The 243,793-nt window shown below is 46.6% G+C and overlaps 1 protein-coding gene and 1 non-coding gene across 2 annotated transcripts; both read left to right on the top strand.

Annotated features, from left to right (window-relative positions):
• Positions 1 to 84,243: 84,243 nt before the first annotated feature.
• LOC114203550 (guanine nucleotide-binding protein G(o) subunit alpha) lies at positions 84,244 to 241,766 on the top strand. Its single transcript, XM_028096900.2, has 8 exons — positions 84,244 to 84,890; positions 85,116 to 85,158; positions 169,943 to 170,084; positions 227,923 to 228,083; positions 233,468 to 233,596; positions 235,453 to 235,582; positions 239,366 to 239,519; positions 241,579 to 241,766. Exons 1-8 carry the CDS (start codon positions 84,773 to 84,775, stop codon positions 241,764 to 241,766), a joined length of 1,065 nt encoding a protein of 354 aa, XP_027952701.1. The 5' UTR covers positions 84,244 to 84,772.
• LOC114204338 (U6 spliceosomal RNA) lies at positions 211,754 to 211,858 on the top strand. The gene has a single exon (XR_003608164.1). It is a non-coding gene; the product is annotated as a U6 spliceosomal RNA (small nuclear RNA).
• Positions 241,767 to 243,793: the final 2,027 nt, after the last annotated feature.

Consider the following 243,793-nt stretch of genomic DNA (forward strand, 5'->3'; position numbering starts at 1 on the left):
ACCTCCTCCAGTGCCTTTTTTCAACTGGAAAAAGGTACCTCTCCTCTAAGCAGACAAGGCTCCTCAGTGGGTCATATGATTTGGCTGGATGTAAGCCTCTTGTCCCCCCTGCCCTGGCCAGATGTCTTTGTGCAGTGCACACCATGCTCAGCCCATACAGGACAACAGTAAGAGGTATTATTCACAAGGAGGGGTCAAGAGAGGATGGGTGAAGCAGGGAATAGGTAGAATATGACTGGTTATGAGAAGGAGCACTGCAAGGAAGGCTAGAGGTATGTCCAGTGACAAATGAGGTTTGACTAAGGTGAAGGGTGTACCTGATGGAGTAAAGAAATGAGATTGAGAAGTTTGATTGGGGAGTGATTATGGAAGACCCCAAATACCAGGCTAAGAAGTTTATACTTGACCTTGGAGGGGCTGATCATGGCCTAGGGATCACCCCCATGCTGGTTATTTTTAGGTATCAATTTGAGTGGCCCCAAGGGTGCCCAGATTAAACATTGTTTCTGGGTGTATCTGTGAGAATGTTTCTGGATGAGATTAGCATTTGAATCAGTAGACCACCCTCCCCAATATCATCCAATCCACTGAGCACCTGAATAGAACAAAGGGTAAAGGAGGAATCTGCCCCTCTTTTTTCCTACCGCACTGCTTAAACTAGTACACTTTATTTCATCTTCCCTGCCCTCGGACTGGGACTTACATCATTGATTCCTCTGCTTCTCAGACCTTCAGACTCAGACTCAATTATGCCACTGGCTCTCCTGGGTGTCCAACTTGCAGATGGCAGATCATGGGACTTCTCAGCTTCCATTATCACATGAGCCAATTCCTCATAATGAGTCTCATTTTAGATAGATGGATAGATAGATAGATAGATAGATAGATAGATAGATAGATAGATAATCCTCTTGGTTCCTTTTCTCTGGAGAACCTTATTATACTCTCTTTTCCCCAAAGCAATGCCAGGGAGAGTAGGCTACCAGCATCAATGCTCACCAGAGTGCCTACCTGCACCATGAAAACCCATGAAGGATACCACTGGAGGAAAAAACAACTATCTTTGTGCTGACATGGAACCCCAAATGCTATCTAATCACTTGCATTTGTAGCCTGCCTAAAAATATATATTTTGTGACCAATATGTTTATTTTTACAATAGTCTCATTTGATTAGTAGGATGAAAAAACAGAGCAGGTAAGGGCCTTGGTGAAGGTCAAAGAGAAAATCCACAGTGGCCAGGCTGGGACTGGAACCCGGGTCTCTCATTCAGGATCCAGTGCTCAAGGGCACTGAACCTCTCTGCACTTGGCTTGGCAGGCTCCCTCTTTCACCAGTCACCACACTGACTACTTGAATCTGCCAGTCCTGGGTCCTTTCCAAGAAAAGACAAAGCTTCCAAACAAGCAGTAATGACATTGATTATGCCAAGCCAGAGGCAGGGGATTCTGGATCATTTCCTTAAAATACTTGCTCAGCAGCGCCCGTGCCCTCACCCCCACCACCCCTCATCCCAAGAAAGAAATGTATGGTACTTTGTTAACATGAAGAAGAAATAATTCCCTGTGGATTTCTGCAGTCTCATTTCCCTAGCTTGTCAAATGCCAGCAGCAAGCCAGTCTGGCTGCGTTGTTAGCTTGGCTCTATCTTATTTTGTAGTGGTTTGCAGATTGCAGCAGCTTTCCGCCACCACCACCACCCCACAAAACACACAACAGGACAAAAGCAAACCACCTTTGAGCTTCCTGGTATAACATTCAAAAGATTTCCCTGTTCAACTCGGACTTCATAATACAGTATTCTCTTCTTCTTTCACAAGCTGTATGTTTTTCTCCAAGAAAGAACACAGAAGTTATTTTTAACACCGTACTACAAGATATGTGATCAAAATATAATTTTAAAAAGTAAACAAATAAATGGAAGACTTTCCAATATGTCATGCAAAGCCTAAGAAGCATGTCGTTCAAAAGCTAGTTTTCAGTTATCCTATTTCCATCCCCCCTCTTTTTCCGCTTTACCCCTTCATTACTAAGGAGGTTGGGGTGAAAGGGTATTCATCTTTTTTCTCCAAGATGCATCTCTCATGGCCGAGTTTCTCCACACCTGAATTCACACATCTCCCATATCATGAGAATTACCTCCATGGTAAGCACTCATGACATCATAAACACAATGTGATAGCAGAAGAAACAAGAGCTACAGCGACCCTGTTGGAGGCAAATGCCTTGTGTGATCTAAGGAGCTCATGGGAACAAGGGGAATTTTGTCTTGAGATTTTAGCAAGAAAGTAATTCTTGAAATCTATTCTTGTACTTCGATATTTATTGAATTTCAAAGCCTCTTGCTGCACAGGAGCCTGTGAATACACACAAAGGGCCATGACATTTCTAGAATGGCACCACAGCACCTGCCCCTGAAAACAAACTAGTGAAACCAACAGACTTCAACCTAAAGACATCAATCCTTAACAACAGTTAGATCTCACAGGTATTTCTGATGGTCAAAATAGGGGTTCCTGGAATGGTTCCAGGGTTTTATACAAAACAATGTGTTCCTGGAAAGCCCTTTTTCTCTTTCTACCTTTTCTTACCCAAAATAAATGCCCAAAGCCTCAAGCCAAGGTTAGCAGCTATTAATAATTTTGCGGACAGCAGCCAAAAGAAGAGTGGACGCACCATGAGTGTGTGACACGCACACCACAACTTCCCAGAGAGGGGCGGCGCTTTGTTGTGAGACCCTGGTGAGATGTGAGGGGAATGTTAACATCCACTTTCCACAGGCATTTCTCACTGCAAACAGCCCCAGTTTTGAGACTTAGAATTTCATTCCAAATACTATTAGATACATCAGGGCTCTCAAAATACGGATTTCAAGTTGGAGACATCAAAGTGCATTATTTCCTAAAACCACCGTGGATCTCCCCACCTCTTCTTGCACAAGATGCTATTGTAAAACTCAGGCTGCTTTAATCTCTGTGATTCAGGAAAAAAAAAAAAAAGAAAGAAAGAAAAAAACAACAACAACAAAAAGTGCAGCTTGAAGAGGAACTGAACTCTCACAATCTGGAAGCTAAAAAGTAAACATCACCCAGTGGGCTCCTCAGTTTAATTACTGGCCTTAGCATTTCAATTTACATGTGTCTTCATTATCCACAGAAGGACTCACCTATTGTTCTCCGAATAAAAAATTTAAAACGCAAACAGAAAATGGGGGAGGAAAGGCTTATTGAAGGGCCTCCGAGGATTAATCTTTGCATTCTTCTCATTTTTTCTCCGAATTTGGGGATAAAATCTGTCACGGAATATTTGATCTTAGGGAAACACTGAGTTTGGTTTTGTGAACACAAACGCTTCTGACCATTATTTTAGCAAACAGAATTTCAGAGGCACAGGGCTCTTGGAGAGGGTTACATCGAATTTTGTATAAACAAAGTAACTCAACCGCGTTTCCTCCTGAGACGCAGGAAGTCCAGCTGTGTGAATACGCTCGCTGATTGAGTGTATGAGTGTGTGCATGAGCAGGAGTTTCAGGGCTCTTTTCAGGCATCACACCCTTTGATGCCCTCAAATTTTAACTTGCCTTTTCGAAGTATTTAATTTGGTTTGCTTGTCCATCTTGGATTGTCAGTTTCTGCCAACAAAAACAGGAAAGCAAAATTAATTTTAACTGACTTTAATTTTAAAAAAAGTGTCACTCCAGATTTCTAAAAAGTAGAATTCTCAAAACGACTGGGCATTGCCAAAACTTGAAGGAGACTTCGAATAGCTATAACTGACTTATCGTGGGCTTATTATGATACCCAGGGAGAAAGCACTTTTGATTTTGAAGGAATAACCTTTTTATTAAGGCTGGACACCATTACTCCAATCTCACTAGCCAGTTGACAATTGTTCAAGCAGGTCTAACTCAGCTTCCGCATTGGGCAAGGAATTCTGCTAAATGCTTTGGAGGATAAAAAGATGTCAATACACAGTTCCTAAAGAGCTTGTTAGGGGAGATAGGACCTTTATAGACATGTAGAAACCATTAGTTACAGTTAAGATGTGCTTTGAAAGCTCTAAGGAGCAGGGGACCACTTCTGAGTGGGGGGACCACGGTGGGCTTCACAGAAATGTAATAGTTAATCTGAGAAAATTCAGTGGGAATCAATGGAGAGACATAACATATGGAACAACCCAGAGCCGGAAACCTGAGATATATTTAGAATAATGAGCAGAGGACTGGCTTTGCTGAGTATCTGTTGTGGCTAGGATACAGAGCAGAAAGAGGATTTTGCAGGTCAAAGCCATGTACCCAAGAATGGATAATATGGTCAGCCTCTAATCCCAGGACCTGAGTGGGAGTCAGAAGAGAGAAGGAAAGGGATGCCTAGGGCCTCTAGTGAGAACTCAAAAGGAGACTTCCACAGCCTCAGATAGAGACAATCAATGCTGCATTTCTCCTACAGAAGCTGAGAAAGGGAAAGGAAACATATGGTCAACTATTAAGCTGTCGGCCTGGCATGAGTTTTCAGAGCCCTCCATAGTGCAGCAACTTTTGCCCAGTAGCACCTTAAAGGCATCACTCTGCTTCTGACAGACCAACCATGATGTAGAATGCCACAGCTGCTGCTTCTGGAACAACTACCTTCCAAAGACCGCTTTCCTGTTAGGAACCATTTGCCTGCCAACCCGGAAGTCCTCAGGTGTTCAACAAGGTTGGGAACACTTGGCGAGGTCTTCTGTCCCCAGAGTAACAACGGGAAGAGCTCTGGGCTGGAAGTCAAGGGAGTGGGTACTGGCCCATCCTGGCCTGGATATGAACTCCCTGTGGACTTTGGGTGAGCCTCTTCCTCTCTCAAGGTCCAATTTTACTCAGAAAATGAGCAGCTTGGACCAAATACCTGCTTCCATGTCTGGCATTCTGTGATTTGGGATCAAGGGTCCCAAGTTCATGCAGCTATGTAAGGGTAAGAGCCTGGACCACACCCTGTGTCTCCTGACCCCACTGAACCAGCGTTCTTTCCACAGCTCTGGCTTACTTGAGTGGGAGATGTTAACAGAAACCACCCACACCATGGAGTGGCTACTGCATGCCAGTGTGTCTCTACTCTCTCTAATTAGTCCTCATATCAATCATCGGACTGAGATCAAGCTATCCAATCAATGTACACATAGGAAACAAGCACAGGAAGATGGAGTCGTTTGCCCATAATCACAAAATTAGTAAATGAGAAACCAGAATTTCAAGTTAGACAGCCCTGTTCCAGGATGCATCATCCTCATCTCTACTCTCCATACTACACAGCAGAATAAGGAGCAGCAGAGCAACATAAGGGACATGGAACCTTAAAATAGAAACCATGGCAGTCTTCCAATGGTGAATTCACATTACAAGTATGAGAGCTTTCAGAAGAAATATTTTGGTCAGTGTTGCTTGCCTGCATAACCTCCCCTTTCCCTCCCCACAGATGACCACATGAACAGTCCCTGGGGGATCATTTACGATCCAGTGGTCTTAACTGTGGTCTGAATGGAGTACGGATAATGACCACATAGAAAATCAGGAGACAGTGGCCTCCTGGCTGACTCCCCCAGCTCATAAGACAAGGAAAACCAAAACCACCACAGATTTATTTTTACTACAAAATAAAACCCAAGAGGAGGTATCCTCTCAAAATCTTCAGGGATCCACGCTGATATCACCCCTAGGCTCACAGGTGCACCTGCAGACTTATCCAGTAGAACACATCTCAGACTCATGGTTTTGTCAAGCCGGACATTAATTTAAATAAAATAAAGGGAGAGGGTACTCAAAAACTTGAAAACTTCTTTCAGAGGACCATACTACACAATCTCTATATCCTCTTTTACCTATGACATGTAAGATCTCTATTCTAGGAGATTTAGGAGTTATTTTTGAGATTTTCCTATCGCTAATAAAAATGTGTTAGTGTGGGTGCAAGAATCCTGGATGAAAACTGGTAAGCCTCCTTCTAGTACAGTGCTTTCACCAATTGGCCAGTTGACCTTGGCCGGTCATTTGACTTTCCCAAGCTCTGGTTCCTCATCTGTAGTGAGAGGGCTGATCTTCTAGAATTCTGTGAGCCAACCAAGGACCAAGAGCCCTTGAATCGTGTGTTTTGCTAGATGGACCCACAGAACAAAATTGTGATCCAGGGGGATTAAATTCAAATAAGAAACAAGAGGCCGTGAATGCTCCTCTGAAAGAAGAATTAAGTTCAGATAGAAATCTGCGCCTCTGTCTGCTTCCGGAAGCTTGGCTTGGCACTGACCTGCTGCCAAGCCTTGGGGGCTCCTCAGTCTATCCACACAGCAGGGATAGTGAAGGCTCCTTCCCTGGGGGGATGTTGGCATGAAGCAAAGCGCTGCAATCCTCCGTGACCTCCCTGGAGGGAAGGTTTGCCTCCTTCCCAGAGAGAGCTTCAGCAGTGCTGATAGCAGAGTATCTGAGGTAGTGAGCAGGGCGGACATGGCTGAGCAGAAAGCCAGGTAGGCAACCACCAACCTTTCTGGGGTGGGGACAGGAACACCCCCCCATCACACTTCATGATTCTGCCTCGACAGACTATGGGTTTTCCCCTAGTTCTGCCAGAAAAACCTTCTCACAGTCTTGATGGCCACACACCTGCATGATCTCTGGCTGTTTCTCCTTACCCTTCTAATTCTGGATTGTATTTACCAAAATTTGTATTCCTCTGAATTTCTAGGATCTTTTTAATGCTGTTCCATGGAAGTAGATTAGCTTTGTTCAGAATTCAGTATTATTTTCAATGTGTAGGGTTATACTTAGGTACTTTAAAAAGAACTTCACGTTTCCAGCTGCCCAAGAGTGAAAGGCACTGCTCTCTCATTAGTTCATTACACGCTTTCCCTAGACACAAAAAAACAGAGAATAGAGAGCCAGCATTCAGTGCATTGTAGCAGGGTTCCTGCATGCGATAAAAGGGGGGACCAGATGGTCCACTTTCTGCCAATAAAATATAAAGTTCATGAGGGCAGTAATATTATAGACAATCCACAGAACCAGCAATTAGAATAGTTCTGGCACATGGTATGTGCTCAGTAAATCTTTATGGAATGGATGGGTGGAAGGATGGATGGGTGGAAGGATGGATGGGTGGATGGATGGGTGGATGGATGGATGGATGAATTCCACCTCCAAAACCCTGGGAGTCTCTGGTCCTTCAGCCTATGTCAATAATACTCTTACCTATCTGATTCTCACTAGTCACTATCTCCCATCTCCATATTTATCTGGTCCCAGGGGCCACCATACTGGTATAGTGGCTGCTTTGTTTCTTGATAAGATTAATTTTAAGATAATAATAAAAGCTATCATTTGTTGAATGCTTAAATATATTAATCGTTATGCTAGGGACTTTAAACGTATCAACTCTTTTCATCTACAAAACAACCCAAGGAGATCATGTTATTACTTCCATTCAACAGTTGGGGAAACTGAGGCAGAGAGCGTATATGTTTTGCCTAAGACTACCCACCTGGTAAGTGGGAGGGGGAGGCTTAGTTTCAAACTCAGGCAGTGTGGCTCCAGAGGTAATGCCCTTAAACCCCACATCTGCTGTGTAAGCTTCAGCTCTGCTCATTAACTAGAGCATCCATTATAGATCTCTCAACCAGAGGAAAGGATGCTCAAGGTCCATATGCCTTCAGAATTACCTAAAGCACTTCACACTCCACTAGTCTCAAGGCCCTACTGGCTTCCTGTGTTAGTTTTCATCTGAGTCCCTGAAGAGTATTCTTTAAGGTAGAAGAATTGCAAGTGACAGTGTAAAGTCTATTAAAGGCCAGGTACCAAACTTTGTACCTGGTAGAGACCAACAGGTAGAGAGAGCTCAGCCGGATTAGATATTTATATAAGCCTTTCATCACTACTGTATATCAGCACCTATTATGTTTGGTCTGTAATGGATGCTTAATGACTGTTGAGTTTACGAACAATTTGTTAATTATTAAGAAACTAATGGCTAACAGAAAACATAGAACTTTAAGAACTTTAGAGATAACTTAACCGAAAATTCAAATTAAAACCCTATTTTTTGTTAGACAACAAGATGTCATTATTCTTTCAAAATGTGTCTTCAGTGTCTGCCATGTTCCTGGCACTATGCTGGTCATGGTGGGGGACAAAGGGAAGCTATTACTAGGGACCCCACAGTCAGGAGTTATCCCTGAAGTGGGAAACGAGATTAAAAACTGGAAACAACTAGACTGCAATATATTCTAACTTCATAAAAGCCTTTGACACTATCCTGTGTCTCAGGATAATCAAATGTGTTCTAGATTTTTTTCCTATGCATTTACAATTACTTGAGTTATGTTAAAATGGTCAAATCCATTTTAGAGTTGAGAAAATGAAGCAAAGACAGGAAGGTCATTTGCCTATAATCATACATGTAGTAATGTCATGCCAGGATTTAAAGGCAGTCAGTCTGATACCAGAACCCATTTCCTAACCTGTACCATGCACAGTAGAATAAGAGTGGCATAGGAACATTAGGTGACATAGGGACATGATAACTTTACATACAAATATATTTGCATATATAGGTATGGTTTTTGTTTCATTTCTGTGTATGTGTTTTATCATAAAGGAGATCATACATTATGTGCTGCTTCATGAATTGCTTTTTCTTACAGCATATGTCTTGAAGATATTTCCATGCACTTGCAGAATACATCAACCTTATTTGTTTCTAGCAGTGTATCCCACAGTATAGATATTTAACTTTCTTCCTAATGATGGAAAATTAAGGTTATTTATAGTTTTTCAATTATAATGCTTCAGTTAAAATTTGTGGTTGCATTCACATATATGAATATTTCTTTTTTTAAGAAAGATTTTATTTATTTATTTGAGAGAGAGAAATAGAAAGCACGAGTGGGGAGGAGAGGGAGAAGCAGGCTCTCAGGGAGCCTGGTGCGGAACTCAATCCCAGGACCCTGGGATCATGACCTGAGCCGAAGGCAGACGCTTAAACAACTAGGCCACCCAGGTTCCCATGTATGAATATTTCTGATGTATATATTTAGAATAGTAAAATTGTTCAAGGTACATCAACATTTGTGCAGTGGATATGTCATAGGGTTTTGCCACCTTGGTCAAGGACATAGTTAAAGTTACTATGCTGATGTGGACTCCAGAGACAAGCATTATAGATGAGTATCCACATACCTCATAATTATATATAGTACCTCACACTTTCCACACATTATCTCATTTATCTTTATAATAGTTATGAGAGAATACTATTCTCATTTTACAGATAAGGAAACTGAGACATAGCAAAATTAAGAGATTTGTCCTGGGTCTTTCCATAAATTAAAATCAGAGCTGCAACTAGAAAAAGAAATCTCATTTGTAATTTAGGGCTGTTTCCTTTCAAACCACACTGGTACAATAAACTGTATATAATAAAATGGGTTTGTGCTCAGTTGTTAACAAACCCATGCATACAAGTTTTTAAAAGTGGGTAACATGAATATAGTTATGGATTACAAGTTTTGAGGACAGAAATGAGTAAGAGAGGATGGGAAGTATTTTCCAGCCCCAAAATACCACAATCTTCTGATCCTAGAGAAATAAAAATAAAATGAAGAGACGAGCTTGTTGCTGGAAAAAATGGAAATTAAAAGTAAAAAGAGTCCAGAAAGAGTGGTTGGAATGCGAGACTCCTACAAAAAGTGGTCCCGGGAGTCCCCATAAGGATTTGCAAAAAAGAAGCCCTCCAAACATACTCACTGTCTTGTGGCAGCTAGGGTAACCCAGACTCAACCTTCTCACCTAAGAATATTATTCAGCTTAGAAGTTTCTTCTCTAAACTGAAAGGTGGAAATGACAATTACTCGAGAATTCCAAGTTGAATTCTTCTCAAAGGTAATTTACTCCAAGCAAAAGATTCTACCGTTAAATAATACTTATGATTGAACAATAGGTATCATTAGGTAAGAGAATTCTGAAGAGGCATGAGTAAGCTTCTCGGCAGAAATGAATACAGAAATCTGTTCTTGATCATCTTGATCAGAGTAATGACAGAAGGAGGAGGAAACTTATAATAATGTTTTGATAAACTTGCTCAGTCAGATGCCCTAACATTTACATGTAAGTTTCAACTAAGGATTCTGCCAGGACTTGAGATATCCCCTCTCAACAGCTGTCAAAGACAGAAGGCCCCTGTCTCAGCTCCTTTCACTTGGCTAGTATGTAATTTATCTATAAATTGTTACTCTCCTCCAGTTCCAACTGTATAAATTACAAGATGAGAAAAAGTTGGACAGGAACTCATGCTGTATAGTCTTCGAAAATGGTTGTCTTGGAAGATGGCTTTTGAAAACATGTAAGCCTTCACTACCAGCCCACAGTTAGGAGGAAATTTTAAAAAACTGAAAGTGTCCCTTCAAGACACATATTTCTGAAAACTATATGGTTCTTGAGGAGAAGGTCTTGGACTATGAAAAATAGTTGGCAACAGACTGCACCCTATTATTGCCTGCCACCGGGAATTTGCACTAGAATTTACAATTTTGGCTTTAAGCAGGACACTGAGTGTCCTGGCAACCCTGTATAAAAGATTGGCTGTGAACTTTGCCAAGGACTTATTTACATTTCAGCTGACCAAGACTTTTAATAATCGTCTGACTTCCAAAGCACCTATTCTGAGGTCTTCTGCAGTAGCGCATGGGAAACAAAAAGCTTCATTCTCATTTAGAGTTCTCCTTGGGCTCCAGCAAAGTATCTCTCCTCTCTCTAGGGATTCTTGATAAATATGTAGCTCGTAAGGAGAGCAAGCAAGGGGTTCAATCTGTGATATAAAGGAGAGAAACTATGATACCTTCGTAGGACTCTAAACAGATGCTCAAAGCACAGAGGGCTTGAAGGAACTATGAGATTGTTGTTGCTGTGGCAACCATGCATGCCTAAATGAGCAACAAAATTAATAGTCCTAACAGGCAGTGGCGGCGTCAACAGGATGACAACGTGTCCCTTTACTGGGGAATGTACGCTCAATAGTGATCCTACTTAGATTTGGTTCTCACGTAAAGAAAAATAGTGTCTGATAATAGCAAACCAACAGAGTAACGGTCACATACTTGCCACATAAACTTCTCCAAGCCACGGTCAAGGGCCATGTTATTCTGCCTCCCTGCTGAAGTTAAGAGGCACCTTTCAAACTCCCAGGCCTTTTTGTGACATTCTATTTAATTTTATCATGCTATTGCTAGTCTCCTATTGAGCTTTTGTTGTAAGTAGATAAAGGTAAGGGGGAGCTGAGGCGAAGCAGAATGAGATACAAAAAGGAAAAACTAAAATTAGCTATAGCATATAATTGGACACTGCTCGGCCTTGAGGAAGGCACAATATGTGTTAATTAAGTAGATTAATATGTTGCTTGCTAAACGGGCTATTCTAGACAGTAGGAAGTAAGTTTAAAACAGGTAAGACCTTTTTTTTTTTCCCCTAGACTAAGGTTAGCTGAGCTATTGCTCTAAATAACTGGGTGAATTTTATCCTTGGATAGAGATAGGGAATAGGGGAGAAAAGCTTTCTTAGGATGTTAGATGTTATTAAAAATCCATTGGGCTAAGCAACTTTTGGATCATGAGAGATTTTCAAGAAATTGCCCAGTCACTGTCTATTAATTGAACTGTACAATGATAGTGTTCATGTGATATAATGGCCTTTCAGATAAGGGTAACATTTGGATCCAATTTTAGGCAGAAGTTTCATTCCCCAAATGTTTATTATAATTATGTGACAGTATTGGTTACTCGAGTAGTTGGAATGAAGAAAATATTTCAGGTTAAATAATTTGTCCAAAGTTCTGGGGCTACATTGGAAATAAAGTTGTTAGTCAGATAATATTGCATTGAATGTTTAAAGCCTGATGCTAATAAGCCCAGTCACATGCATGGGTCAGCTGGGAGAGTTAGGTCAGCCCTACAATCAGATGCCAGTCAGTTTGCTCAGAAATACATCCAAGTTAGCCAAAAAGAGTAAGCAAAAACACATAATGAGCTCCATGCAAATCCATCATGGCTCAGAGTATACACGTGGCTAATAAGAGATTCAAGATTTCTTCCTTTTTTTTAATTTCAGAGGCAGTGATTCATCTGTTGCATATAATACCCCGGTACTCATTCCATCAAGTGCCCTCCTTAATGCCCATCACCCAGTAACTCCATCCCCCCACCAGACAACCTACAGAATGGGAGGAGATATTTGCAAATGTCTTATCTTCTTCTTTTAAGAAGAAGGAAGCACAACTTGTGATGAGCACCAGGTGATAGATGGAATTGCTGAATCACTACACGGTACACCTAGAATGACTATAACACTCTATATTAACTCTACTGGAATTAAAATAAAATAAAATAAAATTCTTAATTAAAAAATAAAACAGACTAAGTTGGACAATACTCTTAGGAAAACATAAATATGGAAATTAATTTTCTGTTTAAAATATACAAGTTGTTCTAAAGTTAAATATTTAAAAATTTAAAATAAATATTTCTCTTAAAAAAAAAGAATGAAGCACACTTAACTATGCTTACAAATGCCAGGTAGTAAATCATTAAAAAAAAATGCTCTCAGTAGATATTTGAGCACTAGAGAATGTGAGTTAGATTCACAAGTATTGCTCTTTCTGACTCTACAATATCAGCATGAACACACATTAATTTTGCAAAGAGGTAAATAAATAAACTGTATCTTCATTACACAGAAACAAAGGAATATATGGTTTAAGTACTGTTTTATGAAGTTGTGAGAGTCACACATAAGGATAAACTGTCATCCTAAATGTTCCTTTCCCTCTCCGCCCATGACCCAGAAGGATGTCCTGTTGTTATAAGACTGAAATATTTTATAGAACATAGTTAGGTGACAACATAAAAGTAATAATATATTAATTATAGTAAAAATCTGCCATTGTTGATGTCCCATTTCTTGATCTGAGTGCTGTACATGGATGTATTCACTTTTATGAAAGTTCAGCAAGCTCTATACAATTTTCTGAACGTATATTAAATTTCAACAAAGTTTTCTGAAGGCCTTTTCTCGTGTCTGCACTGCTGAAGTCTCTACAAATAGTTATAGGCTGTTTTACAGCCAACACATTTATTCCTATAAAAGTGAAGGTAAGAAATTCTTTATAACATAATCCTATTTTAAGGGTACAAAATAAGTTCATTATTTAAATATTTAAAGAAAAGAAATGGATTATAGCTCTGGCTTGGCCACTAACTAGTGTTTGAATCTGAGCCTCTCTGTGCCTCCCTTTTTTCTCCCAATTAAAAAGGGCTGGATGAGCTACAGTCCAGTGTCTCTTCCAGCTTCAGTATTACTGGATACTGGGTAACAGGCCAAATGAGAAGTGAGAATTCTTTGGTGAATCTTTCTGTAAAGCAACAACCCACTTCCTGGTTTATGTCTTTTGTAAACAAGAATTTAATGGGGGGAGACAGCTGGAGTGAACAAAAACCCAATTGACCCATATGACTTGGCTATAAACCACAAGAAAGCCTTAGTCTAGTCACATCACGTTGGAGGCCCAAAGAAAGGAGAAGCTGCTAAGCATTTCCCCCATTAAAGTCTGAAAGCCAGTAAGAGGGGGATTAACTTCTTCCTGCCAAAAGAATCATGCAGGGTGTTCAGTGGAGCTAAGTTTAGTCAAAGGATCAGTCATTCCACAAACATTTATTGAGTGCCTGCTGAATGCCAAGCAGAACCCCCTTGTAGCTCCGGGAGATAAAATAGCAGAAGAGGGAGGCAGATGGAATTCAGCCCAATGGGTCTCAGGAGCTTGTGGGGGACACAGACAAGTAAACAATCAATTACAGGGGGATCTGTGTAATCGGTGCTGTAAAGGGAGATGTGGAAGATACAGTATGAGCAAGAACAGGAAGGGCACATAACCCGGTAGGGGCTGGGGTAGGGCCATATTAAGGAGGTTTTCTGGAGCAATAGATGTCTAAACAATGAATAGAGTTAGCCACATAACCATGTTTAGCTCACATGCTGGGAGCCAGGACAGCCTCAGACAGGCTCAGGAGCCAGACTATTTAGCTTCAACTCCACTTGAGCCTGGAAAAGACTCCTACAGTCTCACTAAGCCTCAGTTTCCTTATCTACAAAATGGGAATAATGCTAGTACTCATGGATTCTTAAAAGGATTGAGAGAATCCATGTAAGCCCTACTAAGCACAAAGCCTACCAGTGTCATTATTAATAGTGAGACAGATGTGGGGAGGGGACCACAGAACATCTCTGCACCAATTGGCCCAGAGGGGACAAAGAATATAGCCATTTGGTGTCCTGAGAGTAGTCCAGTCCAGCTGGAGAGAAGAAGGGAGGAGGTGAGGAGATCAGGCTGTAGCAGAAGGTAAAAGGCCCTGTACATTGTGTTAAGGTGTTTGGAATTCATCCTGAAGGGACGAGGAGCACTGAAGTGTTCTAAAAGGAGAGGCTTGTGATATCCACTAACCACATCTGTCAGGAGGGGAGAAGCATGCTGCCAATATAAAAAATATATTTATTTTACCCCAAAGCATTTAAGATTGCATCCGCTACCCGTTTTCCTCTACGGAGGATGAAGTCCGATTGGAATTCAATAGCTCACTAACATCCCGGGATTCCCTTCCCTTGGTGAGCTGGATACGCAGGATCTCAAATAACTGCGGTTAATTCAGGAGAGGCATTACAAAAATAATGTAATTCCACCTAAGAGACCCAGTTTAGAAAATTAACATAGTATATCTTTTCATGAGCCATGAGCTGCAATATACGGCAGGCCTCTCTTGAGTCATTAAACTTGCTCTATTAGATCACAGAAAATCCCAGACAACTAGCCCTGCTGTGGCTGGATTTTTGTAGAATGCAGACCTCTTTTTTCTAGCAGAATGAAAGTCAGCATAAAGCACAGCCACAGAGCCTTCTGTAACATGGGGTGCAAGATACTTCTGCACTTCCCATATCTTAAACCTGACTTCTAAGGAGAACTTCAATAAGAACAAACCAAAGCTTCTTAGGATGAGTAAGTATTAGAGTGGAGCCCATAATGGATGGATGTAAGGACTGACATGAGTCAACATTTACAAATGATCTGGAAGAAGAAGTAAGCAATAAGTCTCTGATGCAGACACCCTTATGTGCTTCTGGGTAGTTTAATGCCAAGGGGCCGAGGACCATTTGTAGGGGGAGTAGGCAAGAGGGTGGCAGATGTGATGCAAGGGTATTTGGAAGAGAACAATCCAAACCCTCCTTGTCAAAGTATGAACTATCAGTCAGAATCCAAAAATGACACCTGGAATTAGGGTGTAGCCCTGTTAGGCTATTGGAGCCAGAAAATGTGGGGTATCATCAAGAAGAGCACGGAAAGCAAAAGAGAAAGCAAATCACCATTCTTCAGCCCTGTCAATCAATATGGAGGCACATCTGCTCCTGAGATGCTGTAGGGCTTCATGGCTATGCACCAAGAAATAGAAAAGAGAACCTGCCCGCATGTTCATACATCTCCACCAGACTCCATTTGTCCACCAGACTCAGTGAAATCACATACAGTGTTTTGCACACAGCAGCAAGACTTCAGTATCAGTATCACACACCATTTTGTTCTTGCATTTACTGAGTATTCACTGCAAACTGGCTAAATGCAAGGCAGCATGCTAGCAACTGGGGGCTACATCAAGGATGAGACATGAACACTGACCTCAAGTGGCTTACTGTCTAGTAGATGAAATGAGATATGGACATTATCTACAATACAGGGCACAAAGTAATAAAAACCACAGATAAAGTGTTACAGAAACAGCCTGCACATACTTAAAGGATATTATTATGTCAATAAATCATATATATATACATATATACATATATATGATGTATTTTTATTAACCTCATTCATTTTAAGGCTTAACCTGGACAGTGATGGTCACTGATTTTACTGACAATTCCATTAATGCCCAGAACCAGCAGCTGATACTGATCAGCAGGTCATGGTGGCAATAGGAAGATGAGAAGTTTCTGAATGAAGCTGAACTCTGGGGCTCCTATTAATAGTGGATATTCAGAAGATGGGTTTCTTTTTTTTTCCTGATGCCAGAAGATAGGAGGGAACCTGAGATTTTGAACGAAATCTGCTGTTGCCTTTGCCCTCAGGGACTTGGTTTATCCTGCAAGACGCAAGAGCCGTGCCCTAAAATGCTCTTTAATGGAGGGGAATACAAATCAGGCTCATTGTCAGGATGAAGTAGCTAACATCCTGTTTCCAACTAAGTCAGCTTAGAGAAGCCATTTACTATATTACAACTCTGTCCCCCCCTGCCTTATCCCACACCAAAAGGTACACATTGGATTTAGGAGATTAATTCTGCTTATGGAACTGTTAGCTCTCGCCAACTCTCATAATCAGAGTTCAAGAGGGAAATCAGTGGTACTACAACAGGGCTTGAGAGAGAAACATGTTTGGGAGTATGAAGTTTCTGTTTCCTCAAAGTAAGATACTCCAAGGAAACTAGCTATGGAAGGAGTTTTTAATTTTGCTACTGAGATACAAAGCCCTCTCCCTCTTCTGTGTGTGCTCTGCGACAGGAAACGGACTTAGGCTACTGGCTACGTTTGTAGTCAGCAATGTCTACTTCTTTGTGGACTTCTTTAATCAGTGCAAATACACGGCCTTGCTCCCTTCTTCATCATTCCCACCATTACGTTTCCTTTCGCCTCTGTGTCTATTAGTGGGGGGGGCGGGGCATATTTACACAGGCATCTTAGTTAACATAATGCATTTAACTGGGAATTGAGTTCCTAAATGTAATGAAATCACAGAATGGAGCAAACATCTTTAGATCATATATTTAAAGGGAATGAAGATCTTCAAGCATATGACATTACTGAAAATATTAGCAGTGAAATCAATGAAGAAGTATCTATCTGTGGAGTTTCTAATGTATCAACGTATGCTACTAGATGATATGTGAGAGCTTTTTAAAAGTTGAATATATGGGGGCACCTGGGTGGCTCAGTCAGTTAAGCGTCCGACTCTTGATTTTGGCTCAGGTCATGATTTCAGGATCGTGAGATAGAGCCTGGCGTCAGGCTCCGTGCTCAGCCCAGAATCTGCTTGAGATTTTTCTCTCCCTTTCCCTCCCTCTACTATAAATAAACAAACAAACAAATAAATAATTTTTTTAAAAAGTTGAACATATAGCCCCTTTTTCCAAGAAGCTTATCATCTAGTTGAGAAGACGAGTTTAAAAGTACACAGAAATGAGATAGAAAATTTACTATTAGAGCAGTACCAACATGTCTGCTAACTTCAGAGAGTTTAAGGGATGGAGGAGAATGAGAATAAATGTTAAACTTCACTGCGAAAGAGCTTGGAGTTTTTGGAAAATCACCAAGGCTTTACGAATTCCTGCCTCTCAGAAAGAGAGACCCACCTTCTGAGACAGGGTGGAGCTGATGGCCCAACTGGCAGGAGTTTCAGTTTTTGTGTTCTGTTTTCGGTCTAATTTTATAATTTGTGCTAAAATATAGCATGACATTTAACCTTGTAAATATTGCCCCCCATCCAATCTCTAAATATGATTATTTTTAAAAAGAGTTTCAATTAATTACAAGGACACTTGCCTTATTCAAATCATATTCCATTTGGTTTTTTTATTTTAAGGATACTGGAGGTCAGTATTACCTTCTCTGGATCCTCTAAAATCTATAGTAGGAGCTACAGAATCACAAATGCATTCTCTGCTTTGTAAGATAGGAATGCTGTTTTAGAAAAGTACAGATTCCATGTTGTGGGTGTTTTCATAAACAATTGCACTTGTAACTTCAGCTCACATAAAACAGAAATCTTTTTTTTTTTTTTTAAGATTTTATTTATTTATTTGAGAGAGAGAGAAACAGCATGAGAGGGGAGCTGGTCAGGAGGAGCGGGCTCCCCGCTGAGCCGGGAGCCCGAAGTGGGACTTGATCCCAGGACTCCGGGATCATGACCTGAGCCCAAGGCAGTCGCTTAACCAACTGAGCCACCCAGGCACCCCAAAACAGAAATCTTAATTGTCGACCAAAATAACTCTTAAACTTGAGTTTTAAAATGTCATATTTTGGGATTCTTAGTTCTCTCTCTCTCTCTTCATCTGTAATATGCAGAGAGCCCGGAAAGGTGCAAAACTTAGAAGAGACATCAAAATCAAAGCTGAATATTTGGATTCAAACTGCAGAGGAAATAAAAAGGATGTTTTGGAGAATCACAAGGGCTATGTCTGTGGTTATTGCTTTAAATCAGTTTCAGCACACACTGCATTTTAAATAAGTTGTTTGCCTGGTTTGTGTTATTTTTAATAAATAAACATAAAGCTATAATCTTAAATGCATGGTGAGAATCTAGATAATTGCTTTTACTTTTATAATTGAGAGTCAGCTGTGTCTCAAAACATCATGAGTCTGAAAGCTGCTCTGGGAATGACACTGTACGCATTCAAAATACTAAGGGTGGAGGACTTCCTGAGTAAAACAACAGGGCACCTGTGGTCGCTGCATCTGTATTTCTAAGTTTTTATTTCATCCTTCTAGAATTCCCAGAAATATGGACCAAGATGTTCATATGTTTAGAAAAAGGTAGAATTAATTACTTTGTTGCTAAATTACAAACTAAAGCATCCCCAAACTATCCCGCTTCACATCCACACACAGAAATTCTAACAACACAGTTCAAAGCTTCTAAGTCTAATTACTGTGCCAGTATTAGGATTATAATGCACCCCATTCTTGATTATTCGAAGACTAATTATCTAGGCCAGGCACTTAAGCTTGTCCCTATTCCCTTGGTTTTCTGCCATTTGGTTATTTTAAGGTTCACTGGCCTCTTCACATGCCGGGCAGAGGAAACAGAAGATGAGACTCCAATCAGCAAATTTTAACTCCTCATAAGATCCACCCAAAACCTGGGGATAGCGGAGGAGGAGCTAACAGGACAACTGAGATTCTCCATGCATTTGATTTATTCACTGTGTTGTCTTTCTCCAATGATAAGCTGGCCAGATGTCTTGAATTAAGTAAAATAACACGTGATTTTAACTCCTTGACCTTCCTATTGTTTCATTTATTGGTTAGTTTTGTCTCTTGGATCCCGGTTCTTCCTCCCTTTGTCCTTCCTTCTCCCTTTCTCACTGTCAGCAGGATTTACATTTATTGACTAAATGACAGTCCTTTTATTTCTGACTTTTAAGGGGAATCCCTAGGATTTCCAGGCCTTTCCCATCACACTCTTAACTCTACTAGATTTGCTAAGCTAGACCCTCACTTCTGTATGCTTTCATGCTACCCCCAGCAGAGAACAAGGTGCAGTCCTGTAGCCCCTCCCTTGGCTACGAGTTTTATCATGTCTTGTCACTTTAGACACTCACAGATATTGAAGATGACCCACTATCCAGGCACATAGCTCTCTCTACTCCCACTATGTACCTTGGTAAGTGACAAAATCCTTAGCCAACAGAATATAAATCAAAGCATTACTTTTTTTCAATTCTGCCTCCCCATCATGCTTTGTTTGCCAGCCAAAGCCACAACAGTTTCCTGCAGCTCAAACTGCCAAGGATTCAATCAAAAGCTCAGGCCACAGGGAGGAACGATCCTCAGGGAAGAATATGCCTATGAATAAGACTCCCCATATTCAAAGGATTCATCTTCCATTAGCTCCATGGGGGTACCAAAACCCTTGTTAAGACTGTGATTTTCTGTCCAACAAGGGAAACCACAGGTCCTGTAAGCCCCAAATCTGAAGGGTAATGACCAGCTGTCCTCCATACTCCCAAAGCCTAAAAGGTGCATCATGGTTCCGGGATCATGAGGGAAGAGCAGAATTCAAGTTACAGGTCCCAGGCTCCTATTCTATTGCCTCCTAGTCTATTCTAGTCTGGTCTATGTTATGTGATGAGATGACTCACATACCTGTTTATCTATATACACCTCCACCTATATCCATACACCTGCATCTATACCTATGCGTATATCTACCTAACAGACACTAAGTGGTTTATGTACATCATATCTAATCTTCACAGAGACTATGACATAGGTACTATTAACATCTATCACACATGAGAAACTAAGGCTCAGCTTGCCAGAAAATGGCAGAGTTGGCTTGAAACCCAGATTGTCTGACTCCAGAGTCCATGCTCATTCTGTTACATTATTACACACCCCAGCCCTGTATCGAGTCTTATTACCCCATTTTTCCCAGATCTTAAGATGTCACCAACTAAAGCTTATTAGCCAGTCTACAAACGAGCCCTTGCTCCTATGACAACTGACCACTTAAGACCTCCCACTTAAGTGTTAGGAGTTAGACCACTCTAACTCCACCCCAGGTTGTAGATTATAGACCCTGTCCAGGATTCCCCAAACCAGGCCGGGATCCCCATTAAGAAGACTCTTTTCCAGGTGACCATTTTACAAAGTTGACCATCAATAGCTAAGGGACAGGGATATAAAATGGTATTAACTACAGATGTGTAAATGGCATATGGGAGCATAAATGACAAGAAATAGAAATAACCTAGAAAGTTGACACCAATAGAAAGATGCCAATGAGTAATAAAACACAGCAATAATTTATATAGTAATTGAAATAAATAAAATAAAATATTCTAGACATTCCTGAAAGATACAAGGTAGACTTGAACAAATGGAAAGTTTCCTCTATCCTTGGATGGTATGATTCAACATCATAAAAAATCGGCTCTTCCTAAATTTATTTATAAATTTAAATTCAATACCAATAAAAATGCCAACAAGATTTTCTGTGGTATTGGGCAAGTTGAAACTAAAGTTCATATGGAAAAACAAACATGCAAGAATAGTCAGGAAAATACGGAAAAAGAAAAACCATGAGGTTGTGGTTGGAGGGGGACTAGCCCTCACCAGACATTAAAACACACTAGAGGAAGCTTGCAAATTCCTACTTAGTCTACAGGTTAGAGAAAGGCTTTAAATCATGGTTTAAAACCCAGACAATTGAAAAAAAATTAATAAATTTAACTACATAAAAATAAAAATTTCTGTATGGCAAAAGAAAAAACACTATAAACAAAGTCAAAAGGCTTTGATAAGCTGGAAGAAAATATCTGCAACACATACCACATACCACAAGCAGCTAATATCCCTAATACATAAAGAACTCTTAAAAATCCAAAGACAGGGGCGCCTGGGTGGCTCAGCCGTTAAGTGTCTGCCTTCGGCTCAGGTCATGATCCCAGGGTCCTGGGATTGAGTGCCGCATCAGGCTCTCTGTTTGGTGGGAAGCCTGTTTCTTCCTCTCCCACTCCCCCTGCTTGTGTTCCCTCTCTCTCTGTCAAATAAATAAATAAAATCTTAAAAAAAAAAATCCAAAGACAATGACTTAAAATGGAAGAATGATATGAACACACACACACACACACACACACACACACACACACACACACAATCTAAAGTGACCCTTAAACAATCAAAAGTGATCAAATTTACTCGTAATTAGAGAAATGCAAACTTAAACACTGAGATGCCATTTCTCATTTATTAGACTGGTGAAAAATTTAAAGTATGACAACATAATCTCTTGGCAAGGCTGTAGGGAAACCAGCACTCACATACATTGCTGATGAGAAGGCATGACAGACCCTTCTGGAAGGGAATTTGGCCATATCTAACAAAAGTACATATGCACATAGCTTTTGACTCAGCAATTCCACTTCTAGGATTCTAGCCTAAAGATATATCACCAATAATACAAAAATACAGACTGACAAGATTACTTGTTGCAATAATGTAATTGTAAAATATCAGAGACAATCTAAATGCCCATATACAGGAGAGTTATTGAAAAAACTGGTTCATCCACACAATGGAGTACGGCATTACATGCAGTAGCAAACCAGAAAAAGGAAGTTCTCTATAAACTGATATGGAGGGATTTTCAGGACATATTGTTAAGTGAAAAAAAAAAGGCAAAGTACAAAGGGAGTATCCACAGTATGTTACCCTTCATGTATGAAAGACAGAAATGGAAAGAAATATGTATCTGCTCATTTGTGCAAAAGGGATACAGGAAGGAATAAAGCAGTGACCAATGAACATGGTTACTTTCTGGTTGTTGGTGGAATAGGGAGGAAAAAGGGGGTCATGGGAACAGGTAGTAAGGATAGAGGGGAGCAACATTTCTCTGAATATACCTTTTTATTTAACTTGGACTCTTAGAACCATGGTAAAGTTTCACAGTAATATATATTCTGTGGATACTGAGAACTAGGTTCTCTACTGTCAGAGAAAGAAGCTGCAACTCAGGAAAAGAGAAAGGCTAGAACAAACCCTGTGGTGTTAAACTGGAATCAGTGGCAACAGCATAAACCCTTGGATCTTAATATACATATAGATGGATACATACAGGAATAAATTATACACACACACACACACACACACACACACACATGAACACGTGTGTTAGTCTACGTACATACACTTCCTCGTTCCGTCCACTGAGAGAGCCTAGAAAAAAAATGACACTCGGTCATTTGGGCACAGACACATAGTACCCAGATCCTGGTTTCTAAGTAATGTTCTCCAATGAAAGGGACCTGCACTTCTTGGAGAATTGATCAGTTCTCCAGCTGGGAAAGAAAAAATACAAGATGAGCCTATAATGTCTTGTGTGTCAGAAAGTGAAGAAGTGCTCAGAAAAGCAATGGACCTGTTAAAAGGACATGGAAACCGACCCGTAGGAGCTCCTAACAACCAAAGCTGGGACCATCTGAGCAACAAAAGAACAGTAATATTAATAGTAATGGATTATAATCCACAGAATATACAACAAATACCCATGAGACCATATTAATCAAAACAAATAATCAAGCAGAGTTAAACAGGGAGTAAGCTCGTTACAAGAAGACAAACACCGTAATAGTCCTCTTCTGCGACATTTTTGGAGGAGTTAAATTCACAGGGACAGGAAGTAGAACGGTGGAGGCAGGAAGAGGGAATTAGTATTTAATGGGTATAGAGTTTCAGCTGGAGAAGATGAAAGAAGTTCTGGGGCTGGATGGTGGTGACGACAGCACAACAGTGTGAATGTCCTTACTGCTGCAGAAGTGTACACTTACCTATAGTTAAAATGGTAAATTTTATGTTATATATATATTTTACCACAATAACATTTTTCATGTATTTGAAAAGCAAAAATAAAAATAAATAATAAACAGAGGAGAACATCCAGCTCTCCCTTACAGTAGAACTTCAATAAATGCAGAAGGAATGAGGGAAAGTAAAGTCTCCAGTAAGCAAACACTAGTGGATTATAATTGCTGCTATTGATGGTTGTTAAAATTATTGAGCAATAGTATGATGAAGGGCGCTTGGGTGGCGCACCCGGTTGAGCATCTGACTCTTGGTTTCAGCTCAGGTCCTGATCTCAGGGTCATGAGATCAAGCCCTGAGTCCAGTTCTGCCCTGAGCAGGGAGGCTACTAGAGATTCTCTTTCCCTCTGCCCCTCCCCCCCATTCTCTCGCTCTTTATTTACAAATAAATAAACAAAACTTTTTAAAAATATGTATGATGAGAAACAGGATATTTGCATAGCCAGAGCATCTCCCCAAAAGATACTTATTAATTACAAAGGGGAAAATACTAACTTTAAAGTGGAGAAACTTGGCAGACACCATCCTAGCTATGTGATCAAAGGTACCACCTCCACTAATAAGACACATCAACCTAAGAGATATGGCATCATTTCTGTGACATTCTTGCCAAAAATGCAGAATCTAAACCCAATCACAAGGAAACATCAGACATATCTGAACTAAGGGACATTCTACAAGATAACTGGTCCCTAAATCTTCAGAAGAATCAAGATCTTTAACATCAAGGGAAGACTTTAACGTCAAGGGAGCAGCTGGAGAATGAAGGAAACTGAAGGGACATGACAGCTAAACATAACATGTTTCTGACCTGGAACCGTTTCCTATAAAGGACATTACTGGCAGAGCCAGAGAAAGTGGAACGGTGTTTGAGGATTATAAGGTAGTAATATATCATCAGTGTTAATTTCGCTATTTTGACAATTGCATTGCAGTTACATAGGAGACACCCTTATGTGTAGGAAATATACACTAAAGTATTCAGGGGTAACAGGACATCAGGTCAGCAACATATTCTCAAATTGGTGAAAAGGAAGTTACTTGTACTTAACTTGCACACATAAATTTGAGATCTTGTCAAAATAAAAAGAAAGAATGAAAGAATGGAAGAAACTCCAGCGTTTATCTCATGTAATTCCAAAAGAGAATTAAGAAAGGGGCAAAGAAGAGGCAAGGGGCAAAGGCACCACTGGAAGAAACAACAGCCAAGAACAGCTAAGAATTTTCCAAGCTGGGGAGTGAAGAAAGCCACCAGTCCTCATAGTGAATGTTTACATCAATTGCTGAGACAGAACAACAAAACTAAATCCACATCTAAGCATACCATAGTGAAAATTCTGAACAGCAGGGATAAAGAGAAAATCCTAAATGCTGCTAGGAGAGAAGACAGATTACCTACAAAAAAAGCAGTCATTACACTGAAAGCAGGCTTCTTATGGGTGAATTGACGCCAGCAGACAGTAGGGAAATAGCTTCCAAGCGATAAGCGAAAATAACGCAAAACCAGTGTTGTTCTGACGGCAGGAGGTCTTGAAAGGATAACCCTCAGCAAGAAGAAAACTGAACCCAGAAGGAAGGAGTGGGATCTAAGGAACACTTAGCAAAGAAATTAACAAAATGTATTGGTAAATCTATGTAAATATTGGTTGCTAGGGATAAACGCAACACCAACAACAACAATTAATTTTATACCTTGAAAAACTGGTAAAACAATAAAATGGCAGTTTGAAGAAAGGATTCTGTGGGTAATTAAAGCTTGATAAATTCCTTGTCTTGTTCAGAAGGAGAACAGAACAACTGAAGCATTACAGACTTTTGGTAGAGAGCTTAATGTGTATGTTAAAAACGTAAAAAAAATTATTAAAAAATAGAATCTAAAATTTTCAAACTGCGGGGGCAGAGGTTGAGGAAAGAATAATAAAAATGTACAAATCCAAAAGAGAGCAAGAAATTATTTTTTTAAGTAAGTAAAATCTTGGTAAATAAAAAATAACATAAAGTGGTAGGAATAAGTCCAGCTACGTCATTAATCACAATCAATGGAAACTGATTAAACTCAGCTAATCAAGAAAGCTACTATGTGGATAAAGAAATAAACATCAGCAATGAACTACTTTCAAGAGATATACCTAAAACAAATAAAGAAAATAAAGAGACAAGAAAAGATAACCCAGGCAAATACTAAGCAAAAGATTTTGAGTGAGCAATCCTGACAATAGATAAAATGGAATTTAAGGCTAAAGCATTAACATAGATAAAGAGCTTCATTCTCAAATGATTTAAGTCTAGAAAAAATTGTAACTATCATGAACTTGTATGCATCTACTAATACAGTGTACCTATCTATACATATTTCATAAAGATTTTATTTAATTTATATATATGAATTAAACATATATTTCATAATATACATTATATAAATATAAATCATATATAATTTATATAATATGTATTATCTATTTAATATATATTTCATAAAGATTTTATTTTTAAGTAATCTCCACACCCAATGTGGGGCTCGAACCCACAACCCTGTGATCAAGAGTCACGTGCTCCACTGACTGAGGCAGCCAGGTACCCCAATGTAGGTGTATATTAATGAAAAACAGAATTACAAAGAAAATTAGATAATCTACATTCATAGTAGGAGATTTTCACACAACTCTCTCAGACACTGATAGATAAATCTGACAAAGGATCAGACAACACAATTAACAAACATGATATACTGGACAGATGCATTAAGAGAACACTACACCCAAAAAAATAGAGAACATACATTTTTCTTTTTTTTTTTTAAAGATTTTATTTATTTATTTGAGAGAGAGAGCATGAGCAGAGGGGAGGAGCAGAAGGAGAAGCAGGCTTCTAGCTAAGTAGGGAGCCCGATGTGGGGCTCAATCCCTGGACCCTGGGCTCTTGATCTGAGCCAAAGGCAGACACTTAACTGACTGAGCCACCCAGGCGCTTCAGAACATCTATTTTTCATGGATATGTGGCATATTTACAAAAAAATCAATAGTCAATCACAGAGGAAGTTTCAATAAAATTTAAAAAAATCAATAGCATACAGTTTGCATACTCTGACCACAGTACAATTAAATTAGAATCAAGAAGAAAAGAGTAAAAATAAAAACACCCTTATACTATTTGGGAAATGAAAATTGCATTTTTAAATAATCAAAGGTTAAAGAAGAAATTACAATGGGAATTGTAAAAGATTTAGAACCAAAGGCAGTAAAAACATTTGTTCTTTGAAAGTGTTCTTTTGGGGAGCCTGGGTGGCTCAGTTAGTTAAGCATCTGACTCTTGATTTCATCTCAGGTCATGATCTCAAGGTTGTGGGATTGAGCCCCATGGCACTCAGCACAGAATCTGCTTGAGATTCTCTCCCTCTGCCCCTGTCCCCACTCACATGTGCACATGCTCTCTCTCTCCCTCTCTCATTCTCTAAAATAAATAAATAAAATAAATCTTTTTTTAAAAAAGTGTTCTCTGAAAACTTACAGAATGTAGCAATACCAACCCTAGGCCTTCTTCCCTCTTCTCCCCCAGCTCATTGACTGAGAGCCATGGCCTAGACAAACAAATTTCCTTCCTGCCTACCTTAAGAATGCATAAGGGGTGAGGTGTTTTCCAGTTTAATCACCGTATGGATCCTAGACTTATCCTGCAGGTCTTAAATCCAACTCCCCACCTTCCTGGGACCTCAGCTTTCTCTCCTATTCTCCATCAAGGGTCTATTAAAACTGAAGGTCAAAGGATGAAAACAACAAGGGAATCTAAGGATTTCCCTTACCTTTTTCCCAGTTTCAAAATTCATCTTGGGGCGCCTGGGTGGCTCAGTCGTTAAGCGTCTGCCTTTGGCTCAGGTCATGATCCCAGGGTCCTGGGATTGAGCCCCGCATCGGGCTCCCTGCTCAACGGGAAGCCTGCTTCTCCCTCTCCCAGTCCCCCTGCTTGTGTTCCCTCTCTCACTGTGTCTTTCTCTGTCAAATAAATAAATAAAATCTTTTAAAAAAAATTCATCTTAATATTAAAAAAATATATTCAGTATTTGTAGATGCTTGGATCAGGAGGGCTTCTTGGGATATCCAGTCTACCATTTTGCCCAAAATGGTGTGCCATCATTTATCAAATTACCTATCCCCTCTGTGTCTTAGTTTCGTCTTCTATAAAATGGGGATGATAATAGAATCTACCTTATAGATTTGGTATAGGGAGTCAGTGAGAGAGTAAGTACATGTTGAGCCCCTGGCACTGGCTAGTGCTCAATAAATGCTATTAGCAGCAGCAGTTGTCCTGTGAACTTGGTACCAACAGAGTACAAAAGAAATCAGTATCATAGAGCAATCTCATCTATGAATATACATGGAAAATTCCTAAGGGAAAAAAAAAAAAGTTAAGCATGAAATCCAGTAGGGGTTTAAAAGTACAAAATGGCTTTATCTCAGGTGGTTCCACATTTAAAATTTTGTTTAAAAAAATCAGTCAAAGTAGTTGACCTTACTGAAAAGATTAAATGGAGAAATGACATGATCATCCTAATGGATGTGGTCAAAGCCACAGAATTCAAGCTTCATTCATTGTAATCACCCTCAGCCAGTAGGGCTAGAAGAGCTTCCTCCATCTAACAAAGTAACTACAAAACACCAAGGGCAAACATCAGAAATAACAGTGAATCTTCAGAAGGATGATCACTGAAGTCACAAGTAAAACAAGGAAGTTTACTTTCACCACAATTATCAACACTATACTGGAGTTTCTACACCAGTGCTGACCAATAGGAATGTACTGAGAGCCATACATGCATTTTTAAACTTTCTTGGAGGCACGTTAAAAAAGTAAAAAGAAACAGAAGAAATTCACTTAAATAATACATTTCATTTAACCTGATACATCCAAATTATCATGTCAACACACAATCAATATAAAAAATTATCAATGATGTATTTTGCATTTTTTTCATATTAAATCTTCAAAATCTGGTGGGATTTTTTTACATGTATAGCATGATACAGACTAGCCACATTTCAGGTGCTCATTCGGCACACGTGAAAGGGTGCTAATCATGGAAACTGAGCCCAGGCTGACAAAAATTTTAAAGTCTGAAAATGATAAGTGTTGGCAAGGATATGGAGGAAGGACTCATATATTGCTAGTAGAAGCTCTCCTACCATTTGGAAAACAACATCTAATATTGGAAAATGTGTATAATATTCAGCCTATTAATTCCACTTCTAGACATAAACTTTAGGAAAATTCTCCCCTACGTGTATAAATAAATACTCTTCAGCATTGCTTGTGATAGGAAAAAAAAATAGAAAGACACTAAATAGCCATAGGTAGAGAAAGGAGAGACAATTGAGGTATTCTCACAGAAAGGAGTAATACACAATAGATAAAATAAGCTAGATGTAAATACAGTAAAATAGGCCAAGCTCAAGAATATATAAAGTATGAGAGCATTTATATGGAATTTACAAAACATAAAAAAATACTGCATATATTTTAGGCAAATTCTATATTTAGTAAAAATATAAACAATACAGGGGATGGCTACGGAGCAGAATCATAATAGTGGTGTCTCTGGGAAGGAAGAGAGGGAAGGAAATGAAAATGAGGAAAGAAGAGATCAAAGATTTATCAGTAAGGCATTACTTCTTGGATAAAAAAAAATCAGAAGCAAATATAATAAATGCCATTTGGAAATTCTGCTTGATGGCTAGTGGGCATTACCCAGTGTCACCCCAGGCAGTTTTCGGCTTTTTTGAAAGTTTTCATGACAGTAATCATCTAGTGGTTCTTGCTATCTATGTATCAAGGATGAAAAATGCTTACTAGATACACAGAGGCAGAATAGCTGCTACTAAAAGGAAATGAAGTTCTGCACGTGAGGATCCATGTGTACACCTACACAATGGATGCACACATGCAGCTGACAGAGGTCCAGTGGCCTGTGTCTAGAATGGTGTCTTGCACAAAGCAGGCGCTCCATCCACACTGGTTCAATGAATGCATGAAGTGTGTTGCACGGGTGGGTGGGACCGTCGAGAGGCAATTTGCCTGGAAGGAGGTTTGCCACGATTGTTGTGCTGTGATTGCTTAAGAATGGGGACTTGGTTTTGCAGGTAACATTTGAGGGTTCACGATGGGGAACAAAATATGGTACCTGACCTAGATATTGGTCTTCAGTCCAACTGAGGTCTCTTTGCTTTATAAAAAGAGGAAGCGGGGCACCTGGGTGGCTCAGTCATTAAGCATCTGTCTTCAGCTCAGGTCATGATCCCAGGATCCTGGGATCAAGCCCCACATCGGGCTCCCTGCTCAGCAGGAAGCCTGCTTCTCCCTCTCTCACTCCCCCTGCTTGTGTTCCCTCTCCTGCTGTCTCTCTTGGTCAAATAAATAAGTAAATATACAAAAATATAATTCAAAAAAATAAATAAAAAGAGGAAGAGTATCTAGGCTACTGGGGAAGTGACTTCCCCAGGTTACTCTGAACACAGTAATTTTACTTTGGTAGCCAGGTGACAAAGCACATCACACACTGGATGAGCATGAGAGAGGTGGAGGAAGGCTATTTTCCCTACTTCCTCAGAACCCAGTGTGGTTTGGGCTAAGCAAGGACTCCAGGAAACTCTGACTTACTTTGGAACCTCATGCCTTTGCCCCAGAAAGCTGTATGTATGTTCACTGATTAGAGCTTCATGGTAACTTGACCTACCATTACACAGTTTTCAGTATCTCTAGCTGAAACCACTTGCCCACATAAAATATTTATGTGACATAAAAGCCAACAACAACCAATAGAAAGATAGATGAATAAGGGAAAAGATATATGACAGAGATAACAGATAACTTTTCCCCTATTTGAGAAGATATCCACTCTACTAGATAAAATTTAGCTGCTAAAAGATGGAGCAAATATGCCAAACCCTTGAGACTACTGTCAAAAAAAAAAAAAGTAAGATCCTCAGAAATGTTTTGCAATTAACTATGCTCCATGCATAACAAACCTAAATATGAGAATTGGCAGTGAGACGTATAGACAGTGAAAGGAAGGGGATTTTGAGTGCTTCACGTTGTCTTTTTTGGCTCCAAGTTAAGAGAACCAGGATGTGGTTTCAATTTTGGATGTGCTAATTATGTTTGTCAATTGTGAGCTTTGCTTAATTAATTAGTCATGCAAATTTAACTTTAGTATTTTTTGCACATCTAAATCATTACTATGGCAATTAAAAAGCTGCTTTGATTAGCCCCTTTCATAGCGCATAGCAGGGCATACTTTCGTCAACTTCCTTTTGACAATCTAGCATTTGGATACTGTTTGGAGAAAATATATTCTGTATGTTTGGGGAAAAACAAAAACCAACTCAGGTGAAAAGAAAGGTGGCCTAATAGAAGAAGCTAAGTCAGCAATTGTTGGCAACATAAAGTCAGTGAATACAGACCAGAAATTATAACGGCACATGTTCAGGAGGAGTCCCCAGGGTGGACAGAAGTGGTGTGCTGAATAAACTGGGAACATGTTTCCTTTGGTAGATTAAGGTGGGAAGAAGATTTATATGTCTTTGGTCCGAAATCAATGTCAAAACCTATAAAAAACCACCATGGGAACCAAACCTGTCCCTGTCTTGGAGACCTAGCCTGACTCTCATAATCATTAATAAATACTGTGGCCAGGTGAAGACTGTGCCAAGTGAAGCTCTCCCCAGGGGCCATTTCATATTTTAACAAGCCCAACTGCCAGGAACATTTTATGATATTAGGTTAAACGTCCTCCTAATTGCTAAATAAGTGTTGCATTCCCCTATGAACCACCTGTGGATGCTGTATTACTCTCCTTTCTGCAGAGTGAGAACCTGACACATAGTGGGATTTAAGAGATTTCTCCCACTCCACAACAGAAATGAGCAGCAAATTCAAGAACAAATATAGGCTTTCAGGCATGCCCCCCCACACCTTTCAGACCTTTGTGTCCACCAAACCTTGCCATCCCTTCCCCTCAGCACCAGCCCTACAAGAAGGACGACAGCAAGTGACAGCTAATAGGTTATTATATATCCCTGATGTTTTTCAAGCACAGAACCAGTAGTAACTATTTAGAGAAGATAATGTCATTTCTCATTTTAAAGACATCTCCAAAGGCAAATAACTTCACACATCTGGTTTGACTCAGAGGGTCACCATCATCTCTGATAGAATCCAGCTGTGGAATAGAAAATAGTATTTCATCTAAGAAGTAGAAGACCCATAGGCAGCACATGAAAAACCACTATGGAATGCTATAAGGTATATTAACAGGGAGGGGGAAACAGCTTTGGGTGACTCATAGGAAACTTAGAGCCAACAAGAACAAAGGGATAGAATAAAGGTGAAAGAGGGAAGGGTTTCTTAAGGAGTCTCCAGTGACAACATAGGCCTTTCCTGAGCACTCCAGAACAAATCATTAAGCTATCAGTCAGGAGTCAACAAAGGTGGCCCTGCCATTCCGAAATTTGAATGTCCTAAATAGAGAAATTTAATAACTAAAAAGACATGATTCAGATTCCACAGTTCCTTGATACCCCAAATCTTCCAGTGCCCTGAAAAAACTGAAATTTATTTTCAAATTCTTCTCAATAAACTTGCCCCCGCCACAAATATCTCAAATATGTGAATATGCAGATATATGCACATAGGTGTGCTGAATATATTCTTATTAAATTTTCAGACACTTAGGGCTTCTCAGTAAAGATCTGTGCTGGAGACTAGTTCCCTCCCACCTGCTCAGGGACCTCCCTTAGCGATCACACACACACACACACACACACACACACACACACACACACACAGAGAGAGAGAGAGAGAGAGAGAGAGAGAGAGAGAGAGAGAGAGAGAGAGAGAAAGCATTATCTTCAATCTTCCACCCTTCTGGATTTCTCCACTGCGCATATTGATAAACTCCTACCTCCCACCCCGGCATTTTCTCTGGCAATCATGCTCTCTCTCCTTCTGCCTTCACAGCCATCCTCATGAAGATGTCTAGTATCACTGTCTCCGCTTCCCTGCCACTTACTCACTTCTCAGCCCACTGCAATCTGGTTTCCACTGAAACTGATCCCGTGGAAGTCTCCCAAGCTTCACCAGCTGACAAATCAAGAGAGAGTTTCTCAGTCTACCCCACAAGGTCTTCCTGAAGTCCTGAACACTGCCCATCTCTCCCTTCTTGAAGCTCTGCCTCCAAGGTTTCCCTGCGAGCACTCTTTCCTGGCTCAACGTTCTCTCAATCTCTCTCTCCCCACCTCCCTTCCCGGTCTCCTTCACTGGCCCTTCCAACATCTCCCTAGAAGTTGGAAGCCCCGTAGACTTTCCTCTGCCCTTCTCATTCTCCTAGTCTCTCTGTGGTAGACCCATTCATCTAAGTCAGAAGCCTGGGACTTACCCTGATACGCTGTCTTCTTCCTCCCCACTTTCAATGCACCTCCAGACCTACTGATTTTATGCCTTCATTTTCCTCCTGGTTTCTCTGCCTCTAACCTACTGTCCAAACTTCAACCAGAGTGAGATTTCCTTTTTTTTTTTTTTTTTTTTGAGAGACAGAGAAAGCAGGAGGGAGAGGGAGAGAGAGAATCTCAAGCAGGTTCCACCCCCAGCATGCAGTGGACTCAATCTCACAACCCACCTGAGCCAAAACCAAGAGTCGGATGCTTAACCAACTGAGCCACCCAGATGCTGCCAGAGTGAATTTCTAAGAAGCAAACCTGATCATATCACTCTGCTGTTTGATACTCTACAGTGGTTACCTACCAATTACAGCTGTGCATTTCTAACTTTTTTAAAGGAATTTTTTTTTACACTGGGAGGCCATGAATTGTGTATGTCAGCACAAGGCCTGGTGCTTAATATGTGCTCAGTAAATAATTGTTGAGAAAAATGAAGTCCAACTTCAAGCATGCACACATGTAAAGCTGCATGGTTCCTATCGAAGCAGGGGTAGGGGCAACTCCCACCTGCTTGCCCTGACCACATTCCCACCAATACCTCAGGCATCTCTACGAATCCCCTGGTGTCCTAGGCTATATCTGGAAAACCAGAGACCTGTGTGATAAAGTTCAAGATCCCTAGCTTGGCTACAGATGCTTGATAAACTGATTTCTACCCACCCTCTAACATCATTTCCAACTGCTCTCCATCTTCACCCTTCACTCTAGCCTTGCCAAACTGAATTACTTGCCATTCCTAGACATGCAAGGGCTTTGCACATGTAGTTCTCTCTGCCTAGAATACTCTTACTCTCCTTGATTAGCCTAGAAAACTCCAAATTATTCTTCCAAACCAGCAAAAAGATAAAGCCCTTTCTGATTCCATAAGCAGAATATATCATTTCTTTTGTGTACAAATATATCTCATACATATTTTATTATGAATCTTATTTTAATTTTTTAAGATTTATTTATTTATTTGAGAAAGAGTGTGAGCATGGGTGAGGGGGAGGGGCAGAGGGAAAGAATCTCAAGCAGACTCCCTGCTGAGCACAGAGGCTGATGCAGGACTCAATCTTAGGACCCCTGAGATCATGACCCGAGCTGAAATCAAGAGTAAGATGCTTAACTGACTGAGCCACCCAGGAGCCCCTCTTTAGTATAAATCCTATCACACTCTAAATCAGTTCTTATGTATAGGTGTATCTCTTCTAGTGGGGCTTTGAAGGCAAAGACTATTTCTGATCTATAAACGAGACCCTAGCAAAGTGCCTAGTACCCAGAAGGAACTCATTATATGTGTGTATAATGAACGAAATTCTACTGGAACAAATCATTCTTTTATCTCATATCCTTTTTGTAATGAGGTGGAGAACAAACAATTTTTAATCCTTTCCATCATTTTGCAAGTCACAAGGTGTCACATGTTAAAAATTGGCCAGCTAAACTTCTACTATCTAGCTTTCGGCAGAAATGAATTTGGATTAAGCCTTGTAGGTTCACCTGAATATTGAGAGAATGTTAGCCTTTTTAATTGAAATTGAGATATCTGAGATCTAATGGGTTATTATAGCTGTCCTTCTCTTGGACACTTTGAAATAATGTCTTGTGCCTTAGCTTTTATACAATGAGATAAATAAGAAAAGAAAAGCAAGGGGATCGTATTTGTTCAATGTGGACAAAACTGACAAAGCACAGAATCTGATCCATTAACAGATTCAGATGGAGGCCATCTCCTTAATGATATAAAATCAGAAATGAGAAACATCAAATGTAGATTAGTTAAAGAAAATTTGATGGCAAAATTTAACCCAAGCTATGTAAACGAGACTTTTCCCAGGCAATTATAAAGGATCCTCTAATTCTCCTCCAGGGGCCTCCAGAGTCAGTGTTTCTACATCAGTTGTTGCATCAGTTTCCTTATGATTCTGAACATTGTGCTGGTCTCCTGATAGATTATTTTGTCTCCACTTCTGGGACAGTTTTGCAAATATGTAGCAGAGAATCCTATTTATCTTTCACACACATCACTCAATCATGCTACAGTAACAAGTAGTTTATCTACCATCTTATTAACAAAACAAAACCATCTGGTATAACTCACTTCTGCACATACCAACATAATGTACTTGATGTTCACAAAGATGGCTTTGCAGGACCCTAAAGTATCCTCTGAATCATGGAAGAGAGATGAAATTAATCCCTTGAGTCTTGTTTCAGATCCAAGTGTATTTTATTGTATTCTAATTCCCTAAAAAACCATGATTCAGGTAGAACATATATGGAGTGTATATGTGTGGAATATTCCTTTTTTAAAATTTGTAACAGTGAGTTCACCAATCATGACCTGTAATAGGAAACTTACTTTAAATTAGGGATTCTCAAAGTATGCTCCAGGGATCTCAAGGAAACTGGATAATCTTTCAGAAGTTCCACAAGGTCAAAACTGTATTTATAGTAATACTACAACACGATTCATCTTTTTCATTCCCCTTCTCTCACAAGTTGGAGTTTTCCAGAGGCTACATGATATGTGATATTAAAACAGATTGAATGCAGAAGCAGATATGAGAATCTAGCCTTTTTCTATTAGGCCAGACATGAAAGATATTTGCAAAATGTAAAACAATCTCATAAATTTGGTCTTGGAAATTAGTTATATTTCATAAAAATATGTTATTTATGCTAAAATGAAGGGTGAGAATTAGGAATTTATTGTGCTTCCTGAATCTGACAAGTCATGTCTTTTACCTATTCTGGAAAATTCTCACCTATTATCTCTTCAAACATTTCCAATCTCCCCCCCCCATTCTCTTCTCCATCTAGAATGCCAATACAATGTATGTTTGTCCTTTTCACGCTCACATGTTCAACATTTTTCATATTTTCCATCCTTATAATTTTGTGCTATACTTTGGGTACCTCCTTGAGATCTTTCCAGTTTGCTAATTCTTTTCACAGCTGAGTCTAATCTTACATAGCCCTTCTAATTCCATTCTAAAATTCAATTATTGCATTTTTTATTTTTAGAAGTTTTACTTGGTTTTTAAAAATCTGTTGGGGGGCGCCTGGGTGGCTCAGTCATTAAGCATCTGCCTTCGGCTCGGGTCATGATCCCGGAGTCCCAGGATCGAGCCCCACATTGGGCTCCCTGCTTATTGGGGAGTCTGCTTCTCCCTCTCCCTTTGCCCCTCCCCCTGCTCATTTTCTTTCTCTCTCTCTCTCAAATAAATAAATAAAATCTTAAAAAAAATAAAAATAAAAATCTGTTAGGTCTTGTTTATGCTATGTGTGTGTTCTTAGTTCTGTCTTATTTCTGATATAATTTCCTTAAAACTTCTAAAAATATAAAACTCATTTGATAGTCACTTATCTGATGACTCGATTATTTCAAGATACTAAAGGTCTAATAACCACTGTTTTCTCCACTTGCAAGATACATGGAAATCTGTTTCTTCCTGTATGATGCAAGTTTGGCTTATCAGTTTATGTTCAGTCAAGCCTTATATCCATGGGAATTTTATGCAGCCTGGGTTGAAGACATGAGTCTTTACAGAAGATTTGCATTTGCTTCTGGTAGGCACCCAAGGTGCCCAAGATAACATATATTAGAACCCCTAATCAATTTGAGAAAAGGCCTCTGGTTATGAATTCTCAGGAGACACTATTACCTACTGTATTACTAGGCCAAGCCAGAGAATTTGTCTTATTATCTCCTTTTGCTGGTTATTTTTTTTCTAGTCCATCTTTTCATGACAGATGTAGTGTTCAAAGATTCCAGTTTCATGCGAGGGTCCTCGTTTCCCCTTGATTCTCCAAGTACTGGGCCCAAGGTCTAGTCTTTGTGTGGCTGTTAAACACTGAGCATCTTGGTTACCTGGAAGAGCAAATACCCTTGGGCATCAGTGGCTTCAATGACTTCTTCTTTCCTTGGTTTTCAGCTTCTTCATTTTTGGTCCCTGGGGATTTGATGTACTTTTTTTCAACCCTAGCTTTACAGATGAGATATTTGTTACATGTTGTTTAATATTTCAGGTGTTTTTTGGGGGGGAAGATATTCAGATTATCTAGTTTGTCATACTGTCCAGGAATATAAATTGGCACATTTCTGAAATATAAAATGCACACCACTTGATTTCAAGGAATTTATTCTTTGAATGAAAATTTGGCAATATCCATCAAAGTTCAAAATATACAAATTTTAATCCAGCAATTCTACTTCCTATGAATTTATCCTACATATATACTCACACTTGTAAAAAATGCCACATGAATAATGTTCATTGTTGTAGGCTTAGTGAAAGTTCGAGGATTATAATAACAATGTAAATGTTCATCATTAGGAGACTAGTTGAATAAAGTACTTCCCACAATATTTTGCAACAGTTAAAGGAATTTAAAAAGGAATTTAAAAGATCTATATGACCTGATATGGAAAAATGCTTATGATGCAAGTTACATGACTTTTTTATGTAAAAAATACAAGATATGCTTATATGTAGTTACATATTCATTAAAAGCTTCTGAAAAGATACACAATTAACTGTTAACAGTATTTTCCCCTACAAGTTGCAACTGAATCATCGTTACACAAATATTGTTTCTAAATGACAAATGTGCTAATTTGAAATGACTTTTTACCCATTTATTAACATCAGCTCCTTACTTCTTTATTATCATTAGTAGTGCCACTGGTAGCATTTACAAATCAATTTCTTCTCTACAAACTGTTCTACAACTCCTAACATCTACTACCTGTTATTCCTTATCTGTCAATTATTATCCCAAGTAATCTGGCTGCCCTCTGCTGACTTCACTAGGACACTCATTCCCTAATGCTCTAAATATAATGGCAGAGACTGAAATAGGTAGATTTCTCACCCTCATCTTCCCTGAGATTCCTAATGGTGTACAGTCTACACAAGTGCATATAAAGGAGCTGGAATTTAAATGCCATGCCACTCTAGAGGAAAGAAAGGGCTCGTTGAGAATTAAGTGAAGAAGCTAGGCCATAGCTTTGGCTGTGTCACAGCTGACCAGCAGGACATACTGATTTCAACATATGAGCCTGGGTGCAGCTTCTGACTGTTGACTTTTCAACAAGCCGCTTAATTTGTAAGGACTAGTAGCTGAATTTGGCATTTATGCATCTAGGAACATTTTCTGACATCAGCCTAAAGGTTTTCCTTGAATATCTTCATTCTTTCACATGATGAACTCCTAGTGATGACTGTGTGCAGCTACAGAATTACTTAATTTGCCCTTAGATTTAGATGCACAAATATGACAGACCCTCACATACATTTATGTAACCTTTCACAAACTTCCTTTTTCATTCTCTTTGAAATAGGTTCATGTTCATGCTATGGTGAAAGATGGCCCAGATACTTATTCTACATCTGGACTACAATTTTCACCATTTTGTGATGCTATGTCTTGAGTTATGTGTTTAAGATATTTTTGTGGAAACAGGGTGTTTTGATGATGAGTGGTGTTTGTTTTAGTTTGGGGGGGCTGTGGTTTTTATTTTGGTTTGTTTTGAGAAGAATGGAGAAAAAGATCAGAAGAAGAGAGAAGCTTTCCTTTTAGGAAGATGATTATTTCCATTTTGAGTTGTCCTTTTTTAATAGTATAATACCAATTATAGAGTATAAAAAGAATACTGTACATTGTCTCTGGATGCCTGCAAGCACATCAGTGACAAAACCACACCTGCATATAAACAGTATAAAATTGCAGGAGAGACATGTCTTAGACTGGGGTCCCCGCAGCAAAGCCTTAGACCAGGATTTGGGTGCAGGCCATTTATTGAGGGATGATCCAAGGGAACAGGAGTGAAGGATCAAGTAGCGTGAGACAAGAAAAAGAGAAAAGCAAGAAAGAGTGTGTTATTGAGGTCACTGGAACCTCAGAGAATTGTCTCTCCCTGAGGGCATTAAACAAGGCTCTGTCCCTTTGGTTGACGTGTCTCCTGAGGGTGTTATTTCTCTCATACCTTCTTTTTTTCCCCCAGGTAATAATTCCTGACACAACTTTCTTTTTTTCCCCTTTACTGAGGTATAGTTGAAAAATAAAATTGTAATATATTTAAAGTGTACAATGTGATGATTTGATACACGTATACATGAAAGAATTCCCACCATAAAGTTAATTATATCTATCACCTCATATATTTACTTTTTTTCCCCCTTTTCTGGTGAGAACATTTAGGTTCTATTCTCTTAGCAAATTTCGATTATATACTATCAATTATAGTCACTATGTTATGCATTAGATCCCAAGACCCTACTCATCTTTTTTTTTAAGATTTTATTTATTTAAGAGAGAGAGAGAGTACACGAGTGGGAGGAGGGGCAGAGGAAGAAGGAAGAGGGAGAAGCAGACATCCCACTGAGCAGGGAGCCTGACAGGGGCTCCATCCCAAGACCCTGACACCATGACTTGAGCCAAAGGCAACTGCTTAACTGACTGAGCCACCCAGGTGCCCAAGACCCTATTCATCTTATAACTGAAAGTTTGTACCCTTTTACCAGCATCTCCTAAATTTTCCCAATCTCTCATTTTTCTGACTACCACTCTGCCCTGTTTCTATGAGTTTGACTTTTTAAAAAATTTCACATATAAGTGGTACCAGGAAGGTTTTGTCTTATTCTGTCTAGCTTATGTCTCTTTCCAATAGTTCATTTAGTGTATAAAAACACAACTCATTTTTGTATGTTGATTCTGTATCCTACAACTTTACTGAATTCATTTATTAGTTCTAACAGTTTTGTGGTAAAGTATTTAGGTTTTCTACATATAATATCACACCATCTGCAAACAGAGACATTTTTTATGTCTTCCTTCCCTATTTGGATGCCTTTTATTTCCTTTTCTTGCCTAATTGCTCTGGCTAGGACCTCTAGTACTATAAAATAAAATAATAAAAGTGGCAAAAGTGAGCATCCTTGTCTAGTTTCTGATCTTAGAAGGAAGGCTTTCAGCTTTTCACCACTGAGTATAATGTTAGCTGTGGCCTTGTCATCTATGGTCTTATTATGTTGAGGTATGTTACCTCTATACCCAGCTTGTGAGAGTTTTTATAATAAACAAATGTTGAATTTTGTCAAATGCTTTTTCTTCATCTATTGAGAAGATCATATGATTTTTTTATTATTTATGTTAATCACCATACATTACATCATTAGTTTTTGATGTAGTGTTCCATGATTCATTATTTGCATATAACACCCAGTGCTCCACGCAGAATGTGCCCTCTTTAATACCCATCACCAGGCTAACCCATCCTCCCACCCCCCTCCCCGATCATATGACTTTTATCCTTCATTTTGTTAATGTGGTATACCTAATTTATTGATCTACATCTGTTGAACCATCCTTGCATCACTGGGGTAAATATCATTTGATCTTGGTGTATGATCTTTTTGATGTACTGTTGAATTTGGCTTGCAAATATTTTGTTGAGGATTTTTACATCTGTGTTTATCAGGGATAATGGCCTGTAGTTTTCTTTTCTTGTAGTGTCCATGTCTGTCTTTGGTACCAAATTAATGCTGGCCTTGTAATACAAATTTGGAAGTGTTCCCACCTCTTTTTTTTCCGTAAGAGTTTGAGAAGGATTGGTATTAATTATTCTTTAAATGTTTGGTAGAATTTACCAATGAAGGCATTTGGTCCTGGACTTTTCTTTGTTGAAAAATTTTTATTACAAATTGAATGTCCTTACTAGTAATTGGTGTTCAGATTTTCTATTTCATCATGATTCAGTCTTGGTAAGTTTTATGTTTCTAGGAATGTATTCATTTCTCCTGGGTTATCTAATTTGTTGGCATATAATTGTTCATAGTAGTCTCTTACAGTTTTTAGTATTTCTGTGTTATCAGTTGTAATGTCTCCTCTTTCATTTTCTGATTTTACTTATTTGAGTCTTTCTTTTTTTCTTAGTCTACCTAAAGGTTTGTCAATTTTATTTTTCCTAAAAACCAGCTTAGTTTCATTGATCTTTCCTATTGTCTTTTTAGTCTCTGTTTCATTTATTTCCTCTCTCTTCTTTGTTATCTCCTTTCTTTTACTAATTTGGGCTTAGTCTGTTCTTTTTCTAGTTCATTGAGGTGGAAAATTAGATTACTTATTGGAGATGTTTTTCTTAATGTTGGCATCTATTACTATAAACTTCACTCTTAGGATGGCTTCTGCAGTACTGCATAAGTGTTGGCATGTTGTGTTTCCATTTTCATTTGTCTCAAGATATTTTTTAAATTTCCCTTTTGATCTCTTCTTTAACCCGATGTCCAGCAACATGTTGTTTAATCTCCATGTATTTGAAGATTTTCCAATTTTCTTCTTGTAATTGATTTCTAGTCTCATGACATTGTGGTCAGAAAAGATACTTGATATGATTTCGGTCTTCTTAAATTTATTAAGACCTATTTTGTGGCCTAACATATGAGCTCTCCTGGAGAATATTCCATTATTTTTTTTGTAGTTCCTTTGTCCCCTTCTTCCTTTCTGGCTCTCTTCTGTTGTGATTTGACCACTTTCTGTAGTGGTATGTTTTGATTCCTTTCTCTTTATTTTGTGTCTTTGCTTTGTGGTTACCAAGAGGTTTACATAAAACATAGTTATAACAGTCTATTTTAAGCTGATAACTTAAATAAGCATTTAATTTCAAACGCACATAAAATGTTACATTTTTATACACCCCATTTTATGTTCTTGATGCCACAATGTACATCTTTTTATACTGTGTGTCCATTAACAAATTATTGTAGTTATATTATTTTTAATAATTTTGTCTAACTTTTAAACTAAAGTTATAAGTGATTTATCCATCACCATTGCAATATTAGATTATTCCAAATTTAACTATATATTTACCTTTACCAGTGAGTTTTATATTTTCATATAGAATACTTCATTTCAGCTTGAAAAACTCTCTTCAACATTTCTTATAAAGCTGCTCTAGTGGTAATGATCTCTTTCACCTTTTGTCTGGAAAACTCTCTCCTTAAATTCTTTATCTCTCCTTAAATTCTGAAGAACAATTTTCATAGGTAGAATAGTCTTGATTGGTAGTTCTTTCAGCACTTTGAATATATCGTCCTACTCCCTTCTGGCATGCAAAGTTTCTGCTGAAAAATTCTGCTGATAGTTTTATGGTAACTCCCCTGCATGTTGCTTTTATCATTCTACTTATAAGATTCTCTGTCTTTAACTTTTGACAGTTTAATAATATGTATTGGTGTGGGTGTCTTTAGGTTCATCTTATTTGGTATTATTTGTGCTTCCTGGATCTGGATGTTTGTTTCTCTTCCCAGCTTAGGAAAGTTTTCAGACTTTATTTCTTTAAATAAGCTTTCCACTCCTTTCTTTCTCTCTCCTCCTTTTGGGACTCCTATAATGCATATATTGGTCTGTTTCATGGTGTCTGACACGTACCTTAAGTTATCTTCGCTTTTTTTTTTCTTTTGCTCCCCTTATTGGATAAATTTGACTGCTCTGTCTTGAAGTTCACTAATTTTTTCTTCCACTTGTCTAGTATGTTGAACTCCTCTGTTGAATTTTCAGTTCAGTTATTGTACTCTTCAGCAATATGATTTCTGTTTGGTACTTTTTAATATTTTCTATCTCTTTGTTGAAATTCTCTTTGCTCATCCATTGCTTTCCAGTCCTCAGTAAGCATCTTTATGACTGCTATTTGGACTCTCTACCAGGTAAATCACTTATCGCCATTTTATTAAAATTGGTTTCTGGAGATTTATCTTGTTATGTTGTTTGTAACATATCCCCCTTTTTTCTTCATTTTCCTTAACTCTCTGTGTTGGTTTCCGCACATTAGATAAAACAGTCACTTCTCCTAGTCTTGGCAGACTGGTCTTATGTAGAAGATGAATGTTGTCAGTCAGCCTGGCCTGAGCTCCTGTTTGTCTCTAAAACTTTTATGATTTTTCAAGCTACTGTCTTTATTCTTGCTGGCTCCAGTAGCTGAGGGTGTGCCAAGACCTGTCGGTGTCCCAGAAGGAAGGATCACAATTGGCACATAAATGCAGGCTGATTAGAAGCCAGACCTTCAGGCGGCAGCTGGGAAAGTATGTAGTTAAACCCCTCCAGGGAGAATCTGGAAGATGGGCATTTTTGTCTCCTCCCTCTAAACTGAGCCTAGGTGTACAGCCATGAAGGGGTGCCCCTGTACTCACTTAAAAACTGCTGCTTCACTACAGTCCCATGCTATTCATAAATGCAAGCCCCATTAGTTATCAGAGCCAGGTAATTCAGGGGTCCAACTCTCAGGCTACACCTGCAAAAGCTGGAGTGACAGGCATGTGTACAAGCTCCTTCAAAAGAGATGTTGGTGACCTGATTTTATCATTGAAGTGATTGAGGCAGAAGGCAATGAAAGTGCTCACCAACTCTCTCCAGGCTCTCTGGAAGATTGCAGCAGCTAACCCTTCTATGTGTGCAAATTAGAAGCTAGAACCTCAGGCAGCAGATGGTGAGGTATGCTGTCAATCTTCTTCCATAGGAAAGACAGGAAGATGAGCATTTTTGCCTACTCCATATTTGCTGAGACGGTAGGGGACAGTCTTTCTGTCCCCTACAATAAGTGTTCACCCACCTGTTAAAAACTACTCCTTTGTTTTCCATAGTCCTGTGAGTCTTGTGAATGTAAGCCCTATTGGCTTTCAGAGCTAGGTGTTCGGGGGGCCCATCCCTTGAGGGGGAGCCTTAAAAGCTGGGGCACTAGATGTGCAATTCAAACCTGTGCTTCTGAGGGAGAAGCTGGGAGTTAAGTGTCCCACCCAATTATATGGCACTATGCTGGGGTGAGGTTTATGATGAGAGTGTGTCTTGGCCTTTCCTACTCATTTTGATACAGGTATTTTCTTAGTTATCTGATGTGTAGAAGTCATTCAACTATATTCTGGATTTATCTCAGAGGGAACTACTCCATGTACAGCGGTACATTGGGTGCATCTATGAGAAGAAAGATGTTTAGGAGCTTCCTATGTTGCTTTCTTGGTCCTGCCCCACTTTTCAGTTTTTATTTACATCAAAGTCCACGAGAGTTGACACTGAGCTCTTTAGGGGATGAGATATGTTTAAATAGAAATAGCAAAGACAGCAGTTTGTGAGGTCATGTGGTCTATGGGCACCAGAAGAGAATACTGGATTACTGGCCCCCAAAATATCTCTCACAATACCTTCTTCAATGCCAAAATCTACTCATTCTTTGTATTTCCCAGTCCTCTATTAAAACACAAGGGAGGTATTTAAAGGGAGATATTTGGGGGCCACAGCCAGTCATTTAACTCTATGTTCACCATATCACTTTTCAATGTGAGGAGCTGATGATTTAAAAACCATTCATGTAGTAAGAATGTAGTGGAAACATATGAAAGAGAGGGCCAAATAGGGGGTGGGGTAGGAAAAATTCCAGGCCATCAGCAAAAAAGTATCAATACCTGCACATTCAAAAGGTGTTTCACTTGCAACATGGAGAAAATAGTTAAAAAATAAGTGTCCAACTATTTAGTTTCTTAAATATGGCCAAAGATATAGTATAACTGAAAATCATATTAGAGATAAAAACATACATGTTTGGAAAAGAACTTTAGGATTCAACTCCTATGATCATGGTGGTCTAAATAGAAATAAAATTGTTTCTTATTCCAAACACATAGAATTTCTAGGTAAAATATTAGTAAAAAAAAAAAAATTAACACATAGCCAAGCTTAAAAGAAAGTGAGACTTCCCCCAAGTGACAGGAATACGGCAGGAATATAAGCCAGAGCAGCAGGAGACATTATGAAGAAGTGGTATTAAATCTAAGAATGGGTCCTAGAGCCTGGAAGCTGTAAGGCACAGAGGCAGGAAATAGAGCTTTGGGTAAAAAGCAGGAGAAAGGTGGCAGCTGTCCTTAAAGGACTGCTTTGACTGTGGCAACCGAACTGAGAAAACTCTATCCACCAGCTCAGCAAAGCAGTTAAGTTGTTATCTGTCCAGAACACTGAGTAGAGAAAATTCTCCTGGGAGACACCAAGTCATTCAGATACCCTTGCTGAAAGAACTACTTAAGGGTGTACTTTAAGAAAAAAGGAAATTGAACCTAAAAGGAAAGAATGGACTTAAAAGAAGCAACGAAGAGGTAAGAAACTGGTAAAACATCAACATCAACAATATTAACAATAATGTCACATTTCAGGATATTAAAACAAGAAGGAATTTCAATATTGGACATGTGAGATTCAGGTTGGATTTAAAAATAAAATCCAGTTATCTGTTGACTCTAAGAGCCACAGCTAAACCATAAGGACACAGAAAAGTTAAAAATAAATGACGGGAAAACATACCGGGCAAACGCTAACAAAAAGATATTTATATTAATATCAAGCAAAAAATAATATATGAAGAAAAACAGTATTACTAGAGATACATAAAAATAAAAAATTAAATCACTAAAAGACAAAATAATTCTGAACTTGTATAAACCTAACAACATAGCTTCAAAATATACAGGGAAAACAGTTATAATGATAAAGGAAAAGATCTATAATCATGATTGATTTTTTAATGTGCCTCTGTAATCAAAAGACAAAAAACATTGAGGCTGTAAATGATATGATGACACAATTAACAGACTTGCTCTAATGACAATAATTACATGAAATAACACATGCAACAATTAGAAAACTTACATTCTTTTTAACATAAAAATGGAATATTTATAAAAGCTGTCCACATATTAGGACAAAGGCAAACCTCAAAAATCACCAAGGAAAATATCACACAGACTACAATATCTATTCAAAATGTAGTAAGTTTAGAAATCAGTAACAAAAAAAAAAATCTAAAAATATTTCATGTATTTGGAAATTTTCAATGTACTCCTAAATAATTTATGAGTAAAAGAAGAACTTACAATGAAAATTATAAAATATTTAAAACTGATTCACAAAGAAAAGAGTGAATTTCAAAATGTGCGGGACACAGCTAAATGAACAAATTATAAAACAGAAACAATTAAAAAGTAATGACTCAAGAGATTAGGAGGAAGTTAGTGGAATGAAAAAATAAATATAAAAGCAGAAATTAATGAAATGGGAAACAAAGAAACAATAGAAACAAACCTTAAACTTGTTTTTTGAAAAGAAAAAAATAAATGAACTATTTTTTGATTAAGACTAATCATGGGGGAAAACACGAAGACATAAAACAGATATGAAAGTAAAGGGGGACACAAATACAATAGACATTTTTTTAAAAGATTTTATTTTATTTATTTGACAGCGAGAGACACAGCAAGAGAGGGAACATAAGCAGGGGGAGCGGGAGAGGAAACATAAGCAGGGGGAGCGGGAGAGGGAGAAGCAGGCTTCCCGCTGAGCAGGGAGCCCGATGCAGGGCTCGATCCCAGGACCCTGGGATCGTGACCTGAGCCGAAGGCAGACGTTTAACGAATGAGCCACCCAGGTGCCCCTACAATAGACATTTTTAAAAATCATAAGAAAATAGGTTGACTAGCTTGATGTCAGTAAATCTGGGAACATAACAAAATTTGAATTGTTCTCTAGAAAAAGATAACTTACCAAAACAGACTCACAGAAAATCAAAAGTTGAATAGATCTATATTAATTAAGGAAATGGAACTGATAATTAAAAATCTATACTCCCCCGCTAAAAAAAATCACACCAAGCCAGATGACTATAGGGGATCACAGTCAAACTTTCAATTATCATTATGTTAAAAATTTCCAGAGAATACAAGAAACATAGAAACGTTCCCAACCCATTTTAATGAGGATAGCATAACATGACACCAAAACTGAAAACATACAGTATTAGAAAGGAAATCTGTAACTCAGCTCATTCACGAACATATTTACAAAAATCCTAAAGAATGTATTAGTACACAAAAACCAATTATTTATACTTTATATACAAACATACAGAGACAGACACACATAGATATAACTATGAAGTAGAATTTATACCTAGAATTCAAGGCTGATTTGGGGCGCCTGGGTGGCTCAGTCATTAAACGCCTGCCTTTGGCTCAGGTCATGGTCCCAGGGTCCTGGGATTGAACCCCACATCAGGCTCCCGGGATCGAGCCCCGCATTGGGCTCCCTGCTCAGCAGGAAGCCTGCTTCTCCAGCTCCCACTCCCCCTGCTTGTGTTCCGTCTCTCACTGTGTCTCTCTGTCAAATAAATAAAATTTAAAAAAAAATTCAAGGCTGGTTTAATATTAGAAAATCTTTTCATGTATTTTAATACATTTGTACACTAAAGGAGAAAAAGTAATTACCTTACTATGTATAAAAAAGCATTGTTAAATTTAACAGATAGTTATTGTAAAAAGAAAAACCCTCAGAAAATCAGAAATAAAAGGAAATTTCTTAAACTTGACAAAGCATATTTTAAAACACTACAGAAAACATCATAATTAATAACACAACTTTAGAAGCATTTCTTTTAAGACAAAGAAGAGAAAAATGGATTGGTATTACCACAGCTGTTCAACACTCTTCTGATGGTCCTAGCCAGTGGAATAAGACAAATTAAAAAAAGAAGAGAAAGAAAGAAAGAAAGAAAGAAAGAAAGAAAGAAAGAAAGAAAGAAAGAAAGAAAGAAAGAAAGAAAGGAAGGAAGGAAGGAAACTTAAAATAATTACAACGCAATCATTGTTAAGTAGGCCTGTTCAAAATTTTTTGAAGGATTTTGGCTAATCTTGATATTTCTAAACATAGTAAGGGTACCTTCCTAAACTAGAATCCACAAAGCCACATTTCCCAGACTGCTTCACTGTTAGGTGCAGATCTGTTAAATTACAAATTTTCCTAATCATATTTTCCCAGTCAGAGGCAGTCACAAGAGGCTTTGATCCAAAATTGGGTGATGAGTAGGGTGTCATGTTATAATTATAATGTTCCCTTTCAGACTCAGAAGAGTCCTGAGTTAGATGATACATTATACAGTTATCTCAATTAGATGGCCAAAAAGGCAACATGTGGAAATATATTTGGCTAATACAAATCATGACAAAAATGGCATGGATCTGGAGCTCTTAGCTACGGAAGCCCGGACTTAGCAGGTTCTATATAATGATGGAGGGAATACAGTTCCAGAGTCAGGAATTTTTGTTTTAATAAGCAATTGAGGTGATTTTGATGCATGCCCAAGTTTGAGAGTCACTGCTTTGGAGAAACTCTTGTCCATGTGCACAAGGAGAAATGCATAAGGATGTTTACTATGACACTATTTGTAATAACAAAACAAGTGAAAACAATCTTGGTATCTTTGGTAAGGGAAGAGATAAATAACTGGCTTACAATAGATTCTATATCTCAGTTCAAATGAATGAACTATATCTCCATGGATAAATCTCAAAAACCTAATGCTAAATGGGAAATGCCAGTTGCAAAAGGATTTATATGGCATGATACCATTTATTTAACATTTTGAAACACATAAAACCATGGAATATATTATTTATGATATTTATGTAATTTTTTTTAAACACAAAAACATTGAATGACCCATACACACCAATTTCAGGACAGTGGTTATCTCTTAAGGAGAAGAAGAAGAAAATTAGGAGTATCTCAACATTTTATAAGAAAATATGACAGCATTTTAGTATTTATTAAATCTGATAATGGGTTCATTGGTTTTTGTTATATTCTCTATACTTCATATTTAAAAAAACCTTGGGGCACCTAGATGGGTCAGTTGGTTAAGCATCTGACTCCTGGTTTCATCTCAGGTCATGATCTCAGGGTTGTGAGATCGAGCCCCATGTCAGGCTCCATGCCAGTGCGGAGTCTGCTTGAGATTCTCTCTCTCTCTAAAATAAACAAATCTTAAAAAAAAAAAAAAAACTTCATTAAAATAAAAAAACCTGTTTGTTTTTCAAGTAAACTTTCATTTGATAAAATGGTTTTATAAAATATCCAGTAATGTTGCCATATTTCATTTCCTGGGACTTAACTGTCAGATAGAAGCTCAGTGCACAAAGGTAAAATTATAGAGCAACCACCTCAGTAAATACGTATTTTTAAACTCAGTGTGTATTCAACTTGATCCCTGGGACTGCTGGCAGTCAACAATTTAGGGAGGACAAAATATATCAATCCCAAAAGAAAACTACAGGAGTAATACATATACAGGACTGGTAAGCCTTACACATTACATGAGATCTAATGTTCCTTAAATAAGGACTCTGGGTAACTCTTTTTGTAAAATAAATAATCATTCTTGAATCTCTTTGTAAGTTCACATTTTCAAATGTTTTATATTCCTGAAATATTACATACCTATAAAATTGTATAAATTAGAGAACTCAGCTTTCTGGCATTGTTAGCCTTCCAGATCACTGAATGGGTAACTCAAGAACACTCTGGGGGAAGAAAGCCAAGACATCAGACTAATCTACGTATCCATCTATTTAGTTATCTCTCTACAATTTTTTCCCCAGCCAGGCAGTCAGCCATCTGAAAATCTGAGATGGCTTTCACATGCTCATTCCAGACTGTGCCAGCATTCCATAGTCAAGTGAAATTCCATGACTATTAATTTATAAATACTACATTGACAGGTAACGGGTAACTATAAGAATTGTGTACGTTCCTAGGATTTTATTTACTTAATCTGACAGAATCAGCTTAGAATTTTTACTAGGTAACATTAAATTTTAGCACCCCTAAACTAACAGAGTGCACAGAAGTATTTTTACTCCTCTTATGTGTATCAAAAATTTATGTATTGTTAATATTGAGCTACCTAATCAAATATTTAAAAATTCTGAAGAAATGCAAAAACTGCTAACATGGGAAGAACTCTGAGAAATTGTAGGGAAAATGCTAATGAGATATCAGAGAAGAGTTCACAAAGACTAGGAGACTGAAATGAAGTTCTCAGAAAAAAGAGAAGGCAGAGAAAGTTGACCAAAGGGAACTTCTGAAGATGACAAGAGTGAAGTGTTCTGGTAGGGATCTTCAAAGAGAAGTACCAGATACAAACCCTTAACTGGCTGTAAACAACAAGGACAAGCAAAACATGAAAGACGAGAGTGCTACTCTGCAGACGGCATTTCATGATACCGGTACAAAAGTTAAGTGCATCGAATAAATGTGGTCATGGTGCGATATTGCACTGAAACATCTACTCAGTGATGAGAGCTATTTTCATTGCAAACATGAGAAGCAAAAGAATCTAGTCAACAGATATACAAGAGGGCACTGAGGGGCGCCTGGGTGGCTCCGATGGTTAAGCATCTGCCTTCAGCTCAGGTCATGATCTCCAGATCGAGCCCCACATCGGGCTCCCTGCTCAGCAGGGAGTCTGCTTCTCCCTCTTCCTCAGTCTCTCCCCTCTGCTCCTGCTCTCTCTCTCTCTGTATCTCTCTGTCTCAAATGAATAAATAAAAAATTCTTAAAAAAAAAAGAGGGCACTGAGATGGAATCACTATATTTAGTCACAAACCATATGGCTTTCTCAAGTGCAACAATTATACCAATTAAGTATTATATCTAAGACAGTTAATTGTGTTTACCAGGCAATATAAGTAAATATGGATAAATAAGATTTGTTGCTATTTTATCATCTACAATTAGGAGCTGCTAGAACTACATATGTTCAGTAGTTTCTGTCATGAATCTTTGGAAATAGCAAGAATCATGATGCAGATTTCCACAAAGTGTCACAGGTTTGAGGTAAAAAGAGAAAGACCCGGGGTGCCTGGGTGGCTCAGTCAGTCAAGCGTCTGCCTCGGTTCAGGTCATGATCCCAGGGTCCTAGGATCGAGTCCCTCAGCAGGCAGTCTGCTTCTCCCTCTCCCTCTTCCTCTCTCCCCATTCTCATGCTCTCTCTCTCTCTCTCTCTCCCAAATGAAAGAAAGAAAGAAAGAAAGAAAGAAAGAAAGAAAGAAAGAAAGAAAGAAAGAAAGAAAAGAAAGAAAAAGAAAGAAAGAAAGAAAAAGAAAGAAAGAAAGAAAGAAAGAAAGAAAGAAAGAAAGAAAAAGAAAGAAAGAAACCTGAAAGCAGAAAGAAGGTGGAATCATCAGAAGCTTACAATCACTCTCTATCAGTTGTTGCTTGCAACCCTAGAAAGGTTGGCATATCAGTTTAACTGAGGGTGTTGATGATGGCACATGTGAAAACTTCATCTCCCCCAAGTTCTTCCAAGATTAGATGAGAAGTAGATCAGGGACCTTAAACCAAGTGAAAAATCGGGTTGGTTCAGGTGCAATTTCAAGTGTCTTGGTTTGTGTTTGTTTTTTGCTAGTTTAAGCTTTTAAACACACAATACACTGATCTCTAAACTGATTTGTTAGGTGGATTTTAGTTTTTGTTGGAGAGAGAGTATTATTGAAAAGAACCATAAAAAATTGGGGGTTATATTCTGTTTTCTAATAGCAAATATTTTCAAATATTTTATCTGTATCTCTTTGTTGTCATCTTCACATTTCCAACTAATGTGTTTAAATTCCTGTCTTGATTCATGGATTCTGGACACTAACCATCGACTTACCACACTATTTTGGTGATGATATAGCTCACTTACATCCACCTTCCTCTCCTTGTTTTTCTATCATAATTATATTCCATGTTTTCTTTTTTAATCAAAGCAAGACTCAGACTTTATTAAATATTTAAATATTGTTTATTGCTGAGTTACGCAGTTGACTACGATTACCTCTTTCTCTCTGTGCAACTTTTTTTCTCTGAAGTCAATAATTGTTCTTCCTTAGAATTGGTTAAGATTTTGTTGTTGTTGTGTTGTTCTAGTGGGCTAGATTTTCCCATACCCTTTAAGAGCAATTGAATTCAACTTTTCATTTGGTGATAGCAAGATGATGATCATTTTTCCCTGGAGCCCTCCACCCTCCCTTCCGGTCTGAACTGGTTGCTTTCTAGGCCTAAACACACAGCTGTCATCCTGGGATCTTCCTTCGGCACCATCCTGAGAATCCTTTACCCATTTCTGCTGCTTCCTGAATCCCAAACCTCCTCTTTCTTGGTTAGTCCCTCACTGTGGTAGAGCTCATGCTCCTGTAGCTTTCTGCGAGAATGTAAATGGATAAGGAAGGAGGCTGAGGGGTCTCATCAGTCAAAATGCACATTTTAACATAATTGCCCTGCTTTCAGCCCAGCACCTCACTCCCTGCCCCTCTTCAGTTTTTAATTTCTGGATTTCATGATAGGTTCTTAAATAAAGATTATTGCAGAGAAAGCAACTGTTAGAGCTACAGCTTTATTTCAAGAGCCAGAATTTGTTGTAAAAAGATTATTAGTAAGTCCAAAACATGGAATATTCAGAGTAAAGTGTTTTTACCATAAGTCACAGAGTAGGAAAGATATAATTTATAATGCAAGGGCATTTCCCAGTGCATAAGGTGGAAGGAAAAACCCCTTCTAGGCGGGGAGAAGGCATCAGGGCAATTGCGGGGGGCGGGGCGGGAAAGAAAGTGGAGACTCCGTGAAAGTCTATTTTCTGCCCTGCCATCTTGTAATCAAAACCCCAAAGGATGATGGAGACTCACAGACAGCCTTAGGAAACATGGGTAGGCACACTCACCCCTACTTCTCAGAGTATAGCCCAGGAAGCTACAATGTGAACAGAGGGGCAAGGCAAAATGTGCTGAGAGGAAGACCTTAATCTAAATCTGACTTCACTTCTATCAAGTTAGACAGATATGGAAGACAGTGAAATGCCTTGGTTTCTATTTTTCCTAGAAGTAGCCCTGGGTTCCACACTACCTTGGAATGGCAGACTTATAAGTGGTGTGGCCATGGTAATGTGGTTAAGCTGAACCAGGGCAGGAGGGTGTGTCTGCTTTGTCAGTCAGAATTCTGAAAGCCTGGGGAGCTTTTTCAGGTTGATGCACATGCTGATATGGCTGAGAATGTGGATGCTGAGCATGACCGAAGAACATCCACAAAGGGCCATTTTCCTATTCAAATGATCCTTTTTTACTCTAGCTGAAGTGAAAAGTTATTCTAGAACACAGTGAGCAAAGAGCAAACCTATCATCAGAACTTAGGTCAACAAACTTTTGGCAACCTCCTCAAGAAATCAGACATCCTTTCTCACTTTCCAGAGTCCACATGAAAAGTCTGTGGCATCCAATGATCATCTGACAGCAGAAACAACAACCTGAACAGGAGCTTGCAAGAGTGGCTTCTACCCTTGTGCACCACCAGTGGGAACGCAAACTGATGCAGCCACTCTGGAAAACAGTATGGAAGTTCCTCAAAAATGATCCAGTGATTCCACCTCTAGCAAATATTTTCAAAGAGAATGAAATCATTATCTCAAAGAGATATCTGCACTCCCCTGTTCAGTGTATCATTATTCACAATAGTCTATACATTGAAAACCTAAGTTATCTATCAACAGATAAACGGATAAAGAAAATGTTACACACACACACACACACACACACACACACACACAAATATTATTCAGCCTTAAAAAAGAAGGATATCCTACCATTTGCAACAATATGGATGAAGCTGGAGGACATTATACTAAGTGAAATTAGCCAAATACTGTATGATATGATTGAAGTAGTCCTATTCATAGAAGCAAGGAATAGAATGGTGGTTGTCAGGAGTTAAGGGGAGGGGGGAAATGGGAAGATGTTGGTCAAAGGGTACCAAGTTTCAGCTTTGCAAGATGACTAAGTTCTGGGGATGTAATGTATAGCATGGTGACTATAGTTAGCAACATTGTATTTATTACATACTTGAAGTTTGCTAAAAGGGTAAATCTTGAGTGTTCTTATCACACAAAAAAAGAGGGTAACTATGTGAGGTGATGGATATATTAATTCGCTTAATTGTGGTGATCATTTCACAATGTATACATATATCAAAACATCACGGGGGAGCCTGGCTGGCTCAGCTAGTGGAGCATGCGACTCTTGATCTCAGGGTTGTGAGTTCAAATTTGAACACAGAGATCACTTAAAAATAAAAATCTTTTAAAAAAATCACCTGCATACCTTAAATATATGCAATTTTTGTGACATACTTTAATAAAGCTAAAAAAAAAAAAAACAGTGGGTTCTAATCCATTCTCTTAGTAACTAGCTCTGCGACCTTGAATCAGTCACATCTCTTCTCTCAGCTTCAGTTAGCTCTTCTGTAATTGAAGGGGTTGAACTGTGCCTTTGTCCTATGGGTCATCTGAGTGCTTCAGCAGGCAAGGCAGCTGAATAATTTTAGGTGGCTGAAGTGAATAAAAATTAGATTTCAACCACACTGCTGTTATTATTAAATGGCTACCTAATCAGACCTCTCTTTCATCCCAAATTAATCTGTAATGATTTAAATTATAACTTACAGTTTTTGAAGAGCTTGCTTCTACATTTTCCCCTTTTTCTCCCTTCAACCCATTTGAGGTAAATAGGGCAGGCATTTATATCTCCATTATTTTCCTCCCATGAAATCATTATCTCAAAGAGATATCTGCACTCCCCTGTTCAGTGTATCATTATTCACAATAGTCTATACATTGAAAACCTAAGTTATCTATCAACAGATAAACGGATAAAGAAAATGTTACACACACACACACACACACACACACGAATATTATTCAGCCTTAAAAAAGAAGGATATCCTACCATTTGCAACAATATGGATGAAGCTGGAGGACATTATACTAAGTGAAATTAGCCAAATACTGTATGATATGACTGAAATAGTCTTATTCATAGAAGCAAGGAATAGAATGGTGGTTGTCATTCATTCCCATGGGGGGAATATACAACTCTCACCCTAGGATCCCCACAGTCTATAGCAGCAACCGTCATGTCAAGATCCCCAGAGGGTACCTATTACAAATTCTTATTCCTCAGCCCTGTTCTAAACCCACTAAATCAGAATCTCTGAGCCTGAGGTCCTGGGATTTTGTTTGCATTTCTGACAAAACACCTCGAGGTGATTTCTATACACCTTAAAAGTGAGAATCACAAGTTTACAGAACATTGGAAGCCTTATTATGTGTCAGGCACTGTACTGGCTGCTTTATACATATCCTTTCATTCAATCCTCGTAACTGCACAGTGAAGGGTATATTGTTTTCAAATAAACTTCTTATTTTGGAATAATTATAGATTTATGGAAAGGTTGCAAAGATAGCCATGACAGTGTAGCCTCACCAAGTTTCTGTGTCCCTCATTGTTATTATTCCCATCACTGTGGTTAGTTTGTCAAAATTAAGAAACCAACACTGGGAAATTAGTGTCAACTAAACTCTAAATTTTATTTGAATTTCACCAGTTTTGTCATTAATGTCTTTTTTTCTGCCCTAGGACCTAGTCCAGGAGACACTGCATTCAGTTGTCATGTGACTGGTCTGTGACAACTTCTCTGGTCTGTGACATTTCCTCAGTGTTTCTTTCCCTTTGGTGACCTTGGCAGTTTTGAGGAGTACTGGTCAGGTATTTTATAGAATGTTTCTCAAATGGAGTTTTTCTGATCATTTTTCTTGTTTTTTTTTTTTCCCAAATACCACAAATAGGAAGTGTCTTTCTCATCACATGATATCAGGGGGGTACAAGATATCTGTAGGACATCACTTGATGATATTAATAAAGCATATGTTTGCAATCCCAATTCAACCAATCAGGAATCAAAAGTTCATCAAGTCCAGTGTTCCATGGTTGCTAAGTGACAGAACTAGAGTAGTTTCATTTCCTTTTTCTGCCATTTTGGTTGCAAGGGACAATTCCTCCCCACCTAGAACTCTCCATTCAGCCTAACTTGCCATTCCTCTACATTGTTTTATGCTTTAGTCCGCACCTGAGTTTTCCAAGTCCTTCAATATTCAGCTCAAATCCAACCCCCTCTTTGAAACTCCTCATGACTCCCAACATATTCTTGTTTGATGAAATCCTGAAGCACTTACTGTCTGCCTCTAATTTTCCACTTTGCACACATTTTCTTAACCTTTGTCTTTCCAAGCTAACATGGAATGATAAAGGAGAGAGACCAACCTACATGGGAACCCATTTGCTCCTGAACTGAATGACCTTGGTATCTTAACCTCAATCCTCCACACTGTAGTCAGAGGAATGCCTCCAAACCACAAATCTAATTATACCATTACCTTGCTTAAAACTTTTCAATGTCTCCCCATTATCTGTAACGTAAAGTCCAAATATCTGATCCTCACACATAAGGCCTTTCATGATTTGATCCCTGTCTACTATTTCACCTCTAGCCATTGCCTCACTCTCCACTCCACAATACCCTGCATTTCAGTCACGATGAACTACTGGCAAATTCTAACTGCCCTGTGGCCTCTCTGAGCCCCATGCCTTTGCATCTCCTCTATTATCAGTGAGGATGCCAGTGCAGGAGACTCCAATTCAGACTGGCTGATAGAATAAGGACGGTTATAATATCATGTAACAGGAAGTTGAAAAGCAGGGACGGTTGTCCAGCAACTCAACAATGTCATCAAAGACCCTGGTCTTTTTCTCTCTTTGCTTTGCCATCCTCAGAAAATTCCATTTGCCCTCAAATCGGCTCCCTTCGTTGTCATAAAATGGCTGCAGTAGTTCGAAGCATCCCTTCTAAGCACAGTAACACCTAGAGACCAAAAAAAGGGCAATCTCTTCCAGTGTTTCCCTCTTAAGAGCAAGAAACTTTTCCTAAAGCCCTCCAAACAGATTTCCTTTTACATCTCATTGGCCCAGACTGGTTGGTACACCCACCCCTAAGCTAATCAAACAAGAGTAATGGACCTACTATAATTGGCTTAAACCAATCAGCACTTACCCTGAAGGTAGGGATAGGTCAAGTGTGGGGGAAAAGACACCTGAGCAAAATGTCAGCTCTTCCAGAAAGAAAGAAGGCGATGGGTGTTGACTGGGCTGCCAACAGTGTCTGCCACACTGTTATTGTTGCCTTATCTTCCTTATCTATGAGATGGACTCCTTCTCATCTTTTTAGACTCAACTCAAATGTTACCTCTTCCAGGAAGCCTTCTCTGATATCACCAAGCATAATGAAATGCCCCATCCTCTAAACTCCTATATTACTGGGTTCATACCTCTACTATAGCACTTATTATATATCTATGATTCTGCTACCTTCAGAAAGAGTGAAACCCTGGAAGAAAGGAGCTATTTTCTATTAACCTTTTGAGTTCAACCTTGTTGAAAGAAAGAGGGGGAAAAAAAAGAAGAAAGGAAGGGAGGGTGGGAGGGAAGAACTTAGCTTCTCTGAGTCTCAGGCTGTTCATCTGTAAAACAGGAATTGTTTTGATTCCTAATCATTGTTTTAAAGATTAAACGGGGGCGCCTGGGTGGCTCAGTTGGTTAAGCGACTGCCTTCGGCTCAGGTCATGATCCTGGAGTTCTGGGATCGAGTCCCGCATCGGGCTCCCTGCTCAGCGGGGAATCTGCTTCTCCCTCTGACCCTCCCCCCTCTCATGTGCTCTCTCTCTCTCTCTCTCTCTCATTCTCTCTCAAATAAATAAATAAAATCTTAAAAAAAAAAAAGATTAAACAGTATAAGATACAAAAAAAGCATGCAACAGTTTCTAACACATATCTTCGCCTATGTTTTTGGAGAACATGTACTCATCCTGTATTGTTTAAATACCCTCCTCCCACCCTTCCACTTCTGCATTTCCTAGCACAAGGCTTTGTATAAGTATACTTGCTCAATAAATGTGTTGATAGCTTGCTTCAATATTAAAAAAATACAGATTACTGAACAAATTAAACAACCAGTTCAGCTTGCCACGTCCTGATTTCCTTTATTAGACTGGCTAAGAGAACTTTTAATAACATTTCCCCAATTCTCTATTAACAGAACTCTTAATTGAGGTTTTCCTACAACCACCCAGAGCATGAGATCTGCACTCTCCGCTTCAGCGACCTTTCACTAGGCACTCTTTTGCTTTTCCACTCCACTCTCCTCAGTATTCTGGGCTTCATTTCAGATCTGTCCTTCTGAGGTATGCTTTCCTCCCCTTCCTAACACTTCTTTGTTGCTAAAAATAGGTGATGTCCCTTCGGAGCAAAAACACTTGGCAAATCAGTACAGCTTTATACTGATCCCTGCAAGACTGGGGGATGGATTAAGTAAAGGAAGAAGCTCACCAACATCTCTTTCCTTCTGTGTACCCCTCTGTGTTCCTCAAAGGAGTTTACAAAACGTATGTAAAAATGGTAATACCATACTCATCAAAAATGCACAGGCTTAAGGATGCTAAGTGAGACTTTGCAGAATGCTAAAGACTAAACAAAACGGCCAGCTCAGAAGATTGCCAGAAAGCATTTTGAGGAAACATTTCATTAGAGGGTCCCATGCTCAACCCAAAATACTGGGACTGGAGGCTGTTGGTGATTATGATTTAACAATATACTAAGGAAAACTGGAGCATGTAGTATAGCCAGTTTCCTTCCGATTATAATGGATATAGCTAGGAATTTTCTCACTTAGACTATCTCCTGGTATGACACTGTCAGCTTGGGTTCTGCCTGTACTCAGTTCCTATACATCCTGTGACGTTTTGTGACATTAACCCTGGTAGAGGCATCAATCAGCAGATTATGTAAAGTATTGTTCTCACCCGTTGGATATTTGCTTGAAAATACTCTATTTCTCTGCAAGTGAAAAAAAAATTTTTTTAAGATTTTATTTGTTTATTTGACAGAGAGAGACACAGTGAGAGAGGGAACACAAGCAGGGGGAATGGGAGAGGGAGAAGCAGGCTTCCCGCGGAGCAGGGAGCCGGATGCCCGGCTCAATCCCAGGACCTGGGATCATGACCTGAGCCGAAGGCAGACGCTTAACGACTGAGCCACCCAGGTGCCCCTGCAAGTGAAAATTTTCTATTTAATCTTCCTTACATCTGGTATATGTGTGAATTAATGGATTCACGTGAATAGATCCATATCCTCATGGGTATTGAGGCAAGAACATGTTATTGCACACATGTATATATTCATGCACAAATCTGTATAGGTACCTACTCGAAAATGAATGTGTTTTCACCACTGTGCACTTTTGAAACTCATCTCTGGAGTTGCATTGTCCTAATTTCTTTGAATGAAAGTAGCAAAATTACAGCACAAACTGAAATGGCTCAGAGGCCTAAATTTAAAGGTAACTAGCCCAATTTAGTATTCAATTAAATCCTATTCTGTTTAATCTATTAGCAACTGTGTCAACCTGCTTGTCAACTGCTCTCTTCTGATTCTTCCATCCTCAACTCAAAAATCATTCCACCTTCTCTTTATTTTCTAGAGATCATGTCAAGTTCCCTGCCTATTATTCAGTATTTCACACATATTCTTAGAGTCATAGTTCTCATAGCTTGATTTGTAGGCCTCTGGTTATCTATCAAAAAGATTCCTTAGGTATAAAAATAGTCCAATGAGTGAGTCATGCAAAAATGGATATGGGGGTCAGAAGGAAGTGTGAAGAATTAGAAGTATTCTCTAATGAAAATTGTTATCATCGCAGAATAGAGCAGAAAGAATAGATCAACATCCCAACAATATTATCACTGATGGGTTAGCCAGCTATTAACTGGCCATCTCCAGTGCTAGGGAACTGGAGAGCCATCACCAAGCATGTCTTCCAACCATGACAACACTTTCTTGTATATCAAGGTCATATCTGTCTTCAGTAGTTTCTATCATTCAAGTATTCATCTAAAGCCCATCAGAGTGATTATCCTCTAGTGGCTAGCCTTTGAGCCACTGACTGTCTTGAGAATCTAATGAAATGATAGACCCTCTGCACAGAACACTGCACATGCAAAAATAATTCTTGCAATTTCAAGGAGCTCACAAGTCCTATGAAGCCCATTCATCTGTGGATTCCTGGGTAAAGAATTCTTTACTACTGTTTTGTACTTAGTAGAGAAATGGAGGAAAAATAAGCCATGATTTCCTCCTTCAAGGAGCTTACCTTCCAATAACAAATGCTTGTGAAACATTTAATAGCAATAAAGCAGTATATGATAAAGTACTCATCATATATGGAGGGCCAGAATATTCCGCTCTTGCCTAGACAGCAGGATGAAAGTCCTTGTAAACTGCCACCATGCACTCACATTCCATAAAGGAAATAAAAGCTTTTTGCCGTGTTCTCAGAAGCATCATCTACTAGCACAGCACAAGGGGAACAGAGGAGGGTGCTAGTCATGGTCAGGTCCATGGTACTCAATAAATGTTTGGTGAATAAGTAAATGATCCAAGAATAAAATAATCCTTGATCCTCCAGAGGAGAAAGTTGAAAAGAACATAAAAATATTTCATTAGCCTCCAAGCCTCCTTAAGCCTCCGTCCACCTCACCACTTAATCCAAAAATGTCAAAGTATTTCTAAACCTCAACAAACCTCTAGGAGACATGCTTTAGATGAGTTTTAAAAGGGTAAGAAGATATGTTCAAGGTCACAACAGCCAAACTATAGAATAGAATGCAGAAGGTTCTTCGCGCCAATCACATGGAAGGGAGTACTGACAGTCTCATTTTAATTTCTTAATAATGACACCTTCTAACAGAGTAATCAGACAGCTTTCAGAAGAAGTGATTAATTTTCTTTGAAATCCAGATGTTACCTCTGCTATCTTTATATGAGGGCGACCTTGAAGGTACAGTAAAGAAACTTCATCAAATTTACCTGGAAAAAAACCTCTTGGCTGGTTCGCAAGCATTTCTGTTGCACTATAAAATCGCTCTGTAATGAAACACATAATGTTTCCTTTCAGGTTGGGGTGTTGCTATTTAGTTCTTCATTGGTACATCGGATACTGTAAGGTAAGACACATTTAAGGACTTGTTCCAAAGTCTGGTGGCAGAGTAAAAACTGTAAAAGGTTGACTGAATACACTGACTCCAGGGTGCCTGGCCTAATATATTATTCAATAGCTAATTAACAGCTACTAATGCATTCTAGAATATGTGTACATTTTTACCATAGCATTAATAGACAAACGGAGAAACAGTCCTTATTTTCTCAGTTAACATATACAGAGTCAGCATGTTCAGAGTGTGATCCTAAACAGATGGCTCCTCTCCACATGCTATCTCTGAAGGGGATTTTTTTTCCAAGGTAAATAGACACAAATGTTTTGGTGCATTGTGGACCAAAATATAGATCTCACAAGAAGCATTTTCCAGCAGGAAACGAGTTTCTTATTAATCACATTTTATGACAAAGACAAAAACTGGCCTGAGCTTAGTTTGAGGCATACACTGTCATTCTGTCATTAAATTACTCTTATCGATAGACACTATGTTCAGTTATTTCTAAGGTGTGTAAGTCATTTTAAATCTGCCCATTCTCTCTCCCTCTTTCCTATACCCGCCCCTGTCCCCGTAAGTTCCTAACATTAGCCACAAAGGCAGTATGTCTCTCCTTAAAATGTTCCTCTTCTAAAAACAACAACATTTTTTTAATTAAATGTTTCTTTTCTATCCAACAAAGCCTGTGTTTCGGAGAACACTATATATTGTTGTTTCATTAACTTGTTTTATTTATTCAACAAATTTATTTCAAGGAGCTACAATATGAAGGGGTAAAAGATAGAAGTCCCAATTCTGTCATTGATTATATGACATTAAAAACACCTTGTAACTCCTTGCCTCAGTTCCACCATCAATGATTATTTGACTTGCTCACGTGATAAGCCTTTGTATAAACATGTTCATTCATTCATTCATTCATTCATTCAACAAATTTTCATTGAGCCCCTGCTCTGTGTTGGGTACTGGCATGGTGCCTTGGATATGGTAGAAAAGCAAACAGACCTGAACCTGACCTCATGAGCTTAACCTGTAAGAATAAACAGAAGGAAACAAAAGTGAAAGGATGTATTCGAATAGAAAAGTGAGAGAAGGATATCCTAACTTGGGAGCTTCTGGACTGTGGCCTCCTTTTGCCCAGAGCTATAGGTAAGGCTCCAGAGAAATGGTATGGATTACAAGAGAAAAACATTATCAAATATGCAAAAAGGGACTACCTCATAACTACTTCATATCTCTATTGGCTCAAAATATGACTTCAAATACAATCCAAAGTGTTTCTTCTAGGTGTCCCCCCTCAACCCCACTTGCTCATGGTAGCTTTTTTGGTTTTGTTTTGGAAGCAAGCTGCTACAATATAAATGTATATATAGGACTTTAAACACAAATGCACAAACAAGAGCAGCATCCTCAACAACACTGGATGATGCAGTATCTTCTCTAGCCCAATAGTTCCCACAACATGGTTAAGTAGACCACTGAAAGACATGAAATTATTTTAGGTGGTACATAAGTATCATTTTCTTAATGGTTATGTGTTTACCTTAATGCGCATGAGAAAAAATATAACCAGCATGTAAAAACCATGATTTCACTGATTTGAAGCTAAAGTAGATAGCCACGTAAAAGTCCACTTTATGCTGCCCACATGAATCACAGGAGCAAGGCTCAGGTGTGCCCATGAATGTTTCCAACCTTCCATCATAACTTTAGAGCCACGGGAAGTACAAGTGTTATCACTAGCAACTGGATCTCCCACCCTGAATGACCAATCTGATCTTGCAGCAGTCTTGTCTTAGATAGGCCATACTGTAACTGAAAGTAGCCACAGCTCCAGAAACAGTCGTGGGGACATCTTAACTGGGCTCAGCTGAGTCACTGGCCCCCTTAAAGCAAACATTGTGGCCAGTGGGAGGAGGTTCTCAAATTAGTCAGTCCTAAGCTTTGCTGTCCCCTCTGGCGCCCAGGGCTAGAGCAATCCCACCTAAAACATATGGATTAACAATGGAGGAGATGGGGCTCCACAAAAGAAAACTGAGACTGTCCCCTTATACATAATGAGGAAAGCAACTCTTACATTATAGTATTGTAGTGAGGATTAAAATAAAGAATGTATTTTGCCTGACTGACCCAATGAATGGTTCAACAAATGGTGTTCAACAAGTGTTGGTACTAGCAGCAGTAATAATGTATCATGATTTGTTAACATGATGATTGTTGTTATAGTAGTGGCTCCTGGAACTGTTTTAGGGCCCCGTTTGTTAATTTAATTATTTTATCAATCCACAAATGAAGGATAATTATTTGAATATAACCTCTGGAGAGCCATTAAGTCAAGATAGCACGTCCCTCAATTATATCCTTAGTTTGTTTATCATCTTCATGCATAATCAAGGTACTTGGAATTACCACAATCAAATGTTCAGTGTCTCACCAAACAGATTTTGCTTCATTCTTAAGTGACGTGTAGTTTTACCATAACATAATTTTATCTAAATGATTATACACCAATAGCGTAAGTGTTTATGGTAATGCTACATTTACAATAGATTGTAATGTATTTTTCATACATTGATATGTATGATATTGTGAGATAATTTAGTGTTTAGAGTTTCAAAATTTAAAGTAGTGATAATAATGATAAAACAACGGTATTGGCAAGAGCTTAGAAACATTGCTAGAATCTTTGCTTTTTAAAAAACACATTATATGTTCAGGGAGAAGGGTTAAAACAAATGTGAAAATTGAAAAATAACAAAATAAAACCAGTTACACCTGTGTGGACCAAGGATAGTACTGTATACACCCGTTAAATAATCCAATCAATTGATAGATTGGCATTAATTCAAAAGTTAAACAACATATTTCTAGTAAAACAATATATGAATAAAACATATTTGGTTCATCATTTTATGAGAATTAGTTTCTTCAATATATTAGGCCATCAACAAAATATAAAAGTAAACTTTTAAAATATAGATACAGTAGGGGCGTCTGTGTGGCTCAGTCGTTAAGCATCTGCCTTCTGCTCAGGTCATGATCCCAGGATCCTGGGATCAAGCCCCGCATTGGGCTCCCTGCTTGGCGGGAAGCCTGCTTCTCCCTCTCCCACTTCCCCTGCTTGTGTTCCCTTTCTCTGTCTCTCTCTGTCAAATAAATAAAATCTTTAAATATATATATATACAGATACAGTATATTCACTTTACCTTTATTGCTGCAAACCTTAACAAAATTCAGGAGAAATTAGACAAGGGTGGGTGAAATTGTCTAAATATCATATATTCAAAATATTCTAGAATAAATTATAGTAATGAATTTTAAAATCTTGGAACTATGTGTGCTAATTACAGATGATTTTTTAAATGCAAAAATGATAGCCAAAACAAACAAAAAATAAGCTCACCTTAAATTCTATCTGGACTGTCAAATAAACGATATATAAGCAGAGGTGGCAAGTCTCCTACCTTTACTTAGTGAAAGCCACTATGAAGTTCTCCCAGGGGGCAAAACCATCGCTGTTTTTGGCTTTTTTTTTTTTTTCTAGTGCTTCTTCACACTGAATTAGTTTCTTAGGAACAGGAAATACCAAAATGTACATCTATTGTATATACTTTATTATAAATACAAATGCATGTGGCTGTCTACCAAAAACCTCAACTGAACTATGAGAGGCATCAGAGTTTTGCTTTTAGTAAAGAATTATAAGTTCCTTTTCCTTTAGAATGTTTGTATCTATGTTCATGACAGATACTGATCAGCAGTTTTCTCTTACTGTAATGTCTGCCTGGTTCTGTTATCAGGATAATGCTGGCCTCATAGAATGAGTTGGGAAGTATTCCCTTCTCTTTGATTTTTTGGAAGTCTGTGAGAATTAGTATTTTTCCTTCCTTAAAAGTTTAGCAGAATTCCCAAGTGAAACCATTTGGGCCTGCTATCTTCTTCATGGCAAATTCAATTTCAGTAACTTATAGGGTTATTCAGGGTATCTATTTCTTCTAGAGTAAGCTTTGGTAGTCTGTGTATTTCAGAATAAATTTGTCTATTTCACCTAAGTTGTTGAATTAATTGGCATCTAAGTTGTTTATAATATTCCCACATTATCCTTATTAATATCAGCATAATCTACGGACATCACTTCTCTCATTCTTGATATTAGTAATTTGTGTCCTGTATCTTTTTTTCCCCTTATCCGTCTGACTAGAGTTCTTTCAATTCTATCGATCTTTTCAAAGAACCAGTTTTTGGTTTTATCTCTTTTTTCTCTATTTTTTTGTCTTATATTCCATTGATCTTTGTTCTGATCTTTACTATTTCCTTTCCTTTGCATACTCTGGGCTTAATTTACTCTTCTACCTTCTTAAGGTGAAATGTTAGGTTATTGATTTGAAACTTTTCTTCTTTTCTCACTTAGGTATTTTGTGCTACAAGTTTCCCTCTAACGATTGCCTTAGCAGCATCCCATAATTTATGGTATGTTTTCATTTTCATTCAGTTCAAAATATTTTCTAAATTCCCTCTCGACGTCTTCTGACACACAGTGATTCAGAAGTACGGTGTTTAGTTTCCATATATTGGGGGATTTTTGAGACATCTTTCTGTTACTGATTTCTAATTTGATATCATTAGATATGGTTACAGAATATACTTTGCAGGGTTTGAATCTTTTTAAATGAATGAAAATGTATTTTATGGCGTAGAATATGTGCTTGAAAAGAATTTGTATTCAGTACTTGGGGAGGAAAGTGTTCTATAAATGCAATTTAGGTCAGGTTGGTTGATGGTGGTTGAAGAGTCATTTACATTTTTATTAATTTTCTATCTTATGAATAACTCAGAAAAAAGTGTTGAAAACTTCAACCATAATTGAGGATTTCTTCTTTAATTTCTGTCAGTTTTTGTCTCATATATTTTAAGGCTGTGTAATTATATGCATAAAAGTTTGATTTTTTTTGATGAATTATCCCTTTATCATTATGAAATGCCATTCTTTTCTCCCCGGTAATATTCTTTGCTCTGAAATCTACTTTGTTTAATATTAGGTAGACCCTCCAGCTTTCTTTTGATTAGCATTAGCATGGTATATATTTTTCCATCCTTTTAAACCTGTTTGTGTCTTTATATTTCAATCGTGTTTCTTATAAACAGCATATCTAATTTGGTCATGTCTCTTTTTAAATCTGATCTGACCATCTCTACCTTTTAACTGGGTGTTTAGGCCATTTACATTTAATGTGGTTACTAATATTGTTCAGTTTATCATCTTGCTGTTTATTTTCTATTTTTCCCAATTATTCTTTTTTTCACTTTTCCTTTTTCAGCGTATTTTTGAATTGAGTTTTTATTTTTCCACTTTATGTCCTTTGTTGGCTTATTTAGCTATAACTCTTAGTTTACATTTTAGCCGTTGCTTTAGAGTTTATAGTATATATCCTTTAACTAATCACAGTGTACCTTCCAGTAATATTGTATCAGTTTACATGGAAGAAAGAGCCTTATTGCTCTTTATATTGTATATTTGTATTTCTCCCCTCCTACCTTTTTTGCCATATATTTGACTTATACTATAAACCACACAACATGTTGTTAATATTTATGTTTAGGCAATAAATCCTTCCAAATAAATTTATATAATAAGAGTGAATCTTATATATTTACTCATATGGATACCAACTCTGATGTTAACTCTTTCTGTAGATCTTTATTTTCACTTGGTGCCATTTTCCTTCTGCCTGAACAACTTCATACTAGACTTCCTAGTAGTATGGGTCTACTGGTGATAAATACTTACACCTTTTGTATTTTTGAGAAAGTGATTTTCTTTGCCTCTATTTTTTAGAGACTTTTTTTCTCTGTAGGTATAGAATTTTATGTTAGCAGTATTTTTCTTTTACTATTTTAAAGATACCACTCCACTATCTTATTTCTCTCATTTCCAAAGAGAAATCACTCTCATCCTTATCTTTGTTCCTGTGCACATAATGCATCTTTATTCCCTGATTGCCTTTAAGCTTTTTCTTTAAACACTGATTTTGAGCAGTTTGATTATGACGAACCTTGGTATAGTTGTCTTAAAGTTTCTCATGAGTGGGGTTCACTGTGATCTTTGGACCTATGGGTTTGTAGTTCACATCAAAATTTGAATATTTTTGGTCATTATTTCTTCAAATATTTTTTCTGCCTTTCCTCTGGGAACTCAAATTATGAGTATATTGGCTCTCTTACTTCACTGATGCTTTTCTCTTTTTTAAGCAGTTTTACTGAGACATAATTCACATCCGTTAAAATTCATCTGTTTAAAGTGTACACATCAATAATTTTTAGCATATTCAGAAAATTGTCCAACCATCACCAGTACATAATTTTAAAACATTTTCATCATCCCCAAGGGATATCCATTATATTAGTTTTCTATGGCTGCTACAATAAGTTACCACAAATTTGGTAGCTTAAGCAATACGAATTTATTATCTTAGAGTTCTGGAGTCAGAAATCTGAAGTGGCCTCACTGAGCTAAAATTAAAATGTCGTCCGGCCTGCATTCCATTTTGGAGACTTTAGGGAAAGGTCCATTTCCTTGCTTTTTCCAGCTTCTAGAGGGCACCCACAATTCTTGCTTCATGGTCCCCTTCCTCCATCTAAAAAGCCAGCAACATTGCATATCTCAGACCATTCACATCTCCTCTCAAACATGGGAGAGGTTCTCCATTTTTAAAGATTCATGTGATTAGATATTTATGTGGGTAACTCAGGATAATCTTTCCATCTCAAAGTCTATATACTTACTTGATCACTTCTGCCAAGTCCCTTTTGTCATGTAAGGTAATATATTCACAAGTTCTAAAGACTAAAATATGGACATCTTTGGAGACCATTATTATGCTTAACAACCCATTAACAGTAATTCCCCATCCTCCCCCTCCCCCACACTAGACAACCACTAATTAACTTTCTGTCTTTATAGATTTGCCTATTCTGGACATTTCATATGAATGGAATTTTATGATATCCGGTCTTCTGTGCTTGATTTCTTTCACTTACCATAATGTTTTCAAGGTTCACCCATGTTGAAGATGTATAAGTACTTCATTTCTTTTTATGGTTTAATAATATTCCATTGTATGGATATGCTACTTTTTGTTTATCATTTCATCAAATGATTGACAATTGGCATGTTTCCACTTTGGGGCTACTATGAATAATGCAGCTATGAAAATTAAGTTTTGGGGTGCATGTATGTTTTCATTTTTCTTGGGAATAGGAATAGAATTGTTGGGTCATGAAGTGTATTTAATTTTTTGAGGAACTACCAAAGTGGCTGCAACATTTTACTTTCCCACCAGCAATGTATGAGGGTTCCAATTTTTCCACACCTTCATGGCACTTTATTGTCTTTTATTACAGCCATTTTAGTGAGTGTAAAGTGGTAGTTCATTATTGTTTTGATTTGCATTTCTCTGGTGGCTAATGATGTTGAATATCTTTTTATATGCTTATTGGCCATTTGTGTATCTTTTGGGGGGAAATCTTTCAGATCCTGTGATCATTTTTATATTGGGTTATTTGTCCTTCTTTATTATTGATTTGTAAGAGTTCTTTACATATTCTATTTTTTTTAAAGATTTTATTTATTTATTTGACAGACAGAGAGACAGTGAGAGAGGGAACACAATCAGGGGGAGTGGGAAAGGGAGAAGCAGGCTCCCCGCTGAGCAGGGAGCCCGATGTGGGGCTTGATCCCAGGACCCTGGGATCATGACCTGAGCCAAAGGCAGCCGCTTAACCAACTGAGCCACCAGGCGCCCCGAGTTCTTTACATATTCTAGATAGAAGTCCCTTAACACATATATGATTTGCAAATATTTTCACCCATCTTGGGTTGTCTTACATACTCTTGATGATGTCCTTGGAAGCATGAAAGGCTTTAATTTAGATGAAGTCCAACTTACCTATTTTCCTTTTGTGCTTGTACTTTTGGTGTTGTATCTAAGAAAGCATCTCCTCAATATTATGAAGATTTACTCCTATGGTTTCTTCTAAAAGTTTTATTATTTTAGCTCTTACATTTAGGTCTAGGGCCCATTTTGAGGTAATTTCTGTGTTTGGTGTGAGGTAGGGATCCAATTTTATTCTTTTTAACCTATCTAGACTGTTCTTTCTCTATTAGATTATCTCAGCACTCATGCTGAAAATCAATTCACCATAAATGTAAGAGTTTATTTTTGGATTCTTAATTCTTTTTTATTGATCTATATGTCTCTATATGTTTGTCCTTGTGCCAGTATTACACTGGCTTCTTTACTGCAGCTTTGTATTCAGTTTTAAAATCAAGGAGTATAAGTCCTCCAACTTTGTTCTTCCTTTTCAGAATTGTTTTAGCTATTCTGTGTCCCTTGCATTTCCACGTGAATTTTAGGATCAGCTTGACAATGTCTTCAAAATAAGCCAACTGAGAGTTTGATAGGGAGTATGTTGAATCTGTAGATCAATTTGGGCAGTATTTCTATCTTAATAATACTAAGTTTTCCAATCCATGAACATGGGATATCTTTCCATTTATTTGGATCTTCTTTAAATTCTCTCAACAGTACTATGTAGTTTTCAATGAGCAAGTCCTGTACGTATTTTTTAAAAATTTATTGCCAAGTATTTTTTTTTGTTTTTGATGCTATTGTAAATTAAATTTTCTTTTAAAGACTTTATTTACTTATTTGCCAGAGAAAGATACAGCGAGAGAGGGAACACAAGCAGGAGGAGTGGGAAAGGGAGAAGCAGGCTTCCCGCGGAGCAGGGAGCCCGATGAGGGGCTCGATCCCAGGACCCTGGGATCATGACCTGAGCCAAAGGCAGACGCTTAAAGACTGAGCCACCCAGGCACCCATAAATTAAATTTTCTTAATTTCATTTTCAGATTGTTTACTGTTAAGTGTATCGAAATACAACTGCCTTGTATATTGATCTTACATCCTGCAAACCTTCTAGATCCTGTCATTTACAATTAGAGTTTTACTTCTTGCTTTCCAATCTGGATGCCTTTTATTTCTTTTTCTCACCTAATTTCCCTGACCAGTACCTCCAGGAAAATATTAAATAGAATGACAGCTGACATCCTAACTCTGGGATGTTAGGAAGAAAGCATTCAGTCTTTCACCATTAAATATGTCATCTGAGGGGTTTTCACAGATGCCTTTTATCAGGTTGATGTAGTTCTCTTCTATTCCTACTTTGTGGACTGCTTTTATCATGAAAGAGTGCTGGAATTTGTCAAATGCCTTTTCTGTGTCAACTGAGATGATCATTTTTTTGTCCTTTATTCTATGAAGATGGTGTATTACATTGCTTTTCAGATATTAAAGCAACCTTGGGTATATTCCTGAGATAAGTCCTACTTTGTCATGGTGCATTTCTTTTGTATATGACTGGATTCAGTCTGCCAGTATTTTGTTAAAGATTTTTACCTCTATATCCACAATGGGTATTTAATTGAAGTTTTCTTGTGCTATCTTTGGTTTTTATATCACAGAAATACTGGTATCATAGATTGAGTTGAGAAGTGTTTCTTCCTCTTCTCTTTTTGAAAGAGTTTGTAAAATATTAGACCTCATCTTAAATGTTTGGTAGATTTCACCAGTGAGGCCATTCAGGCCGGGAGTTGTGGGAAATTTTATTTCATTTTGTTTTTTAAGATTTTATTTTTAAGTAACCTCTACACCCAATGTGGGGCTTGAACTCACAACCCCAAGATCAAGAGTCACATTCTCTACCCACTGAGCCAGCCAGGTGCCCCAGAAAATTTTAAATCATTAATCCAAACTCTATTTGTTATATGTCTACTCAGATCTTTTACTTCTTCTTGAGTCAGTTTCAGCAGTTTGTCCATTTCAACTATATCATTTAATTAGTTGGCATATAATCATAGCATTCCTTTGTAATCTTTTTTATTTCTCTAAGATTAGTGATAATTTCCTTCCTTTGTTTCTGATTTTAGTAATTTGAGTCTTTTTTCTTTTTTTTCTTGATCAGTCTAAGTAAAATGTTTGTATTCTGTTGATCTTTTCAGAGAAACAACTTTTGGCTTCATTGATGTTCTCTGTTTTTCTATTCTCTATTTCTTCTATTTCCACTCTTATTATTTCCTACTTCAGCTAGCTTTGGGTCATTTGCTCTTCTCTTTCAGTTTCTTATAGTGGAAGATCAGGATACTGATCTTAGATTTTCTTTTTTAATATAGGCATTTATCTTAGATTTTCTTTTTTAATATAAGCATTTATAGCTATAAATTCCCCTCTAAGCATTAGCTGAAGTATTGGCATGTTGTGTTTTCACATTCATTTATTTCAAAATATTTCCTAATTTCTCTTGTTATTTCTTCTTTGGCCTTTTGATTATTTAGAAATGTGTTATTTATTTTCCACATATTTGTTAATTTTCCAAATTTCTTTCTGTTATTGATTTCTAATTTAATTCCACTGTGGTCAGAGATGTTCTTTTTTATTCAATCTTCTTAAGTTTGAGGCTTGTTTCATGACCTAACATTGGTCTAGCCTGGAGAACATTCCAATGTGGGCTTGAGAAGAAAGTGAATCTTGCTATTTTGGGGTGAAGTATTCTATAGATGCCTATTAGGCCTGGTTGACTTATATGTTGTTCAAGTCTTCTATTTCCTTGCTGATCTTCTGCATAATTATTCATTCACTATTGAGAGTGGATAATGAAGCATCTAACCATCATTACTGAATTGTCTATTTTTCCCTTCAATTCTGTCCATTTTTGTTTATGTATTTTGAGGCATTAAGTGTATATATATATATTTGTAATTGTTTTATACCCAAATGTTTTAAATTGTTAATATCTTCCATTCATCATTATAAAATATCCCTCTTTGTTTCTAACAATTTTTGTCTTAAAGTCTATTTTGTCTGATATAAGTGCAGCTACTACAGCTCTCTTTTGGTTACTATTTGCATGGTATATCTTTTTTTTTTTCCATCCTCTTATTTGCAATGCATTTGTGTCTTTGAATCTAAAGTGTGTCTCTTGTAAACAGCATATAGTTGGGTCATATTTCTGCCTTTTACTTGAAGTATTTAGTCCATTTACATTTAATATAATTATTGATAAGGTATGATTTATGTCTGCCTCATATTTTAAAATTCTTTTTTCTTTGTGTGTTTCATTTGAACAGTTTGCATTTTATGTTATCAAGTTCATGAATCTTTTTTCTTTAACATCTAATATGCTGCACATCCCATCTAGTTTATTTGTCATCTAAGATATTATAATTTTCATCTCTAGACATTTAATTTATACATTTAAAAAAACATATTCTGGGTCTCTACTTCCAGATAAGACGCAGTTAAATAACTTTTATTGTCTTTGTCTGCCAATTCTGATATCTGTATCAGTTCTAATTTGGTTTTGCTTGATGGATTGTCCATATTATGGGTCAGATTTTCTTGCTTATTTGAATGCATGATAATATTTGTTTGGATGTCAGACATTCTGAGTATTACCTTGTTAGGTGCTGAATATTTCTGCATTTCCTTAAATATTCTTGAGTTTTATTTCATAACAATAAAGTTCCTTGGAAACTGTTTGATCATTTTGGATCTTGCTTGTTGGATAGGATCAATGTAACATTTAGTCTGAAACTAATTATTCCCCACTACTGAGGCAAGACCCTTCTGAGTACTCTCTCAAATACTCCATGAATTATGAGATGTTTGGTCTAGCTATAAAGAACAGACCCTATTATTGGACCTGTGTGAGTGCTGCCACTGTTCCTTCTAATTGTCTCTGATGGTTCTTTCCCAGTCTTAGGCAGTTTCCTCACATGCATGTGCCAATTAGCAATCTGGATATTCAAGAGGGACTCTGCATATATCCAGAGTTCTCTGTCTGCACAGATCTCTCCCCTCCAGAACTCTGCCATGAGAACTCTAACTTCCTTGGTTCTCCCGGATTCTCAACTCCATCTTCTCAACCCAAGGAGTCTGCTGAACTCCACTTGGATTCTCCCTCCCTGTACCACAGCCTGAAAATTCCCTCAAGGTAGTAAACTGTAGCAATCATAGGGTTACCTCATTTGTTTCATGTCTCTCAGGAATCAGTGGTCTTCACTGCCTGATGTCCAAGATCTTAAAATACATTCTCATGTATTTTGTCTGTTTTTTTCTAGTTGTTTCAGGTGGGAGGATACACATCCTCTTACTCCATCTTGACCAGAAACAGAACTCTTTCCCTAGGTTTCTTGATGTCCCCTGGGGGTCCCAAATGACTCAGAATAGTCTCTACACCACAGGGAGTGCCTTTTCACACACACGCTATAATGGAGTAGGAGGTACACAATATGCCCTTTGAAGTATTCTTCCCAAAAATGTTTAACATGAATCTGAGGAATATTGCATCTGGACCAGGGTGGGCTTCACATAAGCCACAACCCTACAACAGAGAAGTTCACTTGGGACTCCTTCTGTCTCCAGAGCTCCTGTGTCCAGGTCCTTTCTCTTTATGCCAATCTACACATGAATTTATGTTACTCCTATAATGTCATACATAGGTACATTGATGAGGGCAATATTTAAGCATGAATCCAAACCCAAGAAGAAGAAGACACATTCCTCCACTGCCCTAAAATGCGGGCTGCTGATGGAGACGTCGATTCACACATTTCTAAAACACTCATCTTTACACTCACAAACACACACACACTCTAAACACAAACACACTCTAAAACACTCATCTTTACCACAGAGAAGTCAGAGCCCAAAGTGTAAAGCAAAATCTGAACTCTTTAAATTGTAGTATGTTTAAATGACTTACTAGCCAGATTCAAGAGCTAGAAATTAGAGCCCCTGTAAAGTTTCCAGTAAGCAGAAAAATAGAAACAAAAATAATATTCTAAAATGTAACAATGATTATGATATTCAGAAAATCCTCATGGAAAAGTGATTTTCTCATGGTATGTCAACATCAGGTTTGGATGGTAATGGGATGAGCCTAAAGATCAAGTTCCAGAGACTAGACCTAGTTTGTCAAAGTGTAGTTTTTGTACTATCTATACCTCAAAATTATTTAGAGATAAATGTTTAAATGCAGGTTTCTAAGCCCTGTTTCAGAATAACTAAATCACAATTTCTAAGGATGAAGCCCCAGAACCTGCACTTTTAACAAGCACTCTTGGTGATCTTTATGCACATTAAAGTTTGAGAATGACAATAGACAACCCCAGTGGAAGTGGGCAGGATAACAGATCCACTCAACAGACATGAAGAGGAAAAACTCCAAATATGCAGGCAAGACATGGTGTTAAGGGAATTTGGCAGTAAGCAGGTAGTTCCTGTAGACCATTATGGGAGTGGGAGGACGGTCCTACAATGTCAACAGATGGAAACCAAACTGGAGAGATGTGTTAGGAGTTGGGGATTAGCAATAGGTAAAGTTTCAAAAAGACATGATGAACTCCAGAGATGTGGCAGCTTGTAGTAAGTCATGCAGACTTAGGTTTAAGAACTGGATTCTAATTTCTACAAAGTTGAAAGAAACAAAGTAGAACTCCAATCTCAAAGCAGGATCAGAAAGAACCTAAAAGAGCCCATTACTGGAACTAGTCACAAGGACCAAAGTGAGAGGCTATTCTGTAGGGTCAAGGTTAGCTCAAAGAAGGACAAGCACAGAGACAGAGACTGATTTGATGCTCAGCTACCAAGCAACACATCTAGGGGCTCTTAGATTTCCTTGCTCATGGACTGGATCAGTCCAGGACCCATTACAAGAGTTAGCTTGTCCAGGGAGCAAGAATGCAAAGGACCTATCTGACCCAACTTCCCATTCCCTACTTGAATTCTGTTCCAGATGTAAGCCTCAGGATGTTGTCACAGGGGTGATGGTGGTTCTTCTCAGCAGTTATAATGTAGGCAGCTAGCTGTAAAAGAGGTTGAGTCCTAAATAGAATAGCTCCCTAAGGGGGGCAAGGGGCAACTGGATCCCGGAGTCAACAGCAAGTTGTCCTCACCCCCAAGAAATTCTGAAATGTTGCAGCCTAGTTACTCTAGCATAGAGAACCCCGGTGTTCTCTGTTCAATCCACTTTTCTTTAAAATAGCAGATTACTTTTATAGTGAAAGAAAAAACTTTAATTTTTATCTCACTATTAGATGAACCCATAAATCCTTGGTTCTTGCAAGGTTAGAGCTTGGTATCTCTAAAGTTGTAAAAGCATATGCTGAATTCCTCTCTTCCCGCAGTGAAACTCAGCAAATAGGCAGGGAGCAACTAGTAGTCTCTAACAGAGTGCTCACTAATCTGGCAGATGTACTCTGGGGGTGTGGGAAGTAAGTGAAGCATTGGGAGAACTGTTAGAGCCAATCCCAGAGAAAATCACAATGGCAGTACTGAACAGATCTAGTGGAGGGTGTTGAGAGAAGGCTGATCCCTTGTCAAGCTTTTCTGCCCCTTTGGTTACTTACCACTTGCTGTCTCACTCCTGGATCTATGGGACTCCCTTGGCTATCCCTCTCCAGCCCTGTGGGATGTTCCCCACTCATCCCATTCACCCACAAAGAAATACTCTCAAAATCAATTGGGTGGTGATTATGAGCCATTATCTGCCTGCTGTGCTGAAAGGAATACGAGGAAATCTAGAGAAAACCTTTCATGATGGGCGATGGGCGTAAAAAAAAAAAATTCTAGTATATCTAGGAGTGGTGTCTCTTCTAAGTTGAAAAATCAAAGTCAAACTAAGGTCCCTTTATAATACTGGCTTGTTTTGTTTACAAAGGTGTTCTTTTCTAAAGCAAATGCCATAAGAGGTATGAAAGATTCATTCTTGATATGAAGGGAGGAAAAGAGAAAAGGGAACCATTTCAAAAGTGTAACAGGTGGATTCAGATTCAAGGACTGAATGGATTTATAACATTCTTTTGCTTTGCTCCGTTGGAGGGGCCTATTGATCTGCCTCCCCAATGTCACTCTCCAGGATCTCTGTCCACTTAACTCAGATTTAGAATTATGTATGTAGAATACAGTAGGCGCCTGAAATTCAATTCCTTGATTGGAGGAAATGAAGCCCTGGAAAAAGAACTGAATGTCCCAAAGTTGGCTGAACCAAGACCAAAAGTTCTCTTGATTCCCAGTCCAGTGTTCTTTCTACTCTGCTTTCTTGATGTCACTTCCTTTTAGTTTTCAAAATTACTTTCATTTATTATTAGTCTAAATCTATTGGAACTAAAGCTTTCTAATATCTTCCTTTAACAGCTATACATCATCTACTCCCGGTTTCTAGTTGTTATCTTTATGAGAGAGGGGGTGTCACAAAACATGGAGAGTATTCTATTAACTGTGTGCTACAAAAATAATTTATTCTGTATTAAGAGCTAGGAATCATTTATTGGAATAAATATCACGGGATCATGAATTGCTTGGATAAAGTCCATTTTTGGATCAATAATATCTGACAGTGCAGGAGAGGATTATTGAGTAAAGTAAAAACTAACTAAAATGTGAATAATACAATTGGTCTGGGTGCTATTTCAAAGAGCAACTTAGATATAATCTTTGAGCCTTGGATCTGAGGGAAGTAGCATGATATAACAGGAAGACCACTGTCTTGGAATGTAGAAAAATAGGGTAACCATCCTGATCACAAAATTTACCAGCTGGTCTTGGGTAAATCACTTGAACTTCTCTAAGCTTAACTTCGTTATGCATTAAAAGGGAACAGAAATCTTGGCTATTTCAAAGTTGTTAAAAGGATCAAATCAAATAACGTCCAAGAGATTGGTATAATTCAAAGATCAGACGATGTGTACCATGATGCCAGGGGACCATGTGTGTTATATTCCACAGTTTACTCCTGGCACGCAGCACAGAGTCTGTCTGGCACATGGTACGCACAAACTGAACATGTAGTAAATACAAAAAGGCAATGATGGGGAAAATGTCTTTCTTATCACTATTTTCTTGTTGGAGAAATGTTTGGGGGGGGGGGCGGATAAAGCCAAGTAGAGGAGTGGAGCAGAGGTGGGAGAGGCAAAAGAGAAGGAGAAATGATTAGTGTCCCTTCTTTTCTAGAACAGAAGCAGAGGTGGTAGAATCAAAAGAAAGGATGATCAAACTAACGAATTCTTTCCATGCCCCATTCATCTCACCTCTTAATCTGAGATCGCACTATTAATTTTTTTTTAAGATTGCTTTTGGGCATCCACCTCATTAATTTTGGTCATTTTACACTACTGCATTGTTTTTACTGAGATCTATATGTGTCCTCTCTTTGGTCATTAGGAACAGCACTGTTTTTAATTTATAATGGATATAACTAATTCAGAGTCCCCCTCTTCCTTTCTCTTTCTTCTCCTCTTAGCCCTCTCCGAAAGCTACAGTGGCCATGCGGAGAGGCAGCAGACGACAGGGACAGCTTGAGAGGAAAATCAGTTCAGTTCTTTTCTTTCTACGTCAAGCTCTGAATGATTCTAGCTAAAAGTCCTCTGGGATAGGTGTCTGCTTACAAATGTGTCTCTTTCTGAATTGCCCTTCTTCAATTTTATAGATGTGCCCCTATCACACACATAGGAATTTCATTAAAATGTTTCTTCTTTGTCACAGAGGTCAGGGTTTTTCAGGCCTTTGGGGAACAGACAGCATGCCCAAATGTCGGCTAAACTGAAGACGATGTTACCCCACTGGAACAGCATGTTCTTGGGATTTGGCAGGCTTTGGGAGCACCCCAAATCACATGTAGAGGATGGAGACAGGTCACAAAATTAAATCACTCTAGCCAACCTACTTCTACCCCCAACCCACTTCTAATAAATTTGAATTAATTAATGCCCCCCTCCCAACCCCCAAGTCATACTTGTTACAGCCAGTTCCAACTGGGATTAACTGGACTTAGTTAAAAATTCACCTACTTTTTCCTTTCACAAATACAACTGACAGGAACAAAGAAAAACATTTCTATTTGTAGAGAGCAATGTGATGATAATTCTTTGGACCTTGAAGCTTACAGAAGACTAATGAGATAATGTCTAAAATGTGTTGGAGTTGCATGCATGAAAGGTTCTATGGAGATAGAAAATATGATAAATAATGCAAGAAATCTTCGTGTCAGGAAATCTCCTGTCTTCTGGAGGACTTAGTAAGTATTAAATAAATACTTTACAAACACGTACCTGCTAATCTTATCTGTCAACTTCAGCCCAGGGAGGTTGAAAAGTACTATTATTCCCATCCTAACAAAGAAGAATCTTGATTTCTAAAGAAATATTTTTCCAAGAAAATTCTAACACAGACCATGGCTGGTAGGTGATGCCTTCATAATAAGCCAAGCTTCCAACTTCAATTTCAGCTCTTGGTCAATCTTCTCAGTGTGAAAGCACTAGTCCTAGCCCCTTAAACTTTCCACTCAGACTGAGCCAAATGCATCCCTGAGGGATTCTCTTGCTATCCTAAATTGAGAAAAAGCACAAAGCACACCCTCTTTGGCGTTCTTGAACCATCAAAGTACACTCAACAAATAATATTCTCAAGAGTGACCACATAATGGATTTCAATAACTTAAGAGCTCAATTCAGTTACCTACAAGCCTTAATCTGCTCCTTCATGCAAGTCCCTTCATTTAAAAATACAAAAAACCTTTATTTCTTCCCATGACATCTTTTATTTCTAACAATTATAAATAAAAAAACTACTTTTTTTCATGAACTCAACAAAATAACAAACAAGACACAAAATTTAGCTAAGAATTTTCTTTTTTTTTTATTTATTTATTTGAGAGAGAGAGAGAATGAGAGATAGAGAGCACGAGAGGGAAGAGGGTCAGAGGGAGAAGCAGACTCCTGCTGAGCATGAAGTCCGATGCGGGACTCGATCCCGGGACTCCAGGATCATGACCTGAGCCGAAGGCAGTCGCTTAACCAACTGAGCCACCCAGGCGTCCCTAGCTAAGAATTTTCTGATGGGGACTTCAAAAACATTTGGCATATGCTCTCTTCTTACCAGTTCCCAAATGCCAATAGATCTCCCATTTGTTTATTTAAAGTCAGTATCATTTCAGTTTTCAGAACCTGACTTGAAAAAAAAGCCACTATCTTTTTGAACTTACTCAATCTTAAAAATCTTCCCAAATCATCAAGTCACAAAATTTCTATTAAAAAAATCAAAAAGTCTCAGAGCTGGGGAGAACTTTGATAAATGATCTGATTTAACCCTTGCCTACAGATAGGTGAATGTAGTTTACAAGTATTAAGACTGATGACCTGTGGACAGTGGGCCATGCTTGGCCTTTTGGGACACACACAAAGTGATAGGACAACTCCCTTGCCTCAAAGGAGTTGATGTGTTTCCAGTGATGTGTTTCCCAAAGTGCATCAGTATCACTTGGGGGAGAAGGTATGATTGTAAAAATGAACATTCCAGGCCCCATCTCAGACTTACTGATTCAGAAAGTTTAGGGATGGGACCCAGGAATCCACATTTTTTAAAGCATCCCAGGTAATTCTTAACACCATTTAACATTTGAGAACCCCTGCTCCAGTAGGTCAGAGAGAGGTGCTCAACATAATATCAGATAAGTGTTGAATATGGACTAAATAGGGGGTCTGCCTTCTAGGGACACAAACAGAAATTTGAGGGGAAAAAAAGCATCTTCCTTCATTAATGCCAGATATCTATCAGAAAACACTAAGTCATCTCTTAGCCTGACCCAGACATTTTTCTAAATTATACTGACCACTAAGTTAGATTGTGAACTATCAATTTCATAATAGAAACCCTTAGTGGAGAAACTTAAAATCTCTAGTGATCCATGATTCTCCCTAAAATGCCTAATTCACTTGACATTTAGTATGGATTCATTTAGTTCATGAACCACACGTTTTAGCCTATTTTCTTCCCATGACAGTGGTGTTCTGAGGAATAGCAATTTTTTTAATATTTTCCTTTGACAAAAAATATAAAAAACTAGTAAACATAAAGTTGAATTCGGAAACATGTGAGATATTTGAACTTTAAAAAAGTAAGCTCCTAGCAGAATTAATTGGCACATACAGATTCTGTATAATGTATAATGTATAAGATCTAGCACTTTGTGTACAGAAAAATCATCTGGGGGTGCAGCTATCAATGCAGATTGCAGAGGAGTCTGACTCCATAGAAGTAAGATGGGTAACTGAATTTTTAAGTAGCACTCCAGCTAATTCTGATGTGAATGGTTTTGAAAAAACAGTCCTGGGGTTTCAAGAATCCAAGCTTATACCTACTTAAACTTTCCTTTGAATCTAAATCAATATATTAAACACAGTAGATTATCAATATATGTGCATTTATTTTTTTTTAACTTTTAGTTTTCTATTTTGTTTCAGACAGCTGGACGAGGCATCTACATTCCAGCACACCTTAACAATCACTAAACAAATGAAAGACGACTTACTTATATATAAAAATGCAAGGGAAAAGGTCATGAGTGTCAACAGGGAATTTGAATTCCCAAATAAATTATCTTACAAAAATATCAAACTTGCTTTTCCACACTTCTACTGTTAAAAATGAAGGAGAAAAATTCACATTAAAAAAAAATCTGTAGGCTGGTATAGCAAGTTAAGATAATCATTTTTACATACTAAGTAAGTCCTTCAAATAAATATCTTAAACAAATTTAAGTTTTTCAAAAAATAGGTAAAATATTTACCTTATATTTGTTTGGTCCACTAAAAGACCGTTTATAAAACTGACATTAAACTGGACTGAGGCTCATGCCCTGTGAGCAGGAACATGCACATCGCTGAGGCTGGCTATGCACGTGTGCATATTACATATATGTCAACAGCTACTGCTGTACATACTACTTTCACGAGTAGTTTCACCCTGTAAAAATCCTCTAGTCTATCATGAATCGAACTGCACAGAAAAAGAAAATACTCTGCGTAGTGTAGACATTTACTCAGTAATTTTTAACAATGCAAATATTACCAAGTTTCTGGGACTTTAAAGATTACTGAACACAAGATAAAATTCAATACTGCTTACAAATACCTGAATATGGAGAGCAATATATGCGTATTTAATTAAAGTAATCACAAATGGGAAGAAATAGGGAAATTCAGCTCATTTAATCAGAGCCCACATTCTGTTAAGTCAGAACTGGGGAATCTTGCATGTGTCATAAATTACTGACCTCCAGCATTAGGAGCCACATATAGTAAAAAGGCAACTTAATGTAGGCTTTTGCTGTTGCCTCTTTTAGAGAGTATATAGAACATTCTAATTACCTACTTTTAAAACGCAAGATATGCTGAACAGTGTGCATATATGGCAAGGGGGATAGTTGACCGAGGGTTGGGTAATGCGCATGATTCTCTGGCCAAAAGCAATAATCAGAGAAACATAATTCTGGTGATCATGCAAAACAAAAGCAAATGGAATCTGTCCTTGATCATTCCTGATGTTAGGACTGTAATTTCCCCATTCCCACAGGAATTAATTGTGGAAAAATTAAACATTTGCAGTATTATCTAATTACTGATAACTCACAGAGAACTGGGATGTTGTCATCTTCCTTTAGGGGGGCAGATATGTGTGGGTTCTGGGGCTATGAGCTTTCTCAGAGTCTAAAAAGTATGCTTTATATATTTATATAACATATTATTGCCCAAATAGTCCACGAACCTATAAAAGGAACTCTGGTTTATTACTTAATGATGGCCTAACCTTGAACAAGTTATTTGCCCCTTCAGAGGCTCAGTTTTCTCAACTGTAAAATGGATACCCAGGCTGATCTGGATTCATAGCCCTGGCTCTTTCCACTCCGCCATGACATTCCCCACAGCACAGTGCCTAACTGAGGTTTACATGGGAGGATCCTAAGAGATAAGTTTTACAAAAATGCTCCATGAGCTGTAAAGCACTATACAGATGAAGTGGATTATTATTAGTTGTTTTTTTTTAATTTTTTATTGTTATGTTAATCACCATACATCATTAGTTTTTGATGTAGTGTTCCATGATTCATTGTTTGTGCATAACACCCAGTGCTCCACGCAGAACGTGCCCTCTTTAATACCCATCACCAGGCTAACCCATCCCCCCACGCCCCTCCCCTCTAGAACCCTCAGTTTGTTTTTCAGAGTCCATCGTCTCTCATGGTTTGTCTCCCCCTCCCACTTACTCCCCTTCATTCTTCCCCTCCTGCTATCTTCTTTTTTTTTTCTTAACATATATTGCATTATTTGTTTCAGAAGTACTGATCTGTGATTCAACAGTCTTGCACAATTCACATATTAGTTGTTTTATAAAGCCCAGTTATAAAGATGCAAAGTGACCCAGAAAAAGAAAACAGGGTAGACAAACCTGAAATACAACATCTATAAGTGCCTAGAACTTTACCTGGTGCAAGGTAGATAGCTGCTTAGTAAGAACAGAGTAAATAAAACACACACACCAAAAAACAAAAACAAAAACAAAACCAGGTCTGTGCCTTCACCACACTAGATGTGATACCAAGAAGGAATAAATATAACTAAAAGCAAGGATAGTTTGATTTAACCATACAAGCCACAATTCCCCAACAGCCTAACATCTTAAAAACTACTTGATGTGAAAGAGTATTAAGATGTAAGACTGACCCATCATCTTTAAAGAAATGGTTACATTCTTACCTCTTTGGTCTTTCAGATGCAGCCTTGTAGGGACAGCAGAATCTGGGTGAAGTTGCTGAGTTTTTTCCCTGTATCAGATGGATATGCATAATCATCCTAGCAACCTGTAGAGGAAATAATAGATTCTATAGAATGTTGGGTACCTAAGCTGTTTTGGATTTGGAAGGCTGATTTTTAGTGACATACTGATTTTAAGCAAACCAGATTTGTCCCTTAAGCTCCCCTCCCCAGAGATACACCAAAGGAGGCTGGGGTCGAGGGTCCCAGTGGTTATAAAACAAATTCTTTAGGAGCCCTTTGTCAGTTTCCTAGAATACATAAAACGTGATTCAAATTTAAATATTCAAATTGCATTACACACAACTTTTGACATAGCTATTTATAGAAAAAGACAACACATTAAAAAATTCAAGGGAAAAAATGTTTTCTTCTGGGTGGGCCTTAACTGCGTTCCCCCCCAACCCCCATTGCAAATATATTTTTATGTTGGGTAACATTTCCAAAACAGGGATGCTTTTTTCTATTGTTGAAATGAAACAAACAAGTTTGCTTTCAGAGCCACAGAAGTGCCCAACTGTTAGAAAAAACGTTTTCTACTGGCCTCTTGCCTGTCGTATCCCCATGCAACCTTTCCTATTGGCCCCTTTCTCTAGGAGGGCCCCTGGGGCTGTCTGCTGGAACTGACTGTAAAACCATTTTGTGCAGGGAGAACTAGTTTCTTCAAAATCTCAGAGACCGACCACCCAGAACATGCCTGATTTTTGGCAAATGTGTACGTGTTTTCTCGGTATTTGATTAGCTGTATGCTAAATAACTGACCCGGTTTTCTGGGTCTTCATTTGAAAAAGAGATGGGGGTGGGGGGGAAAGCGTTTTAAAAACTGACGAAAGGAAGAAAATCTCTTCTCACCAAAAATCTGTTTAAAATCATTTTACGTATTTGTCTTTTGGGTAAGGGGCAGGACAAGGGAATTAAAAGCAAAGATTTCAACCAAGCTAAACCGTTCAAAATGAGCAAAAGCGTTTAAACTCTGTGTTGAACGTAAGCATGTGCTAGGAGCTCATGAAAACCTGCCCCTCCCAACCAGAAAGCTTCGCAGGGTGGACTTGTCTCCTGCGCTGATACCTATGGCCGGGAATCTCGGAGGAGGGTCCGCGACGGCACGGGGAAGCAGAGGCTCCTTGAGAACAGGCCCTGGCTTTGTCTCATCCTGCTGTGTTCCTCTCCTCACGGCTTCCTCCCTCACATACTAGGTGCTCAATTAATGTTCGTGGGTCTCAGGAAGCGGACAATCCGCAACTGCCCCCACGCCCCAAGCGAATTCTCGGGAACGCGAGTTTACTCAGACCCACTGTCTCCTCGCGTTCGCTGAGGTCACTTGGTCCCGGCTGCCACAGACCCGGCAGCTGGAGAGTAACCAAGCCGAGCTGCTGGAGCCAAGATGGAGCGGAAGCGGGAGAGCGAACGAAGCGGCACGGAGCTCTAGCTGGGGGGCCCACCTGACCGCCGCGCGGGCGGCCCAATCCCGCGCTCCCATTGACCAGGAGGTCCGCGCAGCCAGCGCGCCAGGCGGGGGCGGGGGCGGGGGCGGGGGCGGGGAGGGACGCCCCGGCGCGCGCCCAGCCCCAGGCTCCGCCCCCGTCAGGCCCGCACGCGCCCACCTCGGGGAGCCGCAGGCTGGGAGACGCTGGGGGAGGGGAAGCCGCGCCGCGCGCGCGCGCGCGCGCGCGCCGCCGCCAACTGTCGCGGGCCCCAGCGCGCGCGCCTCCCCCGTCCCCCGCCCCTCCCCGTCCCGGGGGCCCGGCGCGCGGCCCTGCTGACGTCAGCGGGCGGCTTGCGGTGCGGGGTGCGCAGAGCCGCTGGCGCACTCGCGCGCTGCGCTCGCCCCCTCCCCCGCCCGGGCTGTGGCGCGCGCGCTCGCTGGCTCTCCCTTCATTTTTTTCTCCCCTCCCTCCCAGCCTCTCTCTCTCCCTCGCTCTCTCTCTCTCTCTCTCCCCCTCGAGCTCCCGGCTGCCCGCGGCTCCCTCGCGCTCTCCCCTCTCCGGTAGGCTCCACCAAGCGATGCGAGCTTTGGGAAACAGCGACACCGCCTCCCGCTAGAGACCTGCCCCCGGCCCGGCCCGGCCCCCTGCCCAGCCCTGCCCTGCGCGCGGGGGTCGGCGAAGGCGCCGCGGACGCACCGACGGCTGAGGACCCGCGATGCACATGCACTAGCAGCACCCCCTCACTCATTCCCTCCACACCCCGCGCCGCCGCCGCCTCCTCCTCCTCCGGCAGCAGCGGCAGAAGGACCCACCCTGCCCCCCACCCCACCCTCCGCCGGCTCCGGCTCCTGCTTCAACTATTATTTTATTTATTTTGGGTCGTGCACAAGCCTCAGTGCCTGCAGCCCGCGCCTCCTCGGACCGCGGGCGCCTCCTCCCTCGGCCCCGGAGCCCCAGACCCCGGCCACCTTCGTCTCGACACCCCTAGAGCCCGCCAGCTGCCGCGAGTCTCCGCTGCTGGAATCTTGTTAGCGGCTGTCTTTTTGGGGGGTTCTGGTTTCCCGACATTTTTGTTTTCAGCCAAGGGAAGGATATCGTGGTTTTTTTCCCCTTTGAGCCCAGGCTCTGCTCTCTGGGGGGGTGGGGGGCGCGCCGAGCCGGGGAGCCGTGCCAGCCGAGTCGTGCGGGCTGTGGCAGGGAAGGGGCCACCATGGGATGTACTCTGAGCGCAGAGGAGCGAGCCGCCCTCGAGCGGAGCAAGGCGATTGAGAAAAACCTCAAAGAGGATGGCATCAGCGCCGCCAAAGACGTGAAATTACTCCTGCTGGGTAAGGACTGGGGCTGCCACCCCCACCTCCCGACCCCGGCCACTCCGCACCCACCTCCGCCCGCTCTCCCACCCTACTCGTGCCTGGGGAGACCTGGTCCCCGATTTGGCACCACTATGTGCCTAGGATCATCCACCCTCTCGCCTGCTTTACCCCCATGCCCCCCCCCCCCTCCGTTCCCCTAAGCTGACACTCACCAGTTTTTACCCCTGTCTGTCCCAACAGGGGCTGGAGAATCAGGAAAAAGCACCATTGTGAAGCAGATGAAGTAAGTCCCTGTGGCGTTGGGATTTGTACTTTTATTAATAATTTTTTGTCATTTGTATTATCTTGCTCATTCCACATTGCTCTCCAGGCCTGGTTTCTGATTCGCATACACACATGCACACACACACACACACACACACACACACACACACACCTACACCTGGATTTGACTCCCCTCCCCCACGCCCTACGTTGGTTCTGGGTCCTCCACCCCAACTCCCGGGTGGGTGTTTTTTTTTTTTTTTGCGGGGGCGGGGAGGGAAGTGAAGCGCCTGTAGTTGTATGAATGACAGTGTCCGCCATATTGATCAGAACATCACACTATTGGCATGATTATGATCATTACTCTTGCTCCTTGGGTGTATCACTACCTCCTTTTCTATCTCTGTGTCTCTTTCATTCTGTATTTCTCTCTCCTCCTCCCCCTCCCCCAATTCCACATCTTTAATCCCACTTGCCACTGCTCTTCTCCTGGGGCAGTGATTTTGAACTTGGCTAAAACATGGAGGGGACCCAGCCCTAGACTGGGGTGGAGGATCAGGTGTCTGCTGTTCAGGGGTTTGGTGCTGAATTGGAGGTTGTGGTTTCTGCCCCCCACCCCCGTCCCCCAGAAAAGGGGTTAGGGGAAGGGGTATGTGGTAGGGGAGGGGGTGGGTTTCCAAGCAGGTGTGACTGGCACAGCTGTATCCAAGGCAGAGGTGGAAGGGGGACGCTGGTTGAGGCTGAATGCCCGTCCCTTGCTCCCCCCCCCCACCCCCAGCGTTTGCTCTCCTCACAGGGGCAGTTTTCGTTCACTCTGTGGCCTTTATCAATGTATTTATTTACACTCTGCAAAGGCCATCTTCCTTGTAATCTACCCACAATGCGGATTTCAGGCCCCACTTGCCACCGCCCCCTTCTGCCTGAGATATCAGTTTCCCCTCCTAATTAACTGGGGGTGGATTTGAGTGATGGTTGAAAATTAAAACAAAATGGGATATTCCTTCCCTTCCACACTTTCTCAGTAAGGAGCCTCGCCCCTCCTTCCCACTCTCAAGCTTGCTTCTTGCCCCATCCACTTGGCAATTCCTGGTGAGCCCACAGGCGGCTTTACTTGGGAGGGGGTGACCTGCGGGGAAGGGGTGTGCGCCCTCAGGGCCTCCTGGCCCTGCTGCTTCCGTTGGCCTGTCAGTTCGGGACAGAGGAGTTCGTTAAGACCGTTTAGCGAGGATTCCACGTCGCTTTGCTGTGACACCTTCGTGCACACACAGCTCCTAATTAGGGGTTGCTGTGCAGTAAACAAAAATGATTATTTTTCAACTTGACAGAATAGCTGAAGTAATTGCGTCCCGTAGGAAAACAATGGAAAATAACCCCTTTCGCGGAAAGGTGGGTGGGAGACGAAGCATGCTTGCGGTTTCAGACCCAAGATGCAAAAATTCTTGCATGTGTAACAGGCATGACAAGCGGGTTCTAGGCGGCGCCATGATGGTAGGGAGTAGCGACTCGGAGACAATTTACCCACGTCTGCTTGACATATTCTTATTTTCGTTCGAGAGCTCCCTTGGGCTTTCTTTCCAGAGGCCCTCTTGGCTCTCCGCACCCCTCTGAGCCACGGGTAATTTGGCCTGGGGCTTCTCTGGAGCTTGTGCAGCCCAAATGGATGGGGAGGCGGGGCCTGGGGAATTGCTCTTTGCAACAAGGTGCATGTTGCATCTGCCTGGAGCCCTTGCAGGTCGGTAAATGCAAGCAGCGCCACCCCTCTCTCCCAGAGGGGGATGTTTTAGAACTTCAGAAGTCTGTAATCTGCAGTGGCGGCCTCAAAGCCAGGTAGAAGCCCCAGCCACCGAGGCTGGGTGAGGTTTCAGGCGTTGCGAGTGGTGGACAGCGCCCAGCTGAGGCCGGAAAAGTCGATGGGGCTCAGCTCGGTGGCGCTCGGCTCGGCTCGGCTCGGCTCGGTGCGGACTGGGCGCGGGGCTCGGAGGGACTCGGCAGTGTTCGGAACGGAGTCGGTGCCCCAGCGGAGAGAACCGAGCCGCTTCGGAGGGGGCCGAAGGCATTCGGAAAGGCTCGGGGAAGTGGGTGGAAAGAGTCTGCAAATTAACTTTGCATCCACCAAGGCAACTCCTTACCTGCTTTTCCCCGAACATGCCCCATAAATTAGGTTGATTTAATAAGAAGTTTAAAAATATATACTGAATCCCCCAAAGGTTACGTCGCCTTTTTTATTCAAAGAGAGCTGAGTTCTCCAAGGAAATAGGTGTGCCATTTTAGAATGAAAATTCCCAATTATGTACTGGGGTAGGAAATCTTAAATGAAGGCTATATGTAGACTTTTCCCGGGAAAGTCTTATGTGTCTCATATTTAGTTACACTGAGGAGGGGGAAAAAGTCAAGCCTTTGATGTTTGAGATGGTTAAATCAGATATCAGAGCATTTCTTCTCTTTTCCGTGTACGCTCCCCCCCCTCCACTTTTCTTACTCCCACAGGACACATTTTTGGAGAAAAATGTCAGGCAAAACAGATTTTGTAGGTAAAAGTATTAATATTTTTTTAAAAATACACCAGCTCTTTAGGAAATAGGCCAGGTTTGTTCAAAACGTCAGTGAAAAAGATTTCTGGCTGTGTAAATTTTGCACAAGGGACCCTGGCATCTTGTCCTCCTGAAGCATTCATGAATGGCAGCTTTTCCTGTGAGCCCTCCAGCTTGGCTTGAAATAAATCAGATCAGGGCCTTGTGCCAAGCTGGATGCAGGACTTGTTTTATTAACCACAAAATGTGGGATTGGTGTCACTGTATCCTAGTGACAAATTCTTTTGAGTCCTCCCTTGCAGAGATGATTTTCCCAATCGCCACTTGACTGAAAGTCACTTGAGTCAGGAGCCCTGTACTGTGGGTGGGGTGGAGCCCAAAAATCTGGGTGGCATTTAAGAAAGCAGTTTTGGACTTGCCTATGTAGTGTGATTGGTGACCAACCTATCAGGCCATATGTATGAATTAATTTGGATGCTGCGTTATTTCATCTGGATAGAAGAAATTAAGAGAATCCTCCATGAGTGATTGCCCTGTGAGAATTTGATGATTTCCTAATGGAGAATGGAGTTTAATTGCTCCTGTTGGATTGAAAGAATATTGATATTCAGATTATCACCAGACCCTTTTAAATCAGTGTTTCCAGAAGAGCAAAGAGCCATTCCGTTGAGCCCATATTCTCATTCGTGTGTTGTGGCATGCTGATTGGAAGGAATAAGCTTCCATATATGCCATAGTAAGTGAAGTTATATGACAAAGGACTGACTAGTAGATGCTGCTCAGAAAAAAGTATTAACACTGACATCAGGCTAGGAATGTTGCAGGGAGACTGACCTTTGAAATTCTTTTGCTTGATACGTGTTATAGTGGGAAACCTCCGTCCATTTAAGAGATGCCACAGATTAGACCGTCATTTAAAAGCCTGATTCTTAATACTTTATTAAAAGTTTCATTTGAACATAGCTTGCTGGGGTGTTTTTTTTTTCTTTGCATATGTGATCGTGAGTTAGCCTTTGGGAGCTCTGTGTCAGACAATCCAAAACATAATTTCAGTACTGAGAAATAAACAATTGATCACTGAAACAGCACAAATAAAATTTTACACACACCATGAGGATTCAGTGACCTTTTTTATTATGTGGTATTTAAATAATTCTGCTCATTAGGAGGCCATGACTTCACCTGTGATGTGGCCGCATCATTTTTGCAATCTGTGGAAATCTTTATTCAGACTAATCAAAATTTTAAAAGGAGGTGTTAATTTTATTTAATTAGCAAAACCCTTACAAAGAGCTCTCTTGAAGAATTATATTTTATGAAGTATGGAAGCAACAGAATATCATTTTAAGGGACTTCCCATTTTGAGCCGTGACAACTGTTAGGGCTACCTACCTGGTGAAAATGTAAAAGGAACTTGTGGAGTTGCTGTAGGCACCACAGTTCGCCCTCATTTGAGGTGTTGAGTTTTCTGTGATGTCACGTTCAGGCTATCTGTCTCTGAAGCAGTAAGTGGATTTTTAGAAAGATAAGAGTTGGAAGGTGGCAGTGAGGCGTGGCCTGCAAGCTGCTGGCTTTATATATAAATGGACACGGTAAAATGGAGCACTTTGGGTGTGAGCTCATTCCCAAGGTGCCTGCTCAGTTCCACTGTGAAACAAATTCCAGGATTTGCCTGGTGAAGACATCCTTTCTCACACAAATATCCCAGCCCTTACAACAGGTTATGATTCTGAGGACAGACCCCATCCTGTTGGGGCAGGGAGTCTTAAGACGTCACCTGCTACCAAAAGCTGGGGGTGTCCTCCCACCAGCTGACCCTGCCTTTGTAACTAGGGTGTCTCCTGTTTGGCTTAGGTTCATGGCAAGCCTGTGTTCATTCAGCACGCTGCTGTGCAGCACCTGCTAAGTGGAAGGGAATGGCCACTTGCAGCCATCACTCTGTGGAGTGCAGCCGTTTTAAAGGGCATTTCCTGCACATCCCGGAAGGGTCCCATGTGGAGGCAGCACTCTGGAGAGCTACTCTTCTAGATTTGTGGACTTGTTATTTCTGCAATCCTCTCTTTGGCTGCTTTGCCCTTACCCCTTCCTCCTGTCTCCATGTTTATTCAAATGGATGCACCTTGCTCTCTGGAGACCGCGTGAGCGCAAACAGAATGTCAGATCAAGTAGCAGATGAGTTCTCCTTTGCTGATGGATGGTGCTCTCTCCCTGCTTACTGTTCACTGAGCTGTAAATACCAGCAGACCTTCCTGCCAGAAGAGTAGCAAACAGTCCACCTGATCTCCTCAGGAATCAGCTTGGAACTCTTGAACCTCGGTTACCTGTTGGATTCTGAAGTAGAACCTGTCTGCTTGTTGAAAGGGTTGTTCCTGATTAGATTAAATGGATGAGGCTTCATTCAGGATCGACATGGCTCTAACAGAATCCGGAGTTTCTGTTCTCTCAGTATGGGACTAGATTAGATTTGCAGTGCTCAGAGTCAGAGTACTGTCTTGTTTCTCTAGCACTTGGAACTCCCTAGATTATAGTGTGCTCCGCAGCATGCCACACCTGCTAAAGATAGGGCAGGTCACTCATGTTTTTCAGCAGCTCACAGTACCCTATCTCTGTTAACACTGAAGATTTAATATGAGTAGAATACTGTCCTGTTTTTCTGACATGTGGTCAGTCCATCTGGATGCAGGGACTTGGTTCCCTGTCTCCCAGGGTGTCTTGAGGCTCTCATTTCTTACGAAGCTAGACAGACCATTATCACAAGAGCCACACCGTGATCTGAAAGACAATAGACACGCTGGGAAAGGGATGATTTCAAAATGGGAAAATATTTTAGAAAGGGTTACCCCAAGACTTGACACTGGCAAAGAACAACTTTTGATGTTGGCAAAAGAAAACTGTGTGTGTGTGTGTGTGTGTGTGTACACACATCCTACATGAATTTAAGAACAGCTATGTTCTTAAGTACCCAGTACTATGAGTAGGGCACTTTACCTTATGGATTGCATCACCGTAAACAGCTTAACGGTGCTCGGATGATCTCCATTCTTTTTTTTTTTTTAATATTTTATTTATTTATTTGACAGAGACACAGCAAGAGAGGGAACACAATCGGGGGAGTGGGAGAGGGAGAAGCAGGCTTCCCGAGGAGCAGGAAGCCCGATGCGGGGCTCGATCCCAGGACCCTGGGATCATGACCTGAGCCGGAGGCAGATGATCTCCATTCTAAGAATTTGTTTAAATTTGTATCACATTCTTACTTTATCCTGCACTTCCTGCTCATACACAATACCAGTCAGAAAAGAAACCAACAAATCTGGCATTAGCATAGAGGGGAGGGAGAGGAAGGAGCAGCGGCCTGTTACCTGTTCAAGCAAATAGCTAATTTCTTTTTTAGAGAAGCCGTTTAGCATGCGTCTCTAAAATTGAGAGTGATTAAGAGCATGGACTCTGTAACCAGACTACCTGGCTTCAGATCTTAGCTCTGCCACTAACTAGGTGTATGACCTTAAACAAGTTGCTTAACTTTTTGTACCTCAGTTTCTTTGCCTGTAAAATGGGGCTGATAATAAAAATACCTAATAGGGTTGTTGAGAACAGTAAATAATGTAGTATATGAAATACCCTTATAACCATGTTCTAGAAATCATTATAGAAATGTCAACTGTAGTTTTTATTCCTTTGACTGATTAGTGGGTGTTCCCTTCCCATATGGAGTTCTCTTCTGAAGTACGTGGGCCTTACCTTCCTTGAGAGCCAGAAGGGGAGTGCTGTGGTTCATGCTCATGGCTTCTTTCCCTTGCCTGCTCTGCAGCGCCAGTTATATAACACACTGTGTTGTCATAACTGATGTGACATTTTTGATGGTGCAGCTGCTTCAGCCCATGAGGCTGGAGTGATACTGCAAAGAGTGGGAAACAGCACTGGGCCAGGAGTCAAGACAAGTGGCCCTCCCCCTGCCTCTCTGGGGGTTCTGTTTCCCCCAGCTCCTTCCCTGTTCTAAGTGGTCCACGAAATTGGGAACTGCCTTCATTTTCAGGGCCTTGGCATCTTTGATGTGAGGTTCTAAACATAAAAGTATTGATTACAGTTCCATTCTGCAGGGGTAGGGGGTAAAAATGAAAGCTCTTTGAAGGCCAAGAGAATTGCAGAATAGCAACCTCAACCACAAAGCTTTGTCAGCCAAGAAAGTCATAGTCCTGAGAGGCATTTTGAGGAAACCACCTCTAACCAAACTTTCCTTGCAGATGTGGTTCTCAAACCAAAGAGGAGGATCTGAAAGTATCCTGTTAGTAAAAAACAGGATGTTTCTGGGAGAAGAGCCCCAGTGACATGTTGGAGGGAGAGGCGGTTTGTCTCTGGCTTCCAGGATTCTTAGAAATGGAGACAGCCTGGCTCCACTGGAGATGGCTACAGATGAAGGAACTTGCCTCGGGTCAGGTGCCTCAGATCCCAGGGGTTGGGAGATTTGCAGACCAGTAAAAGGGGAGGATCAGGAGAACTGTGTTTTAACTTTGACTCATTCTCTAATTTGACTTTGGGCAGGTCATTTAGCCCCTCTGAGCCTCGGTTTGTTCATCTCTTAATTAGAACGTGGGCTTTCACCACAGAATTTTTCAGGCCTCTTTCAGGTTTCTAGCTCTAAGATCCAGTAAATGCAAAGAGAAACCTAGAAGCCTGAAATGCAGGGGGAATAGTGGGAGTATTTACCGCCCACAGCTTTTATCTGCTGAGCCATCTTTAGTTCTAATTTTCTTTACAGAGAAGAGGAAAAACATTGTGCTTTTCATAGCACAAAAAAATTTAAGTAAAATAAAATCCTCCAAGGCTAATAGTCAGTGCCCTGAATTTGTCCCCCTACTCACTTAATTTCTCAACCAAGAAGGAGGAAAGAAAAAAGGGGAATAGCGTGTAAGGATAGTACTCCACGGCCAAGAACTTGCCCTGAATTCTCTATGTCATAGCCAACCGATAGGTTTTCTGTGGAAAATTGTTACTTTATAGGGATGGCTCCCCCATGCCATAAAATCAAACCCAGGTCACCTGCCTCCAGGGTCTCAGAGCATTAATGCTTATTACATATTGTCAGTTAATTGTGTGTGTAATGTATCTGTCTCCTTTGCTAGTCTTGGTGCCCCCTCCTTACTAGGGCTCCCTAAAGCAGGGATGGTGACTTATTTTTGCTCATAATACAGCACTGAGCCCAATGTCTGGCACACAGGAGGTACGTCATAAATGCTTGATAAATGAAGAAATGAGGTTCACAAGGACCTCAAACTCACTTGTACATAAGTCGGAATAATAATATTGGAAGCCTTTGAGGATCGTAGCATTCATCATATTCAGTGCAATCCGTTATCCTCATTTGTTTTTTTCATATCAACTGATGAGGAAAAACAGCCATCAGCTCCATCTTACAGATGAGGAAGAGAGGCTCAGAGAAGATGGGTGGCTTGCTCAAAGCCACATAGCTTCATAAGTGACAGTGATGTATTCAGACCATGATTTCTTTACTTCCAAAGCCTATGTCCTTTCCATTCTAACCCTACGGGGTTCTCACTAGACCACCACCAGTGTGGGCAGAGGAGAGCTGGCAGACTGGGACCCAGTACCCATCAGCAGATGAGATGGCACTAGCTTTGGTTGAGCACAGTGGCTGAGAGAATAGCAAGTGCTAGATTGGTGCTGGGTTCCTTTTGGAGGTGGAGGTGGTGGCCATCGTCGTGTTTGACATTGATTCTGACACCAGAATGTTCCCTAATCATCGTCTGGACAGCTCCTGAAATCATTTTCTGTTTCTGCCTCAGAAGTGTGGGCCGTTTGTGGGTGGCAACAGAGAGAAGCTGCCACTGAATACTTTGGCTTTGGTGGAAGCAGGTGGTTCAGAGGAGACTTGGGAAAGACAGAATAGTAGTGTATACATCCATTCAACTATCCATCCATCTATCCATCAATCAATCCATCTTTGCATCCATAAGCATTTACTGAGCATCTACTGTATGCTGGACATATACATGATGTCATGGAAGTAGAGAGGAACGTCTAGGTCCTTGCCCTTCAGGAACTTAGACTGAAGGGAGTGACATGTAAAGGATGCTTATTCTTCAGAGCAGGAAGCCCATGAGGCTGTGGGAGGATGGGGGGCACCATCTCTAGGCAGGAAGTTCAAGGAGAAATTGACCGATGGGCTGAGTCTTAAAAACAAGTGGTAGCTAGCCAGGTGGAAAAAAGGAATGCCAGGCAGAGGGACCAACATGTAAAAAAGCTCTAAGATATGTCAGCATATGGAGCAGGCTGGGAGTGTAAAATAACTCGGTTTGATTAGAGCACAGTCTGTAAGAGATCATCCAGAGATGAAGGAGGAAAGAGGAGACCAAGATAGATCATGAAAGGTCTTGTCTACGGTGCTGAGAACTTTAGATTTTATTCTGAATACAATAAGATGCCACCAAGAGGGCTTTTTTTACTGAGGTGTGATTGACATTATATTACTTTCAGGGTTTCAATGTAATGGTTTGATATTTGCATAAATTGCAAGATGATCACCACAATAAGCCCAGTTAACGTCCATCACCACACATAGTTACAGATTTTTTTTTTTTATGATGAGAACTTTCAAGAACCATAGGGTTCTAAGGAAATGGGTGGCAGGATCATTTTTTTGCACTTGAGAAAGATCACTTTTGTGGGCTAGAGAGAGCCATGCCTAGAGGCTAAAAGACCAGGTGGAAAGTTATTTTTGTGATCCAGGTGGGAAAAGATTAAGAAGTAACTTAAAGCAGTGGATTGGGAAAAGGAAACCAACTAAGAGATATGTGGGCAATAGAATAATTGAACTTATTTGATAATCAATTGGAAGGGTGTTAGGGAGGAACTTCATTTTATATATTTATTTATAAGATTTTATTTACTTCTTTGACAGAGAGCAAGGGAGCTCAAGTGGTGGGGAGGGGCAGGGGGAGAAGGAGAAGCTGAAGCAGACTCCCCACTGAGCAGGGAGCCTGATGCGGGGCTTGATCCCAGGACCCATGAGATCATGACCTGAGCCGAATGCAGACACTTAAACAACTGAGCCACCCAGACACCCTGAGGAACTTCATTTTAAAGGATGTAGACAAGGGAACTCTTGGCTGGCTCTGTCAGAAGAGCATGTGACTCGATCTTGGGGTCATGAGTTTGAACCCCACATTGGCTGAAGTGATTACTTAAAGAAATAAAATCTTTAAAAATAAATAAACAAGGGATATAGGCAAGAATGAGTCCAGGATTCCTAGTTTGGGCTACTGGTGGGGTGGTAGTGCCATTCCCTGAGATGGAGCAACACAGGAGGGAGAGGGAAGGCCTGCAGAGAAAAATAATGACTTGCTTTGTTCATGTTGGTTAATCTTATGGCTCATCTAAGTGAAGATCCCTGGCAGGCAGTCAGATATGTGGGATAGGATGTAGGACACACCTGTGGGGGAGGGTCAGTGTGGGATTCTGTGCTGCTGTGGGCAGTGGGAGCCATGAAAGTTGGTCACCTCACCAGGCCAAGTGAAAAGGCAGAGGATGCATCCCCCACCACACTCACATGCCCCATGTGACAGTCATTTAGGAAGAGGAGGCTGCGAGGGAAACCGAGAGGGGATGAGCTAAGGGATGGAAAGGAAACCAAGGTGGAGCAGCAGCATGTAAGCCAAGAAAGGAGGGAGGGAATTTCCAGAAGGAAGAGGTTGAGTCAGGTAACGGCAGTAGTCAAATAGGCTGAAAACTGACAGGTGCCCAGTGGATCTGGGAAGTTGTTGATGAACTTGGCAAGAGCAGTCCCAGTGGAGTGGCATGAAGAAAGCCAAATTGCAGTGGGCGTTAAGTAAGCAAGTGGGACTGAGCCAGCGGAGGCCATGAATGGAGACCCCTGGAAAAGAAACATGGGTTCTCAAAGGAAAGGGACAGAGGGAAGAAGGGAGGGAGTGAATAGGGTTGAGCAAGGGCTTTATTTTTATTGTTTGTTTGGCTAGCATGGTGGGACCTGATCCACTGAGAAGCAGAAAGGAAAGGGCCCAGGTGGTGGGAGATGTTGAAGGTATAGGAAAGAAGAAGTGGTGGAAGGAGCAGAGCCCCAAGAGAATGGGCAGAGACGGGGTGCAGAGTATGGTTGGGCAACCTGGTATTGGCACGAATGTGCATCACCTTCCCTGAGACTGCCAGAGGGCAGTGAGTATAGGGAGTGCATAGAGAAATTTGGAGGGAGGGATGATGGGGACAAAATACTGAGGGGGTTCCTGCCTTACCTTTAATTTTGCTGAAGTGAGAAGAGTTAAAAAGCAACTGTGCTCCTTTACCAGAACACCAAAGAACTGGTAACCTTTCTTCTACTCAAACCATTCATTTATTCATTTACCCAGTATTTATCTAGCACCTGTTATGTGTTAGGCACTGTTCTGGGTGCTTGGAGATTCAGTGGTGAACAAGTCAAGTCCCAGAGGACTCAGGCAATAATTTCATAAACAAATAATCAGGCATAGTAATTGCAGACCGTGAAAAATTTTCTGGAGTCACACCTTTGAGTAAGACCTTACACTGATCACCGAGGGATCCAATTCCTGCCCTCAGAGAGTTGAGTCCTTTGAAGGAGACAAATTGGTGCCATGAAGGCCCAGAAGAGGCAATGATGGAGTTTAATTTGGACAAGGGCTCAGGATCACACATGTCTCAAGACAGCTAGGTAGAGAAATGAGAGTTCAGTGGACACCAATTGTTTTACTCTTTCCAGGCTATTCCAGTGAGGCTGCCCATCACTGCCCCTTGCCACTTGAAGATAAGAAGTGGGTGTGTGACCCAGGCCTTGCCATTCACAAAATCCCATTTCCCTGGCCACAGTGACTGGGGGATGGGATAAGACTCAGTCCAGGCCAGTCAGAATCCTTTGGAATTTGATAGTCAGTACGAGAAAGAAGCTCTTCATCTGGGATCCCAGCAAGATCTTCACTGGGTTGGAATGATGAAAGCCAGGAGCTGTCTGGGGCCACTTTTCCATGTCTCCATTACTCTGCAAGGAGGAAGCTTGCTTATCATGGGAGAGACTGAGGCTGTGAGAGACTGGGACATGAGGGAGGGAATGAGGAGAAGACAGAGAGGAAGCCAGAAAGACATCTGACAGTAATTATTATAATCTCTGAAGCTGGCTCTGTGGACCTGAAAGTTATGTGAACCAATAAATCCCTTCTTTTACATAAACAATTTCAGCTGGAATTGTCTCGTCATCCAGGAAGAAGAAACAGTGTGAGCTAAGCACAGAAGCAGGACTCAAACATGCAGGGCACCATCAGGGAGCAGTGGGCAGTCTTATGTGACCAAAGGGCTTGTGGGAATATGAGGAGAAGTAGTTAGAAAGGAAGAGCAGAGCTAGATTGTGGGGTTCTCAGACTGCTTTGCTAAGGCGCATATACTTTGAAGATAGAGTAGGGTGCGCTACCCTCCATGGTAGGGTAGTAGGGTGCCAAGTCAGGAGAGCTTGAAGTGGAAGACCAGAAAAGATGCCTAAAAGCAGAGAGAGATTTTGTCTGAACTGGGAAATTGGAAGGAAAGGCAATGAGGAACTGGGTGGGGAAGAGATTTGGGGAGGCAGAATGGGTGAATCCTGGTGTCTAGTTGAGCATAGGGAGGAGAAGCAAGTTGATCAGACAAGTCCTCCCGGTTTTGAACCTGGGTGTCGGAGTTCAGTGATGCCATCAAGTTAGGAGGCATAGGAGCGGGGAGAGGGGTAGTAGACAGAAGAGGGCAAGTCAAAGTACAAGCACGAATTTTGGGTCCTTGCAGGATAACCTTTGTATTACACTCACATCATTCAGGGGTTGTCTTAGGAAGTCGTTCTGGCCTTTAGAAGAGAGGTTAGGGCTGGCAGGAGGATTGGGCTCAACCGCCCTGTGTGGTGAGGCCGTGAGAATGGATGCAGTTCCCCTGGGGTGTGTAATGCAGATGGAGAGGAGAAGCCCCCCCACCCCATTGTGGAGGTGAGCAGGGAAACCTGCCTTAGGTAGGCTCATATGTAGCTCCCCCTGCGAAAAGAGACTGGGAGTCAGAGGAGCACCCTGCTGAGAACCCCAGGGAGGGAATGTGCTTCCGGAAGTTCTGTGTGACAGCAGGGTTCTAGTCCATGGCACTGCCAAGCTAGATAAGGACTGAGAAAGGGCCATTGTATTTGGTGATTGAGGCTATTACTGGCCTTTGAAAGAGCAGTTTCAGATAGAAGCCAAACTCAAGAAATTAGGGTGGATAAGTCTGGACTAGGAGTAAAGAAACCTGAGTGCTGCCTAAGCTCTGTCCCTATTTAGCTTGATGGCCCCAGGCAAGTTCCATAACTTCTCTAGGCCTTAGTATCTTCACATATAAAATTAGGAAACTGGATCGAATGATCTGTAAGCTCCTGCTCAAGTCTTGAGGTCATAATTTAAATTTTGTTGTCCAGCAAAACAGATGTTTTCGTGGCAAAGGAATTCCCCACCTTCTCCCTTGGCCACCCCCAACTGAGATAATAAATTATAACAAAATTAAGCTTTTAGAAGTCTAGTGCTAATTAAGAAAGAAAACTGGGGCATCAGCTCAGGGAATTGTGGACACCAGTGCGTGTGCATCCACGCGTGCTCTCCACTGAGAGTGTGGAGCCCTGTGAGGTAGGAATTTGTCTCCGAATGCTACCACGGTTTACAAGAGCAGGATCCTGTGCTCCTCTTCCCTGGGGAGGAGTGCTCAGGATGGTTCCAGAGTTCAAATACAAAACCGCCTTGGGGGGCCCCTCTCTCTGAATTCACATGACTGGGAGAAGGAAGGTTTGTGAGCCTGAGCTGGCTGTGTGGGGGAGCTCCAACCAGGGTGGGCGAAGAAGAGCCAGAGGGACCCATGCCTCAGGAGAGAACCAAGCCTGAGGTCACCAGAAGGCAAGGGCAGGGGAGGCAACAGCTCTGTCTCTCAGGCACTCTGTGGCCCTGTCAGTGGGGGACTTTGGGGAAGGGATGATAGAATGGCATCTGGTTCTGAGTTATTGCTGGTCTTCCTACCCTTTTTTTCCCCTGTGTGCAAAAAGGCCTGTCATTTTTTAATCCTTTCCTAAAAGCTTCAATTACATGAACCTTACTATTCCCTAACTTCTCTGGCTCCTGTTTGTTCATTCTGTGAATACCAGTGGAAGACCAATCATGTGTTGGCGCTAAGTTTCTAGGAACAGAGCTCTTAATAAGACTGACAGGCTCCCTGCCCTCAAGGACCTTATAGTTTTAGAGAAGGGAGATAAACAGTAAACACGTAAATGAATGAATAAGGTCATTTCATACAGTGATATGTTCCAAAGGAGGAAGTAAGGCTGAAACAGAAGAGAGTGGTTGGCAGAAACGAGGGATAAGGAAGAGGGTCAAGAAAGATCTGAGGAAGGGGCGCCTGGGTGGCTCAGTCGGTTAAGTGTCTGACTCTTGATTTTGGCTCAGGTCATGACCTCAGGGTTGTGAGACCGAGCCCTGTGTCGCCTGCTTAAGATTCTCTCTCTCCCTCTGCTCCTCGCACCCTCCCGTGTGCACTTGTGCGCTCTCTCTCTCTCTCTCTCTCTCTCTCTCTCGCCTAAAAAAAAAAAAAAAAAAGGATCTGAGAAAGAGGGAATAGCAGATGCAAACACCCTGAAGCAGAAATGAGCAGAAAGAAGGATAGGGAGGCTGGACCTTAGGAAAGGGAAAGTGACACAAAATGGGATTAAAGAGGCCTGGTGGCCATGCAGAGAGAGGCATTTGGGTTTCATGCTGAACGCCATGGGTGGTTGAAATACAGGACAATTTGACCTGACTTATGTATCAAAAAGATCCCTCTGCATTCTGAAAAAAGCAAAACCATAGGGACAGAAATCACATCACTGGTTTCTGGGGATGGTGGGAAAGAGAAATTGACTACAAAGGAGCACAAGGAAACTTTCAGAGGTGATAGAACTATTCTGTCTCTTAATTATACGTGGTCATGCAACTATATATGTTCATCAAACCTCGTCAAACTGTATACCTAAAAAGGGTGAATTTACTGTAATTAAATTATAATTCAATAAATCTGACTTGTAAAATGTACACTATTTAATTAAAAAAGAAAAAGAAAAGAATTGCAGTAAGCCTTAACAAAATCCCTTCGGCTGTGTGTGGAAGACGGAGGGAGTGCACAAGCCTTGCATGCCCTAAGCTGTGCCCTCACTGCTGGTCTCACAGTTGAGCCTCTATTATATGCTTTTCCTGGTGGCTTTGTTAGGTCAGTTTATTGATGTGTGTTCCCAGTTTTCCCATTTACTTAGCTTTCCTTTACAACTGGCTTGAGAGCTCAGTGGGGGTAGAAGCCATCTGCTTCCTTCGTGTGGGCCCATGGTAGATACTTGCTACATATTATTGTCCTTACATTTGAACGGTGCTTGAGCGCTTACAAGCTGCTTCCACGTTCATTATCACCTCTGGGCCTTACAACAGTCCTGTCAGGCCACATACACAACGCCTGTATCCCCATTTTATAGACTGAGAAACTGAGGTGAAAAGAAGTCCGTGTAGCAAGATCAGAGAAGCATGAATCTTGGAGATCTTAGCTTTGCCATTTGTGGACTCTCAGTGTGATTTGGGGAACACTATTTAGTCTCTTGGAACCTCAATTTCTTAATCATGAAAAAGATGAAAAGGAAACACACCGCAGACACACTGTGAGGACTAAATGAAGTAATAGAGCTAAAAGCACTTAGCACGTAGTTGAAATTCACTAAATGTTAGCTGTTTGTATTATTTTTACTATCAGAAAAAAGAGATTTATTCAGGGCAATATGGTCAGTACGTGATGGAGCTAGATCCCAGTTTTTCTGGTTTCAGGTATGTCTCTCCTTCCATCACATCCCTGGTAGGCAGTTGATTGGTCCTTGACTAATTAATTACTTTTTACCAAGTTAGATCCTTCAATGCAGTCATTGATTAATTCAACAAATACTTAGTAAGCACTCACCGTGTGCTCAACACTGTGTAGGATATAATGGTGAGCCAAGACAGGCTCCACCTCTGCCCTTGAAGATGGAGATGCCCTTACAATAAGTAAGCACTATGGCCAGATAAGAGGTGGAAGATGCTGAGGGAACACCTGCATCAGTTTAGGGTGTGGGAAGACTTCCTGGAGGAGGTCACATTGAAAATGTCTTTTTTTTTAACAACAACAAAAAAAGCCTTTTTAGTTGTGACATAAATTAATATACATGCAAAATGTTCATTTGTTTTAAAAAGCAAGCATTCATGTAACCATCACTAGGTAAAAAAATAGGATGTTGCTAATGGCCAGGAAAGTTCCTTAAATATCCCTTCTTGATCACAGCTCTCTCCCTTATTCCCTAACTCCTGACTTTGATGGTGTTTCGTGATCTTTCTGTAGAGTTTACCACCCACATGTGTATCCTGTACTCATATAGTTCAGTTTTCCCTGGTTGGGATGTAACTGGAATCATACTCATATATTATTAAGTCTTATGTATTTCCTTCAGTATTGCATTTGTATTATTCATCCACATTGTACATAGCTGTATTTCATTTATTTTCATTGCTATAAGTACTCTATAGCATTCTCTTCTGAATATTTATCATTTTTCTGTGAATTATTTACAAATATTTGTGTATATTGATGAATATGCTATATATCATTGACTTCACTGCCATATAGTACACATCGTTATTTACCAGCTATGATTATACTATAATGTATTTATCCATTCTACTGTTGATATGCCTTTGGGTTATTTTGAGTTTCCTTTACAAAGGATGCTGCTATGATCACCCATGTGGACATATATCCTAAGGCACATGCCTCTGTGAAGCATTCTTTGGAGTGGAATTGCTGGGAATATTTACCTATATTAGATAATGCCACATTGTTTCCCAAAGTGGTTATTCCATTTCATACTTGTGCTAGCAGACAGAATTCCTGTTATTCCAAATTCTTGACAATATTTGGTATTGTCAGACTTTGACATTTTTGCCAAGTGTATAGGTGAGCAGTAGTCTCTCACTGTGCTTTCACTTTACGTATTCTTGTAAATCAGTACAGGTCACTGGTGAGATTGAGTAGCTTCTCACATACGTATTGGACATGGGATTCCTCCTTTTGTGAAGCACCTGTTCTTTTGTGACCGTGTAAATTAGGTTGTAATTTTATTATTAATCTGTAGGAGTTCTTTATATGTTCTGGATACTAGTCCTTTTCCAGTTTTATTCATTACAAATATTACCTCCCATTCTCTAGCTTTTTTCATTTTGTTAATGGTGAACCATGATAAAAAGATGTTCTTATTTTTAATGTAGCCAGATTTTTTAGTCTTCCCCTTTTTGGTTATTGTTTCTTGTGTCCTATTTAAGTAATCTTTCTTTATCTTCAAATGGTAAAAGCTACTCTCTTTTTTTGCCCTCTTCAAAAAGCTTTGAAGCTTTTTTCTTCCACATGTAGGTGTTTAATTCATAGTTCACCTGTAATTCTTGTATGTGGGGTAAGATAGGGACCTCGTTTTAATTTTTTCCCTAAATGATACCTATTTGTGCCAGCATTGCTTATCCAAACGGCCACTTTTTCAGGCACTGTTCTGTAGAACTCTATTTTAAGTCATGTGTTTATATACGCAGGGACCTGTTCCTTGTCTCTTTAGACCATTCCACTAGACTCTGTTCTTATGTCAGTACCACATTGTCTCGGTTACTGCAGCTTTGCAACATGTCTTGACGTTTAGTTTAGCAAATCCCTGCTCTCGGTCATCTTCATGAGTGTTTTGGCTGTTCCTGGCCCATTGTGTTTGCACATCAGTGTTAGACTCAGTTTATGACCCTAATCTGTTTGGATACAACTGACGTCTTTAGATTGGACCTCTTGAAATCTTAAGTTTTCCTGATCCATGAACATGTTACATTTTACCATTTATGTAGGTTATCATAATTTCTCTTAAATATATTTATAATGTTTCCCATAGAGGTCTTATATACTTTCTGTTAGATTTATAGCTAGATACTTGATATTTACAGGGTCTTGTAACTGCTTCTTTTTTTGATTTGCATTTTGTATCTATTGGTGGTATATGGAAATATGATAGATTTTTGTATATTGATTTTGTATTCATGAACCTTACTTTTTATATAAGTTCTAATGGTTACTCTGTAGATTGTGAGGCCCAGAGAAGGAAGTGACCTGTCTAGGTTCCCATAGCTAGCTACTAACAGCTAGCAAGAATGAGTGTGGTTCCATTTCTTCCATTTCTACTTCCCAGCAACTGTTCAGGAAGGGTTGGGATAAGCCAGCAGGGAGAAGGAAATAACATTTACTGAACACTTAACTATTTATGACGCTTACTACACATGATCAGCTTGACTCTCAGTGGAGGCTGATTTTTGGTTATCCCCATTTTATAGATGAAGGAAGTAAGATTCAGAGAGGTTATTCAAAAAATGTGTTGAGGGTCACACCTTGGTTCATCACTGAGAGGACATTCCAGAGTTGCAGGAGTCCTATTTCTCTTTCATACATATACCAGTCTGCACACCTTCTCATTCCAGTTTAGATACCCACAGAAGTCTTTGGGCCTCCTACCTTCAACCAGGCTATCTCCCAGGGCCCCTGCCCTGTGCAGATCTGGGGCGCCTCTAATAAAGCTATATTATCATCTTCAGACTCACACGGGCCTGCTTATTGTCAGCTCCTGGGTTGAGTTCCTACCCAAAGTCCTGAGATCACTTTCACCCTGCCCCCCCTCCATCGTTCCCTCCCAACCGAGAAAATTAGTTCACAACTTGTTGGGTTCTAGGAACCAAATTAGGAGTTGCCCTGGGCATCTTGTTTCAGTCCTCATTTGAAAATACGGTTGGGGTTTTATGACCCTATTTTGTTATACAGTGGACTAGAGAGAATTTATGGTTGCAGTCCTTCCTGGCACCCCTTCCTCCAGTCTGGCCGATTGGCGGGAGCTGCCTGCACGCAAAGAGGAGGTTTGCTGTTGCTGGCTGTGCAAAGAAATTGTGAAATGCTCTGTTTGTGAACACAGCCCAGCAGTGCTCTATTCAGTATGACAGCTTCCTACTCTGAAACACACGGCCCTTCACAGGCTGACTGTAAATTATGCAACCCCGGAGTTAAACAATGAGGACCAATGAGGGGAAGGAAGGGGCAAGCTGAGGATTGCGGCCTGGATCTACAGTGGTAGAGCGCAAACTTCAGTTATTTGGCGATTCGATGGGAGGAAGGTCTTTAGCAATTGAGAAAAGCCAGGAAGTCCTGTCACAGGGCTACTTGTGAGAGTGGGTTTTAACTTTTTTCAAAATGTAAATGTTCTTTTCAAACTCTGTTTATCAATTCAGGGAGAGTTTTAGAAACTAGGAGGGACATTTACAAAAGAAAGTAGTCATATGGCGTTACCGAAAGTAATTGAATGCTGTACACAGTATTTAACCTTTGTCCTGGTGGCCCCAAGTCATCACTTTTTTCTTACTGCTTTGTGCTAAAAGTCAGCAGTGCCCCTAAGGGCGGTTGACGTACAGACCATTTCCCACCCCCGCCCTCCCTGCCCTGCCCCCATGGTTTTGGAATGCAATTAACTCCATTTTGATATGCCTTCTGTAATTGTCCTGTCTCTTCACTTGCTGTCATCTGTCATGTCTTGATGCTTTCTGTGTTCCTGCCTCGAGCCTTATTTCCCTTCTCTGGTTCTACTCTGAATCTGGAATGGCCTGGAAAACTACATGACTGGGTGTGTCACAATAGTGTGTAGGGCAAGAACAAATAAGATATAAGCGAGGACCTCTTCTACGAGTAGGGTGCTTGTGCTTTAGTGCCCGGACCTTTCTGCACTTCTGCCTGTTAATGGCACAGCATTAAGTGTGTATAAACAAATTGGCAACCATGAACTGCTCTACAAATGTGCGTGATGGTGACACGGTTGGTGTTGTTGTGCACTCTGCTGCTCAGAGTTCTCCGTTGTCCTTCATGGCTCCTGGCAGGGTTTTGATTCACAGAAATTGCTGGACAAGTAGCTTCCCGATAAGGGTGGTGCATTGTCATTTGTTACAAAAGATTCTGGGCTGGCTTTAGCCTCAGGGAGGCTGGGATGTAGGATCTCTTTAGCGGAAGGGTTCTGCTGGGCCCTTTCTGTACAATGGCATGGGCACACATGGGTGCCACATGGGGTCAGGCCGTGTGATCGGCAGGGACATCCCCAGGAGCCCTCCACAGCGGTGGGCACCAGGACATCCCCGCACCTGCATGAGAACTGCAAGGTCACTCAGAGAAGCCAGGCCAGACCCAGTTGCTACTCTTTGGTCAAGACCTGCACTAGCGGTTCTTCCAGGGAAGAAGGAATGTGGACTTGGCCATTTTCAGATGTTCGTAGCCCTCATACTAAAGTGTTTAAAACCCCTTGGTCAAAATGCTCTCCACCAATATTGTTCATTCATTTTTTCACTCGCAGATAGTATTGAGTGCCTACTGTGGACGGAAGGGGAGTAGGGAATGTGTTACCATTTGTAACAGTGGTCTGGGAAGGCCACCCTGAGTAGCTGAAATTAGACCTGATGGAGACAAGGGAGCCTACCACGTACAGTTGGGGAAGAGGGAATGAAAAGGCGAAGGCTTGGAGTCTGTGAGGAACCACAGGGAGGTCTGCATAGCTAGAGTCACAAATGAACCGGGAAAAGGGGTCAGTGATTGTTTAGAGTGTGGGGTCAGAAAGAAAGGTCCATCACGAACTGCATAGACCTTTGTCTTGTGGGCGGGCATGTAGACCATTATTCGCTGCAAGGCCAGCAGCTTGGGGGTGAGGGGTGGGGTGTCCTGCGTGGGTATGTGTCCTGACAAAGGACATGGGAGGGAAGGAGCCCAGCCAGGAACAATGTGGGTTGACACTGCATGGCCTAGGGAGGACCAGTCATTTCTGGCTAGCCTTCAGGAGACAGCACTGAGAGTGTGGGCCACTCCGTCCTGCTCATCTCCTAGTCGAGGAGGCTCATCCCTGACTGCAGCTCGGCCGCCAGCTCTGCCACAGATCAGTTCCCAGACTGTGAGCACTGAGGCTTGAACAAAGACAGGGAGGCTGTCCTACAGACCCCATTCAGGGTTGCTGACCCAGGTGGCCTTGGTCCTGGACACACCCAGCAAGCAAACATGGTGTTGAGGTACAGATCCTAAGGAACCAGAGCCACAGGGCATATGTGAAGTATAACCAGAAGCTTCAGTGGTGTGCAATTGAACACATGTGTTAATATGTTCATTTTCATGTGCTTTAGGACAAAAGGTCTCTAACACATCAAAACCATAGTGTTAGTTATAGTGTGGTTTAGATTGAAGTTAAAGTAGCAGGACTTTTTTTAAAGGCCTAAAAACCATGAAGGTGGCAAAAAAAAAAAAAAATGTTTGGGTAGTGCTGTCCTCAAACCTACCATCAGCATGGCAGTACTGGTTCCGAGCAGGGGTTCCCGTCCCTCTAAGGGACAAGAGAGTGCCTTGGAAGAGCTCCCCCTTTGTCATCTTGGGGCGGGGGGAGCAGTATCTCTGTCCCAGCCGCAGGTGCATGAGCTGCCCCGCTCAGTCATCTTCTTCCCTACACTTGCCTGCCAGGTGCGTCTGTGCCTTTGCCTGGGCCTGGCCTGGCCCCCTCACTACCGCCTCAGCCTTTCCCTGGGTCTGGTGCATAGAGTCTCCTCAGCCGTTTCCAGAAATGCTGCTCTTGCCCTTGGCCGTCCTGCTCAACGACTTCACATGGTTTCCTTTCACCCTCTGCATTGGGTCTGAAACTGCCCTGAGCTTGGAGAACGTACCACAGTCCAGCTGACCACACTGATCTGGAGCTGCCTCTTGCTCTGTAGAATGCCTCTCGTTGGCAACCCCCCGCACCCCGCCTCCATGTCTGCCTCCATGCTGGATGCCTAGGCAGGCTTGCTGCCCTCTTCACGTGCGGGGCTGGCCTCCAAGGGCCGGCTCAGGGCTCATCTGCTCCGGGGGCGTTCCTCTGGATGCGGACTCACACCGGTATCTCCGTTCTCTAAATTACGTTGTATATGGTGCCTGCTCCACAGTGTTAGAGTTTTTTAATATGCTGTCGTGGGTCCTGAAAGATTGCCCCTTTGTTGATCTGGGCATCACAGATAGACACATGAGTGCACACGCGCGCACCAGTACTGGCACAGTCTTGCTCACCGCAAGCCTGCCCATGAGCTGTTTGGAGAGAAGCAGTTTGAGCATAGTGGTGTAGTGCACCAGCTTTGGTGTTTGCCCTGCCTGGTTTGAATCCTGCCTGGGCCTCCTTTGAGCTTTGTGACTTTGGGCAAGTAGGTTTGAGGACCATATGAAACAGAGTGGAGAGTGTCTAGCCCCATACTAGGAACATAATAATAACCATGGTTGTTAATGGTTCACCAATTGGCAAATATTTGGTACATGTAAGACTTGCTTCTTCATCTAGGTTGTAAACCTCCTGTGGAGGGAATCCCAATTCATAATCATTTCTACCTCATGAGCCAGATAGGTCTGAGGTACATTGTGAATATTCAGGGTGAATTTACATAATAAATCGAGGAGCCAGTTTACACTGTTGTGGGTTTTCTTGTAAATTGACTGTTGGGTATAGAAGAAGTTTTTGCAATGCTTATGTGAAACTTCAGTACATATACATGGTATGTAATATTTGTGTATTTGGGGCCCCAGTGGATTGAGAATTGCTGAGCCCGTCACACCACAGCTCTTTATGGAGCACTTACTGTCTGCAGGGAGAGGGAAGGGCTCTGCTGCCTGCCCGCCTGTGGAGGGAGCCTCCATCTCCGACTCCCCTGGCTCCCTTCTCACAGCCTAGACCTGTACCTCTGCTCCCTTGTCCTGCACATCGTCAGTTTTCAACTCCTTCCAGCAGGGGCTGGGGCCAGATGTGAGCAACAGAGGGGTTTGTGGTGGGGCCTTTCCTTCTTTATGCATCTCCTGCTAAGGGCAAACACCTAAAAGAAGTGACATCTTGATCGAAGCAGTGCTTCCACAGGTCATACAGCTATGCAAATCTGTTGAGCTGTACACCTAAAATGTATATGTCTTACTATATGTATTTTTCTATATGTGCCATTTCTCAGTCCTTTAAAGGGTGGTCATGGTATTTTTCGTTAAACCAAGGGCCTGGGAAATTAAGCAATGCCCCTCTGAATCTACCAGCCTCGGGAGAGTCTGAATCTGTGGGGAGCAGGGAGGGGTGCTCAAAAGAGGAGAGCATGCCCCAGACACCCCGGTTTTCCCTGCTCAACTGCTAGCATCAGCCATCTGTGAACTTCCTTCATACCCCATGTTTTAACCTGGGAATGGAGGACTGGAAGGAGATACCCCAGCACCCACTTTAGATACCCTGAACTGCCCAGCACCCAAGTTCATGGCCACAGCCCTCTCTGGCACAAACCTGCCTGCCACTGTTCTGAAGCCCTGCCTCTGCCATTTGTGGGCTAGGAATTAGCAAGTCCTTACCCTCTCTGAGCCTCAGGGGGGTTTTACCCCCTCTAAGATGGTAATAAGACCTACATTATTAGTCTAATATGGTTGCCAGGATTAGCAAATGAGATCAAGTATGTGAAAGTCTTATAGGGATGCAAAATATAAACTATCAACTAAGCCCGCCCCCAGGCTCAGCATAATTCCACCAGTGTCTGAGAGCCCAGGTTTTGAGAGGCTGTAATGCCCAGGGGTTCAGGGTGAAGGCGCTAGAGGCAGACTGCCCAGGTTCCTTGGTCCTGGCCCTGCCACTTGCTAGCTGTATGACCTTGGCAAGCTGCTCACAATCATGGTGCCTCAGTTTCCTCGGTTGTAAACTAGGGATAATGACAGCAGTTGCCCCACGGGGTTGTACTAAGGATTAGATGAGTTAATTCTGGTAAAAAAACTGTGCTCAGGGCCCAGTTATGCAGGTAATACTACCATGAGCAAGGATGTCTGCTAAGCGTTGAGAGGACATCTTTATTGAGCAGAAATGGGGATAAAAAAAATTTTTTTTTAAGTTCTCATTTGAATAGAACTGCTTCTTGCACTAGCTGTATTTTCCATGACTTGGGGCTTGAGATTGATTATTTGCTGTATTTGGTAAGTTTTTTCCATCTTGAAAACTTTAATCTTTCGAGTTTGCCTAATAAAGAAAGGCCCCCTGCGGCATCAATTGTGAGCTCTCTGATTTACAATTCAGCGAAAAAAGTGACAGACTGGGTCTTCTTGTTCAATTCAAGGTGATTGCTGCATAGTCATTTTTAACAGGACACGAGATTTAGCTAAATGCTTGCAGCGAGGTAGTGTGCACATTAAATTCAGGATGGTGGTTATACAGGCCGAGCCTCTGCAGCTTCCTCTTATGAGCCTGGATTCTAAAAAGTCCTATACAGCTGACATACTAGCTTCAGTGCTGCCCACGGTGGGCAGGAGACCCCTATAATTAAAGTCAAGTGATGACTCTTTCTTCAAGTGATGACTCTTTCTTCATCCAGCTTTTTGAAGGAGGACTTATGAAGCCCTTGGCTGGATACTGTAAGGAATGCAGAAAGTAAGAGAGCCAAATTTGTTGAAGGTCGGCCAGGTGCCAAATGTTTTACATGCATTAAGATGATTTAGTCATCAGACATTACACCATGAGTTAGGTATTATGACTCTCTTCTTACAGATGAGAAAACTAAAATAAGGGTAAGTCTGTTGTCCAAGTTCACCATTGTGGGGTGTGGCCAGGATGTGATCTCAAGAGCTTTCTTAGGACCCTGTGCTTCACTATTCCAGGATTACCATTCCTGTTGTGTTAATGTATTACAAATGAATGATCTTATTTCTGAGCAGCTTAAAATCAAGTAGGAGAGATAAAACACATCGGTAGATAAACTGTAATACACGGTAAAGTCCAGTAAGGGGCAGAGAATGCGCTGTGTATGTTCCAAGGAGGGAAGGGGCACTTACTCAGGTGGAGGCAGGGGAGGTGCCAAACAGCTTGTAATCTGAAATCAGTTCTATTGTGCTTCGCGTTGTGATCCAAATGTCCAGTGCGTATTTCTGATATTCTAAGGAATGCCAAAAACAGTTACGAAGCTGTGCCGAACCATACGTGGGCTAAGCAATCCTCTCAAATGGTCTGCCGTGGCTTCCCTCTTCTTTTCCTTACTTTCCTTTGCAGCAGATGGAAATGCCTCCTTGCTTTGAGTAAAGCTGTTCTCTCCCCAGGCTGGATGCTCTCCTGGTTCACACTGTCCCGAGTCAGGAGACGATTTGTATCTGGGCCTCAGATGTCTTCTCTGGTAGGTGGGAATGGACCATCATCCAGCCTTTCAGTTCTTGCCGGGGTGTGAGTCGTAGGGAGGAAGTAGGATGGGAGGTGCCAATGTCAGTGGAGAAGGCAGAGCATTCATGTTCTGCTGTGGTATGTTTGGCAAGAAAGATTTCCAGCATGAAATTCTCCTGTAAAATGTGAGATGGTGAGACCTGATGGTGAACTTGGGGCCCAACCAAGCCATCCACCATGCTAACTGGCTCCACAGGCCACTTGAGAACGGCGTTTGTCCTGCTCCCATGAGAGCTTGGCCACAACTTGCTGATGTCCTGTTGCCTGATTCCTTAGGACAGGCTCCAGGTCCCGGCTACTCTGGCCCTGCCTGCCTCTCCGACCTCTTCCCTCGCCAGTCACCTTGCCTCCTTGTACATTTGAACCGCACTCATCTTCCTTCAGTTTCTGACACAGACTCTGTGCTCCTGCCTGCATCTCCTGGCCTTGGTCCACATTGTGCCCTATTCCTGGCACCCTTTCTACCCTTCTCTGCCTGGGCCAAATCCTACTCCCCGTCCAGGCCTCAGCACAGACAGCACTTCACAGAAGCCTTCTCTGAACCCATAGGCTACTGGGGTTCCCATTGCACGGCGCTCAGACCTACCCACTGCTCCTTCTATGATCTTTTTATTGTGAGTGTACATCCACACCTTTTTGAAAATAGGAAAGACACCACTTTGAGGGACTGTGCTCAGTTGGAGTCATTCCTTGCCTCCCCCCCTGAGCTACACTTCTGAGTTGACCTATTCCAGAGGGAGGCCACTGCACCCTAGCGACATGTATTTTTTTTTTTTTGGAAATGTATTTATGTTTTTATTTCAGAACAGTCAAAAGTTTTGAAGTACCATTTCAGTCCATATCACACTGTATAAGCACTTTGGTCCTTCTCCCTCCCTTATCCAAATGCACAGATACAAAATGTAGGAAATGTGCAACGTGCATCTTAGAAATAGCAGCATCCCCACAGGGGACCTCGTGAGATCCTGAGGACTCAGCCCAAAATGGGCAGCCCACTCCTCCGCCTCAGCACAGCCATGGTCCAAAGGCGAGTTACATCTTTCTGTTAAAATGTCAAAGATATTAAATGTCCTAATGTCAAGGACTCAGTTGCTGGTGGAGATATTAGTGCACTCAGGAAGCAGACTGGTACCTGATTACCATGCCTTTTGCATCCCAGTGCGTCTTGGGTTGAAACCACCACACTGGTTAAGGTCTGCTCTGATTAACCCTCCCCTCTCTTGAAAACCCCAGCTTAGGGAGGAAGTTCCTGTGTGGTTGAAAAGTCAGCCAGGCTTGGAAAGCTAAGGTGTCCCGTAGCATCTTTGCTCTTGCTTGCGCCCTCTCAAAGCAAAAGACTTCTCAGGAGTCCCCTCAGTGGGTCAGACCATCATGATTGTAATTGTCTTCGAGAAAGCCAGAGGCCTTTAAAGACTTCTCTTTTGTAGCAGATAATTAGAGATCTTTCCTTCTCCTACCCTGTGCCCCATCCCCCAGGTAAAGATACTAACACACAAAGAGGAATTTTAACTTTTTCTAGGTTACACAGCAAACCAGAAGTCAAGACTTGAACCCACATCTCTTTGACCCTCGATGCAGGCCTTTGTCCATTGCCACGTTCTACTTTTTATGTGGCTCTGTCATGACTTCCTCTGTTCCCTGGAAGAATCCTAAAACTCCCAACCTACAAAATAGCCCCTGAGAGAGAAGCATCTGGAGGTGTGTGCTAAGGGTCCCAGAGCAGAGGGGAAACCTGCCTTGTGGCTCCCGTCAGTATAAGACCCTGATGCCTTGGGCTCGCCAAGGTCTGAGGTTCTAAATTTCTAGAACTAGAGAAGGCCCTCGTCAGTCCAAAAATCCAGCAAAGCAGAGGAAGATGGTCTATCTGCCTGATGCTGAGAAACTGTACGACTGGAATGGTAGCCGCAGAAACATGCCAAGAAGGGCAGGAGACGGAGGTGCTCGCTGACAGAGCTCTTCCACGCCTCCTGTTTTTGTGAAACCTTCCCACAGCTCCATGGACAGCTGTGTGGGACAGATGTCTCTGGCCTCTTTTTACAGGGAAAGAAGCAATTTGGAGACCAGGGACCTGGGATGGGGACTCAGACCTCATAGCCTGGGGGTCTGCCATTGTACCCACCTACCTGCAAAAATTCACCCCCACCTGCCCCGGGCACGCTTTCCTCTCCGCATGAACACAGCACCTTGGAGGATGCTTTCAGAAATCATTCTTTTAAAAATCATTTACTAAGAGCCTACTACAGCGAGATTCCATGATAAGTCCCAGGCTTCTGGAACAGAGGGGTGCTTGAAGTTTCTCCTGCAAGTGTCCGAGCCTCCTGGAGGAGGGTAGGTCCTAAAGCTGGGGTTCTTAATGTCCCTCGGGTCACAGACCTCTTTGAGAAACTGATGAAGCTACGAATCTCCTCAGAAAAATGCTCCTGTGTTTTTGAATGTGAAGAAACAGTGTTTGTGTATGGGGTTAACAGTGTCCCATATGCAGCCCCCTGACCCGCCACACCCTGCCTGGGGTGCTTCTGGATCACAGATAAAGAAACTCCGGGCCAGATAATGAGATCGTAGCCTCATACCTTGAGAATAGTTGTTAATTCTCCAAAGGCAGCTCGTCACAGCAAACAGAGGATGGGAGCATGGGTGTGTCTCTGTGGCCGTTGTTATCATTTGAGCAAAGTTGTACCCGTGCCAGCGTCCTGTAGTCTCTGATTTGTCATCCTAGGGTTGGGGAGGAAGTCAAGGCAGAGAGAAGGCTGACCAGCACCAGAGCCAGCAATGGCGCTTAGCAAGGTGGAGCTGTGGGACCCAAGCACTCTACTTCTGTGGGGGGATGGCAGGGGCCAGATGGGATGTAGGGGAGACTTAGGAAAAGAGCCAGGAGTCAAGCACCAAAGTTTTGCAATGGGATTTCACAGGGTTTTTAAGAGCTCAACTTTGAGATGAACAGGAGGTTTAGAAAGCCTTTATAAGGTCTTCCTAAGTGCTGCTGACAGCTAAGAGTGGCATGCCCCTGAGAGTCTATGATTATCTCACAGGAGAGATCTTTATGGGAGCCTTATTAAGAACAGAGCATGTCAGTGGGAGGGAGGGAGGGAGCAGCAACGTGTTCACAGCTCTGGAGGGCAAGTGAGGCAGCAGCCTCCTTGGTTTGCAACGTGCCTTGCAGTCCATTTCATTATCTCTGCAACAGACCCACGAGAGTGGTAGAGAACCCCCTGCACCCCAGAAGTTGCAGGACATGAGGGTTGTCGTAGCAGAAGGTAGTGGACTGCCCGCAGGAGGTAGCCTTAACAGAAACCCTTGAATGGGCCAGGGGTTTGCCCTTCGATAGCCAGGGTGACGTGACAGTCTCAGAATGTACCCCCAAAACCCTGGAGCCCTATGATTCCCTGGATTGGTGGCCTCCAAAAAAAGAGCATCAGAGCTGTTCCCCCAGTGAGCTCTTATCCCAGTCACGTGTGCTCCCAGGTGCAGGGAATTGCAGTCAGCCCCTCTGAAGACCTGAGGCTCACCCGGGAGCCTGGGAGCCTGAGCTCCCACCTCAGGGGGAAATGTAGGAAGGGAGCAAGCGAGGATAAACCCAGGACACAGATCCCAGGAGAGCATGCTGGCCAGCCCCTTCACCTGACACATGGGAAAGCAGTGTGACATCACTTTGCTGCTAGATGTATGAGAAGTGCTGATGAGGGCGATTATAGTAGCTAACATATTTTGAGTGCTTGCTGGGTGCCAAGCATGGTGAATTGGTATCCTCTTACACATTGTCTGTGAGGTGAGCATCATAGCATGGTCAAGTGTCTGTGTCATGCATGAACATGACCCTCAGCTCGAGCACCTTTTGGGTGGGTAGTAGCCGCATTAATTTCCTATTGCCACTATTCCATTACTACACATTTATTGTGTTAGAGTTCTGTAGATCAGAAGTCTGGTACAGGGCTCGCTAGACTAAAATCAAGGTGTCGATAGGCTTCCTTCCTTTCTGGAATCTCTAGGGGAGAATACGTTTCTTGCTCTTTTGTCTGTCAGAATTCAGTTCCTGGTGGTTAGAGGAGCCCCCCTTTTCTTCCTGGTTGTAAACTGAGGCCTGTTCCCAGTTTCTGGAGGCTACCACCTTCCTTGGCTTGTAGCCTCTTCCCTCCTCCATTGTCAGAGCCTGCAGTGGTGAGTGCAGTCCTCCCCCACTGCATCTCTCAGGTCCCTCCTGTCACTGTGTCTCTCTCTGACCCAATTGGGAAAGGATTCATGTGATTAGACCAGGCCTACCTGGATAATCCAGGATAATCTCCTCATCTCAATGTCCATAACCTTAATGACATCTGCAAAACCCCTTTTGCTGAGGGATTAGGGTGGGGACATCTTTGGGAGGCCATTCATTATTTTCTTATCACAGTGACCAGGGAAGTAGTGCTTAACTTCTTGATTTTGTTAAGTGAGGGAGATGATGGTTCCTGCCTCTGGGCTACGAGCATTGAATATAAAGGCCGGCATATAAAGGCCAGCAGCATGGGTCCTTGCACGGTGGTAAATGCTTACTCAGTGTTAGCTGTGGGAATTATTATCAAACTTGTTCTATAGTTGAAGAAACTAAGACTAAGAGACATTGTGTAACTTGTCCAAGGAATAACATTTAAAACTCCATGAGAGAAAGAGTACATTTCATTCATCTCTTTATCTCCATGGCACCTAATGCAGTGCCTGCCCAGGAGAGATGCTCAGAAATATACGGGGAATGAATGACTAAGAGCCAGAAAGAGTAAATGACCCTGTCTGAGCACCCTTAGACTCAGAGTGTCAGAGATGGAGAGAACCTCTTAGAGGTCAACAGCCCAAGCACCTCATCTTACAGCTGGAAATCAGCTCAGTGGAGAGGGGCCCTGCCTCAGGTGACCGGTAATGGCAGAGCCCCAGAATGTAGCCTCCACTTCCCTGGCCGGTACATCTTTCTCTGCACCAGGCTGTATTCACTTCTGGGCGGGGTGGGGGGGAAGGATCTTGACCCTGTTGTCATGGCCAAGCCAGAGGCAGTCCAGCGGGATAGAGGAGTTGGCCCTGGCCCTGGCCCCGGGCCCAGCCTTGGGGAGAGGAACTAACATAGAAGAAGAGAAAGCCCCCACCCCCTCTTCTTAGAGGTGGCCTTTGGCAAGGCCTATCTGTAGCTTGTTCTTCAGCTTCTGTGGCTTTCTAGACGCAGCTCCCTAGTAGAACAGCAACCAGATGCCTGATGCCCACTCATGCCTGCAGTCATGTTCCCTTGCTTTGACACAAGGCTGTGTGGCTGGCAGAGTCAGGACACCTGAGTGGAGTCTACCCATTTCACTTACAGCATTATGGGACCAGGGGCCATTTGGTTCCTTGGGACTCAGTTGCCCCTTTGCAACCCATCTGGTCATCTCCACGATCCCAGGTGACAACCCTGGACTTCAGGCCCATTTCAGAGGGGTGGTTTGAGAACATTCACATCAGCCTCAGGGACAGAGATATACTGTTGTCCCGAGGGCTCCCTGGCTCTGCTTAGACTGAACACAGCTTAGCAGCCAATGAGCTCTTTCTGGACAGCTGGTAGTGTCCCCTATCTCCATGAGAGCCAGCTAAGGCAGGACGGAGTGCAGCCCAGTGTCTGTGGTCCCTGAGGCTGTGCCAGGCTGCCCCTGACACAAGGCCGCCACAGGGAAACCCATTATGTCTCTGTAGAGCCGAATGGGTTTACCCTATCCTGTGGGAATTAGGGCCTCATCGTTGTGTCTGATTGTGTGAGGAGAGCTGAGGAAAGTCTGAATGTCCCATGTCACAATGACAGGGGTACCAGCTGACTTATGGGAGGAACAGAAGATGTAGTGGGGGTTGGGGGAGGCGGTACCGTGCAAGTGGAGCTAATGTGTGTTCCTCCTGTTTGGCAGCCCAGGGCCTGGCACTTGTGCATATTGCCTGCTTTGACACCAGGCCCTTGAGGCAGGTAGAATTTTTCCCAGTTTTACAGAGGAAGAAATGGAGGCTGGGGAGTTGTGACTCTCCCTGGTCACCCAGAGGGTAGTAGCGGGAATTATTTTTGCTCTCACTGGTTGAATCTGAGCTTCATTCAGAAGTCAGGTCAGCATCTGATGGAGCCGGAGCCTTCTTGCCTACCTTCTGCAGGGAGGATGGAGTTCATTCTAGCAGAGAGGGAATGGGTAAAACACTGGTGCACTAAAGGCAGCCCCATCTGTCAGTAAGACCATCAGGACCTACTGCGTGTCTGCTGCGTGCGCTGTTCCAGGCACTGGCCGTATGACTGTAAAGGAAAGAGAGCCCCTGCCCTCGGGGTGCAGCCATTCTGGTCTCAGGAAGACACACAAACACACATACCAGATGACATGCACAGAATGTCATGAAAAAAACAGGAGAGGGAAATGGGATAGAGGAGAGCTGGGGAGCTGCTTTAGCTAAGTGGTCAGGGCGGGGTGCAGGGGGGCTTCCTTACAGAAGGACATCTGAGCTTAGACCCCAGTCATGAGAAGGGGTAGTCCTAGGAAGACCTAGGAAAGAACTTTCCAAACTGGAGGAACAGGAAGAACACAAAGACAGAGACGGGTGAGCATGTAATGACCTGGCACCAGGAAGGATACCACGGTGGCTGAAGCCAAGTGGGGGGCGGAGGGGCCCTTTGGGCCCTCCAGAAAGTGTTGAGAAGCCTCTAGAGGGGGTGAATTAGAAAAGACATGTGATCCGATTTATACTTTGGCGGCTCGCTCTGGCTGCTAGGTGGAGGGCAGGCCGTGGAGGAGCGAGAGGGAGCAAGGAGACAGGGACAAGGCCTCCAAGTCCTCCAGGTGGGTGAGAGGTGGGGGAGACTGGGACCCGGGTTGTGGTCCTGGATGTGAGAAATTACTGGAATTGGGCAGTATTTGGAGAATGCGTAGGACAGTGGTGTGCCGGTAAGCCAGCCCGAGGTGGAAGGGGAGCCCTTATTTGTACCATGCCAGTTTCTGTGATGTCCTCTGCCCACCAGGGCTGCTTTCAGGCTACCAGTCTGACCGTGACAGTGAACGATGCACAGCTAGCCCTTGTGAGCCAGGGTGAGCCAGCTCCAGCACACTGCTGATTCTGCTGGGAGTGTGAGGAGGATCCCCATCCGCAAGAGGAACTGCGATCATTCCCAGGGACTTCAGTCTGAGCAGCTCAGTGGTAGTGCTGACACCTGGTGAGGTGGGGAGAGAGACTGGGGCAGTGGGGGGGGCAAATGTGGTTCTCTGTTGGCCACATTCATGTCCAGATGCATATGGGACATCTGCTTTCTAAGTCCTGGGCATGTGCATATGTCATCTCATTTAAATGCTAATCCTTCCAATACCAATGCCTTTGGTGGTTTCTTCTCCATTTACAGAAGAATAAAGTGCAGATAAAAGGGGCTAAGAACCTGAACCAAGACTGGACAGCCAGTAAATGGCAAAGCTGAGTTTGAACTCAGTTGGATTTGATGTCACCCCCAAGAGCCTAACCCTTGCACACACTGCCCATCTCCCCACCCCCACCTCCCACCCAGAAACCGTGCCATCTTCAGCTCTACCCTACATTTCTTAGGATTTTAAAAGTGGGTCTTGAGAAGATTTGGGAACAACCTTCAGACCAGAGATTGCAGTATGGTTGCCTCGACACCATACCCCACCCTCAGATGTGCTGTATGGGGTAAGGGGGTTTTTTTGATGAAGGGGAGCTTCTCATTTTGTTTTATTGGCCTCTATGGCATTTTTTAAAAAGAACAAAGAAAGAAATGCCATTGTTTTAGTGTCTGGCCACCGCCTCAGACTCCTCAGTCCCCCCGCGTCACCACCTGCCTGTTTGGCACACATGTGGCCCAGCAGGATTGATGGGAAGGTCTCACCCCGGAGTTGGCTTGGCCACGTGACCCTGAGCACTGCTCCAGAGTTGGTGGCACTTTCCAGAGCCAGGGGAGGAGTCCAGGCGGCCTCTGTCTGGACAGGTTCATATATTCCACCTGCCCCCAGAGAGGAAAGTTCCCCCAGGCCTAGTCTGGGCCCGACCAGGCTGGACTAGGTTAGGTGGAGCCCACCTCGGGGGACAGCAGGGCTCCCCAGACATTTTGGATTTTGCACCTCTTTAGTACGGAACCTTTGGGTCTGTATCCTTAATATATGTAATTATATCATGTATATTAAAATGCCTGAGGACAAATAGAAAAATTAAAAATTATCGTAACTAGAAATGTTCATGTTTCTTCCACGCCCTGTGGATCACAGCAGTGTGCTGCATCCAGTTCTGCCCCCATCCTCAAGCCGGGCCTGCCAGCCTAGAGCTGGTGCTATGGGAAGAGCCCTGGGGGGCTCCGAGTCCCAGGGCTGCTCATTAGTTTGCTGCGTGCTGTGCTGTGAGCACATCTCCTCGCCTCACTGCCTCAGGTCAACACACACGTCCCTTTCCCGACCACCTGCCCTGTGTCAACTAGCATCCCACCCCCCTGTTGCCACCCCATCCCTTTCCCTGCCTTTTATTTCCTAAAAGTACCTACTGCTCTCTGGCGTGTTTATATACATTTTTTGTTCATTGTCTGTCTTTCCCCTTGTGTGCTCCATGAAAGCAAGGATCAGCTGTTGCTCTCTGCTGTGTGCCTGGCACACAGGAGGAACTCAATAAATATTTGTTGATTGAATGAATTACCTCCCCTCTATATAACCTAATGCTGCTTAGTGAACCTTTGTGACGGAGGAGAAAGGAAAAATGACTTTAATGTTCGAAAGGACTATTTAGAGGGTAGAGGTAGAATCATTTTGAGGAGCATCTGCTTTGTTGGAAGACCCTACAGTTGTCTTACCTATTTTTGAGGGGACAGAAGCTATGAGTAACGAGGTCTTTGCTGATTACCAGGCACTGTTCTAGGAGGTGATAGACAGACAAAAAGAAAGACTTTAATCTTCACCATAACTGAGGTAAGTTTGTTATCTCGATTTTACAAAATAAAAACAAACAAATAAAAGAAACACATGAGGCCCAGAAACTCCAGTGTACCTAACCCCAAAGTGCCTAAGCCGTGGTGGGCACATGGCAGGCACCCAGGCAGTATCTGTGGAAAGACAGAAAGCCCAACCACTTATATACTCCGAAAGCTTCTCAGCTCTTCTACCAAGGAGCCCGCATGGAAGAGGAGTTTGTGCCCGGGGACATCACAGGGCAGCAGCTGGGGCAGTCCACCTCAGGCCCAGAGTTTCTGGAACATCTGGCCTTTTATTCTAAAAACTCACGTGAAATTCATATCATAAAAGAAACTCCTCTTGTTTGTCTTACTGTAGAAATGATGCTTCCGATTATTTAGCTACTTACATGACATAATTTTTTGGAAACTTCCGTTAGAGCTACAGCTCTGCATTGACCTCGTGGGTGGCATGCTCCTGGTGTGAGTTCCGTATACCAGGAGTCGTCCAGCCCAGCGGGCAGAGGCCACAGTGGAGCCTGGTGTGGGGCCCGGTCTCTCCCATCCCCTCAGCGGGATCTCGTGCTACTCGTCCCTGTGTAAACACGGCTTGTCCAGAGGAAACGGGATGTTCACTTGCGAGCCCGAGCCATCTGTTGTTTCAGACCTGGATGGTGGCTGCCCCCGGGGCGAATGCGGCCTTCAGCAAACAGTGCCTTGCGGGGCCCCCTGATAAGGGCTTGCCTCTCAAGCAGGTTTTATAGCTCTGCCCTTCATCCCCAGTCAGGGAGTGGGTGGGGAGAGGATGAAATAGCCCTGGAGCTGTTGGAATAACCTTTATGGTTTGTTTTCTATAAACCAGAGGTCCAGTGTGGTTTGTGAAATGGACCACAGAGACTCTGCCCACAAGACTTTGATGTCGGGAGAGCCCAGGGCCTTTGGGAAGGGACCTCTTTTCAGGTTAATGCCAGTGACGGAGTTTCCCATCACGTCTCTAAGGGGGGAGTGACGGTGCTCCACTGGCTCTCGGATGGGGTTTCTTTCCTCTGTGTGTCTTGGTTTTACCTCTTCCTGGAAACCCAGTCCGTGCGTGTTCAGAGTCATACAGTGGTTGACAACTGGAAGGGCTCTTAGATTCCATCCAGCCCACACGTTTCACAGACGGGAAACTGAGGCCCCACCCCACTGTGATCTATTGGTCTGCACACCCCTCTGTGATCTGTTGGACGGACTCCCTGTAGCAGTCCAGGGCTGTGTAGTTGGTGCCCGGGTTATCTGTCTCTGCTGGGAAAGAGCTGAGGTTTTGTTCCCTCTTCCCATCTGGTTAACCTCCACCCCATGGATATATCCTAAAGCGAGGACCCAAAGACACAGCAAGAGGCAAGGAGAATGAGGATGTCCAAGTCCAAAAGAGGATGCTGCCATTACTTGGGCACTTTGGCTTACTCTGTCTCTGACAGACTTGGTTGGTCCTTGTTCAGACCCAGCCCAGCCAGGTCCCAACCCCCTGAAGCCTAGGGTGGCTGGCTTGGTGAGAACAGACTCATTACACCCACCTCCGTTCAGGTCTCTAACCAAATGTCACCTCTTCCAGGAGGCCTTCTTTCAAAATGACACCCTGCCTTTTAAAATAGCACCCCTTGGGACTCCTGGTGGCTCAGTCAGTTAAGCATCTGACTCTTGGTTTCAGCTCAAGTCATGATCTTGCGGTTGTGGGATCGAGCCCCAAGTTGGGCTCGGGGCTCAGCGCAGAGTCTGCTACAGATTCTCTCTCCCTCTCACTCTCTCTCTCTCAAATAAACAAATAAAATCTTTTAAAAAATGTCACCCCTCATTGCTCACTGTGCCCTTATTCTGCTTAATTCTTCACTTACCACGACCTCTCATGTATTTATTTGTTCATTGTCTGTTTTCCATTTCCAGAACAGACATTCCCTGAAGGCCAGGGCCAGGTCTGCTGTGTTCACAGCCGTATCCCCAGAACCTAGAAGAGTACCTGGCATGTTCTGTGTGCTTACTACATATTTGTTGAATGAATAAAAGGAGGAATGGGGAGTTGTGGGGGACCGGAAGAACTGGGTACAGTGCTAAGGTACTGGGAGGAATTGGGCAGTTCTGGGAAGATCAAGAGATATGGAGTGGGCAAGAGGAAAGTGTGTAGACTGGAGGCCTCTGCAGGATATGGAGTACCCGGAGGTGCTTACAGACCGGTAGGTAGTAGTGGGAAGGAGAGGCACTGATAGGATAGGATTGGAGAGATAATAGTGTTGGGGGGAACACCTGGGAGGGACTGGATCAAGGAAAAGAGTGAATCCCCCCCAGATTTTTCATCCATTTACATAAATCTGAACACAGACTGTGATTCTTTCAAAACTCACCAAGCTTGATACCAGGCCCTGGCATCTGAAGTCAAGGGGTTTTGATTCCCCCAGCGGCCCAACCTGTATTTCCCTAGAGGTCTCTGGTCCTTTGAGGCTCAATACCCTTCCTCCCCCGCCCCCTACCCTCCCAGCAGGGCAGGGCCCTCAGCAAGGTGAGCCTGGTCCCTGGAGGCAGGTGTGTTTCAGTTACAGTGTCACCCCATGCTGCCCGCCACTGGCTGGCAGATCATAGTGAGAGAGAGACTGTGGGAACTGGAGGAGCCCCCAGGCCATCTAGTCCATCTCTTGCAGAAGGGTAAGTGGAGACTGATGCCCAGAGTGGGTAAAGGACTTATCTAAGGGCACGCAGCAAGACAATGGCAGAGCCCAGATTAGAACCTGCTCTTTTTTTTTTAATTCTTACTTTACTCTTGTTTCTCTTTTGATGTTTCCTTCCTCCTACAGCCTCCCCTACAAAAAAAAAAATCCCCAAAACCTTCACAAGGGCCTCCCGATGCCTGCTTTAACATGATTGGACACCCTCCCCCTTAAGCCTTATAACTCTGAGGTAGTTGCTGAGAAATGCATACATCTTCAGAAATGTACCCAGTGAGACAAATGATGTTTCAGGCTAAAGCAAGGAGTTCCAGTGAGTTGAGTGTTTCCCAAGTTCATAGTCCTTGGAATTCTGATTGCATGAGGGGTTTTTTTTGGTTTTTTTTTTTTTAAGATTTATTTATTTTAGAGAGAGAGAGAACACACACAGTGGGGAGGGGCCAGAGGGAGAGGGAGAGAGAAACTTTAGTAGACTGTGCTGCGCACAGAGCCTGATGCAAGGCTCGAGCTCATGATCCTGAGATCAAGACCTGAGCTGAAACCAAGACTCCGATGCTTAACTGACTGAGCCATGCAGGTGCCCCTGATTGCGTGAGCTTTTAACATGTGTTCTGTACCTCCCCACAAAATAGTTGTAAGGCATGGAAGTCTAGAAAATGCTGCTGATTAAATAAATCCCTGTCTTGGAAAAACACAGTAAGTGGTCTTTAGCATATTAAAGGCTCTGAGAAGTTCTGTAGTTAAAAAAAAAAAAAAAAACAGCGACTCTTTTTGTATAATTCAGCATTCCCCACACTTGTTTGACCTCAGAACTCTTTTTTGCATGAAAAGCTGTTGGCCTCTCAGACCTGGTCTCCTCCAACCACAGACCAACTACATCCCTCACTCAAGTGAGTACCCAACTTTTCTATTTTATACACTCCTGGGGTTTTTCTTTTTTTTACTTTAATAGTAAAATATGTTGGGGCAAAAAATAGTCCTCAAAGGGGGACTAGCCTTTTGATTCTTCTCACTAGAAGGACAGAAGAAAGACAGCTTCATGAGGACATCTCTTCTTTATATCTTTGTGATTCTGTTTTTGTCTTAAGACAGCGTATAGGCTCTTTCCGTTTTGTGAGAATAGCAAAACAACGTCTTCTACGCAAATGGCTTTCAAGACAAGCCGTCAGGAAGTGGCATCAGTGATGCTCACATAGCTTGGGAGGCAGAGTGTCATTGCAGTTAAGTGGGTTTGAATCCTGCCATATCCAGGGAATGTTACTTAATTTGGCTATAGTCTTAGTTCCCTTGCCTGTTAGATGGGGTGCTCACAGTATCTGCCTAAGGCTATTTTAGGACAACATGCGATCCATGTTTAGCATTGTGTGCCGTGCAACACCAGCATTTACTAAGCACTTGCCTGTTAGTATTATTATCCCTGGAATGAGAGCTCTATGTAGGCAGCAACTTTGTTTTGTTCACTCCTGTACCCCCAGTGTTTAGAACAGGGGCTGGCACATAGTAGATGCTTAGTAAAGATTTGTTGAATAAGTGGGAAAACGAATGGATGATCTCCTCTGTATGGACAGCAGAGCACATTTCTGAGAATCACATTCCAGCAGAGCAGGTACCAGGTTAAAAATGAGCTGCTTTCTGCAGGGTGAGGCTTTGGCTTCCTCTACCTTATCTTCTCTGTGCATAAATGGGGAGCCGGCACCCAAGAGGATGCAAGTCACGGTGTAGAACTCAGAAGCAAAGTGTGAGGTAATTTCCTGGAAGGTGACAGTGTCATCTGAACGTTTCGGGCCTTGAGGTTCTGAGCCTTGTGGATTTCTATTCCTGATTATTGCATGCAGGTCTGTGTTTGCCCCAGCTGGAGATTTGCCAGCATGAGAACCCTTTACCTTTGGAGTGTCGCAGGAAAGAGGCTGCCTCTGCCGCTGCTTTCCAGAAGGAGAAGTAGCCCTTGCTGTCAAAGTGGGACCAAGGACCTCTTGGCCAGCCACCATGCCATCCTCCCCACCAAAGGCTCCACATTCCTTCCTCTGGGGTTTGCACCACAAAATGGCATGTGAACCCTTGGTCTGCCGATGTTGATTTTATTTTCTCTTGAGGAAACAAAACCGAGGCACTAGACCAAAATAAGCAGCCCAGACGCTGTGCTGACCTGGCTCTGCTGGGAAGCTGTGATATTGATTTGCCCCTGGCCTCTCTTTGCCTTCGGTAACCTCAACTCTGCCTGGGCTACGTAAGCTGAGAGGTTAATTCCACTCTATTTCATGGCAGTGTGTTCCCACGTTGTTTTATTCCTAAAGGAGCCAGGGTTTACCCAGACTTAGGTATTTTTAAGGACTGTGAGTGGCCCAAACCCTCCCGATCTCTGGTGACACCCCAAGGGGAGTCTGTCTGTCCCACTCTCTATGGCTGGAGGACCTAGCAGCAACCAGTCTAAGGAGTGGCAAAGGTCTAAGCAACACTTGTGTGACCAGCCAGGCTCATGGCCTTGGCCCTCTGGCCCAGAATGTCCTTAGGCTGGGGACACTTATGGTTGGGGAGGGGTGCATATCAGACTGATCTCGGGGGAGGGGGTAGACAGAAATGCTTGAGTCCTGTAGCTGAATGCTGTCTTTCAGGAAGTGCAGCTGGAAAAAGAGGTTAACTGTGATTCAGCCGGGCCTGAGATTCCTCAGCTCTCCCATGGGGTTCTAACAGCCAATCTGGAGAGATCCCACCAAAGGCAAAAGCTTGGGTGAGCCTGTGAACTATTTCAGAGCTTACTCAGCTTCTCTCAGTTCTGCAGCTTCCATTTCCCCCAGTCCCTGGGTCATTTGCTTCTCGTATCTGGAGAGTCTCCTCTGAGAGCATGGGAGTTCTTGAGGGCACATGGTTCAGAATAGGACCAGCACCACCACCTCCCCCATCCCCACAACACTCATTCTAGTGACCACAGTGGGTGTGTAGATGGCCCTTTCCACCTCAAAGATTCCCCCAAGAGAGCATGTTCTAGCCCTGAGAATTGAAGAAACCAGTCTGCCTCTCTCCCCATGGTCAACGGTCTGGGTCAGAGATCTGTTTCACTAAGGGGGACGAGTGAATGGCCATCTACAGCTGCACTGTACCTGGCTTATGAAGGTTCAGCCACCAGCTTCCCCTGCAAACGTTATCCACATCTGTCTTACCCCAGGTCCCCGGGGAGCTTAAATGTGGGGCCAGGTGCTTGAGATCTACAGATAACACCCAATCTCTGACCAGGCAGAGATGCTTAGCCACAGCTCACGACTCTGAGGGTGTGGTTGGAGGCAGGGGAAAGGGTATCAGGTTTGTGCCCTCTTGAGGGCTGATGATTGAGATGAGTTATTTCTCCTAGCATGTGAAATTCCGGGATTTCCCTGTGACTGCATGTGCCATCAGGATGTTAACAAAAGGCTCAGTCCATGTAGCTCATCCAGAAACATGAAGTGGATTTAGAATCACAGAGAAGTCAGGAGCTTAAAGAAAGCATGTATCCCACCTGGCCCTTTTACATAGGAGGAAGCTGATGCCCACAGAGGCTACCAGAACACATGGCAGGTGAATGGCCTTCACTCTGGCAGCCTCTGCAATCTGTCATTTCCCCTCGGCTCCTGGGGTGTCCCCTTAGAGCACACACCAATCTAAAACTTGTCTCCAAAGGTAGTGCTCATGGTGGAATGCTTGCTAAGAAAGAACCTGCCACTTTCATGGGACTTTGACTGAGATGTGCAGCGTGCCCAAACTTCTTCAGGCCTCCCTGACTGCTCTGTTGTTCGGGCTACAGCCTCTGCATCCTTTTACCCTCTGACCGCATCACCTAGCTCTATCCTGGGACTAAGAAAGCATAATCGCACCTTGCAGCTAGCCTGTGGGACCAAGATGAATGTGCATTGATTCTGGCTGGAGGTAAGATATTGATCTTCACCATTGGACCTGTGTGCATCTCACAGCCGTGTGTCCAACAGGAAGGGAAATAGAGTGTTGCTTTATGTACACGATTTGGGTAGGTCTTTGTCATTTGAAATCATCACAAAGAGGGATCAGGACTCACCTGAGATGGTGAGTCTGGGTCATAGCACATTCTGACATGGGGAAGCTGAGCATTGGTCTTAAGATAAAGACTTCATCATTTGTCAACCCACTCTCCATTTGAGTCCAGGCAGTCATGCTTGATTTGACTTCTTAGCTAAAGAGGAAACTATGTTCTCCCATCATTGCTTCTCAGATCTTTCCTGGAGATGCTGAACTGGTTGATTTGCTGGCAAATCTACATTGATCTCCTCTGAAGAGAAGAAATGAGTGGTAGGGACAATTCTGGCTGTAGTTGATATTGGAAGACTCCAAACTTTCATAGAACTTGGAAAGAGGGAGCCTATGTTAGACTGTAGCTTTCCTGTTCCCTGCACAGTGTGTGCACATGCGCGCGTGCCCGCACACACACATACACACACACAGAGTGATCAGTTTGAATCTGTGGAATTAACTGTCAGAGGCAGACTGAAAGAGAGGAAGGGGAAGTAGAGGTACCCTTCTTAGGGACCTTAGAGATTCCTACATATAACTTCCAATAGGTCTGAACCTCACTGAGCCAGGCCAGCCCTGTCAGTTTAATTGGCCAGGTTCAGAAAGATGAACTACCAGTCTTTGGTCACCCTGCAAACAAAACTCCTGACTCCCAGTCCAGTGCTCTGTTTCGCTACACCACGTTGCTTCTCTCTTGGAGTGATCTTTCCCGGCTGGTCCATGACTTAGCAGAGCAAATTGGTCTCATGGCTTCATCATCACACCAGCACCTTTGTTCCCAAACTTCTGTGATCATCACATACCTTATGGCTTTGAATAACTTTGGTTTGTTTCACAAATTCAGACTCAGAGTCTGAAGACACTCAATAGAGAATGAGGTTTTACCACCATTAAATATTTTCAGATACCAGATACATTCTGGACGGGGTAGTCAGAAGTGCTTTCTCCAGTGGCAGACAGTGTTGGTGGACTGTATGGCTTGGCACATTTGGATGTCTGTGTTTAGTTCCACTACTAACTGCTGGGCAATCCTGGCTAAGTTTATTTCATTTATCTGTGCCTCACATACCTCATCCATAAGATGGGAATAATAATGGAACCTAATTTATAAAGTCGTGAGGATTGAGTGGAATGGAATGCTCTATATAAAGTGTTTAGCATGCCGGTGGCAGATAAAAAGCGTTCAGAGAGTATTTGTCATCATCATCCTAAATGTCACCATCACCATCATTTTATTCTTCTCTCTTGTTTTTGTTTGGATTAGTCTCTCTTACAGTTGTAGGTATTACCAACCAACACAAATAAATATGAAGAATCAAAGAACTAAATAGTAATAACATTAGTCTAGTGTGGTCTGTGCAGTCATCCAACAGATATTTATTTTAAGCACTTACTATGTGCAAGCTGTATTTTGGGGTGAATAAGATAGATATGGTGCTACCTCCATGAATCCCACCCTCGGAAGGGAGACTGGCCTCTACTGGGTCATTACCAGTGTTCAGAGTGTCACCACGTGGATGCCCTGTGTCCAACAGAGGAAGGAGAGAGAAGAAATCACATTCTGGTTCCAACCAGAAGAACACAACGATCTCCCTGGAAATCAGTCTGTGTAAATTTAACTCAAGGGGGAAAAACACAGCCGTTCCATTTCCAAACTGGAATTCTCCCCCCATGTGTTTTTGGGAAGCACAGATGCCTTGGCGTTTTCCCTCTAACAATAACAGAGATTGTTCACAATTATGAATGGTTTTGGTTGACTTCAGCTCCAACAAAACCATGAATCATTTCATAACTTCTGAAATTGCAAAGAAATAACAAACACTCTGGCTCCAGGAAAAAAAAATGGACAAGGTATGGAGCACAGAGTCATCTAAATTAAAACATGAGTCCTTCCTTGTTTGTTTAGCGGCCGCACGTTGCAAGGCCAGCCAGCAGTGGATGAGAAAGTTCGGTGTCTAGATACCTGGGGGGTTCCAATTGTACAGTCTCATCTGTGTAATCCATTACTGGCTACGATATAACCTCCTTTCTCAAGTTTTCTCAAAGCTTTGAGCCCAAAGCATTATTTCATACATTTTACCATGTTCTAAGGAATTGCTAGGAAAAGGAGGTGCATGGGCTGAAGTCTCAGGTGACAGAGGGTCTCCATCATGGATGCCCATCACGGACACCCACATGTGCCTACATAGGGAGGACCACTTTTCCCAGTGGACTTGTTGGATCCTTCTGCCACTTGGCCACAAGATGAGGTTTTTAAAAGGTGGGGCTAAGAGGGTCAGGCTTCTCTGATCTGTGACAGCCTGTGTCAGGGGTGCCAGCAGAGCCTGGGGTTTGAGATACAGGCCGAGATGCAGGTTGGCAGCTCCTTCTTTCCCTCTTAATCTAGAAGATGCATTATTTTTCTTTACAAAAAAGGTGCATCCTGGCCAAAGACACACCCAAATGTCCTTGCCTATGCATGCATTCAGAAGCCCAGCTGGGCTTTAACATCTCAGAGCTGAGACCAGGTTGAAAGGTAGGGGCAGACATATGATGACACTGCCATAGTCTCTGGATCTTGCTTTCTGGCCCAAGACGTTCTTTGTGAATGTTGGTAATGTCACTGCAGCTATAAAAATTTGTCGAAAAGGTCCTTCTTTTGGAAAACAGGTCCTGGAGAGCCCTTGTTGCCCCCAACTCTGCTTCTGCTCTTGGTCTGCCTCCACCGTGGAGAATGAGACAGACAGCAGTAGATTCAGACCCCTTGCTCTGGCATGCCCTCCCATACACACATTTATTTTTAATAACATGTTTGTTCACAATTAATACTTATTTATTGTAGATAAATTAGGATATAAAATTTAAAAATGGAAGAAAATAAATATCACCTGCATTTCCACTACTCAAGGAAACCACAGTTAGCATTTTGGTGTATATATTTCCAAACTTCTTTCAATACATGTGTGCGTGTTTTTAAACAAAAATTAATATCAAACTGAACACATACTTTTGTTAACCCTCCTTATACTTAATATGGACTCTGAACATTTTTCCATATCAAATAAATACAATTGCATATCAGTTTGCTGTGTGGACCTCTTGAAAGATCTTTTCGTTTTGGTTTTCTCTTCTTGCTGTTAGAGACAGAGACAATAGAAAATGCACTTTACCACTGCATCACAAACTCACCATCTTGAGCACCTTTGAAAGTTTTGCAGCGGCCAATCACAAACACGAGGCTGAGACCCTTCTCTCTGTGCGTTGTAATTATGAGTACACTCAGTGCATCAGCCATGAACCACAGCCAAGGTGAAGGCCAGCACTGTAAAATGCACCGCCAGCGTTGGCCCTATGGATACCATGGAAAGTTGCCTTGGTGCCACTCAGAAGCACTGAGTAGGTTGCCACAGCAAAGAAAATGTTTTAATAGAACCCTCTTTGGTAATTAGATGCTTTAATAAAAAGCAGCCAGGTCAGTGTTCCCTCCTCCAGTCTAGGCTCCCTGCAGCTGGAAAAAAACCCTCCAGGGACAGTGAAGGTCCTAGGGACATACTGGACTGGCCCTGTCCCCCCCCAGCTGCTGAGCCCACAAGAACTGGTAAGACACTACCAGATAATAATATCTGTCCCCCTTTGGAGCCTCTATCCGGAGGTACCGAGGCATCCTATTCTTCTGGTTTTAATGAAGAATTGTTTTAGTGATAAGTTCTAGAGATAATTGCTGAATGTTTATTATTGTGGGGGAAAAGTTAAGAATTTTTGTATTTAGAACAGATTGGCTAATGTGGGAGCCCACTATATATAATCCAGGTGCCACACCCTTCTGAATGTTATTGTTAATTATCACTGAAGCCTTTGGCCATGGATCTCTTTCCCAAGGTGGATAAATAAGATTGCTATTTATTCAATTTCTATTCAAAAGATAGAAACAGATAGCATACAACATCTTAGGGGTAGGCAACTTGGCAGAGGCTATGGTAGTGCCTTTGGAGGAGAAGGACCTCAGTAATTGCCCTTGGGCCATTCAGAAGAGGAGTCCTGTCTCCACAAAGGTAGATCAAGCTTTCAAATCAGAAGAACAACTTGTATTGTCCCCTGGGACTGCAGAAGATGAATGGGTGGCTGGTCTGCAAAGTGAAGCAGGAAGCCTCATATAACACGTGCTGGGTTCCGGACAGGGGCTCAGCCAGCTCCTGATGGTTGAGGAAGAGGTGGGACATGCACCTCAAAGTCTCCTGAGCAGCCTCTGTGGAAGTGGTCGCTCATTGGTTTCAGCTCAGTCTATGCTGGGATCAAGGAGGCTAAAGGGCAGGTGTGGAGACACTTTGTCTCATGAACACCATTCCCTGGACCCTTGCTTGTCCCTCTAGTTATGCCAAGTGTTTTGCTGTTCCCCATATCCAAATTTCATTTCGCCAAATTTAGTTTAGTTACCCCAGATCCAAATTTAGCGGGTGCCCGCTGCCTGTTGCCTTGCCTTCAGGTGTCTATGGAGGAGGCAGATGTGGACACTAGAGTAACTTCACTCCCCAGGGTAATAGCAGGTTTCCACTATTTCCCTAAAATGGCTTGTTTTTTGTCCCATCAGTCATGACCCTGTTTAATGCTTTCATTGGGTGCTGGGTCCCATATGTGTATATTTTTGAACATGTCAGTTGGATGGCATTTCTTCTGTTGTCTTGGACTTTCCTCTGAATCTTGTATCAGAATCTAATTTTTCCCGTTTCTGTAGACCTTTGCCAGTTCCTCCATGAAATGCCTACACAACATTCTAAGTGGAGCTTTGTGACTTAATCTTGGTTTAAGGTTGTGATTGCCTCTCTCTCTCCAGGCACAGGGTGCTGAGGGTAGTAACAAGGTTGTGAGCTGTGAAGCAGGCCAGGGTGTTCTCTAGTGGGGTCATCCTTCAGAACCCAGGTGCGGAAGGGGTATTTGGAAAACTGTAATAGGACAAGTTCTCTGTGGGCTCTGGTTTGATTTGTCTCCGCTCAGTATAGCCACCCTTGTGCAGAGGGAGAAGGCAGGGGACAGCCAACGCCAAGGTGTCTCCAGGGGGAAAAGCGCTCCCTCTGGGAAGGCTGCATCAGCACCATCCTGCTCTCTCTAGGGCTCTGTCCCCCTCACACTGTGTGTGCTTGGTGGCCCAGGCTCTCCTCACTGCATCACGGAGCAGGGGCAGCCCTTGAGAACAGAGCAGTTCTGCTCTGCAGCCCAAGAGCCACCATGCAGTGCTCTGCTCCCGACCGTGTAGCGCTCCTATGGGATTTTCCCTGCAGACTTCAGAACGCTTTGGGTGGGTAATGATGCCCAGAGCCTGTGTGGGAATTCCCACCATCAGGGAATGCCAGTATGATGGAGCAGCAAAGCTGGGGGGTGGGAAAGCCTCACTTCTCAAGTCCCTTTCTCAGCCTCGTGTGCAACATTGGATACCATTCGGCCACTAAGTGGGGGGAAGTGAGCCCCTCTTCTGTTCTCTTCCAGTCCTTCTGATCAAGTCGAGGACAGAGTTTCAGAAAGCTGGGCACTAAGATGTCTTTAACATCCCCCTCTACGGTTTGCTAATCTTTTAACAGAGAGCGTTTTATTACATGGTTTTGTTTCCATTATATTTATTTTCATGGTTATCTCCTATTTAAATCATGTGATACTGACTTCCATTTAAGGCAACATTATAAAATTTCTTTTTTTAAATAATAAGATATATTTGTTTCTAGTATATAGAATTATACTAAACTACTAAGCCAATCAAGTCTGGTGGTACACGGCTGTGAGCACATATCATGAGGGTGGTCCTTGAGTGACTGAAGTGTGAGAAATGCTAAATCAGGCCCGTTCTCTTCCTTACCATGCAGTCCTCGCATCCCTTCTTGCCAAGGCAGCTGAGAAGGCATTTTGATTGAGTGTGTGTGGATTATATCACTCACAGGAGCTTCTGATTACAGGCCTGTGGGAGCTGAAAAGGAGCTGAGGTCGTGCTATTGCTGGCAGAGACCCCGGCCTTGAGCCTCAGTGGGAAGCCACTCTTGGGAAAATGAAAAGCCCTGGACTTGGGAGTTCCCTGTACCATACCTGGGAACAGCCTGCCTTACAGGGTGGTCACCACCAGAATCAGGGTTGTGAAGGTCACTCAGCCCACTCTCCTGCCAGCATAGGACAGCCTCAGGGACTGCAAAAACACTAATAACAAACATGTATTGAGCTCTTACTACATGCGGGCACTTCGCATGGGTTCTCTTATTTACTTCTCATAGTGCTGAAAGGTAACAGTAGTAGTGGTGGTGGGAGGAGGAGGAGGCAGAAGATGGGAGAAAAGTTAATATTTATCCAATAATCTCCCTCAAATGATCTGCTGATTCATTGCAAGGCCTATCAGAATCCCAGATGCCTTCTTTGTAGAAATTGACAAGCTGATTCTTAAATTCATGTGGAATATCAGGGAACCCAGATAGCCAAAACAATCTTGAAAAAAGAAAATAGGACTTACACCTCCCAGTTTCAAAACTTACTACAAAGCAACAGTAATCAAACAGTGTGGTAGTGGCACAGGATAGACGTATAGATCAATGGAATAAAACTGAGAGTCCAGAAACAAACTCATTGTATATACAGCCAGCTGATTTTTTACAAGGATGCCAGAACCATTCAAGGAGGAAAGAACAGTCTTTTCAACAAATGGTACTGGGACAGCTGGATAGCCACATGCCAGAGAACGTTGTTGGACCCTTACCTCATACCATATATAAGATTTTTCTCAAAATGGATCAAAGAGCTAAATGTAGGAGCAAAAACTATAAAACACAAGGACAAATCTTCATGAGTTTAGCAAAGGATTCCTAGATATGACACCAAAAGCACAAGCAACGAAATTTAAAAATAAATAAATTGGGTTTCATGAAAATTAAAAGCTTTCGGGTTTCAAAGGACATCATCAAGAACGTGCGAAGACAACCCAAAGAATGGGAGAAAATATTTGCAATTCATATATCTGATAAGGGATTTGTATCTAGAATATATAAAGGATTCTTACAATTCAAAAGACAAATATCCTAATTTAAAAATGGGCAAAGGATCTAAATAGACGCTTCCCCAAAGATGATATACAAATAGCCAAGAAGTATATGAAAAGATGCTCAACATCATTAGCCATCAGAAAAATGCAAATAATAAAAACCACAAGATACCACTTAACACCCACTAGGATGGCTAGAATTAGAAAGTCAGAAAACTAGTGTGGGTCAACAATGGAGAAATCAGAACTCTCATACACTCCTGGTGGGAATGGAAAATTGGTACAGCTGCCGTGGAAAGCAATCTGGCAGCTCCTCAGACAATTAAACATAGAGTTACCTTATGACTCTGTGGTCTGACTTTATGACTTCATGGTTGGAAAACAACCCAAATAGACAAATAGGTAAACAAAATATGATACATCCATACAATGGAATATCATTTGACCATAAAAGGAAACGAAATACTGATGCATGCTATAACATGGATGAACCTTAAAACCATTGTACTAAGTAAGAAAAGCTAGTCATAAAAGACCACATACTGTAAGATTCCATTCATATGAAAGTCCAGAATAGGGAAATTGTTAGGGACAGAAAATAGATCACCGGTTGCTTAGGTATGAGAAGGGACGTGGGAGGGGAGGTGGGGAGTGGGGTGATAGCTAATGGTTACAGAGTTTCTTTTTGAGGTAACAAAAAAGGTCCAAAATTGAGTGTGCTGATGATTGCACATATCTGAATATACCAAAAACCATTGAATTGTACATTTTATTTTTTTTAATTCAAAGCATTTTATTTTTTTTATTATGTTATGTTAGTCACCATACAGTACATCATTAGTTTTTGATGTAGTGTTCCATGATTCATTGTTTGCATATAACACCCAGTGCTCCATGCCGTACGTGCCCTCCTTAATACCCATCACCGGAATTGTACGCTTTAAATAGGTGAATGGTATGGTATGTGAATTATATCCCAATAAAGCTATTAAAAATATTTATTGAGTACTTACTAAGTGCCAGACACAGTTCTAAGCATTTTATCTCTATTAACTGACTTTATTTGTACAGTCACCCAAGGAAGTACACCTTATATATGAATATCCCCCATTTTGCAGCTGAAGAAACAGGCAGAGTTGCCCCAGGTACTACCCTGACCTTAGCCCATAAGGAAAATGAGGCATAGAGCTTAAGTGCTGTGTCTGTGGTCATGTAGTAAGCACACAATGGAGGTAGAATTGTAGTCTGGTACCAGATCCCCCCACTCTTGGCCACTCATTGTGCTGTACTATATATAAAGGAAAGGGGTCCCTGTCCTTGGGGGGGGGTCACTGTCTACTTGGACATACGTACATAAAAGAGAAAGACACCCAAGAAACACTGTGTGGATGGCCATCTACACTAATTCACACAGACGTTAGTTAAGGTACAGCATTACTGGGCTTGTTTCCTCTTCTCTTAAACCATGTCTTAGGCCAGATGCAAGAGGGCCACATCCTGGGGTTTTGAAGGTAGTAATACAGGTCTGTAGACAACCTTTAGCATTAAAAAAAAAAAAATCTAGCAGTGATCCTATCTGTGAAAAGGCCTCGCAGTCTAATGAGACTGTGGAGTGTCTTTGCTCTGGGCTGGAATTACATCCAACCAGGGCAGTAGCCCTGGTTACCTCAGGCTGATGAGAAACTCTGATTAGCAGTTACATATCTGACTCTGCTTAGCAAGAATAAGAAATTGAATCCTTCATTGCTTGAGAAGGGCTGTGTGGTACAAGCCTTCATAGCCTATTTTCTGGGCCACTCGTTGGGGGAGGCCAGCACACGTCCGGAAGCCTCTGCCTCTCTGTCAGACTGGTGATCCTCCAAGGGCCTTTGACTCCCAGGGGACTTGCCCTGCCCTGGACTCTTGGCTTCCTCTGGTCACTCAGATCCCAGCTAGGGAGGCCTCTCCTCCTCACTCAGGAGTTCCCTGTGGAAGGCTGGAGCCAAGGTAATCAGCCAGTGGGCGACTGGCCACCACAGCCAGGCTGGCCCAGTAACGGTGCCGTCAGGAGAAGGGGCAGGACCCGCAGTGCTCTGGGCCACCACAGCTTTTTCTCTTTCAGCAGAAGGCCAGGCCCCAGGCCCACTCACTAACACCATCCTCCATCGTACCTAGGGAGCTCTGCAAATAAACCAGATTAGGAATAATTGAGGTATAGACTCCACTGATGGCCCCTCAGGCCTATTCAGCACTAGTGTTCTATGTCACTAATTTTCAAAACCTGTTTTACTAAAATGTTTCCATTGCGTAAAACAGTGCCTTTGGGATCAGCCTACAGTGGAGTCTAAAGACAACTGAGCCAAGAAGAAGCCACTAAACAACACTTATTTATTTTTATAGATGAGGAAACGCTTTTTGGCTTGTTTAAAAGGACACTTTTAGCCCAGGGAGATGTGGCCTTTCTCTTGGGCTGGGGCTACTCTGTTAATCAGGGTCATTTATCCATCCGTCGCAACTCATGACAGCTTCTGCTCTGTGCAGCTACTAAATTCAGTTTGTATGGATTTGTCTTGGAATCACAACCTCGATGCTGCATTTGATTCAGCTTGGGTGGGGTGATGCTCAGGTCTTTTGTAGAAGAGTTCATGGCCCTGACCAGTTAGAGAATGGCATGCCTTCGGGGAGCCAGGAAATCTTGCTCGCTGACTCATTAACGCACAAACATAGCAGGCCTTGCCCTCGGTATTTGCGAAACAGGTAGAAGTTGATGTGGATGTGTTCCTGACCCAGAAGGTAAATGTTTTGCAGGCGCATGCACTAATCACCCAAATGCGAAGGCAGAAGATGCGTGGGCCGGATGGAGGGCTGGGGCTCTTGTATATAAGGAGCAGCTATTGGATGCTGGGGGCCCAAGGGAGGTTTTCTGGAGGAGATAGCATTTCAGCTGGCCCCTAAGGAATCCGTAAGATTTGGGAACTGATACGGTGTACTTTCTCTGTCAAAACATGGCCCACGGAGAACAAGAAAAATAGCAGTTGAGACGCTCAGAGTACCAAGTCTGGAGGCTACAGCTGAGGGGGCAGAGGAAGGGCAGGTTCCTTCGGAAGATTGTCAGGGCAGATCACTTCCCCTCTCTGTGCAGAGCTCTCCATTCTCAAAATGGTGGGGCTAGTGCAACAGATGGTCATCTGCTTTCTGCTCTAACTTCTGAAAATCCAGTTCGAGCTCCTTGTTTTTTCAGAGGCACTAATGGGCAGCTACCATCCATTAGGTGGTTCTGATGGCCGCACAAGGTGCTGAGTGCTTCATGTGCACCAGAAACACCCAGGGAGGTCAAGGCATTTGCTCACCAGGGACATCTATTCACTTAGCAGGCGGTGAATAAATACTTCCGTGTACCAGGTCAGGTACTGCCCTCGGCACAAAATGATGAGCAATACAAGCATGGCCTGTGTCCTAATGGGGCTTAGAAAGTTTTATAGAGGAGAGCAACAATAAACACATGCACACAAAGCAATCTCATTACAAACTGTGGAAAATACGCGTTTGGGGAGAGAGGCTGGTGGGAGGGTTGTAGTTTGGTTTGGGTGTGTTGGCGGGAAGGGCAGCAGAATTCAGACCCAGACCTTCGAGTCCAGAGCCCAATTCGCAATGACTGCTTCTTCCCAGCTGAGATCTCTGTAGGGTCCCTGAGTGAGTCAGAGACAGAAGTTAGGTCTCCAAGGCCCCCAGGTTCGCCTCCTTTCCTCGCAGCCCAGCCACCCCTCAGGTTACGGCCTCAGGGCGCATACCTGTCTGCCTGACTTAGGGGGAAACATGACTCCTGCAGAGACACCTCTTTGAGGTGAAGTCAGAGAGCAGCCCTACCACCCAAACTCTCCTTTTCATCCAGCTCTTCAGGGCTCATGAGTTCAGGTCCTCGTAAGACAGTTGTTAAGCTTTCCTCAAAGGTCATGTTACGGAAAACCCCTGTTTAAATCTGCCAGTTGTAATCACAAAGGGCATCAGTGAGAGAAACCTCTTGCATGGAGTCTGTGTTCATGGTGACACCGCCAGGTCATAATCTGGGACACCGGAGCCCTGCACACAGAAGCGGGGATCCTGTTGCAGGCATCCCGGGGCCCTGCCACTGCCCATGGGTACCTGATCAAGTTCGGGGTCTCCCGGCTAAGTGCAGCTCTAGGGAACTTCAGGGCGGGGGCCCAGGACAGGGAGGGAGCCAGTGCGTTCATGCACCAGAGATGCTTCTCCTCTGCCCAGGATTTTCCTTTGGGAAGTGCTCACAGCACCACTGTCCCCCCAGCACTCTGCTGTGGGCCTTGTCTGTGCTCCTCATTCTCCCTCATGTGTCCCCCAAGCCCAACTGTCTTCCCTGCAGCCAGGCTGCTGGGTCCTTCCTCTCCCGCCTCTTCATCTTTCCTTTCCTACAACTCTTACCCCGGCTCCAGCCGTCCCAGCACAATTCCCTGGGTATCCGCCTCTTCACCAAGGTTTCGTAAAGAGCAAAAGTTTAATTTGTGTTTGTTCATTAAATAAATTGATCAACTAGGCCTTTTTATGATGTACTATTTTGTACATATAGAAAGAATGTATCGGGCGCCTGTGTGGCTCAGTTGTTAAGTGTCTGCCTTCCACTCAGGTCATGATCCCAGGGTCCTGGGATCGAGCCCCGCATCGGGCTCCCTGCTCAGCGGGAAGCCTGCTTCTCCCTCTCCCACCCCACCTGCTTGTGTTTCCTCTCTCGCTGTGGCTCTCTCTCTGTGTCAAATAAAATCTTTAAAAAAAAAAAAAAAAGAATATGTGACATCAGTACAAAGTGTTCATAAAAAGCCCGTTTTGCCAAGTTAAATCTCCTACGTGACCCACCCCTAGAGTGACAGCCTCTTTAACTGGTCATTTTTCTCCTTTCTCCCTGGTTTAATCCAAAGACCACATGCCTCCTGAAGCAGCCTTTGCCCAGTTCATCTCCCCTCCCAGTCTCTCTCTCTCTCTCTCTCTCTCTCTCTCTCTCTCTCTCTCTCTCTCACACACACACACACACACACACACACACCTCTGAACTCCCCAGAACATGCAGGCCAGGGCTGGCCGGCACCCTGCACTCTGCTGTCTCCCTCCCTGCCTTGGAGTGCACTTTCCTTTACCTGGAATAACCCCGCCCACATGTCCCACATCTCTGCCTGTCACACCCACCTGTCCTAGGCCGAGAAGTGTCATGGTTCTCCCAAAGCCACACCTGATTTCTCCGTCAGCTCTGTTTCCTCCTCCTCTGAGCCCCTTTAGAACATGGGTGGTTTTTCTTTTCTCTTGAGACATCTGACATTTTGCTACTTTTTATTAAGGTTAGTTTTTTTCTAGATCTTACCTCACATACGGGATTATAAGCCTCTTGTGGACCACCTCCTGTCTTTGGATTTGCAGGGCCTAAGCAGAGCACCGGGCACATAATAGATGCTCAATAAATAATTGGATTACAATGAGTTGGACAGTCCTCCAAAGCCCAACTCATATCTTCTTCCCTGAAACCCTGTGAAAAGAGGCACCCATTCATCCCCCTAGGGAGACCAGGGGCTCCTTGGGCAGGAATATGGTGGATTCTTGATGAATACTGCCTGGGTGAAGGAATATTTGCAAGTATTCTGCCCAAGATAGAGGGCTAGACCGAATGCTAAGGCAAAAAAAAAAAAAAAAAATTGTTAAGCTGTGCCGCTTCTTGGTAAATAATTTCCATGTTTGGAATTGCAAATTAAGTATCCTGTAAAGACAAAGCAGTTATGATATTGAATGTATATTTTTACAAATACCACTTAAGGATCACAGCTCTCAGAAAATTACTCATAAAGATTTGAAGTCCCTCTATAAGAGGGTTAGGGGTTCTGAGGGAAATTTTGTCTGCACAGTCTCACTTGTCCTTGCCTTGGCCACAGCACAAACTGCTTTGCTTTAAAGAACAATGCCGGGCGCCTGGGTGGCTCAGTTGGTTAAGTGTCTGCCTTCAGCTCAGGTCATGATCTCAGGGTCCTGGGATTAAGTCCCGCATCGGGCTCCCTGCTTGGTGGGAGTCTTTTTCTCCACCTCCTCCCCGCTCCTGCTCTCTCTCACTCTATGTCTCTCAAATAAATAAATAAAATCTTTTTTAAAAAATAAAGAACAATGCTAAGGGAGTGCCTGGGTGGCTCAGTCGGTTGAGCTGAGCATCTGCCTTCAGCTCAGGTCATGATCTCAGGGTCCTGGGATAGAGTTCTGCATCAGGCTCTCTGCTCAGCAGGGAGTCTGCTTGTCCCCTTCCTTCTGCTAGTACCCCCGCTTGTGTGCTCTCTCTCTCCCTCTCAAATAAATAAATAAAATCTTTAAAAAAAAAAAAGAACAATGCTAAGAAAAACATGCACAATTCTTTGAAATAATTTTTAACAGTGTATGTGTATGCCTTTCATTTTTGCTGTCCTAACAGTTAGAGAATTTATCATGCAAAAACGTCTGCCACCCTTAACTGTTATTTCTGTTTTTCTGTGATATTCTCCAGTCCTTGTCCATATGTAGGAAAGAAACTTTCATTTCTGCCAGAAATGAAATCAGGGTACTGATGTGAACATGAAATCATTATGAATGTGAAATCTAAGAAACAAACTTTGTGAGCTCCCACTATGTACAAAATCCCATGCTGAGAGCAGGGGGGTATACAAAGAGTTTGTCCACTGAACAGGCACCCACTCTGTGCCTAGAGCTGCTCTGGTCTTTGAGGTGCAGCGGTGAATGAGACAGAGCCACCAAAGAGAGAAAATTAGTATGTCAGGGGCAGGTAAGTTAAGAAGGAAAATAAAGCCCAGGAAAGGGGATGGAGGGAGCTGAGGGTGGTCAGAGACATCCCCTCCAAGGTAACTTTAAGCACAGATTTGAAGGAAGTGTGGGAGAGTGGGAAGAGTATCCCCAGCAGAGGGAACAGCAAAGGCCCTGACGTGGGGCCTCACGTGTTTAAGGGCTGGCGAATGGTGGGGTGGGGAAAGAGGAGGTCAGAAGAGGGCGCAGGAGGCTGGCATTAGCCATGTGTGAGGTTGTAGCAAGGACTTGCTTGAACTTCCATTCTGAGCGGGAGTCTCTGGAAAGTATTGATCTCACTGTGCAGAACAGCCTGGGAACAAGGACTAGAAGCAGGAAGATGCTTAGGGAACTGTTGGAGTTACTCAAGAGAGACACTGTGGTGACTTAGATCAGGACAATAGTGCTTTAGGGAGACAGTAGGGCAGTCAGGTTCTGGACCTGTTTTGAAGGCAAAGCCAACAGGATTTCCTTTCCTATTGATTGTTGAGTGTGAGAGAAAGAAGGAGTCAAGGGTGAGTCCAAGGTTTGGGGCCCGAGTAACTGATAAAATAGAGATGCTGCTCACTGAGAACACAGGAGGAACAGGTTTGGGTGGCAGAATCAGGAGTTTTGTTTGAACACATGAAGCTAGATATGCTTCCTTCTAAAGTCATGGCAGACACTGCCACAGCATTCTTCCCTGCTAAACTCAAACAGAACCCCAACATCTCAACACTGTGCTTCAGAAACTCACTCCTAGAATGAAAACTGTTCCACTTTCCTGGTACTGACAGAAAATCCAGTGAATGTGCTTTGGGGAGGGCGGTCTTGGGGAAGAGGCTATTCCTATGGACTGGCATGATCTGGGACAGTTCCAAGGAAGAGGGGATTTTGAGGTGAGCTTTCTAATCAGTTAGGGGGCTGTTGGTTTCAAATAACAGAGAACACAGCCCAAAGTGTCTTAAACCATATAGGAAATTATTAGCTCACAGACCAAAAAGCCTGGAAATTAAGTAGTCCCAGCATTGCCCAATGAAGCCATCATGGACCCAGGTCTTTCTGCCTTTGCATTCTGTCAGCCTCAGCACATTAGCTGGCTCCTTGCTGCAGCAGCCCTGGGTAGCATGGATTCACACACCTAAATCCAGGTGCAATAAAGGGACTTAACCCTTCCTTGTTTCAGAAGCCCCACTGGTAGACTTGCCCTTAAGTCTCATTGGACAGCTTTGGGTCACATATCTCTTCTTAAGGCAGTCACTGGCTAGGCAGGTGGAGTTACATGAGGAGCTTAGACCAGTCAGGAAGAGTTACAGACATTAGAACACAGCTGCTACTTGGCTGGCAAGGAAGAGAGGATGATGCCAAGTGGCTGGCTTGCCCACCTTCAGTGTCTGCCCAGCCTTGAATTGCTGGGCGGAATCGGTGCTGAGAAGTAGGGAGGGAAAGTGTTCTTGGTGGGATGAAAAACTTGAGCAGAGGCACAGAAGCATAAAATACAAGGTAGGTCCATCGGACAAACTGGCTGGGTTGGTGAATTGTGCACAGTGTGGCAGGAAGGCCAGGAAGAAACCATAACCACAAAGCTTGTGGATAATCTTGGATAATCAAGGGTCTTCAGAATAGTCCTTGGAAAACCACAGATCTCAAAGATCATTCCATCTCAAGGAAGGAATTCTTGAAGAACTTGGAGGCTTGGACAGTTAGAATAGGAAAGGCTACTCCTAAGTAATAAGTGATAAGTAATAATAAGTAATAAGTGATAATTCTCCTGAGCCGTTCTACTTTGTGCCCAAGATGGAATGGCCTCAGCTTAAGTCCTGGGCTGAGGCCAGGGTTAGTTGATGGCTCTTGGGTGGGAAGCAGAGCATGCGGGACAGAGTATTTCCATTTGGAAAACATAGCCAGAAACTGATTCTGAGTCTTGGTGATCCCTGCCCTGCTTTCATTCAGGCTGTGTATCAGACCCTTTCGGTTGCCAGTGAGAGAAATCCTGCCCACACTGGCTTAAATAAAAAAGAAACTTAACAACACCTGTCACTGAAAAGTCTGGATCCAAGGGCTCCAAAGACATCATCAGCACATGATGTGTCTCCTCTCTGCTTTCCTCTACCTTAATGTCACTCTCAGATGGGCTCACCCCTCAGGGCCGCCAGGTGGGCCGCCTCAGCCTCAGCTTTCAATCCCCTTAACAAAGTTTATGTTTCCTTCCTGTGTATCCCAGGGAAAGGCTTACTGCTTCTCACTGATTCTAATTGGCTGACATTCCTGTCCCTGAACTAACCGCCTGTGGCTTTGAAGAATGCAGTGTGCTCAGACCTCACCTTCATGACATTGACCCAGAGCCGGGGAGGGGGCGGCACTGCAAACTCCTGATAGAGGAGTTACGGAAACCAGAACGCAGCTGGCAAAAAGGTGAAACAATACTAGGATGTCCCAAGCCACAAACATCCAATCCAAGATTCTACCTCCACTTCCGAGGAATATCTAGCATCTTGTATTCCACCATGCCCTTATGTGCTTTCTACCCTATAACAAGCCATCACAGACATCTCATTTAATCCCCACAATATCCCTAAGAAGGTGGCTGGGTGGGAAGTCTCCCACCCCACAGATGAGGGTCAGAGAAATCAAATTATTTACTCAGGGTCATCCAGATAGGAATAGCAGGTCTGACCTTGGAATCCAGGTCTTGTGGCACTGAGACCAGTGTTCTAGCCTACTCTGCCAGGAAAATTGCCCATTACATTTATGACTCACTCCGAGTCTGCATGCATATTTGAAGAGAGAAGTTCTCAAAACTGCACAAATGAAATCAAGTTGAAGAGTCAGCTCAAAGAGTTACCATCACTTGAAGGCTTGCGATACGTAAATGGTAAAATAAAGAACATCATTAAGCTCGAGGGCATGTTTTAATAACAGTTAATTAACTTGTACAAAACAGTCAGCAAATATTTCCCCCTTCTGCTGAGATGGGTCCTAGGAAGGATTGTAGTAGAGAACCCCATGTGGCCAAGTGTGAGCTGGATTTTCCTAACAGCCTCCTTTATAAAGAAGAGTTTGCCTGTGGGTGAGTCTCCTCTCGCTCCCCACCCCACCCTCCCCTTGCCATCACACAAACCATCATCAGCTGATGGGCCTGCAGATCATGTGGCAGAATTCAGTCTGCTCCCAAGGTTGGTACCCTGAGCTATTCCCTGCAGGAGTCATTTCAGTACCAAGTAGGATTGTGTGCCCACCGCCCTTCTCATCTGAACTCCAACTCCAGTTGGCCAGCCGGAGTTGATCAGAGAGAGAGTTGATCACCGGTTCAGGAGGTGATCAGAGAGTTGATCACCAGTTCAGGAGGTGATCAGAGAAAATGGCAGCATGGATTCGAACGCACCTTGTGACATTTCTGGGTGTTTGGAAGTACTTTTTCTGGGGTCCAGATAGAACCAGAAGGCTCCAGGTGAGAAGGCACTAACTACTGTTTCCAGTTCTCAGAGGCCCTGTCATGAGGACAACAAATTAGGCTTGTTCCCTACAGAAGGAGCAAGGGCAGAAATTATAGGGAGTAGGAAATTATCCTCCACCCTCAAAGTAGGACCGCACCAAGGAGGAGAGCAGGAAGTCCCATGTCAAGTGAGTTGATCAGCCCAGAAACTTGAGTTTATAATTCACTAAGAATATACATGAAGGTTGCCAGGTAAATTGTAGGTACTGTACGATGTCCCCACTGGTTATTAGTCTCTGAGTAGCAGGGCAGTAACAGGACTGAGTGGGACAGTCAGAGGGACTCCAAGTCCCTCAGCTGGTTCCCCAGATGCCAGGATTCTGCCAGGAGCCTCTCAGGTGAAGGCTCAGGGAAGCAGTGAGCCCTGTGCTGTACTGCCCAGCCTCAGCAGGGGACCAGTGTGCAAGGAGAGCAGGGTCAGCCCAGGAGGGAGTCGGGATGAGCGGGGCCACTCTAGCACCTTGTTTAGACCACGGGCTTTGCAGTTAAAACAGAAGCCTGGCTCTGCCGCCTACCACCTGTGTAACCTTGAGCAAAGGAGTCCACTTCTGGCGTCCACGTCCTCCTCTACGACCTGGGGATAAGAAGAGTACCTTCCTCCAACAGTGAGGGTGAAATGAGATGGTGCATGCGAACCACTGAGCACGCTGTCCGGTGCAGAGCAGAGCAGTTCCTCGGCATGTTCCCCTTGGGCTGTCCACCTCTTCCGTCCCACCCTGGGGTCTGGGTCCTCCCCAGGGGCTCCACTGTTGCTTTGGTACCCACCCTCCCTGAGGACTGTTGCCTCACCGAGTTGTCAGATGGGGAGCAGCTCATCCAGTACCCTCACTGGGAACATTCAAGCAGACTCATGGGCGCCCTACACACCTACTCCTGGTGCCAGCCCAGTCTTGCTGTTCCTCAAGGGCAGTTGGGTGGGTCCTGTGTCAGAGGCTAGTGACACCCAGCTATTCTGGTAGGTTGCCTTCCTACCACTCACTGGGCCTTTCTGGCAGGCGGAGTCTGAGGCGCCCCGAGGAGGTGCCATGCCTGAGCCCGACTAAGGCTGCAATAGGGCTTATGGGTGATGGGCCGACACCCTTGCCTCCTTCTAGGAGTTCATCTGGGGAGCTGCTCTCTCCTGACCTCTGAGTGTCCGATAGCAGTGGCAACAGCCTCCTCTGGAGCCAAGTGCTTGAGCAGGAAACAGTGTCACCCTCCTCTGGGCCTCCCCTAGCCTGGCCCAGGGTCTGGCCAGCTCTCCCAAAAAGGCTCTCTCGGGGACCCTGGGTCTGTTGCCAGGACCGGTTCCCCCCCCCCCCACCCCGCAGCGGCGTGTGACTCGTCTTATCAGAGAGATTAGCAGGAAGGAAGCCTGGGATGTGGAGTCAGAAGACCGCAGTCAGAGTCCCGGCACGGCTGCTTGCCAGCTTGTGACCTTGAGCAAGTCACATTACCTTTCCAAACTTCTGCTCTTTCCCCTGGAAGACGGGAAGAAAGAGGATGGCTTTCCTTTCGCCTTCACGGAATACATGTGAATGTCAATAAGACAGCCGATAATGTAATGCCTAGGTGTTTGAGAAGCCTTTAAAGAAAGCCAGAGGTGAATTTGAGAAATGGAACCATTTTTTACCGTCCGGTGGGGCAGATGTTGACCACTCTTTCCATCCATTTGGTTTTGGTGGGCGGAAGCAGGTGCTCTGACTGGACTAACCAGCTTAGTTTCGACTCTGATCTTTATGTTACCTGCTGGGTCGCTCTCAGGTCCGACCCCCCATAAGAGGCAGGCGGAGCTCTGACCTAATGGGCTGCACACTTGCGTCGTCTTCTGGGAACAGCTGGGGGATGTGTGAGTGGCCGAGTGGGAGAGAGGAGCCAACACTGAGCCTCCACCTCCTCCACAGTCTAGCAGTGGGAGGGAGATGTCAAGTCTTGCTGGGATCAAGCTCCCAATTAAAAACAAAACAAAACAAAACAAAAACCTTGTTGAAATTCTAATTGAAATTTGTGGGGCTTTTTTAGTAATATTAAGTGCTCTCATTCAAGAACATACGTCTTTTCTTCAGATCCGTTTTATTGCCTTTAGTAAAATATCTTTTTTTTAAGTATAATGTATCTAGTAAAAATACACAAATCCTAATGTACAACTTGATGAATTTTCACAAAGTGAACACACCCAGGTACTCAACACCCAAGTCAAGACATAGAACATGGCTAGCATTGCTCCCTTCTCATCATCCCCCCGACCTGGGAAGCCATCCTCCTGACTTCCAACAGCACAGATCAGTTTTGCCTGTTTTGGTATTTTATATAAATAGAATCCTACAGTATTCCGTTGTCTTTCACTTAACATTCGGGTGTATCCACTCTGCTGTGTATATAGTTACAGTTGTTTCTCTGCATTGCTGTATAGTATCACATTGTGTGACTGACCACAATTCTATGTATTCCTTCCCCAAATGATGGAGGTGACTTCTGATTTTGAGTTATTATCAGTAGTATACTGCTAGGAACATTCTTGTTCATGGCTTTCGGTGAACACACATAAACATTTCTCTTGGGTATACACCAAAGAACGGAACTATTGGATAGTAAGTTTTTATAGTTTTCTTCATGTAGGTTCTATAGGTTTCTTGTATAATTTAGCCCGAGATATTTATCATCTTGTCACTGTTGTGAATGAGCTATTTGCTTTCCTTTCTTTCTTAGGTACTTATTGCTACGGGGAAAAAAACATTAATTTTTGAGTATTTATCTTAGATTCAGCCACCTTACCATTTCTCTTATTAATTATAGTAGACTTTAAAAAAAAACAATAGTCTCTTAATTTTTCTGGATATACAGATATCATCAAAAAGGCATTTTAGCTCTTGTCTTACATCACTGACACCATTTTCTTGCTTTACTACATTGGATGGTGGTAGTAGATCTTGATAAGTACTAATGGTGATTACTGCCATCCTTATCCAGCTCTAGATTTTAATGGAAATGATTTTAGAATGTCACTGTTTATAATCATATTTTCTGTTGGGCTTTGATAAAAAGTTTTTATTTTGTATAAGTAATTAGCTTCTGTTCCTGGTTTTTAATGAAGAATGATTTAAATGTTACCAAGTACATTTTCAGCATCTATTGATGTGAGCAAATAGCTTTTCCCTCTTTGTGGTTGCCATGGATAATACTGTTGAACTACTCACATTCCTAGAATGAACAGATCTCATTGTAACATGTTTTTTCTCATGAGACTTGGCTATATTCAATGTGATAATTTTCTAAAATAATTTTTTGCATCACTTTTAATAAATAGAATGGTCTGTAGTGTTCTTTCTTCTGCTAGCTTCTTCATGTTTTAGTAATTAAAGTTATGATGGCTTCATAGCACTAATTGGGGAATTCTCCATCTTTTAGTATGACCGAGGATCCTTGTAATAATGTTGGAATTGTCTGTTGCTAAAGGTTGGATAAAATTCACTAAATCTATCTGGCAGTAAATACCTCGTGCCATTTTCAGTAACAGATCTTTAATCACCTTTCCAACTTTTTCTATGGTAATTTTTTTTTTCAAATGTTCCTCTACTTATTTGGTCAAATTTAGGGATTTATATTTGGCTAGGGAATTACCAGATTTTCATGTTTGTGGCCATAGAGCTGCATGTAATGTTCTTTTATGATTTTGTCTTTCTCTTCTGCAGCTGTGGGTGGGTCTCCTTTCTCATTTCTGATCTTTGTATATTTGCTCTTCTCTTAATTGGTCTCATTAGGTTTTATTTTACTTATATTTATTTATATTATCTGCTATTCCACTATTTTTTAACCTTACGAATTCCAGCTTTTAACTTTACTAATTTACAATCATAGTTTCTTTTGTTTTGGTTCATTCTTTTTGTGATCTCTTAAGAAAAGGACTAAGTCCCTTTATTCTTCATCTTTCTTCTTTAATCATATGGGCTTTGAATTTCCTCTGAGCATGACTTTTTCTCTGTCCCATGAGAATTGGTATGAAATGTTCTCTTTTACTGCTTTCTAGATAATTTGTCATTTCCCTTTTGATTTCCTCTTTAATCCTAGATTTATCTAGGAGTGGGTTTCTTAATTTCTAGGTCAATATTTTTCTTCTTACCTTTTTTTAATTTCTAATTTTGTTGATTTGTGATCAGATACTATGGTCTATGAAAGCTTTCCTTTGTAAAATTTGTTAAGGTTTTATCTCTGAAACCCAATATACGATCAATTTTTGTAAATGATTCAGGTCCTTAAAAGTAGTCCATTCTGTATTCAAGGAATGTAAGGTCCTGCATATTTCTAATAATTCAAGTCATATGATTAGTTTCCTTTGTTATCTTAGTTAATATTTGCCGGATTGGGCTCCCTGCTCAGCAGGGAGTCTACTTCTCTCTCTCTCTCTCTCTCTCTCTCTCTGTCTCTCTCTGTCCCTCCCCACCACTCGTTCTCTCTCTTTCTTGCTCTCAAATAATTTTTTAAAAAGCATTCCTTTTACCATTACAGATATATTTATCCTCTGCAATTTTTTTAACTAAAATTCCCCTTTGTCTAATTAATTTTGACGCTCCTACTTTCTTTCCTTTTGCATGTGCCTGTTATCTATTTGTCTATGCACTTATTTTCAACATTTCTGTGTACTTTTATTTTAATTAGTTTTCTTATAAATATCATGTAGCTGGGTTTTATTTTTTGTTTTAATTTTTTAACCCAATCTGACGTCTGCTGTCTTTTAGTGAGAAATTTAGCCCATTGACTGATGTACTTGATTTTATTCCTTCCGTCTAATGGTATGTCTTTAATTTCCTTCCATCATTATTTCTTTGTTTTTCTTTCTTTTTGTTTGTGCTGGTTCAATGTAGTTGCTTTGCATTCCCTTCTTTTCCCATGTCAATCTGGAAGTTCTCTACTTTTCCATTGTATTAAAGGTTACATTCTTTTCCTCTTAATTCATAATCAAATACATATTGCTCCACTATTATTTGAAATCAAGATAACACAAAATAACTACTTCTCCCTCCAGGATGCTTCATTTTCTCCCTGCTTTTCTCTACTTCAGTGGGATGAGACCTTAGAATTATTTCCCTGTCCACTACTTAAGATGAGACCTTGGAAGACTTTTACTGTCTTCCTCTTCAACTCCTTGATTTTGTTAGGATGATTTAATATTTTTAGCTTTGGGCCGCTGTTGGAATTTTCCCTTGTAGTATGGCCCTTCTATTTTCAGAGTCCTCATTTACCAGTTCCATTTAGGTTTAGGAGAAAGGGGATGGAGCAAGTGTGCAAGCAAGTGTCTGTATTTGTCATAGTTTCCTGACCTCTTCATTTTCCCCCCACAGTAAGTTCTCTGTTCTGCTGCATCTGTTTTTTGTTGCTTTAAGTATTTTTCATGTGTCGGTGGTAAACTCTGTGAATTCTTGCATATCTGAAAATATCTTTTGCCTTGAAAAATGCTGGGCAAAGTATTTGAGGGGCTTTGGTTCTCTTTTCTGAGTAGTCTACAGATGGTATTCCATGCTCTTTTAGCTTCTAGTGTTTCAGATGAGAAGTCTGATGTCACTCTGATTCTTTGTTTTCTTGTAGGCAATTTGTTCTTTCTGTTTGGAAGCTTTTTTTTTTTTAAGAATTTATTTTATTTGAGAGAGAGAGAAAAAAAACGTGCAGGGGGAAGGGCAGAGGGAGAGGGAGAGAATCTCAAGCAGATTCTGCACTAAGCACGGAGCCCAGTGCAGGGCTCAATCCCACGACCCTGAGATTATGACTTGAGCTGAAACCAAGAGTCGGACACTTAACTGACTGTCTGGAAGCTTTTAAAGTTTTGTGTTCATCCTCAAAGTTGAAGAACTTTACAGGGATAACCTTTGTGTATGTTTCTTCTTGTCATCTTTCCTGGAACTTTGTAAACTCTTGCAGTCTGCAGACTCAGATCTTTTTTCAACACAGGGGAGTTGTCTTCTATTTGTCATTTAATTACTGGCTCTCCTCCATCAGTTCCTTTTTCTTCTTCTAGAACTCCCGGTATTCTCAGGTTAGATCTCCCTGGGTCTGTCCTCCAGGCCTTTTATCTTTTCTCTCACGAATTCTGTCTCTATATTTTTGCTCTAGACTTGGAGAATTTTTCCATTTGGTCTTCCAGGCCGCTAACTGACATCTCAACAGGGATTCACCTACTATAGTTGGGAAGACTTTTTTTTTTTTTTTTAATATGCAGTAAGTCTTTCATGTCTGCCCTGAATTGCTTTAGGGCACATGTGATTTTCTGTTTGACTTGTCATTTGTCTCTTGGAGAAGCCCTACTTCAGCAGGCATGTGCTGCAGTGCTTGTCCTGACTGATCTTCTGCTAGTGGGACTTGGAATCATGTTGGGAGTGGTCTTTGTTCTTCGTTGGTGCCTCTGGTTGTGGAGTCCAGAGCAGCAGCACTCCACTGTGGAGTGGAGTTACCCTTGCCCTCGGGCCCAGTTCTGGCAAAGCAGGTGAGCCACCAGCATGCTCTTGGGTGATCTGGAGGAGCCCTTTCCCCTTGGCCTCCCTGTTCTCCTTCAGCTCCAGAGGCAGAGGGTCGGGTGATGTGCAGCCCCTGTGATCAGCTGCTTCTTGGCCCCCTGGGGTCGAGGGATACCTGGGCCAGTCAAGCAAAGATCCCCTCCTCTTCCCGCCTCCCCAGACTCCCACAAACATACTGGGGTCCACAGGTCTCTCTTGGCCAGGCTCTTCCCAGCATCCGCAGCTTTTGCTCCTTGCTCTGAAGTGGGTCTTCATATAAAAGGGAGAGATCCCCACACCAGTTTTTCAGTCTTATCTCCCATATGTACCCCCACCTGTCCAAAAGCCTCAGCAGTTAGATCGGAGGTGCTAATCTCCTTCAGGTTGCTCTGTTCCGAGTCACTGTAATCTTCTCTCCATTTCCAGTGGGTCAGCTGAGACTGGGTAACCCCCTGCCCTTCCCTTCCTAGGGCAGGCTGTCATAATGCCCAGGCACTCTATCACCCCACCCCCACCCCCTAAAACCCCCTCCACTACTTATCTGCTGGAATCAAATTAGACACTGAACTAGATTCCAGAATCATATGTTCCAGGGTCCCTTGCATTGTGGGCTGGGAGCTGTTGATGACTCTTGAGATTATTTGCTCTAGTAACCGGGACACAGTGTTCAATAACAGTGAAGCCCATGGTGGGAAAGTTTTTGGGGTTTTTGTTTTGTTTTGTTTTGTTTTCAATTCTCTTTCCATTCTTCTGATTATGAGAAACAGAAAGTCTTGAGTTTGGTGTTACTATGTCTTTGACACCTCTTTAACACTTATTAATCTCCCTTTTAACAAAAAAGAGAGCAGGTGTCATGCTCAGAGTCTTTGGTAGGCAACACTATTTGCCTTTGGCTGGGGTGGGGAAGGCTGACAGGGGAGGAAGTTTAGAAGGAAAATCAGTAGTTCAGTGAGGGACCTCTTTGGTCTGCAGTGCCTGGTGCATATCTAAGTGGATATGATGAGTAGGCAGTCCAAAGTCTGAGCCCTGGGGCATTCCAGTGTTTAGAGATTGGATTCCTTCCTCATTGTCAACCAGTGCATAGGTACCTTTCCCACTTGTTGGCTAAGTGCCTTTGCACTGGCTAACTCAAGAGGCTTGCTTCCCATCACTTCTGGACCACTTCTCGGCAGCCGAGGCCACGTGATTGTCATTAGTGTTCCATGTGTCTAACCCAGCAGCACTTACTTAAGTGCAAACATGGACTGTGGCCAAACTTCCAGCTGTGTAGAGCCTTCTGGTTGGCCGTGCATCTTGTCAGATCCATGGGGTGTGTGGTATCCTCCAACAAGGCTGCCTGAAAAAATGGAAGCAAGCTAGACCTGTTTCACAAGTTTGAACATGGTTCATACTAAAGTTCCAGATTCACTGGACCTGTCAAATTTCTGGCTACTACCCATATGTATTAGGGCAACAAAAAAAAAAAAAAAAAAGAGAAGAAATCTGCCATTAGTTTAGCACTTTTCCTTCCTACCAACATGCTGGAAATGTTTATTCTGCCAGCAACATGTGGCTGATGTCACTTAACCAGCTCTTTGAAGGGGTGACAGTGCCAACAGGATTGGTGGGGCCTGTTCGGTTGCCAGAGCACCCCTGGCCCTGCCCACAGTAGGCAGCCAGACTCAGGTCCCACCCGACAAGGAGCATCAGCCCGTCCAGTTTTTTTCAGAAGCCAGAAATCAGTATCTTTTTGTGAGAATTCTCCTGATTTATAAACATTTGCTACAATAAAAAACAAAACTCAAACAAAAAAACAAAACAAAACAAAAAACTCAAAACCGCTGCAAGCCAGACAAAACACATCTCCTTCTCTCTGGCCCAGGTCCAGGCTACAGATGGCCAATTTGAGGCCTCTGCTCTGGGACAGTGGGCCAGCCAGTTACTCTGATTCTTGTACCTTCCCCCATTACTGTAAAATGGGGCCACCACCAGGGGCATTGGGATGGAGGTAATAGAGGGAACCCTGTTTCAATCCCCAGTTCTACCGTTTACCAGCTCTGTGACACTGGCCAAACAGTTGGTCAACCTCCCTAAGCCTCAGTGTCCTTATCTGTAAAATGGGAAGAACTGTGTTACTCATCCCTGAGATCTGTTGTGAGGATTCCATGAGATAATATACGTGAATACCTAGTCCAAAGTTAGTGTTTAATCAGTAGGAGCTGTTATTCTTCAAATAATACCTGTAGAAATGCTGGGAGAACTTAAAAGGAAGCGTTGGTTATTCATCGCTGTGAGGGGCAGTGACACTAGCCAGACCACGAAGCTCCTTGCTGTGTCTGCAGCACTGGGAGGCAGCAGGCCTGTTCCACGAATGGCCTCACTCAGCTGTCTCACCTTTATTTTGTGCATGAAAGCGATGGCAGGGATAATATTCCTGATGTCCTGGGACTTGCTGTGCAGGACAACCCGGTGCTGCGACCCCGCAGCCCCACCGTGAGCTGGTGTCAGAGGCTGGCTGCCCTCCCACACGCGGGCCCTGCCACACTCAGCCTTGGGCAGCCCTCCCCATCCAGGAGTGAGGGGCGCTAGGGAAACAGAGGGAGAGTTTCTGTCATCTCCTTCGAGAGCAGTGAGGGTTGGGTGCGTGCCGTGCCTCCTGCCTGAGAGCAGGTGTTATTGAATTGAATTCCATTCTCGGCAGCCCTATTTGTGTCCAGTGCTGGCAACTTGTGTGTATTCTCCGCCCCTCCCACCAGCCTTCCCAGTCCCTAACCAACCCTGCTCGCAGACCATCCTGATCAGCATGCTTGTTGGAACTCAAAGCACAGAGGATGCAAAAGTGCCCTAGGGCAGTTGTCTCAGCAGTCGGCTGTGGTGATACTAAGCAAAAATGAATGTGGTGGAGCCACGTGGCAGTGGCAAGGATCTCCCCGGACATACTCCACCCGTTCATTTGTTGTTCACGCCTCCTGCAACCATGTGTCTGGCTCTGGGGCTTTCAGCCCAGGGAGAGAGCCGCGACGCACCACAAGGAATCAAGTAGAGGGCGTTGAGCAGAGCGGATACAGGGCTGGGAGGGGTCAGCAGAAGAGCCAGGACAGGGGCGCCTGGGTGGCTCTGTCGGTTAAGCATCAACTCTTGGTTTCGGCTCAGGTCATGATCTCAGGGTTGTGGGATCAAGCCCCACTTCGGGCTCCGTGCTCAGCGGGGAGTCTGCTTGTCTGTCTCCCTCTGCTCCTCGCCCCCACTCGCGTACTCTCTTTCTCTCTCTCTCTCTCAAATAAATAAATGAAATATTTTCAAAAAAAAAAAAAAAAAGTAGAGCCAGGACACAGGTTCATCTGATGAGGATTTAGTGATGACTGGATGTTTAACGAGGACTAAGAGTTTCCGATTCAGTGTTGGGACCCCTTCTTAATGTGGAAATTCCTTTCCCCATCCTTTCCAGTTGGCCAGCACTCTTGCCCCTCATCAGTCCCATCTCCAACCCCTGACGGTGCTGGAGGATCATCAATGTTTCTTGGAAATTGTGGTCCACGGGCTGTCCATAGAGTGGTTAGGAGCTTGGGCTCTTGGGAAGACCTGCCTTTCCTGACCCTGAGAAAGCTCATTAACTTCTCCGTTAGCCAGTTTCCTTGAGGGAACTAAACCTTTCCCTAAGGCTGGATGCCAGGAGGTGAGGTCCGAGGATTTGTTGGAAGGAGTAGAGGTGTGACTGTCTGTGAAGCCCTCAGTACATTCTGGTAGCCTGTGGGGGTCCAACAGATGCTGGCCACCATTGTTCTTCCCCATGAACCAGCCTCACTACCCCATGTGTGCCAAGTGGTGTGCTTTCGGGAGAGCTCAGACAGTAGGCAGTAGGCATGTCTCTTTTGTCTTTACCTGAAATCCTAATGAGCATCTGACTGAGTGGACAGATTCCCAGGATGGCATCTTGTGCGGCCCATCCTCCTTGGAACGCTTGATTTCATCTGAGCCAATTTCAGACTTGACTCACATTCACAGCCCCTCAGCTGCTAGCCACTGGCCCAGAAGCAGGTCCCCTCAGCATGGGCTCAGAGACCGTGAGCGACCAGGATCTACTTACCCTCCTGTTGGCCTCACAGATGAGCAACAGAGCCATCGATGGAGCCCCAATTCCATTGCGTGTCAAGCCTAGCCAAGGCAAAAATTGGCCAGGAGGGCACAGCTAGGCTCCCAGCAGTATCTGCTCCACCTGCAGCCTGAGCGGATGCCTTCGGCTACAAGAGCAGGACATGCTGCCCCACCCCAGCATCCCAAGAGAGGGGAATGGATGTAGAAGCCCGCAGAGTGATTTCTGTGGACTCTCTCTTTGGGGCTGCAACCATACCTTAGTGGTTATTAATGAGGAGCTTCCATCTGTTTGAGAAAGGCTGGGGTGGGAAGCACCGGAGGCCACGGCAGGGCCATTTCAATCCACCGCACAGGGTAGCAGCTTGTCTGGGCCACATCCGTGGGCAGGGAAGGAAGGCCGGCTGGGTTGGGGTTGGCTCTGTTTTTCTGCGACTGTATTTCTCTTGGTCTGGCCAGACAGGCCCTCACCTGGAATTTTCCCTCACCTCCTTTCAAAGACTCAATAAAGGGATGACACAGAGGGAACCAGAAGAATGTAGTACAGAAAAGCTCAGAGACCTGAGTGCAGACATGGCCCTCTTTGTCCAGTGAAAGTTGGCATGACAACTGACCACTGCTGTTTGCTTTGAGGGAGACGTGAGTTACCTTGGAGAGGAATGTGGATTCAGACTTACTCTTGGCAGACTTTACCACAGGTGTTGCCCCCAGCAGGCATGAGAAATGTGACTTCCCCCCAAGGAGCCCTGTTTCGGTGATCTGTACCGTTTGCCTTGAACTCTCCTTGGCAGAGATCTGAGAAGGGTGCTTTTTGATTGCCTCTTTGCTTCAGAACGAACACTCATCTAGCATTGTCTGCCATCTGGGGCAATGCTTGTGGGGCTCCATGGCGGATCTCAGAGTAGTCCCCTGATTGCATGCCAAGTCGTCTGAAGTGGAGAACGGGGGATTCTTTTCATGTCCCTTTGTCTCTGCAAGTTGGTGGTGGTGTTTTGGTGGCCTTCCTCCCAATCACATGGTAAGAAGCGGAAGAAAAACAAGCCCTCATTTAAAAAGAACAGTAAGGGGAAATCCTTTTCCAGGCTGCCTAGGTCTGGAATCTAGAAGAGAAGCAAGAGGAATGGAGTTCCTGACACTGTTTTGGGCTTGCGGGGCAGTGGGCAGTGCTTGGGGATCCGCTGGCCCCTGAAAATGCCTACAGGAGAAAGTGACCGGCAGCCTGACTTGGCCGCTGTAAAGCGGGGTTGGGGCAGATGCTTTCCTGCAGTGTCGGAGCCCTCAGAGCCCCGAGAAGCTAAGTGGGAACCAGACACCCCCTTTTGGGTCAGGAAGTCTGGATGGCTAGTCCCGTGTCCTGTCGCCGTCCTTCCTTCCAAACAAACTCCCGGGGGCTCTGCGGTCATCATCTTTTCAGTGTGGCTGAAGCACCAAAGGAAACACGGTAGCTCGTGTCACTGAGTAGCCTGGGTGTGGCTGGATCCAGGTATGTGCTACCTGACTGGGCAGGTGGGGAGCAGGGGCTCACCCCAGGAACTTGGGCTAGAGATCAGAAGAGTCCCCATGGTAGGAGGAAGGACGGTTCTCTCCAAAGGAGGGGAGAATACAAGTTGGGCAAACAAACACAGCAGATGTCCGCTACAACCCTCATTTGCCATTTACAAAGCTCATCTTTGCTCATAGGCGGACTCTGCAGTGAGTCACCGCTGCACCCCACAGCGAGGGGCAAGGGAGCCATAAGGAACCCAGATAGGAGCCCTCCCACAGATTGTCAGAGTCCCACCTGGTCTGCTTAGGTGACAGAGCCTGTCATCTTGGGGTTGGAAAAGGAGAATCTGTAGATGGCTCAAGTTGGTGAATGTCTTGTCTGTGAGCTGTCTGCCAGAGACAGTGGGCTCTACTGGTCTTATCTCGCTTTCCTGTGGTTCATGAGACCGCACCCAGGGAGTAATGAACAGGGATCATAAATAATGAACAAACATACTGTAGACAGCAGGGGAAAGGGTTGTTGTTGTTTTTTTCCCAAGGATTGAACAAGATGAGCAAAGCTCTGCAGCCTCAGTTGTGCATTCTCCACAAAATATAATTAAAAAGCTGTGCACACTGCCCCCCAATGTATAATATTATTCCTATATCAAACATCATGTACTAATAAGAATACTTCATTATGTCAGCAGAAGAAACGGTAATCTAGCATCTGCCCTAGTCAGGCAGATGGGATACCAGAAATGTTACTTAGATTTAGGCAGTAAAATCGACATTGAACCAATTTGCCTCACTCACAGGCTTTTACTGTGTTTAATGAAAACTCATGTCTTTACATAAGGCATTATAGAAAGGGCTCATAAGTGACAAAGCTCTCTGTCATGTCTTCACAACATAACCAATGAATTTAACACAATGGCTTTGGATTTTCCCAGAAGTGAGCATAGAGTGGGCAACATAAGGTGTCTGTGTCCTGAGCCTCAGAAAACCCATGAGAGGGGCGCCTGGGTGGCTCAGTCGTTAAGCGTCTGCCTTTAGCTCAGGTCATGGTCCCAGGGTCCTGGGATCGAGCTCTGCGTCGGGCTCCCTGCTCAGCGGGCAGTCTGCTTCTCCCCCTCCCTCTGCTTCTCCCCCTGCTCATGCTCTCTCTCTCTCTCTCTCTCTCTCTCTCTCTCGCACACACACACTCTCTCTGTATCTCTGTGTCTTGAATGAATAAATGAAAAAAATCTTTAAAAAATAGAGGCACCTGGGTGGCTCAGACGGTTAGGTGTCTGCCTTCGGCTCAGGTCATGATCCCAGGGTCCTGGGATCGAGCCCCACATCGGGCTCCCTGCTCAGCAGGGAGCCTGCTTCTCCCTCTCCCTCTGGCTGCCGCTCCCCCTGCTTGTGCTCTGTCTCTCTGTGTCAAATAAAAAAATAAAAAATCTTAAAAAAAAATATAAGAAAACCCATGAGAACCAAGGTTAGGGGTAAAAGGGAGTGAACTCATGCCGGTGAGTGAGGGAGTAATTCTAATTAACATCAGTAGGAAAAGGGCCACAGATTCTGGCCCCTAAGGAGGAAGACCAGTCAGCACCCAAGGTTGGGAGACAGGATTTACAGCCAGGGGTTGAGATGGCGGGGTGGGTTGGGGAAGCCCATTCATCCTGGCCCACAATTTAAAGGCCCCCTACCTTCACAGGAAGGAGTCATGTGTAGAGCCGCCATTTTAGAGCTGGAGTTCCTAAACAATCACGTTTCTTTCAGCCACCCAGCCAACATTAACTGATCATTCACGATGTCTAAGCACTGCTTGGGGCACTGTGGTCAGTGAACAAGACAGACAAGGTCCTTGCCCTCATAAAGCTCATTGGAATGTGGGGAGACAGTATACAAGTAAATATATATATCAGGTGTTGGTACATGCTATCAAGGAAGAGAAGGCAGGAGAAGGGGAATGATAGAAGGAGCAGGCTTTTTTAGCCAGAGTGGTCTGAGGAGGTGACGTTTGAGCAGAACTGGAATTTAGCGAGGTATGCAGGTCTCTATTTCAGAGCTTCTCAATCTTTTGTCCATCAAGGGCCCCTTCAATTTTTTGCACCCATGTTTTATGAACTGTGAGATTCCAAAAGGACTATATTTGGCAAAGACGGAGCTATGACCATGGAACTGGGTTAACCTGAGTGAAGCAGGGTCACCACAGGAAATTGACACAACCCAAGTCCAAAGCCGGGGCAACACATATAGGACATGTCCAAGCTCACTGTAGCTGGTCAGTGGTAGAGCTAAGGCCAGGCCCCAGATCTCCTGAGTAACTAAACTGGGGTCTAAGCCGTCACAGTAAATGGAGCATTTCCTAAAAACACTGACATGGATTAGGAGGCCAAGGCTATCCTCATAGGAGGATGCACGTCTAATACTAAGGTGGAGCCCCAGGCCAAGGTGATAACGCTGACCAAAGAGGGGTGGGCAGACTCCCCAGCTCTCTGGGGACTTCTTCTGCCCACTCGACCTGGGGTTGTGGTGCTTGTTAGTGGCCACACTGCATAAGAACCTGGGTCTTCTGGCTCCAAGTCCAAGACATGATGTATGCCTCTAATGCAAGGCCAGGGTCCCAGGATTCAGACCAGCCACACTGCCATGAAGAGAAAAAGGGACAGAGCTCTAGAAGGCAGTGCTCTGAGCATCACACCCTCCTGGAATGAGAGCTGGCATGTGGCCCCCCTCACCCCCACCACCAAGAGTCTTGGGAAAGGGCAAGGTCCACGCTGTTTTCCAGATAATGGCAGCAGAGGCTCTGTCCTGGAATCACAACAAGTCCTGGCCTTGCCCCTGGCTCCGTCTGGTGACAATTGGCAGCTGACATCATTGCTTCTGGCCCGAGTTACCCCTTATTAAAAATGGCATCTTTATAACAGATTTCTGCAAGTCACTGTCAACAGGACATATCCCTTATTTTGTACCAGTCATTCCCCTGGGGGACTGATTTGTTTAATACTATTATTTTAAATAACCCTTCTATTCTATGTTATTCTTAGAATATCAAGTTTTAAATATAGTCTTAATTACTAAGGGATCTTATCTATTTTTTTAAATAATTTTTCTCAAACCATACAACTTCATCCCACTGTGAAATAGCTGGATTTTAAGTTGGATCTTTCTTCTCTTCTTTTCAAATAGCTGAAAGATCCCATTTGTGCTCACACGCTTCACTCGAGCCCAGCCTGTAAGGCCAGGGGTCACCCAGCCTCTGGCTTGTCCCGTCCAGGTTTTGTAGCTTTCTGCCTTTATTAGGAGAAATGTGCTCATGGTCAGGCAGCCTCCCCAACAGCTGACTTTGAAGCTGGGACGAGCTCCCATCCACAAGCAACCCAAGTGTCCACTGATCGGGGCATGGCTGAATGACTCAGGCCCCACTCAGACGAGGGGACACTAAGCAGCCAGTGACAACTCCTGGATGATAGGCACACTGTGTGATTCCGTTTCAGGAAAGACAGTATGCACACAGGCTCTCAGATAATAGGACTGAAATATATACTAACATGTGGTTGGTGCTTCCCTCCAGGTGGTGGGATGATGGCTGACTTTTTTTTTTTCCTTCTTTTTTGCTTAGCTGTGTAAGTTGGAATGCCCCCTAAGTGTTCCAGCAACAGGCCTTTCCGTCAGAGCTGGAGAAGTCAGGGAAGGAGGAAAGAGAGCTGCCATTTAAAAGTGATGCACGCTTAGAGTAGAACGAATGGCAGAAGTCACAGTGGTTTATGGGGGACACATTTTTTTAAAATTTTAATAGGTGGCTGTTTGTTTTAATGCCTATTATGAAAAAATATAAGTTGTACAATAACCCTATGTGATCAGCTCCCCGCTGGCCTCTCTGACCTCATCCCCTCCCTCTTCCTCGTACTTACTCCATTCCAGCCCTACTGGCTCTTCACCATTCTTCTAATACACAGGGTACCCCAGGGCCTTTGCACTTGCTGTTCTCTCTATTTGAAATGTCTTCCTCACATATATGCAGGGTTCGGTCCTCATCATTCAGGCCTCAGTTTCACACACCACCTCCTTCCCTGGCTCCTAACTCCGCACCCCAACCCCCATCACTCTACCCTTCTTGTGTTCATCACTCTGTAATATTTATTCATTTAGTTCTTTATTTTCTGTCTTCCCCAGCTACACAGTGAGTCATTTGAAGTCAAGGGCTATGTCTGTCCTGTTCACCACTGCCTGTACGAACAGCACCTGACATGTCATAGTCAGTTCTGTGGATGAGAGGAAGAGGCAGCCATCCCCGTCAAGATAGCTCTGGCTCTGCCAGTCAAGGAAGCTTAGACCAGAGTGAAACTTCTGACCTCCCATCAGGGCCTCCGGGTCCCACTGCCTCTGCTCTCTTGGAACTCTGGGAAATCAGAAATCAGGGTCTCAGCATAGTTACCTTGTAAACACACACATCTTACCTCTGCCCAGCCAGTGGTCTCTGAGCCAGTCATTCAGAACATGGATATCCTCTGACCCCCCCCCAACACCTCATTCATTTAGGTCAAGACACTGCTGCCCTGGGTAGGAGGGGGACCCAGACCCAGGAGACAAGACTAGAAGCTTAGCCCTGCTTTGGCACTGATCGGTTTGTGACTTTTATACTTTTCTTTTTAAGATTTTATTTATTTATTTGCGGGGGGTGGGCAGTGCACAAGCAGGGGGAGCATCAGGCAGAGGGAGAAGGAGAACAGGCTCCCCGCTGAGCAGGGAGCACGATGCAGAGCTCGATCCCAAGACCCTGGGATCATGACCTGAGCCTAAAGCAGATGCTTAAGTAACTGAGCCACCCAGGCGCCCCCTGGTCTGTGACTTTTTAAATAATACCAGCAGTTGGCCATTAATGGGCCTGACTGTGTGCCAGGTCCTCCCCACACGTTCTTTAATACTGCTGACAGCCCTGGGAGGGACAGTCATTATCCCCATTTGACAGAGTGGTGAGGTTGACAACCTGCCCACAGTCCACACTGTTAGCAAATAGGAGAGTCAGGGTGTGTCCGGCTCCTAACAGGTGCTCATTATATGTTTGTGGAATGAAGGGAGGGAAGGAAGGAAGGAGGGAGGGAGGGAGGGAGGGAGTCCTCTAGGGAACTGGGGCTGCTGCAGGCCGGAAACACCCACCTCCCATCCACCCCTGGCCCTGCCCACACAGTACCTTCTGGACCACTGTTGACTGCTCTGCTTTGTCCTCACTCTTGGCGGCATCCACCGAATCAGGGGCCAGGGTCTCTCCTGCAGGTCACACCCCACTAGGCAGGACACTTTGACCCTCTGTCAAGTGTAAGTAAATATGAGAACTGTTGGTGGGAGCTTCCACAGGGAAGAGGAGAGGTAGGGCCTTCAACAAGGCCCTCTCTCCGCCTGCGATCCTTGGGTGCCTCCCCTCAAGCTGGTCTGCTGTTCCTGCCAGCATTCTCAGGCTGGCCGGTGTTTGTGACGTCTCCCACGCTGGGTCTAGCTTCCTGTTGACACGTTTTCCAGGAGGTTGGGTGGAACCCTCCATCGGGAGGAATCATCAGACCCACGCCCGCGCCAGACTCAGAGCAGCTCTCCTGACTGGGATCTCTGGCTTCCAGTCCCACCTGCCGGCCCAGGAAGTGCCTTCTGTTCCTTCAGTACACATTTCCCCAGCACCCCGTGTGCCTGCCGGGGAGGGGGGGCTCTGGAAGATACAAAGAGCCCGCTTAGAGAGTGCCACCTTGGCATGTTCTAGTCCCCTCTCTGGAGTCCTGTCTCTCTCCCTGTCTGTGCAGCCGGCTCATGCACCACCATCCATGCTACTCCCAAGCCCATACTGTAGGTCCTCCTCTTGTATCTCTCACCACTAGTATTCTTCTTGGTGTCATTTACTCCAATTATAATTTAATTAATCATTTGTGAAACTGCTTATTCAGTATCTACCTTCTGCCATAGAATTCAGGCTCCATTGTGTCTGCCAGCTCACTCTTAGATCCCCAGCACCTGACACAGTGCCTGGTACATAGTAGCTACCCAAACAATGTGTGAAAAGTGCATTAGGGCATGAGAGAATGAATGAACAGAGATGTTTACAGAATACCCTCAAAGAACCCTCCAAATTATTGGGAACTAGAGATTTTAAGACAGAAGGGGGAAAAAAAATCTTTCTGCTTTGCAATTGATAGACGTTTTTCTCACCTGGTGTCACCCACCAGTCCCCCACCTCAGGGGAGCACTAAGGGAATTCAGAGGCCTGTGGCACAATGGAGAAGCTCCGGGAATTCTGTCCTTGCTCTGCCACAAGCTAACCATGTGCCTGTAGGCAAGTCTTTTCTCTCTAAGTTAATGGTTCCCACCTGGAAAATGACTTATTTCTATGTTGGCTCCAAGGAGGACCATTTCCCTCTCCCAGGCAGAAGGCATCATGGTAGGAACATGTCCTCTGTTATCAGATGGCCCCAGGGTTGATTTGGCAGTTCAGCAGTGTCACTGGGAAGCCCCTGTACCCCTTTGATCTGCCATCCTCAGGGTGGTGGCATTTAACCTCACGGTCACAAGATGGCTGCCATGGCGCCAGTGTCACTTTCTCACACAATCACATATAGAGGCAAGAAGCTAGGGAATGCCTGGTGGAGGGACAGCCATGGGCAGGGGAGCAGTGGAGTAGGGAGACAGGAAAGCTGTTCTCAAAAGACCTCTCTCTTTGGACCAAGAAGGAAAACCATTTCTCAGAGGCACTTCTAGCCAATTCCCCTTCAGTCTTACTTGAACTGGATCACACAGTCACTCTTAGCTGCAAGGGAAGCCGGGAGAAGACCTCACCGTGGGGAGAAGGGAGTGGCTGTTGGGTGGCAGCCAAAGCTTCTGACACACAAACCCTTCAGTTGGCCCTTGGCAGATACCACTTTATATCGTTAGCTTTCGTGTTCTCAACACTCAGCTTATTGTCCAGAAGGAGGACCCCAGGGAGGAAGGGACCAGGCCTCAAGGGCTTCGAAGTCTGATAAGATCTTACCTCAGGCTGAACCCAAGTGAAACATGTCAGGAAATTCCTCTTGATTAATGACTCTCCCCCTTTTTACTCTAGTCCTCTCTCCTAGCCAAAATGGTCCCCCCGTTAGACATGGAGTGCCTGTCTCCCACTGAGAAATATGTGTTGTTCTTTCAAATAACCAATGCACACTTTTTTAATGAAACAAAACAAACGTGAAGAAAAGAGGAAAAAAGTCACTGAATGCCACCGCCCAAAAATGATTATTGATGATAATTTGTTAAGCATCCTCCCCCCTCCCCCGTACTCCCTCCACACCCCTTCCTCCTACCAACACCATCACACACAAATGTAGTTTTATAAAAGTGGCTGCGCAGGACACACATTATACTCTCACTGGTGTTTCCATGTTACAATCCTGTCCAGGCCCCGTGCTGTCTGACGGGTTCTGTGGGGCCCCTCATTGCTGGCGTGTGAGTCATTAACTCACGGGCATCTCACTGGTCACTGTTGGATTGAAAACGTGTTCTGTGCGTCCAGGGAGGTCCTAAGCCACCACTGCAAGGCAAGGGTGTGGCTCCAGGGCCATATCCCCATGGCTGACCGCATCTCCCTGACAATGGGGAACCGTTGTCAGCTGTCACACAAGTGAGGCGCTCAGCATTGACGCTAACCTAGAAACAGCTTATGAATCCCCGGCTGTGATCAGAAACACATTTTATAACGTCACTAAGCAGCCCCCAAATCAGGAAATTCAGCTTTTCAACACAGCTCCTGTGATGTCCGTTAGGTAAATGAGCAGATGCTCTGCTCCAGTTCCGGGAACACCCCCCCCTCCCTGCCCCACCTTCCTTTCTGTGGCTGCAGCTGTGGCTTCCTCCTGGCAGGCGGTGGTCCTCCCGCGGCCTCCTGGCTGTCCTGCCCTGTGGCCCCAGGTTACGTCCTCGCCTCAAGAGGACAGACGCACGGGGCGGTCAGCCAGCTGCACCTCCCCCTCACCAAATACAACAACAACAATAATAATAACAACAGGACTGATTGAGTGCTTACCATGCCTGGCACTTGTCTTTATATAGCACAATTGGACAGGAGAATTAGTATTACCAGGCCCATCTCCATGGAAAGCTGAGGGAGCTAAAGCGCTAAGCAGTTAAAGAAATTGCTCAGTCCCACAACTCAAGTCTGGCTCCCAAAGCACCCCCTTAATCTAGATCCCTAACAGGACTATGGTGGGGGACAGAGAGACAGCCCCAGTGCAGGAGAAAGGGAGGCAGAGGAGGGGCATTTAGTCCAGCCTGGGGATGACGTGAAAAATCGTGTCTTCCAGCAACTTTGGGCCCTGAAGTTCCTGAGCCTCCGGAAACTGGGAGTAAAACTGTGTGTTGGTGTATTTGTCACAATCTCAGAAGCATCTGTGTTTCAAAGAAAGAGAATGGCTGCTGGGTCGGACTATCCTCCACGGTCCCTTCCAGCTCCTGAGCCTGTGGTTCTGTGACCATATAAGGGCAGTGTGCCCATGGAGTCTTACTGCAGTGCAGTGCTGTCCTGCACTGAGAGGGGGAAGCAGAGAGCGAAGAGAGCCCAAATCCAGGCCTCCTGCAAGGTCCCCAAGGCCTCAAAGACAAGGAGCCGAGGCAGGGGAGGCTGCGAGTCCCTCCTTGTTTGCCTCTCCCCAGAAATCTCAGACTTGCTTTGGAGAGGGGAGGGGCTTGGGTGCCACCCTCCCTCCCTCTCCCCGTTTCCACCTGAGATCTCCTCCCGCAGTTGCGTTGCCAGGTTTCCCGAGTCCAGCTGGTGACTCCTGTCCAAGGTCAAACACTCAGGGCTGGAGAGTCAGCCCTTGCTTGCTCGCCATGTTTCTTCCGGTTTGCTAGCTTGTTCCGCCCCTCAGAGTCCCTGAGTTTGGGGTGGGTGCCATTGCAGCATCTAGCTTGGCTTCCCTTTGCTACCCTGGCTCTGTAGGCGTAAGAAACCTGGTGGATTCCCACCCCACCCCAACACTCACACACACACACACACACACACACACACACACACACACACACACACACACACCGCCTCCGTTAGCGAGCTCCTTGGAGAGGGGTGGGGCTTGCGCATCTGTCTACTCCTGGCTCACATAGTTATGTCCCACTCTCTCAGAGTACTGTCCAGAGCCCAGCGTTGTGCCAAATAACATGGAGAAGAGGAAGTGAGATGGGTGGGATGTGGTACCTGACCTCCAGGGGCTGACAGGCTGGTGGTAAAGACAGAAAATTAATAAACAAGTCTAGCAGGAGCTGATCTCAGATTATTGTGGTTCTCAAGGAGCAAAGCACGTTTTAGTCACGACTCTATTAGTTGTAAGTGACAGAAACCCAAGTCAAATTAGCTTAGGCAAAAGTAAGAGGGAATTATTGGGCGTAGAGATAAGATTAGCTTCAGGTATGACTGGATCCAGGGGCTCAAATGATGTCTCTGGGACTTGATTGACACTCAGATGAAGATCAGTTTATAGGGCTATTGCAGTATGATGACAGAGACGCCACCAACTGTCGCTAAGTTGTCGCAAGCAGCCTCACTCCTGCTTTCCAAATTCTGGTGTCATGTCCTCCAGGGCTCAGACCTGAGCTGTCACAAGAGTCCAGATTCCCCTGGGCTACCTCTCCACCCCCTGGCCGGGGACAACTGGCTGGCTTAGTCAGTAGAGCATGTGACTCTCAATCTCAGGGTCGTGAGTTCAAGCCCCACGTCGAGAATGGAGCCTCCTTAAAAAAAATAAATAAATAAAAATAACCTTGACTAGACACCTCTTTTCCTTGCCCCACCCTCCTTGGGCTGATACTGTAGGACATGTTCTGATGCTCACTTTGTGTGTGAGATCTCTGGATCCTCTGGGAGCCTGGACATAGGGATCTAGGGCAGAAACAGCCCTGCCTCTCAGCATCTGTCTGGTCGTCATGAATAGGGTCTCGAATGCCTCTCTGATACCAGCTGTGTTGACCTCAGGTAAGTGGCTTAATTTCTCTGAGCTTCGGTTCTCTCATCTGTAAAGAGGTGATAATAGTTTTTATCTCTTAGGATTGTTTTGAAGATTAAATGAGAGAGTATATGTAAGGCACTGAAGGCAGAGTAAACCCTCCAACATCCACTGCTGTTATTTATTTTGTTCCTTGATACCAAAGAAGGAAATTCTGTCTGGGGGGTTTTGGCTTTAGAATGTGGATATTACTACTCATAGCTACCATTTATTATGTACTTACAATGGGATGGGCACTTTGCATGTATTACTCACAACAGCTCCTCGCAGAGGAGAAACCCAAGACCTGAGGGCTTAAATCCTTTACCAGTGACACCCAGCTCATCAGTGATAAAGCTGGGGTTGTCCACATCTGTCTGACTCCTGAGCCCAAGGAGTCAGCCTCCCACTGCTCTACTCTCTCCTGATGACATGGGGAAATAGAAAATAAAGGGGCCTTAAGTGATACTTTAAAGGATATATGACTCAAATCACTGCCAGGGGAGTGGGGGGCAGGCGGAGAAGATGAGGAAGGAGGCATGAAAGCAATACTAGAAGGACTGACACTAAAAATGTCAGTGTTTTTTTCCTGAGCCGTGAGATTACTAAGAGTATATTTTGTTTTGTTTTGTTTTGTTTTCGCTGTTGCTTTATATGGTCCAACTTTTCTTACTTGGTAGTAAGGCCAATATACTTACTACTTGGTAGAGGCCAGTGTAAAATTCTACCCTGAAACAGGAAGCCCAATTTTAAGCTACTATAAGCCCATCTGAACAAGTAGTGGAACTAATAATCATGACTGGAGCAAGTTTTCCCCATATTGCATCATTTCTGCAAACCTCCCCTAAAGCCAGGATGAGACCTTCCAAGCGGTTTTCTACCCAGTCCAGCCTGAGGACTGAGGTGGGGAAGAAGAGTGAAGTGTACTGGGGGACCCATGCTCTACTCCTGGGCTGAGAAGACATTAGGCCAATTACTTAATCTCTGTTGGGCTCACTTCCTCTTCTGTCAAATAGGTATAATAAAAACCTACCCTCCCTGCCTTATTAGGTGCTGTAATGACTGATACTAATGGGTATGAAAAATTATAGTTCCGTCCCTAGTGGGGGCAAATCCTGAAGGCAGCCAAGGTCTAGAGAGTATTCCCAGGAGAGTGGTAAGGCCTGCTGGTCCAGAATGAAGAATGAGAAACACTGCACTGGCTTCTTGGGAGAGTGTATCATGGGGACTCGCAGGTCCCAGCTGCCCCCCTCAGGTCACCCAGCGGGTCCCACCCTCGGAGGGGAGTCTGGTCATGGAGCCTGGGTAACAGCGGGCTTTTTTTTTTTTTTTTAATAATTCTCAAAATGTCTTTATTCATCTTAAATCTAGAAGACACCGCTGCTTGCTAAGAGAAAAATTTGGAAGGCATTAAGAAAATAACTATTTTATCAACACTATAAAACCATTCAGGAGGTGTAGATTGTGATCATAAATCTATTCAGAAAAAAAATTGCAGAAGTCTTGATTTGATATTTCCCCCTTTTCCTCCCTGGATTTCTCATGCCATTTCTCAGTTTGCAATGTAAGAAGAAACCTTTGACCATATCCATGGCCCTGCCTGCATCCTTCACTAGGGGAAAGGTGTTAGAGCTTTTCTCTGAGTTGTTCATTCACAAAAGGGTCTGGATGCTTTAATTTGGAGCATTTCTTTTTGAGCTGTAGTGTCAGATGGCTTAGAATGCCCTGACACAATTTGATTGCTGGCCACTTTATCCTTAGTCTTTCCCATAGAGAGGTGGGTAAGCAGATTGTCGGAGTGTGTCTGCAGACCCCAGAGCTCTGCTCTTTGGTAGATGTACCTATATTTTATACAGTATTTGTAGGTGATTATGTTAAAATTGGGGAAGAACTTCTGTGGCTGTCCCTTTTGTAGTAGAGGCACAGATGCCCTTGGTGGTTATGGGATGGAGGATGCGCAGCAGCCCGTACTCCAGTCATCATCCATGCAGAGGAAATCTGGAGATGTCTGTAGTTCCTTGCTTGACCAGCAATTACAACAGAACAGCGGGGTTTTTTATATAGAAGTTGTCTAAAATTTACAGTATATGTCTTAACTTACCATGCTTTACCGTTACGTGCTTCATGTATATGAATTTTTCAACAGTATATTTCCATTTTATCCCTCCCATCCTTTGTGCTATTGTTGCGTAAGTTTTAGTTTTATATATGTTATAAATATCACAGTACCTTTTGTTTAGCCTTTTTTCCTCTCATTGCTTCAGTTTGGATAGTTTCCATTGCTTATTGTTCAAGGTCACTAATCTTCTATGAGTTAATCCCATACGGTGGAATTTTTATCTCTGATATTGTATTTTCATTCTCTAGCTGTTCCATTCTGTTCTTTTTTATGTCTTCCATTTCTCTACTCATTATGTCCATGTTTTTCTTTAATTCCTTGAAAATATTTTAAATAGGTGTTTTTAAAGCCTTGATGTTAATTCCATCATCTCTGTCACTTCTGAGTCTGCTTCTATTGACTGACTTTTCTCCTAGCTGTGGGTCACACTTTGCTCCTTTGCATAGCTAGGAATTTTGTATTGGATGCTATGTATTAAAAATACTATACTGTTAAGTGTCTCATTTTGTTGTCCTCATTTAAACAGTGTTGGACTTTATTCTATCAGGCAATTAAGTTACTTGTGGGTCAGCTTGATGTTTTTGAGTCTAATTTTTAAGCTTTGTCGGGGCAGGTCTAAAGGAGCTTTTACTCTAGGGCCAGTTTAGCCCTACTACTATGGCATGAGCCTTCTAGAGTCTCTGCTGAGTGTCCTCGGTGCTCCACAAGGGCTCTTCACTCTGCCTGGTCAAACTTGCACATCTCCCAGCCTTGGGCGAGATGGAAGTGTTCAGCTTATAAGCTCCATGATGCTTGCTCCTTGCTGAGCTCAGGCAGTCCCACCCTATTCAGCCCAAGACTCAGGGAGATGCCTGTCCATGCATGGGGAGCTTCCTGTCTCTCTCTCTAGTTTTCTCTCTCTGGTGCTTTGCCTCCGGAATCCCAGCTACCTCAGCCTTACTGAACTTCGATCTTTACCTCATCAACTCAGTAAGACTGCTGTGCTCCACTTGGGCTCTCCCTCCCTGCATTGAGGGCTGGTAAATGCCTCCAGGTGGAAAGCCGTGCCAATCACAGAACTCACCATATTTGTTTCCCTTGTCTCTGGGATCACAGTCTTGTACTGTGTCTGAAACTGCTTGTTTCATACATTTTCTCTAATTTTCTAGTGGAAGGTAGCAATTTCCTTTAAGATCTCTCTGGGGTAGTGCACCAGTGATCCAGACTGAGTGTATCCTCCCTCCAGAAACTTGTGCAGAAATGGATTTAGGGTTAAAGAAGTCCACGAAAAGTCAGAAGGGTCATTCTGATCTGCTTCTTAGAGAAACCCAGGATAAAGACTCACCACCCAGTATCAAGTCAAATTTTAAAACAAGGATTGTTAGTGTCCATCAACTAGGGGTTGGATAAATAAAATGTGGTATATCCATACAATGGAATATAATTGGGCAATAAAAAGAAATGGAGTACTGAAAAATGCTGTAACACAATGACTCTTGAAAACATGATGCTAAGTGGAAGAAGCTAGTTATGAAAGACCACATATTGTATGATTCCATTTATATGATATGTCCAGAATAGGTAAATCTATAGAAATAGAACACAGATTAGTGGTTGCTTACTGAGTGTGGGGGTGGGGTGGGGAGTGACTACTAATAGGTAGAGGGTTTCTCTTAAGGGAGGACAAAATGTTCTAAAATTAGACTGTGGTGATCACTGCCCAAGCTCGTGAATGGACTGAAAAACATTGACTTGCACACTTTAAGTGGGTGGATTGTATGGTATGTGAATTATATCTCAGTAAACTGTTTTAAAAAAAGAATTGTGAGCCATTTCCTTCTGTGCTGAAGGTAATGAAGGGATGGAAAGGTGCTGTGGTGGGGTGGAAGAGAAGCCTCAGCTCTTAGATGGATGTATGTATATACTGTAAGTAGTATTCAATCCTGAACTGAAAAAATGTGACCCGTGAGGAGTGTGCACGGTTTTCTTGGGGGAGGCGGTGGCTCTCATTGGACGTTAGTCTTCAGACCCATTCGCTCCTTAATTACTTCAACCGGAAGAGAATTCTTGCCAAGTTTTCATTTTATCACCTTTTCCCAGCCTTCTCTCCTCTCTGGAACCTGGTCAGCAGTGAGCATGTATTGAGTGACGACTGTCTGCAGGGAGAAGGGACTTTAGGGCACATGGAGCCTTACCCCTGACCTCAGAGGAACCTGAGAACAGGAGAGCAGAGAGTGTCACATGGCCTCTGGGAACCGTGATGTCACCTTTATGTCCTCTGTGTCACTGTTCAGAACCAGCAGAATAAGGGTGACATGGTAGTCAAATCCCAGCCGAGGATGCAAGAGTAGGCACACTCCTTCTGTGGAGTCTACGGTTCATTTTAAATGAGGCCTCTTACCTTCAAGCAATGTGAGTTTTTTGCGAAAGAAAAATTATTATTCATTTGCAGCCTTCTTGTGGGGGTCTTTTTTTTTTAAGATCTTATTTATTTGTTTGAGAGATAGAGCAAGAGAAAGAGAAGAGGGAGAAACAGGCTCCCCGCCGACCCCAGGTCATGACCTGAGCCAAAGGCAAATGCTTCACTGACTGAGCCACCCAGGCGCCCCGCAGGCGTCTTCATCCATGTAACTCTAAGTGGAAATTTAGGTTAAGACCCTGAGCTTTGCTTAAAAATACTAACAGCTAACATTTATTGAGTGCTTACTGTGTGCCCCTCCTGTTCGAAGCACTTTAAAGTATAATCACCTTGCCGACTGATATTTCTCTCACTATATATAAGGAATGTAAAAAGACTATGTTCCTTTTTGCCACTATTCTGTTTTTCTGCTAAATTTTCAGTAATTCGGTAGACTCTTCCTTCAGCTCAGGAATTCAGCATCCAGGTCGGACCCAGCCCTCAGCTAGCTAAGCCAGGAGGTCGGCCCCAGAGCCTTCACAGGCCTGGTGCTCTTGGTGCCACGTGAGGACAGTGCACTCATCAGATGTGGTGTGTGTGCTTTTTCTCTAGGATCATCCACGAAGATGGCTTCTCTGGAGAAGACGTGAAACAGTACAAGCCTGTTGTCTACAGCAACACCATCCAGTCCCTGGCAGCTATCGTCCGGGCCATGGACACTTTGGGCATCGAATACGGTGACAAGGAGAGAAAGGTAGGCTGCTGAGCCCATGGGTACCATAAGGAGAGGGCCTGTCCTCTTTAAAATGTCGGCTGCCTTACGGAAGGCTAGTCACCAACCTGAGCCAGGGCACCAGTCAGCCTGGCAGATTCAGTCAAACGGGCGTAGGTCATGGGCACACCTCCAAAGCAAAGTTGCCAACAAAGACAACAGCCACCAAATGTCAGGGTTTATTTTGCGTATGACAAAGGGTTGGTGATATCCTAAATTGGGACTCCCACGGCATTGTACAAGGACTTGCCTTTGGGCAATTAACTTGAACAGAAGTATTTCTCAAACCAAACGAGCACTACCTGAGCACCATCTCCCCTCCTTAGGAGAGGGTTCCTTGCCTTCTTGGGAGCGGGGTGTAGCCGTTTGATTGTGACTCTTTCCTCCTTTACACCAAGGAATGTGTTGTCTGCCTCTCCCAGGTGGGTCTGAGGACCTAAGGGGCTCTCCTTCCTGCAGGAAGTTGATCTTCTAGAACAGAAACTGTTTTACTTTTTTTTTTTTTTAAGTTTTTCTTTAAATTCCAGTGAGTTAACATACACCATTAATACTCGTTTCAGGTGTACAATTTAGTGATTCAACACTTACATACGAGGGACTGTTTTTCAGTTGGGATCCCAGGTGTCTGATAAATGGTGAATGGAGTAAGTGTATAAAAGCCTCTTATTTGCAAACATTTGCATTAACTGTAAGACGGAAGCATATACAGCTACGCTTGGCAAAGCTAAATAAAAGAGAGAGGGAAAGAAGGAAAAACAAACTTAGAGAATTCTATCCAGAAGTGGCTCTTTGTCCCCTGGAGGGACTGTGAAACCCAGCAACCCTTTCCCTCTGTCCTGGACGGCAGAAAAGGGGAGCAGACGGGGAGGTCTTTGAGCTCCTGGGCCCCCTCATTGGAGCCTTTGGATAGAGAGAGTTCATCTCTGATTACTGTGTGATTCAGTTCTGCGTTGTATACATAGCCTGTCTTTGCTAAAAAAAATCATCTCCCTCACAGAGAAAAACTATCCTTGCCTCTGGGTCTGATGAGGAACCTGTGACCGATAGCTTTAAATGTAAAATTCAATATTTTATACCCAACATTCTAATGCTATGGGGCAGAGTCATCCCAGCTCTGGCATGGGCTGCTTCTCCCCTGAGGGATTTGTTGACGGAGGGTGTGTCCGAGGCCAGCCTGGGCCAGGGAAGCCAGGGCCCCATCATCCACTGCTCCTCTGGGAGGCCAAGTCCAGCAGCTGGTTCTACAGAGGAAGCTCTTCCCACCCGGGGGACAGGCTTTGGTTTCGGTCACAGAGCCAGGGCCCATGGAAAGAGGGGTACTGCAAGTGCCTGTCTTATTTCCATTAAGTAGAAACTGATGGCTTCTAGCGGGCCAGGCATTGTGCTGGCTGTTGGGGATCCAGGAATGAATGCAGCGGGGGTGGCGCCCCGAGAAACCAGGCATTCAGCACATACCTACTTACATCATCAGAATCAGCCAAGGTGGTTACAGGGCTCCATTCATTTTAATAATAATAATTCTGGTAACAGGGAGGGCTGTCATTTACTGAGCACCTCCTCACTGCCAGGCACTGTGCTAAGCATTTTACATATGTTAAGTCATTTTAATTAACCCTCAGGCATGAAAGCCCAGAGCAGGAAATGGGCCTGGGGCTGTCTTTAGACAAGGACAGACCATGGGCCTCTTGGCCAGAGAGAGAGCACGGTGCCTGGATCTCGGTTCCCCAAATGACAACTACCGTACACAAGGCATGTGTCCACAGCACGTACCCTCCACACTTACACACACATACATAGATACATGGCCTATGAGATCTGCCAGGCGTATATGTGTTCACTGCCATGCCTGCCTCCCAACCATTTCCTTCCTGAAAACTTCCTGCCCTGATTAAAACCCAGAAAAGTCATTATGACTTTGGAATGCTTTCTCCTTCAGTTCTGAAAGCACTGCTGCTTCCTGTGGGATTTCTACCCCCGCCCCCCCCCCCCATACACATTTGATTATCCTGAACAGAGAGGTGATTGCTTGGGAATGGCAAGGAATGTGATATATCAAGGACTGTGCTGGGGGCCCCTGGGGCCTCTGTGGCTGTTTCTCTTCTATGAGGTTTCCCCCCTCAAGACAGTCATCAAGTAGGAGGCCAGGGAGGGTAGCAATACAGAGAGAGACCAGGAACAGAGTGGAGATGCCCGGGAGAGTCCACTGGACATGGTAGCGTTGGAGCCCAGTCCTGTTACAGTGGGTGGCACCATGGCAGGTGTCTGACCCATCCCCGGGGCAGCACAGGCTCCTCAGGCACAATCCTCCTGGCTGACAAAGGCCTCCAGGCCCTTGGGCACCTCCTCCCTCTTTTATGTCACCTGTGAGGAGCAGAAACGTTGACCCAAGACTCAGGCCAAAGTGAGCCAGACAGCTGGGGAAAGTATTTTCTGGAAGCGCACTGGCATGGATTTGCAGTCTGGAAGCTGAGTGCAGGGACCCCTATATTAATCTGGGTGGGGGTATAGAGGCAACTACTTCAGACTGAAAGCTTCCCCTGGACCTGGAAGGGACATTTGTGATGAAACTTGACTATGAGAAGGAGCCAGCCATGGGAGCAGATGGTGGACAAAGTTTCCAAATAAGCACCAAGGGCCTGAGAGAGGAGTGAGGCTGGCATGTTAGAAGAGAGAAAGCCTGAACCACACCCTGGGAGAGGGGTGGGGCCCTGGGGTACTGGATGCCTTCCAGTCAGGTCTAATGACAGCCAGCCAGATGGTGCCCAGATGCCCTAACCCCAGGGCTGGGTCTCCAATCTCTTTCTCTTTCCTCTCTCAGGAGTCCAGGAGGGGCCCACATGGAGGATCTGCTGTTTAGATGTTGTAAAAACTGCCCCATGCAGAGCATATCCAGATTTGTGTTTTGGCCTTGAAAGACCTCCTTTACTCTCTTGGCTTCTCCACCTCTGCCCTCCTCCCCCAACCCATTATGAAATATCTAGAGGAAGACAACCCCACATCCAGAGTCTGCTTGGGCCAGCCAGCTTTGCAATCTCCTTACAAAGAAGCATCTAGAGGCTTCCTTGCTGTACCTCATTAGAACAGGGGTCCCTGACTTCTCTTGGTAGCTGGCTCATCACCCATCCTGGCCCCCCAGTGGAAGGAAGAGTGACTGGTTTCCCCTTCAGCCTCTCTGGGCATGAGCCCAAGGCTGAAGAAGCCGCTACATGAGGCAAGCAACAGGGATCCCCTTACATCAGTCTGGGGTTTCCACGTCCCGTGCCCCAGCCACACCAGACCACAGACCCTCTCCCCAAAGACACCACACGCTCCGATGCCTCCAGGCCTTGGCTCAGGCCATACCCTCTGCCTCCAGTGCCCTTCTCCCCTTCTCTTCCTCCTGGAATTCCTCCTGTTGAGTGAAGCCCAGCCTAGCTCCCTTCTCTTCCATGAAGGCTTTCTCTTCCAGCCCCTTGACAGCAAAACTCACCTCAGAGCTTTCCCTCCATTGAGCACTTACTCATGCACTGGTATGAATATTGGTTATGTTACTCTTTCCTTAAAGCAGCGACCCTTGCGCTCTAGGGTGATCAAAACCCATTTGAGCAGCTAATGAAAGCAGAGAGCCTTCTCTCCAGAATGGTGCATACATGCACACATCTGGGAAATTTTGCATACAATTTCAGGGGGCTCTGGCACTCATTAAGCCTGGAATAAGAACTCTTTTGTGATTTCAGGTCCTTCTGCACAAGGCCTGTGTCATTCATCTTTTGGTCCCCTCCTCACCCAAACAACCTGCACAGGGCTCAGAATATAGTAGGCCTTCAAAAAAAGTCCCTTGAATGGAATGACATGTCTAACTTCCTTAGCTGTCAGAGAAAAAAGGAAAAGTATCTGTAATCCATCACTAAATGAGCAGATGTTGATTGAATACCTACTATGGCTAGGCTTTGTGCTAAGTATTCAGAGGTATGTGACACAGAGCCTTTAAGGAGTTGATCTTGTTAAAACAGATGAACATATGGGAAGGGGGAAAAAAGAGACAGAGAAGGAAACAAGGCCTAAGAGACTCTTAACGACAGGGAACAAACTGAGGGTTGATGGAGGGAGGTGGGTGGGGGATGGGCTAGATAGATGATGGGTATTAAGGAGGGCACTTGTTGGGATGAGCACTGGGTGTTGTATGTCAGTGATGAATCACTAAATTCTACTCCTTAAACCAATATTACACTATATGTTAACGGACTAGAATTTGGAAAAAAAGGAGTTGATCTCCTTGGGTAGACAGTGCTCACAAGCTGAAGGCGCTCAGCCCTCACAAGGTGGTCACTGACCTTGAGGCAGGGGTGTGGCTTGACAAGGGCAGATGTGGGTAAGGAAAAGGACTTGAAGCAGGAAGAACAGGAGAAAAGGCAGTGGGTTGATCGCGACCAAAACAGATCTGAAGGACAGAGGAGGCCAGTGGCCAGAACAGAGGGTTAGGATATGGTAAGGTGTGGGAGAGTTAGAAGGTGCAGTGAGGTCCAGATGGGGTGGGCCTTGGAGGGTGCACTGAGGAGGTTGGGTTTGATCCTGCTGGCAGCAGGCGGCCATTGATAGATTTTTGAGCTGGGGAGGGGTGGGATGAAAGTGAGTTTTTTAGGAGATTCTCATGATGGGCCGTGTAGGGGTGGGGGGCTAGTGGAAGGAGGGCTGCAGGTGGGGAGGCAGGCTGGGAGCTACAGTGAATGACAGGCACGCAGAGCGCAGTTCTCCAGGGAGGTTGGAAAGGAAGGGTGGCAAAGTGACGTGTGGTGATGAGAGGGGGGTGAGGGCGTGGGATTGATGGGCTGCTGGGGCAGAAGGGCGAGGATCAGGAGACTGGCCGACTGAGAGCCGGTGAAACCTGGGGCAGCAAGCACGAGGTGGGGCTGGCCTGGGCCCAGGGTGCTGAGTCTGCTTGCAACCTAGTGGGCTGCCCGGTGGGAGTGATCAAGCAGATGGATCAGAGAACTGAGGTTTTAGGAACTAAAGGTAATGATAGTAGTGACTTACAGTCTGTATGTTTCAGGGCCCGGTTTAAACAACTGACGTTATTTACTTAATCCTAACAACCACCTGTGCAGTGGGTGCTATGGTTGTCCCTTACAAGTGAAAAAAAACGAGGCCAGGAGGCTCAGTGACTTGCCCAAGGTCATGCAGGCAAAATATATACGTATATGATCTAGATGGGACTCCTGTCGAAGCTACCATCCATATGATTCAGATCCTGAGCAGAGTCCCGTTTAAATAGGCACTGCAAAATCAGGCACAACAGGTCTTTAAAAGAATCTCCTTCTCTATCCTAAGTTTCTCTAAAAATATAAGAAGAGACCCAAAGGACAGCTCCCGCTGCTTTTCTCGCGTGTCCTTTCTGTCGTCTTCCCCTTGGCTGCCCCACCCCTACGGTCTTGTGCGCTGTCCCCCCAGATCCTGCATACACCCCCTCTCTACCCTCAGCTTGCCAGTCTTTCCCTCCTTTGGCTTCTTTCTCCTCTCTGCCCCCCCTTTCCTCTCCCTCTTCCTTCCTCTCCTCTCGGCCTGTAAGAGGGGTTCCCTCTCTTGCTCTCCTCTCTCCCTTTCCGCGTCTGTTCCTCTCCTTCCATCTCTCCTTCCCCCTCCCACCCCCTTTCTCCCACCCTCTCCTCCCCCTCCTTCTCTTCCTCTCTCCCCCTGCTTCCCTCTGCTCTCTCGCTCCTCGCAGCCCCCCTCATTCTCATGTAAATCGTCTTAACCTTTGGAGCTGAGTCTCTCCCCCTCCTGCTTCCTGGGTTCTCAGCCCAGGGCCTGCATCTGCATCACAAAAGCAGAGAAACTTGTCTGGCAGAACTGGCCCGAACTCAGACATTAGAAGAAAGAAAGGCTGGGGGACACCAGACAATTACAGGATTAGAAGGTTCACTTGGACCCATGGGGGGATGGGGAAACCACCCCATGTTAACAGATTTTATTACGTACATATAAACATACATAACATTGATGTGCATGTCTGTAGTGTACTTCCGTATGTAACATACATTGTAAACTAGCGGGGCAGTAGGCAGAAGTAATGCCTTGAACTTGTAGGAGGCTTTATTCAGTTGAAAATACTCTCGTTTTCATTTGTTCACCATCTGTACCGGTGCTTATTTCTCTCATTAAAATAAACCTCTCGAGGACAGACTATAGGTCTTCAGTGCAATGCCTGACACAGGAAATATACCGTGTTCGTAGCCCAGCTGTACCACCATCTCTATGGCCCTGGGAAAATTATTGAACCTCCTCAATGCTCAGTGTTTGTGTCTTTAAAATGGGCATAATCCTAACACCTTCTTCATTCTTCTGCTATAAGATTAAATGAGATAATGCATGCAAAGTGCTTAGGATAGTGCCTGACACAGAGACAGTTCTCAGCATGTATTAACTCTTGTTCTTTTGTTACTGTTGTTTAAAATTATTGATAAGATCTTGATGAATTATCCTCACAGGGGCTTAGTGAGGAGTGGGTACAGTTTTATCTGCATTTTGCATGTTAGAAACAGAGGCACAAGGCACTTAATTGGCTGCACAGGGTCACTGACCTAAACAGGACTGAAGATGGGTAGTGGCTGGTGTGGCTGCCTGGTTCTCCTCTGTCCCCCCAAGGAGCTTCGTTAGAACTGCCCATCCCCCCCCTACACACCCCCCCGAGATAATGGTAGCTCTTTGGGGAGGTAGAATCACGTTTCACACTTGGTTTCCAGAATGTCATTGGATCTCCTCTGGTAAAAGAAATCTTGACATTTAAGTCACACAGTAGAGCTCAGAACCCTATCTTTTTTTTTAATCGGAAATATTGTGGCATCTCTACGGCACGTTCACCCTGTAGTTTGCATGAATTCTGAAATGGGCAGAAACAAGGATGCTGTCTCGCCTGTGTCTGCCTGAGTTCCCTGGGGCCTGGAGAAACCTCAGGTTGTCAGATCTAATGGGGGCTGGGGGAGGCGACCGATGAAGGCCTCAGTGCACCCGTGCCCAAACCTGAGGCCGGGAAGAGGCTTCCGCCAGGCGGCAGCATGCACACCTGCCACGCGCTGCACACCTAGGCTCTCCACAGCTACACCAGCCCAGGCTGGGTCCTGCTCTGACCCTCTGCCTGGCCAGATGGGTAGAGTTGAAAACTCCTCCATTCAAGACCATCTAATTCTACTGCTCCATTTTGCAGTTGGGGCAAAATAGACCCCATCTGGCCCAAACAGGAAAGGGACTTACTCAAGGGATGATGTGGCAGCCCCAGGACTAGAATGTCAGGTTTCTGGAATCACGGTTCACTTCTCTTTCCATCCGACCAGTCTGCCTCAAATTACCCAGCCAACGTGGGGCCTCATTTTCTTTCATTCGGTTTGTCAGTCATTTCACAAATACTTTCCAAGCACTCACTTCCTGGCAGACCACACATAGGACAGCAGGGTTGGATACCAAGATAAAAAGATGTAGGGGCTCCCAAGCTTGGGCAGAGATCGTGTTCCTAGGATGAGAAGGTAGACTTTGTGATTTCTAAGGCCTCAAGCAGCTCTGACATTCCAGCTCTGCAGGACTCTATGCAGCCAGGTCAGCTCCCTCCCTGCGGTCCAAAGCCAGGTCAGGCCCCAGGCTCCAGCTCTGGGACTGACGCCCGTTGTCTAAGCCCTGCCGTAAGGAGCCCCAGATCCAGCCACTGAAACCTCGGCCCAGGGTTGCAGCACCAGCCTTGTCGGCCTGCATGTTCTCCACATCACTGTGTTCAGTGCAGAGCAGGGGGTCAGTGGATTGACAAGTTCATGAGTGACTCCATTCATCCAGCAGGTGTGTGTCCCCTCGGGCCAAGTGCTGGGCTAGGTGCTAGCGGCATTCCAGTGAACAGGACAGACACAGCCCCTGCCCTGAACAGACACATCTGTGGAGGAGGGAGTGAAAGATACAGAACACACTTGTTTTCATGCCTTCTCGACGTCCTCAGGGTTGAGAGCAGAGTTGGCTGGAGCGGCCTCCTGCGATCCCCCGTGGATTCGTCCGTGCAGTTGTGCGTGCAGTGGCGGGTCAGACCCAGGCCCTGCCCCCAAGGGGCACAGGCAGGGAGGGCAGACACTTCAATAGACGGCGCTTTTTATTTCCGTGGAAGGGCGGCGATACGAGCCCTGAGGCGGGTGATGATGACGGACGTAGTAATAATGTCCTACCTCCGTGGCTGTCTGAAGATGACATGAGTCGAGAGGCACAAGCTCCTGGAGCAGGGCCTAGCACACAGTAGGTGCTCAGGAGAGGTGAGCTAGTATTCGGGTCATGTGCCTTGAAGCAAGGTGACAACTACTCTATTTTTAAAAGGTTGCTTGGGCATGGCAGCTGAAGGGAAGGAGGGAGGCGGGCCTTCTGGGCAGAGGGTGTCAGGAGCTGAGAACACGGAGCGGAACGCTGCTTTGGCTTCGGTTCTGCCCTGTCGTCGGCTGTTCATCCTAGAGAAACGGTGGGGAAGCCAGAGCAGGCCCGAACAAGCCACTTCACGCATGATTGGCATTTAATGACGAGAAGAGATGCTGCTGAGGGGACGAGGAGGTCTCTCAGGCGAGCGCTGGAGTTTGCTAAGGGCTTTGTCTAAAACCTTTTCCTGAATGCTGATAAAATGCTAAGCCATCCCCTGCCTTAGTAGTCTAGTGTTGAGAACACACCACGGGTCTGGCTTGTTGACAGAGGATCACCCTGGACCCTGGGATCCTCTCTGTGGACGTGGGGGACTGTGGTGCAGGCCCAGAGATGGAAGACATTCTTCTGGGAGCCTGGGCTCTATATGCTGCCCTAGGGTCTTCTGAAGAAGTTGCTTTTGGGACGGAGTTTTTGGAAAACAGTTTACCTTGGAGAAAGCCCACATTCTTCCTGCCCTGAGGCCCTTGACCCAGAGACACCAGGCCAAGTCTGAACACAATCCCTGAGCTTGTTCTTCAAGAAGGAGGGGGCAGACTGCCATCACAGTTAGGGAGGCATTTGATGTTTTGGATTTCAGGTAGTTGTGTTCTTAACTTGAGCCGGTCACTCCAAGTTTCACTGTGTATTTGGCTGCGAGGAAAAAAAACACCCACCCAACAGTGTCCTAAACTGTAGGGACAGCCGTCGTCTCGTGGATAGGGAGGCCTGAGCATCAGCACTCCCAGGACATAGCACCGGAGCCCAGCCCCTTGGGGGCTTTCTGGGTGCTGTCAGTTCCAAGATGGCAGGGAACACCTCCTCACGAGGAGTCCAGAGGCAGATGGAAGAAGCAGAGCCACCTTTCTTACTCCGCATTGGCCTAGCAGTAAGGGAGCCATAGAAAGCAAAACTGTGGCCCTTTCTGCCTTTCTGGTGGGACAGAGAGCAGTTCGGGGATAGCACGGGGTACCACCCACCACCCTCCCTGCGGACGGCCGTGAGAAGCAGACAGGCCCGTGAAAGTGGCACACCGAGGTGGTGGGAAGCTGTGTGCAAAGCCCGGGGGGGGGGGGGGGCAGTGGATGATCTGGGGGATGGGGACTCCAAGGTAAACTGTCCTTCCAGGCCATGGCAGCGGCGGGGTGGCGTGGGTACTAGTTTCTTGTCTGGTTTTTGCCTCTCTCTTAGTCCCACTGTCTTAGTCTCCTCAGGCTGATATAACAAAACCATAGCCTTAAACAATAAAAATATGTTTCTCACCATTCTGGAGGTTGGAAAGTCCGAGATCAGCAGATCAGACCCACCTCCTGGTTCCTGGACAGATGTCTCCTCATTGGGCCTGCACATGGCAAAAGGGTTGGGGGAGCTCTGTGGGCTCACTTGTGTAAGGGCCCTCATCCCATCCATGGGGGCTCTGCCCTTATGACCTCCTCAGCTCTCACAGACCTTCCTCCTACTGTCATTACACTGGGGATTAGGTCTCAACACAGGAATTTGCAGGGCGGCAGGGACACAAACATCCATCTATAGCACCCATGGAGGCTCAGAAAGTCAATGTTGTCCCCAGGGGCACCAGAGACAAGAAAACTGCTGATACCAGGTGAATCCTGGCAGCCTAAAGCTGGTGGCAGAAGTCCGGGGAAAGAACGTCCGTCCGGAGGATCCTGGGGCAGGGCTCCCTGGGTCAAGCACAGGAGTCAGGCACTCTCGGCCCCACCCTTCCCCAGCACCCCAGCTTCTGTGGCTCATCAGGTGTGGCCAAGGCTACAGCCAGCCCCGGCCCCCATCGGGCCCCAACGTCCCTTCCAAGGCATGTCAAGTAGACAGGTGTTAAGGCTGGGCCGCTGTGGCCTTTGCACGTTCACATGTTCATTGCCGGTGGAAAGGGGCATGGGATTTTTAAAAAGAAAAGGCAAAGGAAGCGTAAATGGGAGAGCCCACAGGAAGAAAACGCAGTGAGCCGTCAATGAAAGCCACCGGCAATGATGCCTTGCACTTGCACGCGTACTCTCTGTCTCTCTCTGTGTCTCCCTCACGCTAGCTTACTCCCCGTTCCCTGCAAGCCCCTAATTACTCTGCTCTGCCGGTGGGAGAATGTTACAACTATGCAAATAAACATTCCGGAGCATCAGGATTGATGCGAGTCCCCACTAATGGCCCTGCCTATGGGTGCCCGGGAGGCCCCGTACGTTGCAGCCCTTCCCGTGTCTGCCTGGCCACCCCACAGCCAGAGCCGTCAGCCTCCTCTTGGCAGAGCCATCCTTGTGGATACCTCCTTCGGGCTCAGCGTAGTCATTTTAAGGGAGCAGGCGAGCTACCAAGGAGACCTCCCAGCCTTGGAAGATGGCAGAGAACGGCTAAGAGAGGCCACTGCCTGGCTAGTGCCATTTTTGTGGGGTTCCTGGCATATTGAAAAATAAAGAATTCCCAAGTCAAGGTCACAAAAGTGTGGTATAATTTAAATGTCTATGCTTAACAATTAATACCTTGGACCCACAGCAAACACAATGCAATATAGCCGTGCTACCTAAAAATCAGCTACAGGACTTCTAGATTAATTCACAGGGCAGTGCCGGCTGTGTGGTCCTGTGGTGGATCACAGGGGAAAGCTTTGTGACGAGCATTGTCACCTTTTACTACCGAGGTCTCTCCCTGACTATGTCTATTACTTCACTTGCTCCAAGCCCCAAATTTGAGCACTTTGTGAATGTGGGGTCCCTTCCCGGTGACCCAGTACACCACAGAGGAGCGTGTTTGCTAAAATCCAGCTCATTGGTGGGTGGCAGGGACTGAGAAAGGGGTTAGGCTTGTTGAGGCAGGAGCACCATGTGGGTGATCATAGGCCAGGTGGGGATGGCCATGTGGTATCTAGGTCTCTCCCCAGCTCAGAGGCCCTGCTCATTTGGAGGTGGGGGATGGGGGCAGGAGGTGCGAAGGTAGTACCACACACGTGGGGGTGGGGGTGGCTTCCCTGCAAAATCCGGACCCCGTCTGCCCCTTGGACCCCCGCATACACATTCACCCTGTGCTTGACTCTGTTTCCTCCTCCTTCGTATTACTTGCAAGGCAACCTACAGTGGTCTGGTATCACTGCCAAAAACCCTTCTCCAGACATGTGGGCACTCTTTTGGTCGCGAGTATAGAAGGCACCATCAAACTGGCTTATGAAAAAAAGTCTCTTGGCCCAGGGATCAAGAAGTCTAGAGGTACAGCTGCAGATGAGGCTTGATTCAGCAGCTCCCATGACATCCCTGGCTTCTCCTCATTTCTCCACTCTGTCCCACTGTGTAGTCTTCACGTTAGGCTCCACAAAATCGCTCTCACCTTGCCTCTCACTGGCTACAGCAGTTAAGTCACTACCTCTTCACACCACACCTGACCTGTGAGCGAGCGTCCTGGGACATACAGAGACAGGGTGCACCTTGCAGGCTCTTCCCTGAACAGCTCCCCACATCCTGGGAGTCCCTCTCTCTCAGTGGCCCTGTTGGATCACATGCCCATCCCTTTAACCACTCCCTGTGACCAGAGTTCACCAGGGGCCGGGGCCGGACTTTGGAGTCAGAGAGACATGACCTTGAATCCAGGCCCTGCCTTTCACTGCATTGGACTTCAGGCTGGTCACCTGGCTCAGGGCACCTCAGATTCCTCATCTGAAAAGTGAGGATAATAGCACCACCTGCTTACAAAGTTGTTCTGGTTAGAAGAAATAACGCAGATTCAGAGCTAAGCAAGGTGCCTGGCACCTGGTAAGTGCTCCATAAACAACTGTTGTTTTCATCGTTCTCCTACCCCACTTCACTGCCTGTCTGGTGAAGAGCCAGGACCAGAAGCCTGGACATGACAGGTGTTGCAAAATTGGGGTGAAGAGTTAGTGCCAAGGCCTCTGAACTACTGCAGGTCAAAGAGGGGGCCTCACCGCCCCCGCCTTCCCGGCCCTGAAGTGACTGGTTAGTTCAGGTTCTGGCTTCAGACTGGGAGACAGGCGCCTCAGGTCCTGGTCTTGCTGGCTTTGCATGAGTGGAGCTGAGGAGCACAGCTCCTGAACCAGAGCCCGGCAAGGCCTGAAGGAAGCCAGAAGAGGGAGAGACAAGGAGAGCAGAGGCAGGGCCACAGAGAGAAGGAGAGGCAGACGGTTCTGGGTGACACTTGCCTGGGAAGTGTCTGGGAAGCACGTGAGGTGGTTCTTCATGAGTGGAAGGGTTACCCCATCGGGTGTCCCCGAGTCAGTGGGGGGGTTAGCACAGTGCCTGGCAGCTGCTTATACTTTTGTGTTAGGGCTGCCTGTGGCCCTGTGAACGCCATTCCCACTTGAGCCCATCCTCAGGCCCTGCAGGTGCAAATGTCTCCTCCCTCTCCAGTGTGCCCACGTCTGTCTCTCTTTCCTTCACTCGTCCATTTGTTTGAGAAACGCGTTCTGGCCATGTCTGCACTGGCAGTGTGCCGAGCCCTGGGTGAGCAGAACAGGCAGGGGTGCTGCTGTCCCGGAGCTCAGTCTGGGAAAAGATGGACACCCCTTGGAAACTCTAGAGAGCTGAGCGCATCCTGGCTGCAGGCCCGGCCTGGCCTGTGCTAGAGGACAAGCTGTCTGACAAAGAGCAGCAGGGACTGGCATGAGTGAGGCAAACAAGAGCGGGAGAGAAGAGGCAGGACTTTGCAGGCAGGTGGAACAGCATGTGCAAAGGCCCTGAGGTGAGGAGTCCTGGCCAAGTGTAAGGGTCTTGAAAAAGGCCAGTGTGGCTGGTGCCCAAAGGTCGAGGGGACAGAGGGGTAAGAGATGAGGCTGAAGAAGGTGCCAGGGGGCCGGCCGGACGAGAGGAGATTCTCAGCCATGGGAGGAATTTTGGCTTTGTTCCTAGCTCAGAAGGAAGCCCTGAAGGTTTTTCCCTGTGGCTGCCAAATGGAGAATGGCTAGGTGGCAGCAAGAATGGCACCAGGGAGAGGAGTGGAGAGGCTACCATAGGCATCCAGGGAGAGAGAGGGACACAGTCTGTCCCAAGAAAGGACTGGGCCTCACTCTGGGTCTGCCTACCATCCACCTGACATGAGACCCTGTGCCATATTGCCCCACCGGACCATGGACTCCTCCAGGCACAGCACCTGACACGGAGCCTACTAGAGCCTACAGGTGTCTGTTGGGTGAGTGGAGGGAGTTCCGCTCCACCCCTGCGTTCAACTGATGCAGATGGGACCCTGGGCCCTGAGCACAAGGACAGCCCTGGCCTCCTTGCTCTGGGTATCCAGGAAGTCCTTAGGAGGACCTCCTTCAGGCTCTGTGCATCTGGAGAGCTGTGGCCTCCCCACCTCAGCCCCTGACTTCAGTCCCTTCTGGATGTTCTGGCCTCCCTTCCCTCAAACCCCTATCCTTGGCCTCAGTTTCCTCATTGGTAAACTAGAGATAATTCCATAACTATGCTAACAAATAACCACAGACAGGGGGCCCTTGCACTGCATTGTGCTCCTTCAAACCCAGCATGAGCATGTTACTTCCACTGACGCCCACAGGCCCTTCTGGATCAGACAGCAAGCTCATGTCACCCAGCACAAGTGCTAGCAGACCGTGTTCCCTCCTTCCTCTCTCCCGAAGCAGCCCAGGAGCGGTGGATGACTTCTTGAGGAGCCGCGGACCAAGAGCGTTCACACACCCAGACTGCCCCCCTCCGGTGTCTCTGGTCCGAGGTCCCCAGGGCACAGTCCAGAAATAGTTCACTGCCAAATTAGGTCCAGCGTTTCCAGCTCTGTGGGCGCCTCCCCTCCTTTCCCAGCCCTCTGTCTTCCTTCCTTTCTCCTTCCTGCCACACTTCCCTGCATCTTGCCCAGACCAGCTGGTTCCCCCAATGACAACTGGCCAAGGAAAGGAAGGCGCTCTCTGAGCCTGGGGAGCCTGTTGGGGGCTCACCACCATTTGCAGGCTCTGCGCCTGGGTGCCTGAGTGGTGGAATACCTGGCCTCCCAGATCCTGCTCTCCCCAGGACTGGGCCCAAGGCTTCTGCCCTGCAGCAAGAAGCCTGGGCGGAGGGGGGGCCTGACTCTTGTATCCTCCTGTGGAGAATGACCTGCCCCTCCTCAACGTGACGCTCCAGGTGTGGTGGGCAAAGAGCACAGGTTAGGAGTCAGACAGCTACAGGGTCAAAACTGGATCCTCCTTTTTTGGCTCTGTGACGTCAGGCAGGTTCCTCGTGTACCCTAAACCTCAGTTTTCTCATCTGTAGAAAGGAAATAATACCAGTGTCTTTCAGGGGCACCTGGCTGGCTCAGCTGGTGGAACGTGTAACTCTTGATCTGAGGATTGGGCATTCGAGCCCCAGGTTGAGTGTAGAGATTACTTAAAAATAAAATCTTCAAACAAACAAACAAAAAACAGTGTATTTCAGTCAGGATACAGGCTTACCTGCTGTAACCAAAACCCCTAAATAACAGTGGCATGGTTAAGAGAAAGGTGTTTCTCTCTTGCCTCAGTCGCCCAGATGTGCCCCGGGATCAGACCCCTCTGTCCACAACTGAGAGGCTCTGTCACCTTCAGGGTCACTGCTTCCATTTCAGGTCTGAGAGGCTGCTCCAGCCACCCCTTGTAGCCAGCAGCAGGGGGAGAAAAGGAGAGGGGTTGGATTGTTGAAGGCCTTGAGTGCCAGGCCAAGGAGGATAACTTCTCCGTGGCGTGGGCCCAGAGGTGTCGAGTGAGGAAGAGCCCCTGCCAAGCGGAGTTTCCTCAGCTCTGCATGGTGGGCAGGACGGCACACGTCCTCGCTGGAACTTGTTGTTTCGTGTCGGCTTGCTTCAGATTCACTTTTCATCCACAGCCCAGCAGTTCTCCCCTGACCCCGAGCATCAGGGTCTCAGAGCCCTGTCCACCAGCCGCCGTGGGGCCAGTCTCCCTCCACAGTGCAGCTCTCTGCCTTGCCCAGCGCCTCCGGCCCCTCCTCAGGGAAGCATCTCGGACCACGTGGCTCTTCCCAGTGCTTCCCTTCATTGGGCCTCCGTGTCCCTTGTGGACGGTGATCACAGCTTTCCTAGTGAACACTTGCCGTGAACGTACAGTTCTGTGCTGGAAGACCCGTTGACGCTCTGCTAGCCTAGGACTCCTCGGGCATCAGTCCCGTGATGTGATCGAGCAAAACATGCTTGTCTTGGCGCGTAAGTTTGGGAACCTGGACTGCATCTCCCCTCGGGGAAGCAGTGCACATGGCAATGTCAAAGACACTCCGAGCCCTCCAGAAAGGAAGCTTGTTGCTGTGTGTCTCATCCTGAATTTCCCACTGCCTTTTTTTTTTCCCTTTTTTGAGTCATCCGATAAAGTTATATAAGCATTGCCTGCGACCTGCATTCTCGATCAGGTCCTTCCTTTTACATAAGGGGAGATGGAGGCACGGTGGGAAGAGAGGCTTGCACAAGGTCACATCATGGGTCACAGGACGCAAGAGTCACGCTCCCACCTACCAGTAACTGTTCCAGATCTTCCTTCCCTGCCCCAGAGTCCCTGTCCCACGCCCCCCTTCATACCTGGTCTCCCCCAACACTGGGAGGGCAGGGCCACTGCTGCTTCTGTGGGTGGCACAAGGGATCCCTGTGACTAAGAGTGAAACAGCGAACACTGGCCCAGGGATCTCGCTCTTGCCATCCCTGAATTAGAGTGGGTCCGAGGTTATCCCTCTAAGGCCTCCCCGCTCACCTGCCTTCTGCTTGGGCCCAGAAGCACAGAGAAGGGCAGCCCTGGGCACCTCTGTAAGCTGGTAACACTCCCCCCCGTGCCCACACTGTTCTAAGCACCAGTCTCCACGTGAACGCATGTGGTCCTCATCTTGCCCCTTGGAGGGCATCCTGTTTCTTGGTGGGACCCTGGTTGACACAGAGCTTCCGTTACTGTCCTCTTTCTACAGATGAGAAAACAAGTTCGGAGCGAGGAACTAACAGTGAAGCCCAAGGTCACACTGCCGTGGAGCAGGGACAAACTCAGGCAGTCTGGACCGCAGTGTGGGCTTTTAACTAGTGTAACGAGGATGCAGGCCCACGTTCTCCATCTGGGCTTCCCCACTGGGGAGATCACTGGGAGCCATGGTCTGGGACCAGGCACTGAGCCGTGTACATAGTGATAACCAATGAGTCCTGGAAAACCCGGGGAAGGACCAGCCTCAGGTAGCCGTTGACCGATGCCATGCCATGGTCACCCAGCCTGCTGGCAGATGAGGCCGAGGTGCTGACAGAGCAACTCTTCTGCCCCCTTTACTGGTTCCTGGGCCTTGCCAGCCACAGGGGTGAGTGGGTGGAAAGACTGCTCCCGTGTCACCATCTGAAGCATGCCAGGAAGCAAGCCCAGAGCACATCCTTGGGCTCCAAGTCCTAGTTTTCAAGCTGGAAAGGGAAAGGAGAATCAGGCCTCCTCCCTGCAAGGAAAAGCGGGGGAGGTGGGAAAACGCAGCCCCAGTCCTAATCCCGCCAGCCACCTAGCTCCATAGGGAGAACAGCTGGTGTGGGGTCAGTCTTCCTCACTGTGACCTTACATCCGAAGGAGCAGGAGCACAGTCTGCCAGGGATCCCCAGCAGCTCAGCAGAGAGGGCCTGGGGTCTTAATCACGTGAGGGTCCTTCTCAAGCCAGAGGCATGCCTCAGCTCACGGCAGAAAAGCCGGGTTCCTGGCCCAGCCCCACTCCCGGCTGCATGTGTGACCTCAGGCAAGTCCCTTATCCTGCAAGGCCCTACAGAAGAACCAGATGGCCTCTAAGATCTCCCCTCCACCTCCTCCCCCATGTGAGTTCTATAAATTCTAAACAGTTCTATAAATTCTCCTGGCAGAGCTTAATTGCTAAGGTTAGGTGATTGCCGCACAAGGCTCTTCCCTTGTACCCAAAAGAGAAAGAACCGCAGAGTTTCAAAAGCAGGACATGTGTGGAAGTTGAAGACTGCTCTCCAGGTGGGAGTTGCTGTTTGCGGCAGACAGAGGCAGCCCCACCCTGGTGGGGGCTCTCCACAAGCACCCAGGGCCTACAGCTTGGGGTGGGGACCAGGGTGGGGCTGTAAGGATGGGCGAGGTCCCAGCCACATGGGAGCCCCAGTGTGGACTGGCACGTATAAGGCACTGAGCCGTGGGGATGAAGCCACTAAGCCAGGCAGAAAACACTGTCAGGTGTTACCACTGCTGCGTCTGTGTCAAGGGCAACCATGTTGCGGGGTGGCAGGCGCCAACGAGTGGCCGGGTGAAGCTGTCAGTTTCGGTTTGATCAATCTGGAAGGCTCCCTGGGTCGTGGGGAGAGGGAAGGTAGATTTCAGGAGCTGCTTGCTTGACAAGAAGGAGGTGGCAGAGCATACAGCGCAGGTTCAGGGTGAGGGTGTGACACTAGGGACGCCTCTGGGCATTGTCACAAATACTTTGCACACATGTCATTGACGGACCCACACGCCCAAACCCAGAGCACGTGGGCAGATGTCCCTGGGTGCCATCAGGGCACCTGGAGCTCAGAGCTGTGGGCAGTGCTGCTGCTGAATATCCCTCAGACCCATTTAGTGCCCTGCCTGCCCTGCTCAAGCCCCCAAGAGTCTCCCCACCAGCACTCAGCTGCCCCTGCCCCCCCCAGAGTCTGTGCTCCAAGCCACAGCCATCGGGAGCTTTTACACATGCATAGCTGATCTCTGCTTCACAGCCTTCCGTGGCCCTCAAAATAGAGCCCAGCAGCCTTGGGTCTGTGCTCCTGCCACAGGGTCTGCTTCTCATGCCTTAAGCGCTGCAACTTCATGGCCCCAGAACCTCTGCAGGAGACGTTCTCTCCCACGCCTGTCCGCCCCCACTCGTTCCCGCCACCTGTGCCCCACCTCCCTGGACCTGGGCTCTCCTGTCACCTCTGGGAATCCTTGTCTGACCCCCCGGCCCAGCCCAGGCCTTTTGTCCGGATGCTCTCAGAGCCCTCAGAGCTTACTTCATGGGCTTGTCACATTTGTAAATGTATGTGTGTAGAATATTTGATCCCCTGCTAGGCCATAGGGAAGGGACAGTGCCTATATGACTCCAAGTGGAGTCAGTACCCAGCACGTAGCACAGCCCCTGGCCCGGAGCAGGTAAGTGCTTAGTTAAACTCTACTCCGTATACAGAGTTACTCGCCCGTGGTGTGTGGGGTGTCTGCTGGGGTCAGAATGTACATATCTCTGGGGTACCCCACCTTCCAAGACTGAAAGGTCCCTCTTGCCAGTGTCTCTCTTGAGCCCAGGAAACAGCTACAGGCAGGCTCTCCCCTACCCAGCCCTCTTGGTGCTCCAGCCTCCAGAAGCAACCCCGCAGAGTCAAGAGTCCGTGCAGATACCTTGCACCATGAGCTCCGCAGGCTTGGTGGAGTCAGGGTGTCAGGCACCCAGCCCATTCCTCCTCCCCAAGCCTTGGCCTGAGAAGAGTCTCAGGATGGTGTGAGTTCTGGGTTTTAGACCCAGCTTTTCTAGTTGCTTAGCTGTGTGGTCCTTTGAAAACCCCAGAATATATGCTCTCACTAGGTCTCGTAGCCAGCTGACTGTGTAGATCCTGAGGCCCTCGGGGCCATGGCATCTTCAGATGCGCAGGGAGATGGCTTCCCACGATGTAGTAGAGAGAGCCACCAAAAGAACCACCCAGAATTTAACTTTGAGAAGCACAGTCTCCTGACCTGGATTCCCCATAGCACTCATAGGTCCTGAATGGGGGCTTAAAGAACCCCCCAGGATATTGGGTGAGAGTATGGAGACTGTGCTGTGTGGGAGCCAGAGGCCCCAGTGGCCTTGGAACTCCCTATTGTCACAGCCTAGGCCCTGGCATCTCTCCATGGGGGGCTCACAGACTTGTCACCTCTGTCCCAGCACCAAGCACAGTGCAGCCAGCCTGCCTCCTCACAGAGCCTGGTACTTGCCAGCAGTGTGGCTGGGGGGGGGCGGGAGGGGGGGACTGCCAATCCGCTCTGTCCTTCTTTTTCTTTAGCTATCTACTGGGGGTAAAAGTGGTGCTTCCCTTGTGCTTGGGACAATGTGAAGGGCTTGACCAGTTGCCCAGTGCATTAGTATGTGTAAGCTTATTCGTCTGCTCGGGCTGCCATAATGAAGCATACACTGGGTAGGTTAAAAAACAGAAGTTTATTTTCTCACCGTCCTGGAGGCAGGAAGTCTGAGGTCAAGGTTCTGGCCCGTTCAGTTTCTGGTGAGAGTTGGCTCCCTAACCTGCAGATGGCCACCTTCTCATTATGTCCCCACATGGTCTTTCCTAGGTACCTGCTCACAGAGAGGAAGGGAAGGCGAGAGAGAGGGAGAGAAAGCTCTCTGATGTCTCTTTTTATAAGGACACTAATCCTGTCAGATCAGAGCCCCACCTTTATGACTTCATTTAACCTTAATTACTCCTTCACTCCAATACAGCCACACTGAGAGTTAGGGCTTCAACCCATAGGAATTTTGGGTGGACTACAGACTTTTATTAAGAAGACTTAGCCTTTCTGATCTCTACCCTGATTTGGCTCTTGGTGATAAACTTACCTGACATGTATATAGCCTCTACCAACTGCACAGCTCCATGGTGAGCCCCCTCTAAGGGTGGGAATCCTGTGTTTCCAAGCTCCACGCTCTGGGCTTGGCACAAAAGTAAATATCTGCCAGTTCTGACATCTTTTCCCTAATGACTAAGGATGTTGAGTATCTTGTTATATATTTTTGGCCATTTGTATATGTTCTTTGGAGAAATTGTCTCTTCAAATCTTGGCCCATTTTTCAGTTAGATTATCTTCTTGTTGATTTGTAAGCATTCTTTATGTATTTTCGATACTAGTCCCTTCTCAGATATATGATTTGCAGATATTTTCTTCCATTCTGTGGGTTGTCTTTCCTCTTCCTTGATGGTGTCCTTTAGACGTCCCACCCACCACTGCCCTTGTCCTCTCACTTGGGCCTCCCTCTCCTTTCTGGGCCTGCTCCTCTTTCTTGCCTGTTCTCCTCTGGAAACATGCACTTTTCTGGGGTTATAGGAACTGGCTCTTTCCTGCTTTGAGGACATTCTCTCCCAGTGCTGCCAACAGATTCTCACCCAGCCAGCAGACTGACCTGCACCCAGACTGTGGTTGTCCCTGGGTTTGGGGGGTTCTGAAGCTGTGTGCTGAGCTGTGCCCACAGCCCCACGGCATGAGTGTGGGCAAGGGGAGGGGAGACCACCATACGCTGGGCGCCCACTGCGTCCTCGGTGCTTTGCATGCACTATCCCATCACATCCCCAGAACAGTGTCAAAAGACACTAGTATTTTCTCTACCCTGTGCATAAAATGGAGCCAGAATTTGCCGTCCAGTGCTGCACCGCAATGTGCCTGGCTCAGGGACAACAAGTCTCCTATCCTATTTGGTTAATGTCTACTGTGGGAGGGGCCCAGGGTTATTCAGAAATACTAGAGAAAGTGTTGGTACCTCCCCAGGACAAAGTCCCAGTACAGTAGCTACAGAAGTTCTTTGACACTTCAGAAAATGCTCGACTTCACCTGCTAGAACAAACCAGTCCATGATCTCAATGGCTAAACACAGTAAAGGATTGGTTCTCGTTCACATCACGGTCTGAGGTCAAAGCTGCTGGGGGATGCTGGTCCATGCGGTCAGGAGCCAGCTCCTTCTCTCTGATCTGTGGCTTTGCCAGGCCCTCAGCGTCTTCTGCTGGACACATTGAAGGTTGAAGGGAAGGTTTGGGGGGCCAGGCCACTCTTCATCGGCCAGAACTTGGTCGTTTGGTCACATCTAACTGCCCCGAGGTCTGGGAAATGTCTGGCAATGATCTCAGGAAGAAAAGTCAAAATGCTCTTGACCATAGGGAGCCAGTGTCTGGCCCAGGGCTCAGCTGTGAATTTTAGCCAAATGGCTTCCAGCTCCTCAAAGCACCGCCTCCAGGGTGGCGAGAGATCCATTTCTGTGGCTCCTTTGGCCCCGTTTCCTGCCCCACGCTGGGACCCGGCTGAGAGGTTAAAGAGCATTGATTGTCTGGGACATGGTGGAGCAAAGCTTCGAGCTCATTTGGTGGCAGTTGGGGTGGAGTGTCCCCTTCTCTCCTGGCTCCTTTATCCCGGCGATGTAAACATGGGCTGGCCTGGTGCTGGCGTGCATGACAGCCCCGGGGCCTGGGCCCCATATGTTGTGAGCCAGTGTTTGAGGAACTTCTTTTATATCAGTGCTTCTCTGGCATGACACACATACTTTGGTGGCTATGAGATTAAATGAGATAGACAAACCTTTTATTTTTGCTTTTGAGGTTATATATTTATGATAATGTGTATTAGAAAGAAATCACTAAGACATAAAACCCATAATTTTGCATAAATTATCACTCAATATGAAGCTAATTTGGGGGCTCTGCTGATATGGGGATAAAAGTGGCACATGAGTGATTGAGTTTGGGAACATTACATGGGATGAAAAGGCTCAGTTGCCAGTCTGCCTTGATGAACTGTGGTTCCAGTGTTCACCAGCTATATGGCCCGTCTGTACCTCTTTCCCTCCTCTGTAGTATGTCCCCATAATATATATATTGGGGAGAGAGCGATTAGGGTGTCAAATGATGCATATTATCTGCTCACTAGGTACTAGTTACTAATGTTGTTAGTTACTAGGAAAAACCGCATCATATCATTTAACTGTGCCAATAGTCCTGTGAGAGGTATTATTAATGCCATTTTATAGATGAGCAAAGAAAGCCTAAGTCACTTGTCCAGCTAGCAGCAGAGCCAGGCTCTGAGCTCGATGTGCCTGACTCCAAAGCTGGGCTCTCCAAGCAGAGTCCAGTTACAGTCCTGGCTCTGGGGCTTACTAGGAGCAGGCCACATCCCTCTCTGAGCCCCAGGCTTCCCATGTGCCTGTGGCTTAGTGCTTTGTGCAGGACCCAGCCTACAGAACTTAAGGACTACTGTCCTCACATCAATCACTGCAGAAGCCTTTGCTCTTTTTTTTTTTTTAAGATTTTATTTATTTATTTGACAAAGAGACAGCGAGAGAGGGAATACAAGCAGGGGGAGTGGGAGAGGGAGAAGCAGGCTTCCCGCTGAGCAGGGAGCCCAATGCGGGGCTCTATCCCAGGACCCTGGGATCATAACCTGAGCCAAAGGCAGACATGTAACGACTGAGCCACCCAGGTGCCCCAGAAGCCTTTGCTTTAAAAAAAACAAACCAAAAAAACAAACAAACAAACAAAACTAGACAGAATGTGATCTAGGTGCCTGCAATCTTTGGCCCTCCCAGATCCTCTGCCTGGCTCAGGAATCTCACTGCTGTCTTTCTCCATAACACCTGAGTACTTCATTGTGACCAGGCTTCAGACTAACCCAGGAACAGACCACCATTTGTTTATCTATTCATCTGTCGATGGACATCTGAGTTATTTCCTTTCTGGGGCTAATAGGAATAATGCTGCCAAAATATTGATGTAAAGTTTTTGCGTGCACATGTTTTTACTTCTCTTGGTAAATATCTAGGAGTGGAATTGCTAGGTCATATGTCAGGGGTATGTGAACCCTATACGAAGCTTCCAAACTCAGTCCAAAGTGGTTGTACTATTTAAAACTCCATGAGCGATGTGGGAGAGTTCCTGCTTGCGCTGCCCTGTCATTGACACTTGGAACTGTCAGCCCTTTTCATCTGAGCTCTTCCAGTTTGTACGCAGTGGTATTTCAGATTTTCATTTGCATTTCCTGATGACTAATGGTATTTAGCACCTTTTAATGTGCTTTTTGGCCATTCATATACCCTGTTTTGTAAAGGATCCGTTCACATCTTTTATTCTTTCCCTTTAATGGGATGTCTTCTTATTATTGACTTGTAAGAGTTTTTTAAAAAATGTATCCTGGATCCAAGTTCTTTGTCAGATATATGTATTGTGAATATTTTCTCCAGGCTGTGGCTTGCCTTTGCAATGAACATTTTTAATCAGATGAGTGAATGTTGATGTGTAGACTCTCAAGCTTCCCAGCCTAGCCCGTACCTCCCTTTGGAGTGTTGGGAACCCCTTTACAAATTATTTCTGTCCGGCTGTGGAACAGCTTTATCTGCAGGTAAAGAGGTGGAATGGCGTCAGGGCTTGCACTTGTGACTCTGGGATCAGAAGTTCTTGGGTTCTAGTCCCACCTCTGCTCTCTCTGAGCCTTGCTCTTCTGGCTTGGAAAGTGGCAACAGTGAATCCATTCTCCTCGGGCCGGTGTGAAGATGAAAAGACACGATGGCTGTAAAGCACCTAGCGAGAGCACATGAAAGCCCCGTTGTGCCTGTCAGCCCCCCTGTCGCTAAGACCACTCAGCACCCGACCCCAGCCACCCCAGCCAGTGCAAAACTGGCTGCACAGAGCAGCTTTCTTCTACCTTCTTTTGTTCTTTGACATAAAACATGATGTTGGTTTCAGGTGTACAACATAATGATTCAATATATGTGTGTATTGTTACTCTCCTTCTTTGTACTGAAAACACCGCCTCCCTCCCAGTTTCTCAGGCCAAAAACCTTGGACCCCCCCCCTTCCCCTCACTTCCTGTTCCAGAATGGCTCCTGAATCATCTTTGTCTCTCTGTGCAGGCCCCTGCCCCAGTCAGGCCTCCTCCTGCTCTCCAGCGCTCTTGGAATAACTCCTTACCAGGATGGTACCCCGTGCCTTCGGCCAACCCCATCTTGTGCTCCGTGCACCACGGCCACCATTGCCAAAGACTTCCTTTCTGAGCCAGAAACCCGGGGCTCCTGGGGTGGCTATTTGGGGGAGACCACTTTGTAAGGGCAAGGCTCAGCTGTCACTAGCTTCTTCTCTGGTTATAAATAACAGGCTCTATTCTTAGCCCACCAGCCGTTAGCTCTCCTCCTCTACCTTCCAGAGCCTCCGTCAGGGACCTTGGCTGTCCTTCTTGGAGATAGGCCATTCCTTGGCCTTTGGCAGGACCCATGCCTCTGATACGTGATCAGAAAATTCAATTATAAAACCAATTACCAATTTCCTGAGCTTTACAAGGGAGACATGAAAGTTTGATTAAGTTTGAATTCCTGTTTGGCCGATTGCCAGCCAAGGCCAAATGGACTTGTGGGAGATTTTTGTTGTTGTTGATCCTGTTTTGTTTTGCAGGGCCGCACTCTTGGGGTGGGGGGTAGGTGCATGGGTTTTGTGTTGTGGGTTCCCCCACCACTTGCTGAATGGCTGCTCCCTGTTGTGATGCAGGAGATGTAAATCCCCCAAAGACCCGTTGCCAGGGCGACAGGCTCCAGGGAATCGAGCTCAGCTAAACAAAGTCCTTCAGCTTTGAAGGGAGCAGCAAGTTTCCCATGGGGAGTCCAGTTATAGTGGCCTCAACAAAGCTGCGTTCAAGGGCACCTGCGTGAACAGGGATCCAGAAATGGCTCACTGGTCACTGTAGCGTAGCTTCAGCAGTGTGCCTGCTTCCAGCGCCTACCCAGGGGACACACAGATGCTGAGGCCTAGGTCCAAAGGTCAAAAGGCCGTGCCTCTGCCCAGGTGGTCACCTGTCCCCAGAACCTGCTGGCTGTCTGGCAACTACAGCTTGCGGGGCCCAGGCGGCAAGGACCCGGGGCAGGGAGGGACTGGAAAGCAAACCTTTGTGTCTAGTCAAAGTGCTTGGTTTTTCAGGGACTTCTGGAAAACTGTACAGAGCCTGTGGTGGGAGCTGGCCAAGGCTCCAGGTCAGAGTTTGAGTTGGTGCGGGGACCCAAGTTCCTTCGCTAGGAACAATACAAGAGGCTCCTATTTCTCTGGAAGCTGTAATCATCCCAGAACTCTTCCTACAAGAGGCATATTATCCAAAAAGTGGTGATGGAGCCCCACTCAACAGTGTCTCCCCCACGCCTTAAATGCCCCAGTTAGAGATGGAACCCTTTGGGTTTTAAAGGCTTTTAGGTCTCTAGGAATCCTGGTTAAAGTACTAAAACCCCTGGATGGAGAATCATCTTCCAGTGATGATTAGCCATCGACCAACTGAGAAAGCAGCCCTTTGGGCATAGGATATGGGATTCCTTGTGCCCAGGGTGGGGGTCAGATAAATTCTCCCTGCCTCCCAGCTCAAACAAGGCCAGGCCCAAAAGTCAGCCCTTACACCAGAAAACAGCCACACCTCTACTGTGGTGCCCCACACCTCACAAGGCACTCACACCCTGCCCCGCATCCCTACCACAGCCTCACCAGCCAGCCCACCTTGACCCCCATTGCAGATGAGGCAGCGAGGCTCAGAGAGGCCAGGGGCCTTGCCCAGCATCACACCGATGGTGAGTCCAGATCCTGAACTTGGACCTGGGACTTCTGAGTCCTACCCAACCCTGTTTCTTCCGCACACACAGCCTTCAGCTGCACTGAGGCCACGGGCACAGTGTACCTACTATGTTTGATTGGTTGGTTGGTTGGTTGGTTTTTACAAGGTGAGAATTTTTGCTAAGGTTTGAATTTGAGGGTGGTTTTTTTTTTCTTCTCTTTTTTTAATGAAACTGTTACAGCTTCCTGGTGGAGTTGTAATTAGGAAATTCTGGGTTAGTGAGCTAGGCAGAACTGACAAATAACCAGGCAGTGCTGGATGGAGTACTTTTTCCCTCCTTAGAATTCCAGGTTTTACCAAACTGGGGGGAAGGAATTGTGAAGACGAGGAAAATGTGTGCAGCTGTGCTGGGCCAGGGAGGGCAGATGCCCTCCTTTATGTACAACTAGACAATAAAAATGTGGTTATCTTTGTGTGGGGTGATTTTCCATATGCGTAGACATCAAGTAGTATGTGAGAGGTGGGAAGAAACAGGTAGGAGCCCAAGTTGGGATCCAGGCTTTGGCAGGAAGGGTATTAGGAGCCCAGATGTACCTGGGCAGGCGCCACTGTCAGCCTGCACTTCTGAGTGACAGTGCAGGAAGGAACTGGGGTCCCAGCACCAACTCAGACTGCAGGGCGCTGTCACGGCAGGGCAGCGACCAACTACCCCATAACGGGAGCTTTGTGCCAGACCCTGTTGTTTCCGGTGTTACTGTAACTGACATGCTCCATTTTAATAGTAATAAACAGTATCTGTTTTAATATGACTCCAAAAGTACGTAACCCATTCAGCTCACGACCACCAAGATATTAGAAGGCCAAAGTTGGGACTTAACTTTTTTCAGAAGTGAGTCAATTAGAACAAAACAAAACACCGTGCACAGACGGACAGGTTAGTTACAGGGATCAGGCAGGACTTCGGAAAGCAGGAGAGGACTGAAGTCTGGGAGTGCTCACCCGCCCAGAGGAGCGCGCTCAGTCTGTGATGCTGCTAACTTTACAGATAAGGAGACCGAGGCTCAGAAAGGGTGAGTGACTTGCCCGTGGTCATGCAGCTGAGAGATGACAGAGACCAGGACCAAGCCCCAGGCCGGCCTGATTCTAAAGGCAGGTCAGTGGCCCCAGGGTGGCTCAGAGCACACAGCCCAGGTGAATGTTCTCGTCTTTGCTCCCGAGGTGAAGCCCCTTTCTGGGGCTCTCTGCTGGAGAAAGAGGGCTTTTCTGGCTTTTTACAGAAAGGTTAGTGGAGGTGAATCCCACTCTGGGGAAGTGGGGCCCTGGGCCTTCTTCCTCCAGTCGGCGTCTAATTCTTTCAAATAAAAGCCTTTTCAGAAAGGGCCTGGTGCGGCGCTGCATGTGACTGGCGGAGCTGCAAGTGCCAAGCAGTCATCGTGCTGCCTGTGCCGGCTCCGCCCCCACCGGGGCCCCCCTTTCCTCCCTTCCTCTTCTTCCCTGTCCCCTCCCAGCTCTTCCTTTTCTTCTTTCGTTCTTGCCTCTGAATCACTTTTTCCAATAAGCCGTCTACTCAGTCTATCAAATAATTCCCTGAATGATTTCTGAAAGCCTCCTCCTGATAACTGAAGCCTCAGAGTTGGAAACACATTTCTATTTATGTGGGACCAAGACTTCAGCACATTATTAAATTTGCATGGGGCGCCGGCAGAGGATGGTGAGGGCCCAGCATCTTCAGCCGGATGGGGAGAGTCACACTGGCAACTTGGGCAGCCTTCCTGCTCCACTGGGAGAGATCAGCCCTGTTTCCCTGGGCCCCAGACCATCAGAACAACTCTTGTGGCTTAGAAACCATTTGGGTACCTGTGTTTTATGATTGACCAGGTTCCTAACCAGAGATTCTGGGGCTGTAACCCCCAAAAAGAAAAGGAAAATTGGTGTGTGTGTGTGTGTGTGTGTGTGTGTGTGTGTGCACGCGCACACACGCACACACATGTGCATTTGGATGTATAGTTCTGGGTGGGGTTTTGTGTATGTTTGGCTGTGTGCTTTCTCTAAGGAGAGAGCCTCTAGCTTTCTCAAAGCCCCCTCAAAGAGGCGACCTATAATCCTGAAAAGGTTCCATTAAAGACCTACTATGTACCAACCTGTAAGCTGCTAGCTGAAGCCTTTGAGAAGAGTAATTCTCATGGAAATTCGAGCTGAGAGAAGAACAACTAAGGAAAACAGCCAGACTGTGGTCTCACAATGGAAAGGATTTAAAGAAGCAGGTGCAGTTAAGTGGGTGGCTGCTTGAAGTCAAGGTGGGAACCACCTGGCTTTTGCCACAGCTCAGCCTTGGCCAGCCACGTGGCACTTAACGGCTGACATCCACTGGCTGCCCACCGTGTGTCCCGCGCTGTCCTAAAAGGCTTATATTCATCCCTGGCATCCTTATGACACTGCAAGAAATTGGAACTATTTAGCAGATTGGATTGCTCGGGCTTGGGGAGGTCACACAGAAAGTTAGCGCCAGGACCAAACTGTAGGGTTACCCACCTCCAGATGTCTCACTGGGTAAAATACTCGCCTCTCCAAACTTCAGCTTTCTTATGTGTAAAATGGGATAATTCCCTATTTGGCCTATCCCAGAGAAGCAAAAAGAATATCTTTTAGGGGCACCTGGCTGGCTCAGTCAGTAGAGCACGCGACTCTTGATCTTGGGGTTGTGAGTTCAAGCCCCAGATTGGGTGGGTGTAGAGATTACTTAAAGAAATAAACCTAAAAAAAAATTACTTTCCTAGGCAACTAAGCAAAAAAATAAATATATATATATATATTTCAAAGAATATTTTTTAAAACATAAACTTTTATGCAAATAGGTCTGAAAGTCATACAAATAGGTCTGAAAGTCACCGCCCTGCTTTTGGCCCAGCAGCCCTTGATGGAGCTGATGGTGTGTCTGTGGCAGGACCATAGGCGTTCCTGAGTTTTCGTGGACTGCTTCAGGGCTACCAGATGAACCACCAATGAGAGGAATTCTACTTAAACCTCATTTTACAAATTAGGGTCTGACCCGTCTCCCACCAACTTGTCAGGGTTCCCAGCGAACTGCCGTGTCAGTTCCAGAAGCCTGACCCCTGCACCTACGTCCGGGATGCTAGTTCTCACCAGCCCACTCGCCGTCCAAGTAGCTCTGTCTCAGTGGAGTGCAAGGCCACACCCCTGGACTTCCAAGAGCTCTGAGGCCAGCCTCTCTGGCCATAGGAGCACAGGCCAGCTGATGCCGCCCGTGATCAATACTGGCCAGTGTTGGCAATGCTAACACTGTCAGAGCTACGGTGGTCTAGAAGACCGAGCTTTGGCCCCCGTGAGCAATACAGTTGATTGAGGGTTTTCCATTTTAAGCCCCCGGGAATATTACTGGACTGTGTAACACACTTCATGAAGGCCATTGGGGTGACTTGGATGTGCCTTTGAAGATCAAGATGTGTGGTAGAGCCGGAAGCACAGGCTTTGGGGATCGGGAAGATCTAGACACACCCCAGTGCTAGCTTCTGGCTCAGGGAACCTCTTAGACTCCATTTTCCTTGGCCTTGCTCTCCGGTGCTTATCCAGGGGATGAAGAGGCCACAGGAGGCAGGGCCGTGTTTCTATTGACCTTTCTATCCCAGAAGCCGGTGATTTTTTTTTCATTGTTGTTATGTGTGTGTCTATGTGTAAAGAGAGATTAGCAGTTTTGTTGTTTTTTTTTTAATTTGGCTGTTGTGATTTTTTTTGTCTTGTTTCGGTGAGTTATTTTTAGCTAGATTCCTGACTTAAACTTTTTTTACCGTTCATTTCTTCCAAGCGGAACACAGCTCAGCCATCGCACTTGATTGAAGGGTTCAGTCAGAGCAGCTCTAGACAAACGTAATTAATAAACCACAGTGGCCATTATGTTGAGTTCTTACTATGTATCATGCGGAGCACTTGACTACACTAACTCATTTCAAACTCACAGCACGCGATGAGGTGCATGCTATTCTCATCCCCATTTTACAGATGAAGACAGACTCAGAGAGGCTAAGAAGGCCTGGTCCCCAAGTCCAATTACTGCTCACAATGTTGGCTGTCTGGAAGCGTGGGTGTGGGCCGAAAATCCTGGGGCCCTGAGTGCCCGCACCCGCAGGTCCCGCCAGCTTCATCCGGACAGTGGCCCCTGTGTCCTGTCTCACTCGGATGTGAGCAGTCTTCTCAATCTGCACAGCCCCACCGACACCCCCCTCCACCTGCAGTCCTCAGTTCTCAGGGACACCAGCGCCAGCCCCGGCAGGCTGAGGTTCTCCGGGCCCCGGCTACTTGGCAGTGCAAACTGTGGCCTCTCCCCCGGGGGTTTCCATGACCACCTGCTCCTTCCCTCACTGCCAAGCCCCACTTCCCGCTTCCCCGCTAGCCTGAGCTTGCTCCCACCTCCATGCTGGGAGCCACCCGATGGGCCACCATTGACCCTGTAGCCTTGAGCCAACCCCTTCCTCCCCGTGCCTCACTTTCCCAACTTGTATGATGAGGGAGCAGAGACAGCATCATGTCTAAGGGCGCTTCCAGTTCCAACATCCCCGCAAACCTCTGCCACCTCTCATCTGGTGACTGCAGTAAACTCCTTGGTGTTCTCTCTGTGGTCACCCTTCTGGCTCTCCCACTGCCCTCCCGTGGCTTCCCACCACACCCAAAACAGAAGTCTAGCTCCTTTCCATGGTCAGCAGGGTCCTGCGTGTTGGGGGGTCCCACGCAAGCTGCTGCTCAGAAGGGGTCTCGAGCACAGCCCACCGCCGCCTGCCCTGCCCGATAACCTTCACTGTGTGTACCCATTCCTCCCCTAAGCTGTGTCCTTAACTTTAGATGTATGTCTTGCCCTGACATTTCCCTTTTCTTCCAGGCCCCCAAATTATTAAAAACAGCTGCTTCTAATTAATTGAGTGAATCATGGAAAAACACTTTTTTTCTGTCTATAAATAATGCCACCTAAAATTTTTCTGGGAGGATAAAATGCTGTGGCCAGCATCCATCCGGCACACACCCAGTGCACGTCATCTAGCTTTCCCAGCCTCAGCTCATGTAGCTCCCAGCACCATCTCTGGAACACCCCTGGCCTGAAACAGGACCGCTGAGGGCCAATCAAGGTGAAATCCGTGGGAAAGGGCCACAGGCTCCGTAAGCAGCCTTCAACCACTAATTCTGCCACTTCGGACAGTTTCACATGATCACATTCAGAGGGAGGCGGAGATGTGGCGTGTGGGCTACTATTGACCACCAGCCCTTGACTCTGGCAGTCCCTGCTTATCAATCACAGCACTGAACCTCGCCTGACTCCTCTTGGGTAACCAGTGCCCCAGGGAGCCAACACCACGATCAGAGTTGGTCCTTAATTTGAAGCCAGCTTCCCACCTCTGGTCTACCCAGGACAGCTCCCTTACTTTACAGAGTAGAGCAGGGGAAAGCAACCTGGAAGGCCGCAGTAGGGAGAACACTTATTTACACCCCAAATCTTCTAGCCCCCCTGGTATACATTGGTTTTTGGCTCTTTCCCTTCCAAGTTCATTTGTTCAGCAAATGTTTACTGAGCCCCTGCTGTGTGCCCAGCTCAGTGGTAGATCCTAAATGCAAGGAGTCTGATGTAGGAGTTAAGGGTCCAGGGAAACGCATACCCTAGAAGGTGGTAAGAGCTACACTCAGTGCCACCCTTATTCGGGGGCGGGGGGAAAGCAGGCAGAGATCCTGCAACCCCAGACTTCAATGAGCCCCTTGTCTCTGCCTCACTTATTTCTCAGGGGCTTGGCCCACCAACTGGACACCTGTGCTCTGTTCACTCCTTGCTAAAGTCCTTGCCCCCAGTTCCAGTCTTGTCTCTAGGGGTGGCCAAGACCCGTAGCCATCCCAGACATACCAGGTGCCTCCCCCTCATCCTCAGGAGGCCCAGCAGCACAAGAAGGAGCTGAAGGTGCCCTCGAGGTGTTTGTCATTTACTCAGTGGATCCAGGGAGGTACCCTCGAGGTGTTTGTCATTTACTCAGTGGATCCAGGGAGATACAAATTTTCTATTAATGAAAATGTGTTTCTTTACTGTTCAAAATAAGGGATATATTAGATGCACTGAACATAACATCACGTTTTGCTTTTTAATTAACATTAACTTTTTTGGAGCTGAGGCTCTCATGTCCATCAACTGTAATGAGAGAAGACTGGTTCCCCACAGTTCCTGAGGGGGGAAGAAGCCCATGTGGACATAATTACAGATTTGGGCTCAAAAGTCGGTTTACAAGTTCCTTTTCTCTCCCTCCCTCTCTCTCTCTGTCTCTCTCTCTCTCTTTCTTTAATGTTGGCAAGCATTCTCCACTTTTCTAAAGTTCATGTTATGTCTTCAGTTTTCATTTGCAGGACAGGTCTCCCCCACTACCCAAAAGCAGAGTGTTCCTATGAAAACTTTTGTAAGCCAAAAAGACGTAAAGCAAAGGAGCAATTACTATTAATTTATATGGAAAAAATTTTGAGCATTGCCAGACCCCCAAAATAACCTTATTTTTAGGCTTTTCTGATACCTTGAAACACATCTTGCTAACGAGTGCACAAAATAAATGGCGATAAAGCACAGAGGCTCAGAGACACATTTGAAAGCTATGGTGGCTGAGATGCTGGGTGTAGTGTCCAGGGAGGGAGCTTGGTGGGGCCCCTCTCGCTCGCTGCTCAGGTATGGGCTGCCTCTGTCACAGCTCCCTGCAAAGGAAATACTGAATGCTGCTTTTGCTTGGCGCCTTTTGTTTGTTTCTGTAAAAGCGAAAATCCTCTTTGGGTGACTTCTGGCTAGTGAAAACAAGTACTAACATGGGTCTTTGTAGAAGAGAAGTGGCGTAACGCGAATTTCAAAAAGCAGAGGAACTTTCGAAAAGCCAGACAGTCTCTTAAGAGGAATATCAGAGGGTTTGGAATTGAGATAAAAGAACAAACCCCTTCACCCTGCAAACAGCCCTGGCCTGGGCATGACTCAGTTGCAGAATTTCTCTGAGCACCCATCTCAGACTGGCTGCGAGTCGGTGCGTGTGCATTCCACCCAGATGTGGTTGTGTCAGTGTCCAGCTGACAGAGGGAGGCCCCTCTGCTGGAGTAGGGCCAGAACACTTGCCTGCAGTCACTCGCGCCCAGGACATGTGGGGGGGGGGTGGTCATCCGGCACCATATTTCCATTCATACCTGTGGCGTGTTGGCGTCTCTCGTGACCGGTCTGCCCTGTAACCTCGCTTCCCCACATTTCCTGTTGAGGTGAGCAGACTCTGGGTGGTCCTTTCTCTGCTTTCTTGCCCCACCTTCAGCTCCTTCTTGTGCTGCTGGGCCTCCTGAGGATGAGGGGGAGGCACCTGGTATCCATCTCAGCTTACGGCCTAGAATTCGTGCATTCCACAAGTAGCACCTTGTGAATGAACCAAATGGGCAACAGAGTAGATGCAGGCCCTACCTTCATGGAGCTCACCATCTTTCTAGGAAGAGAAAGAGTCACTGAGGAAACAAACATATATAATTACACGCTGTGGTAAGTACTAGTCAAGAAAAGAAGGCTGGCAAGGGAACAGCAAGGAACACCTGCTTTAGACGGGGAGGGGCATGGTCAGGAAGAGCTTTCTCTGGGAGTTATATTTAAACTGAGATTGGAAGAAGAAATAACAAGGAGCCAGTATTGCAGACTTGAGGTAGTAGGAGGAGCCGTGCAAAGGCCCTGAGGTGGAAATGAACTTGCATGTGTGTTGCAAAGCCTAGAAAGGGGGCAGGGTAGCTGGCAGGTGGTTAAGTGAGGGCAAGGGTGCCTCAGGATGAGGTTCAAGGGGAAGCAGGACCCAGACCTTGCACTGCATTGTGGGTAGAGTTCGGAATGATGGAGAGAGAACCCCTGCTCCCAGCCGGAAGGAGAGCCCAATCTTGGGAGCTGTGTCAATTTGCTAGGGTTGTGTCAACAAAGTACCATAAGAACCGTAAGTACCATGGGTAGCATGAAAAGCAGGACTTTATTTGGAGGCTAGAAATCTGAGATTGAGGTGTCATCAGAGTTGGTTTCCTCTGAGTCCCCTCTCCCTGGCTTGTAGATGTCCATCTTCTCCCTGTGTCCCCTCTGTGTGTGTCCTAATCTCCTCCTAAGGACGCCAGCCATAATAGATTAAGGCCCAATCTGAAGACCTCACTGTAACTTAATTACCCCTATAAAGACCCTCCCTCCAAGTACAGTCACATTCTGAGGTACTAGGTGGTTAGGGCTTTAATATATGAATGGAGGGGGCACAATTCAGCCCATAATGGGAGCCTTCCCTGACATACTCCCCTAGAGTAGGCTGGGGTTGTGGATCAGCCATTGTAAAATGCCTCGGGAGCCCAGAGGAGACCCATCCTAAGCAGCCCGCCCTCTCTTTGTCGAAGGAGATGATTAGCATGTTCAGGGGAGTCAAAGACTTAATGGCACCAAACTGAAACTTTCTTACCCACGATTAGTCAGAATTCTTGAAAGAGAATTGGAAACTTCCCAGGTGTAACTCAGTGGTATTAATACAGGGTCCCCAGTGGCCCCGCACTTTGCGGACCTCCTTCAAGCCCGCCCGCCGGGCAAGGCAGCCAGCAGGGTCTCGGCAGGAAAGCGAGTGACAGGCTGAGTGAGGAAGGGGCTGGGCCCCCGGGTGAGTGGCCGGGTGAACACTGACTGGGGACAGTGCTGGCCAAGCCAGCCAGCCTCCGCAGTGCTCCCTCCCGACCCCTAGCAGAGCCCCTTGCCAGCGAGAGAGGTCCGGAAGGTGTTGTGCTGCATTAAACGGCGGAAGAACCCTCAACAGACATCCTAGGAGAGCTCCCAGATCAGTGTTTTCAGCCTCCCGGGGAGCCTGGGGGGGGGGGGGTGGCAGCTGCCCCCAATGGCTGGAGGATGGAGGTGTATGCAGACCGGCAGATGAGCCTCACATTGCCCCCTGCCCCCAACTTATGCTGAAGGTAAAAATAACTACAAGGGGAGAAATGTCCTAGAGAAATTACCTTGAAATTCGGAAAACATGAAGCCTGGCTCCATCTAATTAAGATGACATTTTGCAAAGGGGGGGTCAGGGAGAGGCCTGGTGGCATTTTAAATTGCAAGCTGATTGTGCAGCCTCTCTAATTTTGGTTCTGAACAAAGTTTCCAGTTGGAACAGAGGACCGACTTCAAAAGCATCGCCTACTGCTGGCCAGGCAAAGGGAGTGAAAAGAGCAGCATGGGGCCTCTGGGCACAATGTGGCTGGGACTGGAGCAAAGGCTTGGGGCCTCAGGGGGCCCCAGCCCTCGGGAGCCTGCTGTGCCTTTTAGGGGATCAGTGGACCCGCTCCTGGGAGGAGAGCTAATTGAAGCAAGGGCCTTGCCCTTGAAGAATGAGCTTTTGTCCAGCCTGGGCCATCTTGGGGGCACTTACTGGGCAGAGCTCTGGCCTGGGCTGACTGTAGACATCGCCCCACCCCAGTCTCCCCCTGTGCTATAGAAACAGGCCTGGTTCTTGTATAATATCCCCCAGCATCCTCTTGGGGAGGGGCCACTCCCTCCTGGGGACTCCTCCCTGCCAGCCTCTACAGCCCAAAAGGTGGAGAAGGCCCACCCCCCTTCCCTCCCAGACTCCTGGAAGAGGCAACCCCAGTCCCTTTCAACTTGGAAGGTGGAGGATGGGCCTCCGAGTGGGAGGTACAGGGGCCACCTGGCCCAGGGAGCCACCCAAAGCGCAAGGTACTATTCTGCTCTCTGGACAGAGCACTCCAGGTGTGATGAGCCAGCTTCCCTCAGAGGCTCCTTCGTGTCCCTCCTTTTGTGCACCCTGTATTAGCTCACAAAGACGGCTTGACCAGGCCGACTTTCGTTCCCGCAACTGTTACTCATACTACCGATGCTGATCTCCATGCACGCACGCGCGCGCCTGCGCAGCATACTTCAAGCAGTGCACAGTTCAGAGAGCACGTCCATCCAGACCCTGGCTTCTCACTCACCCTGGGACGAGAACACAGCGTGGAGAATGCCACCATTTATAGTTGAGGAAACTAAGTCACAGAGTTGAAATGTTGTGCGCTTGGAGGCCAGACCCTGGCATTTCCCACAAATCCAGGGGCCTCATGTCACTCTCTCCCACTTGCTTCCCCTGACTTGCCCCCCCACCCTCCTCCTGGCCCACCGAGGTCTCTGTGCCATTCATTCCCTCCGCTCTCCTTGTCTCCACCCAATTCCTCCGAAGGGAGGGCGGCAGGGTGGTGAGGTGGCTGAGGAGCATGGGGTAACAGAATGAGTTCTAGTAGGTGGTGGGCAGCGTGGCCTCGGTTCCAAAATATGGGAGCCATTGAGGGCTGGGGTGTGAATTAAGTGCTTTCTTGACAGATTAAAGGGACAGAGCCTGGAGGCCAGGAGACTGGTTGGGCTAGACCCCCGCTGTTATCCCTGGAGGAGAGGCCAGAGTGACCTTGCAGGGAGACTGAAGTGGTCAGAGTTCAGACCTTTCTGGGGGCAAATGACAGTTCTTGGGAATCAGACTGGCTGGAGGGACAGAGGAAGGGAAGAGAGTGGAGCTGGTCTCGGGGTCTCCGGCTTTCGTGACCAGAAGCACAGAATTACCATTGCAGAGGGGCCATGTGTCCCCAAAGAGTGGTGCAGGCATTCCTGGGGGCACACATGACCTGGCCGTTCACACAGACCAACAGCTTTTGTTGGAGAACTTTTATGTATTTCAGTGTATATTAGAAAAATTAGCACACAGGCCCCTGATTTCATAGATGTTATTGTTTAGGATAAGCTGATTATTTAAAATGAGTCCATTTGAGGTCATTTTTAAAAATTAAGGGAACAGCAGCAGTCATTAGCTGCTTTGGCGGCAATCCTTCCTTTGGGAGGGAAGGCGGTGTTGGAGACTGTGGCCCAGGAACCCAGGTGCAGGGGAGAGGGTGGGATTGACCAGGAACATGCCGAGCCTAGTGGAGGAGCCAGTAAACCAACCAGAGGTCAGGTGGGGTCACTCGGCAGCCCCCTGCACGGAGGAGGATCTGCTGACATCCTGCCCAGAGAGAAGGTGGCTTACAAAAGCAAGAAGGGGTCTGAGGACTGAGCCCTCGGCAACTTAAATGTTGGGTGGAGGGACAGGGGCCCACACGAGAGAGAGCCCGCAGTGGACTGACGTGACCTGGGAGACAGCACCCTGGCCAGGAAGCGGCATCCACAGGGCCCGGCACCCCGAGAGAGAAGTGAGCAGACAGCAGTGGGGGATGGGGAGGGCAGTGAAAGCCCCCGCCGGAAGTGGGCAGAGAGGCGGCAGGACAAAAGGAAGAAGCAGAGAGGACAGTGGCTTGGGGGGGCATCGGTGTCGGGGACGGACTTAGGTTGGGAGGCCAGAGCATGAGTGTAGGTGGAAGCCAAGGGGAGAAAGAAGGCCCCAGGGGAGGGGTGGAGGGGGTGGGTGTCAGGGTGAGGATGGAGGGTCAACAGAGGTGGAGTCAGGACCACACTGCCCATCCCCACCTTTTCAGAAGGTCAAGTCTTAACATGGAATGAAGCGCACAGTGGTTTTCCTTTGGGGGGTTTTGCTGAAGTTCATTTGGTGGCTGGGTGAGGGCTCAGAGGCTGGGGAGGGGGCAGTTCTGGATTTGGATTTGGTGGCTCCCAGGAAGTTGTTCTCCCCCTCCCCAACCCAGTCCCCATCGGCACAGAGAGAAGGGTCCTACAGCCCCTGCTTGGAGGGCACCCACCTCACTGGAGGGCAAGGGCCCACTTAGCCATAAGGCTGCTGGGGACAGGTGGGTAGGACAGGTGTCCCCCCTCCTAACTTCCGTCTCCCCTGCTGGCGTTGGTGCTGGGCACTTACCATCGCGCTCCCTTTTCAGAGGACATTGGCAGCTAGGAGAGCGGAAGTATCCATGACAACAACGCTCCTTAGCAGGCCAGAGCCCCTGGTTCTCCTGCACCTGTGTCCGAGCAGTTTGGGGCAGTCATCTCAACAAAGTTGAGGCCTCAAGTTGGCTGCTGGGGGTGGGGAGATGGGGGGTCGGTCAGGACAGATTCCCTATTGCCATCGCCCCGCCCAAGTAAAGGAAGGCACAGGGGCCCCGTCCCTTCTGGTGAGAATTTAACACACTCCTTGGGAACTGCAACCACCAGGGACCCATTCCCTCTTGGCACCAAAACCAGGGAACAAGGAGGGAGGCACCGACAGAGAAGGAAACGGGAAGTCTGTGGCCAAGGAAACCTGGAGCCCACGGCCTGCCCCCATCCTGTGCTGCCCCCAGCAAGCGAGTGTACACTCCCAGGAAGTCTGGGTGGTGCTCCAAGCCTCCCAGAACCCCAAGCCAAGGCCCTGCCGGTGGGAGAGGGTCAGAGCCAGGCAGAATGGGGAGGATGTTCCCAGCCCATCGCCTAGGGGCTGGAGCCAGATTCATTGCTCCTGGGCATGCTTCTTCTGTTCCGCCCCGTGCCTGCCTATGCTGCTCACCGCGGGAAGATGCTTCCCAATTGGAGGAAGTGGGCAGATTTTAGCTAGCATGATGGATGCACGTGTTGATTTTTATCTCAGTAGTTCTTAACTTTAATGCATATTAGAAAAAGATAAAAACTGGGGTGCATGGGTGGCTCAGTCAGTTAAGTGTCCAACTCTCAATTTCGGCTCAGGTCATGATCTCGGGGTCGTGAGATGGAACCCTGCGTCGGGCTGTGCACTCAGAGTAGAGTCTATTTGAGATTCTCTCCCTCTCTCTCTCCCTCTGCCTCCCACTGCTCGAGCGCCCGCACATGCACTCTGTCTCTATTTCTAAAATAAATAACCAATCAAATATCCTTTTGCATATATTATTGTTAGTGAAACTTCATTTCCTTTCTCTTAAAATAAGTTTAAGTAGATGCAAGTCTAAAGAAAAACATGAAGTCAGTTGTGGCACAGGTGGTACCCAAACCCAGCCGAATTTCAGCATCATTTTTTGAGCACCTGCTTTGCACCCTGCAGCATTCTCCAGATTCAGCGGTGAACAAAAGTCATGGCTGTGGCAGGCATGTGAGTGGCTGAGACACAGGAGGTGCTGCTGTGGGGCCCCCTTTCCTGTTCACAGGGGACTGGAGCAGGATCACAGATTCTTTGATATTCCAGAAAACTGGCCTCTACCTTTCTCCGGCTTACTGAGAGGGCAATCTGTTTCCTGTCCAGGAAGCAGGAGAGGAGGAACCCTAGCAGGACACGGACAGGGGCACCCCCCGCTACTACCATGAACATCGCCGGCGTTTCCTGGCTCAAACGCAACAGAAGGTTCTTTCCTGCCCATCTGATAGTCTGGGGCAGGTGCTCTGGGTGGGTGGCTCTCCTCCACACAGTGATTCATGGGCCAGCTCCTTCCATCTTATGGCACCACCACCGCCCAGGACTTTGTCATCACATGCATTCAGGAGACACACTTATATCTTAGGAGCCTTGGCCCACAAGCGGCGCACCTCACATTCATACTCCATCAATTCCAGCTCAGTTACAGGGCAGGTGGTGGCCTGCGGAAGGGTCTCTAAGCCAGAGGCCACGAGAGGGCTGAAACTAAGCTCACCTTCCCCTTGCCAGGTCGTGTAGCCCGGAGGAAAGAACTCCTTTTTCCTAACCCCAACAAAGGTGCTGTGGGGCTGGCTTCTCCCTGGCTGGGACCGGGGCAGAGGACGTGGGAAAGGAGAGAGAGGAGACAGAAGGACAGAGTAAAGCAAGAATGGCCTTGGAGGGGAGAGGAACCTGAGCCCAGGGGACACCTGGTGGCTTCCCTTGTGGTCCTGCATTTTCAGATGGTGAGGGCTGGCCTGAGCCCCTGCACACCTTGCCCCGCCTCTCTCCTCAGTGAGCCCCGTGCAGCAGGGGCTGTGCAGCTAGGGCCTTGTCCTTACCCCATGCCCTTGATCACCCAGAGTCAATGTCAGGGAGATGAGGATGGTGGGGTCTTAAGTGGGGAAGGGAGGCCATGCACCCTGGTCCCGGGCCTTGGAGAGAGCTGCTGAGGCGGTTGCACCCAGGCCGGAGCAGCTCCCATCCCCCTGGCCTGAGCTGCCTGCAGACTCCAGGGGGTGCGGCTCTCCATCCTCCCCCCACTGCTGACCTCACGTGAGAGACGGGCCCCCAGAGGCTTCGCCCAATTCCCAGCCTCCCCCTGCCCTGTATTCCTGTCTCCTGGCCAGGCACTGGGGGCCAGCGGAGCCAGCATCCAGCCTGGTCCCTCCATGCCTTCTGCCTCCTGTCACCCCCAGGGTGGCCCACTGGCGCTCTGCCTGGCCCAGCTGGGGTACAGCCATGGCTGCCACTCCGCCTCGCCAGTGTTTTGGTTGACAAGACTATTTGTCACCCTTGTTTTTCACACCTGTCTCCATCCCACCTGCCTCATGTGTAAACAGCACCAGCATCAACACACTAACCCCCAGAGTGGGCACCAGCTGGGAGCACCATCCCCTTAGCAGCAGGGCTCAGGGAAGCCAGGGGTGGCAGGCGGAGAGTGTCCCAGGTACCAGCTTTCCCAGACCCCGCCCTCAAGGAGAACCTGGAAGACCAGGGCTCTGGCCTGGTGCCACCCCCAGGCTTGCTAGGTGACCTTGAACAAGGTCCCACCTGCTTTACACAGGCCTTGGTTTTCCCCTCAGAGCATGAGGTGGGAAGCAGTGCTGTGTGAGCTCCGGGGCCAGACAGCTGGTGTTCAAATCCCCGCTGTACCACCTACTAGCTGAGTGACCTTGGGCCAGCCTCACAAGCCATCCGAACTCTGGTTTCTCTCTTCATAAAAGCGTGAAATGGTAATACTCATGAACATTCATGAACTAAAGTCCACAGGAAGTGCTCGCTAAATACAGGCTCCTGTGACTCTGTCTTAGGGCCCCTCCTTGGCAGCCAGAGTTCTGAACAGGCATGTCCATTCATGTGTCTCTGTGTGGGGGGGGTCTGTGTTCCCAGCTCCAAGGCTCACAGTGGCCACATTAGGAGCCTGGACTTGCTGATCCTCTGGACCCGGTTGGTTTGGCCTGCCCTGGGCCCTCACCCCAGAGGCTCCTCCTGAACCCCAACCCTGGCAGCCTTCCACTGGCAAAAACTTGCAATTCTCGATTTTCTAACCGAGGGATGTTGGCTGTGGCTCTGTGTCCCACCTCTCAGCCCATGAGGGATGTGAGTCAGCCACACTTCAGCAGGGGGAGCCCTCATCAGCTGGCCCTTACCTGTCTGGCAGCAGGGGCGGGGGGAGGGTGGATCTTGAGAGACCATCTGCTCACCACCCCCCAAGGGGAGGTGCATGCTACCCTTCTGTGCAATGAGACAGCATGAGTGCTGAGAGGAGATGGTGAACAGAGTCACCACATCGACTACCATGGCTTCACCACATCGGAAAGTGATTCCTTCCTCTCTGTCATCCTCAGAAGCTCAAGAAGAAGGTCTCAGGCTGGCGCTAGTATCTCCTTAACACCTCTGAACTCTCCCCCTTGTTAACAAAGAGAAAACAGGTCCTGCTAGAATTTAACATGTCTGCTTTCATTGTCATTATTCTTATGTGTATCTTCCATTTAGAATACTTCACGCAGGTTTTCCCTTTACTGTAAGGATGTGAAGTTTATAAAGTACAAAGATGTGTCTAAGAAAATTAATAACTGGTAGTCACCAGGTGAAACAGGACTTTTGTTGAAGTTTTAAAGATGCTAGGGGAGAATGTTTGAGAAAGAATGATCTGTCTAGTGGTTCTCAAACGTTGTGGTTTGGGGACTGGTTTAAACTCTTAAAAAATTATTGAGGACCCCAATTTTGTTTATGTATGTTACAGCTATCAATTTTTATTGCATTAGAAATTAAAACCAAGAGTGCTCGCTTTCAGCAGCACCTATACTAAAAATTGGAACAATACAGGGCACCTGGGTGGCTCAGTTGGTTAAGCGACTGCCTTCGGCTCAGGTCATGATCCTGGAGTCCAGGGATCGAGTCCTGCATCAGGCTCCCTGCTCGGCAGGGAGTCTGCTTCTCCCTCTGACCCTCTTCCCTCTCGTGCTCTCTATCTCTCATTCTCTCTCAAATAAATAAATAAAATCTTTAAAAAAAATAAAATAAAATGAATTTTAAAAATAAAAATTGGAACAATACAGAGAAGATTAGTATGCCCCTGGCACGAAGATGACACACAAATTTGTGAAGCATTCCATATTTTATTTTCTGCTTCTATCTCGTTTTGGTTTTTTATCCTTTGGTTGAGGGGGAGGGGTGTTCCTAGAACAGCGCCTGGCACATAATAGGTGCTCAATAAATATTTGTTGTTTTGCTGGGGGGAAAAAAGAAATTAAAACCAAGAAAAATTTTAAATCTTCATTCATTTAAAAATAACAATGATAAACCTATTACACATTAGTATAAATAACATTTTCTGATTACTGAAAATGTTTCGGTAAGAAGAACGTCATTGTTTTACATTTTTGCAAAGCTCTTTAATGGCTGGCTTAATAGAAGACAGCTTGGTTCTCATATGTGCCTCCGCATCCAGTCTGTCATGATGTGTTGTTTTGGTTGAAGAAGAGGACTGAAATTGGGCCCCACATAAACACATAGTTGGAAAAAGAAGGAATGTTTTACTAGCCTTTTCAGATAGTTCTTGTGTGAAACTCACCCAGACTGGACAAGTGGCGGTTTCCTAAAGGATGGCTGCAATCTGAAACTGTATCAGCGACCCTTTCCTGTGCTGTTACATTAAAACCCATCAGTCTCTCTCCAGCAGGTGGTTCTGGAACAACTGGGAGAGCAAGTGCAGAGGAAAGAGCAAAATCCAGATACAGGTTTTCCACTTGTCACAAAAGTTAACTTGAAATGGATCACAGATCTAAATGTAAAAAGCAAAACTATAAAACTCCTCAAAGGGGATAGAGGAGGAAACCAAGATGACCGTGGGTCTGACAATGACTCCTAGAGACAACGCCAAAGTCACGATCCATGAAAGAAGTAGTTAAACTGCTCTTCATAGAAATTCAAAACTGCTCTGTGAAGGCCACCGTCAAAGAGAAGAAGAAGAAAAGCCATGGGCCGAGACAAAATATTTGCTAAAGCACGTTTAATAGAAGACTGGGGTCCAAGATATACAAAGACCTCTTACAACTCAACAATAAGAAAACAACCCAACTTGAAAATGGGCCAAAGATCCTAACAGACACAGCACAAAAGAAGATGTACAGATGGCAAAAAGCATATGGAATGATGCTCCACATCATATGTTATCAGGGAAATGCAAATTAAAACAACAAGCTACCACTACACACCTAGTAGAATGGCCAAAATCCGGAACACTGGCAACTCCAAGTACTGACAAGGACATGGAGCAACAGGACTCTCACTCATTGCTGGGGAAAATCAAAATGGCGCCACACTTGGGAAGACAGTTTGGCACTTTCTTACAAAATGAAACATACTCCGACCACAGGATCCAGCAATCAGGCTCTTCCATATTGACTCAAAAGATGTGAAAACTTTTGTCCCCACAAAACCTGCACACAGGTGTTCGTAGCAACTTTATTCATAATTGCCAAAACTTGGAAGCAACCAAGCTATCCTTCAGTCGGTGAGTGGATAAGTAAACTGGTCCATACACACAATGGAATACTATTCCACACTAAAAGGAAATGAGCTATCAAGCAATGAGAAGACATGGAGGAAACTTCAATGCATATTACTAGGTGAAAGAAGCCAATCTGAAAAGGCTGCATACTGTATAATTCCAACTGTGTGAATTTCTGGAAAAGGCAAAACAGTGGGGACAGTAAGAAGATCAGAGTGGTTGCCAGGAGTGGGGTGAGGGCAAGGGATGAATAGGTAGAACATGGAGGATTTTTAGGGCAGTGGAAATACTCTTCACGATACCATAATTGTGGATACACAGCATTATAAATTTGTCCAAATCCATAGAATGTACAACACCGAGACTGAACCCTGAGGTTAACTATAGACTTTGGATGATTATGATGTGTTCGTGTAGGGTCATCCTTGGCAACAAATGGACCACTCTGGTGAGGGATGTGGATAGTGGGGGAGGCTGTCCACGGATGGAGGCGGGGGTTATATGGGAAATTTCTACCTTCCTCTCGCTTTTGTTATAAACCCAAAACTGCTCTTAAAAAAATAAAGTCTCTTGAAAACACGCATTGATCTACTTTGCACTTTGAATGGGTCCCTTAACCATGCATGATTTTTAACACCATTTTGGTCATTTGGAAAATATTAGTTCAGAGTTACGTGGCTCTTCCAAATGTTGACACGTTTCCGCATACAGTATTAAAAACTCACATTTGATAACATCGATACCGATCTCATCAGAAGAGTCTTTAGGTAATGGGAAGCTGTCAAGCTCATGATGGTAAACACAAGTTTTCCAAAATTCTTTCACTTGAAAGCTGGAATTTTTTTTTATTTTGGTGATAGATATGTTCGTTGTTTTCCTTGAAATGATGGGCTCGCTTGGTTCGTTTTTAGAAAATGTCTTCCAGAGACCAAATCCGAATTACCGTTGTCTGTCAGGCATTCTTTTAAGTAAAAGTGGTGTCCCATGAATAAAGGGACTATTTTTGCTGGCAGCTCAGTCTTACAAGCGCCTTTCCTCCAGAAAACCATCATCCTTTGGTTTGCAGAAGTGTTTTATGCATACTTCCCATTTCATTGCACAGAATATGGAAAAAAATGGGTACTCGGGGTAGATTGTCTTTTAATTTGTGGTTTTTACTACTTCATCAAGGGCATTCTTAAGTAAAAGTGGCATCTTCTGTGACCCACCGTGTGAATGCAGTCTGGTGGTCCTGCTTCCTGCTCAGGGGCTAGCGTTTTATATCCTATGGCTTTTGCACCATCAGTACAAGCAGGTAACACTGTTAGAAAGGCAAAAAATAGCGTCTTAGTATTGTCCTGAACACAGTTTTGATCTTGTGGACCCCCTGCAAGGACCTCAGAGACCCCCAGGGGTGCAGACCACACTTTGAGAACTACTGGCGTAGCCAATCCCTTCCTCGTGATTTTGGGGACCCTCGGACCCTGAGAGAAGCTGAGGCTTGCCCAGGGTCCCAGAGCCGGTTGGAGGCAGGGCCAAGTCTTCTGACACCTGATGCACTGCTCCGGGCCATGTCCCTGAGATCCTGGAAGCAGGGTGACAGGCTCCTTTTTGAACCAAGGCAGTATCTGATCAAGCTGACGCTGAATGGATGCCTCCAGTGAGGGGACAAGGAGGCAGGAAGGGGTATCAACGAATAAGCCTGGGGAGAGGCACCAGTCAGCCAGACCTGCCCTCTTCCAGATTTACCTGCCTCCCCCCAACCCCTGCCATGTGTGTGGTGGTCCGACTTCCATCTTCCCTCTTCCATAATTTTGTTGCTAGTATCTCCCAGCCAAGGCGGCTCTAATTAAACTATTCACCATCGTCACTTCATGTTCTGAAGAGACGAGGTTGGCCATTATCACTTTTCTTTCCCTTTGACTGAGCTCTGTGTGGGTAATTTTATTCTGCCCTTGTTCGTTTCTTAGAAATTTAGCCTCTCCAATTTTAGTTCTTTTCTCCTATCTTAGAACATTGTGCTCAGGAGAAAGGCGGCAGAGGGCGAGGGTATCACAGATTTGGAAATTTCTGTCCTGTTCACCTGAAAGTGTATTTTTGACTGAACAGTGCCTGCGTGGTGGTTCAGCTGTCCCCCGCACCCCTGTCTAGGAGAGACATCCAGGAGGTAAAGACTGGCAGGTTCTGGACCCGCCCAGGGGAGAAAGGCACCAAGAGAAAGTGGTTGACATGTCAGGCTGTCCCAAATTGGGTGATGGTGGGAGCTTTGGACAAGGGTGAGTCTCCACTTCATCCTTGGGGATCTGAGGTGATCAGAAGCCTTGGTGATGTAAACATACCATTGCCTCCCCCCCCACCCGCCCCCGAGGGCCCCAGCAAGCCTCCATCCTGCGTCCCCGTCTCTGCCAGTCACCAGCGTGGCCCACCCGTCTGTGCGCTGGCCGGCCTCCTCTGCAGGCCCTCACTCCATTCGGCACCAGCCTCAGCACCTCCCCCCTCGGAAGCTGTGGACTGACTACTGCCCTTCACCCTCCAGTCTCCCTCCGCAGCCTTGCACTGGACGCCCTGCCAGGGTGGCCTTGGGAGACAGACGAAACAAAGCAGCTCCATCTGAGAATGGCAGAGCTGGGGCCGGGAGGTGGGGATGGGCACTGAGAGCCCAGCACACAAATGCGGACGCTCCCTGAGGAGGGCCAGGAGCCGGGGGAGGCAGAGGGAAAGAGAGTGTCCCAGGCCCCACACTCAGAGAGCATCAGTGTTCGCTCTGTGGGACTCCGACTATCAGAGCTGTCCCACCGTGGGACCGAGGCTGCCTTCAACCCTCTCCGTGGAGGTGCACACGTTCACACTCAGTGGCCCGGGACCGAAGCCCCACCAAGATGCAGTCTGTGTGGGCGCCCCTTGGGCCACCTGTGCAGGCAAGGTAGCTATTCCTAGTTTGTTTATGTTTTTTAAAGATTTTATTTATTCATTTGACAGAGACACAGTGAGAGAGGTTACACAAGCAGGGGGAGTGGGAGAGGTGCAGGAGCGGGGAGCCCGATGCGGGGCTCGATCCCAGGACCCTGGGATCATGACCTGAGCCGAAGGCAGACGCTTAACGACTGAGCCACCCAGGCGCCCCGCTATTCCTAGTTTAATGACTAAGGGTCACATGGACCGCCAAGCCCCACCATTGTCCTCAGACCCTGCCAATGGCCGGAGGGGCCCCTGACGCCCTTGAGGACCCTTCCATTAGGGTCTCTGCCCTTCCCCCTTTATTCCCCCCTCAGGGAAGACCTGTCTCTGGACTGTGCCCTGCTTTCTGGGCACGGCTGACCCCTGACTGCCCATCTCCCGGACATACCTCTCTCACATCCCCCCCACCTACCCCAGTGTCTCCACCACGCCCAGTGCTCACTCAGTTTCTGCCTCCCAGGGGGCAGTTCGGTTGATGTGTCTGATGCCCCCACTGACTGCAGGCTTGGGTAGGCAGGGTCCAGGTCCTGCTGGCTGCTGGGTCCGCAGCTCCCAGCCATGGGCTCAGCACGGGAAGACATCTGGCCAGCCGGTGGTGAAGGAACCGTCACTGGACTAGCTCCGGCTCCTTCTGCTTCCTTGGGGCCGGGGCCAGGAGTAAGACACCACGACCCACTGGAAGGGCTGGCAAATAGTTTCCGAGTGGGAACTTTTAGGTGTCAAGTGTGGGATCCAGTGAAGGGGTCTCAGAGGACTCAGGCCACAGTCTCCCCCATAAGCCCCAGTTCTTGAAGATAGATAGTGAGCCAGCAGAAAGAGCTGCTTCTAAATAATTGGAAGATCCAAGAATTTTGAGGCTGGAAAGAGTGTGATCCTTCAGAAAACCCCAGCCTTCTCCACCTCCCCAGGAGGCAGCCTGGGCCTCAAACAGAGAAGGGTCTCAGAAGGGCTTAAGACAAATCCCTGAAGATTGCAGGCCGCCGACAAAGATGGGGCCCCAGGCAGAGGGAGGGCGAGCCAAGGGGGCAGTTCTCCCCTGCTGGGTTTGAGGCACCAGCTAACCGGCTGGGGAGATTCAGGCAGTGTGTTCTTTTTTGCCAAACGTGAAAGTTCTTAAGGCCAAGACTGTACTCATTAGTGGGTGTATGATGGATAAATGAGTAAATGGGTGGATGAATGGGTGGGTAGCTAGATAGATCAAGGAGGAGTGAAAGGAATGGGCATGCCAATGAGTAATTACGGGACAGACAGGTGCTGTTGTGGGAAAGAAGGGAGGCAAAGGGACGGATAGGTGGGTGTGTAAGTGACTGGATGGATGGATGAACGAGGGTAGCTGATGGGTAGATGATGAAACGGATGGGTGGATGGCTGAGGGGGTGGACGGATGATGTTTGATGGGTAGGCACCCTCGATAGGTAGTATAGGGATGGATGGATGGGCAGATTTGATAGGAGGCAAGATTAGAAACCACCAAATCCTTGGTTCTGCTTCAGAATCTTTATGGGGACCAGGAAGGTTCCCTTCCCTAGGGCAAGTGGGTAGACCTAGGACGTCCCCCAGCTTCCCCCAACGGCCCTGTGAACTGACAGCGTGCTATAGGCACAGGCCTTGCTAAGACACTTAAGCCCAAGTAAGAAAGAGCCCCAAGGATATTTGGCCCTCAGCCATTAAATGCCCAACTGTCACCACTCACAAACACGCCCCACAAATGGCCAAACTGCCCCTGGTGGGGCACCCCATCCCTGAAGGGCACAGTGAGAGAGCCGTCTGCCAGCCCAGGGCCAGGAGGTCCGGCCCCTGCCAGGGGGGTGAGGGCATGGCCCCGCTCTCCACCTCTGCCCGCACGGTCCCGAGGCCCCGCCGCAGACAGGAAGGGAGGGCTCTCCCTTGGGTGTGTGTGTGTGAACACGACTGTCGTGCTGCCTCAGGGCTAAAGGCCTGGGTGCGCTGGGCTGACAGCTACTGAGTGCCTGGCATGCCGCCCTGCCCACCATTCTCCACCTGCTGGGATTGTAGTCGGAGGCCAGCCCTCCAGCGGCTGGGCTCTTTGTGCCTCTTCCCCTTGAGGAACGGGGGGGGGGGGGCAGCCCCACAGCTGGAGGAAGGCCCTGCCTGGCCCTGCCCTGCCTGGTCTTCTGTGCTCAAACTGTCCCCTGAGCTCCCACTCCCGTTGTCCTGCGTGCTTCTGCCCCCTGGCGGGGGCCAAGGTAACTGCAACACACGGGGCGGGGCGGGGCGGGGTCAGGTGGAGGCTTTCCTTGCAACTAGAGGACAGGGTGCGTGCGTGCGTGCGTGTGTGTGTGTGTGTGTGTGTGTGTGTGTGTGTGTACACGCATGTGTTCACACTTCACTTAGCCTGGGAGATTAGAGATGGAGCAAAACTCTGAAGGATCCAAGGCAGCTCCTCGGAATGGAAGGGGTGATTATTATAATTACTATGATTATTGTTATCAAGATGATCATCCTTGCCTGAAAAGTCTTGTACAAAAGCAGGCTTATTTTATGTCAGCTTGTTGTTTGTGTCTGAGGGACTTCATCTTTGCTTATAATAACTAACATTTGCAGGGCTCTTTATGTTGCAAAGCTGCGTCACATCCCTAGCCTGTTTCATCTGCACAGACAGCCCCGGGAGGTGGGAACTAATCAGGGAACAGAGGCTCAGAGAGGTGACATGGGTTGTCCAAGGTCGCAGGGCGAGAAAGCTGCAGAGCCAGCATGTGAACCCAGATCACCTGACCTAGGAGTCCTGCTCACTTCCCCCACCACATCCTTTGCATCTCATCTCTCGTGAGGGGAGAGGCTCTTTATTGTACCTGAGCTCCAAGCCTTTTTGCTGCTGTCTCTTGAAAAGTGCACAGTGCCCTGGAGAGAAGAGAAAGGTTTGGAAGAACCCAAGCATTCAAATGAAAGTGCAAGTAGCCACCCCGATTTCAGCTGATGAATACATCCAGGCACTTCCAAGCTCCTGGCAGCGTCCGGCAGGTGAATGGAAGTGTGTGGTGTTGGTTCCAGCTGTCTCTGGTCAGCACTCACTAGCACCGCCCCCCCCCCGCAGCGTGGCCCAGCACAGACACGCACCAGCCGCGTCTGTGGGAGGGGTGCGCCTGAGAGGCCAGCGCAGGGGCTGTCTGTGGGGGGTGGCAGCTTGAAGTCGGGGTGGGCAGATGGGCCAGGCCCCGATGACCCTGGCAGCCCTCGCCCCCTCCTTGTGGCATCGGTTCCGGCTCCTGAACCAGCTGGCTGATTGCAGATGGCTTTCAGGAAGGGGATCCCCTCACTCCTGGACACCAGTGGGCAGTCGCACCGATGACCCTGACGATGCCCTGATTGTCCCCTGAGTCTTGGGTGCTGCTTCCCAAGCATACTCATGGCTGGTCCCGAGCAGCCCAGGTCCTCCGGGGAGACCCCTGGCCTATAGGTCCCAGTGAGAGACCCCTGTATGCTGTCAGCTCGGGCATAGCCACTCTGCCCCACCCCACCGGCACCCTGTTCTCTGGCAGTGGCCCAAGGCAGCCCAGCTCTGGGAAGCACCCTGTGCTGAGCTCCCCACCCCACCAGACGATGGAGATGTCCCCTCGGCCCTGTCTCCACATGCCCCTCCCCCACCCCACCCCTTTCTCCAAACAGTTTTCTCAAGGGGTTCCTCAGAATTGTGGGGGTTCCCAGGAGGACCTCACCTCCACCTAGAGCAGCTTCAGGCCATTTACACATCAACACATGAGCAATTTAAATCACTGATGTGGTAAAAAGGAGTCCTGCAGGTTTCCTTGAGAAGTCACAGCACCTCCAGAGCCTCCTGATCCTAAAGTGCTAAGAATGGCATCTGGCCCGCATTCACATTCCGAACACACTGTGTGGCTGTGCCCCAGAATGTTCCACCCTTTTACACACACGCGCGCACACACACACACACGCATCACAAGAGCGGGCAGGTTGGCCTCCTCGTCTCTCCGTGCCCCCCAGGCCGACAGGTCGGGGGGTAGGGCAGTGGCACAGCCCACCCTCAGTCCTACCCGTGTGCTGGTGCTGTCTATTTGTTCCCACCACAGCCCTGCGAAGAGCATGATGGTTCGGTCATTCCCTCGTCTCGGGAGGACACTGAGTCTCACAAAGATGAAAGCCCTGCTCTGGGAGCCCAGACTGGAGCCCGGGTCTGGGTGGCTCCTGAGCCCCCAGAAGGCTGCCCGGAGCAAGGCTGGAAGCCCGAGACGGGAGTGACCAAAGGGGATCCTCAGAGGGTGGGTGGCGTGGGAGCTGGACATTCGATCAGTCCCAGCAGGTGGAGATTGATGGGCAGGGCGGCATGCCAGGCACTCAGTAGCTGTCAGCCCAGCGCACCCAGGTCTGTACCCCTGAGGCAGCACGACAGTCATGTTCTCACACACACCCAAGGGAGAGCCCTCCCTTCCTGTCTGCGGCGGGGCCTCGGGACCGTGGGGGCAGAGGTGGAGAGCGGGGCCGTGCCCTCACCCCCCTGGCAGGGGCCGGTCCTCCTGGCCCTGGGCTGGCAGACGGCTCTCTCACTGTGCCCCTCAGGGACAGGGTGCCCCACCAGGAGCAGTTTGGCCATTTGTGGGGTGTGTTTGTGAGTGGTGACAGTTGGGGCACTACAGGCATTTAGTGGTTGGGGCCAGGCACGCTGGTGCATGAGGGAGTCACAAGGCGAAGAATGTCTTGTACCGAACTCAGCTGCGTGGGGCCCTGCCAGACACACAGTCAGTGAGCAGCCTCATTAAGCTCCTCCCAGAGCTGTGTGCAGCATCCCACCAGACTCCCTCGAGGGTCCGGCATGGGGCCAGTGCCCACACCACACCTACTGCCGCACACACAGGAGACATGTGGGCCCAGACGCTAAGGGCAGAGGGGAGTCAGAGGAACTGTGAGGGTCCCAGCGATGGGGGATAGGCCTGACAGTCTCAGCAGACCAGGAGGTGGAATCGTCAGGACTATTTGGGGTACAAATGCAAAAGTAAAACAGACCAACAAAACATCACCTCAACTGGATTCGGAAGAAAATCAAGGGATCGACTCCAGGAACTGGAAAGCCAGAGGTAGATGTGACTGCAGGCACAGCTAGGTCCAGGTGTTGACATGTTATCGTGTCTCGGGATGTCCCCCTCTCTCACCTCTGCTTTCCCCAGTGTTGGCTCCACAATCAGGTGGGCCCTCCCTTTGAGAGTGTCTCTTTCCTAAGTTTCTACAAATGTCCTGGGACTGTTTGGGCCACGGGGGGCTGCTTGTAGTCTAATTTAACAAATACGGATTCTTCGTCTATCCCAAACCGTTCACTGAGGCCGGCGGGATGATTGGCCGGGGCCAGACCATGTGTCCACTGCTGGAACCGGGGGACAGAGTCAGCCCCACCCCAACTGCTCAGGCTGGATCCTAGGAAGTGCTCTCCTTCAGAGAAGCTGGGACTCTGGGACCAGGAAGTGAGGGAATGGAAGGCATCTCAGCGGTGAGGGAATGAGACTGGGAGGGGGGGCCATCCTCACTACTGGCCCAGGAGGAGACCTGGATGGGAAGGTCAGGCCCAGGGTGAGCACCTTCCCCTGGGTCCCCGACGCAGGCAGACAAAGGCACAAGGGACCCTCTGGCTCTATTAACTGCTTGTTAAGCTTGGCACCCACAGGCCCGGGCCCAGCCTAGCACCCTCCACAGTGCCCCAGAGCAAATTGGCAAGGTCCCTCCTTCTCTTCCAAGCCTGACCCTTTGTACCCTTCCTTCCGACCTTCTGTTCAGGGGGCTGGGCTGGGACCTGTGCGTCCTCCACTCTGGCCTCAGGGACAAGTCAGGGACCCTTGACTAGAGGACAGTAGAGAAGGTTGCCCTTGGCTCCAGGCTGTCCTACTTACTAGCTGTGTGGTCTTGGGCAAGTTCCCTCACCTCAGAGCCTCAGTCTCTCCATCTGTTAAACAGGATGGCTGCCTGTAGACTCACTGTGATGACTAAATTAGCTACGGATACTGTTGAAATCAGCCAGATGAGGAGAGTCAAGGGACGGATAGGATGGAGTGAGAAACCGGGGCCAGGCCTGATATTTAAGTGCCGAAGGCCCGCTCGTCCCATTAACGTTGCTGAGCACCGGCTATGTACAAAGCACTGTGTGAGACCTGGGGAACTGTGAAAAATCAGGAAACCATCCCCGCCCTGAGGAACAGGCTCACATGACGCCAGCTGTGACGTGTGGTCCGTGTGCTGTCGGGACAGACTCTGCTTGGGGCCATCCAGGAGGCCTTCCCCAAGGAAGTGACATTTGAGATGGGCAAGAGCCCAGACACAGATCATCTGGGCAGCAGAGCACCCTGAGGTGGGATAACCCTGGTTGGCCTGGGCAGCAGGAAGAAGGGCTGTGTGTTTGGAGCCCCATGAGAGGGGAAAGGTGGGAGGGGATTGGGACAGAGGGCTGGGTGGGGGCCTGGAGGCCAAGGTAATGAGTTGGGAGTTTAGGTATGATGAGAGGCTCTTGAAAGAGTTTAAACAGAGAGTTATTGTACCCGTTAGGATTAGGTTTGACTATGAATATCTGAGTCTGAAAAATAATGATTTCCATAACAAGTTTATTTTAAACGTTTTAAAAACTGTCCAGAAGGTATGCGGTATCCACATATCGCAAAGCTCTCAAGGACCTAGGGCTGTTTTCTACTATCTCTAGGGTATGGACCTTGTCTTCATGATCCAAGTTGGCTGCTAGAGCTCCAGCCATTACATCCAAGTGTGACGGAAGGAACGAGGAAGTGAGAGAAAAGGGTGCGACTTCCACTCTACTTTGGTTGACCTCTCATTGGGTGGAACTTGTCACTTGGCCACACCCAGCAGCAAGCAAAGCTAGGAATTGCAGTCTTTTATGTGGATGTCAGTGTGCTCAGTTCTTTTTCTAAGGGAGAATTGATGTCACACTCACAGTCTCCTGCTGGCTACCGTGCGAGCAACAGACGAGAGAGAAGCAAGGGAGGGAGGGAGCCCTTGGGAGGGGGACTGAGGGCAGCCAGGAGAAAGACGGTGCTGGCTTGGCCCCGGGGAGACGTGTGAGAAGATGGGGAGAAGTGGTCTGACTGCAAACAGCTTTGACAGAAAATCCAGCAGGACCCCGGACATGGAAGGGAAGCAGCCGAACCAAGGACAACGCCTAGTCTGCGTCTGAGCCTCTGGGCTAGTGGGGGTGCCAGACGCTGGGCTGGGGGAGACCGGACAGGAACAGCCAGGGCAGCTGGGGGCGGCGGAGCGGGGAGTCGCTGTCGGCACAGGACCCCCAGCACCGCTGCACCTTGGGGGTTAGGGGAAGCTGGGAGGACAGCTCCAGCCCCTGGGCTGTCCCCTGGAGAATTCCCAGCAGGAGAGCTCTTCCAGCCTTCCCCACGCTGTGCAGTCATCCTGCTGGAATTCCGGGACACAGGTGGGGAGACCAACAAAGGAGGTGAGAGTGGCTGTGGTTTGTAAACCACCCCTGGCTGGGAGGCGTGGTATGGCTCCAAGGCACTCAGATGAGAGGGCGTCTCCCACCCTCACCCCCTTCCCGACTCCCTTCTGACAGACCTGGCAGAAACCGGGAAGGTGGGGCCCAAAGGAGGAAGTTGGGAAAGCTCTGGCCAGGTTCACCAGCCGCAGGCCACAGATAGGACAGATAGCAGGCCCACGGAGGGAGAGCTGAGGAAGACCGAGGTCTCCCAAGGTCACCCAGGCACTCGAGAGCAGCGTCAGCATGTAGGCCCCTGATTCATAGGCCTGTTTTTAGCCCCAGGTGGAGGCAGCACCCCTGCTCACCCACCCTGCCTGAGTCACTGCCTGCCTAGGGCACCCATCACCCAGGCCCCGGGGCCAGCTTTCCAGGCCCGTGGCCCAGGGGAGGCTCAGATGCTGCAGAAACTCATCTCCAGCACGTTTCAGAAGCTGGGAAGCCATCCTGTCTTGGTGGGCAGCCCTCCGTGTCAGCTGTGGGTGGCTCGGGATCTTTGGGACAGTACCCCGAGGGAGGTGGATCTGGGCTGGCCGGCATTGTGGGCTTGGCCTGCTAGCCTCCAAACCCATTGTAGCTCTCTGCCCCAGGTAGATAGCCGCCAAACTTGCCCACCCACTTTCCGCAGTAGACGGGCCTCTGACGCGTAAATAGCTACCTAGCTGGACAGCTCAATTCTGGGAAGTCTCCACGGAAGGCTTTGGCCCCACTTACCTTTTGTAGAGAATCTTTTGTCAGCCACAGAGTGCCCAGGTGCTAAACCTCATTTCCGTTGTGTCTCTCCCCACCCAAGGAACACCTGCAGATTTCCAGCAATTTCCCTCACTTCTTGAATCACCTGACATGGGTGAAGTAGTCTGTGTTTCCTCTAGCTCAGTCAGAGGACTGGGGGTTGGAAGGGCTTGAGGGTAGAGTGATCAACTAGTGATGAAGACCCGACACCAGAGGACCCGAGAGGTCAGGGATATGGCAGGCCTGGGGCACCCCACTCCCAACCCCCAGCAAGGGCTCAGCCCCACGGTGGGCTCCAACCCGTGCACGCTGAAAATGGGGGAAAGGCAGCTGGAGGGGTCCCCGGAATGCTGACACCAACTGCTCAGCCCAGGTGGATGCCGCAGGGCCCACTCTGCCCTGCACCCACTCAGCTCCCTGGACCTGCCTCTCCCAGTGCCCCGTGTCTTGTCGGGGGCCTGAACACGATAGTGCTTTCCTGCTGCTTTCTGGTAGCTTCATTCTTAGGGGCTTCCCCAGGAGTGGGACATGGGTCTTAGTGATACCGCTGACTCTGGGGCACATCCTCTCAGGCTGACCCTACTGAAGAATCCCAAGGGAAGCACATAGCCGGCCCAGAGTAGGGCGTTTGCCTGCCGGCCACCTCACGGCTTCCTTACCTTAGCTTCGCACACCTGCCCCCCACCCCAGACCCCTGCCCTGCACTGGAAGCTGGGCTGGGCCCCGCGGGACTGTGCGCTTGTGAACACAAAGGGGCCAGCGTGCCGCCGGTTCCTTGCCTGGCCCCGCACTCCCAGCCACACCTCTTGCCCTGCCACTGGGACGTCCCCCTGGGGCCACGAGGCAGACCTGTTCTTCAGAGCCCTCCAGGGTATTGTGCTGAGGGGCCGCATGGGGGGGTCAGGAGAGTGATCTGAGGCAGGCCCTGTCACGGGAGAAACGTGTGAAGACTCGGCAGGTAAGCTTTGCCTGGGGCTTGGGCTCAGACGGGCACCTTCTTGTCCTGATTTGGATTCCTCGAGAAGTTGACCCTGAGCACAGGAGTTTATTGGGGAGGTCATCTCAGGGGAAGTGACACAGGGAAGAGAGGGAAACAGGGAGAGAGGATGTCGTGCGGGTCAGGGGGCAGGGATGGGGGCTTGAGGCAGCCAGGGCTCGGGACCCCGGGCATCCTCTGAAAGCCTGGCAGACGCATCTCAGAATCACCTCCCTGTGAGGGCGAGGAAGCCCGGCTGTGTGCCCGCCGACTCCTGTCAGTCCCGAACGCTAACTTCCAAACCACGCAGCCTGCCGCCTGGGAGCAGAGTGCCCCCGAGGCAAAGCCGGGGAGCCGGGTTCCCTCTTCGGGAACCCACTGAGACCAGCGAGACAGGCGCCCAGGTGTGAATGGGCCTCCGCAGCATCTCCTGCTCCAATCTCGACGTGAAAAGCAGCAGCCCTCTCAAATGGAGCACAGACTCTGTGGCTAACGCCTGTCGCCCTTGCTGTGGGCCCTGCGTCAGGCCCTGTCGGCCATCCAGGTGCTGCAGTTGGGAGCTGCTCTCAGCACTGTGGGTCTTTATCCCAGAGGCTGGCCTTGGGGTCGGAGCCTCCTGATGTCGAGTCCCAGCTCCGGCACTTCCCACCTGTGAGCATAGGCAAGTGCCTTCCTCTCTCGGGCCCTCAGTTTCCTGACCTGTAAAATGGGGATAGTAACACAGTGACTACCGTGCTAGTTAGTGATGGCCACAACAGTACTAACAAACTCCCCTAACTCGGTCACTTGCAACAGCAATTATTTCTTTTCGTGGGGCAGGAGTTCAGCTGGGGATCAGAGACCCGGGGTGGCTCCGTTGTGCTCCGTGCGTCCCTCATCCTCTTGCTGGGATGAACGAGGGAGCCCGGGTGTGTTCATGATGATGGGGGGCACCCAGCAGGACAAGCGAGGCTGTGCAAGGCCTCGGAAGGGCTGGCTGGGGAATTTCCACATCCTTATATGGGCCGGAGCAGGGCCCACAGCCACTCACAGTCAAGGACAGAGGAACTGTGTTCTGCATCCAGGGGGCAGGAACTGCAGAGACACGAGGCAAAGGGCATGGACTCAGGCAGAGGCGGAGAGAGAGACTAATGCAGTCTCCCACTGCCCCTCCATGAGGTGTGTGTGTGTGCGCAGGAGCATGCTTTGTAGGCCGTGAAGTGCTGCATGTGTGCAAGGTGCTGGCACAGGGGAGGTCCTGAGACTGCTCCAAGAGCCTCTGCGTCTTCAGAGACCACTGCCTTCCTGGTTTGGGGGGGGTACATGTACGTGATCCATCGTCTCTGAGGACGGTGACCCTGCTTGGTTCCCAGAGGAAGGGAAGGCGGAAGACACCTGTTCATTGTGCCATACCGTTTATGCAAGTCCAACAGGGTCTCAGCCTCCATGGTGCACCTTGGGCAAATCGCAGCCCCTCAGACAAAGGAGGAAGGGGAGGGGGCAGAGAAAGGCAAACTCCCTATCTCTCTCTTTCTCTCTCTTTTTTTAAATGAGGATTTTATTGATTTATTTGATAGAGATAGAGGGAGAGCACAAGCAGGTGGAGTGGCAGGCAGAGGGAGAGGGAGAAGCAGGCTCCCTGCTGAGCAAGGAGCCCAACGTGGGGCTTGATCCCAGGACCCTGGGATCATGACCCAGGCCGAAGGCAGATGCTTAACCAACTGAGCCACCCAGGCGTCCCTCCCTGTCTCTTTATTCACCCTTCAACCCTTCCCTTGTTTAACTGGGTCTGGACATCCCTGGCCCCCGGGGAGAGGTAGGCCATAGGTCAAAGGCAAATAAGTAACTAAAAATTAATAGAATTAAGTTTTGGGGGTGCCTGGGTGGCTCAGTCGGTTAAGCGGCCAACTCTTGGTTTCAGCTCAGGTCATGATCTCAGGGTCATGAGATTGAGCCCTGTGTCAGGCTCCTTGCTCAGTGCGGAGTCTGCTTTCTTGCCCTCTGCCCCCCCACCCAAACAAAGAAATAAAATCTTTAAAAAAAAAAAAAAAATGAGTTTTAACCTTGGGCCAGCCAAGGGCCTAAGCTCTTGACATTGAATATTGACATAACTGGACAACCAGCGTCTTCATGCCCCTTCCCCCAGGGCACAGCTCCCCTGGGGCCCAGTCCCTCAGCTACCTGGAATTCTCAAGTAACCAAAATGTCCCTCTCCCTGATTTGCCCAATTCCAGGGACTTTGTTCTACCTGGGTAAGAAGTAGAGAAAAATTACTTTAGTCAAGAACAATGATTTTTTTTTTCCCAAAAAACAAATACTCTGCAAAACCCCAGGTTTTGAACTAGGTGAAAGCAGGGCTGCCCTGGTTGAGCTGGCGGGTGGAGAACAGAGCCCTGTCCGCTCCCCTCCTGCCCGCAGGAGACGCTCAGGCTACATGGGACATGGTTGGAACTGCTGCGTTGGAACGCAGGCCCTGACGGCCCTCGTCCCCCGGACTGTGTGCACACTGTCTAGTGGCCCGCTTCTCCTGAGCAGGCTGAGGGCTGAGCCGCTGTCCTGGTGCCTCAAAGTCGCCCCCCCCATCCCCTCACAGGCTGACGCCAAGATGGTGTGTGACGTGGTGAGTCGGATGGAAGACACCGAGCCCTTCTCTGCCGAACTGCTTTCCGCCATGATGCGGCTCTGGGGCGACTCAGGAATCCAGGAGTGCTTCAACAGGTCTCGGGAGTATCAGCTCAACGATTCTGCCAAATAGTGAGTGTCTCGGGGCTGGGGTGGCCACCAGCAGGGCACGGAGGCCAGCGTGGAGGGAGCGGGCGCGCAGGGAGGGGTCCTTGGCTGAGGTCAGAACTGCCACGGGCGGCAGGAAAGGTGTCGGGAAGGAGAGCGGAAGGGCTTCTCCTCGCACCCCCTGGGTAAGGACGGGGCCCGGGAGCCAGAGCCCACAAGAGACAGCTAACAGTAGGGCTCCCAGGGCGCAGGGCCCGTCACCACCTTGCCCTGGACAGGGCCTGGCACTCCCGAAGGAAGGTCTTTAGTCTAAACAGCTTTTTCCCTCTGGAGAAGCCCTGACCCCACAAGTACAAATCAAGAGCCATAGAGGCAGAAAATAGTCAACATGATGCCATTTTTGTTTCATTTTGTTTCATTTTAGAGGAAACACATGTTCCATTCCTCTATCTTGGAATATTTCAAATAAGACTAAGGAAATAAGGAGATAATCGAACATATCCTTTGATACTGCCTTATAACCAAATACGGGGAAGGAAAGGAGAGAGGAGAGAGAGGAGTGAAGGCGAGGGAAGAGGCTCGGTGGAAGCTAGAGAGGGCTGAAAGGGGGACAAAGGGAGAGGCAGAGAAGGTGGCCCGTGGGTGCTCTTCCGGTGACAGCAGCTCGTCACTTCAGGCGTCCCTAAGGTTACATGCCCTTGTTCCCTAGATCGGGGCTCCACGCCCCTGGGAATGGTCCACGCTGTCTGCGCACGTGTCTTCTGTCCTGGAGACATTGGGACCACACCCCACTTTTGCAGTCTTGTGCCTGGATTGTCAGTGGGAGCCTCTGGGCTTAAACCCACAGTCTTAGGACGTGTGTGCTCCGCCACCGATCTGATTCAGCCATCCTCACCCCTGCTGCTCTGCGGGGACCACTCTGCCCCCAGGAGACATTTGGCAAAGTCTGGAGACATGCTTGATTGTCCCGACTTGGACGGTGGTACTGGCATCTAGTGGACAGAGGCCAGGGATGCGGCTGAACATCCTACAGTGCATAAGATGGCCCTCCGTAGCAAGGACTCATCTGGGCCAAAAGAAACCCTGAGCTTTCTCATGCTGAGCCTGAGAAACCCTGGCCTACACCCTGGTGGTGTAGCAGAGGCGAGGGCCCAGAAAATGGCACTTGCTCATGGACATTGGGCCGTTTCCGTTGGCCACGATGACAGCTACCAAACTAGGGACTTGAGTAAGGCCAAGCATCTTCCCCTTCTGTACACCTAGACTGTCTAGCTGGTGAGCCCTAGGTCCCGGGAGTCCCAGGTGGTAGTGAGCCGGGCCCCGGGCCCTGGTGAGCCACCTGGGACACCTCAGTGGGCAGGGGTGTGAGCCCGGGGCGTTTGTGCCCACAGCTGCCGGTGCACGCTCAAATCACTCCTCCAACAGACCCAGGTCGTCCCCTGGAGCTGTTTGGGTGGGGACCAGCTTCCCTGCCCCTGCTGGGCCCCAGTCCAGGGCCCTCCCATCCCCTCACTCGCCTTGAGCCATCAAATTGTGCTCTCCATTTAATTATAACATGAATACATGGCAAAAAAAAAAAAAATTTTAACACTCCGGAGAAGTATAAAATTAATAGTAAACTCCTTCTCCCAGGGCTGTCCCCCTCCAACTTCTAACTGTTTCCGTTTCTCTGTCCCAGTGTTGTGCAGGAAAACCTGACCCTCCAACCTGCCATAGTATTTAGTGGCCTCCAGGATGGAATCGGAGGAGTTCAGCTCACCTGCCCACCTCCCATATCTCTGCCCCACTTCCACGACCAGTTTCTTGCTAGTTAGGGAATTACTTGTGGTTCTTCTGGTGGTTACCTTTATAACTTTCTTTTTTTTTTTTTTTAAGATTTTATTTATTTACTTGACAGAGAGAGACACAGCGAGAGAGGGAACACAAGCAGGGGGAGTGGGAGAGGGAGAAGCAGGCTTCCCGCTGAGCAGGGAGCCCGATGCGGGGCTCGATCCCAGGACCCTGGGACCATGACCCGAGTCGAAGGGAGACACTTAACGACTGAGCCACCCAGGCGCCCCCCCTTTGTAACTTTCAATAAGAAATTTGAGTCAGTATTTGTCAACTCCCCACCAAGTCAGCTGAGGAAACCCAGCTCCTTCTCTCTGTGTGTTTGTCTCTGGGACAGGGTCCGGGGCAGGCAAGGGCAGAACCCACAGCGGTCAGGTAAAGAAGGACCTTAAACCCTTCCTGGTCCAGGGTGGCTTTACGATCCTGGTTTTAGCAGCCAGATCCCCTTTTCTGACAGAATCCTGGGTGCGATATACAAAATAGTTAACAGTGGATTTGTTGTGACAGAGAGAGAGAGGGAGCCCCATAGGGCTGTCTCGGGGCCCAATTCTAGGGGGATGGTGTGAGTCGCTCCCAGAGGCCCAAAGCCCTTCACCAGGTCCTCCAGCCCGCTCCCCTCACTTGACAGGTAAGGACACCAGGGCCCCGAGGGGACAGGGAGGTGACCAATGCTGCCAGGCTCCCTGCACCCAGGCCTCTGTGGACAGGGGTGGCTGTCCCCTCACCCCTCTGGATGATGCTGAGACAAGCCCCAGGCTCCCAGAAACCTGAGCAAGTCCAAGCAGGGGCTTTACAAGCTAGTTCATGGTCTGGTTAGGACTGTTTTTTTTTTCCTGCCCTCTCTCTGGAGCCCACCCCTCAAGGCTTTGTTCCTGCACCCCACTGAGAGTGCTCAGGCTCTCAACCCCTCCGTGCGGCAACCCCATGCACACCCCCCTCCCCACTTCCTGCCTGTGCCCTCTCTGGAGCCCTTGAACCTCCTCCAGTCCACGCTGAGGGCCTGGGTGAGCTTCTCTAGCCTCGTCTCCCTCAATTCCTCACACACCCGGACAACTCTCACTTGTCTGGGGCCAGCCCCGCCCTCCCTCCTGAGTTCTGCCTCCTCCGGGTCCATTCGGACATCTCAGCCCATCTCAAATTAATACATGCCACCTGACTCCCGGCTCCCCCCCTCCCCCAAACCTGCTCTGCCCCCGCTCTTCCTCCCACTAAGAGCAGCTTCGTTATACACACGAGGAGGTGGTTTTAATGGGCTCTGCCTCCCACGTCCCGCCTCCCCCAGGCCCCAGCACAGCTGCCAGTGTGGGGCGCCCTGACCTGCCATTGCCTCTCCCGTGCAGGGGTGCAGCAACCTCCCAACAGGTGTCCCTACTCCTCCCTCTGGTCTGTTCTCCTTATAGCAGCAGAGTCGTTGTTCCCACACTCTTCATCAGAACCTTCCAGAAGCTTCCCATCTCACTCAGCGTGAAAGCCCAAGTGCCTACAAGCTGCGCCCCACCCTTGCCTCCATCACCCCACTCCAGTCCCACGGCTCCCTCCCCCTGCCACAGATGGGTGCTTCCCACCGTGCCACCCCTGTGCAGGGCCTGCATCCCAGGCTCCCCCACCACTGCAGGATGGCCTCTGCACCTGCAAGGAGAGAAGCTCACGCCAGCACCCCTCAGCCTCCACTCCAGTGTCATCCTGCCCTCCCCAGTTCCCCTCTGTCCAAGAGCAACCCTCCTCAGGCCTCCTGCTTACCAACTGCCTCAGTCTTTCCTCCCGACATGTTCTAGATCTTACTTAACTGTTAATTATCTCACACACACATGCGCACACACACACACACCACAAATGTAGGCTCTGGAGAGGTAGGGACTGTACCGGCCGTGCTCGTTGCCTCACCCCAGCACCCGGGACAATGGGGAGGTTGTACATCCAGTAGGTGCCCCTCCACTTGCTCACCCTCCCCTCCCTTGGCCATGTCCCTGTGTGAGGCTCAGCCAGCACAGGGACACAGAGGGCCAGATTTTCTGTCTAAAGAAGGTTTCCCCAGCTGGGCCCGGGAGAGGGGGTGCCCAAGACCAGAGGCTCCCCAGTCCTGGTGTCCAGCTGGAGACAACAGAACGAGGGTCATTTCAAAACCAGCAGGGCTCCTAAGCAGAGGCAGTGGGAGGGGGTTACGAGGGGTCACGCCCAGAGGGGTTAGGAGGGTTGGGAAGGGCTGGGAGAGGCTCCTCCAGGCTGAGCCCAGAGCCCAGACACCCCCAGGGGCCTGGCCAGGAGACGCTGAGGCAGCCAGAGCCCCGGGTCCACTCTGCTGCCCCTGCTCCCCTCCTTCCTCAGAGGAGAGGAGACCTGGAGGCCTGTGTAAGAGCATGGTATCTGGAGTCCGGCACATCCTGGCTCAAATCTTAGCAGGGTCCCTTTTCTAACAGTGTGACCTCAAGCTTACGCCTCCTGCCCCTGGGAATCCTTCATTCAGTCTTATTTTTTTAGGGAAAATCCTCACAAGGATTTGAGGTGGGCCTGGATTATTGGTTTACCAGTGGAAACCCTCAGTGGTGAACGTGTCCCCTGCCCTCCAGCCCCACGGCAGCCTCAAGCTGAGGAACCGGCCCCCACATGTCCCCGGGCTAGTGCTAACGAAGGGCAGCCGCTCCACACGCAACCTGGGACCCCACACTGTCCTGGGGCTTGGGCCCTTGGGGCTCCTGTCCTGTGGGCTGTGTGTGGCAGAACCCCGCATGAGGGGTAGGAGGTCCAGCCAGCCCTGTGGGTCACCGAACCATCCTTCAGGCCTGGCCCACCTCCCTCCTTCCTGGTTTTCCAGATCCCACCCTCACTTTGGGTTCAGACCTAACCCATACAGACCCCCAAAGCCCTTCTTGGGGTGCCTGGCCTGGATGGGTAAAGTGCAAGGACTTGGTCATCAGCCAGTACTGATGTGAAAAGAGAGCCCTGATGCCAAAGACATGGGTCCCAGCCCCTGCCTGGCCTCACCTCTGAGCCTCTCTTCCAAGGGCATCAGATGGGAAGATGGGGCCAACGCCCCGGTAGACTCAGCAAGTCTGGAAAGACGGGTGGATGCCCAGAGGCCTCCGGGAAGCACCGGAGAGTACTGTTAAGGGGTGGACCACATGTCTAGGTTCGAGCCCCGGCTCACAGCTGACCAAGGTCCTTACCATTGTTGACCCTCAGTTGTCTAATCTATAAAACGGTACATATAATTCAGGGCAGTTAAGGTTGAAACGTGATCACACGTGCGAAGAGTCAAATGTAACTGTTGGCCACTATTTTAAGATGAAGACGTGGCACGGCAGTGTTACAAACATGTTAGTCTCGTGTAAGAGTTTGACCTTCTCTAAATGCACCGCCCCTGGAACTGTGCACACAGCCCTTGGTGTGGGTTAGAGGCTCTTTGAGAATGTGCGGGCAGGACATAGGCTTCTGCTCCTCAGTCGGCGCCCCCCCACTCTCTGCCCCCAACTCCGGGCAGGGGATGAGGTGGCGCCGTTGCTTCCATGGTCGGCCCCCAGGGGGCGCTGCCCGGGGCCGGGCTGGCTTGTTCCAGGGCCCCTGTGTGTTGCCCTCCCCAGCTACCTGGACAGCCTGGATCGGATTGGGGCCGCCGACTACCAGCCCACCGAGCAGGATATACTCCGAACCAGGGTCAAAACCACTGGCATCGTAGAAACCCACTTCACATTCAAGAACCTCCACTTCAGGTGAGGCCCGGGGAGCCTCCCGTACCCTGGCGAGGGCACTGTGACAGATGGGAGACACCAGCCTCTCGGCCTCATCTTGTCCGCCTTAGGGAGCTCTCCAGTTGGGACAGGGAGTTAGATACAAGAAGGGACCTGTCTGTGTGTCTGTCTTCCACCGAGTTCAGGGGCCAGGACGACCAAGGAGTCTTCTTTGAAGAGGCATCCTGGAGTGGGTCTCCAAGGAACAGGGAGGATTTGAGTGGACAAAGGAGGGGAGTCCTGTCCCTGGGTGACTTCTGAGGAGGAGGAGGGCAAATCCCGCCGTGGCCCCTTGAAGGCCTCCTTGTGGGAGGGGGAGGGAATGAGGATGGATAAGCCCAAGCAGTGTCTGTGAGACCCCAAGGCCCCAGATAATCTCAGAGCTGGAGGGGGCTTAGAGATCAGCTGACCCACCGCCTCTAGGTACATGTGGGGAAACTGAGGCCTGGGAGGAGCCAGGCTGTCCCCAAGCACAGAACCCAACTCAAGTCCCGATGCTCAGAGCACCTCAGAACAGAAGCCTGAGGCAGGACGCTGGACCGCTCACGCCTTCCTGGCGAGTTGTGTCCCCACCTGGGCTAACCTCCCTGTACTGAGGCCTGAGAGTCCCTGTCCTGCCCCCGCCTGCCTTCCAGATGTGGTTTCTGGGTGTCCGCGGAGCAGAAGGAGAGGCCAGGAGGGCAGGGACCACAGGACGGTAGACCGGTGTAAGGCCCTGCTTTGTGGCCCCCTGTCCTGCCTGGGAGGGCTGGGTCCCACACAGCCTTTGTAGCCCCGGCCTGCTCTCACACAGACTGAGGGGGCTCAGGGTCTCTCTCGGGGGCCCTGGACCCAGCAGGCAGCCCTGGACACAGGAGCCTCCCCTGAACCTGGGGAGTGCAGCAATGGGCTGCGCGGCCGCACAAGGTGTCTCTCGCCTTCTGGCCTCCTCAGTGTCTCCAGCCTGCACCTCTGGGCACGGGGAGGGGAACCAGCAAGGCAGAGTGTGAGAATAAGCATTGTGGAGGGTCACAGAGGACAGGGGCCATGCCCCTGTATTTCAGATGCGGAAGCAGGACCCATGGGACGCGGCGGTAGGACGGGAACCCGACCTGCTTCCTTGCCCGGAGCTTACTGGCCTCTGCGCACGGTGGTTCTCCTGTCAGGAGGGCCTGGGGTCCCCGTGCACACCGGGTCAGAGCCCAGGCCTACAAGGCTGTGGGTCTTTGCTCAGGGCATGAGGGTAGGAGACCGACCTCTTACCTCCAGGACGTGGTCCCACCTGCCCGTGGTCTCCTCTCACAGCCCTCGTGTGCCCTGGGGGGGGTGGTGTCTGGAGGGGGAGAAGCAGGGAGCCATCTGCCAGAGAGGGGTGGCACGGAGCAGAGGTGAGGCTTTGTCTGCAGACAGATCCAGGTCCGACCCTCGCTCTACCGTACCAGCCCTTGCCAGGACCACGGGCCCTTCACGCCTTGGAGTCTCCCATTCCCTCCACGTAATGGCTGCCGGCCCCGGCCCACCCGACACCCCCCAGGCTGGTCTGGGGTTTGCCCAGACCACAGATGTGAAAAGACACAGGCGGAAGGCCAGGAACAGGATGTGCATGCTGCCCCGAGAGGAGGCGTTTACTGGGGACCAGCCGAGGCGCCCCCCTGTGTAAGATTCTCGAGCTGCAAGGGCAGGTGTCCGAGCCCCGGCATGTGAGCACAGCCCGGTCGCGGGGCAGATGGCAGCGGTCCGCCCGTCGGCGCCTGCGGCGGGGCTCCCCAGGAGGCTTGGGGCTGGACCAGGCGCCCCCACACCTTCCTGGGCCCCACCGCCCACCCCTCACAGCTTCCCTGTCTCCCCCCACCCCCCAGGCTGTTCGACGTCGGGGGCCAGCGATCTGAACGCAAGAAGTGGATCCACTGCTTCGAGGACGTCACAGCCATTATCTTCTGCGTCGCACTCAGCGGCTACGACCAGGTGCTCCATGAAGATGAGACCACGGTGAGTGGCCCTGGGCCCGCCCGGCCTGTGATGGCACGGAGAGACTCGGCCTCGGTGGCCCCGGTGGCTCTGGGGCAGGGCCAGCTCTGTTGGCTGGGGTTCGGCTGTTGGGGGGCCGTGCCCATGGCCAGGCAGATGGCCCGGGATTTGGGTGCGGGGGAGGCCGCCGCAGACAGCTAGTGCCTCTTCGGTAAACACAGCAGAGGCCCAGGGGCCGTCGGGCCAGAGCGGAGTTAAGCCGATCCTAAAAGAAATCCAGGGGCAGTCAAGCAAGAACGTGTGTAAGACAGAAGCAGCTGGCGTTCGGCCTGACAGCCTGTGGCCGGAGCGGCGTATGGCTGGCAAGGGGAGGGCAGCGGGGCGCGGGGCCCCTCCTCAGAGGAGGACGGCCTCGCTGGCCTCCAAGGGAGGTCCTCACCTGGAGAGAAGTGCGGCCTTTCTCTGGGCCTACTCCTGGTTCGCCGCCAGATTTCGGCAAGCCCGCCTCGGCTGCTAGTATCTGTCAAAGGGGGCTAACGATAGTACCTTTCGTCATGGGGCCGTCGGGGAGGGAATGAGAGAGTGCGCATGCAATGCCCGGAACGGCGGAGCTGGTGGCTGTTCTGTCACTGGCGACTGTCCCTGTGTGGGGTGGGGCGCCCACTGAGCAGCGGGCCGGTCTACAGAGCCTGCAAGGGAAGCTGGACGTCGGCGTGTGCACCCGTGGGGTCCCTAGAGACGAGCCCGCGGCACCTCCTGGGGGCCACAGGGTCCTGGCTGTGGGGTCAGCCCCTTGTGTGGGACGCACGCACAGACCCTGGGCCTCCGGCCTCTCAAAGGCAGCGCTGAGAGCTTGAAGCAGTGTGTCGTCACAGCAGGCCCCGAGCACAGTGGCCTCTCTCCGCCTCAGTCCTGGCCTGCTGGTCTCGCAGGGCTGCTGGGCGCATCCGATGGGCTGCGGGCTGGGATGCCCCGCGCCGTGGGGAGGGACTGGCACAGGGACGAGGCTTTTGGCAAACTGGGACTGGAGCCGTCGGCAGGAGGCGTGGGCAGGGGTGAACCCCGTGCTGGTTTGTCCGCCTCGCCCTTCCTCCTTCGGGGCCAGCTGCACCCCTGAGTTGGGTTCCAGCAAAGCCCCCTTAAGGCCTGCCTTGTCCAGGGGTGAGGTTCCTGGGACCCTGGCTGGGAGCTCGTTCTGGTAACGCTGTCACTCTCAGCGGCCTCAGCAGGCTGTGGCGTCTCGGGTCCCTGGAGCCGGGAGGTGGGGAGATGCCCGCAATGGGCTGCGCTTGGACCCGGACTCACTGACCGGCCCCCACCATGCACCCCTGCACAGGGACGGCCCTGGCACATCTCTCACTGTTCCGCCGGTTGACTCTGTGCTTTTGAAGCTGCTATTCACTGTCCAGTGGAAGCCACCCACATGGTCTGGAGTCCACTTGGCTCATCTTTTCTCCCTCCAAAGCCTGGGAGTAAGAAGCAGGGCTGGGCAGTGAACGCGATGCTAGCCCAGCCACGGGTTGCAAAGAAAGCAGAGAGCTGGAGGGCAGGAGGGCCCCTCTCCCTGAATTTGCCTCTCCCCTGTGACCTGCCCTCCCGGGCCTGCGAGCAGCTTAAACCCAAGTCCCAGGCTCCAAAGCCATGGGGCTGGGCCTCTCACTCGCCTCTGGAGCGCCAGGGTGAAGCAAAGGGACATCTGTGTGGGTCTGGCAACCACCGGGCCCCCAGCTCCTTGGCCCTCGGCTCACCAGTGAACGCGGGCTGGTTAGGTGCCAGGCCTTGTGCTCGCGAAGCCCTCCCAGTCTGCCTGCCCTGTCCAGCCCGGACCTCCCGGAGCTCCTCACCAGCCTGGCTACTGAGGGCAGCACAGCTTCTGGGGACCTCTCTCCCCAGGCCCCTGGGCCTCCTTTTCTTCTTGTCTTCACTGTCCCTCTTCTACCCTCTCTTCCCTCTCTTCCTGCCCCATTTCCCCGGCCCTTGGCGCACAAGGGCTGAAGCACAGGACCTTGTGGAAGCCAAGGCCAGGAATGGGCTTTTCCTGGAGCCCTTTCCACCCCAAAGCAGGCCGCCCGTGCCCCCTGGGAAGAGCAGCGGCCCCTCCGGGAACAGGCTTCACGACACGACCACCGCTCACGAAGGTGGCTCATTGGCACGGGCGCAGCAAGAACAATACCATGGCCAGAGAACTAAGCAAATGTCCGTGTGCCCAGGACACGGCAGCACTGGGCAGCTGGGGAGCCAGACGGCGCTGGTCCAGGGCCTGGCGCTGGCCCTGCCCCTGGGGGAGTGTGGGCAGCCTCTCCCTTCCTCCTTCGTAAGATGGCCCCGTGGCCGAGCAGCCTCGTGGGCAGCGGTGAGGCCCACTGCACGCCCGACTCTGCGCTCAGGAGGCGGCCGTGGCCGGGCTGCTCCATCCAAGCATGTGGCAAAGGGACAAGCTATGGGACAAGGACACTCCGCCCCGGGAGGCAAAAGCTCGACCCTGCTGACCGGTCCTTGGTCCTCCTCTGTGGTCAGCCCGCGCGTCCCTCCTGGCCCGGGGCAGGAGTGGGGCCTGCCGGGACAGAGGAGTCTGCAGACGGCTCCTGCAGCCTGGCCAGGGGCCGGGGGCTCAGGGCTGCGCCCCGCCCACTGCAGCCCGGCGGCCCGAGGGTTTCATCCTGTCCTCATGCCGTAGGCCGGGGGCTCCGGTGGCCCCGGGCCTCGGTCTGCCGCCGCTTCTTCAGGCTCTGTCATCACCGCCACCTGCACAGCCTTAACTTGCCAAACCAAGGCCAAAACCATGCGCAGATTCTGAGAGACGCTCCAAGCTGGGCAGGTATGAAGCGCCTCCCTCCAACCGAAACCATCAGTTAAGAGTTGAAAGCACCAGGTTGTCAGGGCCCCGCCGGGTGACTTGCTGTGACTGCCTGCCCCGCCCACTCCCGCCTCCCCACCCTCGCCGTCCTCGGTCCTCGTCCTCGATCCGGGGCGACCGTGGCCTCCGCCGGCCTGCGTGGGGGCCTCAGGCTGGGCTGGCCTTGACTCCCCGGACCCAAGACTGGCGGAACCAATATTTCAGTTTTCTCCTCTCTCTTTTCCTCCTGTGTTCTGGGGTTTTATCTTCCTTTCCATGTTAATCTGTTTTGCTGGGTTTCTTCTTGGGGTTCTTCTGGCCACTCTACTGAGAAACCAGCCCCAACAACTAGCTCACCCAGAGCCGCCGCCGGCCCAGCCGCGGCCCAACCAACCAACTCGATCCCCCAACTACACCAAGGCCACAGCAAGATCACCCCCCAGACGCTGTCCCCCTGGTGTCTGCTTCCAACTCTGGATTAATTCGAGGATCTCCTCGTCCTCGGTTAATGTTTCCCAAAGGAATGCGTGCACCCTCCCACCCCCGCTGGTGAAACCGAATGAGACCCCGGTAGAGAACTCTGCATGGCCCGTGGTTCCGTGTAGACGTGTTGGATGGTGGTGCTGCCCCCACCCCCTGCGTGCATGGTGCATGTCCTCTCCATGGGCTGGAGCCCCTCGGGGGGACTTTGCTGCCCCATCCCAGGGCGGCCCTCCGCAGGGGTGGGGAGGGTGGGCAGCACTCCCCGCCCGCCCTGCCCACCCTGTTCTGCCCCAGCCTGCCTGCGTGTGGAATGAAGTAAGGAGCGTGTCCCGTTTGTCCTGCGGGTTCTCCCATCTCCATCCCTTGGTGGCGTGGTCGGCCACGTCGGCGGGCCTTTCCTTTGCTTGGTGCGCTGTGTCGGTGGCCGCAGGGAGCAGGGGCCCCGGGCACTGCCAGCCCTCACCTGCCTCTCCGCTCTGTTGCAGAACCGCATGCACGAGTCCCTGAAGCTTTTCGACAGCATCTGCAACAACAAATGGTTCACAGACACGTCCGTCATCCTGTTCCTTAACAAGAAGGACATATTTGAAGAGAAGATCCAGAAGTCCCCGCTAACCATCTGCTTCCCCGAATACACAGGTAGACAGTCCCTGTCCCGGCAGGGACAGCAGGAGCCTGGGAAGCTGCTTCTGGCCACGCGCATTCCTGGGGGAGCCGCCCCTGACCTAGCTCGGTGCTCTGAGGAGGCACAGCATTCTGTGAGGAAGAATCCAGCACAGAACAAAAGACGGGCCTCCCCCGCACCTCCCCCACCCGCTCCCCGAATGTGCTGTAGGGAGGCAGGCCGAGCGGTCAGGGGGAGCCCGGCTGGAATCCTGGTTCTGCCGTGCACGAGCTGTGGGAGCTCGGCTCCCCCTTGGAGGCTATAAACACAGATTATCAGCGAGGTGACAGCACCAGGGCGACAAGGGGCTTAAAAGCTGGGGCTTCGAGTCAGGCACCCGAGGGTCATGCCCAGTTCTGCCACTCAGAGCAGGTCACGTGATCCCTGGGATTCTGCGGCACTCTCTCAGGACTTGCTGTGAGGACAAAGTGTGCTAAGGAGCATGGAGAACTTAGCATGGCACATAGTAGGTGCTCACTGCGCACTTGCTGGGACCGTTATCGTTGTGACTGTAACTAACAGGCCCCGTAACAACACCTCCATACAGGCTCTTACACGCGGGGAGCAGCCCATGGGCTCTGACAGAGCTTCTCAGGCAGTAAAGACCCAGGGCTCCCTGCAGACGGGCTGAGGAGGTCAGCACCTCCTCTGTTAATGTTGCCGTGGTTTCCCCAACTGTGGGATGTCCGGGCAGTCAGGGAGGACAGCCTGAGCAGGGCCCCATGCGCCAGGAAAGGTGGCCCACCGGCTTTTCCAGATGGCCGGAGTCTGGCCAGAGAGGAGAGTGGGTGGGGAAGTGGGCCTCCCCGGCCTGAACAGGCCCCGGCCTGGGAAGTGCAGGGCAGGGGCAGGGCCCCAACAAGGCGGGCCTGTCAGGGGAGCCCCCAGGCTGAACCCCACTGCCCTGAGAGTAGATGTGGGGGTCATGACTTGGGGCCAGGCAAGCAGTATTGTCTTCCCCCCGCCGCACGAGGCCAGGCTGACTACCCCAGAGGCCAGGCCCCCAGTAGCATGTGGCTAGAGACGGACAAGGCCCTCATGCCCACCAGTCAGCCTCCTCTTAGCAACGAGTTGGGGGTTTGTGGATCCCGCCCTGGTGACCTGGGCTGGGGCCTGTGGTACAGCAGAAGCAGGCAGGACGGGTCGGTCACCACGGCTGGTTTGGGGCTGAGGAGGTCTGAGTGATGACCTGTAGGTCCCAGGGACACTCTCCCTCACCTCCAGCCCTGATTCCTGAAGGAGCTGTGGTCTGGTAGACCCTCAAGGCCAGGCCCATGTGCCCATGTGCCTGAGGGGCTGGGACCCCCTTCCAGATATGCCCCTTCCAGGCTTCCACCCCAGCCCCGCACTGTGGCTCTAAGATCCAGCCCCACTGCCTGCCTGCCCTCAGCCGCTGGTGGCGGCCCCACTGTGCCTGGGCCCAGACTGCTGGAGCCCGTGGGGGCTTCAGTGCAAAGCCGGGGGTCCTCTTCTGCTTCTCCCCGGACAGCAGCTGATCTCCCGAAACACCTGTCCCTGGGCTCGCCTGGGAACCGGGCAGCGTGGCACTCCCCAGGCCAGCCGCAGAGCCAGGCAGCTACTAATCCCTGGTAGCGAACGGGAGAAAGGCAAGGGTGAGAAGGATTGGGGAGGCCAAGGCGGCTCATGGGCGCCCAGTGATGGCCAAAGGACGGGACATGGGGAGGACAGGCCTGCAGGCCGGGTCAGCCCGGGGCCCGCCTTCTCCGAGCAGGACCCACAGTACGAAGGAACACTTGCAGCAGGAGTCAGTGGGTGCAGATTCAAAAGGAAAATAGGAGTTTCATGAAACAAGACTCACCCTTGATACAGATGAGGCACCGTGAGTTTTGATATTTTGCTTCGTTATTTTCAAACTGGACGTGGACCGCCGACTTGATTGCGCAGCCCCCTGTTGGCTTAGCTGGGCCGTCACGCTCCCCGCCCCCCATCAGGTCGTGCCCCCGGGTTGTCGCGGGGAGGCCCGGGGCTTCAGCGGCCTCGCCTCACCGGCCCCACACCTGGTCTCTCCTCCAGGCCCCAGTGCCTTCACAGAAGCCGTGGCTTACATCCAGGCCCAGTATGAGAGCAAGAACAAGTCTGCCCACAAGGAGATCTACACCCACGTCACCTGCGCCACCGACACCAACAACATCCAGTTTGTCTTTGACGCCGTGACGGACGTCATCATTGCCAAAAACCTGCGGGGCTGCGGCCTCTACTGAGCCCCTGCCTCACCGCCCCCCCCCCCCCCCGCCCCCTGGCTGCCCACCTCCCTGCCTGGCCTGCTGCCCCACCCCTCCCCTGGAACCAGAGCGCCACCACCGCTCACACCGATCTCTGCACTTGACAGTGAAGCACCTGCGGCGGGCGCCAAGGAGGGAGGAGGGCACAGCCTCCAGGGGCCGCCCCTCCCCCAGACGTCAGAACACGCGGTAACGCGGGGGCCGGGCAGGGGGGCTGAGTGGCCTCCGCTTCATCTCTGAGTGTTTGGTCCTGGGCGGGGGGACAGTGGCCGCCGTTTGGCCCGAAACGGGCATGCACAACACATGGTAACTCATACTCAAAGCCCCGGGGTCTCCTCCTATGTGTGGGTGGCTCTGGGGGGCACGGTGCTGGCTGGGGTGGGGCCAGCAGGAGCCACTGCTCAGCCTTTTCTGGGATCTGTCTGGTCGAGGGCAGCTCTGTCACCAAAAGCCAGGGTGGGACCAGCCCAAGCACGTAGGGGTCCCAGGGCTCGACCTTGGCGAGTGCCTCCCTCCTCCTTCCACCTGGATCTCAGCCCCCAGGCAGAAGCCCTTTCTAATCTGGACCATCCTTCCTTGCACACCCTTGGAGGAACCCCATCCCTGGCTCCTCACAGGTCTGGAAATGCTTCTGCGACAGGTATTGCAAAGGCACGTGGTGGATGGTGGGAGGGGTCGAGTCCTGCGCCCGGCTCCGGTGTCGTCTGGGTTGGGGGCCTAACCCAGTGCTTACAGGCTCGAGGGTGACCCATTCACTTTCTCCCAGCACCTGGGTCTCGGGCAGCGGCTCCAGAATGTGAGTAGACGTGCTTTTCCTTCTCAAGTCACAGTGAATCCAGCTCAGCAAGGGCAGGCACGGCCCCTTGGGCCCCGTGTTTCGAGGTTGGGGAGGCCCAGGGGAGGTGTTGATGTGGCTCCTGCAGCCGAGGCCTTGGTGCAGAAACCAGAGTTTGTGCAAAGCTTGTGCTGTCCAGACCTCAGGGGCAGAGGAGGACCAAACCGAGGCTGGAATGTGCACTGCGAGGGGGCCCAGGCTGGCTCGGACGCATACCCAGCGCCCCCTTCTCTGGAGAGAGGGTCCTAGGATGCCTGGGAGGGGCTTTGCTACAGAGGTTCCTGAGCAGGCAGGGGTGGGTGACTCTGGAAACTTCTCGGGCAATCAGCACACCTCTTTCTCACACCCAGGAGCCTCGGGGGGGGGGGGGGCCAATGCCACCAGCCAAGGCCACAGGCAGGCCCCGGGGGCTCGTATGGCAGGCTTGGGAATCAGATGTGCCCCTGGAGGGGCCACTGGCTCCTTCCTCCAGCCCTCTGCTCTCCCAGCCTCCACTCTGGGCTCTGCTCCTGGACGCCCAGTGTGGCCCCCTGGGCTGCTCCAGAGCCAGGAAGAGCCCTGTGGCGACAGCTCTGGGCTTCTCGGTTCCAGCAGCCCCGGAGCTCTGGCTGCACGGGAGGCCCACCGGCGCCCTCCAGCCCCCCACCCCCACCCCCGGTGCCAAATGCCTCCTGGGAGGAGCGCCACCGGTAAGCCCCCTCCTTACCGGGCTCTGAGTGCCGCACCCTGGCCTCGGGGCAAATCACAGGGCTGCCGGGCTGCAGGAAGGGCCCCACCAGCCCGAGGGCACTTCAGTGTTGCTTGCCTTGCTGTGTGCGAGGCCCCCGGGCACTGACGCGGCAGAGGACAGCGCCGAGAGCCGGTGGTCTCCATGTCCTGCCACGAGCGGTCGGGGCCGATGAGGCCACTCTGCCCAAGAGCAAAGACATAGTGGGTATTTTCCGGCATTCGCACTCTGGGCGTGGTCAGCTGCGCCCCCAGCTCGCCCCGGGAGCCCACACTCACAAGCAGCTACCCAGAGGAGGGTCGCTTGGCCAGCCCCACCTCTGAGGCTCGTGGCCCTGGAGGTGGGAGCCCCTGGCCGCCGGGGGCCTTCCGGTCCTTCTGGGCCCCCGGGCTGCCCTGCTGCCTGCAGTGCTCCCGCTGTCCCACCCCCCCCGCAGGGGTCCCG

Source organism: Eumetopias jubatus, unplaced genomic scaffold, assembly GCF_037043125.1.
Source record: "Eumetopias jubatus isolate StellerSeaLion01/CBP00866 unplaced genomic scaffold, mEumJub1_p1.0 scaffold_10, whole genome shotgun sequence".
NCBI classification, from domain to species: Eukaryota; Metazoa; Chordata; class Mammalia; order Carnivora; family Otariidae; genus Eumetopias; species Eumetopias jubatus.

Bases quoted from the DNA above. Each gene is read 5' to 3' on its own strand.
- LOC114203550 (XM_028096900.2), top strand. From the start codon at position 84,773: ATGGGATGTACTCTGAGCGCAGAGGAGCGAGCCGCCCTCGAGCGGAGC. The intron at 84,891-85,115 runs GTAAGGACTGGG...CTGTCCCAACAG, and splicing joins CGTGAAATTACTCCTGCTGG to GGGCTGGAGAATCAGGAAAA. The intron at 85,159-169,942 runs GTAAGTCCCTGT...CTTTTTCTCTAG, and splicing joins ACCATTGTGAAGCAGATGAA to GATCATCCACGAAGATGGCT.